Raw genomic sequence first — 288,358 nt, 5'->3', positions numbered from 1 at the left:
CACATTCCCTACCTTGAGTTCATTGTTCCCAGATTCCTATTAGAAAGGGACATAGAGAAGAGTTATTGCATGTTTGGAATAGAAAGTAAATTTTAAAGAGTACAGCTTAATACCTAACATAGAGTAGATGTGCTAGTCTTTGTAAAACAAATAGTGTTGGAATAATCAAATATCCATATGTACACACAGAAAGAACCTCGATCCCTACCTCACATGGTTCATAAAAATTAACTCAAAATGAGTCATAGACCTCTAGTAGAAGAATCAAAAATATAAAACTTCTAAAAGAAAATATTTAAAAAATTTTTGTGGCTTTAAACAGATTTTGAGATAGGACATAAAAACCATGAACCATAAAAGAAAACACTGATGAATTAAATTTCACCAATACTGAAAACATTTGCTCTTCCAAAACACATTAAAACAATGAAAAGTCAAGCCACACATTAGGAGAAAATATTTTCAAAACATGTTTCTGATAAAGGACTTGTAACCTGAATATAGAAAGAATTCTTCTAACCCAAAAAGAAGACAAACAACTCCATTTTCTTAAATGGCCAGAATATTTGCTGAGTGGCAAATAAACACATAAAGAGATGTTTAACATCTTAATCATTTAGGAAATGCTAATTCAAACCACAACGAGATACCACTCATACCCAACAGTATGGTTGAAATGAAAAAGACTGAAAATACCAAGTGCTGAGAAGAGGTTGAGTAACCGGAACTCTCTTGGAGTGAGAATAAAAAGTTAAACAGCCACTTTGGAAAACAGTTGGGCTACTCCTTATAAAGTTAAACATTCACTTGCCATGTGACCTATGACCCCACTCCTAAATATTTACCAAGAAAAATGAAAACACGCTCATGCAAATGGTTGTACATGAACGTTAATGATCGCTTTCTTTGTGACAGCTGAAACTGGAAACAACCCGAATGTCTATCAATCGGTAAACAGATAAACTGTGGTCCATCCATCCAGATGGCAGAAAACCACACGTGCAACAATATGGAGGAATCTTGAAAGCCTTTGGGAAGTGAAAGAAGCCAGACACAGAAGACTCACTATCACATGATTCCCTTTATATCTAAAAATTAGAAAAGGCAAAAGTAAAATGATAGAAAACAGATCGCTGCTTGCCGGGGTGGGGAATAGGGAAGAGACTGAACACAAAGGAACGTGAAGATGGAGATGTTCTGTGTCACAGTTATGGCGTTGGCAACACTAATGAGTATATTTTTTAAGACTGCATAAAGTTAGTGAATTGTACTATATGTTAATTCTACTTCATATCACTGATTAACAAGAGCAGTGAGGCATAGCGCTGATTCTCAAAGGTTGGTCAAGCTTCTTTTGTTTCCTCTTGTCTACTCTCAGTTCTGTGGCATAAATGTCTGTGATATTATAATTTGGGGGGCATCTGAAATTGCACTCAGATTTGCTTATGGGCAGTTACTTTCTCCTTGATTTTCAAGAAAAATATTGATCCATAGGAGAGGACAAGATTCAATTATAAAAAAATCTTATTTTAAACCCAGTGGGGTATCTAAAAGCACGGTTTTCTGGGGAATACAGGTTGACGATTAGAGCTATAGTAAACACTTATAAGAATAACCCAGAGGTCAGATGATATCACTCAGCCTTTGAAATTTAGGTAAACTTGACTTCCAAAACCCTATGGGGATTGTAAGACCCTCCACCAAGTGACTGTCCCTGCGCCAGGCCACCTCCCAGCCACGTCTCCTGGGCCTCCAGGCCCTGCTTCTCTGTCTGACCCCCTCCCTGCTTTGCCTTCTATGAGGAACCCACGTTCCTATTAATTTTTTGTTTAGAATGTATAGCAGTGAAACTCCCTTTGTTTTATTGTCTTTTCAAGGTGCTATCAAGGCCTCTGCTTTCTTGGAAAAGCAGCTTCAGAAGATAGGTTTTTCTCCTAGAGAAGAGCACCAGAATACATGTTCACCTTCCTTCCTGAAAGAAGCGGTTCAGTTTCCCTTGGCTAGCCTGGAGGCTGGGCGGGACCATGGGCTCTGGCGCCAAACCGCTCCGGTCTGTGTCGCTCCTAGTCCACCTGGTAGCTGCGGGACTTTGGGCAAGTTCCCGAGCTCTCGGTGCCTCAGTGCCTCCATCTGTGAAAAAGCATAGTAAGAGATCCAGTCTCAGAGGGTTGTTCAGAGTGGGACTAACGGGTCACCTTAGGATTTCAGGCAGAGCACGTGCCATCATTATTCAATTAGGGGAACTGAATAACATACCCCAAAATACAAACGATTGGAAAAACGAGAAGCCGATCTCAGAGTTTCCCGACATTGGAATAAACTAGGAAGCAATTCTTTCCCAGCTGTGCCATCCACTTACTGGGAACAAATTAACTGGAACGACAGAGCTTGTTTCAATTTGCTGCGTGCGCTAGTTTTCTCCAGGGTCTGTGAGCAGGTCTGGAAACAAAGAAAGAGCTTCAAGAGCAAGCTTGACCAGGACCGCGTCGACAACCGTTACGCTTGTCGGAGATCTGAGCCACAGACAGGGAACAGAAACGAATTCACACAGAGAGAAGGTATTGCACTTTCCTCTTGCCTGGAGACAGAGGGAACGCGCCATGACCTTCCTGCTGGTCGGGTCCACTCTCCTTCCGCGTTCGCCTGAATGAATCACTTGTTCCCCAGGGAAACAGAAGAATGTTTTTCTTTCGGTCTTGAAGATATTTTAAACACATGACATATCTTCAGGCTGAAATTCAGTCCCTTGTTTGTCTTCAGGTATAAAGAATCTTAAAAAGGAAGTTCAGTAGCTAAAAAATATCTTTAACTTCCTTAAACTGGTCACAGAATCCTAAACCTTAAGTCTATATTCACTCACTACCCAGATACCGCTATCTACCTGAAGTTTCCACAGGAAAATAAAAATCCAGCTTTCCCTAATAGGAGTCACTTAAAATGTGATTTCTAGAAGAGATCAGGAAAGTATCAACAGAATAGTCCACACTGGATTTCCCTTAAAGGGAAAAGTTTCCAGAACAGAGAAATGTTTCTGTCTGACCACTCTTCATAGTTTCATGCAGCTTTTACTGCTTAAGTGACCATAAAGCCATATTTGGTTTTAATCTTGAGATTTAATAAATATTTTTTCTATTTATTTCTGAACTATGGTGTTCAATTTATTAGTAAAAAATAGTACAAGATTTATTTTGAAGCTTATTTATTTTTTGACAAATCGAGTTCAGAGTTTCAGGTTTCTTGAGCTATTTTTAAAACTTAGAAAGCAAAAAGAACCCAACAGGGAGGACTCTAAGTGGACAAATCCATGAGGATGAAACGGAAGGCACAGGAGTCTAAAACGCTCTGGCAATAGGACGCTAGGGGCTTGAAAGAGTCACATATGAAAATGCATCATACGTTACAAGGGTCTTATGATGAATGTGATCTTCTCAGGAGGCTTGTGTTAGTGAATGTGTTGATTTCAACTAAGACGGCACCTTGTTATTTTTCACATAACACTTAGCTGGTCATATGACCGTGACTCGGTCTCATTTATCCAATATGTAGGTCTTCAGTACCTGCCATAAGTCAGACACATGGTCTGTTGAGGTGGATGCTTCCATTCAACCAACATTTACTGGGGGCCTACTGGTGCCATGCACTGTTTCGGGAGCCAAGGATATCGCCCTGAACAAAACAGCAGAGCCCCTGCCTTCATGGGCCCCATATTCCAGCCAAGGTAGAGAAACCACAAATAAACAAAAAGTTGTAAATATGTCAAGCTTGACTGATGCTCTGAGACACACTAGAGCAGTGTGTCTGGGCGGGAGCAGGGTGCTGGGTGCTGCCCCTTGCAGGCAGAGCCCGTGTCAGGGCCCCACTGTCCAGGGGCGGGAGCTGAGGAGGAGGACGGCCTCCCCTCCCTCCCAGGGCAGCATCTCTCGTGCTGGCTGTCTCTTCAGGGCTCTAGCTTCGGCTCCGGCCAGGTGATGGATCCGGTCATATGGTCCCTCTCTAACTTCTAGGCTCTTCACTGTCCCCGCAGGCTTCTCGGCCTCTTCCATCGCTCTTAGAATTAATTTGCAGCATTCAATCCCCCGTTTCCAATACTCAGTGATTTGTTTCCCCATTGACGCATGACGAATACTTTGAGTAAGGTGCAACACACGTGGGGTGTTTGGGGATGAAGTACAGAGAGCTCTTAGTGAAGACTCAAGTCCTAAAATCTGAAGGAGCTGAGCAAGCAAACAAACCATGTCTCGGGGAAAAGAGCACCCCAGGAGAAACAGTTCCGTGCAAAGGCCCTGAGGCTGAGTTGAAGAGCAGTGAAGAGGCTCCTGTGACTGAGGTAGGAGGAGATTGAGGGCAAGGAGATGAACCTGGAGGAGCCACGGGCAGACGATCATATGGGGCCTCACAGGTCATTATATCGACTTGAGACTCTAGAGACTTGAGAAGAGAAGCAACATGATGGTTGCCTGCCTTCTATTTTAGAAGAACCCCTCTGGCTGCTCTGAGCCAGCCAGCTACAGGCCCAGGAAGTTCCTCGCACAGTCGGTGATGGTGGTGACCAGGAGAAACAGAGCAAGGGTGTGCTCTGAAGGGGGCACGACGGGGTGGGCTCATCGACTGGACGGACGCAGTGTGATGTCACGACTGGGGTCAAGGGCAACCCAGCCTTTTTCCTGGACAGTTGGAAGAACAGAGCGTGCGCTCACTGGGGCACTCGGGCCAGGGGAGGAACAGCTCTGAGCAGAAAATCAAGATGTCCAGCAGCAGTCGGATACACAGGTCTGAAGTTCAGAGGCGGAGCCTGAGCGTGGGGCGTAAATCCCATCGCCATGTGGAGACCCAGGATTGGGTCAGGTCACCCGGGCAGTGACCCGGAGAGAGGCAAGCAGAAGCTGAAAACCGATCCCTCATCATTAGCAGATTGAAGACGAACGGTGTTGTACGTTTCGGCCCCACACCAACTGCACTCAGGCACGTGGGCACACAGTCCTGCCGGTGTCGGCCCCTGGGCGCTGTGCCCTGAGCCCACTACCTCACCCCGCACAGTTCACCACGGCTCCCAGCCCATCGGCCCACCCTCCCCGTCGGAAGCGGGCACGCCTTGTAGAGCAGGGACGGAGAGACAGGCAGCATGAGCCCCCAGCTGCCCAGATCGAAGCAAAGTGGGACTCTCAAAAGTACGCGAAGTCAGCTATATCAAGTGTTCATCGCAGTTTTGTTTAGCAAACATATGAAAAGATAAATACATTTGTCATTAATGTAGAAAACTTTACCAAGTGAGAAAACTTCCATCATTTGCCGTCTTGAGGAGAACTCTTGTCCGTGATGCAGGAGAACTCTACCTCACCTCCTTGCTAAATGGTCTGCAAGCCGAATTCTGGCCTTCAGCGCCACTGAGACTTCATTTTATTAAGTATTACACTTTACACAAAGTATTGACACTTTTTCTATAAGAATGGAACTTAAACAACAAAAAGAATCAATTCAAGAACGTATGATTAGAGGCAGCATTTCTTAAAAAACAAAAAACAGAAAAACCTCACTTCATCATGTTCCATACCAGTCATTGCATTCAAATTAGAAAAACAGCCCTCTTTCAGACCTACCTGCCAATGGCAAGAACCGCCCGTTATCAGAACCAAGCTCCTGCCCGGTTGGGTCTCCATTGTTAACACAAAATGCTGTTATTTTTAAGTCCTTAACTTCATTGATATTTATCTCAAGCCAGTTCTTTTTTTTTTTTAAAGATTTTATTTATTTATTGGAGAGAGAGAGAGCATGAACGGGGTGGGGGGCAAAGGGGAAAGGGGAGAGATTCTGAAGCAGACTCCACACTGAGTGTGGAGCCCTACAGGGGTCTTGATCCCACGACCCTGAGATCACAACCTGAGCAGAAACCAAGAGTCAGATGCTTAACCCACTGGGCCACCCAGGCGCCCCTGAAGCCCGGTGTGTAAGGACTTTTTAAACGATCATAATAGTGACCATTCACTAAACACAACAAGCTATGTGCCCTACGGAATCTCATTTATCTTGAAAGAGTGGATATTGTTGTGTTTCACAGATGAAGAAATGAGGCTCTGAGGCCTTCGCTTTCTCGCCAGGGTCATGTGACAAGTGTTAGGCACCCCCACACCCTGGCTCATGTACCCACGTCTTCTCGCAGAGCACGAGCCTGAACAAGCACCCCATCCACGCCAACCTGAGCGCCTGTAAGAACCTGGCTCTCTGACCCACCCCAGACTTGCAGCAGCCTGCAGGCTCGACTGCAACGGGCTTCCTGGCTCTTCCGCAACACGTTTCACCAAAGTCGGATTTCACGATTCCTGTGGTTTCTTTTCTCAACGTGTGTAAAGGAAAAAGGAGTGCAGTACATTCCCCATTAAGCAATCGGATGGCACAGCAAGCGACACGTGATGGGACCCGGGGTGGCCTGTCCACGGAGACACGCCCTCGAAGCGCAGTTGTCAGAGACAGTGGGGACCCCGTCTGCGTCTCAGCTGTCGGCCTGGGACCCTCTTTATTTCACAGTAATCAAAATAGCTACAAATATTGGCCTGCAGGCTATTTGCTTAGAACTCCGTAAAGACTGACAACCGTGACCGTTAGAAGTTAGTATTTCACTAACCACGTCCCCATCTGTGTGATCTTATTTGGTTCTCAAGGTAACGCTAACAGGTAAGGAGAAAATGCTGGTGAGGAGAAATCCATTTTACAAAGAGGAAGGAGGAGCTGCTTTAAAGGAGGAATTCGTGTTCAGACCTGCCTGGCAGTGTTCTTACTAGACCCGGCTGGGGGAAGCCCAGGCGGACGCCCACCACCCCTCCCACCCAGCCCTGCATCTCGGGGCCGTCGCTCACACTGCCAGCAGCTTGGTCTGAGCTCCCAGCATCATTCCCTGGAGCGAACCCGAAGGTATCATTTGCTGACACGGTGCCACTCAGAACACCTGGCCTGAACTCCTGGGCCCTCTGCCACCGCTGAACTCTGAAACCTATCCCTCTCTGCAGAAGGGCAGGCTGTAAGCCTGCCGAGGAAAATCACCCACACCCTGGGACCAGCTTTTCTCCTGGAGAACATAACATGCATCTCACAATTTCTTTCTTAGAGCAGCAATCCCCAGCCTGAGCTGCAGGCCCTCATCGGTTGGACGGCTGAAGCAGAATGCCACGGACGGGTGGCTTCAGCCACAGATGTTTATTGCTCGCAGTCCTGGAGGCTGGACCCTCAGGGGGCCAGCGCGGTGGCCTTCTGATGAGAGTTCTCTTCCTGGTGATGTAGTCACGGGGCCTTTCCTTGGCCTGTGTCCAGAGAGAGAGAGATCTCCCCACTCCACCGTCTTTTTATAAGGGCACCAATCCCATCATCAGGGCCCTGTCCTCATGATCAGTCTAAACCAACTACCTCCCCAAGGCCGTACCTCCAAAGACTGTCACACTGCAGATTAGGATGTCAACATACAAATTTGGCAGGGGGAGTGGGACACAAACATTCAGTCCATAGCACAATCAGAATTGCTCTGGGAGCTTTTAAAATTACCCATAATTAGGCTCCTTTCTGCTGGACTAATCAAGTCAGAGTCTCAGGAGGGTTGGGCCTGAGACCCCGCATTTCCAGCAAGCTCCCAGATGATGCTGGTCCAGCCTGTCTCTGAGCACCATTGACTTCCTGACACAGGGGTTCTCGAGGGCTAGAGTGGATTGGAATTGCCTAGAGGGCCTATTAGGTAATAATACAGAGTGTGGGTCCCACCCCGAGGCTTTGTGACGCAGCCTGTCTTGGACGGGGCCTTTCTAACTAGTTCCCAGGTGATGTTGATGCAGCTGGTCTGGAGACCCCCCCCCTCTGGAAGCCCGTGTGCACTGCCCACCCCCACCGCCCCCGGCCTCCCTCCCGCCTCTGTTGTCCTGCTAACGCCACTGGGGCGGGTCAAGATCTTACAGCACAGAAAGCAAAGCCCAGGACGACAGGTGGAGGCCAGGTTGGAGGGCCGACAAGGCTGAGTCCACCTGCTCACGTCCCCAGTGAGCTCTCTCGGGGCTGCGTGTTGCAGGCCCCGCCCCGGACGCGGGAAGGCTTCTTATCGCCCCTAAACCGCTGCACAGACGGCCCCACTTTCCATAATGAGTATAGACGGCCCAGCACACGTGGAGCCCCTTCAGCTAACTGCCCTGTGACTGCACCACCGTGCCCCTCACCCTATAAAGCTGGGGAGGAAGCTCCCGCCTCCGGGGGTTGGGGAGGGAAGAGGAGAAGAGCTGGTTCGCGTCAGCTACTCTGAGTGGGGCTCCGAGTAAGGGGTGTGCGGGGGCTTGCAACGGCCTTCTCAGCCTGGAGAAGCCTTTCCTCCTCCCCCTTCCAGCACTTGACTGCTCTTGAGTCGCGCTTCATAAATGCAACCCCAGGGCGGGGGCCATCCTATCTGTTGGAAATCCCCCATTTGGGCGCCATCTGTTTACCAAACCAGAGCCAGCCTCTGAGTCATTCAATCCCCCAAGACAATAGGCCACTCCCTTGGCTGGCCCTCCGGCTCTGGGACACTGGATTAAGTGATTAAAGCTTGTTGAGAAATAGCTTCCCCAGAAAGGACCAACACCCACCTGAACGCCGAGGGCTCTGAAATCTGTCTGAGGCATCAGGAGCCTCATCAAATCAGCTGTACAAACCACTCCAAAGGGAGCTTGCTCACAGGAATAGACAGAACGGTCCTCTCTTCGTGATGTGTGACCAGCTGGGAGGGAATAAGAATTCCTGATCTATTCTTCTTGCCCAAGGAGGGCTGCCATGGGTCACCTCCTCCGTCTTTGCGCCGCCCCCCCCCCCCCAGGCTCTGCGTGACAGATGGGGAGGGCTCCAGCACTGGTGGCCGCCCGGGCAATGAGGGGGACCAGCCGATGGCCAGCGCCAGCTCAGATGGGGCCCATCCTGGTGAGGCTGATGTTCCCAGAAAGTTCTAGAGCTTGATTGCACCCCGTCAGGTTCTGCTCTTCTCCACGGCATTTATCAGGAAGAAAATACCAAGTTCAGCCAGTGAAAGAACATTGAAACCAATGGCCAGAAGAGCATAAAGCATTCAGACGATGGGACCGGGCATTCTGGGATCACTGCTCGGAGGCACACACCTGTTCGCACTCCCTGAGCCTCGTTTTTCTTTTTTTTAAAGATTTTATTTATTTATTTGACAAGAGACAGAGAGGGAGAGCAGGAACACAAGCAGGGGTAGCCGGAGAGGGAGAAGCAGGCCTCCCGCGGAGCAGGGAGCCCGATGCGGGGCTCGATCCCAGGACCCTGGGATCATGACCTGAGCCGAAGGCAGACGCTTCACGACTGAGCCGCCCAGGCGCCCCTGAGCCTCGTTTTTCCCTCCTAGCTGAGTGACCAGCAAGTCAAGACTGGTTTTCACCATTTTCTGAATTTAAATCTTTGAGTCTTCAGCATCGTTTAAAAATCCCCATGCGCCACCTAGTGAACCTTGGGTGAGCTGAGAAAGTGTCCGTCCGTCTATCCCGTAGGGTCGGACCGCTGCCTCACAGAGGGAAAAATGCAAAGCTGTGTTTCTCTGATTTCAGTCTTCAGGTGGATCCCCTAGGGAGCTTGAAAAAATGGGGACTCTGATGCAAGATGGGGTGGGTGGGGCCTGAGGTCCTCCCAACACCCCTGAGTAAAAAGGATCTCTTCCTCCCCATTGCTGTAGATGACGCAACACAGGACAAGGTACCAAGAAGACGCGAGAAAATTGTTAAGACCTTTTTTTTCTTCCTACATAAGGCACAAACCCAGAAAATACGATTAAAAAACTGAAAATTTGGGACACCTGGGTGGCTCAGTTGGTCAAGCGACTGCCTTCGGCTCGGATCATGATCTCAGGGTCCTGGGATCGAGCCCCGCAACGGGCTCCCTGCTCAGCGGGGAGTCTGCTTCTCCCTCTGACCCTCCCCCTGCCTGTGCACACTTTCTCTCACACTCTGTCTCTCTATCAAATAAATAATTTTTTAAAAAATATATAATATGCGCCTATTTTTTTCTTTTAGAAAGGCTAAATTGTATATATGCTTAGATATCTATAGACCTTTCCTCAGTGATGCTCAAGGGACGAACAGCAGAGACCGCCCCTGGGCAGGAGCGAGATGGCGGAACTCGGGGAGACACTTTCCAAGGTCCATAACAACCGCACGGGGACCACGGCTGGGGAGCGGGGACAGTCCGGTGTGCTTCCTCATCCGGCCACCAGATGGCAGTGGCCTCCCGGAGCATTTGCGCTGGAAGGACGGAAAATCCGCGAGCCGCCTCCCGGCTGACCTCCGTCCTGGCCATCAGGCCAGAGCCCCACCCAGTACTGGCGTAGCCCCGCACTCCGTAGCTAAGGCACTCAGGGCCCCTTCCCGAAATTCCCCGGGTGAGGGCACGGTGGCCCCGAGGAGCAGTCCAGGACTTTTCCGTAAAGGCCGTCAGTCCGCGGAGTTTGCGCGGGCCGCGGCCTGGGCCCCTCCTGCGCGTCCGCGCCGGCCCCCCGCGCCCGTAACGACGGCCCGGGACAGCAGGGGCTGCGCCCTGCCCCCACGGCGCCCCCCCGCGAGGGCTGTGCCGGCTACACAATAACAGACCTTTTTCGGATGGAAGAGGAGCGCGCCCGGTGAAGCCACCCTCTCTGCTCTCCCCCAGGAAAGCAAATCCCGAGTCAGGCCAACGAGGGACTCGGTGCGGGGTCGGACGCTGCAGGGACGCCGCACCCCTTCCCTGGGACAGTCGTCCCCCGCCTGCCCCCGAGCCTCCAGGGACAATCGCAGGCTAGCCGACTCGCCTGACATAGTGGGGGGCAGCCAGGACCCCTTCCTCCCCTTATCGGTAACACGGCCCTTGACGGAGTCCCTTCGGGGAGAACGCGGCCGCCAGAAGCGCGTCGGTCACCGGGTCTTTGATCGACGCCCCATGTCTTACAGGTGCTTCGAACGCACCTCCTCTTCGCCGGCAAACCGTGCGGCCTACCGCGGCCCTCGGACCCAGCTCAGGCGTGGCTGTGTGTTCCTCTGCTCCACTCCTGCCGCCACCCCGCAGGCGCGGGCCCTGTTTTCCCGCGGCTGCGGCACCCCGCCCTTTGATGAAATGCACAGCCCTGACCTTGACCTTCTGCTCAGAGCCTCCTCTGGGCCCTTTACCCGCTATTCCCCCGCCCCCGGGAAGCTTTCTGGGTCCCAGCCTCTCCGCGCGCCCCGGGCCTCTGGGCCCCAGGACCCCTCTGGGCCTCATGGAGGCTTCTCTCCCAGCGTCTAGTCCTCTTTGGTGCAGTGGATTTTTAGTCCGCTCCTCTTCACTACATCAGAAGGTCTTCGAGGGCTGCACTCCATCTTACTCCTTTGCAAGGGTCTTTCTGATGCCCAGCACTGAAAAATTAATCTGGAGCATTTTGAAGCCCATAATTGGTCCCCATCACCTACCAAATAAATTCGCAGCCTCTTGCCCTGTCATTCGAGGTCACCAGCATGTCCCCTAATTACTTGTCTATGTGTCCCACCCACTCCCAGCCTGGCTGAGACCCTGGGTGTCCCTGTGAACACAGGTCAAGGACACCTAGTGCCCCTGGAGAAGGGCCCCTGAATGATAGATGTTATCCATGGTGGACTGTACTTACAACGTTAGAATGTTAGGGACCAGGAAGGTTCTGGAGCTGGCAGACTGCCTGGCTCACATCTCCCTCCCTCCACTTACTGCCTGTGCATGTTGGGAAAGCATTACTTGACCCTCTTTGTGCCTCAGTTGGCCCATTGGCAAAGAATGCTAATAATGGCACCTTTCCCACAAGGTTTTTAATCTATTTTTGGAGAATTAGGTCAATATATATATTGGGCACATAGTAAAGATTCAATGGACTTGAAGTATTATTGGGTGTCTGCTCTGTATCAGCTGCATTGCTGGAAATGACAAACAGTACATGTAACCCTTACAGCACTAGAAGGAGGCGCTGTGGTCCTGCCTCGACCGGGAAGAGGGTTAAGGCCCGTGAGGTTCAGTGTCGTTCCCGACCCCGCCGGTCAGGATGATGTGCTGGAGCCCAAGGCCGTCCCTGTCCTCCAGGCTCACAGTTCCCCAGGCGCAGGCCAGGGCAAGCTGCCTGTGTGCTCTTGTTCACTAAACGTTCTGTAATTTGGCTCTCTGTCCTTTAAATGATCACAGCATACATGTAAACTTCATTTTACTTTCCCAAGTGAGATCGAAGTGTTGGCTAATTCTCCCAATTCATATTAAAGTAAATAATTCCTAAATGTGTGTCCATCTTTCCTCTAAAAATACTGAGCATCCCACAGTGCTTGGGCAACACAGTATGGCGCCCTGATGCTCAGCCTGTTTTTATTTGTATGAATTCTTCAGCAATGAAGTAGTTGATCTGCTGTGGGAGTGCAGTTTAACAATGTGCTTCTAGTTTGTTAAGAAGGTAGCTTTCATGTAGGAGATGTTTGCCACAATTAAAAAATTGAGAAAGCAAAAAAAAAAAAAAACCCCAAAGACTAACGGGGGTGAGGGAGGAGCGAGCCAGGACCGGGTAGGTGGGGTCTCAGGGACTCCGTGTGTGGGACCTCAACCCGAGGCTCCCGGCTGTGCCCCAGCTTGGTGGACGCACCGTGATCCATCCATGTGACCAATGCCACACACCGCACAACTTCTGCCTCCGCGAGACAGGAAGAATAAAATAGTTCACGGTGAGAGAATATCGAGAGAAATGTACTCTATAAGTCAACACTTTGAATTATTATTTGAGCAAATTAATAAGCTGTATTCCTATCAGAATCAAATTATAATAACACGGGACCGTGTGATAAGGTCTGGTCAATACCCCAGAATTCTGTTACTGGATTCCAACCCCATCACTCCTGTCAAGGGAAACCGAGCTTCCTCAGAAAAATGCAATTTCCTCGACTGCGGTATTCTCCAGGGAGGCAGAGTTGTCTCTGTACTGCGGCGTTTATCACAGTGAAGACGCAGCCCAGGGCGTTCTGCTGCGGGAACGAGAGACAGAACACTTTACGTCCAGACCGGAGACAGGGAAAAAGGCAGGCCCCACTCGCGGATTACAGAGTCCCACATGCTGAGGATTTTGAGTGTGTTCCCAGGTGTCACTCTGGTCACACACACAAAAGTCACTTCCGAGATGCAAGGTGAGCAAGACCTCACACAGTGAAGATCAGTGTACATTCTATTCACACATACAGACAACACCGTGCCTGAGGTGACGGTCACGTTCCCCGGGAATTCAGCTGTGTGTTTACTCGTGCCGTGGCTTCTCTTTGCCAAAGAAGAACGGGGCGCCACTTTTATTGGGCGCATTCCGCTTCTCACGGTGCTTAATGAACACAGGCCATCTGGGGGCGTTCATCATACAACTGAAACGTAACTACTAGTAGGCTTTACGATCTCCGTCAACGTAAGCGAAAGTCAAGCACATGAAAACTTTGTTCCCGAGATAATCCGTGCTATATTTTCATTTACCTCCATGTATTTCTTCTTTCCTTCTTTGGTTTCTTCATTGACCCAGTAGTTTAGTATCATGCTGTTTAGCCTCCACATGTTTCTGTTTTTTCAGGGTTTTTTTCTTGTGATTTGTTTCTAGGTTCGTACGGTTGTGGTTGGAAAAGACACAATACCTTTTTGTATAAGTTAAAGGGAATTTAAAGCCTGTTGATCCCAGGAAGAAGGAGGCTTCCATTTATATGCCAAACTTGAGGGATTGCGAGGGCTGTTGGGAACGCTGCTGAGGCAGACGCAAGGAAAAAGGCCCTAATGCTCTCGGCCAAGCGCCCAGGAGGCTGGGGACGGGGCCATTCGTCTAGTTCAACCCCCACACCGCCATTCCCTTACTGGACAACCAGTACAACCAGGTTCTCCAAGAGACCCTAATAAGCAAACAGGAAAGAAACAAGGCAACTTTCTTGTTCCTGGGGTGAGGGGGCCTAGGACATAGACGGGGGACCGGCAGCCATGAGGAAGGCAGGTCAAAGGGCTAGAGACAGAGGGCCGGACGGGGCACCCAGGTGAGGAGAGAAAGAACATCAGGGAGCTGGCCCGGCCAGACACAATAGGATCCCGGCAAGTAAACACTGTTTAATGTGATGACTGTGTATTAAACCTGAAATCAGCCCTTAGCCCTGTCAGTACTCCAGCCTCTAAGTGCTTGCTGGAGCCCTTACACGTGGATATTTTCCTGCTCCAACACGTACTTAAGGCAGACGCTGGCTTGTGGTAAGGGATCTCCTTCATGGCTATTTACCCTTACCGAGCCGTGATGCTCATGTGGACAAGCCTCTACTTATTCAGTCCCATTTGAAGGATTAAAGAAAAAAAAAAAAAAAACTCCTACTGATTCCCCCGCTGTAATTGCTCCTGTTCTTTCTGGTTTAGAAAGAAAGGGAAGTTTGTAGAGTAGTTAAACTCGCTCCAAAAACTACAAAAGAAAAGTCTTCCTTTGCTAGCAAGGCTAGAACCTCTTTTTCAGAAAACATCTAAAGGACCACTGTGCAGGAAAGAATGAACATCACAGGCCTGAATAGCTATCCTTAGAAAGTTCTGCTTGCAAGGCTGGCCTTTGGCTGGCTTCTAGAAACTTAGATTTTGGAAGGGTTCCCACCATTAATCGATAAGAAAGGCTCACTGTGCTTAGACGTTTTGCACCAATAACATGGCTTATGCTGCACACCTGCTTTCCTTCTGGGAGTCTGGAATTTGAAACACGCCTGCCTGACAGAGGCAGGCAGAGGGGGCGCGTCTGAGCTGCTCTGGTGGACAACACTTCACACATTGTTCTGAGGAGATTCAAGCGTGTCTATGTGACTCTACTGGAAAAGGACCCTTGGAATGGAAATGGGGCCCTGGCTTCCCCCAACTTGGCCCCTTCCACCTTTGCCCTTTGCTGGTTTTCCTCGGTATGCTTCCCCATAATAAATCACTGTGAGGATGATTCTGTGTGGAGCCCCATCCGTGGTCCTAGAGGACTGTGGAGCCCGGGGCTGGACGTGCGGGATCCTCCCACACTGCCTCTTCTGCTTTGCTGAGCTCTAGAGATAGGAGAAGGTGGTCACGGCCATAAAACCAGATAGATCTGAGCTCAGAATCTGCAGCTTAAATAGAAGGTTTGAACTCCAAACATCAGCTAGAGAGTTGATCTAGCAAGACTGCACACATGAGGAAACATGACGAACTTCTTGTAGCAATTGGAGAAGGGGTATTTTGCCCTTGAAAAGCATCATTTAGTGTATGACCTGATCTTGTACTCAAGAAAGTTGCTGCATAAGTTAAGTGCTAGTTAACACAAATGACCTTCCTCGAGAGAGAATCACCTCAAAACTAGAAATACAAGGTCCTCTTTGCTTCTCTTGGGGGGTGGGGGCTGCATGCCTTTTTAAAGGCATTTAGAAACCTTAGACTTAAAGGGATTTCAGGGGCCATCAATCTTCTCCTATCCATATCGAAATGTTCTAGAACATTTCTATTAGGTATTGCCTGATCACTTCCCTTACACCCATGGCTTCCCAGAGTTTCCCTCCAAGGTTCCCTAAGGAAATAATTCTTATTGACAAAGAAGTAGTTATAGGTGTAGTACAAATCATATTTGCAAATATAAATACCTCTAAACATGCCTGGTTTTGCTTAGAAATTCATCTGAATGTGGCTATTTCACTGTATGTCTGTATTTGCTTAACATAAAAATATCATAGATTCAGGCATACCCTGGCATCTGTATATTGTTGCAGAGATGTTCATCACCATTTTAACAAGCACAGTGTGAAATAAAATACATTTTTAAAAGGTTTTATTTATTTATTTGAGAGAGCACACAAGCAGGGTGGAGGAACAGAGGGAGAGGGAGAAGCAGGCTCCCTGTGGAGCAGGGAGCCCGATGCGGGGCTCGATCCCAGGACCCTGGAATCATGACCTGAGCTGAAGGCAGACGCTTAACTGACTGAGCCACCCAGGGGCCCCTAAAGTACATTTTTATGTAACTTTTTTCCTAATTACAAAATACATAGAAGCACAAATGAAAAAGCACAACAGTCCTACATAAGCTCCCCCAGCCCTCATGATAACTGCTTCTAATATTCAAGTGCATGTCTTAGAAATTTTTTAAAGAAAAAAACCCCCAACAGTTATCTAGTGATAGATTCTAGTTGCATAAGAAAAAGAGAGCGAGAGAGAAAACGAGAGAAAGAGAGAATTACAATTTCAACAGAAGGAAGTACCTGGAAAACTCAGTCTGACAGGGAGGACCTAGGGGTGAGAGAGACAGAAAATTATATATAATAACCATGTTTCCATTTGAAAACATACCTTTCCAGTAAGGATCCAAATGCTTTAGATATAATATGGCAAAGACGGAGTCCAGAACATTGAAGAAAGGACGTCTGCACGTTTATTGCCCCAGATACTTTGTTAATGTAGGGTTAGACACCTGTGCACCCTTTAGTTAGCCCCACTCAGCTGCTGTCTGCAAGGCCGCACAGGTGCAGAGCGGTGTTGGGTATTTCCCAGTCATATACGTACAGGTCTTTCTAAGACAACTGGGTCTCCTAAGAAAAATAATTGTGCTTGCAAGACTATTAAGTTCTGTGGTTGGCCAAATAGAAGATCTTGTAGGGTTTCAAGGGCCTGAAAGAAGTGTTACACACACACACACACACGAGAGAGAGAGAGAGAGAGAGAGAGAGAGAGGGTAGAACCATGGGGAGGGCAAAAGTCCTACTGAACAACAGCATTCCACCAGACATCTGGCTCAAGGACTGGAATTTAATGACTGGAAACCTGGAGGTAGCGACAGTGTTGGAAGGAAACTGAGAACTTGCTCTGCAAGAAGTCCAAGCTCCCCTCTACTCCTGGTTCTGCTCTTCACCGACTGGTAAGCTTCTGCAAACCACGTCTCTAAGCCTGTTTTCCTATCAGTAAAATGGGCGTAGCAATGCTCCCCTAGAGGAACTGAAGTTATTCTATTTTATAATGCCTGGAATGTAATAAATACTTAATACATGATAGCTCAGAGGGCTGTTACGCTAGTAAATAAAACAATATGTGTGAAAGTATGTTGTAATCTATACAGTTATCTGAGAGTGGGGAGAAGCCAAACCTTACTGGAATGCTAATGTGGAGAACTAAGGATTACATTTAATAAGGTCTTCACTGACTAAGGAAGGCAAACAGATTTCACCTGGAGGAACAACTCCGTTCAGTGAGGAGCTGCTGTCTGGCGTGCTGCCTTATGAAAAAAGTCCTGAAGCCATGTCCAGACTCAGAAAGAGAGAGTGTTGTGAGGAATCAGTTCTGTCTTCCAACAGTACAGAAGGGAAAAGAATTGCAGCCTTCATGCCTGGCACTGCAGGCCCCGATCGTCTAAAGGAGTATGTTAGACCTCAAACCCGCCACAGCACTTAATGGAATGGCACCCTGCCTGCACCCCGGCTCCTGATCTGCAGTGGCACCACTTAATTTTGCACAAAGTTTCATGAACAGAAAACAGCAATCATAAACATCAGACTTGTAAGGTGTATTTGCTGCATGAGAAACCCACGATATCCCAACCTTTTCAAGTTTCTCCAAGTGTGCAATCTCCACCCCTTCTTTATACTCCCTCTTTACTCATATCACAGTTTTTTATTAAATCAACAGTTTAGAGTTTTGATTATGTAAATATTGTCTACTTCCAAGTCAAAATAGTTTGCTCTGAGTAAGTTTCCAGTGACATACAACTTTTGTTCCTAAAAAGATTTTTCCTAAAAGTTAGTTATTGCTTTATTTTTCATTGCTTAGTTTTCTATGTACTCATTCTAAGTTTTTTCAAATGCTTTAACTGATCCAATGCGTGCCTATTGATAATTATGCAAGTCAAATACTATCCAACCATTTAATTCAGCTCTATTTTTCCTCCCTGAGGATGAAGCTGTCCATCCTGACCCAGTAGGTCTCTAGCCTTGATGCTCAGCTATTTCTCCTAAAACTCCCCTTCATTTCTCTTCTGCATTCTCTCCTCTGAATCCCAAACACCATGTCTTTCTCTTTCTTTATTCTATCAATTCACTGAACCATATTCTCCAGTAACTTCCCGAGACAGGATACACAGAAAATTGATTTTTTGACTTCTTATTATGTAGCTTGACTGATAAATTGGTCTGGTATAAAAACCTAAACTAATTTTCCCTTAGAATTTTGAAGACATTTCTCCACCATCTTCTAGAGTCCAGTAATCTAGCCATTTGAATTCCAATCCTTTGATTGTAATCTGTTTTTTCTATCTTTATCTGTTTTTCTAAATCTCAAAGTAACATGTCTTGATGTGGGCCTTTTTACATTTGTTGTATCTGGGTAACTAGTGGACCCTTTTGGTCTAGAAACTCTCTGCCTTCAAAAGAGAGAAATTTTCCTTTATTATTTCTCTGATAATTTCTTCCTCTCTGTTTTCTCACTTTTCTCTTTCTGGAATTCTTTTTGGTTAGATGTTCATTCTTCTGGTTTGATCTCCAATTTTCTTATTTTTTCCCTTTACATTTTTTACCTCTTTATATTTTTATCCTATTTTCTGGACAATATCCTTCACTTTATTTATTGTATTTTTAATAAAATTAACCAATTTGTTTGAATCAGTCAGGGTATTTAGTTGCAAGCATAAGAGGCAAACTCTGGCTAATTGAACTGAAAGGGGATGTAGTTAGAACATGTGGGGTAGATTATGGAATACATGACTTGAAGGCTACAATAGCCAAGAAACCCAAATATCCCATAGAACTTGTTCCATAAATGTGCTACATCACCATAACTGGACACAGTCACCACAGTTTGTGCTGCCAAGGACACCCCCACTGGATGCTGATGCTGTCACTAGAATCTCTTCCAATCTACCCCTGGTAGCTGGAAGCAGCTGCAGCCACAACTGTCAGACGCCCCAGAGTGAATGGGCAGCACCTGAGTCCTCCTGTCATAGTATGGAGAAACTGACCATGCAAGCAAATGCCTGGCATTTTCAGTTTCAACACTGGAGGCTAATCTGGCCTCATAAGTAGGGAATCTCCTAAACATACGATAATAATTCAGATACCAGGCAGTCACAAAAGGCGAAAAAGTCCAAAGAAGGCCACTCCTTTATCTGCTCTACACCAATATCCACCCTTCTATACTACACTTCTAAAGCAAATGCTCTTATAAGATAATGGAACTCACCTTCCCTAATCCAACTGAAAACACGCTCACCCTTTGTCCCAACATTAAAAAAAAAAATAGTCAACACAAAGTATTACTATTATTTGTTGCTTTCATTTCAAGGTCAGGATCTCTGAGTGATGACCATTCTCCTCTGGTTACGTTGTGATCCCATTTTCCATTCACTATCCTTTAATCTATAGATAACTTTATAAAGATAACCATAACAAATAGAAAGTGGTGAAGGAGGAGAAGAAGGGAAGGAAGGCCATGAGTTCAGCTGTCTAGGATACATAATAAAAGAAAATACTGGTGGTTCCTTACTTCTGCAAATGACCCTGAAGCTTGCGGTAGGCTGAACGGTTCCCAGAGATAGCTCCACACGCTAATCCCTGAAGCCTACAAATGTTATCTTACTTAGAAAAAGAGTCTCTGCGGATACAACTAAATTAAGGATTTTGAGACATTATCCTGTATTATTAGTGCAAACACTAAATCCACTCGCAATTATCCTTATAAGAGAGGCAGAGAACCATTTGACACAGACAGGAGAAGTCAGTGTGACCATGGAGACGGAGTGGAAATGATGCAGTCACGAGCCAAGAGACTCTTGAGGCCCTAGCCTGGTCTGTTGAATACCCACATTGGCAGGGTGCACACGGCCTCCATATCATAGCCAGGTCCAGACTGGGAGCTCAGGGTGAACTATTCTCTATCCCCTGGGAACTTCTGTCCCTCCATTGACCCCCAAGTCAGCCCTCTGAAGCCACACAGTTCACATTTAAAAACACCGCAGGTATCTAAAGAGGACTGTTATGTGTCACCCCCTGCATCTTCTCTTCTTAATAAGTTAACTTTCTTGACCTCTTCTTTGTATGATGTGTTTTGAGTGCCTCTTACTTTCCGATTCCTCCCTGTGGAGGTTCCATTTATGATCATTTTAAAATGTGGACTCTAGAACGAGTCACAATGGTTCAGGTGTGTTCTGATCAGTGCTGAGACAGGGAATTATCTGGGCCGGCACTTTATCTCCTGCAGGATGCTCGTCCAATCCCACAATACATGAAAAGCAGGGATCTCATGCCCCAGAAAGCTGGTCACTCTACTTCTAGGCCAAATAGAAGCAAACTGTCAATCAAAGAAACAGCAGAATTCCTACTCCTCACTGTGGCTTCCCCAAAAGCTGGCTATAGTCCCCAATTCCACTGGTTGGGGTCAAGTCTTGTTGCATAATTTTAATTACAAATATGATGGGAGTGGCAGCGTACTAGGTCCAATTTGTCCATTTTACGTAATTTACATTTTTCAAATTCCTCTAATATTTTTCCTCCTCAGTTCAGGTCGCCGACTTCTCTAGGGCTTACTGCACCCCAGCTACTGGAGCCCCACTGCCTCTAGTTTTTCACATCAAGAGTAAGTCCTCTAACATACAATTAACCATGCCATTTCCTATCTTAAGACCTTTAGGTAGTTCTCCAACACTCTCACCTTCTTAACATGACTTGCAAGGCCCAGCATGACCAAGTGTGTACCCTGCTTCGTCTTCATCCCTCACCTACCCAGCCTTGTGTCTGAGGAGTAAGCCAGGCTGAACTTCGGCGAGTTTGCCTGAACATGGCCATGTTCTCTCCCACCTTCAGGCCTTTGCGCCTGCTGTTCTGTTTTCCTGGAACCCCCTCCCTCTACAACCCTGTCCTCTTTATGTGACCTTCTCCTTGGCAAGATTTAGGGCACCAGATAGCCCCCTCCTCCAGGAAGTCTTCCTGACTCCCACCACTAAAGTTTCCCCTCCCATTCCACTCCCTTAGCACTGTGACTGGTACTCGTACCACCACATTTATCAAAAGCCATACTCAAGACCGCAGGCCAGGAAGTCCACAACGAAATGCTGAGAGTTGGTACAATCTATATACCTTGACGTGACCAAAGAAAATCAGTCGGACAACCAGCACACACACTGTGTTGACCTTCAGAATCCTTTGGCCTTGAAGAGTAGAGAAAAAGGAACAGCCCCCCTCTACTAAGTCTGAGAATAGGACAAAATGAGTAAGCAGGAAAACCTAGAAATCTGGTGGGAAAAAACGAAGACTTAAAAACAATAATGATAAAGCAGAGTTTGCGTTGCAAATGGTGGTATTTGGCGGGTCCCAGGAACTGAGTCACCAGCACTTCTAACCACCCGTGAACGCTACAGTCTGGAGTGGTCTGGCCTTTTTTAGTACCCTGTCATCAGCTCTGGGTCTGCATCCAGATGACGGGTGTGGACCCGAGCAGGGGACCAAAGAAAGAGGAAACAGGGTTGTGCCCTATTTCTGGAAAGAAAGCAGTATGTTGAAAGAGTGAAGGAACACATTCATCTATTTAGAGGACTACATGAAAAAGTAATGAGATGAAGAAAAATCTCAGTCCCCCAAGTCCCCGTTAGGGAATGCGCTGCTTTTGTCCTGGAATCAACGTCTTAACCAAAGCCGAGAACAGCCCCCATCCTGTAGGCACATGCTCAGGAAACAAGGACTGATGGTGAAGTTGTTCTGTATTGTAGAGAAGTGGGAGATTTCAAGTTCCCTTCAAAAAAAGAAAGAGAGGGTTTCAGAGCACCCCTAGAAGCAGCAAGGAAAGGAAGAACCGAGGAGAATGGAAGTATCAGATGGTTAAACCCCAACCAAAAAAGACAAATAAAATCTTATTTACTCACGACTTCATACCTGGAAATTCATACCTCTTAATCGGCATATCGTCAATAATATTGTAACAATGTTGTTTGGTGACAGACGGTGACTGCACTCATTGTGGTGAGCACTGAGCAACTCACGGGATTGTCAAATCACTATGTCATACAACTGAAACTAATATAACATTGCACATTAGTTACACTTCAGTCTTTAAAAAAGAAAAAATATTACTTATTCAAAAAAAAAAAAAAAAACTGGACCTCTATGTGTGCTTCCTTTCCCGGATGTTTTAAAAGAAAACTATAGGGTCAGCAATTGTTTTGCAGAAGTTCAAACTCCTGTCTCCGTAGAGCCCTTTTGAGACCTTCTCAGTCCTGTGATTCTATGACATTGCGTGGACTCAAGAGCATGATTACACCTGGAGAGCTGTAATAAAAACAAGCGCTAGGTTTAATTACAACAACCAAAAGTGCTGCTTCGTCTCTTCTGCTTCTTCTTGTATTTTTCACCTAAGCTGCTTCAGACTGCAAATCAGCATTTTAAAAAAGACCCTGGGTTCTCTTGGCGGGGGGGTAGGGAAGTAACTATTTCTGAATTGAGAACATGATTCTGGTTCCCAGGCAATATTCTCGCTGTTGCTGTAATTGGATAGAATGAATATTTGCTAAACCGTTCTCTGCGGTTTGTATCGATCTTATGGGGATGAGAAATCGAAAGTGAGTGAAATGTGGTTTCTGCTTTTAGTGAACTCACAATCTAGTTTGGGGGACAGAAATAGGATAAATAACCCAAATTAAAGGAGGTACATACCGAAATACGGTTATGTGGAAATGCTGCCTACTAGGAAACATTAATTTAAGACGTGGAAAAAAATACGTCCGTCGCAAATCGTAAGCCTTATCTTCTGGGTGCTGTTATATCCTGTCATCCTTCTCATCAAAACATGACGACTATAGTCCCAGGCTTGAGGAGAGAAGCAACAAAACTATGACGGTAGACAATGACGCCTCTCGAGAGGAAGAAGGAGACTCTGAACCCAAAGTTGGAGCATCACTCCATAAAGGCTACCTGCCTGGTAGTCGGCTTTATTTTGCAGGGGAAGCCAAAGTGTGGCCTCACTATTAAAGAGGTCAAATGGGGTTAGAGGACACAAAATACCCCAGAAAGAGCCCCATAAGGAGGCTCAGCTCACTGCCACCAGCACTGTTTCATTCGGATGAAATCAGGTGAAGACGAACATCAACGGAAGAGAAAGAAGCCCTAAAAGGCAATCTGCCCCTTTCCCAGCCTGGGGCATGTGCGTGCAGAGTGGTGCTGGAGGCAGGACCACGGAGCGCTCTACACTCAGACCTAGGGGTGGGAGGTGAGGAGCACACACAGCCGCTTCCTTCCCCTCCCGTGGGCTCCAATTTCAACCAGAGCTGAGGTTCTATTCTTGATCCTAGAAACAAAAGAAGAGGGTGCATACAAACAGGAAAAGTAAAGCAGTTAAAGTTGAAAGTGTTGGCCGGGTCCAAACCCCTCAGTGTTTACCCCTCACCTCCAAGATAAAATTCAAGCGCCGGGTGGGGTGAACAAGTCTGCCCGTGATCTGCCCGCCGGCCCCATCTGCCTGCGTCCTGCCACATGCTGCTTGCCCTTTCAGACCTCGGGAACTCTGGCTTGTCATGTTCTTGCACAAACCAGACCACCTCACACTGTCCTCTCCTCCGGCTGGTTCACTGCTGCCCATCCCAACACGTAGCAAGGCCTCCCTGACCTCTGCAGTAACCCCACGATCATCACCACCCATGTCTGCCCTTGAGTCCTGTTTTAGGATTGCCCTTTTGTATGACTGTCTCTTGGACCAGCCACTGACCTGCTGGGGCTCCTGTTTCCCACCACATCGCTGGCGCCAAGCCGGTGGCCCTTTGTCAAGTGCATGAGCAACTGGGACATTTGTCAACTTCCATCAGCACTTCTCTCATCCTTTGCTGGCAGAAACCTCATAAGCAGTGCTCCGGGGACAGTAGAGATGACCAAGGGAGAAGAAAAAAATAGCCCCTTGTCCTCAAAGAGAATGCTCCTTAACTGTGCAGTGGGTGGGTGGAGGAAGGGAAGATAAATTTAGGATACGTTTAGAAGGTTGGGAAGGAAAAAGAGATGAAAAACAGAATATTCTTATAACCACTCATTACACTGTACGCATGTGTTAGCCGCTCTAAGCACATTTGAAGGGATCCAAGTCAAAAGGGAGTGAAATTGGGAGGGTTTGGCAGATAAATTATATCTTACGATTATAGTAATTATTATCTATGATATTAAATTGTAATTGTAGGTTGTATATGAACATAATACATAAAGGCAGGTGATATGTAATATATAATATATGTAATGCCATATCATAACAACAAACACTACCCCGCACTTTCTATGTTCCAGGCATGGTGCCAAGCCATCTACACACACCCTCTCATTCAATTCCTATAACTCGATGTAGTAGGTGTCCATATCTTCACTTCATAATGAAGAAACTAAAGCTCAGGAAGGCTAACGTGGGCGCCTGGGTGGCTCAGTCGGTTGGGCATCTGCCTTCGGCTCAGCTCATGATCCTGGAGTCCCGGGATCGAGTCCCGCATCGGGCTCCCTGTTCAGCGGGGAGTCTGCTTCTCCCTCTGCCCTTCACCCCACTTGTGCTCTCTGTCTCTCTCTCTCTCGCTCTCTCTCCCTCTCACTCTCGCTCTCACTCTCTCTCAAATAAATAAATAAAATCTTAAAAAAAAAAAAAAGGAAGGCTAACTTGCCCGAGACCACACAGCCATGGTGCCTCCTTACCTTGTATACATATCTAAATAGTCCGAGAAATCAATAACTTAGTTAACCGAAACTTGCCATCACTATGCAGAAAGAGACATGTCCAAAAAGTAGGTGCTCTAAAAAGAGCTTGCCGGGACTACCGTTTTCTTACAAAAACATCACCTGTGTCTCAAACAGAACAATTCCTTCCCCCAAATGGAATGTTGCCCCCATTTAGAATCTGGTTAATTGTAAGTGCATCGTAACTAGGGAATTGTTTCCTTTGAATCTGCCCCAAATTGTTAGGGAAAGGGCTTCTAAAACAAAAATGAGATTTTATTTAACCATGCTCTGGGTCTTGAGAAACCGCTCATTGACAGAAGAACTTTGGGGTTACAGAATGGACAGATCTGTGGCTCTGATGTCATAGAGATTGACATAAAATTATTTGAGTAGCTGGATGAATGCAACATACATCAGTTATTGCTGTGGACACTGGACGGGAAGATTTGTGCTTGTGAATCCCTACAGCGGTGTGGTTTGGGGCCACGAGGCTTTATTTGTTCCCACTTCTTTGCAATCACTGCTAGGCACATTGCACTTTGTCCACCACTTTCCTCATCTAAAAGTACAAATCTTCATATTCAGTGACTCCTCAATTCTCTAGAATCCTCTCCCCGGAGATTTTCAAACAACGGCATTTGCAGAATTTCAATATCTAATTTTTTCTATTCTTGGAGCAGAAGCATTAAGCGTCATAATGGGCCCCGAGGAGCAATAAAGTGAAAGGGCCGGAATCGAGTTAAGTCATTATTGTCAAATTGATTTTAAATTCAGGCCACAGTGTGAGTTTCGCTGAGTCCCATTCTGGCCTCCCTCTGCCACCGTAGGACCCAGCTCCCTTTGTCTTCCTTGCCCTGCTCTTTCTCAGCTGAACAGTGTTCCAATGCACGGACAGCCTCCGGAGCAGAAGGAAGGGCTCTGCTCATCCGACTGCAAGCTGAAGTATGTGTTGCTGCTGCTATGGTCCTGTCACCTGGTCCCACTTACTCTGACTCTAGGTGTAGGAGCAAGCGGCAACAAAATCCCATGTTGAGGGACAGCCTGTAAAACCACCAGCGAGCACTTCTCCACAGTCTCGAGGCCATGAGAGACAGACCGAGCAAGGGCTCCTGGGCTCGAGGGGAATAGGGGACCTGGGGACCACAGGCAGCGCACCGTCCTGGATGGGCCCCGCCGGGAACGGACATCAGGGGACATCAGGGGCAACTGGGAGATCGTGGTGCTCCAACTTCTGGTCCCACAACCCTGCTTACTTTGTTGAAAAATACTGAGGACCCCAAAGAGCCCTTGCTTATGCAGCTCACATCAAAACATCAAGCATATTAGAAATAAAAGCTGGAAAAGGATTTAATAATTAATTTAAAAATAATAACGCAGCATGACATATTAATGTAACATGTTTTATGAAAAATAACTATTTTCTAAAAAAACAATAGAAGACTGGCCATGTTTGACATTTTCGAGGATCTCTTCAACGTCTGGCTTTATAGAAGGAAACGGGTCTCTCAGATCTGCTTGTGCACGTCACATCTGTTGTGGCCTTTCCTACACTTTTCTCTCGTGACAGGACGAAAGTCAAAAGGAAGTAATGGTTAGCATTAATGTAGGTGGAGATGGACCCGCGGACTCCCTGAAAGGCTCTTGAGGACCACTGCCCCCGGGAAAGCACTATGACAACCACCGGATTACAGGACAGTTTCGTATTAGAGCTGGTTTCCTGAAGGTGACATTTCCGCTGAGGGTATATAATATGCTTACGTTTGAAGAATCTGGGGGAAGCGTGCAGCTAAATTCTTTGTACCATTCTTGCCACTTTTCTGTAAGCCTGAGATGATCTCAAAATGAAAAAAGATAGGAAAAATGTAAGTAAGGAATTTTCAAAAGTGAAAAAAAACAAGGAAACACAGAGGTGTTTCCAGCAGAATCCAGGGTAAATTCCTGATTTGGGTAGATGTTGGCATGAGTGATACGATAAATACGTACCTACCATCACATCCTGGTGCTGACGAACCAGCCATCACCCGCCTCCCGGGCGCACTGGCCACACACCAGCCCTATAGGTTTCAGTCTCTCTCTCTCTCTCTCTCTCTCACACACACACACACACACACACACACACACACACACACACATGTGCATGGGTGCCCTCCTCTGCTTCATTCTCTCCTACACCACCTGGCATTTCCACCCTGTGGGGGACGTGGCTGCAAGTGACCCCAGAACCTCCCATCTCCATTCCCAGAAAGAGCTCAGTCTCTAATCCTGAATTCAGTAATCCTGGAAAACGGTCTCATTATTTCACTGGGGTCCCCACTGGGCCCCTTCCTGCACCGGTTCAAGGTGGCAGGGAAATTGGGAGCCTGTTTCCTGGGATGAGGTGACCCGGAGACAACGCATAGAAGCTGAGAACATGTGGGAGTGAACACTCAGATGAGATGATTAAAGATGCACCCTAACATGAGAACTAACGTTTCAAGGGTGGATAAGGAGAAGGAATCCAATTAGGGAGACTCAGAAGGAGCCCAGGGACGTGGATATGATACGTCTAACACGGCTGAAATGCTGGGTGAGGCCACGGCAGCGAGCACGGGGAAGGTAGGTCTCTCTATACCAATGTGCTCATCATTTTCTTGTTTCCACTATGCAGATTGAGACGACTTTTGAGATACTTAGAAATTCAGAAAACAGGGAAATTCATTATTTAATTTTCCCAATTTAAGATGACTTGTTCTGCATACATTCAACATCACATCACGTTTCCGACCAGGTGTCCCTGCTCCCAACTGGAGCCAGAGCTCCACCCCGTCAGGCGTATGTTAGATCCTGTGACATCTGCTCGGAAACCCCGCAGGGTGTCCCATCCTGCGGAGAGTCCAGCACAGGACTCCAGGGCCAGGCAGACCCCCTCGTACCACGGTCCCCGCACTCTGCTCCAGCTTCTGCCCCGCTCCTGGCTCTTCCCCAGATGCACCAGGCTCTACCCCAACCACGGTTCCCTCTGCCCGGAACATCCTTCCCCCTAAATGCTAATGGGACTCGAGTTTTCAGCGCATTCAAATCTCTGCTCCCACTTCTTTCCCCTGCACCTGCCACAGGGCCTGGCACGCCCGGAGGATGCTCGGCAAACGTTTTTGGACCTATGTAAATGAAAATCAAAGCGGGGGGGGGGGGTCATGGGGGCGGTCCTTCCAAATGGTTGGATGTTTACGTGTAGACAGAACTCTAGAGGGAGGACTGGGGGGGGGTCCGAAGGAAGCGGGCAGCCATGCCCCTGCAGGGACATGAAACGCCTCTGACGGAGCGAACTGTCTCGCCGGCGCCCTGGGCAGGTGGCATGTGCTCTGACGGACTCCTGACACCTGGCCTCTCCGCGGGCTGCTGGAAACTCGTTTCCCACTCAACCTCAAACACTCATGTCGCTGATCGTGATATCACAGCCTGGGATTTACGCCAACACACCAAATGCTAACTGCACGGACACGCTTGTCTTTCACGGGTCTTGATCTAAGGTACACATACCGTCGGCCCCCTGGCCGGGCCTCCCACACCCCTCCTCGGTGACCCCCTCACCTCCACCCCCATTCGCCTCCATCCTTCTGTCAGTGCAGACGCAGTCCTGCCGTTCTGGCCCAGGAAGCCCTCCAGTGGTTTCCTGTCACCCACCGCTAGCGTCCAGAAGCCTTAGCCCCACAGTGCTGTTGCCCAGTGCACCCCTCTCCCGGCCCTTCTAATAACCTCAGCAAGCCCTCCGAAACCTCTGCCGCCCCTGTGGCTGCCCCCGTGGCTGCTGCAGACTCGTTGGGAGCCTCTCTTCTCACCATCTGCCGTCGGTGTCTTGCCCGCCACAGTCTAGCTCTGAGCCCTGGAGCTCATCTCAGTTCTGCCCCTCAGATCTTCAGCGTGCGTCAGACCCCTGGCCTGTGCCTTCTGTTCTCATCATCAGAACTGTGGGTGGGAGGTGTCCTCCAACGGATAGGTCTCTGCCCACCTTTTCTGCCCCTTCTCCTGCTGCTGCCCCCAAATCACCTTGAGCATGAAAATGCCTTCGATTTCCTGGAGTAGGTGCTCCTTCACATCTCATCCTGTGGCCCCCTCAGTGTGGACTTCCTCCCTCCCCGCTCACCCTCACCGTCCTTCCTGCTCCCCTGGCCCTCCCCGCGGGGGGTCTGTAGTGGGGACTTCCCTGTGGAAAGCCCACCCTGACCCCTCGTTTCCCCTCTCCCGTTCTCAGCAGCCCAGGCACAAACACTTTCCCTCTTCTCTCATTTGAACCTTTCAAGACCCCTATTATTCCACTAATTACACTGTAGGATACTTTGAGCTTACACCCCAGTCTCTCCCTGGAGGCTCTAAGACCCTGGCAGGCAGGAACAAGTTTCTGTTTACCTCTTGTGCCTCCAGCACTAAGCCCGGTACCGGCATAGAGAACAAATGCCGGAGTTTTCGACTGAGGGTACAGAGGAAGGACAGACAAACAAACGAATAAGCAAAACACGCCACGGAGTCGATCATATGGGTCTTCTGTTTCCTCAAATGCAAACTAAACTTCAAGGCACATCGATAGAGTCGTTTGAAATTCCACTTACTCTTTTTAAAAATGTGTGGTGGCATTAACGGAAAATTCACAAAAATGGTTAAGTATAAACTCTCCCCACCTTAACACCACTATTTTAAGCTCTGTTGGTTTCCTTCCAACTTTTCTGCCTACATGTTTGTGCTTTTCTTTAGCAAACATAGCACCAAATTTGTCCAATTCTGTAGCTTGCTCTTTTGGTTAAAATTGTTCTTTTAATATCTTATACATTGCTATTTTATTTCTAATGACTAAATTATGTTATATTGAGTTGCTATAACTTCTATAACCACCTCCCCATTTTCAGACATTTAGGTGGCTTCCAAGTTTTTGCTCCATGATTAGACATAAAATAAGCATTTCTGTTTCTATTCCTTTAGTGACTTTCTTAGTGAAAACTCTTAGGGATGGAATGGGACCCGACTATATAACCCCTCTTACGGCTCTTGGTGTGTATGCGGCATAACTGCCTTCGAGAAAGATTCTACGCACTTGCGGTGTGAAGGAATGCTTTTGTTACAGAGAGTCAGTCCATATTTAATCTAAGATCTTACTCCGGGTCCTCAATCTTATCACAGCAGATCTGAGCTTCTAGCACATAAAAACCGCCTCAAAAACTAAAACGTAACTGATGGTCAACAGATGAATTGAGTATGAATTAAATGAAATAAATGGATATGAATGAATGGACTTGACTGAATTTATTGAAAAAATGTATTGAATGTATATTGAATATAGTGGATATATATTTTATACATGCTTTTATTTATATTTATGTCATCTAACTTGTCCACATACACCCTGAACCCAAGCCAACAGGCAGAACCCCACATAACACCTTCTCAAGCGTCTCTATCCTGTGGTCAAAGACTTCTGGGAGCAACTCCACAAACTTCTTTAATAGCTCATTTTAATGCTAGCAATGGCTAGATCAAAAGATTATTTGTGCCCATCTCTCTAACCACACTCATCTACGGTACAGATAGGTCTGTTTCCTTCCCGCCCCTCTCCCCACTCCCCCTCCCCCTTATCTACTGCTGCAATAAAATTTTTCTCTAATCTTAACGAAAATTTCTAAGCTTCAAAAAGTCATAATATAACTATAAAATATTATGTGAATTACAAGTTAAATAAATGAACAATTTTTAGAAGTCCAGCGTTCGGAGTGGGGTGTATTTACTGGAGGAGTCTGAAGGAAGGACGGAGCCTGGGTGGGGGCTGAGGCTAGCTGGTGGCTAATTGCAAGAAGCCGGCCCACTGTTGGGCATTCTTCCAGGTTGGGACTGAACTCCTTGGAAATCCAGAAATTTAATCCCTTAGGAAAGCTAGATTATTAAAGATTGAAATATAAAAACCAGAATAACAATTGGATTGTTTGCAATGAGAAAGAGCATCACCAGTCAGGGAGCTGGGCCATCTGCTTGGCCACGTTCTGCAGGGCAAGACTCTCAACAGGAGCTCTAGGGAGCCCAGCGGTCTGCCGGCCAGCCACCGAGGTCCCCTGTGCCCCCACACACTGTCTGCTCCCCATGACTGCCAAGGGCACAGGCTTTGATCTCCAGCAGGTCTGGGTTAAAATCCTGCAGACATCACTTTAGTTGAAAAATGAGATATCTTAAAGTTGTTGGCGGTTGTTCAATGTCTGGCATATAATATGGGTTTCAGTAAAAGTTCTGACACCTTAGGGGAATGCCACACACCTCTGTTTAATTCCTTATATGGGCTGATTTGAAATGTATCTCTCTGAGGACAGTCTTGTTTCCTTATCCCTTGCTTTTATCATCCAATCACTCATTCAGGCATTCATCTATGCAACAACTGTTGGGGGCATACCTGTTTTGTACCAGACTCTGTTCTAAGTACTTGGGATAGTGCAGTGGACAGAACAGAGTCCCAATCCTCATGGAAATTACATTCTAGTGGTAAAGGACAGACAACAGACACATAACCTATAGTATGTCAATGCATGCATTTAATGACATAAGGCTTTATTTTTTCCCACAACTGTTATCTGAATCAACGCTCAATTCAACGAAGAATAGTATCTCAGAAGTAAAAAAAAGTCTTATATTCATTTTTTATTAACCCATCCCAATATTTCTGGGACATTTTTGCAATTCATGGCCAAAAGTAATTCTGGAGTTTCCCATTTGTGACCCGACTGAGCACTAAGCATCCATTAGCCATTTTAATCTTCTCAACATGCTTTTGAGGTAGGTTTTATCCTCCACGTGACAAAGCAAAAGGCAGCTCAGGAGGCTTCCCAGATTGTGGGGGATATTTTCCAGGTTTGGATTTGATGTGTTCTTCAGCCGCCCAGCACAGACTTCCTTTCTGGGAGACACTCCCCATTGTATGTATTTTTGGTGGTCTCCATGAACGTGTCCCGCCTCTTTGTATGGACACCAAGTTACGGAGGTCCTCCTGCTTCTGCCTCTGGACAGAGGGTGAAGGCGTATGGCCCAGACCCAACCACAGACCCTCCCACTGCACACCCTGAGCACTGAGGGAATGAGACAGAGACCATGAGAGCCAGGAGCCTGGCCACAGTGGCCTCAACCGCTCAGTGGGAAAACTGTCCAGTGATAAGAGGTCAGGGCCCCAGAAACACATCGCTCTTGGCTTTGGTTTCTACCACCCTTGGTCCTGCTGGTCCTCCCAGCCTGGTGCTCTAATTCTCTGAGCTACCTGATATTTTTTTTTTTTTCCAAAAAGGGGCACCTGGGTGGCTCAGTCAGTGAAGTGACTGCCTTTGGCTCAGGTCATGGTCTCAGGGTCGTGGGATCGAGTCCCGCTTCAGGTCCTTGCTCAGCGGGAAGCCTGCTTCTCCCTCTCCCTCTGCCTCTCCTTCTGCTCGTGCTCTCTTTCTCAAATAGATAAAATCTTTAAAAAAAAAAAAAAGTTTTTTCTCTTAAATTAGCCAGAACTGGATTTCACAGCTCAAAACACTGACGGCTAACACATCTAGAAAGTGGCCGGGTCAGTGTTTGATTCTAGGTCTGTCTACATACAAAGTCTGCACCTCTCATTGAAGTAAGACAAGTAGGGGATCAGTTACTTATTCGACAGTTATTCTCAGCCCATTGCCTGCGTCGCAGCTCCATCCCAGAAACCCAAACGTGGGATTGAATTCCGCCGGGACCTGGCAAGAAGCAGTTTTCTGTGGAGCACTCAATTCTGTCATTTAAAACCCTTCTCCCTTTGTCTTAGTAGCGCATGGAAACTTCTGGGAAGTCTGCAGGATCCTCTGCCCCAAGGCTGCCGACCTCCTGTCCCATGCGGATTATTTTTTCCGCCATACTACACGCTCCCCAGTCCTCTGTGATACGGTCTCTCATTTCATGTCCTTTCAGTCACGGACTGGCTTTGAAAGGATCTCTGTAGGTTGGAACGATTTGGTTTTAAGTTTAGGTTTAATACAAGAATGACAGAAAGAAAGCAGACTAAAGAAGAAGAGAAGCAGGAAAAGGAAACAGTGGGAAATTAACAGCCTGAGTTTGTCATTCTGTTTTGAAAGGTCAAGGATGTCACCTAGCACCGGCCTTGCGGTGAAACTTATTCACACTAATGTGTAAATGACTTATGAGACGATAAATTGCTAATCCTCTTCCGTTTTTGCACGTTACGATTGAGGAGTCGTGGTGCAAATGCTGGGATTGATCGCGTTCATGCATTAGAAGAACGGATACTGGAACCTTCTAGAAATACCTAGATCACCCCTCTAGACAGTTGTTTATCTCAATCTGCTTCCAAAAATGGAATTTCGCGATTCTCCAAGTTCTATAGGTGAAAATATCTTTTGTTGAGCCCGAGTTCCTTACTGTCTTCACTGCCTGGCTGCCTTTGGCTCAGGACCATCACAAGGACTTGGAGCAATGATCTGGGGGGGAAACAAGCCAAGAAAATGGCCAAGTGGAAGAGGTTCCAGGCCTCTGTCCTTGTTCTTTAATATTCCTGCAGCATCTGTGGAGGGCTGGGGGCAGAGCCGCGGAGAACGGGAAAGCATGTCAATGCAAACTCTGAAATCTTTTCCTGTCCTCAGACCAAAAGTGACCGGGAGTATATGCTGTACATTCACTCATTCGTTTATAAAACAAACTCGATTGTGACTTTTGTATCACTCGGTCTTTGAGGACCTTACAATTTAGTGAGTTGGACGAGTCCCGCTGATCTCTGATTTTCCCTCTGTTCTGCAGCAGAGTCTCAGAGCGCAAGACAGACAGGATGTTCACACATGTGACAAATCCTCATCGAGGACCCGGGGCTGCTCACTAGACCCCGACACACGGGCTTCTCTCTCCCATGCAGTAAAGTGTATCAGAATGCAACTGAGAGAGGGGGGGAGAGGGAGAGGGACGGAGAAGGAGGGAGAGAGCGGGAGCGAGCTCACTCTGGGAATAACCTTAAATCTAGTCTAAGTGAGAAGGCAAGTCATTTACACATTTTCATGGCTTAACAAGTATTAGTAATAAATTATTTGCAACAAACTTCACAAATGACATTCAAATACGCAGTACGTCACTACTAAAAATCACTGCTCTAGATGGCCAGGGTAGTAATGAATGCTTTCTGTGCCTAGAATATTCTTGGCAGTTTTTACGCATTTTTTTCATTTCGTCCCAGCCCCCACAATGCTATTTGCTCAACTAACCCAGTGCTTTCCAACTTTAGTGTGCATCAGAATTACCCAAAGGGCTTGTCAAAACACAGACTGCTGGGCCCCATTCAGTAAGTCTGGGTGGGGCCTGAGAATTGGCATTTCCAACACGTTCCCGGGTCCCAGTGATGCTGTGGGCCCAGGAACCACACTTTGGGAATCACTGATCGATTCATCCATTCATCCATTCGAAAGGCATTTGTTCAGACCTGCCAGGGGCCTGGCACCAAAGTAAAAAGCTAAGTCAAACATTGTTTTGTAGGAGCTGGTGTCCACTGAGCACCCGCGAAGGGCTTTCTTATGACCGGATCAACGCCTTTATGACAATCCAACAAATCCTTCCCTCCATTTTACAGATGAAAATACCACAGCTGAAAGAGATCCAGAAACCTGCTCCAAGACCTATGGACTCAGGTGTCAGAACGGGGATTGGAATCTATGCCGGACACCAAGTGACCATCAGACACCCCGCCATATGCTAAGCCTCTCCTACAACACTGAGGAGCTTGCACACCATATCGTTGTCAGTCTTTTGCGTATTAAAACACACACACAAAACTGATGTTCAGAGAGTCTAAATAACCTGCCCAAAGTCACACAGTTTAGGAAGTATCTTAAAACTGAATCTCACTTTGTCTGATGCCACAGTGCTTTTCCCACCATAAAAACCATTTCTCCACGCTATCTCTAGATCGAGATCTATCCTAATCAGAGCCAGGAGAAAGACCAGGACCCCCGTTAACCAGAGCGCACAGAGAACAGGTAGGTCTGTGCAACGTTTCTGTTAACAAAGATGCATCCCGTGCACTAACTTACTCGAGGGTCTTCTAACAGCTGTGAGGCTACTTTCCACCCTAAGTCAGCGATGCGATGTTTCCCTGATGATTCAGGGTCCTGCGTGCCCAGAACCATCTGCAGGAATAGTGCTCGGTACTGAGAAATGCCTGAGGGGGTGCAGAAGATGCAGGTGGCCAATCAAATTCTAGGGGGGAGGGGGCCCATTACCAAGGAGGAATTAAACTGTATTCTAATCATTGACCTCTTCTGTCCTCAGAATGGACAAAGGCCCCCGCACTGAGACTCATCAAACGTTTCCATCGAATTGGGTTAAAATTAATCAAGTTTACCCCAATTTGTGGAAGCAGCTGACAAACTTCATTAAACCTGAGTGTTTTTCTGCCTTTGTGACTTAGTAAATCGCAAGGAATGAAGCTTTTCTCCGACTCCCGTGTACCTTTGTGTTACCCCGTCATCAGGGAGAGAAATGAGCTGTATAATTACCTTTCGAGACATGAATCATCCCTGCTCCAAGGGCCCAGACCTGTTTGATGCTATAAAAGCAGCTCGAGGTCGAAGTGCAAACGCACACGGTCTGCCTCGCCCCGGGCTGATATAACCCCGAGCTGCCCCGAGGAGATGAAGGTGCTCCCCACTTCGGGCCTGGCTCTGCTGCTCATCACGGCTCTCAAGTTCTCCACGGCAGCCCCCTCCCTATTTGCAGCCACCCCCAGGACCTCACAGAACAACTACCACCTCGCACAGGTTTGTGAGTCTTTACACAATTCCTCCTCCCACCCCGGAAACCCCACAAGGGTATAACGAGAAAACAAGGAAAAATCGTTATTGTTGTAAAACAGCTCATAAGTGCACCAGAGCCGAGGAGAAACTACCTCCCAGACGGCTAGCATCCATGTCGGTGCACACGGGGGGTGCACGAGGCGTGACGAAATGAACGAGTCTCCAGGTAGCTCGCTTCATACAGAAATTGAAATGACTTGCAAAAACCCAAGCAAGACAAAAAAGACGAAGTATTGGAGAAATAATGTCAGGGGGAAATAATGGCAGAAAAATAACCCCCGAGGTGTAAGTTTGCATGGGCATGGGCGAGGGAGGTTGTCAGCGTAGCGCCAAGCTTCCTGGCGGCACCGGAAAGATTCCCTGGGTTCACATGTTAGAAAAGGGCTCCGGCGTTCTGCGCCAACTCGATCCAAATCTAAAGTGACCCGTTTGGCCTGGGCGCTGACCCGCTCTGCCCGTGAGAGCCTTTCCTCTCTAAAGCATGTTCCCAAGGACCTGACTTATGGACACTTCTGTATTTTCCTCTTTCTCGAAGATCTCTCGGAACTGGTTGGAAAGGATGGGATACAAATAGTTCACGTTCAAATTTTTGCAACAATTATGTGACTCAAAGTGATTCAATGTTGATTTGCTTCCAAGCGGTTTTTGCATTTAAGGGAAGGTGGCGATCTGTCATCTAAAGAAACATCTCTAGGGGCGCCCAACTGGCTTGTCGGCAGAGTGCGTGACCCTTGATCTCAGGGTTGTGGGTTCGAGCCCCACATTGGGTGTAGGGATTACTTTAAAATCTTGGGGGGAAGTGTCTAACGACGGAACTCCCAACATTAGTGGAAGTGTGTGGATGAGGTGTGTTTGGGCCAGGACCTGTGTTTCGATTGTCTGTCGAATGGGAGCACATCTGTGATTGTCAACCGTGCCTCAGGTGGTCTTCCTGCCCACCCACTGCACCTGTGCACGAGCACACACCAATTGTTCACACACCCATCCATCCTAATTAGTCAGCCCCCTCCCCCCGCTGTACCAGTCATTAAGCATAATAATATCAGCCCTGCTTATATACAAAGGTAGCGGAGGCCAAGAACAGAGCTCTTAACCTGAACTCCCTCTGGCTTGAGCCCTCACTGTTAGATAAACTAAATTCAAGATAACCTATCTCAGAATTCCAGGGTCTATTTCAAACTGTGTTTCGCTGGTGCCATGTATAGCTTTGGGTCTCTTCTCCCGGAATGTAATTTTCCCTCACCTAGCGTCACGCCACTCTGATTCAGAAACTGGAGTCGCTGTGACCTCCGGAAGGAGGGTGATGCTGAGGCCAGAACCCATGTGAGGGGTTGAAGATTCTATTCCTGGTCCGTGATTCTATTCCTGGTCCAAACGACGGGCCTCAGGCCAAACCGGCCAGGCATGTTCATCCGCGTGTCGTCCGCTTCTGCACCCCAGTGGCGGAGCATCACAGAACCGAAAACACTATCGGCCCTTCACAGCAAGAAGTAGCTGAGCCCTGAGCAGTCTGTGCAGGAATGAGACCAGAAAGTCTCGGGAAAAGATAGGCTTGCTAGGAGTACTTGGGAACAATGAAGTGGCCTTGGGATGCTGGGGATCCCTTACGACTTCCGCCCCAAAAGAAGTCCACTCTCCTCAGCTCCCTTATGTCCCACTCTCAGAAAGACCCTCGTCCACGGACCAGGGAAACTTGGCAAACAGCCCCTTCTCTGGCAACAGCCCCAGCGGCCAGCGCTGGGCAGGAGAAAGGCACCCTCTTTCGCAGCCTCGCATGATGCGGGCAAACCACTGAAGTGGGTCCTAGTGACTAGAAAGAACTAGTGTCCCACCTTGTGGTTTACAGAAATACAGCAGTCCCCTACGTGCTGTGCATGGTTTCATTACGCACGGTCACTCCTGGCGGGAAGGCGGATGGCCCGCCGTCTGACCCGTCAGAAGGTTCATTAGTGGCCCCCTGCCCCGTCGCCGCACCCACATCGTTCACCTCGCTCCATGTCATCACCTCACAACATCAGCAGAGGGATGAGCTCAGTACGATTCTGTGGGAGAGCTCACGACCCGTAACTGTCACCACAGGACATTGTTACGGTGGTTGTAAGTTACCCTCTGTGCCTAATTTATAATTAACTTTGTCATGGGTGTGTCCGCATAGGAAGAAACAGCACTGACAGGGCTCAGCACTATCCGCAGGTTCAGGCACCGCGGGGAGCTTCGGATCGTATCCTCTGTGGATAAGGGGGCACTTCTATATGCAACAACTTACAGTACCACAGATGACACAATACAACGGTTATTTACGGACAGTTTCCCGCGTGTTATGTGCTAGGGTCTCTTCTAAGACTGGAGAAACACAGTGAACAAAACGGTCAAACCCCTGTTCTGGGGGATTTGAAGGTAGCGGATGCTACAAACAGAGCTCTTAACCTGAACTCCCTCTGGCTTGAGCCCTCACTGTTCGATAAACTAAATTCAAGATAACCTATCTCAGAATTCCAGGGTCTACTTCAAATGGGGAGGAATAAGCTGGGAGGACATAGGCAAGTAGTGAATCAACAAGCGCCCGAGATTATTTCAAAGTGGTAAGTGATATTGGGGGGGAATGAGTCAGGATGATAGTGACCGGGGGACAGTGCGCAGTGACTGGGGGACAGTGGGGGACACTGTCACCTGAGTGGTCCAGGAAGGCTTTTCTGTGGAAGTGACATTCGAGGTGAACCTGAACTGTAAGAAAGAGCCGGTCACCTGACTATCCGGAGTGAAGGAGCCTGGGGGCCGCATCTGGCTGGTGGCAGGAGCTGGGAGACCGAGCTCGGTGGGCCTGGCTGGGCCCCAGAGCCAGGTGGCCGGTGGACCGGGGAGGCCTGGGAACCGGGGTTAGGATAATTAGCTTCCACACAAACCTCTTCTTTCCAGAGAAAATGGATTGCTTCTTGGGCCTGGAAACACCAGACAGGCAAAATTTTCAAATGCTATATGCTTCCTCCCAAACTCAGAGCACAATAGTCTACACTTAAAAAGATAAGCAGGTTTTTAGTCGACTTACTTAATGCCTACTGGTGTCTTTTAAATTCTGCTTTGCTGATGAGCATAAAGGCTTTGAAAATGATGGACTAATAAAATGCTTAGTCTCTTAAACCAGAGTTTTATTCTATTTTTGTTTGCTTTTAAAAGCCAGCCATAGCGGGGCGCCTGGGTGGCTCAGTCATTGGGTGTCTGCCTTTGGCTCAGGTCACGATCCCAGCGTCCTGGGATCGAGCCCCACATCGGGCCCCCTGCTCAGCGGGAAGCCTGCTTCTCCCTCTCCCACTCCCCCTGCTTGTGTTCCTGCTCTCGCTTATCTCTCTGTCAAATAAATAAATAAAATCTTTAAAAAAAAGTAATATCAATACATTTAAAACAACATTTGACAGTTTGTTAAATTGTCCTTAAAAATAATATAAATTTTCATTATCACATTACTATGAACTTGTAATTAAAGATAATTAAAAATTGGAAGCTTCCAAATACAGACTGTTAAATTCAGGTGTTTTTACTACCATTTTACTTTCTGTGCATGAAGACTTTTTTTTTTAACTAGTATGTTTGGTTCCTAACTTTATCACTGATTATTATTTCATAAGAAATTTTTCATTTTTATGTTGTTTTCATACACATCACTCTAAGGAGTTACACATATTCCAGAATATAAGTGAGTTATAATTTATTTAGTTGCTTCCTTTGCTGGACCCATGGATTATTTCCATATGAATAGTGTTGCTGTGAATATCTCCATACACCAGCCTGAGCTAAAGGATGATTTTTTCAGCTCAGATTTCCCAAAGAGGAATTAATATGTGAAAGGGTGCACACATTTAAAGTCTTCCATACACTTAAAAGCATCTTCGCACTGAGGCCCTCCCTGGATCCTGACGCTGGTGTGGTCTGTAGAACAAGTTCCAACCTCGTGTTGTGGATGAGTGCACAGAAGACCCAAGACGTGAAGGGCGTTGCCCACATTTGTTAGAAGCTAGGATTCCTCACCCAGCGTCCCAAGTCCTCACGATTCCCGGTGGCTCAGCCCGAATGGAAGGAAATGTGGAAGAAACCCTATCTTGAACTTCATCAAGTTTTGAAACACACTTGACCCCGAGTTTTAAGTTCTTAATTCTCAAGAAGGATGCCAGGAACGCACACTGAACAAAGAGCTGGAGTTGGGGAGCCAGGCCACGAGGTCTCTATTATTTTACTCTCTCCAACACTGAAAGAGAAGCAGAGAGAGAACCACCGGAGAGCCAACCCTAAAATCCTGTCATTTGAACAACGGGCAAGTGGGGAGCAAATAGGACAATTCTGGGGGGTCCTAAAACTCTTGACCCTCAGTGCCAACAGCGTCAGGTATTGAGCCAACAACACCCAAGGGTTAGCATTCACACAAAAGCAACATTTAAATGCCTCCCTGGACGTTTAGAGTCTGGAAAGATGCAAAAACCTTGTCTATAACTTTGGCAAGAAAGTTCCCAGAATAACTTGGGCCCTGAGTACTCAGAACATCTGATAAGTCTTCAAAGAAACAAACTTGCATATTTTACCTAAAGAAAAAGAGCCCGAATATTAACTGAACATGTACTCTGAGCCTAGAACTATGTCGAACAGAACTAGGTACCGTTTTCATCCTTTTATGGATAAACCTTTTGAGCTGCAAGTCTGGCATCTTCTACATATTTTAAAGAAAAAAACATTTTATTGTAGAATTATATATGTTCAAGTAGAAAAATTATAAAACATAGGTAACAAAAAAGAATCCTTTTCAATTCCATCACTAAGATAAAACCACTACTCATCCCTTCATCGATATTTTTCAAAACACTTTGCTATGACTCTGGGCTGGGACTAGGTTGTAGGAATGAGGCAGGATTGGACTCCATATTTATTTAAAATATTGATGTTTTGTTCATCGTGGATTTCTTTGCATCAATTTTGATTTTTTTTCATGTTGCATTAAGTATTGATATTCTTGAATACTGAGGTTTTGGCGACCCCTGTCTTCCTCACTCTGGTCCAGGTTTACAAGCATTCATCAGTGTGTGTATCCATACGCACACACTTTTCTTTACAAACATGGCTTATCCTGTAAGAGTACTTGTAAATCTCTTTCCACATAATGTATCATGAGCATCTTCTCTCATAGGACCATATTTTGTAAACCAAAATTAGAACACAGCATGCGTCATGCATCACCTAACAAGGGAACAAAGTATTTGAAATCCAAACTGTCTCAGCTATGGAGCATCTGGCCCTTTGCACTGAGCTTAAAGTAAGCGTAACTCAGACTTACAGCGAGCGCTCTGTCCTCATAGCATCAACTTGAGCAAAGAGGAATGGCTCCGAAAATGTCATCCTGCAAAAAAGATCAGAAACATAAGGTACTTACTTACGATGGCCCACCCAGAGCTGGGAATGAAACCGCATAACCCCAGCCATTTCCAGAGCCCCTCACCGAGGCTCCAGGGCTGGGGCTCCACACTGGCCCCTTCTCCTCCCCTTGGGTCCTTGTCCCATTAAGATTCTCGCAAGGAACCACCACTAGGGAAGTGAGTTTCCCTGGCCAACAGGGCAGGGGTGGGGGTGGGGGGGTGAGGATTGGCTGACCCCCCAGGAGCACCTTGCCCAAACAAGCCAGTGCACCTCACTCCTTTTAATTATTTCCTGAACAACTACAATCCACGTTCACAGCAGAAAACTTTGGGATCTAGGAAAGGACGAAAAATAAGTTGTCACCCATGGTATTACAACCCAGAGGTAAACAAGTCTGATACAGACCTATTTCTTTCCATTATTGATGTTACTTGTGTTCATACAAATTACATGCATATGTTAATTATCAATATATCAGTTGACATCAATTTTCAATGTTAATTTGCACATTAACCTTATATTAATATACATAGATAACAAACAGGAGTATAATATGTACACATATATATGGTTTGATTTATTTTTGAAATTATGATTTTAATCTGTATAAAGACTTCACCTCTATATTGTCATTATGCTGAGTGTGTTATTCCATGCCATTAAATATTTTTCAAAAAAATGGGATCTTAGAGGTCTAGTACTACTTCATATGAATATGTAATAATATATCCAACAAATCCCCTATTCTTAGATATTAAGGTTGCTCTCAATGTTTTATTATCTATTGTATTTTTTATTTTTATTTTTTTAAAGATTTTATTTATTTATTTGACAGAGAGATAGAGAGAGAGCACAAGTAGGCAGAGAGGCAGGCAGAGGGAGGAGAAGCAGGCTTCCCGCCGAGCAGGGAGCCCGATGCGGGACTTGATCCCAGGACACTGGGATCATGACCTGAGCCGAAGGCAGACGCTTAACGACTGAGCCACCCAGGCGCCCCTATTATCTATTGTATATAAATATGTACATATAGCATAAATTGTACACATAATTTATATAGAATATAAATATACAGTTAATGTGATAGACAAATATTTATATGCACCTTGTGTATGATATATCAACATAAAATTTTACGTAAAATAAAACATACACATAAATCTGCATCTGCTCTGTGTTTCCCTGAAATCAGGTGGGCAGTCGAAACCCCTGGGCCGGCAGCTGGCTCTGGTTCTCACCCCACCCAGGAAGTCCTGGAAAAGTGTCTTGAATGATAAATTTAGAGGTTTTAAGCCTTAATGTGCACATGAAAAGCTTATAATCTATGGGTAATTTTACTTGCCTCCGGGGACAAAGGGCCAGTCACGGAAGGCTGCCCTGGGAAGACAGACAGGTTCAAGCCCACACTCTGCTCCCTGAGCGATGGAAAGCCAGCAGGGACATGGACGGCCGTCTGCCTTTGTATAAGATGAGAGGCTACAACAGACGGCCTCTGAGTGTTAAAAACATATCCATCTTGCATAATGTACAAGGAAAACATGGTACCAGTGACTGCCTTCTTGGGAAATAGACTAGTCTTGGTTTTGCAAATTGGGTCAAGATTTCAATGACAAATAAATGCTCTGTGGGGAAAGTGTTCACATTAATTTCCTTCCGTTAGTTTTTCCTCTTAGAATAACCAGTCCTTATATGAAAACTATAAAATGCAAGTGAGTAAAAAAAGAAACCGCTACAATTCCCACCACCCAGACATAACCATTGTTAATAACGTGGCATCTCTGTCTAAGCTTTATCTAGGCGAATATAGCTAATTTTTTTCAAAGATGGGAGTACTCGGTCCACGCTATTTTTAGCTTGTCGAGAATATTGTCCCCTTTTCTAACCTGAGCATGAGTCTCTCCCAGAGACCGTGCCACAGACGTGTCAGCCTGCCTCTCCATTCCAGGTGTATCTTGACAAGTATTACACCAGGAAGGCAGGGCCCCAGGTTGGCGAGATGGGGGCGCCAGGAGGCAGAGCCCTGGTCAAGAAGATCAAGGAGCTGCAAGCCTTCTTCGGCCTCCGCGTCACCGGGAAGTTAGACCGGTCCACGATGGACGTCATCAAGAGGCCTCGCTGTGGAGTTCCCGACGTGGCAAACTATCGCCTCTTCCCAGGTGAACCCAAATGGAAAAAAAATACTTTGACATACAGGTAATGAGATGGAGTCTTCCCAAAGTCAGAGAGAAACACCCTCTCTCCTTTTCCTTTCTTTTAGAAATTCTTCCTTCTGATCTGTATACAAGTCCCGACTCATCACAACCATAAGGAAGGCTTTTTAGGGCTAAGCTTTAGACAGTGACATTGGAGGACTCCCTACAAAATATGATGTCAGGATTATCCTAATGACTGGCCATTTCGGACATTACAAACAATTTTATCAATTAGAGACAACACACTTGTCTTTCAAGAAAAATAACCTAGTTTAGGATTAATAACAGTACCAACCAGTTTTTTTAAAACAAGTTCCTCAATCAGAAGGAAACAATAAAACTCACCTATTTAAGTAATTTTTTTATTAATTCCAAAAATAATTTATTGATGATTTATTAAATGCCTACTGTAGACATTTGATTTTTGGAGATACAAAGGTGAGTCGATCCCGTTCACTGACCCTCACAGCCCCTTTCGGGAGACACACAAGCAAACAGATCCTCGTGGCTCCCCATGATAGGTGTGAGCCTGAGGGTCTAAGCAGAGAACCGTGGTAGCACCCACAGGGAGCGCAGGGACCCACCGCTAGGCCAGCTGGCCTCCTTCCTGGGGGACCCCCCTCCACCTGCGGGTCAGCTTGGAGGCAGGCAGTCCCTGCTGCATGCCTGGGCCTTGCACCTGCTGGACAGATGTGGCCTTGCAAACGGGTGGCCGGTGCATGCATCTTAGCCCTTGAGGCCTGGCAAATGGTGAGGGTGTTCCAAGTGCAAGAGGAGTCTGGGCAGATAGGGGCGTGCAGTGGGGTGGCCCAGCAGGCAGGTGCCGCCCAGGGCAGCCAAGAGCCAGGCCAGGCGTGGGGCCAGATTTTGTTCTTAGGAAGAGCACATCTGGCCGAGACCTGGGGACGGGGCAAGGCCGGGCTGTTCCTACAGTCCCTGCAGGTCTCACAGAAGTGTTTCCAACAGTCCCCTCCTCACAGCTCACAGAAGCCGGTCTCAAACCTGTCTGGAATTTTGCAGCCAGTTGTTAACCGCCCCAGACTCTTGCAAGCTGGTTGCTAAAGAGAGCCATTATTAAAAATTAAGCTCTTCATCCCTGCAATTAAATAAATTATATTTATACACCAACTATTACATATTACCTTATAGATGTTATATAGAATCAAAAACAAAAGGTGAGCAAACGTTGCCTCCTGATCACTCTACCACACTTTACTACTGTCTGTGTTCATGAGGCCATTCACCTTTTTATCCCATGTTGGGAGCAGCGTGCTGCTACTTATCTCTTCCCAACTGCACTTGTTGGGCTGGGGGAGGGGGCTTGAAATTACCACCAGGGAAAGCGTTGCAGAATGGGCATCAGCAAAGCCCTCAGATGAGAAAGTCTGGTCACGGAGCCTGTTGTTGAACTGCACCAGCTCAGCAGTGGGTCCCAAGTCCCTGGGGTCGAGTAAGGGCCCACAGCTCCAGAGCCCTCCGGAGACTCCTCTAGGCTGCACGCTGGCGGCGACCAGCCTGAGTCCATAAGGTGGCGCTCCAAACACGGTTATCACTCGGCTTACGCCCAAGGCGGCCACGAAAATCAAAACATTTGGAGAAGCGCCCCATAAGAGGTTGAACAGGAAAAACGTATATAAATCCATGAAGTCTTTCCCTTTATTTTCTTAAAGCATATCAGAATTTTAGTCTGTAACGACGCACAGCACAGACCAGGGGAATCGAGCAACCTGTTTGGAGACTTAGAGAAGTGTATTATTGTGACAGGGTTCCCCGGATGGCCCCAAAGCCCCCTCAGCACACTCATCCAGCCCATCCACTCGCCCCTGAGCATCTCCCCGGCCCCAGAAAGCAAGCAGGCAAGCACAGAACGCACTGGACGCGCTCCGAGTACTCAGAATAACCTCTTCTAACAGAACCCAGGGGATTAAAATAGACAAAATACAGCTTAGTGCTTATGTGCAGACGTTTGGAGTCAGAACTGGGCTCCAATCCTGACTAATCATAAAATGCACATCATCATTATCTGTTAAGGTCGTTGTGAAGATGGGACACGCCCAGGACCGTGTCTAGCGCGGAGCATGGGCTCACAGAGTATTTACTGTAACCCCTCTTGTCTCCTGGGTCTTCAGGTGCAGACTCTGTGCTCCTTCCCTCTCCACTGAGGGTCGCTATTTACCGTACCCTCTGTGGGACCTGGTCCCTGCCCTTCAGGCCCCTAGGATTGCCCCGGTTGGTTCCTGGTAGAGACAGCCCCACCTCTGTCAGAATCACCTGGGATATCTGTTGAAATGCAGGTCTACAGGTCACACCTGTGTGTGCATTTACCCAGCTTCTCAGGGAGTCCTCACAGGGGCTAGAACTGGACTGCCACCCGGAAGGCCTGAAACACCACTAGCTTTTATTCCGGAGTTCATCTGTGTAGCAAGTCTTTGCTAAGCACCTACAAGGTGCGAGGGGTTGATGAGGAGCTGGAGAGAGAAAGCAGGGCAGGTGTCTGCTCCCTGGGTTGGCGCTCGCCCTGCATCCAGGATGCTGGCTGCGCCGGAGGTCCTGCCAAGGCCCCGGGTGGTAGCTCCTTCCCTCTGCCCTCCCTCCACTTGCTGTCAGGAAGCCCCAGTCCCTGCAGGCTGGGGTAGCTCGTCCTACCAGGACCTCATGAAAGACTCAAGCCAACACTTCCTCTTTAAGATACACATTATTTTAAGAACAAACATCCCCCCCACCCCCACCCCCGGGAAATCCCCGGTGGCCTTTGAATAAGAATGTGCAAAACCTCAAAACTCAATGTTTTTATTCTTTACAATTGAAAATTTTCAGTCCCTTTTGGGGAAAAAGAGGTCCCTTCTCCATTAAAGCCATTTTAGGGGAAATGGATTCTTGCTACTTGTGAAATGACCCCAGGTTATAGTCTTTAAAACTCGGGATAATCTCGTAACAAGGAGAGTCCAGCTGTTTCAGCGGCAGGTGATTTCCCAATTGCTCCGCACAGTCCAGTAACGTAGCAAATACGAAAGCAAAACAAGCATTACCGTTTGGGAGAAAAATACCCCCATCGCAGATTCACATTGGCCCCTCCTGTTGTTGATACCGCCTCAGCAGAGGGCGCGCCTTCCGGCCTCAGAGCGCTCACGGAAAGGAAACCGTGTTCCTTCTGTTTCCGCAGAATCTCCAAATACACGCCCTCCATGACTTCCGCGGAGGTGGACAAAGCAGTAGAGATGGCCTTGCAGGCCTGGAGCAGCGCCGTCCCGCTGAGCTTCCTCAGGGTGAACACGGAAGAGGCCGACATTATGATATCGTTTGAAACTGGAGGTACCGTGGCGCTTCTTGGATGTTCCTCCTGATCCACGGGACACAAGTCCCGGCATGTCTCCTTCAACCTTTAATGTGAGCGATCAGCGCGATCCTCATCCACACGCGGTGTGATGGGCAGAGCCCAAGGTCATGGCAAGGTCATGAGTGCCTCCCGCTAGGAGGTAGCGTAGACCCGGGGGAGTTAGCATGTCTGGTCATGCTGGACGGGGCGGGAGAGGGGACTCCGCTCTTTCCCGTTGGCTAGGAAGCCAGCCGACCTCATGCCCATGGCCGTACTCACCGCCGCGCGCCGCCTTCCATATCCACCAGGAACCTCCGACCTTGAATCCCCACTGAAGGATGTCCACACCACGGTGGCCCTGACCACGCTCCCCCTGCGGCAGGCTGTGGTCGGGATAGCCGCCTTGCGGTCTTGCCCACACCTTCTGGAGCCCCCAGGCCTGCCGCACCCGACCCACCTCTGCACCCCCTGCTCACCCTGGTAAGGAGTGGAGGCCTAACTTGGCGCAGGGCGTGGTGGCCTGCTCTGGCCCTTTTCAGAGCCGCCTGTCTAGGGAGCAGATAAACAAAGGGTCACAACATTCCTTGATTTCTCAGCTTCCAAGTGGCTGCGGGGAGAGCGCACCACGGCCTCCCTCCACAGACGCCCTTGCTAAGGGTCCCAGTTACTTTAAGTCTTGATCTTGGGTGGAGGCTCAGGTGCTGGGAAGTACATGCTCAGAAGCCAGGGGAGAGAAGGTGACGCAGGTCCTGAGTGTGAGCCCTTCAGAGGCGGCCCTGCATGTGACCTGGCCTGTGGCAGGTCCTGTTCCCCCCCAGGACAACAGGGCCACCCCAGTGATGTGGTGGTGCGGCTCCTGGCAGCTTTGGAGGCCATGACATTAGCATCAGCCTCTCTCTTGATCTTGCCAGCTTGCGCCCTTTCCCCTCCAACACAAGCTGAGTGGGGGCTGTGCTGCGTGTCCCTGGGTCCTCAGAGCCTACCATCCAGGAACGCTGGCACACGGCGCACCAGAACCCTGGGAAAAACCGGGAAACATGGCTTCTACAAAATGCCTCGTTTTGTTCTCTCTCCTCTTTTTTCAAATTTATAATAAACAATTAAATATAAGCAAAACAAAAACATAGAAAGTTCTGAAAGTTATGATTTTATAGACACCTTTATTGCTTGCATGAGCTTGATACAGGAAAGCGTATTGAAATTCCAGAGGAACTTTCTCCTTTTGGATACCTCCGTGCATTGTATTGCACGGTAGAAACAGAAAGCACACACATTTGCTCGATGTACCATTGCTGTCTTAGCTGAATCAGACTATAAATGCTCAGCCTGCCCACACACCCACATTCCAGCCGTAGGGGTTGCTTCCTACTTCTTTTGTAAGACATTTGAACGACGTAGGCATTGCAATAAAAACTGTCACAAAAGAATATTTTTTATTTTAAATGCTAACTGTCTTTGAAATGCCAAATATCCCTCTTAATTTTTCAATGGACAATTACTCGTTGACATGTGAACTTCTTATAAAAAAGGAATATTGGAAAGTAAACCTATTTGTATGAGAAGTGCCAACACTATTTAAAAAAAAAGGTGTCCATTCCCTGTAATGTGAAGCATGCCCCCAAAATTGCTAGAAGGACTCACGGCTGTTGGCATTTCTCCCCACCTCTTTAGATCACGGGGACTCCTATCCATTCGATGGCCCTCGAGGGACTCTCGCCCACGCATTTGCACCTGGGGAAGGTCTGGGAGGCGACACCCATTTCGACAATGCTGAGAAGTGGACTATGGGAATGAATGGTATATATGCACAATTCACCATAACCTGGAAAATATTGTACCTTCTTCTGGGCCTCCACCATGAAACCCCGAGGTTCAACGTCCCAAGCCACCCTTTAACTAGGGAGGCTGGCTAGGATAAACAAGTAAGCCAAAAATCCAAAAGGGAACACCATAAGGGAAAAGACCCACACTCACGTGTGTTGTAGACTTATCTGAACTCTGGTTCATGCCTATGATCTCGAGGAGCATCGACCCCACCTCCCCACGGCTCTCTTTCTTTATGTAGCATTTACTATCTCTTACTTGTACTTGGAAATAGGCTCTGTTCAGAGATGACACTTCATCTCCTGAGAAGTGTGATGGGAATGGGTTTTAAAGTCCCAGGATATCGTGCCCGTTGTCTGCAAGTCTTCCCTGTGAAATGTGTGTGGACGACAGGGGGTAGCGTGTCATAGCCCGGAACTGGTGAAGCGTCTTCAGTCTAATCTGGGTCTCATTGCCCCTGGTGGCTCTAGTTAGACCCTTCTGTATCCAGCATGGCTGACAAGGAACAAAATGGATTGATTTACATTTCCATCCTTCCCCACCCCAAAGCCCCTTCTAGCCAAGGGGGAGAGCACTAGAGTGTTGTCAGCAAAGCTCAGCACCCGAATAACCTACCAACCTTGGAAGAATCTAGTTATGAAAAGAAAACAAGTTTACTATGATTGGGGCATCAATTCTCCTGTAAAGACAGAAAATATTGAAAACAAACCCCATGTCGATGCTGTCTTTTTCTGTCTCCTATTGTGCAGGTTTCAATTTATTCACCGTTGCTGCCCACGAATTTGGCCACGCACTGGGCCTGGCCCACTCCACAGACCCATCAGCACTGATGTACCCAACGTATAAGTACCAGCATCCCTATGGATTCCACCTGCCCAAAGATGACGTGAAAGGGATCCAGGCCTTGTACGGTACAGTCACTACGCTTCCTTGGCTACTAACCCTGACAGCCACAGGCTTTCGGTCTCCAGCTTAGAGAAAGTATGTGTTGCCAGGAGTTACCTGCACAGGTAAAGTCAAGTCGGGGACTGTGGCCCCACCTGTGCCCTTTTAAGAAGAGATTATTTAGCAGCTATGAATACAGCTTTTCTTTTCTAAGATGCACGATTCGATTGCACATCTTTCCTCCAGAGCACATTGGTTCCTCAAGAGCCCTAGAAAATGCAATAATTTGTCTGGGTTTTTAGTAGTTTGGTTTTGTTTGGGTTTGTGTTTTGAGCATGGGTCAGGATTTAGGTAGCGGGAGAGGATGGGTATATTTTGTAGTTCCTCTATGTGGTTCTTACCCATCTGTGGATCAGTGACCTTATCTTCCTAAAAACGTGAGGGTGATGTTAATACCTATACTGCATAGACAGCCTGCACCTCAGCACATGGGTTTGTGGGCGTCGCCATCCCTCCCGGTGTTTCCCTCCCTGAACGGCGGAGAAAGTTGAGGCTCAGAGACAGCAAGCATCCCAAGAAAATCACCATTATCTCAGGGGTTAGCTTTCTAACTAAGATAACTTTACAAGTTATCTTTCAAAGACGATAAAGAATTATTAGAGGCTCTATACCCTGCCTTCCTCACCAGAAAGATGGACCCCCGAGGTCCTGAGAGGGAATCCTGGAGCACTCCGACCCTCACACTTTTGCTTTCATGGATCAAAGGCAGACAACCCTAGGAACCAGATTTTCCCCTTAGCCTCAGCGCCTGGTTACTCGGCCTCCACTTGTCAGAGGCTCTCGGCCCCCTCTCCGCCCAGAGGGCTGGCCAGCCTGCGTAGAGACGAGCACACACTTCTGCAGACAGCCCCTGAGGTGAGGGAGTCCCATCTCATCCAGGGAAGTGTTCGGCCAGCTCGCCCCACTTCAGAGACAGGGTCCATGTGAACTCTGGCCCGCCTCTGCATGACAGAGACCAAGGCCGTGAATGTCTCCATTGTACAGACTTGGCTCCCAAGCACCGAGTGGCCCGGTGCCAAGGTGAAGCGGTTCCCGTGGGCCGCTGCGAACGCCGGAGTCCCAGCGCTTGCCTGCGCCTTACAGACCCTTCTGGACTGGAAGGTCACCGCCACGCTGACGGCCACGGTCACGGGGCCAGGGAGCACACACCTCCCACAGCCCTGGCCATCCCTGACTTTAGCAGGCGGCTTGGCACATAGTGCGTGTTCAAAGACCACAGCACATTCCTGACCTTCCAGTTTCTGGTCTTTTCCCAAAGCCTCCCCTCCTTGCTGACGCTGCGCCACCCAGAGCTTGCCCATCTCTCTCTTTCATGGGTCCTTCCCTGTGCCTCACCCCCTCTGGGCACCATGGGGACTTGCTCAGGAGCAGGGACCTGCACAGCCCTAGCTCACTTCCCGCCGATGGCAGAGAAGGCCCCAGGAGCACGGAGTGGGATGAGAGCCTCCCGGCAGCTCTCCCCGAGGAGCAGGCCCCTGCCTTACAGAAGGATGCAGCGTGCACCTCCAGGGGACCTCCTCGCCACAGGAACTCACTCAGTGTGTCCTGGGTGCCTGATAAAAGGCTCATCTGTGCAGGATGCCCGGAAGTTGATGAAAATGATACGAAAACACACAGGGAAGTTGCATCTGATTGAGAACAAAGAATTTAATTACCAGGAAATAATAAAACAAATAAAAGTGGCAACTTCTAAATAATAAAAAAATAAGACTGGCAACTTTTAAGAAACCTCTCTGATTTGGCGCCCCTGCAGCTATCAGAGAAGTTCTGTGTGACAACAAAATAATGGGTAGCATTGTTTTAGCAGTTACGATGTGCCAAGCGCTCTCCCAAATGCTTCCCAGACACGATTTCTCAGAACGCCTGCTGAGGCAGGTACTATCCCCACCGCTCCCATTCCACCGATGAAGAAACGGAGGCTTGGAGAGGCTCACGGATGTGCCCGTTTATCATGCAACTCAGGGACTAGGGAAGCTGGGATTCGAATGTGGGTCCACCTGCCTCAGACAGCCACGCGCCTTGTCACCTGTCATTCAGCCCATGGAGGTCTCTGGAGCAGAAGGGGACATACACTAGGTTCCTGGTTCCATTTTGACCAGGTCACTTTGAATCCTAGGACCCCGGAAAACATTCCTGGGAAAGCCCACGGTGCCCCACGCACGCCCTCAAAATCCATCCAAGCCGGACCTCTGTGACTCCAGCTCCCCCTTCGATGCCGTGACCATGCTGGGGAAGGAGCTCCTGCTCTTCCGGGACCGGTAAGCCTCAGATGCGGCACCAGCGCTCCTGGGCCCTGGATGCACGCACCCTCTAGGGCCCCGGCTACGGCCCCGCGCAAGGACCGTGCGGAGGTGCCGTCCTGTGCAGCACCGGGGTGGGGGGCACAGGTCTCTGCAGAGCCACAGAACTGTCCAAACCACCACCTATGGGGCAGCTGCCACGCTCTTGGCACTGGGCGCTGTGTTCTCCATACTCGTGAGGTCCTTCTAACCCTTTCACTGTGAAGGAAAGATTAGAATCCCCGATTTACAGACGCAGAAAGCAGCTCAAAGAGAGCAAGGTGCTCTCCTGAGGTAGGAGTTTCACTGAGTGGCTGAGTTCAACACCAGCCCAGATTTATCAGTTTTTTATTTGTATCAGTTCTCAATCAGATGCAACTTCCCTGTGTGTTTTCGTATTATTTTCATCAACTTCCGGACCATCCTGCATGGATGAGCCTTTTATCAGGCACCCAGGACACACTGAGTGAGTTCTTGTGGCAAGGAGGTCCCCTGGAGGTGCACGCTGGATCCTTCTGTAAGGGATGGGTGGTATCCCTAGTGAGAGCACACAGTATAAGCTCAGTAAATATTCAGTAATAGGGGTTGGGTAGATAGACAGATGGACAGACGGACGGATGGATGGATGGATGGATGGATGGATGGATGGATGATCAGAGGGATGGATGGATGGACAGATGGATGGATGGATGGATAGCTAATTCCAAAGTCATCGCTCTGCTGAAACCCCTCTTTCTCAAGGCCCCTTGACTTTTCAACTGTCAGCCAGGGAAGGGAAGAATATTGACGCGTATTGGCTCTTCTATAGCTGTAGCTCCTGAAGAACACCCTGAGGTTTGAGTATCTAATTCTGTTGTTTTAGGAATGTTTCTTTTGGACTGATTAATAGAAGTTTTCAGAGTTCTGTGAGTTGTAAAGGACGGTGAGGTGGAGCTGGTATTTAAATTTAAATTTAATGGCATAGGAGGGGCGCCTGGGTGGGCAGTTGGTTAAGCCTCTGACTCTTGGTTTCCGCTCAGGTAGTGATCTCAGGGTCGTGGGAAGTCTGCTTGAGATTCTCTCCCTCTCCCTCTGCCCCTTCCCCCACTCATGCTCTCTCTCTCGCTCTCTCTAAAAAAATTAAAAATAAAATAAATTTAAAAATAAATTGAATGGCATAGGAGATTGAGTAATTCATGATGCTGGAGAAGCTGGGGTCTTTAGGGATGGTGCTCTGTTTGCAGCTGTGTGAGTTGATCAGTGGGAGAACTGATCTTTGTTAGTATTTTTATTGTCGTGGACATCACTCAGGGAAATTAAATAGAAGTAAATTTAAGATTAGTATAACAAGGAAAGAGGAAATATAATTTGATTAAGCCTTTCAGGTTTGAAATTAATGTGGAAGTTTTCAGAAGACAGGAAATGGTTTTTGGTGATAATGTCTTGTAGTTGAAGTATGTCTACTAAAAATAATGTTAGTGTTTTGTTGGCTGAAAGATTGATGAATGGTGAAAGGTGGTGAGTAATCGCTGGGAAGAACCCAAGGAGTTTGGAATATTCATAGAAGGGTGAAGGAGAGTTATATTTTATGTTTTGTGCTCTAAGGTTACGGTCAAGTGCTGGAATGAGAGTGGAGCCCATTAGACCCTAGGTAGCAGGCATCCTTATGGGAGGAACAGTTGTTGGGGTCATGTTGTGGGAAATAAAAATCCAGCAAAAATTCTTCCAATTAAAACGCACTTCCTAGTGTGGATCAGGGGAGCATTATTCTCACCGATTAGAATTCGCATCAACCAGCAAGGTTGTCTGAGCAGGAGGAAGAAAGTAACCGTGGGATTAGACAGCCGCTGGCAAGCAGCAAACTTCGCAGGGCTGAGCGCTCACACTGGACAGGACAGTTCTGCTCACTGGTTCTGATGTGGGGGTTCTCCCACCACCAAGCAATTCTCAGACTCCAGCTGCATGCCCTACGACTCCACTCAATTCTGATGCCATCCACCCACCGGCACATAATGTCAGCCGACCCCACAGGTTAAGGGCTCTGTCCTACAAGACTGCCCTCCACTTTAGAGGCCAATTCTGACCGACTGGCTGTAAATCACGTTCCCATGAACCCCTCCTTAAGTTTGACTGGTTTACTGGAGCAGTTTACAGAACTCAGGAAACCAGTTTACTCACTAGATTAGCAGCTTAGTAGAAAAGGATGTAACTCAGGAACCACCATATACAGAGATGCCCGGAAAAGTGGATGGGGAAAGGGAGCGAAGCTTCCATACCGCCCCCCCTCAGGTGCAAATCCCCCACATCTGCATATCTGCATGTGTTCACCAACCCAAAAAATCCCCAAAACCCCCTCCTTTGGGGTTTTTATGGAGACTTCATCACAGAGGCATGACAGATTAAATCGTTGGCCATTGGCGACTGATCCAACCTCCATCCCCTGGCCCTTCCCTGAAGGGGGTAAGGTGGGTGTTGAGACTGAAAGTTCCAACTCTCTAATTACCTGGTTTTGCCCTCGGGTAACCAGCATCCTCCTCCCCCCACAGCAGGTACTTTCCAAAAGTCACCTTGTTAACATAACAAAGGACACCTTTGTCCCTCTCATCATAGGAAATTCCAAAGGATTTAGCAGGCTCTGTGCCAGAAACCAGGAGGAGGACCAAATATATATTTCCTATTATAAATCACAATATCACAGATGTGTTAGCAGTTTTGATAATTAAGCCTGTGGAGTAAAAGTCTGTAAGGAATGTCCTCCCTGTAATGCTAGTCTTCTTCCAATAATGAGGTTGTAGGAAAGGGGAAAGCTTTAAGCCCCCTGTTTTTTGGATGGCTTATTCATCATTTAAGTGATCAGTAACAAACCCACAGCATATAAATAATATGGATTCAAAACATGTCTGTGTGCAGAAGTGAAGGAATGTTGGGTATGGTGGTTAATATCAGTAGTAACCATTACTAGGCCTAACCAGCTTGAAGTAAAGAAGGCGACAATCTTTCTAATGTCATTTTGGGTGAGAGCAAATTGCTCTACACAGCGTAGTAGAGCAGCTAGACAGAGTGTTAATGTTGACTAGTTATATTATTTCCCGTCATTGGGTAGAAAGGAATTAATAAAAAGACACCTGCTACAACTATTGTACTCAAATGAAGTAAAGCTGAGACCAGCCTTGGGTCTTTGGTGACAAATGGAGGTCTTGGGTGAAAGCCAAATTGGGCAGATTTACCAGTTGCAGCTAGACAAAGTACAATTAGTAGAATGAGGTCATGACTAAGGTCAAGTATGCAGATTTGTTGGAAATCTCATGCATTTACTTTAGATAGCCTCTTCTCTCCTGGTACTCTGGCTCGCAAGGAACATGGGGGCTGTGTCCATGACTGATTGCTGGGATCACTTCTTTTCTTGGAGGAAAAGACATTCCAACATTCTTCCCCATTCCTCCCTTTATCAGGGTCAGAACTTGTTCACACTAGAAGAGGCAGCGGTAGCTCAGGAATAGTATGTCTGAATACTTTTTATTCCTTTTTCTTCATTGGAAGAGTGGTCACTGGGCCCATATGGGGGGGCCAAGCCCCACTGTAGTGGCTGGCGATATAAAGAAGGATCAACACTCACCTTGCCTTTGCACACCTCAGTTACATAAGGGAGTGAGACGTTCAAACACCTTGCCATCATCCTGTGTGCTCACACGACCTCTCTGTGTACGTGGGGAGAGAGAGAGAAAGCTCTCCAGAGTCCCTTCTTATAAGGGCACTAATCACATCAGACCAGGGCTCCACTACCAGGGTCTCATCTAACCCTGGTTACCCCCCCACACACACACACTGGTCCCATCTGAATATCACCATCCCATCACTCTGAGGGGTAAGGCTTCAATATATGAACTGGGCGGGGACACAGACCTTCAGCCTATAACAGAGTAATCACATTTTTTAATATCTATTTCCTTTCCGGTTTTTTTTCGAGAAGGGATCAGGGATGTCCGCAAAATGGGATTTTATGAGATGTGCTGATTTATGAACTCTTTGGCTCAGCAATATCTCATATTTCCATGTCAATGAGTTTTATTTGTATTATTATATAGATGCATATATTTTTCAATGAGTAGATACATCATCACGTATTCAACCAATCCCACACTTTCAAGCATCAAAACTGTTTCTAATTTTTAAAAATTAGGAACAGCTTGAACTCAATCTTCAACAGTGGATGGGCATCTACTTTTCCGAAACATTTTAGAGCAGAGCCCAGAACCCGGGATTTAGCATCAGGCTCAGTTGGCTTAAATTCTGGCTCTGCTTCTTACTGAGCAGGTGACCCCGAGCAAATAATGTGCCAAACACACAGTAAGCACTCAATAAACGGCAGGCGCTATATTTAGGAATGAGAATCGGACAATCTGTACAGTGGATTAAGGTTTAGAACAACTTGAAGTATTTTTTATCATTATTTGTTTTTAATGATTTTTATGGAGACTTATTGATTATTGACTTCCTTTCTGTTATTAGCAAAAAGTAAAGCAAAACAGAATTGGTAGGCATTGACCAGGAGTAATAGGCAAGGCGCAGAGCAGGTGGACCCTGGAGCCCGGGGGCTTCACGCAAGGGCTGGTGGTGTCACCTGTCACATGTCCCAGACTAGTGCAGGGAGAGCTCCTTCCGTGACCAAGAAATAAGATGCCAGCCGCCGTGTAGCACAGAGCTTACTCTTATGCCCAATATCGGCGACTGTAAGAGGTGCAAAGGAGACCGTGAAGTCAAAGATATTAGGCCTTTATGTACAATTATAACTGTTTTCTTTAAAAAAGCAAAAAAATGTTTAAAACCCCTCTGTTATCAAACTATGAGCAATGGCTAGCAGCCATTTGGCCGAGTCGTGGTTGAACATCTTGAGGGTGGGAACAGGAAGGGGCAGGAGACGCAGGGAAAGGAGAGGTCGGGAGGGAGGGATGTGGCGACATGGGTATGTTCAGCCTATCGCCCAGCTCAGGCAGCTGGCGCCCGCAGAGGCAGGGAGTAAGGAGAGCTCCCCTTTTAGCCCCAGGTCCGCCGCCCAGTCCCCACGGGTCCATGGGCCCCTCTCCATCCTCTTTGGACTGAGGCGCTCTGATGTCACAGGGCTTCCCTGGGAGCAGGACTTACTGCGATGAGCACTCGGTTATCACACCCTCACAAGGGCCCCATGAGGCAGGGATTTCTGGTCCCTTTTCACAAGGACACAGAGCTAGGGAGGGGCTGGGGCTGGGACCCACGGCCACACAAGGACCCACCAGAGCCTGAGCCTCCCGGCACCTGGCTCTCCTGACTCCCGAGGTGCCATCTGGAGCCAGGATCCCATGCTCCGTAGCTCTGATCCCCAACCAGCCTACACCAGAAAGTCCCCAAGTGCTGGTGAAGCCTGGACAAAGAACAAAGAATTCTTTCAAGCCACAGCGACAATGCAACCGCAGATGGCTGGGAAAGCTTGGGGTCCGGCCTGGAGTTCCCCGTCACCGACAATAGCCTGTTGAGGAGACATTCCCATGTGTGGGCGTCACCTGCACATGGGGTGTTTCCAAAGCAGGATGGGGTGCAGCACCTTTCCCAGTCACCGTGAGACCGCGGCCCGCTGTCCGCTGCGTGTAAAGGTACATGGGTGCGTTCCAGCTTCCAGCGTTGTGTTTGAAGACAAATGGGCGTCAACTACAGTTAAGTTAAAATTTGCAAATACCTACCACTTACACGGACCTGTATCTGTCTGTTTGATGCATGTACATTCGTTCTTTCCAGTAGATGGGCAGGTAATATGGCCGTCTCCCATTCCCCAGGCCGTTAGGAAGACGAGAAGCAAATTGCCCCTCTCAGGTGATCGTGGGTTTTACCTAATTGAATTTTACCCACAAAATCAAGAGTATCACAATCAGCAATAGACCTCAGAGGTATAATAGCATTTTGCACATGGAATAAGCGTAAAGCCTGTGTCCAAATCCTTCGTGTTGGAGAGAAGAAAGGTGCGCCCTGTCTGTGTCTCAGCCTAGCAGATGCTCCCGCCAGCCGGGTCTTCCGGGTCCCGGTGCAGAGCTGATCCTGTCACTCATACACATCAGCTCGCTGTGCGCTAGGACGCCCAAGGCAAGTAGTGCCTTTCGACTTGAATGAACTCAGGCCTTCTGACGGGTATGCATTTGAGTTTGTGGGGAAAGCACGGGACGGCGGGTCCTGTGCTTGGTCCTCACCTGCTGGTCAGGTAAACAGCTGCAAGGAGAAGAAAGTTCTTAGATCATCTGGGTGTCTCAAACATGTTGGATAGGCTGGTCCACATTCTGTTTTCCCCTCAAAATATCTGTCAGTCGCTAATGGTCACGTTTTGCAAGATGTTATGTATCTTTGATCAGCAGGCAAAGGACAGCATTTTTAAGCCCTGGCAGATAGGAGAGGAAGATGAGAATGAAAGGGTCCTGAGTGAGTCCCCAGCAGGACTCAGAGGCTCATTTAGTGCAGGCAACAGTGCAAAGGAAGAGTCAAAGAGCAGACGGGACAGCCACGGAGGTTTACCGGACACATAGAGAAGATCTCAGTGTTAGATGTGCCGCATTCAAGGTGAAGACTATTCTAGCAGGTTCTATAGAAGTGGGCCGGTGCTCAGGGGGGCGCTCACAGCTGGAGGCTTCACAGGTTATAGAACCTCCCACGTGGAGGAGGCAGGGAAAGATCTGAAAATGGACTCTAATAATAATAACTGGCATTTCACGGTCACTTACAACGTGCTGTGCATTGTGTTAAGCATTTTCCCGACACTCATTTAATCCAGTGGTATTTTCCCCAGCTGGAATTTTAACCCACTTGACATGGGAGACAGAATCCCTTAATGGAGCCCCACATAAATCAAGGAAGAGAGGATTTCTTTTCCAAAGTGATCAGGAGTGCAGGGCACCTGGGTGGCTCAGTTGGTCGAGCGTCTGACTCTTGATTTCAGCTCAGGTGGTGATCTCAGGGTCGTGGGATCGAGCCCCGTGTCAGGCTCCAGGCTCCGTGTGGAGGCTGCTTGAGGTTCTCGTCTCCCTCTGTCCCACCCCTGCTCACGTGCGCTCTCTCTCTCTGTCTCTCTCTCAAATAAATAAATAAATCTTCAAAGTGATCAATAGTGGAAAGGATGCCGGGACCATCAGACTGAGGACAGAAGAAAAGGGACAGACTGGCCACAGGATGATTCCCATGTGGCGTTTCAGAGGAGCCGTGAGGAGGGCTCCCGGGCCTGAGGAGTGAAGCAGTGAAAGAGCAGAAGGCAGGGAGCGTGTGGAAGTGGAGATACAGACATTCACCTGAGCATTCTGTTAGTAACGAAGACAGGTCTGTTAAGATCATACCTGGAACGGGCAGCGGTCCGAGCAGGAGTTTCCAAAACTGGAAACTACCTGGACATGTCGGGAGACAGGACTAGGAGCCGGTGGAGAAACGGAAATGCAAGGGGCCAGGGGAAGGAGGGACAGCACATCAGTCACCCTACTCCTGGACGGGACTTTCGGAATCTGGCATTTTGCGGGGTCCACAGGTTTGAGCAAAGCCCGCACAATGGAGGGGGACATCGTCCTCCTGCGGTCTCCCAGGGTCTCTTCCGGTTGTAAGATTGCGTCATGGAAAGTCAACAAGTGGCGCCGTATTTCTTAGACTGAGTCTGGGTTATGTGTTAAGAATTCAGACAAAGAGGCAGAAGGTGTATTACGACCCCTGATTCATTGCCACCTCCTCTGAGCTCCCTCCTCCTGGCTAGGGATGGGGCCCTTTACAGGTTATGGCCTATTCACAGGGGCGCCCACAGGCTTCTCCAGTGGGATAAACAATTTAGGCACGCTAGGCACAGCTCTAACTATTTTTAAGCACTGCCTACATTTGGGTTTTTAATTCTACAAGCTGTGTTTTTCTGGGGATCAATGAGATGAACGATACATGTTTGATTTCTTGGGCTCTAAAGCCTTCTGACATAAGGGGGTTAGTGAAATCCCCCAAATGAGTGCATGTCAGCCAAGAATGTGAGTGTTTGTATTTCAGAGTTTCCAGTGACAAAAATTCTGTCAGCAAGGCAAATTCAGAAAGAAACAGTTCTGTTGATAAAACCCAAGTTTTACCTATCACCAATCAATACATTTGTAGAGTGAAAACATGCCTTTCTACAGTATCTACTAATTATTGTAAGAGTAGTCGAGAGTTTATAAGACACTTTCAGATGCATTGTCTCAATTCATGCTTCGAAGTGTTAGCACACATGTTATTAGTATTCTCACTTTTATTGGACAGAAGGAAACTGAGTCTCAAAAATTGAATGACTCACACAAGGTCCCACATCCAATGATAAAACCAGGTTTCAAGCTCCCAGGGGGAGATAAGCAGCAATTCCTTTGCAAATATCAAAAACAGAAAGAAGAAAGATCCCTCCTCCCCATGAAACAAGGGAGCGGGATGAACGAGAACAGAGTCAAGGAGAGTCAAGTGTTGAAGATGATGAACTGTGAAGGTCCCCGCGCAGCTCCTGCTGAATCCCCAGCAGGAGCCGAGCAATGAGGAGGTGATGGGCTCCTTCCACAGGTGGGCGGTGAAGATAGCTGGGCACAACGCGGGAAGAACAGAAGTTCAGCTACTGTGGGTCACATCCCCAGGTGTGCCGGGCGCCCAGAAAGACGGATAAGCATGACCCTGCCTCAGGTGAAGGCTACCAGTGAGCTAGTCTCAAACTTGAATTAGCGTTGTTCTTTGAGAAAAGGAAATGAACATTTCAGAGAATATGAAAATCAGTGATCTCATGAGTTCCTCTCACTCCCTGGCACCCATTCATTGAACCAACAAGTATTTATTGAGCCCTGACGTGCCAGGCACAGCGTCGGCTCCTGGGAGCACGAGATAAACAGTCCAGCTAAATATATAATCAGCAGATCCCCTACTATCAATAGGTGCCATTGTTTCGCCCTCCTCATCAAAGATCAGATGACAGATTCCCGATAAAGTGTTCACTTATTTCTGTGACTGCTTCCCACACACCCTGGAGCTGCTCTTTTCCAATAGGCTCACAGATTGGTTTTCTTTTCGCTTATACTTTAAATCCATTTCCAGATGTATTAGGAGGTTACTTGCTATACTTGGGGTTTGGGGGTCAATTTTAACTCATTTATATTTATAATCTATAGCTGCAAGTTTGTAAATCCTCTGGGTATATGTTCTGGTGCTTCATTCCCCACCATTAGTACTGAAAATTTTCCTGATTACAATCTCTTCTGGAATTTGCACAACGTTCCGTAAGTAATGGATAGTATTTATTTCTACCTTACGCGCACAGTTTATACATCTTAATACGTCGTAACACTGTTTAAGCCAGGGTCCCCTGATTTTGGCACTACTGATATTTCAAGGCAGACCAGTCTTTGTTGGGTTGGGTTGTCCCGGGCATGGAGGCGTGCTGAGCAGCTTCCCTGGCTGACCTCTCCCTCTGGAGGCCGATAGAACAACTCTCCGCAAACATGGCCAAATGTCTCCGGGGCACAAAATCACTCTGGGTTTAGAATGACCGCTCAACTTCCCCTTAGTCCTCACAATGCCTGCAATGTCTTAAATCAGGGTTGATTTAGAAAGGAATTTTAGATTCTACCACATGTGAAAAGTTCCAAAAGCACAGTTTCGGTTTGCGGGTGCTCTTCATCACTACATTTTACCACCTCTCCTACTGAGTCACTTGGGACATCCATGCCCTAACTTCTGATGAAAGATAGGGCTTACGTTCGCCTAGAGCCACCTGTTGATTTTTAAATGAAAAATGAAAGCCAATATTTCCCCGCGTTAGGTGCCCAAGGATAAAGTGCCTGGAAGTCCGCCGTACCTCATCAGAGACGTGATTCAGACAGAGCCTCCCCTGCCCGGCTTCCTCACCTCCTCACCCCCACCACCGCAGTCCCCAGAAACGCACCTCGGTGCCTGGGTCAGCATCTGGCACGGTGATGTGAAGAGTCAGCATTTCAGAACCATGTGCTGAATTAAGTGAAAAACACTCGTTTTATGGATTTCTCATCAGGTTCCCAATTAATGCATTGTTATCAAAAATCAGATGACAGGCTATGGACGTGATACGTTTATCTGTTTTCGTTACCCGAATCTGTGGGGTTCCCCAAACCCGTGCTCATGTTGTGGTGGCAGAGAGGAAGAAGGGGAAGGCGGTCCCTTGCACCTTCAAAAAGCCTAGGTCTGGGGACGGGGGTTCGGGGGTCCCCAAGTTATGAACACAGAAAAGCAGAGATCGCAAGGCTGGGAATGAACAAGGAGATGAGATCAGGTGGAGATGAATATCGAGACAGCTGCAGTCTAAGCTGCTCTGTCTGCCCCTAACCAACAGACGACCTTTGGGCCCACGAGCCTTCCTGAGCCTCGGTGTTTCATCTGTTAGTACAGATATTCTAGAGCAGGCTGTGATGTGTAGGGCATGGGGCAAGCCAGTGCACCTGCCACAGATGCCTGCCACCCTGTGTATCATGTATGGTGGGTGCCCAGTCAGCGGGTGGGTAAGACCTAGGCAAATTATAATGTTTAGAATGGACAATATCTAGCTCTATGGCACTTTATGGTTTATAATCACTTTCCTATGCATTCTCTCCTTGGATCCTCGGAATGACCTCATGAGACAGCCCAGGTATTATTATTTGCATCTAAGAGCTAAGACTGAGCTTGGAGATGCCGGTCAGAGTTAGAACTCAAGTCTACATTTCCTAAAGCATGATGTGTTTTTCCTTCTGCATCGTGATGCCGCATAGGGAACAAAGACATGTCTCTCTCCATAAGGCTCTTTTAAATTCATCATCAGCTAAATGGCCCCACCTGGGACACCTTCACCAAATCCCCGAATGCAGTGGAATTTCCCTCCTGTAGCATATGCTCTTTGTCCACATCCTAAACCTGAGAGTGTGTAGCACTGGTTCTAACTGTCTGATTATAATCCTAACTCCTGAATCACATACCTGTCTGAATCCTAACTGCCGAATCACGTACCTGTCTACACTCCTGGGCTGTAAGCTCCCCGAGGCACGACTGGGTCTCATTCAGCGTCTCATCTTTGATGTCTACCCCAGTCCCTGCTAATAGGCACTCCATAAATATTTGTTAAATTAACTGACTAGGAAAACTCAATGTAAGATGGAGGCGTTCCTACACTAACTACCCAGAAAATTAAATGTCAAAATTTATTATAGTTTCCCTGTCCACAAATAATTTTATGTATAGAGTCTACTTTCTACAGAATCAAGTAAACTCATATTTTATGAAAATGATTTTCCTCTCCAAAATTCCAAATGGATCCCACGTACATTGAATGTTTCAGCTCAATACCTTTGTGATACTGCCACAGTTTTATGGAAATAATTTTGGATGAGTGGATGGATGAGTCGCTTAAACTTGAGTTAATTGGTGTGTACCAGATTTTCTGTTAACTAGCCATCCATTTCAAGGATATAAACCCTTTCAATAGATAAGTATTCAATAGATAACTTTCGATATAACTGATAATTGTGAATGTTCTTGCTGGCTTTATTGGGAATAACTCGCACCTCCCAACCACAAAGATTTGGTGCCATTGTAATATTCATAATGTCCACCAGGATGGTATTTTATCTTTGCGAGATTTTAGTTTTTAAAAGATGAGAATAGGAAAAGGACATCTGCATCAAGGGATGCCTGGAATTGGAAGGGGCAGAGCTTAAATGTGCGAGACACCGGGGTTATCTCCTTGCCATACCCCTCCATGTTTTGAATGTCCTTAAGTAAGTGAAGGAAAGGGGATTGCAGGGAGGCTCCAAGAACAAAAAGGAAAAAGAACTATTTACTAAGGTGAAAAACATATGCTCTCCTTAAAAACAAGACAAGGGCTCGAGGCATTGAGAAATGATCCCTGCAGTGTGGCTTGCAGTACACATCGGTCCACGTCGCGCTCAAGATCTAAATCAATCCCTGCTCTTGTGGATTGCCCAACAGGATTTTCTGGCGTCGGCAGGTTCACATGATGGCGGGGATCCGGCCCAGCACCATTACCAGCTCCTTCCCCCAGCTTATGTCCAACGTGGATGCAGCTTACGAAGTGGCCGACAGGGGCACCGCTTACTTCTTCAAAGGTACCCTACAGATCCGTGAGGTACAGGAACGGTGGGGTGCCCAGCGTGTTGGGAACAGCTGGTACTGGGAGCATTTGGTCAGGGATCGTGGAGCGTGCTTGGGTCACTCCTCCTCAGGTCGGCCATGAAATGCCGCTCTGTTGTACTATAACAATGGCACGGAGGACAATGACTCTCACAATGTTCTTAGAGCCAACACTCTGCCCTGGAGAGGCACCATGCTAAGTGACAATGCCCAGGGGGGCTATAAACCTGGTCCCCGCCCCTCAAGGTGGCATGGCATGCCCCACTGAGAGCCTCTAGTCAACAAAAGCCAACGTGGCACCCCATGTGAGGAGAACACCTGTGACTCTGGGAGGTGGGCACGGTGTCAGTCTCTGGCTCCAGCCCTTTACTATCAGAGTGACTTTGGGGAATTATCTAACTGCTCTGAGCCTTCATGTCTTCCTGGGCTTATAAGTGATTATAGTAATATCAACCTCAAAGATGCGTTGGTGGCTAGCCAATGGGCGTTATCCAATAGGTGGTACTGTCAATTTTAGCTTATTTTTCCTGATGCTGGGGGATGAAGGTACAAGGCCAGTGCCAGCTTACAAATCACAGCATTTGTCCATCACATGCCCCTTCTCTCCCATGCATATATATGAGACTGAAATGAGGCTATACACATGAAAAGTATCTTGAAAAAAAATTAATGTGTGAAATTTAAGACCCAATTGTATCAAAATTATTACTTTGCTAAGGCATCACTAGAGATGTTTGCCTCCAGAGTAGTTTTAATTGAATAAAAGCCTATACGTTGGGTTACAGCCATGGCAACTATCCCATAAACTACTCCCATTTGGGATCCTGCATAGAAATCCTCATGAGTGAAGTACATCGCCGAGTGGTACAGAGTTTTTCTGAACTTTAATTTCTGTGTTCAGGCCCCCACTACTGGATAACAAGAGGATTCCAAATGCAAGGTCCTCCTCGAACTATTTATGACTTTGGCTTCCCAAGGTATGTGCAGCGAATAGATGCTGCTGTCTATCTCAAGGATGTGCAGAAGACCCTTTTCTTTGTGGGAGATGAATACTACAGGTATGGCTTTTCTCCTTTTGATTGTCCAGATATATTCAATGGGAAGAAAAAATCCTTTTGCAGAAAAGAATGCAAAGCGAGTTTGCGATCGGCCCATTGACTCCTCTTGGCCCCTGGGATGCCATTTACTCATGGTTGACACGGTCTCTAAGATACGAAACCACCCAAACAACTGAAGCATTCATTCATGAATCCCATTGTTTGTTCCCTAGCACATGAAACATCCTAATCCTTCATGCATTTATTAACTGGACCTCCAGTGGCCTAAAAGAGTGGACACAGCATCCCCAAATACATTGCTAGCCACAGGGAATGCCTCGGGGTAAAACTGACTCCTTGTTATGTGGGTACCAATGCATCCCAGAATATTCTGTGATTTTGTGCTACATGGAGGTAGTCGTGACTGTGGGGCTCTTTGAAGGAAAGTTCTGCTGAAAGGAAAAGCCCTTATTGCTAAGTCTTTTTATCCGACCCAGAATGTGAAGACTCTTCTTACCCAAAGTGGATCATACACAATTGTCCTGCAGACCTGAGTAAGGTGACATCTGTCATCCAGTCACTGTGCACAGGGTCACACCTCATTCCACCTGCTGGGTTTCTATCCTTAACTGACTCATGTGAAGGGTGAGCAAGCTCTGCCTCTGCACACCTCCCCCCTACTCCCAGCTCTCATGTCCACAGTACTTGTTCATCTGAACCTCAGAAGAGAGAAGTAAAAACAACAGATTCTAAGCAGTTGACTATGCTAATAGTTTAATTTTTTCAGATTTTATTTATTTATTTATTTATTTATTTATTTATTTATTTATTTATTTTATTTTATTTATTTGAGAGAGAGCACAGAGGGAGAGGGAGAGGGAGAAGCAGACTTCCCGCTGAGCAGGGAGCCCAACATGGGGCTCGATCCCAGAACCTTGAGATCATGACCTGAGCCGAAGGCAGATGCTTAACTGACTGAGCCATCCAGGTGCCCCAATGCTAAAACTTTAGGTCCATGATAGGATCTGGTTGGAAGCAGGAGAGTACCCAACTTTGGTCCATGGGTTTTCATTTTATTTTATGTCACTTATTTAAGTTTTAATTTAAATTCCAGTTAGTTAACATACAGTGTAATATTAGTTTCAGGAGTAGAGTTTAGCGATTCAACACTTCCATCCATCACCCGGTGCTCATCACGACAGGTGCGCTCCTTCATCACCAGCACCTGGTTCCCCATCCCCCACCCACCTCCCCTCTGGTCACCATCAGTGTGTTCTCTGTAGTTCAGAGTCTGTTTCGTGGTTTGTCTCTCTTTCTTCTTTTTCTCCTTTGCTCATTTGTTTTGTTTCTTAAATTCCACATCTGAGTGAAATCATATGGTATTTGTCTTTCTCTGACTGATTTATTTCACTTAACATAATACTCTCTGGTTCCATCCATGTCATTGAAAATGGCAAGATTTCATTCTTTTTGACGGCTGAGTAATAATCCATTGTATATCTATATACCACATCTTCTTTATCCATTCATCTGTCGATGGACATCTGGGCTCTTTCCATAGTTTGGTTATTGTTGGGAATGCTGCAATAAACATCAGGGTGCATATATCCCTTCAAATTCATATTTTTGTATCCTTTGGGTAAATACCTAGTAGTTCAGTGCCTGGGTCGTAGGGTAATTCTATTTTTAACTTTTGGAGGAACCTCCATGCTGTTCTCCAGAATAGATGCACCAGCTTGCATTCCCACCAACAGTGCAAGAGGGTTCCCTTTCCTCCGCATCCTCACCAACACCTGTTGTTTCCCATGTTGTTAATTTTAGCCATTCTGACTGGTGTGAAGCAGTATCTCATCGTGGTTTTGATCTGCATTTCCCTGATGATGAGTGATGTTGAGCATCTTTTCATGTGTCTATTGAGCATCTGGTTGTCTTTTCTGGAAAAATGTCTATTGTCTTCGGCCCATTTTTTCATTGGATTATTCATTTCTGGGGTATTGAGTTTAATAAGTTCTTTATATATTTTGGATACTAACCCTTTATCAGTATTTGCAAATATCTTCTCCCATTCCATAGGTTACCTTTTAGTTTTGTTGATTATTTCCTTCTCCGTGCAGAAACTTTTAACTTTGATGAAGTCCCAATAGTTTATTTTTGCTTTAATTTCCCTTGTCTCAAAAGATATGTCTAGTAAGAAGTTGCTACCTCTGATGTCAAAGAGGTTACTGCCTACGTTCTCCACTAGGATTTTGATGGATTCCTGTCTCACATTTAGGTCTTTCATCCATTGTGAATTTATTTTTGTGTGTGGTGTAAGGAAATGGTCCAGTTTCATTCTTCTGCATGTTGCTGTCCAATTTTCCCAACACTATTTGTTGAAGAAACTGTCTTTTTTCCATTGGGTATTCTTTCCTGCTTTGTCAAAGATTAATTGATACATAGGTGTGGGTCCATTTCTGGGCTCTCTGTTCTGTTCTATTGATCTGTGTCTATTTTTGTGCCAGTGCCATACTGTCTTGATGACTACAGCTTTGTAATATAACTTGAAGTTCTGACCTATGATACCTCCAGCTTTGCTTTTTTTTTTTTTCTCCAAGGTTGCTTTGGCTATTTGGGTTCTTTTGTGCTTCCATACACACTTTAGGTTTAAGGTTGGCATTTATGTAGATTGCTTTAGGTAGCATAGACATTTTAACAATATTTGTTCTTCTAATCCATGAGTATGGAATGTCTTTCCATTTCTTTGTGTTTTCAATTTCTTTCATCAATGTTTTATAGTTTTCAGAGTACAGGTCTTTAAACTTCTTGGTTAGGTAGATTCCTAGATATCTTACTGTTTTGGTGCTATTGAAAATGGGATGGATTCCTTAATTTCTCTTTCTGCTGCTTCATTATTAGTATACAGAAATGCAACAGATTTCTGTACACTGATTTTGTATCCTGTGACTTTTATCTGTTCTAGCAGGTTTTTGGTGGAGTCTTTTGGGTTTCCTATATATAGCATCATGTTGTCTGCAAATAGTGGAAGTTTGACTTCTTCCTTGCAATCTAGATGAATTTTATTTCTTTTTGTTGTCTAATTGCTAAGGCTATAACTTCCAGGACTATGTTAAACAACAGTGGTGAGGGACACCTGTGTGGCTCAGTCAGTTAAGCAATCAAAAGTCTTGATTTGGGCTCAGGTCATGACCACAAAGTCATGAGATTGAGCCCCACATCGGGCTCCTCACTCAATAGGGAGTCTGCTCAAGATTCTCTCTCCCTCTCCATCTGCCCCTCACCCCTACAATAAATAAATAAAATCTGTAATAAAAAAAAATAACAGCTGTGAGAGTAGACATCCCTGTCTTCTTCCTGACCATAGAGAAAAAGCTCTCAGTTTTTCCCCATTGAGGATGGTATTAGCTGTGGGTTCTTCATATGTGGGCTTTATGATATGGTGGTATGTTCCCTCTATCCCTACTTTGCTGGGGGTTTCTCTCATGAATGGATGTTGTACTTTGTCAAATGCTTCTTCTGCATCTATCGAGAGGATCATATAGTTCTTATCCTTTCTTTTATTAATATAGTTTATCACACTGATTGATTTGAGAATACTGAACCACCCTTGCAGCCCAGAAATAAATGCCACTCGATCGTGTTGACTGTGGTGAATAATTTTTTTAATGTACGGTTGGATTTGATTTGCTAGTATTTTATTGAGAATTTTTACATCCATCTTTATCAGGGATATTGACATGTAGTTCTCTTTTTTAGTGGGATCTTTATCTGGTTTGGTATTGGTAATGCTGGCCTCATAGAATGAATTTGGAAGTTTTCTTTCCTTTTCTATTTTTTAGAACAGTTTGAGAAGAATAGGTGTTAATTCTTCTTTAAATGTCTGGTGGAATCCCCCTGGGAAGCCATCCGGCCCTGTACTTTTGTTGGTTGGGGGATTTTTGATTACTGATTCCATTTCTTTGCTGGTTATCAATCTGTCCAAGTTTCCTATTTCTTCCTGTTTCAGTTTTGGTCATTTATATGTTTCTAGGAATTTTATCCATTTCTTCCAGGTTGTCCAATTTGTTGGCATATAGTTTTTCATAATATTCTCTTAAAATTGTTTGTATTTCTGTGGTGTTGGTTGTGACCTATCCTCTCTCATTTGTAATTCTATTTATTTGGGTCCTTTCTCTTTTCTTTTTGGTAAGTCTGTCTAGAGATTTATTAATTTTATTAATTTTTTCAAAGAACCAGCTCGTGGTTTCATTGATCTGTTATATTGCTTTTTAGTTTCTCTATCATTTATTTCTGCTCTAATCTTTATTATTTCCCTCTGTCTGCTGGCTTTAGACTTCTTGTTCTTCCTTCAGCTCCTTTAGGTGTAAGGTTAGGTTGTGTACCTGAGATTTTTCTTGCTTCAGAGGGTAGGCTTGTATTGCTACATACTTCCCTCTTAGAACCACCTTTGCTGCATCCCAAAGGTTTTGAACCATTGTGTATTCATTTTCATTTGTTTCCATGTATTTTTTAATTTCTTCTTTTAATTTCCTGGTTGACTCATTCATTGTTTAGTAGGATGTTCTTTAATCTCCATGAATTTGTGGTCTTTCCACTTTTTTTCTTGTGGTTGACTTTAAGTTTCATAGTTTTGTGGTCTGAAAATATGCACAGTATGATCTCAGTCTTTTTGTACTTGTTGAGGCCTGATTTGTCACCCAGTATGTGATCTATTCAGGAGAAAGTCCCATGTGCACTCGAAAAGAATGTATATTCTGCTGTTTTAGGATGGAATGTTCTGAATATATCTGTGAAGCCCATCTGGTCCACTGTGTCACTCAAAGCCATTGTTTCCTTGTTGGATTTTCTGCTTAGATGGTCTGTGCATTGATGTGAGTGGGGTGTTACAGTCCCCTACTATTACGGAATTATTATCAATGAGTTTATTTATGTTTGTTCTGAATTGTTTTATGTATTTGGGTGCTCCCAAGTTGGATGCATAAATATTTATAATTGTTAGATCTTCTTGTTGAATTGTCCCCTTGATGATTATATAGTGCTCTTCTTCATCTCTTGTTACAGTCTTCGTTTTAAAGTCTAGTTTGTCTGATAGAAGTACCTCTATCCTGGCTTTCTTTTGCAAGAGAGATGGTTTTCCATCCCCTCACTTTTGATCTGCATGTGTTTTTAGGTCTAAAATGAGTCTCTTGTGGGTAAGAGACTCTTATTTTTTTTATCCATTCTGACACCCTATGTCTCTTGATTGGAGCATTTAGTCCATTTACTTTCAAAGTCGTTATTGATAAATATGTATTTGGTGCCATTTTATTACTTGTTTTGTGGTTGTTTCTGGAGCTTTTCTCTGATCCTTTTATCTTTGTCACTTTCATGTTTTGCTGATATTTTTTAGTGATATATTTGGATTTCTTTCTCTGTATTCTTCATGTTTATTAGTGATTTGTGATTTGTGGTTACCATTAGGTTTGTGTATAACCTCCTTGGCATATAGCAGTCTGTATTAGGTGGATGGTCATTTAAGTTTCAACCCATCCTTTTTTCCTCTCCTCCCCACGTTTTAGGTATATGTTACTGTATTTTATATCCTTTCTTTGTGAGTTCCTTGACTGATTTCTTACAAAAATATTCATTTTTACTGCTTTTGTGTTTCCTGCCTTTATACTGTCACTTTGGGTCTCTCCTTTCCACTCAAAGAGGCCCCTTAGATATTTCTTGCCGGGCTGGTTTAGTGGTCACCAACACCTTCAGTTTTTATTGGTCTGGGAAGCTCTCCAACTCTCCTTCTGTTTTGAATCATAGCTTAACTGGCATCTCACCTATTTTCAATAACCATTTCTATGGCATAAAAGAAATTTATAAATAAGTACATTATGATCTTCTTCCACCTGACTGATATCTTCTCTAGTCTGGCCCTGAGAAAACAGTATACCAGATATATTTCATGAAGAGGAACATTTATTTTCTAGAAATGAATGCCAAACAAATGTAGACTGACTCCAGGCCCCTGAGGGCCCTGGGAGCATTGCTCAGAGTATCATGTGGTGTCCTGATTTGTCATTTCCAGTCCAATGATTAAACCACCAAGCCAGCTATTTTTCTTTAGAACTTCCTTTCTGGATTCCTGATGGTAATTCATTTATTAAGCCCCAAATAGCTGCTGGGCAGATTCTCCCAAGTCTTTTCTTTAAGATAAGGGGGCTGGAATCACAGTGCTGACATACAGGAAGCTAGGTATTGAGAAACCCAACCCCCACTGTGGGTTTTCAGAGAATGAGACTGAAGGTGCACATATAAGCGTGTGTGTGGGAGTGGGAGGGCATTTATGTTGTGATTACTCAGTTAATTTCTCAAAGATTGCTCACAGCCTGACTCTCACTGGGGGGATTATCCACTCTCCCATTATTTCAGTTCTCCATTCAGTGCCTGGTCTTTGGACTAATCTACCATCCACCAGCAAAGCATGCACCTCCAGCCAGGCAGAAGTGAGGCTTAGCAGCTAACACAAGAGGCTTGATGAGAGGTTTTTAATTCTCTGTAAATGTAAGCTTGCGGAGGGAGAGTGTCTCTGATTTTAACAAGGCCTGATTCCCCGCTAAGGAAATCACAGTGCACCTTTCCAACTAAGTGTCTGTGAGTGTCTGTTGAGGAGAAGTCTTAGCAATCTGGATAAAACAGATTCATTAAAAAGTTGGTCTAAGGGATTAACTGAAATATCAAAGACTCATTTTGATGTTAAGGGAAGGGAATCACAGAAGGTACTTTTAAAATTAACCTTCTGAGTTTCTTGAGAATATTAAGTGAGTAACGCATGTAGACACTAGCCCAGAGCCTGGCACATAGTAGGTGCTCAAATAGAGTAACCGTTCAGTAATTGTAGGAGCTTATATGGTAATCAGCGAATACCTGCTTCAAAAGTTGTGATAATTAACAAATGATTGTTTAAAGCTCAGTAGTTCTCCGAGCAGCAATCCAGGCAAAGAGCAGCTCAAAGGGAATTTCCTTTTGAAAGACCGAAGGCCCCAACATTGCACTGAAACTCCTGCTTTTGGCAAAGCATAGACAGTCCCCTCACCAGTGAGAGTCCTCTGTCGGACGTCCTCTAACACACTGGTTTCTGCGCTAAGGCATAAAGCAAACGACCTTGACCTACAGCTTAGAAGTTCAGAAAAGCTGTTATAAGCCACTCCATTAACGAACCCCCCCAAACTGCACACCCCCGTTTTAGCAAAGCCTCACAGGTAGAACATCTTACTGTCACATTAAACCATGTATTGATGAGAATGATGTTTGGCTGCTGGTAAGAGACCCGAAAGTAACTGTGGTTGAAACACATAAAGGTCTGTTTTTCTCACATACATAACACATCCGAAGTTTAATAGACCTAGAGCTAACTCAGTGAGTCCACCACCACCAGGGACCCAAGTTCCTTGTAACACTGTGCCCTACTGTTAACATGGAGATAGCACTCTCGTGGTTGCCCTAAGACCCAAGTGGCCAATGAACTTCATTCCTTCTAAACAGGAAGAAGGAGGAAATGGGAGGAAAAACCAAAGGAGACGGATGTTCTGTCAATAAAGCACAGGGCCGTACTCAAAAAACACACAAGGCCAGAGTTATAGACCAAGTTATAGACCAGGAATTTGGTTGACAGCATGTTAGGACTTATTTCCCTTAGTCATTCATCACGACCTTCTTCGGTCCTCATGCTAGGTCAGTCTGTGACACAAATGATGTGTCGAGATAAAGGAAGTCTCTGGATACGCTTGTTGTCAGGGAGAGTCTCCATGAACTCCTGGGGTGGAACCAGTTTAACGAATGACGGGCCATGGGAATGCTATTGAAGAACTTCCCCCACTGAGGATGGAGGGTTGGCTTGGGGCCAGGTTGGTTCAGGCTCTAGGAGTGAGAGCCCACATGTCGGTGTGGTAGTAACTCCCCGGGGAGCAGCCCCAGGGAACTACAAGGTAAATCCAAAAGGGAGCTCTACCATGCTAATGCCACCACACATTACATGATGTGCCGTGTAAACTCACCAAAAGGGCTTCTTCCCCATTCGCCCGTTGGCTTTTACTCCTTCCTTTCCTCTTCCTGGCAGGCCCAAACGATCCAGCCAGTTTTTCTTTCTTTACATGACTTCCATTACCTTTGGCTAATTTCTCCCTGTAGATATTCTCTCTTGCTTACCAACAGCAGGGCAGTGGCTACACCAGGGAGTTCCTGGGGACCAGAGGTCCATCAACTCCATCATCCTTGGAGGCAGTCAGTGTTTTCTGAAGTTTGTGTAAAGTGATGTGCAAATCCAGGGGCCCCAGCCCCTTTCTATCCCTAAGTCAGTCTTTCTATGCAGACAGACTGGAGAGATGATTGATGCAAAATAAGACACATTTTCTCCTTCCTAGATGCCCCACGTACACTGAAAATTGAGTGTTTATTTAAGGATTTTATAGTTAGTCACCACAGAGAAATAGGTAATAAGTAATAAAAATAAGAAAGATGGGTAGTTCAAAATCTTCTTTTTTAATCTTAAATTTTTTAAACTGCATTACCAAACTACCACTTTCAATCTACGTATATTAGACAAGATTTTGCATCAGGCTCTGTACTAGGACCTTACCACTCAGGAGAGAGCACAGAGTTTGCTGCCTGAGAGTGTGGACAGGAGTAACAGAGTGCTCATCTCAACTCTCACAGCCATCATTGGGCAACCTGGATTGCCTTTCTGTTTTGGTTTAATCTTCTTCAAAAGGGAGATGGAAATGGCATCTGCTTCATAGGGCTGTGGGAATGGAGGAGAAAACTGTGAGACTCCCATCACATGATAAATAGTCAGTTTGTGTTGGGTGCTATCCACACTCAACAAGGCCTACAGTTGAGAGTAAATGCACAAGGAAATAATTAAGAGTAGTCCAAGTGTGATAGGTGTCCTGAGAGAAGACTGGATGGAGATCAGTGAGGCAAAACAAAGAAGAAATGGCCAACGCTAGTAAAGGTGTCAAGAAAGAACCCTCAGAGGAAGTGAGGACTGCCCTTCATCTTGAGAGGGGAGTAGGAGTTTCCCAGGCCGGAGGTAGGAGGGCAGTGTGGCTTCCAGGCAGAGACGGCAGTTGAAGCAAAGGCATTGGGGCATGAAATCACCCATGTATGTGGGGAAAACCTCAAGCGGTTCAGCATGATAGCAGCATGGGCTAGAATGAGAGACGTGGCCCAAGGAGAAAGAGGGTGTCGATGATGGAGGGCCTACGCCTTTCCAGGGAGACCAGTGTGAATTTATAGAAAAAGAGGAATATCTTTAACTGTCCTAAATAAGCGAGTAACCCAGGAAGGTTTGTGTTGTAAAAATACCCCTCTGGCAGCAGCGTGACAGGAGCAGAGGGGGACAAGATGGGAAGTCAGCTAAACCAGGGAGGCCAGAAAGTCATGGGCGACATCTGCAAAGTGCTCAAAGAAAAAACTCTCAACCAAGAACCCTACATTCAGCTAAACTATCTCAAAAATGGAGACCAAAGAAGACATTCCCAGATAGACAACAACAGAGAGAATCTGTTGCTACATACTTGCCTTACAAGCAATACTACAGAAAGTTCTTCAGGATGAAGGGAAGTGACCCTGATGGTAATTTGAATCCACATTAAAAAAACCCAAAGAGCAGTAGTAAATGTAATTATGTAATCATGAAAGATAGTCCAAAGGTATATTTCCTCCCTTTCCTTCTCTTAACTGATTTTAAAACTAACTGTTTAAAACTGCACACACATATATATATATTCATATATATAAAATTGTACTGTTGGGCCTATAACATACCAAAACATAATATATTTGTCAATAACAGCACAAAAGCACTGGGTGTGAGGAAAACTGTATTAAGATAGGGAAATGATATCAAATGCTAACTCAAATTCCCTGGAGCAACAAAAGAAAGCAGAAATGATAACTAAAAAAGTTAATATATCAAAGACTATAAATATATATATTTTCTCTCCTTTCTATCAGCTTCTTAAGAAGACATTAAATTGTATAAAATCGTAATTACAGCAATGTATGTTGGGGGTTTGTAACATAGACAGATATAAGATATATAAAAACAAGACCATCAAAGGGAGGGACAAAGAATAGACTTACAGGAGTTCTGAATCTCCCTGGAATTAAGCTAGTATAAATCTGAAACAATTTATGGTAAGTTAAGGTATATGTGATATGCTCTCTACCAACCACTAAGGAAATAACTTTTTAAAATGTAGTGACAAAATCGTGAAAGAAATTAAAATGGTACATTGGAAAATTTTCACTAATGCAAAAGAAAGCATTAAGGAGGGAAAAAGGAACCAAAAAGACATAAGACATGTAGAAAACAAAAAGTAAAGTGGCAGATATAGATCCAATTATATCAATAATATTAAATGTGAATGGATTAAACAATATAATCAAATGACAGAGATTATTAGACTGGATAAAAAAAAAAAAAAGACCCAACTATAGGCTATTGATAGGAGACACATTTTATATTCAAAGATACAGAGAGGTTGAAAGTAAAAAGATGGAAAAAATATCTATCATGCAAACAGCAACCATAAGAAAGTCAGAGTGGCTATGCTAATATCAGGCAAAACAGACTTTCAATAATGAATAGAGCAACTAGACAACAAGACCTATAAGGAACAGAAGCCATGAAGATCACTATAAACCAACAGGACCTAGCAGGTGTCTATAGAACACTTTGCACAAAAGCAGAATACACATTTTTCTCAAATGCTTATGGAGCATTGCCCAGAAGAGGTGACGTGTTAGGCCACCACACACGTCTCCAAAAATTTTAAACAACTGAAATCATATAAAATATCTTTTCTGATCACAGTGAAACAAAGCTACGAATCAATATGGGACGGAAAACTGGAAAAACTACAAATATGAGGAAATAAACATACTCTAAAACAATCAATGTGTCAAAGAGGAGATTACAAGAGAAGTTAGAAAATACTTAAAGATGAATGAAAACAAAAACCTAGTATTTGAGAACATATGGATGCAGTGAAAGCAGGACCCAAGGGAAATTTATGTCTCTAAATGCCCATTAAAAAAAGGATCTTAAGTCAATAACCTAAACTTCCACCTAAGACACTAGGTAAAAAAAGCAAATGAAACCTAAAGCAAGTGGAAAGAAGGAAATAATAAAGATTGTGGTGGAAATAAATGACATAGAAAATATTATAAGCAATTTGAGGAAATAACAAAACTAAGTTTGGTTCTTTGAAAAGATCAACAAAATTGACAGATTTCTCATGGGACTGACCTAGTTAAAAAGAGAAGACTCAAATTACTAAAATCAGAAATGAAAAAGGGAACATGACTACCAATCTTACAAAAATTAAATGGACGATAAAGGATTCCTATGAATAACTGTATGCCAGTAAATTTGATAACTGAGCTGAAATGACAAATTACTGGAAAGATACAAAGTGATGAAGCTGAGTCAAGAAGAAATAGCCTGAATTAACCTACAACAAGTTAAGAGATTTAATTCATAATCAAAAAAATTATCCATGAAGAAAAGCCCAGGCCCACAGGTTTCAGTAGTGAAATTCATTAGTGCCAATTTTTCACATACTCCTCTAAAAAATAGAAGAGGAGAGGTCATTCCCCAACTCATTGTACCAGGGCAGCATTACCCTAATACCAAAAACAGACCAAGGTATCACAAGGAAATAAAACTTCAGAGCAGTATCTTTTGTGCATATGGATGCAAAAATCCTCCAAAAAATAGCAAACCAAATCCAGCAGCATATAAAAAGAATTACACACCATGACCAAGTGGGATTTTTCCCAGGCATACAAGGTTGGTTTAACTTCTGAAAATCAAATAATGTAATATACCATATCAATAGAATAAAAAACAAAATCCATATGATAATCTCAATAAACACAGAAAAAGCATTTGACAAAATCCAAACCTGTTGCAAAATAAAAACTACTCAACAAACTAGAAACAGAAGGACAATTTCTCAACCTGATGAAAGGTATCCATGAAAACCCACAGCTGATCTCATACTCAGTGGTGAAAGCCTGGATGTCTTCCCCTAAAATCAGGAACAAGACAAACATTTTCACACTCACCACTTCTATTCAACATTGTACTAGAGGTTCCAGCCGGGGCAATTAAGCAAGAATGAATAAGATAAAAGGCATTCAGACTGGAAAGGAAGTAAAACTATTTCTATGTCATGTGATCTCTTATATAGAAAAGCCTAAGGAATCCTCCAAAAAATCTGTTAGAACTAAGTTCAGCAAATATGCAGGGTATGAGTTCAGTATGCAAAAATCAGTTTTAGTTCCGTACACTTCAATGAATAATCCAAAAATGAAGAAAACAATTCCACTTATGATAGTATCAAAAAGAAAAATAATATTTAGAAATAAATTTAACAGAAGTAGAAAACTACAGCCTGAAAACAACAAAACACTGTTGAAAGAAATTCAACAATTAATCTAAATGGAAAGAGATCTCATGTCCGTGGATTAGAAGCCTTAATTTTTTTTTAAGATTTATTTATTTATTTGAGAGAAAGAGAGAGCATGAGCAGGGAGGAGGGGCAGAGGGAGAGGGAGAAGCAGACTCCCCACTGAGCAGGGAGCCCGATGCGGGACTCGATCCCAGGACCCCAAGATCATGACCTGAGCCAAAGGCAGACGCTTAACTGACTAAGCCACCCACGCCCCAAGCCTTAATATTTTTTAAATGACAACACTCCCCAAGTTGATCTACAAGACTCAACACAATCCCTATCAGAATACCACTGGTTTCTTTGTAGAAATTGATAAGCTGATCTTAACTTCATATGGAAACTCACAGGACCCAGAATAACCAAAATATCTTGAAAAAGAAGACCAATTTGGAGGACTCAGAATTCCCAATTTCAAAACTTACTACAAACCAAGAGTAAATCAAGACAGTGTGAACGTGAGGATAGACATAGAGATGAATAAAATTGACAGTCCAGAAATAAACCCATGTATCTATGATCAGCTGATTTCTGACAAAGACGCTAAGGCCATTCCATGGGGAAAGAATAAAATGAAGAAGTAAAGCAGAAATGAATATTCAGGAGTTCCATTTTGTACATGTGGAACGTGACACGCTGGTGAAACCCAAGAATGGAAATGTCCAGAAGAGAGTTCTCTATTCAGGTCTCAAGCTCAGAGAATTCAGGCTGTTAATACAAATGTGCATTTCGTCAAACAATCCGGCCATCGATATTTTTCAACATTGTTACATAGGCTTGTTTCAAAATCCTTGTGGGCAGGGTTCCTAGCCCACATTTTGGAGGGAATGGGGCATCAGTACACCCGGGGGTTAGGTTTCCCATCCCTGACCACTCTCCTTCTCCAAGGAAATCACAAAGGTCCCGTCCTCCCTGAAAGCCTTGTCATTCCCAACTAAAAGTGGATTATGAATTTCAAAGGGGATTCTGGGTTTCCATTTCACTAGAAAGGTCTCCTTGAAGAAACTTCTTGAAAACATATATTTTAGATCAATAAATTCCCCTTTTTGCCTCCCTTTCTCACATTTTCCTTAAGCAACCTTTTGCAGACAGAACTCCCCATTTGGTACTTCAAAGGAGGCAGTTTGGGGTCGATTTTGCCACGGATGTATGACAGAAACCATCGTAATTGACACACCAGAAATTCCTAACAAATCTAAATTCAGAGCATAAGATTAAACAACATGCAAGCACTTTACCAAAATAGTCCCCAAGCCCTTAGATGACCAAGGTGGAGAGTAAGATAATATATCTGAAAAAAGCACCTCACATCTATGGCTCTATGACATTGCCAGTAAAGATTAACGGCCAGGAATGATTTCTGTAATATCTATGCCTATTAATCAATAGTCAGAAATGAAACAGAAGCCCGTACAGAAAAGAAACATAGTTACAGGTCGATCATTTTTACTTGGTATTTAGGTTTCACAAACAAGACCTCAGTCATGAGAAAATGCATGCAATGATTTCCGCAGGTCCCTAGTATAGAGTAGATGCACAATAAAAAGGCTGTTCTTTCCTTAATATTCTAGTCCAGCTAGTATTTATTGATGGTTTATTATGTGTTAGGAATCCTCCTATTTCCTCATATTCTCTCATTCTCCCATCTGCCTTCTCAACGATCTTGAGAAGTAGGCATCCTTATCTCCATGAAACAGTTAAAAACATGGCATCTCCGAGAGCTGAGTCATTAGCTCCAGGTCACCCAGCTAACGAGCGGTCCACCTGAGGCTGCGTTTCACACCATCTCAGTCCAGACCCGGAGGCCCTCGCCATCAACCACACACAGTCTTCTTTGTTCTTTTCACCATGTATCTACCGTCAATCACACACCCACACTGGTGATTCTCACCCTGTCTTTTAACTTCCTTTTCTATTATCCTCCAAAAAATCTGCAACAGAACAGTAGACCTTCTCAATCCTAGGCCCTTCTTGCCTGCGTTCTCTGGACTACCCCCACGTTGCCCGGCCCTTCTTTCTCCACCTCTTCTCAACCTTGACTCCACGGCAGAATGTTATCTGGAGGAGGAGGTGTGTTGGAAGATTAGGTAAAGATTAAACTCCTTGATGACTTAGGAGCTCAGACCAAATCACGAAGTTTACTCACGCTCATCCTGGCCAGTCAGTTAATGGTTCTTGGAGCCCTGGGTGTGTCTATGTACCAGGCATGTGCATGCGTGTGTGCATGCATGTGTGCAAGTTGTCTCTCATCCTCTATGACCACTGTTTTCCAGATTAGGAAACCAGAGCTCAGAGCACTTTCCCCTATCACAGAGCCCAGAGATAACAGAGTCAGCTCAAACCCAGAGCCATCCGATTGTATGCTCTTTGCTCTATAACAGAAATCCTCAAATATCTGTCCACAAACCAAGGGCTAGATTATCACAAAGTTTCCACCAATCCACAGCAAAATAAGAACAGAACAATATTATAAACGTAGGGGGTGTATTCTGGGTCAGTATAAGACACATTATTGGCAAGAATCATCTTTTATGCTGAGATTATGTCCTTTCTGCCTTGTTGGTGTTAAAGTTTCTTTTCTTTCTGAAATGATAATGAAAATAGGTGGTAATTTTTTTTTTTTTGATGGCCTGATGGTAATGTCCTTACTTGGTACCATGAAAAGTAGGTAACTCTATGGTAGCTTTGTAGGTCCCATCTACACAACGTCAACCAACAAAGTCCTAATGAGATATTTATATGTTATCAGCTAATCCCGAAATGGCGATTTGTGTTTCAGACCGATACTTTGAAATAGATTGTGTTAAGAGTCATACTCTTTAGAAAGCAGTTATAGGATAAGCAAAGGGCAGAGAGGAGGCTAGCCCGTAGGGCAGGGGTCTGTTAACTACATAAGTGGTAGAAGGAGCAGAGAAAAGAAACAGTGATTTCACAATTTCCCCAAGCATTTTGCCTGGGTGTTTATAAATGTGATTGAGAATTAAAATTCCCAGCTAGATGTTGTTTCTCTAAAATTTCTCCTGAAAAAAAAATTTTTTAAGATCTTATTTATTTTATTTTAGAGAAAGAGCATGAGTGGGGGGAGGAGCAGAGGGAGAGAATCTCCAGCAGATGCCATGCTGAGCGTGGAGCCCCACGCAGGGCTTGATCTCAAGACCCTGACATCATGACCTGAGCCAAGATCTAAAGTTGGGGGCTTGACAGACTGAGCCACTTGACAGACTGGAACATTTTTTACATATAATATTATTACCTCCATTATCCTCTGAACAGGTATATATAAGATTTTAGGTGTCACCACCACCTAACCTAAGCAGACAGATAAAAGAGAAAGATCTTTCTTCCATACCTTTCTATTGGATTAATAACCACTATTCTCTCTTTAAAACATACTTCTGTATTTAAACTGTTTCTCTCTTCTCAAGAAAAAAGCTATTTGCTCTGTCCTTTGATCCTTTCCAGTCCTCCCCATCCAATTTAAATAGAATACAGCAGACCCCCACTTGGAACAGTTGCCCTACAGGGAGTCTTTAATCAGTCACTTGCTGGGAACTAAGAACACATTTTGCCATAAAACAATATAAATGGTGATGACGTTCTCAACATCCCTCCCAACTGTTTGCTTACCGTGCACAAGGGTTAGGCACAGCCCTAGTTTAAAAGCTCAGCTTCAAGTCCTCTGTTCAGAGCAGACAGAGGTGAATGGACACCTGAAAGCCGGGCCACCGCTCTCCCTGAGCACGGGGTCTCCTGCTCCAGCCCCTCCCTCGACGCAGTCCCCCACACCTGCAGACCCATCCTCACTCTGCCCTCTCCCCTGCATCCCCCTCCCCAAATACTGAAGCTTTAGAATTATCCTCCTCACTCTCTCCCGCCAAAGCTTCCGTTTCCTCCGCACAACTGTCTCAGGGAAGCGAGAGAAGAAAGCAGCCTAGCCAACGAAGGTTAATATGTGAACAATTTTTAATAAGGGACTCCAGATTTCAGACAGTGGAAGGAGGCGAACGTAAGAGATGCAGGCCATGGTGGGGTGGGGCACTGTGCCCTGGCTGTTCCTTTGTTTTCCTTCCATTTTTCCCTGACTCCACTCCTGAGACATTGCAGTCTCTCGGATGACACAGGTGCCCGTCGCGGATGCGGTGTCGGCGTTTCTGATGAGTGGGACACAGGGAATGTTTTCCATCTCTATCTCTGCCACAGTGACTCGCAGAGCTCGGTTTTCCCCTTTGCCCACTGGAAGGTTCTAATGACCCTCCCGAAAAGGGCATCTGGAACAGTCAGCCTCCACTTCTGTCCTCCACACTCCCCCAAGCAGCTCAACCCGCTAGTCACACTGGCCTGAATACTTCTTTGCCAACGTGCAGTCCTGCTCAGGGTCAGGAGGGATCTGTCCCCGGCCGTGGGCGAGGAGGTGGGCGTCTGCGGCTGCAGGAAACGGCTCGGGGCTCCAGGCACCAGCAGAAACTGTCTGACCTCTTGGCGGGAAAGGAGTGGGGTATCCACCCTGGGAATGCCCCGGCCGGGGGCTCTGTGCCGATGAAGAAGGAACTTTCTCACTCTTGAGACTGCATAACTGCCTACATCCTGAGCCCATACCCATCATGCTGATTCACACAAGTCACAGTCTTTTGTACAAGGGGCAGCGTGGGTGACAAAGATGTACATTAAACATTCTTCTGAGTTCCCGTTGCATGGTACCTGCTGATCCAGAAAGAGAAACCGAATCTACTATTTGGTCAGGTGTATAATGTTCCCAGGAAACAAAAGCAATTTAATTCCATTCACCTGATTGAAAAGGCAGAGGCTCAGTTATCTGAGATTTTCTTGCTACTTATTTTTACCTACTGACTGTTTGCATATGTGTTTATTCATTCACTGTGCGTTGTTTGTCCAGTCCCTCCTCTACAGATACATAGCAAAGGAGCCCATGAATAAAAGCCCATGAAGGGCTTTCAGCTGATTCTTGGATAAGAATCCAAGCCCAGAAATACTTACATGGAGTGGGGTGGGGGATCATTGCAACAGAAAATAAAGCAGAAAAATACATGTAGAGTTCCTTTTGAAAGGCAACATATCTTTTTTTAATTATAGGAACATGTTGCTATAATATATAAATAATTCTAAGACTAATTCTAAGAATATATCTATTTACAGACTATTTAGAGCAAATGAGCAGTCCTAGAAGCTAAGGAACTTGGGAGAGAAGTGATGCAGTGTGCGTGTGTGCACACGTGTGTATACGTGTGTGTGTGTGTGGCAAAGCGAGGCACAGAGAGACACACAGACACACATCTAAAGTAAGACATAAGTCAGCCCTGGCTAATGATGTCTCACTAGCACCGTGTCACCTACAATCAATAAAAACCTCTTATTAACATTATTTATGGAATAATACTTCTTCCAGCTATGATGAAAGAAAAAGGAAAATGGAAAAAGACTACCCAAAGAACACAGAAGAGGAATTCTCAGGAGTTAATGGCCAAATAGATGCCGCCGTGGAACTAAATGGTGAGCATCTCCACCAAAATCTTTGTGGAAAAACTGTAACAAGAAATCTGAGCTCTGCTTTAACCTATGACAAAACAGGTTTCCAGATGGGAGTCCTTGGTTCCGAGTCCCTTACAAATTTAGGTAACCAGATCAGCTATTAGAAAGAGTACAAAATGTCTACCATCGAGACTCTTTCTCTGCCAATAGCCAGTTTTAGAAGTATAGCTTCAGTCCGTAAGTTGGTTACATCTTAAAGCCCACCCAGTCAAAACTGCCTCTTTCTTCTTGAAAATGCACATACTGTCAACCTTCCCAGAGCCTTTCCCCACCCCCTCACCCAACTCCTGAAATTTAACACAGAGTGGGGAAAGCTGAACTGAACAGGGTTGAGTAAATGTGACTGAATCTTGTGGACCAGCCAACACCTTCTTCCTGCGTCTAGAGCACAGAGCTGGCCTCTGTTCAGAAATGCAAAGAGAGTTCCAGACACTTTCCCTGCTCCTGTGGGATGGCTAATAGCTCTGGGAAATGCCCCTCCGTCCAGCAGAGATTACAGTACCAGAACCAAGACAGTCTATGACTTGGTGCTGAGTGGAGCGCAGACCTCACAGTGACTGCAAGAAGTGAACTGAGAAAGAGGAGAACCGGCATCCACAGTGGGAGTTTGCACGGTGGGACTTCAGCTGAGCTTTAGGGACGAGTTAGAGGTTTGGGCAGGGACAGAAGAGGGGGGGATTCCCTGGAGGGGAGCAGTGGCTCCAACACAGCTGAGCCCCACCTGCTGGGTAAGCACCGCTGGGAGAAAGGTAAGGAGCAGGGACGGAGAAGAGGGAGGTGCTGGGCCCTCAGACTCCATGAGAGCCGGGCACAGACCAGCAGCTACCACCTGGCATGTCCCCAACACCCCTCTGGGGCCACCTACAAACCCTCCCTTTATGGATCTGCAAGTCATTTTCAGTAACTACATTTTCACCTTTGTCTCTTTTAGGCTACATTTACTTCTTTTCAGGACCAAAAGCATACAAGTATGATACAGAGAAGGAGGATGTAGTCAGTGTGCTGAAATCTAGCTCCTGGATTGGCTGCTAAACAGAAAGGTCTAGTGTTTTCTGGGGAGTGCTCATGACCGCCAGCAGCTGGTCCCTGGACCGCAAGGACTGAAGCAGGGTGTGGGAGAGGGATTCTTCCCCCGGCCTTCAGTCCTACGGGCAGCTTAGAGTTCATCGAAAATAATTACACTTCTAAATGTTGTCATGGTTGCAGATTCATAATTCTAATCTAAATGGGCAATTTCTGTATGGTCAACTTCACATAAAATCAGAACTGACACAATGCTTTCTTCCATGAGACACCCACTGCCTTTTATTTTTCTTACCTGATATATGGAGGCAAACTGATAAATTCGGCTTTTATCACCAAGAAGACACCTATTTGTGGATTCCCTGACACGTATTATAACTCTTTCTAATAGGCAACATCATTGCCGTGCAAACTGTAATCACTCTTTATTAAGCTTTTGTGGCCTCTGCATTCATTGTGATGAATACAAATCTGTCCATCTTTACCTTGGACACATCACAAACAAAATACCATGTTAATCTTGCTTCTCGTTGTGTGTTGGTTGGCTCCGTGTACTCACTGGTCTTTGAAGTAGGTCGTAGCGGGCAAACCTATTCAAGTGAATTTTCACGCTAGGCAAGAGATGGACACTTGGCAAGAGGAAAACTTTTAACAAAAGCCAATAAAAATGTTGTCTAAGAACAGGTCCTCATTTCTCTTAATATTTACTGGCTTCAGTCACACTTGATTTGGCAACAAACTGTACCTAGCAGAAACCCAAAACCCGAGATAGTATCGTGAGCACGCAGACCCAGGAGAAGTAACAGTAACTCACTGCATTTCCTGCTTCCTGACAATAAAACACCCACCGAGAACCGTCTTTAACCCTTCCGAGGGAGTCTCTCCGGACTGGTTTTCCATTTAGGGGAGTCTCTCTGTTTAGTTTTTCTTACTTCAAGCTAAGCCTTTTCTCTTTCTTACCTACTCATCAGTACAGGGAAAACACAGCTGTTTGTCATTGTTATGACTTTTTTTAACCTTACCCTCTAGAATGTAAGGATTCTAAAGATTAAGGGAGTCTAAAATTAGATGATAAATACATTTAGCGTACTTCATGGGCCGCCTGGAATATCCACAGCGCTCCACACATCACTGATTAAACTGGTGTCACAGGATGAAGAAGGGGTGGGGCCGTCCCTGGCCGTGACTCCCAGCCTCCCACTTGGTTTCTGTTACTGAAAGTGGCTATTTATACAAGCAGATGTTGAATCTTTGACGGTTGAAGACAAACTCTAGCACGCTTGCTTTCCAATGTCAACTGCCTTGATTGAGGAAGCAAAGTCGCTTTTGCAAAAACAGCCAGTGGAGGAGACGTGCATGATGGCAATGAGCAGGGAGTAAAAGCAGCCTGGCAGCTCCAAAAGGCTAAACACAGAGTAAGCAATACGTGAGCAGTTCCACTCCTGGACGCACACCTGTGAGACCGGAAGACGCGCGCACAGACATGGATGACGCTTGAAAACAGGACGCTAAGAAACCAGATGCAAAAGGCCACCGACTCTAGGCTTCTGTTTCTATGAAATGTTCAGAATAAGAAAATCACAGAGACGGAAAGCTGATGGGTGCTTGCCAGGAGTTGGGGGAGGGGCGATGGACAGTGACTGCTAAGGGGCCCGGGGGTTTCTTCGTGGGGTGATGAAAATGTTCTGGAAGTGATGATGGTGATGTTTGCACAACTCTGTGAATATACGAAAAGCCATCGAATTGTACATTTTAAGTGGATAAACTGGATGGTTTGTGAACTGCATCTCAATAGACCTGTTGTCTTAATAATAATAATAAGCAAGGAGCTCCAGGTTATGTGATGATCTCTGCACGGCAGGCCCTGGCCAGCTGCGGCAGGGACCACACGGCAGTGAAGCATTAGCCCGAAGACATCTGGGGCTAAGCTCCACCAGCCAGAAGTCCTCCTGGTGCCCAGGGCTTGCCCGGGGGCATGCATAGTGTAGACACCTCACTGAATAAACGAACATTACTGAAAGCAAAATAGCATGTGCTCTGAGGTCTGACTGGCTTCAAACCCAGATCTGTTATTTTTAGCTGTGTGGTGTTGGTCAGTTCCTTAAACTCTGTCTCAGTCTCTTCCTTTGTAAAATTAGAATGGAATAGTCCTTACGTCCTAGAGATATTTAGAGGCTTAAATATATAAGCTGAAATATACAAAGCCCTTAGATAGTCCCTGGTGCCCTTGAGGGGCTCTATGATTGCTGTTTTGAAGCTAGTCGAAATAATTTTGTTTTGAGATATTTCAGGGAATTTGTATATATCCCTCGAGATAGATGAAGACACACGAGTTCTATGGCACCACGAAGATTGATGAGCAGTGACCTGACCCTAGCACAGACCCTAGCAATGGTCAGACGGAGGAGAATTTCCTAGGTAAAACCAACAGGACCTGCTCCTAAAGTGTATTTTGCAATTAAGAAAAAGCGCAGGGTAAAGAATGACTCTAAGGTTTCGGGGCTTAGCGAGTGGGAGAGCGGTGTGCAATCTGGAATCAGCTGGGCGTGAGTTGCCCATTCGACGGGCCAGGGGGCGAGGCCGGACCAGGTGGACAGATGGGGACCCATGAGTTCCAGGAGGAGGTGGGGCTGGAGAGAGACCCTGAGAGTCACCGCCTTTCTGCTGCTGTCCAGGACCCCAGGAACCCCCACCCCACACACTAGCATGGAACTCGGGGCAAAAATGGATTCTACAAGAGTGAGAAGGCAGGTGAAAGCAATCTCCGGTGGCTTTCCATCACATGCAGTGCTCAGTCTACTGACCCGTTCTCTGTCCCCGCTTCAAGAACATGGTTCAGGGGTGCCTGAGGGGCTCAGTCGGTGAAGTGGTTAAGTGTCTGCCTTTGGCTCAGGTCATGATCTCAGGGTCCTGGGATAAAGCCCCACATAGGGCTCCCTGCTCAGCGGGGAGTCTGCTTCTCCCTCTGCCACTCCCCCTGCTTGTGCTCAATCTCTCTGTCAAATAAATTAAAATCTTATAGAAAAAGAGAACATGGTTTAATGCTCAACAAGAGGCTTGGGTTTTCTTTTTTTCTCGGTTTTTATGTTTCTTGGTAAAAAATCAAAGCACAAATCACAAAAGAAAACACAAAATCTTAAGGATTGCTCTCCTAAAAGAAAGTTGTTGGTCATCTGGGAATCTTAACTGAATACAGTAAAAGAACTTTCAAGACTTTTCAAAAATCCGTTTGTTCCTACAGTGAAAACACCTCTGTAAGGTCAGCAGACCTTACAGAGAAGGTGACTGGCAAGGTCTGTACCAGATTCTTCCGCCTTTGCCTGCAAACCAGAGTCCCTGTGTCTCTACCACAGGCCATGAGGTTTCCGGTCCCCAAATCAATGTTCGATCCAAAGTTCCTGCCTGGAGCCCAGTCCGGGCGGCCAGTGGAGCTTGTTTCGGAGGGTCTGTCCTGCTCTCCAATGGACCAGCGTGCCAGGGGCTGGGACAAATGCCAGATGGGAAACCCTTTCCTGCCCAACCTAGGGTATGCAGCCAAGCCTCTGCCTCAGTCTCCCCTCCCAGCACATGGGTTCCTAACCCTGCTTCAAACCCCACACCACTTGGCTAGTGTCCCAGAACTGTAGTCAGCACTACAGGTTTTCAAGCCTCATTGCACACCAGTGTGCTTTGAGACTCACAACAACCCCGGGAGGTGTTGCTACCCTCACGGTCATGCGCTAAGACCAGAAATGGGCGTGAGCTCGTGCAGGGAGCACAGTCGATGCTAAGGGATTGCCAAGTGAGCCGCATGGACCACACCCGCTATAGGAACCCAAAGCAGTTCAAAGAGGCGAGAGGGAAGGAACGAGAAAAGAAGGCTTGGATTCTCCTTCCTACAAAGGAACATGAGCTCAGCTCTGTCGTTTTTCACATCAGTACACCCAGGGGTTAGGTTTCACCGACAGGACTTACACCTTTCCAGAAGAAGTGCAACCACATCATCAATCTCTCTCAATCCCCCCTCTCTTCCTCTGCCAATTACAAGTTATCACAGAAACATGTGGACAAGTTTCAGCTGGCTCAGATTTCACTGAAAGAAACAGGCTTCTTGTATTTATCCCTTTATTTTTTTTTTAATTTTTTATTTATTTGACAGAGAGACACAGCGAGAGAGGGAACACAAGCAGGGCGAGTGGGAGAGGGAGAAGCAGGCTTCCCTCTGAGCAGGGAGCCCGATGTGGGGCTCGATCCCAGGACCTTGTGATCATGACCCGAGCCGAAGGCAGACGCTCAATGACTGAGCCACCCAGGTGCCCCTTTTTATTATCAATTAAATAAAATGACTTTCCAAATATTCAACAGACCTTGTGCGATTCCCAGAATAAACCCCACTTACTCAAAGATGTTATTATCCTCTTTATATATTTATATATTGCCGGCTTTGTTTTGCTAACGTTTTGTTTAAAATGCTCGCATCTGTGTACATGAGGGGTATCAGCTGGAGATTTTCTTTTCTGATATTGGTTTGGTTTCGATATTTGGTGTATGCCGGTCTCAATGAGTTAGGAAGTATATCTTCTCCACCATTACATGAAAGAGCTTGTCTATGGTCAGTATTTTTTCCTTGAATGTTTAATAGAATTTACAGTGAAGCCACCTGGGCCTGGAGTTTTCTTTGGGAAGGTTTTCATTATAAACTCAATTTCTTTCATTCATCTAGGGCTATTCCGGTCTTCTGGTTTCCCAGTGTCCGTTTTAGAAATTATATGTTTCGGAGAAACTGTCCATTTCAGACAAGTTGTCCTTTGACTTAACACATGATCAAATTCTTATCAATGCTCTCTGTGTGTTCAGACAGTTTTTCAGTGTGTGAGCTGTTTCTGGACACCTTGCTCTCCAGAAATGTCGCACTAATTTCCTCTGTGAGCTCCCATTTCCATGGGATTATCGGTTTCTGGCTGTGGGAAGGGTGAAGGCCCCCATCTCAGTTTGGCCTTCTTGCTGAGTTTAGAAACTGGGAAGGAATTGAGGCACCTGAGGGCGGGGTGCTCAGGGATGAAGTCTGGGCTCAGCCACTCTCATCGATCAGCCTCATCGTGGATCTCCCTCTCGGAATCGTCTCAGCAATTCAGCATCAGGCTCTGCAGATTTCTAGGGGCTGCTGCTGTGTCTGTATGTTTCTAGGGTCTGGTCTGGACAGAGTGAGAGGGAGGATCTTTCAGGAGCTGGTCGGGCTGACTCTGCATCTTGGTAGTGACTTCTCGTCTGTGTTGGCATCCAGCATCAATTCCACATTAACTGATTCAACAGCTTTTGTTGAGCATCTACTTGACCCAGGTATCACATCAGCAAACAAAACAAAAGCTCCTGCCCTTAGGGAGCTTCCAAGGAAGACAGGCAATAAGCAGTATACATAACAAGTGCTTAAATTACATAGTGTGTTAGGGGACCCATGGGTGGCTCAGTTGGTTAAGCGTCCACCTCTTGATACTTGCTCAGGTCATGGTCCCAGGGTCCTGGGATCGCGCTCAGCGGGGAGTCTGCTTCTCCCTCTTCCTCTGCCCCTCCCCCTGTTTGTGCTTGCTCTCTCTGTCCCAAATAAATCAATAAAGTATTTAAATAAATTATATAGTGTGTTAAAAGATGATAAATTCTAAGGAAAAAAATAATTGTAGAGCAGTGTCAATGGATTGGGACTAGGGGGTTGGGGGGAAAGTTTGTAATTTTAAGTCTGATAAGCCAGGGAAAGCCTCACTGAAAAGGTACAAATTAACTATATTTTCATGAAAAAAACAAACCCATTTCTTATTTAAAAATTAAACGAAATGCATACTTGTATTACACTTCACAGTGATAAATCAGAGAAAAGATTTAGCTTTTTTTCATAAAGTCACAATTATTAAACCGTTCTGATTTGCCAAAGACTTAGCGTTATTATGTGAACTTAGTTCTTAAGATGTTTCTGAGTGTACAGTCCCTGTATTTAAAAAAGGATTTTTTAAAAAAAATTCGTACATTTACCATATTAAAAATTCACTTATTTTCTGTGAATTGTGGGAATATTAGAATTATATAAGTGCTTATTTACTTCTACAAAAATAATCAGAACAGAGCTTCTTTAATTAGAAGACATTATGGATCTAGAGGGTATTATGCTAAGCGAAATAAGACGGTCAGAGAAAAACAAATACCATATGATCTCACTCATGTGCAAAATTTAAGAAACAAAACAGGTGAACATAGGGGAAGGGAAGGGAAAATAAAATAGATAAAAACAGAGTGGGAGGCAAACTATAAGAGACCCTCAACGTTAGAGAACAAACTGAGGGTGGGTGGAGGGAGGTGGGTGGGGGATGGGCTGGATGGGGGATGGGCATTAAGGAGGCACTTGTTGTGATGAGCCCTGGGTGTTATATGTAGGGGATGAATCACTAAATCCTACTCCTGAAACCAATACTACAGTACATGTAAACTAACTTGAATTTAAATAAAATTTTAAAAAATAATAATAGAAGACATTATAATCAAACTCCTTAATACCCTCCAATATTAATGCCTTACAGAACTTGTAAAACATTTCCTACTCTCACAATTAAAGGTAGAGCCTTTTTTTAGTTCAGACACAAACACATACAGACTCATAAGCAACCACAGAGCTTATAGTTTCAGTCTCACATTTCAGCCAAGAGTCAAGAATAAACACAGAAATACAAAAATTAACTGGTCTACACCTCAGAGCTATTCTCTTTCCAAATGGGCACAAAATTCTGTACTGATTTGAGGTCACAAATTGATGAACAGACAGACAACCAAAAAAGACTAATCAACCAGATTCTATGTTGTTTCTCATCCAACAGAGAATTCATCTCTACCATCTAGTTGACCAAATGGTTATGCTACAAAACCAAATTCCGGATCATTGATGCAACAAATTGAAAATAAGTTCTTGACTATGCAAATCAGAAAGAAAAACAAAACACAGTAGAGAGAGACGAAAAGCCATAGAAACAGAGAGTAAGCAAAGCTAAAGTTCTGTTGTTACTTGGAACTCACTCAGGAAGTCAAGAAAGGATGTGCCCGGTTGAGCAAACATGAGTGAGCTACTCAGGAAACACAGTTTACTTGACACTTTGTCAAGAAAACTTTATCAAGAAACCTCAGACTTCTTGGTGGAACCTCCAATATTACTAAACTATAATTTCCTCAAAGGTAAAATCATGATTCTCAAACATAAAATGAACATGTGTCAAAGAATTTATTTATTCAATTAATTAATGGGGGTACTAGTAAGAGATATTGGAGAACACATATGTGCAACTAGTAATGCTAACATGATCGTGCTAATAAATGCAAAACTGGTTAATATCATAAAATATAATTTTTGCATTTTAATATCTTATCTCTATGGGACGACATGCCTTTGCCTTTCTATGGACAAGATTGTTTGTGTCACTGCGGACAGGAAGAACGTGCATTGTTACTAGTTTTCTGCAAGCTGTAAAACAGCCCAGCGTGTCCAAGAGGGTCAAGAACGAAACAGCACCGAATACTCCTGTTGGATCAGCTAGACCGCACTCAGCCCTATTTCAAAGAAACAACACTCAGTGCTCTCTCTTTTTGACCCATTTCCAAGTCTGATCATTGTTCCTGAAATGTCAAATAAATAACAGAAATGAAATTTCCCACCTGAGTTTATTCAGTCCTATAGAATTAATTCTTTGTCCCGCTGATCTTAGGCCAGCAGTCGGCTTCCCTATGTCTGCCTGGGCTAAGAAAAGTCTGCACTGCTACGTTACCCACATTCAGTTAGCTAACGGCTAACGTTATTTGAAAGTTAATTCTAATATTAGTTCCTAAGATTATGGTAGGACTTTGTATTTAATTTTTTCATTTCTTTTTGAGGTTATTTTTACAAATAAAAACAACATATCTGAAGTGAAAATTAATTCAAAGATGGCCCTCTAAGTCAAAACACCAGTTTCTCCTCCCATTTTCCCAGACACTGTTCTTCAGAAAGTCGGTTAGAGGCTAGAGTTCCTGGAAGGCAGGACATTTGAGGGAAGGGACACTTCCTGCAGCAGAGCCGCTGAGGACAGCCGATGGTGCCAGGGTCGTTCATCCGAGCAGCTGAACGCAGTGATGGGCTTCCGGCAGCCACTGCTGCTTCGGATCCGGGGCAAAGCCACAGCCTCAGGCCTCCAGGCCAGGACCTGCAGCCCCTCCCTTACCTGTATGCACCCAGAAACCGGCCCCCAAACCCACACCCGAGAGACACCGGAGAGAAGCCTATTCCTGAGGCAGTACAATACCAAACTAATGGGATAAATGAAAAATTTTTATCACGTATTTTTGGGTACAACCAGTTTTATCCAAAGCATAAGAACCCCTTGGCTTTGAAATTTTCACCTTTGAGGTTAAAGCTTTCTGCAAGCACAAATGTCCGAGGACTTGTCTTTGCTGTTTTGCTAAAGCGCAGACTTGGGATGCTCACATCATGAGGATGGTGAGCTCAAGAGAAACGCTTGATCAGTGCATCCTGTGGGCCACTGGACATGGACGTTATAGCGTGGCTTCCTCGGGTCCTCCACTACCCACCGTACGCTGCGCGCTCCCCGGAGCAGAAAAATACACACAGCATACAGGAAATTCTCCTTGCCATCCAAGAATATTCATTCTTATTAGATAGACAAGATCCCGTAAATAAGGCGAGCAACAACACCAGAGATGCCCCAGCCAGGAGCTGAAGGAGTTCTATAAGAAAATGCCAGAAAAGTTAAGGGCCCCTGAATAATTATGGAGGGGTGGGGTTTTGAATCCCATCCTGACATATAGGATCAGGGCAGATAGGAAAGCAAGAGTGGGCATTCCAGAAAACAGGGACGTTGGACCAGAAAGACAGGAACAGCACTAGAGTGGTGTTTGGTGTAGAACACCCTTCGGTGGCCAAACTGGATTGAATAAAAAACAATTTTTTTTCACAGGAAAAAGAGTAAAATAATAGGGAGTGTATTATAAATTATGCCAGGCGTTTTTGCCTCATTATCATTTTTTAAATGAATCTTTGTGAGGAAAAGATCACTATTATCCCCATTTTACAGACAAGTGCACAAATAAGACTCAGGAGGTGAAGTGACCCCACCAGCCGAGGTTACACCCGAATCTCCCGACTCTCCTTTGACAGTATCAGTACTTTCTCTGACTGTACTCACAGGGAAGGCAAGCCTGAGGCCGTCCCCCAAGAGCAGGTGCATGTTTGAACAAGGACTGGGGATGGAGCTCCCCACCCAGCACTGAGTAAACGCTAAGTAAATATTCATGACACGGAGAATACACTTATAAACAAATAAGCAGAGAATACGCTCTGGGAAGAGAAGTGGCTTAAATAGACAATAAAGAGAAAATTCTGTAACTCTTTAAGAGAAATGAGAGGTGTTCAGACTGTTACATGGGGCTTCCACTGTGAAGGATCCTGAAAATCAAGCCGAAGAAGTCGACTTTAGTCAGTAATTTAAAAATGCTGGTTACACAATGGGATTTTTTTTTTTTAATGGAGCTTCAGAGTCAAGGAAGTATTTACATGGTGGTTGGTTGGAAGGTCGGGAAAGGTGCTTCCTGGTGAAATCTGAAACCAGCCCCAGACACCAGGGCACCAGGGCAGGGACTGACCTGGAGGGGGTGGGGGGATGGGCTGCAGACAGACTGCGGGGGGACACCAGAAGGACACTCCCCTGCAGACTTGTCCTGGGCGCCCAGCACGTGTCCGCACCTGCACCTGCCGCGGGGACGGGAAGGTTCACCACCAGCCCTCAGCTGGGCTCAGTCCTCAGAAGCCGGCTGGTGGGATGGACACCTCCAGATGGGGGCCCAGGCTGGGCAGGGGGTGAGGGGCCTGGGGGTGCCCGGATGGAGCTCGGGGGTCACCAAGGGGTCATGTCCTCTCCATGACCTTCCCAACAATGGTGTCAACTGTTACTGTTGCAAACTGAAAGCAACAATCTATGCCCCCCACCGCCCCCGGGGAAGAGCAGACTTCTGTGTCTAGACGAGGAGGAGGACAAGGGAAAGAAGAAGAGGAGAAGCAGCATGTGACAAACCCCTTGCTTGTCCTCGGAAGACACCGTTACACACAGATCCAACAGGCACAGAACTGCCCCGAGAGAGACACCGTTACACACAGATCCAACAGGCACAGAACTGCCCCGAGAGAGACACCGTTACACACAGATCCAACAGGCACAGAACTGCCCCGAGAGAGACACCGTTACACACAGATCCAACAGGCACAGAACTGCCCCGAGAGAGACACCGTTACACACAGATCCAACAGGCACAGAACTGCCCCGAGAGAGACACCGTTACACACAGATCCAACAGGCACAGAACTGCCCCGAGAGAGACACCGTTACACACAGATCCAACAGGCACAGAACTGCCCCGAGAGAGACACCGTTACACACAGATCCAACAGGCACAGAACTGCCCCGAGAGAGACACCGTTACACACAGATCCAACAGGCACAGAACTGCCCGAGAGAGACACCGTTACACACAGATCCAACAGGCACAGAACTGCCCCGAGAGAGACACCGTTACACACAGATCCAACAGGCACAGAACTGCCCGAGAGAGACACCGTTACACACAGATCCAACAGGCACAGAACTGCCCCGAGAGAGACACCGTTACAGACAGATCCAAAAGGCACAGAATTACTCTGAGAAATTGCTTATGGAAGCTGTAAATGCTCGCTGGCGGGTGTCGTGGACTCAGGGTCTCATCCGGGGAGCAAGCAGCTTACACACACAGGCGCTGCTCCGTGGACCACATTTTGGGAGGGCCTGGTCCCCAGGACGTAGGCTTCCCAACCCACGTGCCTTAAATGCAAACTTTTTATCATGTGAAAAATATCATTCGGCTGGTTTCCAAACTGAAGATGCCATAACTAAAAGTCACCTGTAAAGTGTGTGCATAAGTATTACATTTATATGTTATGTATATGTCCATGCATTTCTACCCTATGCATTTATATACATATTACATTCCTATATTATTTACACTTATGTGTTATATACTTATATACAATAACTAAAAGCAGATTACAGAGGAGGTATAAAGAAAGAAGGGAATTGAGAACAAAGTAGAATTGGCTGACAATTTCATAATTACACCGAAAATTATTTCAACAGGCCTTGTTTATGGGAGATTGCAACCAACTATAGAAATTCAACTGAGGAGAGAATAAAAGACCATTGAGTTAAATTTCACCAAATGAGAGTTTGATTCTTATGCAGGTAAGAGTGTCCTTGACAGTGAAATTTCAGGGTAATACCTGTCATGCCAAGAACCCATGCCTAGTGGCCCAGCATCATGGGACCTGCCCTTGTCTATTTAGGGATGTCAGCCAATTCCTACCCAAGATTTAATTATTCTTCTAATGACAGAGCCCCAAATTCCAAAACACGACTACATGACTAACCTGGCCATGTTGTGCCAAGAACTGCGGGCCTGTGAAGCTCGAGCATTTGAGTACCAACAAGCACCAAACCACAGAACTATTAAAATACAGTACAGACAGTCCCCAAGTTATAACTGGGTTATAAGTCAAAACTGTGTCAGTTGGCTGTTCAGAACTCAGACCATATTTCCCATGACGGTGGTCTGAGACATTAACAAAGACAAGGTGGTGTAGACCCAAGGGTAGAATTGTTGGGGCACCAGCTGTGCATATGTTCGGCTTTGGCATACAGCCCCAAGCCCCGTCGGAAATCAGGTGTCCTAATGGACACTCCCCCCAGCAGTGTGTGAGATCCAGTGGGCGATCATTTCTACTGAGCATCTAGTATGTGTTTACAGGTGTTTCCTTTGATCTTCACAGCAACTCAGGGCACTGGGTACCACTGGTGTCTCTGTTCTCAGGCTAAGTGAACCTTAAGAGCCAGGAGTGCAGCCCATGACAGACGCTCTGAGCCACGAAGCCTTCCCTGAGAAAGACTGCAGGGCCCACGGACACACACAGGAACACACCCTCCCATAACACCCTGAACAGAGAGAGCTGCCGCCGGTCCTGGGCTCCCGGCAGCTGTCAGCAGGCCGATGGGGACAGAGGGCGTCTGCAGGAGGGCGTTGGTGTGGGAAGATGGTGCGGGGATTCGGGAGGAGGAACGACGGCTCCGGCCGGGCGGGGAGGTGGAGGATTCTGACTTGGAGACCGTTGCACCCTTAGCCGCCAGCCGCCTGGTTTTCTGGCACGCTCCCCAGAATAACATGGACCCCGGGGCTTTGGATGAAAGAGTGGTTTCACGCAGGCTCCACCTGTCCCCAGAGACGTTACTGCGATCTCTTCCTGGAACTGCACGCTTTGTTGTCTGGCTCTGTTTGTTGTTTGTGCGGGGGACTTTCTTCCTGTCTTCCTCCCTCCGGTACCGGTGGGTCCTCCTCGTGGGCGCCTGGGAACTCCTGGGGCGGGGGGCAGGCTCCTTGAGGACCGCGGCCGGGGTGCGGGGCAGAAGGTGAAGCCGGGCAGGGCGCCAGAGCCTCTGGCCGGCCGGCCAGCTCCCCGTGGCCTACAGATCATGGAGGTTCCCCCCCCCCCCGCCCCGCCCCAGCCCGCACAGCTCCCGGAGTCCCCGCAGGGGGCAGAGCCCCGGAGACAGTGTGCCTCTGTGAGACCCACGGGGGCCTGGCCTTCCTCACGGGGTGGGCACCCCGAGCCAGCCAAGCCGGCTGCGATCCAGCCCAAGGGTCTCCAAATCGGCAGCCCTGGGGTCCTGTTTTTCTCAAACACCCGAACAGGAAAATAAGCGCCCCCGGGCCCCGTCTGCCTCCCCGCCCCCGCTCTGCCCTGCCCCCCCCGGGCCCCCCCCCCCCCCGCTCTGCCCTGCCCCCCCCGGGCCCCCCCCCGCTCTGCCCTGCCCCCCCCGGGCCCCCCCCCCCGCTCTGCCCTGCCCCCCCCCCGGGCCCCCCCCCCGCTCTGCCCTGCCCCCCCCCCCGGGCCCCCTCCCCGCTCTGCCCTGCCCCCCCCCCGGCCCCCGCTCTGCCCTGCCCCCCCCCCCGGGCCCCCCGCTCTGCCCTGCCCCCCCCCCGGGCCCCCCGCTCTGCCCTGCCCCCCCCCTCCCCCGGCCCCCGCGGACCGCAGCGCCGCGGCAGGCCGACCACCTCCTCTGCCTCTTCTCCGTCCCCAGCGTCTCCTGTCCACGCTCCTTCCCGAGCCTCGCCGCGGGCGTCTGGGGCCGGCCACCCTCCCGGCCGGCTGTCCTCCTCGGCAGGGCGCAGCGCCCCTCCCCACGCCGGGCCGTCCCAACCGCTCTGAGGAGCGGGCTGATGGCAGCCTGACAGGGAAGACAGGAGCGCACGAGGGGGAGCCGCACTTCACTGTCCGAGCCTCTGGTCCCTGGGGCTCACCGGCGTCTCTCCCGCCGCTTCTCTTCTCGGGCCCTCACCTCCCTCTCGCCCGCACCCTCCCTTTGTCCGCGTCCCCAAAGTCAGAGGCCCTTGAACACACTTTTGGGACCACCAGGAAAAACAGGGAACTCCCATGACTTTATCACACAGATCAATTTCACTTCTTTGACCTCTATTCCCAATCCCTGGACCCTGACTTTCATGATCAAAACGCCATTAATGATATTCGGCAAACAAAACTGTCCACCCCAGGCTTCCAGCCTCAGCAGTCGTCAGATCTCTGAAACCATTTTCAACAACCAGAGTCCCCAGTTCAGGTCTCATTCGCTCCCCGTGAAAGCACCTGTCTTGTCTTCCAGCAGGAGCCTGTAGGCTGAAGGGGAGCCGGCGGCTCTGCCCCCTCACCTGGTCGACTGTCGGAGCTGGGGCCTCTGTTCTCCCCGCTCAAGGGCAGAAGTACTTCTCGCAGGCACCGTTTCCTAGACGGGAATCATGTGTCCTGCGTGGTTTAAGGACTGGACCTATCGGAGAAGGCAAACAATTCTTCTCCCCTATTCCCCCTGGGAAAGTAAAACGCCTCTGGATTATGGAGCCAACACAAAAGAGGCAGCAAACACACAGAGTTAAACTGAGTGACAAACTCTTGTCACAAACAGAAGAATATGCTTGAGATGGAAAACACGTTTCCAACGTCCAGATATATGATGTTCACATGAGAGACATTTAGGTCCCCTTTCCTGTGGTCCTTGTGAAAGAACCCTTTTTGTTCTAGTCTGCGCCCAGGGTTGATGCTCAGAACAGCCCTGGGAGGAGGGGTTATTTCTCTCAGCTGACGAGAGGCCCCACAGAGGCCCACAGAGACTGAGAGTTTCTCCCAGGAAGTGTGCCAGAAGAATGAGGACACGCAGCTCAGCGGGGAGCCTCCCTCCCCCTCTGCCCTTTCCCCACTCATGCTCTCTCTCTCAAAAGGAATAAATAAATCTTTAAAAATAATAATATTTTTTCTTTCAATTTATGTTTATTTTTTCAAATAGTTTCTGAGTTTTGGGAACATAAATAATTTTTAAGTTGATCTGGACCTAACTACTTCATCAATAGGACTGCTGGACACCTCTTTTGGTCCAAAGGCACTTCAAAAAAAATTACTGAGACCCAGGAAACCAGAAACAAGAACTTCTCTATTAACCCACTTTACAGGTGAGAAAACAGGCCCAGAGACGTTAAGTAAGCTGTCCAAGGTGATAAAGCTGAGATTTGGATTGATGAGTTTCTGGGTCCAGAGTCCGTGGGCCTCCCAGCTCCGTCGACACCAAGGAACCGAGGGGTCAGACTTGGTCTCTGCCCCAAGCGGCCCGTGAACTCTGTCCTGACGGCTACACCAGCCGTTCCAGCATCACGGCGCCCACCCCCATGATCTGTAACTCTCCCGGAACCTCCGTGCGCTTTCCCCTGGATGTTCTCTGGCTTGTCGCACACTCCAGACCCAGGTCCCCAGGGAGAAAGACTAGCCCCAGTACAAAGTAACTCTGCTTGGAATGCACGGAGGCGTGATGTCAGCTCAGGCCGGGCTGTGACCAGACACGGGATGTGGGAAATTCAGAACGAAGGAGGCCCGCGAATATGAGTATGAAACCCGTGGTGGGGTTTCATAGTAACCACAGGAATCTTGCTGACTAGGGAGATTCTGAGACCAGAATGACCAGCCTAAGACACGATGTTGGAATTACTTCCAAGGAATATAGTAAACATCAGAGAAGTCTTTCCTTTGCCACAAGTGAGTGCAACTTCTTCAGAACAAAGTCTTTCCTTTGCCACAAGTGAGTGCAACTTCTTCAGAACAAACAAAGGAAGAGGAAAATCCTGACAGCAGAAACAGTGAATGGATCACTAAGTATCACACACACAGAAGAGCAGTGGCATGGTGTCTAATTTAATTGTGATTTACATCAAGAGGAAAGGAGGACAAAAATAATGAAATGCAAATTATCAAAAAACACCAGCTGTTAAACTTGAGGGAAGCCTGGGGACTTTCATAGGTATTGCTGTATTCCCCAAGGCCTTCTCCTCTATCGGTGCTTTACCAACTGTGAGTGGGTTGAATTGAATCAAATTATTGCACACGAAGCTAAATACCAGAGTGACTTTGAAAATTGTACCATGAGCCAAAACAAAACTCCTAACTAGGATTCTTCCCTTTTTAAAAAAAAAAAAAAATCAACCACCATTAGCAGGTGAATTTTATGGTATGTAAAGTGTAGCTCAATAAAGCTGTTTTTGAATAAAACTATTAATATCTACAAGGCTGTCTTAAAAATCACACAGGTGATAGTTTAGAAATCTATGTCCATCTTGTAGAAAATTACTTATACTCCTTTCACATTTCTTATGACAGTTTTAAATTTCTCCAAGATACGTGAGTAACGTGTTCATTCCTAAGCCTGCTTACAGAATCTTCAAAGATGCAGGAGAATTGAGAAGGCAGTTTGATTAATAATGAAGAGCATCGGTTTTGGTGTCAGACTGGGTCAAAAACTTGGCTTTATCTCTTACTCGCGAGTCACTTAAAACCTTTGTGCCTCACTTTTGTCATCTGTGAAATGGAGACAATGATGAACAGTGGTTCCAGGAGTGTCATAACAGTGACAGTGGTTCCAGGAGCATCTAGGGCTGCCATCTACACGTGCTGCACCCCTCACCTGCAGGGGAGATGGCCCAAGACCCCCAGTGCACACCTGAGACGACAGGTAGGACCGAATCCTACAGATCAGGTGTTTCTTCCTACACGTACACACCTATGATGAAGTTTAACTTGTAGATTAGGCTCAGTAGGAGATTAACAGCAGTAACTAATAACAAAATAGAACGACGGTATCAACATGCTGAATCAGGCACCTGCGGACCCCCAGCCCCAGCAGCAGGAGGAGGATCGTCTTCAGGTCCCTGGAAGTCCCAAGAGCCACGCCACCATAAAGGGTGGGCTGCTGGGCATCCCACGCGGTCCTCACAACAACCCCGTTCCTTAGGGGCCACTTCTATTTACGTTTTGCTGGTGAGGATGGAAGTAACGGTTTTCAGGTTACAGTCAGATAGTCTGTAAGCTGGGTACACTGTGAACTCGGGAATAATGTCGTTTGAGAGATGCTGCCTCCTAACTTCCTCACAGGCTTGTCGAGAGTCAGGAAAGAAAATGAGCAAAGCTGCAGAACAGGGCCTGAAACGTGCAATAAATGTTCTAGCTACTGCTATGAGGTAAAAAGCGAAAATTTCCCTCTACCTGTAACCCACTGCCCTCCCCTCCCCAAAAGAAACCACTATTAAACATGTTTTTTCTTTAAATATATATTTATTTCTGTAACTGGAATGTATGTAAATACTAACCATATTGCTCAGCTACTTGCTTTTAAGTTACCTGTATGTCTTTGCGTATTTGCAGACATTTCCATGACAGTGTATAAAGATCATTTAATTTAGGATAAAGATGACAGTTTAATTCAGTGGGAAAGATGAACTAGTTAATTAATGGCATTAGGATGACCAGTTATCTTTTCTTCCACATGGTTCTGTTCAGCGTATATTGGGTCCAGTGGCCCGCACCCCACAAAATATCCCCTCCCACATGAAAGGCAAGCTACTGCACCTTCCAACTCCTGCCACCAAGAAAAAAGAACAACAGTCTTTAGATTTGGGGGATAGCAGGTATCATTCTGACCTATTTGGAAGAATGACAAGGCTGCCAAGGTTTAAATAGGGTGAGATTTAAATAGAGGGATAATTTTATTACAGATTCACGCCTATAATACCTAACAAGCCCCCAAAAGCGGCAGTGCAGACCCCTGGGATTCTGGAGCAAGATACCTGTTCGCTGCAGGAAACACGCCTGGGATGGCCCCACCTGGTCCAGAGAGCGTGCGTTCCATGAGCGTGGCCGGAACCTTGGCGTCCACCAACGCCTTTCCCCCAGCTCATACTTATAATCTCGTGGGGTTCTCTGTGAGTTCTGTAGGGGAAGAAAGAAAACTTCCTCTAGACTCCTGGGTTCTCCAGGTGGGGCCTATAAACTAGACTCACAAAAGACAGATGAAGGAGAAAACCAGAAGTCTATTAACATGTGTGTCATGCAGACACATGGCGGCACCGGCTGAGAAGTCAGGAGTGGTTAGAACCGGGGTTTATATCACATCTTAATAAAAAAAAAATACATTTTCAGAGAAGAAACAAGACAAAGGAAAAGAAATCTGAGTTTCTAGGGGCAGCGCATTGGGGGAAGGTAAATATATCAGGGGACCAATGGAAGAAATAATCTAGTTAGTAAAGTTTAGCATGTACACTCCTCTGGGGCCCCTCTAGGCTGGTAAGGGTCTAGCTAGCGGTGTCCTGGGTGGTTACCTTCTGTCCTTCCTGGAAGAGAGGGAAGGGGCGGGAGTTACAGGTATACGGCCTGCTTTTAGGCAACGAGGGGGAGGGCTTCTTCTCAGTTGCCTGCGGCTCAAAATAATCCTCATGCCAAAGTGACACACTCTGGGGAGGCGTACTCTCTCTCCTTCACAAACTGAAGAGGAGGAAAACATTGGTGTCTGGATCACTGACGGTCGCCTCACATGGGGACCACTTGGAAAGACAGTCGTGAGAGTACTTCCGGTAAGCAGAGCCCTGAGCACATTTGGTGCTGATGTCGATGATGATAAGCAGACGTTCACTCAGCCTGTGGAAAGGAAAGAGGGCGAAAGCAAGAATAGACATAAAGCTCTGGGCTATCACAAGTCACCTGACTGGTTCCTCAGGGTCTGGAAGGAGCATGACAGACAGATGAGATCAGAGACAGGGAGGCCTGGGAAAGTTCCCTGAACGAACATGCGCAGGTGAGCACACCATGGGGGATCTTTGTGTCTCACCTGAGTGCCCACAGGAGAACTCGCACTGAGGGGGAAGCACTGAACACCTGTGTGGATGGGCTGACGCATCCAGGGGCGGTCAACCAGCTTCTGCCCGTAAACATGACGGGCCCACGAGCCCCAGGGCCGGGTCATGGCCACGGGGGCTGCTCATGAGCCCGACTCCCCCCGATCTAGCTACTCTGCTGCAGGTCTGACTTGTCAGTATTGAATGCAGAATCTGAGCCCCCAGGACGGGACCGTTTCTCAAGGGGACCAACGAGTCACTTGTGACATGTTGATTAAATCACATGTTGAAGGTATGAATCGGTCTTCATGGCACCACCAAGCTGGGCTAACTGTTCCTCCGCCCCACTCCTCAGCATCTCAGCAAACACCGTATCATCGTGCAGACCATGTAGCATTCTAATTTTGTGTGTCTATTTCAACCAAGCTACCCACTTCTTGAGGGCAGATTCCAGGGGTCACTCTTCATGGGTTCCCTAGCCTTAGCACCGGGCCAGACCACACACCATAGGCTTTATAAATACCTGGTAAATAAATGAATAAGTAAAAAACTCACCCAAACACCGCAGTGAGGAATACTAAGGGCCATAAGTACGGCAGTGCCCGTGGGTTTGGAGAGTCTTGCGGTGTCGGCCCTAGTTAGAGTCAGCACACCAACATTAGGGAGCTTTTGGTAACCACACTGGGATCAGGGTGGAAAGAGAATCGGACCAGACAGTAATTCAGTTGGTGAAACCATTTGATTACCTGTTCAGTATTAATAACTGTGATGATCACAATGACACAAAAACCTGGTATTAGAAGCCCGTCATGTGGCTTCCAGCCCACGGCCTAGCACAGGAGCTGGTGTGGAACAAACAGGCTACGTGTGTCTGCAGAATGGGTGTGAACTGATGAAAGGCAGCACGGGCAACTGAAAGGACTGGGTGACAGACGGGCAGGCCTGGCTTCAACCCCAGCTCTACCACCCGTTACCGATGGACCTTTGAAACTCAGAGAGAACAACAGCTTCCTGAATGATTTGGTGGAAAGCCTCAGAAAACCGACCCAAACAAGCACATTCAAAAACCAACCAGCCCACATATATATGGGGAATTTTATCAGCTCACGTAGCTCGGAAATTCAAGTAGTGAGAACCCCTTCAGCTCTGGCCCAATCTAAGGAATCAAGTGGTGCGACTGGAAATCTGAGGCCGTCTGCTCAGTTCTGTTCTCAGGCAAGGGTTCTCCATGGCATAGCAAGACAGCCATTAGCTGCTGCAAGCTTGCAGGTTCTAGGACTCTCTCAACAGTTGCGTGCCTCAAGCCCAGAAAAGGCTCTTCACACCTACTTCTGGGGTCGCCTGACCACTCCTGGACCACTTGTATCCAAACCCTGCGGAGGGGCAGGGGTCTGTCAAAGCACAGGAAGGACACCTGGGAAGTAGGAGAGGCACGGTTCACAGAAGGAAAAACCGCCAAGCAGACCAAAAAGTTAACAACCTCACACTAAAATTGTCTGTCGGCACTGAGGTGATCATTAACAGCAAAATCGCCTGTAAAGCATTTACTAAGTAGGAAAAGGCATTCAACAAATAGAAGCTATTATTACTAAAGCTGTTAAGGGGAACAAGAGTTCAGAGTAACTATAAGAATTATACATTCAATTTGAATTGTATCCTTATTAAGTGCCAAAAAAAAAACCCTCTTCTTTTTAAATGTTGGATTTTTGTGTGTCATACTGCCCTAATTTAGGAAACAGAAAATTGCACCATTCTCCCTGAACACCAAGGAGAACCTGGGAGCTACAGGCTCTGAACGTTCAGTTAGACCGTGAGGACTTGGGAACACAACCACCGACATATTTGATAGCATTAGCCAATTGGCTCACATAGTTAGCATTCCTCTCTTGCTCGTTTTCTGATTTAAAAGATAGAGAGAGAGAGAGAGAGAGGCTAAATGCAATTTGCTATACAGGGCTGGACCCTGGAACAGAAAAGAACATAAGTGCAAAAACTAGTGGAATCCAATTAAAGTCTGCAGATTAGTTAGTAGTGACACGCCAACGGTAACGCATGTCGCAGTAGTAGTGGTGACACGCCAACGGTAACGCATGTCGCAGTAGTAGTGGTGACACGCCAACGGTAACGCATGTCGCAGTAGTAGTGGTGACACGCCAACGGTAACGCATGTCGCAGTAGTAGTGGTGACACGCCAACGGTAACGCATGTCGCAGTAGTAGTGGTGACACGCCAACGGTAACGCATGTCGCAGTAGTAGTGGTGACACGCCAACGGTAACGTATGTCGCCTTGATAAATGAATTGCGGTCAGGTAAAACGTTAAGGCTCAAGGAAGCTGACTACAGCGTATTCAGGAACTCTCTGTCCTATCTTTGGACTCTTTCTATAAATACAAAATTATTTTGAGCAAAAAAGCTTTTTTTAAGGCAAATGTCAAAAGAACAAAATACTTGGAGGACCTCCAAAGAGGAACACGCAGAAAAAAAGACCCGTCCCTGCTCTCGAGGACCTCACTGTCCTATCGAGATGGGAAATAACCTAGAAATACTTGATGAACCAGTGTCTCATCCCATGACAGCAGCAGTGTTACACAGTGACTGGGAGGACAGACGGCCTGTGCCTTCCACGGACCAGCTGTGTGATCCTGGCTAAGGTATTTAGACTCTGCACCTCAGTGACTTCCTCTGTGGAAGGGGATGATGATACCACTTACCCACCGCTGGGCTGTTCTGAGGACCTAATGATACATAAAACAGCACAGAGCCGACAACATGGTGAACTTTATAAGAACGCTGACTATTATGATTATATTGTACAAAAATATATAGCACTTGCTAAGGGAAGCAGAAAAGCCTAGAGCAATCAGTTCCAACAATATCGATGATTGGAACTTAAAAATAATTCAAAGACCAATTGTTGGGCTCTTATTATGTGTCAAGCGTGGTTTTAAATGTGCCATGTGTATTATTTCATTCACTGCTCAAAATCACCCCATGAACTAGTGCATCAGTTGGGATTCAGTTGAGAATGACAGGATTTGCCTTCGCCAGTTTTAGAAGAAAGGAAATACGGGGAATTACCTGTTCACAAAAATCATGGAAAGGCCAGACCTCCGAGAAAGACTCCCAGAACAACACCATAAACTGACCAAAGCAACCACTCCTTCCACGGCCTGGAGCCTGGGAGTCAGCAAGTTACTCTGCATCCGTGGTCCTGGGATGCCCCCGGCTGAGCTTCTCCCCACGCATCTGGGAGCCACAGTCTACATCATGCCCATAGAACCACAGAAGTGAAGTGTAAATTGTGGTAACATTCACTGAAATAAGAAACACAGAGGAGAAGGAAACTGGTGAGCAAAAAATCATAACTTCCATGTAGGATGGGTAGTTCCTATGGAACATCCAAACGGACATTCCTAGAAGGCAACAGGAAATACAGATTTAAAGGGGACAGATTTAGAACAAATTTAGGCCAGGGAATGAGGTCAGTGCTTTACAAACATGTCCTTTATTCCAACAGCAACTAAGTGATGAGATATTATTATCTCCAAGAAAATGAGTTTTAGAGACGTTTGTGCAAGTCTGCGGTCACACAGCTAATCGGAATCAGCCAGAATTCAAGGAGGGGATGCGACTGTGTCAACACTGGACAAGCCAGGAACTGATCATGGAATGGACAGTAGGTGAAACTCTGAAATCAATAAGATCGCCCAGGGCACATTCATACACGAGAAAGAAAGGGACAGAACCTTGAGGATTGCCAGGAGTCAGGAGATGGACGGGGGCGGGGGGCGGTGAATAAGAAAACAGGGAGCACGGTAGGAGAGAAAGCAGGAATCTAGGGTGTCTTTGCCTCCAAGTGATTAAATTCCATAAGGACCAAGAAGAGTCCTCCAGATGGAGCAACAGAGGCCCCTATTATATCCTGCTGTTACAGATTTATACTTTCATGTGTAAGATGGTCCCATTCTGTCTCCCCACAAGATGTTTGAGGTCAGAGTAGATGTCTGTTCACTCCTTTACCCCTAACACCCAGCTCATATAACGGATAAATTAATGTTTTTGTTGCATGAATGAATAAATCTGGGGATATAGGAGCGCCTGGGTGGCTCAGTCAGTTAAGCATCTGCCTTTGGCTCAGGTCATGATCTCAGGGTCCTGGGATTGGGTCCCGCATCCGTCTCCCTGCTCAGCGGGGAGTCTGCTTCTCTCTCTCCCCCTTGCCTCTCCACCCCATCCCCCCCTTGTGCTCTCTCTCGCTCTTTCTCTCTCAAATAAATAAATTTTTAAAACTTTTTAAAATTTTTTTTAAAAATTAAGAAAAAATCTGGGGATATACTTTTTTTTAAAGATTTTAAGTAATCTCTACACCCAACATGGGGCTTGAACTCACAACCCCAAGATTAAGAATCCCATGCTCCACCAACTGAGCCAGCCAGGTGCCCCATAGATATATACTTCTTAATGGGGCTGAATCCATCCAGCTCAAAGATGGGATCAGGAAAGGCCTTCTCTCCCAAATGGAGTCTTCTACACAAATGAGAAAGTGGCTATGATGAATTGTATGTATCTACAAAGGATACATGAAAAATGTATCTACAAAGGAAGAGATATCAAAACAATTTAGGAAGTATTCCTAGCTGGTTTTAGGAAAAGTCCCCTCCCCATTACCCCTTGCCCTCACCAATATTCAGCTGGTCTGTGTGACACTCCTTTTTAAGCAAATCACGGAAGGCTGTGTTCAGTGAGAGCAGGTGCATCCTGGCAAAGCGATGGCTCAGACTACGGAACGGGGCAATGACGCTTCAACTCTGGACTCAGTTGTCTTTCTAGACGTGATCCCGCCTCCCCGCCAACTCAGCACATGGATGTCGGATCAGTAAAATGATATACTGAAATACCCATCCCAAGTAAGGAAGCAAAATGGCGAAACACTGAGGAAATTTTTGAGAAGACTTAATGACTTTGGGTGGCAAGAAGAAAGGAAAAAAAATGACAAACCTGCTGGCCAAGGAAAGGGGATGAGTGGCCCTGCACCCCACAGTGGGGGGGTTTTCCCTCGTGAAAACCAAGAAGTAGCCTGATCAGCACAAGACCTTCACCCCTCCCCACACGGTCTTCACCAGAACCCTGCGTCTTAGAAATGCCTAATTAGAAAGAAATCCTTGGTCAAGTAAGTTTGGAAATGAAAAAATAAAAGTAACCTCACAGATTCAGAACACAGATTTACACGTTGGAGGCTCTACAAAATCCTCCAAGAAGCAAGACTGTTAACTTGTTTTAATATAATGCTTTCCCAAAGTTATTTTGCCACGGTGTGCTTCTACGTAGCATCTGTTCATGCCCTGCATTTTTATGTTCTTGGAAAATGCTGCTGGAGAAGTTCGCAGGTCTGGTGGTAGACCTTGGAGGCTTGGCAAGTGTGTTACCAAATAATCGGATATAGAACCAAACATAAAGCATCAAAGACATCTCCCTGGCCACGGTGAGCCACTCTGGACCGCACCCTTAGAACCCCAAGGGCACCTGAGTAGGGAGGCTTGGGAAACACAGGTCTAAGCAATAAGGAGCTAGTAATAAAACTCTTTTCAGGTGATAAAGGCCCAGAAACCACGTCGGGACTAAGTGAAGGCGGCAGAGGCAGGGCTCCGTCCCTTCCCAGCGACCCTTGCTATCCACTCATGTCTGTGATTTCTTTTTTTTTTAAGATTTTATTTATTTATTCATGAGAGACGGAGAGAGAGAGAGAGAGAGAAGCAGAGGGAGAAGCAGGCTCCCAAGGAGCAGGGAGCCCGATGCGGGACTCGATCCCAGGACCCCGGGATCATGACCCGAGCCGAAGGCAGATGCTTAACCATCTGAGCCACCCAGGTGCCCCTCATGTCTGTGATGTCTTGAAAAAGTAATGACTGTCCTCAGTTAGAGACACAGGATTAAAATGCAAGTAACCTGCGGCCATTCATGGAGGTTAAGGATCGCACTGCTGGCCAATGTCTGAGAAGTGAAGGAAGGAAGAAGGAGCCTCCACCAGACTGACGGGGTGTCCGCTGGAGGGAAGGGGCCGAGAGAAGAGCAAGCGTGGAAGCGGCTCCAATCTAGACTTAAACCAGCAAATTCCCCGAGCCAGGACCACATGAGGAAACAGAGGGAAGACGCCACCCTTGGCAAACCACAGTCTTGGGCTCAAGAGAACCAGAGGGTGTGGTCCAGGCGGCCAGGAGCCGCCCGAGGGGACAGAGCCTGCAGCAGGGGGCGGTCAGCGGCGCGGTGTGGCCATCCCTCCTCCCGCGGGGCTCAGCCCACGCCCCAAGATGCTTGGCTGTCTTCAAAACCGTTGCTGGTTTTAGTCTTTCAAGCCACTTAAAGGTAGAGACATAAAAACAACACATTAAACATCCCGATAACTGTTCGGGCTCCAAGCATCAATCTAATTAATTTTCAATGTCAGTCTAAACGGAGAAGAGGGGTCAGAGCAGGGCGAATGTTCGCAGAGGAACCGACTGAAAGCCAGAACTGTTCCCCCCAGAAATGACATTCAGAGGAGGTTTGCTGTGGCACGTACAGGTACAACCTAACAATTACTCGCTTCCGTTTTGTTGAAAAAGCACAGAAAGCACTGTAAGCGCGGCTCCGGTTTGACGTGGCGGAGGGGCTGAGTCCCTGCTTCCGCAGAAGACACGGGACTCCTCGGCAGAAACCACAGCTTTCCCCCAGAAAAATGCCTTGGTGAGCAACTTAGGAATGGAAAGGGAGGCCCAGAGAGCTTGGATCCTAAGAAGACAATCTGGAGATTACTAAGAGGCCCCCAATTTTAAAAATAAAATAAGGGGGTGGGGGGATGGGTTAGCCCGGTGATGGGTATTAAGGAGGGCACGTTCTGCATGGAGCACTGGGTGTTATGCAAACAATGAATCATGGAAACACTACATCAAAAACTAATGATGTAATGTATGGTGACTAACAACAATAAATAAAATATATATATTTAAAAAAATAAAAAAATAATAAAATAAAGTAAAACCACAGTGTAGGGGCTGTGACCTCCCTCCCATCACCCCCTACCCTTCAATCTGTGCAGACCTCCAGCTCGAGTCCCTCGGAGGAGGTCAAGCACCACACTGACGTCCATCCACGGGGCTGGGCTGGGGTGACACGGTCACTCCCTTTCCAAGGTGTAAGTTGTAAAAACTGACACTGAGGGAAGATGCCTAGCTCCGATGAAAAGATACTGTGCCCTTCCTCATGCAAGCAGGGGAGGCGGGCTCGGTTTCACAAGGTCCAGACCCCAGCAGGTACGGTCGGGGGAAAGAAAGGGGTAGACAGGAGGAGAAACGTTTCACTTGTGTTTTCTCCCTTCGGTGGTGAACGAGGTAGGAAGCACAGAATAGGAGCGGAGCAGAGACTGTAGGCCCTCAGAACACCCTGTCTGCCCCTGTCTCCTCGCTCTGCTCCTTCCTCCTCCTGTTTCCCAATTCTAGAACTTTCCATGCATGATGCTTGGGCTTCAGCGTATGGTGACCTCGCTGAGAGGCAGCACCCCTGCCACAGACCGCACTCAGAACAAGCTCGGACGCCACCTCGTGGGGTCGCTTGTCGCCGGACGAGGTGGGAGGGCCACGCGTCTTCCGTCACCTCCACTAAGGTACTTCCTTCGCTCCACAGAAACCCATCTTTTCCTGGACGTGAAGTGTTTCCACACACTTACAATTAAACTTGTGTCCTTGTGCTAGCATCTGATTTACTGTCTTCATCACTGTGACTTTTTCTCCTGGATGCATTTTGTTGTTCGTACTGTGCACCCAAAGATTTTATTGATAAATACCACAAATGCTTTTCTTATTTAAAAAGTCAATAGCACCGGGCGCCTGGGTGGCTCAGTCACTGGGCGTCTGCCTTAGGGTCAGGTCATGATCCCGGGGTCCTGGGATCGAGCCCCGCATCTAGCTCCCTGCTCCGCGGGAAGCCTGCTTCTCTGTAACCCCTTCTCATGCTCTCTCTCTCTCGCTATCTCTCTCTCTCAAATACATAAATAAAATATTTTTAATTTTAAAAAGTAAAGTCAATAGCACCTATGATAAGATGATTTTTTTAATTGGTTATTATAACACGCCACAATGTAATATTTAAAATAGTTCCCTCTGTCTCAGAAAACACTGGCATTATCAGCATCAGTAAAATTTTTGGAACAAGACCACTTAAACTTCCAATTTTTCTTGTATACCTAATTATCTGATGATCGTGCTGGGTTCATAGAAGTTAGAGTACATAAAACTCCCAGCGCATAATGACAATGACAGCAATCCCAGCCAGTTTTTATAAAAGTCTTACCATGCTTATGCACTTAATGCCCTCAACAATCCCCTCTCCCACCAAAAAAGAAAGGTACACTCCCTGTTTTTCAGATAAGAAATCTGAAGCACAGAGAGGTTAGGTACTTAGTCACTATGACACTAGGGGACTGACCAGGACTGAGCAACCTCCTTTCGTAGGACAAGCCTGTCTGGTCAGAACATCAAAGCAGAAAATCACACTACAGCACGGGGAAGCAAAGTCATAAAAAAGAAGGCTATCAAAAACAAAGAATGTATACAGCTGTCAGACTGGCTAGAATCCACAGCACAAGAAACGACAGATGTTGGCGGGGATGCGGAGAAAGGGGAACCTCCTCCACTGCTGGTGGGAATGCAAGCTGGTGCAACCACTCTGGAAAACAGTACGGAGGTTCCTCAAAAAGTTGAAAATAGAGCTATCCTACTCCCCAGCAATTGCACTACTGGGTATTTACCCAAAGAATACAAAAATATGCCTTTGAAGGGGTACACGCACTCTGATGTTTATAGCAGCATTATCTACAATAACCAAGATATGGAAGCAGCCCAAGTGTCCATGGGCTGATGGACGGATAAAGAAGATGTGGCATATATGTACAATGGAATATTACTCAGCCATCAGAAAGAGTGAGATCTTGCCATTTGCAAGGACACAGAGGAAGCTAGAGAGTATTATGCTGAGCGAAATAAGTCAGAGAAAGACAAATACCATATGATTTCATTCATATGTGGAATTTAAGAAACAAAACAAGCAATCATAGGGGAGTAAGAGAGCAAGAGGCAAACCAAGAAACAAGACCCTTAACTACAGAGAACACACTGTTGGTCACCAGAGGGGAGGGGGTGGGGGGATGGGGCACAGGTGCTGGGGATGAAGGAGTGCACCTATCATGATGAGCACCGGGTGATGGATAGAAGTGCTGACTCACTCTATGGTACACCTGAGAATAATGTTAGTTACATGTACTTCAACTAACTGAAATTAAAATAAGAATTTAAAAAAAGAAAAAAATAATGTGGATCAACGACCTACATATAAGAGCTAAAACCATAAAACTCTTAAAATATAGGCAGAAATCTTTATGACTTTGGATTTAGTGGTGGGTTTCTAGATACAACACCAGAAGCAGAAGCAACCAAAGAAAAAATAGATAAATTGGACTTCATCAAAATTAGAAACTTTTGTGCATCAAAGGACATTATCAAGAATGTGGAAAGGCAACCCTACAGAGAGGGAGAAAGAATTTGCAAATCATATATCTGATAAGGGTTTAACATCCACGATATATAAAGAACTCCTACAACTCAACAACAGAAAGACAACCCAATTAAAAATACAGTCAAAAAACTTGAATAGATAGTCCTCTAAAGAAGATTTACAAATGGACAACAAGCACATAAAAAGATGTTCAAAATCCTTCACTGGTCATTAGAAATACATATCAAAACCATGAGATACCACTTCATGGTTATAATTAAGAAAAGTTTTTGGGGGGCGGAGCAAGATGGCGGAGGAGTAGGAGACCTGGATTTCGTCTGGTCTCAGGAATTCAGCTGAATGGGGATCAAACCATTCTGAACACCTACGAACTCAACAGGAGATCGAAGAAGAGCGTAGCAACAACTCTCTGAACAGAGAAGCGACCACTTTCTGGAAGGTAGGATGTGCGGAGAAGTGAATCCGAGGCGATATTCGGGAGGATAGACGGCGGGGGAGGGGGCCTCCGTCGGCCGCTTCTGGCAAGTGCTAGAGCCGCGGAGCACAAAATCGGACCTTTTAGAAGCCGGCTCCGCTGAGGGACGTCGCTGCAGTGGCTGAGCGGGGGGTGGAACCCTCGCGGGACAGTGTGGTCTCAGGACCCTCGGGGTCACAGAAAGACCGGGGGTGCCTGAGTGCGGCAGAGCTCCCAGGGATCGGAGCGGGGAAGCCGGCTGCAGAGACGGAGCCGAGGCGCGGGCTCTCAGTTCGGGGTGGCCATAAACTGTGATCCGCGGGCCAGTCGGGCCACTGCTCCTCCAGCAGGGACCCAACAAGCAGCAGAGCCGGGGAGACTCCCCTTCCTCCCCCGGGAGGAGCGGCGCGGGAGCGCACCGCGGGGATCTGCTGGGTTTGGAGACTCCACACGGGGTCGGGGGCCAGAGATAGAAACGCTCGGTCACAGGCCGGGTGAGCGCGGAGTGTGGCCAGAGACCGGGACATGGGAGTGACTGCTTTTCTCTGGGGGCGCACTGAGGAGCAGGGCCCCGAGTTCTCAGCTCCTCCGGGCGGAGATTGGGAGGCCACCATTTCTGCCCTGGTCCTCCAAAGCTGAACCGAGAGCTTGCAGGGAACAAAAGCTCCCGAGAGCAAACCCGAGCAGCTTGCTTAGCCCGGACCGACAAGGGCGGGGCAATTCCGCCTCCGGCAAAGACATTTGGGAACCACGGCAACAGGCCCCTCCCCCAGAAGATCAGCACGAACAGCCAGCAAGCCAAGACCAAGTTTACCGATCAAGGAGAACGGGAGAACTCCAGCGCTAGGGGAATACTGCACATAGAATTCATGGCTTTTTTTTACAATGATTCATTAGTTTTTCAAGTTAATTTTTTTAACTGTTTTTTTTTAATTTTTCTTTTTCCCTTTTTCAACGAACATCTTATCAATCCCTTTTTTAAAAAAACATTTTTTATTTTTCATTTTTAGAGTCATATTTTATCCCTTCATAGTAGTCACCCTTATTTTTGGCATATATATATAAGTTGTTCTCTCTTTAAAATTTTAAGATACAGTTTCTTCTAACAGATCAAAATATACCCTAAATCACTAGTGTATGGCTTTGGTCTAGTCTCCTGCCTGATCACATTCTCTCCCTTTTTTTTTCTTTTTTGTTTAAATCTTCTTTTTTCTTTTTTCAAACACCTTCTTATCTTATCAATTCCTTTTATAAAATCTTTTATAACTTTCATCTTCACAGTCATCTTCCATCCCTTCATTGTATCAACCCTTATTTTGTACATAGATAAGTCTTTCTTCCTTTAAAATTTTAGGAGGCACTTTTTTCTAACAGACCAAAATACGCCCAAAATCTAGTGTGTGGCACTGATCTATGCACTAGCCTGATCATATTTGATCATATTCTGGGTTTTTTTGTATTGTTCTGTTTTTGTTTTTATCTTTTTCTTTTTTTTCTTTCTCTTTCCTTTTCTTTCTTTTCCTTTCTTTTCCCCTGGTTTCAGGTCTTTTCTGATTTGTATAGAGTATATTTGCTGGGGACGTTGTTAACCTGTTAGCATTTTGTTCTCTCATTCATCTAGTCTCCTGTCATCTTGACAAAATGACAAGACGAAAAAAATCACCTCAGCAAAAAGAACAAGAGGTAGTACCGTCTGCCAGGGACCTACTCAATGTGGACATTAGTACGATGTTAGACCTAGAGTTCAGAATCATGATTTTAAAGATATTAGCTGGGCTTGAAAAAAGCATGGAAGTTATTAGAGAAACCCTTTCTGGAGAAATAAAAGAACTAAAATCTAACCAAGTCAAAATCAAAAAGGCTATTAATGAGGTGCAATCAAAAATGGGGGCACTAACTGCTAGGATAAATGAGGCAGAAGAGAGAATCAGCGATATAGAAGACCAAATGATGGAAAATAAAGAGGCTGAGAAAAAAAGAGAGAAACAACTACAGGATCACGAGGGCAGAATTTGAGAGATAAGCAATACGATAAGACGAAACAACATTAGAATAATTGGGATCCCAGAAGAAGAAGAAAGAGACAGAGGGGCAGAAGGTATATTGGAGAAAATAATAGCAGAGAACTTCCCTAATGTGAGGAAGGAAACAGGCATCAAAATCCAGGAGGCACAGAGAACCCCTCTCAAAATCAATAAAAATAGGTCAACACTCCAACATCTAATAGTAAAACTTACGAGTCTCAGAGACAAAGAGAAAATCCTGAAAGCAGCTCGGTAGAAGAGATATGTAACCTACAATGGTAGAAACATTAGATTGGCAACAGACCTATCCACACAGACCTGGCAGGATAGAAAGGACTAGCATGATATCTTCAGAGCACTAAACGAGAAAAATATGCAGCCAAGAATACTATATCCAGCTAGGCTGTCATTGAAAATAGAAGGAGAGATAAAAAGCTTCCAGGACAAACAAAAATTAAAGGGATTTGCAAATACAAAACCAGCCCTCCAAGAAATATTGAAAGGGGTCCTCTAAGCAAAGAGAAAGCCTAAAAGCAGCATAGATCAGAAAGGAACACAGACAATATACAGTAACAGTGACCTACAGGCAATACAATGGCACTAAATTCATATCTTTCAATAGTTACCCTGAATGTAAATGGGCTAAATGCCCCAATCAAAAGACACAGGCTATCAGATTGGATTAAAAAACAAGACCCATCAATATGCTGTCTGCAAGAGACTCATTTTAGACCCAAAGACACCCCCACATTGAAAGTGAGGGGGTGGAAAACCATTTACCATGCTAATGGACACCAAAAGAAAGCTGGGGTGGCAATCCTTATATCAGACAAATTAGATTTTAAACAAAGACTGTAATAAGAGATGAGGAAGGACACTATATCCTACTTAAAGGGTCTATCCAACAAGAAGATCCAACAATTGTAAATACCTATGCCCCTAACATGGGAGCAGCCAATTTTATAAGGCAATTAATAACAAAAGCGAAGAAACACATTGACAACAATACAGTAATAGTGGGGGACTTTAACACCCCCCTGACTGAAATGGACAGATCATCTAAGCAAAAGATCAACAAGGAAATAAAGACTTTAAATGACACACTGGACCAAATGGACTTCACAGGCATATTCAGAACATTCCATCCCAAAGCAACACAATACACATTCTTCTCTAGTGCCCATGGAACAGTCTCCGGAATTGATCACATCCTACGTCACAAATCAGGTCTCAACCGGTACCAAAAGATTGGGATTATTCCCTGCATATTTTCAGACCACAATGCTTTGAAACTAGAACTCAATCACAAGAGGAAAGTCGGAAAGAACTCAAATACATGGAGGCTAAAGAGCATCCTACTAAAGAATGAATGGGTCAACCAGGAAATTAAAGAAGAATTAAAAAATTTCATGGAAACCAATGAAAATGAAAACACAACTGTTCAAAAATCTTTGGGATACAGCAAAGGCAGTCCTGAGAGGAAAGTATATAGCAATACAAGCCTTTCTCAAGAAACAAGAAAGGTCTCAAATACACAACCTAACCCTACACCTACAGGAGCTGGAGAAAGAACAGCAAATAAAGCCTAAACCCAGCAGAAGAAGAGAAATAATAAAGATCAGAGCAGAAATCAATGAGCTAGAAACCAAAAGAACAGTAGAATAGATCAACGAAACTAGGAGCTGGTTCTTTGAAAGAATTAACAAGATTGATAAACCCCTGGCCAGACTTATCAAAAAGAAAAGAGAAATGACCCAAATCAACAAAATCATGAATGAAAGAGGAGAGATCACAACCAACACCAAAGAAATACAAACAATTATAAGAACATATTATGAGCAACTCTATGCCAGCAAATTAGAGAACCTGGAAGAAATGCGTGCATTCCTAGAGATGTATCAACTACCAAGATTGAACCAGGAAGAAATAGAAAAACCTGAACAGACCTATAACCACTAAGGAAATTGAAGCAGTCATCAAAAATCTCCCGACAAATGAAAGCCCAGGGCCAGATGGCCTCCCAGGGGAATTCTAGCAGACATTTAAAGAAGAATTAATACCTATTCTCCTGAAACTGTTCCAAAAAATAGAAATGGAAGGAAAACTTCCAAACTCATTTTATGAGGCCAGCATTACCTTGATCCCAAAACCAGACAAAGACCCCATCAAAAAGGAGAATTACAGACCAATATCCTTGATGAACGTGGATGCAAAAATTCTCACCAAAATACTAGCCAATAGGATCCAACAGTACATTAAAAGGATTATTCACCACGACCAAGTGGGATTTATCCCTGGGCTGCAAGGATGGTTCAACATCCGCAAATCAATCAATGTGATACAATACATTAACAAAAGAAAGAACAAGAATCATATGATCCTCTCAATAGATGCAGAAAAAGCATTTGAAAAAGTACAGCATCCTTTCTTGATCAAAACTCTTCAGAGTATAGGGATAGAGGGTACATACCTCAATATCATAAAAGCCATCTACGAAAAACCTACAGCCAATATCATTCTCAATGGGGAAAAGCTGAGAGCTTTTCCCCTAATGTCAGGAACGCGGCAGGGATGTCCACTCTCACCACTGCTATTCAACATAGTATTAGAAGTCCTAGCCACAGCAATCAGACAACAAAAAGAAATCAAAGGCATCCAAATCGGCAAAGAGGAAGTCAAACTCTCACTCTTTGCAGATGATATGATACTATATGTGGAAAACCCAAAAGACTCCACCCCAAAACTGCTAGAACTCATACAGGAATTCAGTCAAGTAGCAGGATATAAAATAAATGCACAGAAATCAGTGGCATTCCTATACATCAACAACAAGACAGAAAGAGACAAATCAAGGAGTCAATCCCATTTACAATTGCACCCAAAACCATAAGATACCTAGGAATAAATTTAACCAAAGAGGCAAAGGATCTGTACTCAAAAAACTATAAAATACTCATGAAAGAAATTGAAGAAGACACAAAGAAATGGACAAACGTTCCATGCTGATGGATTGGAAGCACAAACATTGTGAAGATATCAATGCTACCTAGCGCAATCTACACATTCAATGCAATCCCCATCAAAATACCATCCACTTTTTTCAAAGAAATGGAACAAATAATCCTAAAATTTGTATGGAACCAGAAGAGACCCCGAATAGCCAGAGGAATATTGAAAAAGAAAAGCAAAGCTGGCAGCATCACAATTCCAGACTTCTAGCTCTATTACAAAGCTGTCATCATCAAGACAGTATGGTACTGGCACAAAAACAGACACATAGATCAATGGAACAGAATAGAGAGCCCAGAAATGGACCCTCAACTCTATGGTCAACTCATCTTTGACAAAGCAGGAAAGAACGTCCAATGGCAAAAAGACAGTCTCTTCAACAAATGGTGTTGGGAAAATTGGACAGCCACATGCAGAAGAATAAAACTGGACCATTTCCTTACACCACACACAAAAACAGACTCCAAGTGGTTGAAAGACCTAAACGTGAGACAGGAGTCCATCAAAATCCTAAAGGAGAACACAGGCAGCAACGTCTTCGACCTCAGCCACAGCAACTTCTTCCTAGAAACATCACCAAAGGCAAGGGAAGCAAGGGCAAAAACGAACTATGGGGATTTCATCAAGATAAAAAGCTTTTGCGCAGCAAAAGAAACAGTCCACAAAACCAAAATACAACCGACAGAATGGGAGAAAATATTTGCAAATGACATATCAGATAAAGGGCTAGTATCCAAAATTTTTAAAGAACTTATCAAACTCAACACCCAAAGAACAAATAATCCAATCAAGAAGTGGGCAGAAGACATGAACAGACATTTTTCCAAAGAAGGCATCCAAATGGCCAACAGATGCATGAAAAAGTGCTCAACATCGCTTGGCATCAGGGAAATCAAAATCAAAATCTCAATGAGATACCACCTCACACCTGTCAGAATGGCTAAAATTAACAAGTCAGGGAACGACAGATGTTGGCGGGGATGTGGAGAAAGGGGAACCCTCCTACACTGTCGGTGGGAATGCAAGCTGGTGCAACCCCTCTGGAAAACAGTATGGAGGTTCCTCAAACAGTTGAAAATAGAGCTACCATACAATCCAGCAATTGCACTACTGGGTATTTACCACAAAGATACAAATGTAGGGATCCGAAGGGGTATGTGCACCCCGATGTTTATAGCAGCAATGTCCACAATAGCCAAACTGTGGAAAGAGCCAAGATGCCCATCGACAGATGAATGGATAAAGAAGAAGTGGTATATATACACAATGGAATATTATGCAGCCATCAAAAGGAATGAGATCTTGCCATTTGCAACGACATGGATGGAACTGGAGGGTGTTATGCTGAGTGAAATAAGACAATCAGAGAAAGACATATATCATATGACCTCACTGATATGAGGCATTCTCAATCTCAGGAAACAAACTGAGGGTTGCTGGAGTGGTGGGGGGTGGGAGGGATGGGGTGGCTGGGTGATAGACATTGGGGAGGGTATGTGCTACGGTGAGCGCTGTGAATTGTGCAAGACTGTTGAATCACAGATCTGTACTTCTGAAACAAATAACGCAACATATTTTAAGAAAAAAGAAAAAGAAGAAGATAACAGGAGAGGAAGAAAAGGGGAGTATGTCAGAGGGGGAGATGAACCATGAGAGATGATGGACTCTGAAAAACAAACTGAGGGTTCTAGAGGGGAGGGGGGTAGGGGGATGGGTTAGCCTGGTGATGGGTATTGAGGAGGGCACGTTCTGCATGGAGCACTGGGTGTTATGAACAAACAATGAATCATGGAACACTGCACCAAAAACTAATGATGTAATATATGGTGATTAACATAACAATAAAAAAGGAGGAAATCATTAAAAAAATAAAAAGAAGAAGTCGTATATATACACAATGGAATATTATGCAGCCATCAAAAGGAATGAGATCTTGCCATTTGCAACGACGTGGATGGAACTGGAGGGTGTTCTGCTGAGTGAAATAAGTCAATCAGAGAAAGACATGTATCCTATGACCTCACGGGATATGAGGAATTCTTAATCTCAGGAAACAGACTGAGGGTTGCTAGAGTGGTGGGGGGTGGGAGGGATGGGTGGCTGGGTGACAGACATTGGGGAGGGTATGTGCTGTGGTGAGCGCTGTGAATTGTGCCAGACTGTTGAATCACAGATCTGTACTTCTGAAACAAATAATGCAACATATGTTAAGAAAAAAGAAAAAGAAGAAGATAGCAGGAGGGGAAGAATGAAGGGGAGTAAGTCGGAGGGGGAGACGAACCATGAGAGACGATGGACTCTGAAAAACAAACTGAGGTTTCTAGAGGGGAGGGGGGTGGGGGGATGGGTTAGCCTGGTGATGGGCATTAAAGAGGGCACATTCTGCATGGAGCACTGGGTGTTATGCACAAACAATGAATCATGGAACACTACATCAAAAACTACTGATGTAATATATGGTGATTAACATAATAAAAAAAGAAAAAAAAGAAAAGTTTTTAAACACGGGAAATAACAAATGTTGATGAGGATGTGGAGAAACTGAAATCCTCTATGTTGCTGGCAAGAATGTAAAATGATGCTGTCTCTATAGAAAACCATTTGGTGGTTCCTCAAGAATTTAATCTATTTATAATAGAGTTCTTACATGGCCCAGCAATTCCACTCATAGGTATCTGCACAAACTGATTGAAAACAGGGACTCAAACAGATATTTGTACACTGAGGACCACTGCACAATTGTTCACAATAGCCGAACAGTGGAAACAACCCAAGATGTTGACAGATAAGTGGATAAATAAAATGTGATACATTCATACGATGGAATATTATTCAGCTGTTAAAAGGAAGGAAGTTCTGATACCTGCTACAACATGGATGAACCTTGAGGACATTTTGATAAATGAAATAATCCATACACCAAAGGACAACTCTGATATGAATAAACTCATATGCATAAAATAATCACATTCATAGAGACGGATGTAGAATTGAGATTACCAGGGGCTAGGAAGACTGGAGAGGGAAAGAGTTATCGTGTAATGAGTATAGAGTTGCTGTTTGGGATGATTAAAAAAGCTCTGGAAATAGATATTGGTGATGGTTGTTCAATATCGTGAATGTACTTAATGCAACTGAGCTGCACAGTTAAAATGGTGAAAATGGTAAATGTTATAGTATGCATATTTTACTACAATAAAAAAAGCATTATTTTCCATCTTCACAACAACCACCAACATTTGCTTACAACATGACAAATCTGATAATGCTACTTTCTTCCTTTGAAACATTCCTTGACACTGTTTAGGATTAAAGTCAAAAGCCCCTAGCAGACAAGACTGGCTCTTCACAACCTGAACCCAAACTCCTTTCCCAGCCACTCACCTCCCAGCAACACCAACAGCCCGTTCTTCATCATGTCTTCTTTCCTTTCCCGAGTGTTCTACCTATAATGCCTACACAGGGGAATGTCTAGTTATCCTCTCAAATCCAGCTAAAATGTCACCTCCTCCATGGATCATTCCTCAGTTCCCATGGGAAGGATTAGCTGTTCCTCATCCTTGGTAACATTGCCTACTACAAGCATTTGTCCCATTGCACAGGGGGTCCTGTACCCCCACTCTAGGGTATAAGCTTCTATAGGCAGGGATGGGGACTTGATCCTGTTTGTTCATTTTTCACTAATTACAATTCAGGGGAACAAGACAAGAAAAGATTTCTTTCTTGCTATCCAGATGTGACTGTTCAAGGGAGTTACTCAAACTTATTTAAAATATTTGTAATATCTAATGCTCTTTGAATTACTAAAATTAACAGAAACAGAAAATATAATATCTAGAGAATGCCTTTGAACTTTAATTCAGTGAAAGATCATGGAAAACCTCATAAAACCCATATCAGCTGATCCAATCTATAAGTAATTCATTTATTCTATAAACACGCATTGTGCACCTGTTACATACCACATGCTGACTAAAGGTAGAAGGTTCTCAAGTACAGCCGAACTGTGATGATCCAGAAGTATGGCATCTATGTAAAGAGAGTAAATTTAATTTATTGCTCTGGAAAGTTTACTTTTGCTAAGTCACAGCACCCAATCCCCAGATGATTTAGGAGATATTTGAATAAGTAAATTTTTCAGCTCCAGCATATCTGGCGTGTTTCCCATGATGTAATACAGTTCAAATCCACGGGACTCTCCCGGGAAATGCATAATATAATGACACAATGGAGAGGCAGCTCTAGACTGGGAGTCAGGACTACTCTCACCTAGCTGTGACATTGGGGAAATAAGCGAATCTGTCATTTTGGCTTCAACTTCATCTTTGATAAAAATAAAGGAGTTGGACTCAAATCTTGACTTTAGAGACCGTTACAGAATGTTTACTTCATAGTTATTTGATTGTATGTCTTATGCACTTTTTCATGCATTTCAAAATTTTTAAAAATTCTTTTAAGATGCATGGTACAGTATGTCCCGAATTATGCTCCCCAAAATTTTAAATTATGAAGACATGTCTGAGTAGCAGTTTGATTCTGACAAAATAAAATAAGTTAAATTTATACAGCAAACAGGGTCAAAAAAAAAAAAAATCCCGTGAAAGGCAAATACACTGTGTGTTTCCTGCCAATAAGGACATAAAACTTCCTTGTTGCCATTAATGAAAAATAACACACGCTTCCAAAGTTCTGTAGACACTGAAAAGAAAGAAAACACTCAAATGAATCACCTATTTCAACATTCAGGGCTGAGAAGCTATATATGTGTCTGTAGGCTCCGGCAGGCTCCGCAGACCGGCCATCGGCCCGGGAAGACCCACCCGGGGACAGCAGCGATGGGGCTGGCCACCGTGCTCTGCGCCCTGTGCCTACTGCCCCGCAGGCTGGCCTGGCCTCTCCCCCGGGAGGCTGGTGGCGTGAGTGAGCCACAGTGGAGACACGCTCAGGTACGTCCCTGGCCCGCGCCCTGGGGGACTCCCCGCCTCACCATCAGCATGAGCAAGTGTGATTTTCAATTGGGTGGTTTCTTTGAGGATAGATGTTTTAACCAAGTAGCTGTGAAGAGCAAGCTGACCCAGCAGCTCAGTTAAGCGTCCGACTCTTAATCTGGGCTCTGATCATGATCTCAGGGTCGGGAGATGGAGGCCCGTGTTGGGCTCCGTGCTCAGTGGGCAGTCTGCTGGAGATTCTCTCTCTCTCTGTCCCCTACGCACACATGTGCGCTCTCTCTCTCTCTCTTAAAAAAACAAAAACAAAGACAAAACAAAACCCAGAGCATCTTTAGAGCCTGCCCAAACTGGGCTCACATTGCAACTCTTCCTGCCCTCACTACGTAGACAAATGTGGGAATGTTATTACACTTTTCTGAGCTTCGGTGTTCTGACTTGGAGGTTGGAGACGGTATGGGGTGCTGTGGAGCACTTACACAGAAGCTGAAACAGTGTTTCCTACTCAATGAATTGAAGTAGTTAATATTATTATTTACTGTGACTTGAGATTCTTTTCCCGAAGGGCTGAGTGCTGCCTCTCAAGGTGGGGACTCCTGGCAATGGAGAGGCTTGAAATCAGAAAACAAGGTAGAGGTTACAGCGGGTGGGGCCCTGACCAGCCGGTGGGGACGATGGGCAGGTGTGAACTCCTGGCTTTGCCCAATGGGGACAGCGATGCTATGTCACAGCTCACAGGATTCTGCTCCTGAGTAAGGAAGTGACGGCAATGTCAACAATTATGCATGCAACTATCATAGACCATAAAGTGCTTCATATACCTTATGTCATTGAATCTTTAGCGCTATCCCGAGCAAAAGAGAAAGCCGAAGTTATGTTGATTCACATACTTGATAATGATAGTGATAGGAGTCAAGGACAAGTTTTTCTAGTTTCAAAAGCCATGGTCCCTCCAATTCTTAATAAGCAACCCAATAAGCATAAATAAATAATTTTTGGTAAAATAATGGGTTGTTGACTCCTAACTGTTCAAAAATTTAAGCTTAAAACATAAGAAGAGTCTACTTTTATTTCACATTAATGTTGACTTTGAAAAAGTCCCAGTAATCTGTTAGATTGAACCATATGAAATTACTGATATCTGACTGTGTTTTTTTTTACCTGAAATTTACAGCAATTTCATAAAGTCCAATCTAACAGGTTCTCCAAAAGGGGTACATTTGCAAGTGCATTGAGTCCCTTTACTTCCTGCACAGGTTGCCAATAAACCAGGGAGACATTAGCTGGGTTTAACAGAGGGCAGGAAAGTTCATATCAAGAATGCAAAAAGATTTCTTCCAAAAGAGTGTCTTTGTAAAGCCAGTAGCTCAGGAAGGGATAAAATGACTCATTTGTTTTTAAATAACAGATTCATTCCTAATTGTCATGGATGAATAGTGTTTGTCGTGTTGAACAAAACACAATCCCTGGGACCTTGAAGAGAGAGGACTAAGGTCACTTACATAAAGTGCACATTCCTGAGAGGTTCAGAGAAAAGTAACCTTACCGCCTACCGCAATTAGACGGCACATGTGTGCACCAGTGTTTGAATCGTTCCAACAAAACCACCGTGCATCCTAGAGCCCTCTCCATTGTTCGAATGAAATGGGCTTTGGAAAGAGAACCCGAGTTCAAATGCAGTTCCTCTCGGGGTGACCTTGTGCCAGGGATTTGCTTGTCTGAGCCGCGACTCTTCATATGTAAACAGGAATGACAATGCCACACTGCGTCCCAGCACAGCTTGAGGTTTGAAGGAGACAAGGACCTGAGCTCCTGGTACAGTCCCCGCCATCCTCACGTCCACACACGGGGGGCCCCCTGAGAAAGTCACAGGACCCAGGTGTAGTGGGGCACGCCTGGGAGACCGGCTGCGTCCTGCCACCCGCAGAATGGGCAGTGAGGGAGCTCAGGGCCAGCTCTGCTGCTAAGTTAATAAAATAATCTCACAGTATCCTCTCCCAGCACTAAAATCTTAAGATCCATTAACCTCAGTGAGGCCCAGACCTCTGGAGAATCTCGGATGTGGCTGGGTGAGTTGGACCTCTGGGCAGGGTCTCTGCTGCGCCCTGAGGACTCGCTGGGTGCTCTTCCCGCTTGGCTATTACAAGCAAGTCTGTGCTTTATAAACTGTACTGTGGGTTTCTCCTCAAAACATTTACTGGGAGAGGGGCACCTGGGGGGCTCAGTCGGTGAAGCGTCTGCCTTCCCCTCGAGCCATGATCCCAGTGTCCTGGGATTGAGCCCCGCATTGGGCTCCCTGCTCTGCCAGGAGTCTGCTTCTCCCTCTGCCGCTCCCCCTGCTTGTGTTCTCTCTCTCTCTCTCTCAAATAAATAAAACCTTTAAAATAAAATTTAAAAAATCATCTTCTAAAAAAAATTTAATTGGATAAAAGGGAAATGGAGGGACCCTTTGGCTCATGAAATGGAATGACAATGCATCCTTATCAATATTAATTTTCTCCTCATTAATGCACACTCGTTTCACTTGGTGGCTACGTAGCTACCTTCACACCACGACTTGAGCCCGCAGGAATCCGAGGCAAAGACACACAGCCTTCTGCGATCTAAAAAGAAGATAGTAAAGATGACAGAGCAATCCCTCTCTTTCCAACAGGACTATCTCAAGAGGTTTTATCCACCTGACTCAGAATCGAGGGAGGCCGACAGCTTCGAAGCCAGACTCAAGCTGATGCAGAGGTTCTTCCGTCTGCCGGTGACCGGAGTCCTGAACTCCCGCGTCATAGAAATAATGCAGAAGCCCAGATGTGGGGTCCCAGACATCGCAGAGTACTCACTCTTCCCAACCCAGCCAAAGTGGATTTCCAGAGTGGTCACCTACAGGTTCGTCCCCAGGGCTCGCCTCGGCAAACACAGCCAAGCCCTCCCCCTAAGGCCCAACTCTGTTTTCTCATCTGCTACCAGGGTTGTATCGTACACGCCAGACCTGCCGCGTGTCATTGTGAATCAACTAGTGGCAAAGGCCCTGAGGATGTGGAGCCGAGAGATCCCGCTTTCCTTCAGGAGACTTTTAGTGGGGACGGCGGATATAATGATCGGCTTTGCAAGAGGAGGTGAGGAGGGTCGCTTTGGGCGGGTCCTGCGCGTTCACGCAAGTGCGTCCCTCTGCTCAGGACTGAAAACCTTTCTGCATATGATCTTTACGCACGCTATATACATGACATATGTAACATATATGCACTGCACTCCTCTGGTTTATCAATGTAGAGCCACTGTTCCTAGCAGGGGATGCCAAATGATGGCTCGTGAGCCAAATCTGGCCCACAATCTATTTTTGTAAATAAATTTCTATCCTTTTTTGTGTGCATGTGGGCAGTTTCAGCATTTTATGGGTAAATATTTAACAGCACACAGTGATGGTCCTTCATTTACCCATTATCGATGACTGCTTTGGGGCTACCATGGGAAAGTTTAGTAATCGTGACAGACACCACCAAGCTCATAAACCCTAAATTACTTATTATCTGGTCCTTTACAGAAAAAGTTTGCCAACCCTGTTTTGTAGTGTGAATCCTGATAGGTGTACGTATGCGTACCTATATATATTTATGGGACAAGTTAAAATATGGCTAACTAACATCATCATTAAACCAAGAAAAGGGTTACAACTTCCAAAGGCCGTAAGTGGTCTCCCCGATGGCCTGTTGCCAACCCCCTCAATGGGGTAAGGAAGGAGAAACTGAGAGCATTCAGATTCAGGATTGAAGGAGCTAGAACCCATATACAGGGGCTGCTATTAATTGCTAGCATTTTATGGTGCAGATCTAAAGAAAAATGTTGTTCTTTTCGGTCTGTTCTAATGTTGAACTGCCCAGGTGCTGTGAACTAAGCTGAATTTTGAACTTTGGCCCCAATACTGACAACGCCAAAAAACGTGTCACAGAAAGCACTGATCATGGCAGTCCATGTCTCTCAAGAAATGGATTGAATCCATTGGATTCAAATGGATACAGCCTGATACCAATTCAAGAATAAATATCTCTGCATCACAAATAAAAGCACTAACAAAGTTCACTGTGACACCCTGTGCCTGGTTCTCAAAGACATTGTCTGTTCTACCCGCAAAGAACAGGCCAGGTTTTCATGAAAAATTGTCCTAAATGGTGCACAAGTATCTTGCTGAGTGCAGTAAGCCACTCCCTCTCCATCCTGCCACCATTCAGCCAAGCACAGCGATCAGATTTAACGCCTCGATGCCCCTGGAAGTTAGATGTGGTGCATTTAAAGTCCCATATTCAGGAAGCCTTCGATCTCTGGTGGTGAGCAGTGCTGAGAAAACATGCCTGGGACCAGCACCACACACTGAGTGCCCACGCCAGCCTGGTCTTTGCAGCCTCTGTAATTACGTAAACCATAGGATCAGATGGCCAGAGACCGACTCACACACTAAGGGCAAACCCCCCTGTTTTCTTTCAGCTCACGGGGACTACTACCCATTTGACGGACCAGGAAACACCCTGGCCCACGCCTTTGCCCCTGGGCCGGGCCTTGGAGGAGACGCTCACTTTGATGAGGACGAGCACTGGACGGACGGTAGCAGGATAGGTATAGGGCCCCCTCGCTCTTCTGCTGCATGTTGTTTTTAGAAATCTGAACTCCCTATACCAACGTGAATTTGATAATTGCCTTAGTTAATGGTAATTACTGACCCATCGTTAACTGCCAATGACTGCATGCCTCAAGTGCTTTATTTCCTTCCACATGCTCACAAGGCTGTGCAGACAGAGGATGGGAGGAGGCCATGGGCTCAAACCTAACTGCGTTCAACCAGCCATAGGTCTACCAGCCACTCGCCACGTGTCTTTAGTCAAGTTATGGACTTCTCTGAGCCAGTCTCCATCTCTGAAGTGGGACTATAAGCCCCACCTCCTAGGATTGTGGTTAGAAGTAAATGAGATAATGTTTCTACAGTGCTTTACACGGTGTTGGGATAGCTTAGTCATTCAACAAATTAGAGTTCTTTCTATTTCCCAAAAGTTAGTTTTTTTTTAATTGGAGGAAAAGGAGGAGCAGAGACTATGATATTTAAGAATTGTGTACAATTCTGAGATCATTCTCTATTGTTCAAAGGGAAGCCAGCCCATCGTATTTGTCACCTTACAAAGTGGGAGATTACAGACACACCCCAGAAAACTAATGGAGGAAAGCTCTGGTATAAATAATACCAAGTGCAGACGATTCTAACACTAAATTAATTAAATAAAATAATGTAGCTGCCCACTGTCCCTGAGAGGGAGATCTGTACTAGTGTTTGGTGATGGAAACCCACCACCAAGGCGACGCCTGGCTGTCAACTCCAGCCTTGGTGAGGTGGTGACACAGGCTCGCTTCCACATGCTGCGGGTCTTGCTCACCCCCTTCCTTCCTGCTCGGGGTGGGCTCACGGAGCGTCTCCAGTCCCCACCCACCATCACAGCGCTGGCCCCTTGGCCAAGCCCCAGGCTCGCGCCTCCCGCCTTACTGGCAAAGCCTGTCTTTGAGTTGGAGGGAAGATGGCTCAGTAAATCAGGAGCCAAGCCCAGCATTACAGTCCTGGCTTCGTCAAAGCCAGCTTCCTCTCTCCTGATGCTCAAAGTCCTGTCGGTGAATGGCCACTATTTTCCGGACAGTGGGAAACTCTCAGGAGTATGACAAACCTACCAGTGGGAGTGATTCTCTGTTGAACAGACGAGGACCTGAGGCTTGGGGAAGTCAGTTCGTGTGTCCAAAGTGTCCAGCTGGTGAGCAGCAGAGCCGGGTCTCGAGCCTGGGTCCCTAATGCCCCTGAAGCCTTTGCTTTCCATTCCGGAAGACTGCTGTCTGGGTGATTACATAAGAAAAACAGCACATTTTTGTAAACACAGAAGGGGTGATGACGTTAGAGCGCCATTCCTTTGATTCTCCTTCTCAGCCCTCCACTCGTGAAGGCCTAGACACAAGTAAGTGAGCTGCAAAGACTCTGAGGAGGTGTGTATACTTGGCAGTTCACTTATTTTTTATTGCATGCTGTGTACGACGTTGTTCACAGAGCTGCTTTTAGAGTTCCTGTATATCACTCTTGGGTTGTAGGAGTTAACTTCCTCATCACTGCGACCCATGAACTTGGTCATTCTTTGGGCCTGGGTCACTCGTCTGATCCCAATGCCGTGATGTATCCAACCTACAGAGTCACAGACTCCAAGAACTTCAAACTTTCACCAGACGATATCGAAGGAATCCAGAAGTTGTACGGTAATATTTATGATTTCACATTGTCTCCTCTGGGTGGGCGCACCTGAGAGGAAAGACCGGGCAATAGGCATCCACTTGGGAAACGCACTGGAAGTTACACCTAAAAGCCCACTGCGGGCAGGAATTTGAGACCTTAGATCCTCAAAATGTCACCAGGCTACTTTATATGGCGAGGATGTTGATTTTAAGTTTTCAGTAATGCAGTATCATTCAGTGACATCAGGAAAGTGACACGACTGAGGTACGCCGCTCACTGTTCTTTCTTGCTCGGTTCAGACACTTTAGAGAGTGTCCCTCTGGGGGGATGGGCTGAGGAACAAAGCTCCTTCCTCCCTAGCTGCTGAAGAGTCTGAATGATCACAAGAGCAATGAAAGTGCTTCCAAATGACAGGGCGATGTCCTCAGTAGAAGATCATTCCTGGAATACGATGGATTTAAGACATCAGTCAAACCTAGAATTTACTATTGATGGCATTTCCTAAACTGTGTTCCCAGAACATTGAATAGTCCTACAACTCCCAAAAAAGGAAGCTATGGAAAAACAAGTTCAAGAAACAGCATCTGTTATACTTGAGATGCACCTGCCACTCCAGTTAACCACGCACTCCCTAGATTTTAACCCTCTTTATGGAACGCCAACTGAGCCCTCGAAGAATAGCATCTCAGAGAACACGTTCTGGAGAATACCACGTAACTGTGCCTTGAAGTTGTGACTCAAATTGTTGCTGTTGCCAAAAAGTTCATGAAACACTGGCAATTGTCGGTAAAGTTATCACCAACAGAACAGAAAACAGTGCCTCCCCTTACATAAATCCGCGGCACTCGTAGAATACTCCATGGCATGTATCACTGTCCCAGAACCCTAAGAAAATGAGAAAGGGACCCAAAAAGGGACGGACTAGATATCACATGAAGCAGATAGACCAAGGCATTGAATTCTTAAGTATTAGACAATGAGGTGCCCCAGTCAAAGTTGGGATAGAGGTAACTTCTGGACAAATGAAAGCAAGACTTAAATAGGTTCTAAATTTAGCGAGTTCATTCATCCAAGAAGTCACCATATGAACAGAAAATATACATTCAAAAGAGTCTGATTAAACTCATGGGTGTTCTTTCCAGAATAATGCAAATAATAGCTACAATGCATCTCGCATTTAGTGCACCCAGCATTTCACATGCTTTCGCTCACTTAATGCGACAATCCAGTGAGTTGCTGTTACCCTCATCTTGCACGTGGGGGAATCTCTCGTTGAGAGAGGCTGAGTACTACCTTACCCAGGATGGCGCAGCTGGTAGATGCAGAGACCGAGATGCAAAGACATCTGCCCCCGGCCTGCACTCCATCCAACACCACCCTCTTCGCCTCTGGAAGGTGGTCTTCAGAACCTTTGTTCCAGGCACAGAAAAGTGGGCTGGGTGGATGACAGATTGTACTGACTGCAACATCTTAGGATGGGTTTTAAGTGTTGTATCCCATGTCATGTGTTCTTATTTTCTCTCTTAACAGGAGAGAAAAGTAATTCAAGAAAGAATTAGGAGCGTGGGGAAGAACACACATTCATTCAGTGGATTCTGTGGGGTTGCTCCCCAGCCAGAGTTAATGCTCACAGTCCCTGAGCTCCATTTAGCACCTTGTCCGTCCTTCCTTGCATCTCGGCTGGTTTTCACCTGTCTCGCTCTCCCGGGGAAAGCAGGAGTGTCTCCTGCTTTCCTCAAGCAGCTTGCACTGGGTAAATGGCAATAAATGTTAAATACACAGATAAATAAAGTTTTTACTCCATGGCAAAAGGGTTTCTATTGGGAAGTACATGTCAGAGAAGACATGCTTTACAGTGAAATCAAAGATCAAACAAACAAAAGCCCCACATCCCTTCGGGTCTTCAGCTGGACCTGCCCTGTCACCGGGCGGGCAAGGAGGGAGCTCTCCATCGGCGCAACTCAAAGGTGCCCAAGTTCCCCTTTCCCTCCTGGCCAGGCTCTCACTCTGAGTATTCTGGGAAGTCCAGTTCTTCCCACAACAGGCATGTGAATTCCCAAGATTTTACATTCCCACAGTCACTTGCGGCTGAGTCCTAGCCCGGACCTGATGTCACTGGTCCTCCCCTGACCCGGCCATCCCGGGTTCCCTGTCCTCAGCCCAGGGCCAACCCAGACATCAGCCCCGCCCTCTTCGCTTTCATTTTCCCCAAGCCCATCCCGCAAGGCTCCCGGGACCCCGCGGACACTGCTGAAGTCCTGCCTCAGCAGTGGGATTGCACGTTGCACCAGGACCATGAAACTGGACATTATCCCCATCCCCCAAATCCTTCCCCGGCCCCAGGATCACAGGTTTCTCACTGGCCGCCTGCCTCCCCCGGCCCCACCCTCCTACCCCCATGTCTACACTCCATTCCTTCTCACTTCTCCCAGAAACTCATTTTCCTAAGGTCCACACAGCGCTCTCTGCAGCGAGAGACTCGCTAATGAGTTTCCCTGGGAGAAGCACTCTCTGAAGAAGAAAGAATCAGCGAACTTGAACATAGGGCAGTGGAAATCATCAAAGCTGAGGGGGAAAAGGGAAAAGGGTCAAAGGAAAGTGAACAGAACCTAACATGCCTCTGGGACAGCACCCGGCGGACCGTGGTGGGAATGCCCATCAGGAGGGAGGCTCTGCGTGTGAAGGGTTGGGGGTCTGTGGAAAACGTCCGTACCTTGCCCTCGATTTTGCTGTGAACTTAAAACTTCCCTGAAAAACAAAGTCCTAATTTTAGAAAAATAACCTTATAGATTAAACATGAAATTACAATCTGGAATTTTTTTAAATCAAAAAAATTGACAAAACTTTAGCTAGATGGACTAAGGAAAAAAGAGAGAAGGCTCAAATCACTAAAATCAGCTCTGAAAGTGGGGACATTACTCCTGATTCTACAGAAATAAAATTAACAAATAAGAGAGCACTGTGAGCAATCATATGCCAACAAATTGGATAACATAGACTCAATGGACAAACTCCTAGAAACACCAAACCTGCCAAGATTAAGTCATGAAGAAATAGAAAATCTAAATAGACCCATAACTAGTAAGGAGATTAAATCAGGAATCAAGAATCTCCTGACAAAGCAAAGCCAGGACTGAAGTCTTCACCAGTGAATGCCACCAAACACTTAAAGGAGAACTGACACCAATTCTTCCCAAACTTTTCCAAAAAATTGAACAGGAAGGAACACTCCCTTATTCTACAAGGCTAACATTACCCTTATATCAAAGCTAGACAAAAAGACACTACAAGAAAAGAAAACCACAGACCAATAGTCCCTATGAATTTGGTGCAGAAATTCTCAACAAAGTACTAGCAAACCAAACTCAGCAGCATAGGAAAAGGATTATGCACGATGCAAATAAGATTTATTCCTGGAATGCAAAGATGTTGCAACAAGGTGAAAATCGATCGATGTAATACACCACATTAACAAAAAGAAGGGAAAAACCGCATAATCATCTTAATTCATGCAGGAAAGCATTTGACAAAATTCAAACCCTTTTATGATAAAAAAAAAAAACTGGGCACACTAGGAACTGAAGGAAACTCCAACAACATAATAAAAACATAAAAAACCCACAAGAAACATCATGCTCAGTGGTGAAAGACTTAAATTTTTTCCTCTAAGATCAGGAACAAGACAAGGATGCCTGCTTTTACCACTTCCACCCAACATCGTACTGGAAGTCCTAAGCAAAGCAATTAGATAAAAATCAAAGACATCCAAAATGAAAAGGAAGTAAAATTATCTCTGTTCATGAGGATAAGATCTTATATACAGAAAACCCTAACGATTACACCACATACACACATACACACACACACACACTCACACACACACCTGTTAGAACTAATAAATTCAGCAAAGTAGCAGGATACAAAGTCAACAAGCAAAAATCGGTTGCTTTTCTATATACTAACAATGAATAATCTGAAAAGGAAATTAAGCAAACAATGCCATTAACAACTGTATCAAAAAGAATAAAATACTTAGGAATTAAGGAAGGAGGTGAAAGAAATCAAAGAAAAACTAGTGGGAAAATCTCATGTTTGTGGACTGGAGGACTTAATATTGTTAAATTGTCAATACTACCCAAAGTGATCTACAGTTTTAATGCAAAAGACAAAAACTTATGCTAAAATTCATATGGAATCTCAAAGGACCCTGAAGAGCAAAAACAATTCTGAAAAAGAACAAAGCAGCAAAATTCACACTTCCTGATTTCAAAACTTACTACAAAGCTACACTAATCAAAACTGGATGGTACTGGGGCGCTTGAGGGGCTCAGTCAGTTAAGTGTCTGTCTTTGGCTCAGGTCATGATCCCAGGGTCCTCACTGGCCTCCCTGCTCAGCGAGGAGTCTGCTTCTCCCTCTCCCTCTGCTCCCCTCCCCTGCTCATGCTCTCTCTCTCTCAAATAAATAAATAAAATCATTTAAAAAAAAAAAGATGGTACTGGTGTAAAGAGAGATACAGAGGCCAGTGGAATAGAATAGAGTCCAGAATAAACCCTCATATATGTGGTCAAAGGATTATTCCTATAATTACACACAAAACATAGTTTGATCATTATTCACAGTTAACCTTTCAACGAACATTCACTGAGTCAGGAACTTCGGAAGAGAAGCAGCATGCAAAGGTGAAAAACACATAGCACAAACCTTCCAGAACCTCAAAGTCTGAAGAATGAAGAAGGTATTCCAGAAATCATTATAATACACCATGTTAAGTGCTGCCGTAAAGGACTGAGCAACGTGTCGAGTTTCTGAGGTCCAGTCTACAATTTCTAGCGTACCACAGATCACGTGCAAATCCAAACCTCCAGTTTGACCATCCAGTATTCTGGACAAATAGGACCTCCCTAACAGGCTTGGGACTCCCCACCAGCCTGGATGAGACTGTCTTAGAACTTTGATATAACCTGAGACTTCACAGACTCCAGACCCGCATCGTGGTCTGAAGGCTCCAGTCTCTCTATCCCTGCTATAGGCACAGGAAGGATACCCAACAATAAATCTCTTGTGTGTCTAATCACATCTTGGCATCTGCTTCTGGGAGGACCCGAACTAACATAAGGGGTGTTTCAGTAATATATCACTGCACTAAATAGTGCCTTGCAACAACAATCATTTTATTAAGTCCCATGATTTTGTGGGTCAAGGATTTGGGCAGTTCTCCACAGGGTGATTCTTTTGCTTCATGGGGCAGATGGACTGGTTCAGAGGGTCTGAGACGGCTTCACTCCCTTGTCTGTCACCTTGTTACGGGTGGCTGGAGATCTGGGCTCAGCAGGGACTGCTGGTTATATCATAAACACACAGTCTCTCCAGCTTGCAGATGGTAAGGTGGTAGGACTTCATACCTGGAGGCTCCGGGATTGAAGAGGGATCCCACGAGCAAGGAGAAACTGCATAGCCTTTTGCGTCTAGCCTCAGAAGCCATGTAACATCGTTCCTGCTGTAGTCACTGATCAAAGCAACCACAACCCCACCAGACTAAAGATGAGGGTACATACATGCCACCTTGATGCAAGAAATGCGGAAAATTTACGGTCATGTTTTAAAACTGCCACATGGGGTCACCCTTTCTCCTACGAAACCGTGTATCGTTTAAACCAGAGGCGCTTTCTTCGTTCTAACTGAAGGTACATTTGCTTCATTAAAACGCTGTATGGCATGAGTGGATAAAGATGTGGCTCATACATACAATGGAATACTACTCAGCCATCAGAAAGGATGAAATCTTCCCATTTACATTGATGTGGATGGTACTGGAGGGGATTATGATGAGTGAAGTCAGTCAGTCAGTCAGAGAAAGACAATTATCATAGGGTTTCACTCATACGTGGAACATAAGGAATAGTGCAGAGGACCACAGTGGAAGGGAGGGAACCTGAATGCGAAGAAATCAGAGAGGGAGACAAACCATGAGAGACTCTGGACTCCGGGAAACAAACTGAGGGCTGCTGGAGGGGTTGGGGGGTGGAGGGATGGGTACCTGGGTGATGGGCATGAAGGAGGGCAGTGATGTGATGAGCACTGGGTGTTGTATGCAACTGATGGGTTGTTGAATGCTACATTTGATATTAGTGAGGTACTATACGTTGGATAATTGAATTTAAATTAAAAAATAAAATAAAATAAAATCCTGTAGGGATCAGCAAAAATAAGTCCTAGCTTGTCTCCTCTTTGCCGCCACAGCCTAGATGTCGACGCCCCAACCAAGAAGGAGAGAATTCAGTGTTAGCACTTCAGTGTTCAGGGGACCGATGAAGCTACAGACCATGCCTCTGGTGACCACGACTGCTTGTCTGGGGTAGAGTTTATGTTTTCTGCACGTACGGAAGCTGTCAGGCAACAGGACCCCTGCCCACGTGCTCACTGATCTTTCTGCATGTGAGACAGAGTAACTCTGACACTAGCAGGTTAGAAGATGGTGACCTGCGCTTTGGCCTGACCTCCAGCTAAGGGAGAGCTGTGACCTACTGGGCAACTTCACCTGGTAAGGAGAAACGTGGTGTCACGATTACCCAAGGATGATGGGTCGAAGTTTAAAAAACAGCACAAGCCCACTTCCTAAGGATCAGAGGTTGTAGAACCAAGGATCAGGACTCTCCTTGGTTACAAAGTAATTGTGGACATGCTCTCACAGACTTTGATGATGGTGCTCGTCCAGTTCGTTCTGGGCGCAGGTGTATGGGCTACACCTGCGCTCGAAGACACTTTGAGAACTCCCTCAGCATTATTCGAATGCATTTGATAAGCTTCTTTTCCTTGCTTCTCAAATTAACAAATTTTCCTGGCTGTGAGAAAAGCAAGCAACTATATAGAAAAGCTGGGAACCATACATAATGGGTTGAAGTTCTGTTTGAACTTAACACCTACTCCATTTCCTCAGTTTACCTGTACCTACATGACATACAGGGAAGAATCTACCTCAAAGTACGTAGACCACACCTCTTAATCTATGGAATCATTCTGGTACGGAAACCATGCTCAGTCCAACACTTCTTCAAGCTTCTCCTCTCCCCTACCTCTCCCCCATGATATTAGCGGGAACAGTGGAGTTCTTGGCAAAAAAGGCAAAGTCCGTGTCTGAACCGTCTGGCGTTAGAAACTTAGTGATTAGCATGAGCACAGAAAAGTCAGCTAATATCCATTTGTTGAATGGCTGAATGAATGAACGGATGAATATTAATTTGAGTTAACTTGCTCAATTAAAATTTTCATTTTAGACATCTTTCAGAAGATGATATAAATCGAGAATGAGAGGCAAAATACATGTTACTCTAAATTTGGAATAGCTAAGTGGTTTCTATTGAGCTTCTTCAGTATTAACACTTAGGAAGATACTCATTATAATTTACTTAGGTTAATTTCCTTTGAACTTCATTTCTTATGTGTCCATATCAGACAATTATGTCTTTTTAGAGAAACCCTAATATTTGGATTATTTTTAATAACCATCACATCACCAACAAAGACTAAAGGGCATCGTTTTAATTACTTTCAGACAGGGAATTTATCTGTTTTGTTCAGTGCCTAGAAGAGCATGTGACATAGAGGCGGCACCCATTTAACATTGGTTGAATGAAGGAATGAATTAATCGATGTATAAATGGTCTGGAAAAGCATCAAATGGAAATTGACTTTTTCCCGAATGATAGCCCCTGTGCTGGGCTCACTGGGCTACTCCATATTCCAAGCACTCTGGTCATCTATGGCTACACAGGAAATAAACCCCAAACCTAATGTCCTGAAATGACTACAATGATGAATTGTCACTCATAATTATGTGGCTCGACCAGACGGTTCTTCTCCCGGCCTTGTTCAGGAGCTCAGCAGTCTCCAGTCAGGCAGTGGCTGGGCTGGAGTGCCCACAATTTGTTCATTCACAAGTCTGGTCCTTGGCACACATGGTTCATATGGTCTCTTTACCCAGTGGCCGAAGGCCCAGACCTACAGTTTCCAAGAAGCAAAAAGTAGAGGCAGCACTTTTGCCAACTCTCATCTGTTGAAGCAGACATGGTGCCAGGGATTCAAAGCCAGGGAAAACCAGCTCCGTTTCTCAATGGGAGAGCATGACAGGGAACATGAAACCATCTTCAGTGCACCCTCCCTGCCACGTTCTAGGAATTACAGCTACCCTGAGAGGTGGGTAGTAGCTCGTCCACTCCGGCAAACAGGAAAGTCTCACGGCTGCCACGTGATGACACTTGGGTTTGAAGATGTGGTTGTGCCTCTCCGGTCTTTATTATTGTTTCTCCAAAAAGATACCATTAAGGATATGTACAAAATAAAACCGAACAAAATGACTTGACAGTGACTTTGCGTCTTGCTCGCTTGTGTCATTCTTGTACCTGAAAGCCATGTTATTTGTAGAATTATCAATCAGGGTCTTGTATTGCTTTTTGGCTCCAAATACTGTCCTTTCGGGGTTTCCCATCATTATTGTCCACACAAAAAACACTCATTCCCTATGCATTCTGCCCTTCCTGTCTCTTCGCGACCCAGACAATGGTTCAGGCACCAGCGTGTGGCCCATGCTCTGTTCTTTGAACGAGACCATGCTCACCTGAGTTGACCACACGGATTTCAGCTCCAGGCTAACTTGCCCTAATAACACAGCCACTCTCTCTGCTGTGCCCTCTGAGAAGGCAAAATAGTTCAATAATGGCCTAGCCATTGTAATTCTCCCCTACCCCCAAGTCCTGACGATACTCCATATTTTCTTCTAGCAACTTTATTTTTCCTTATTTAGTTTCTTACTTATTTTTATATTTTGAGCTTATTTTGGTATTTCACCTGAGGTACGGATCTAATTTATTTTTTTCCACATAGTGAACCAATTTTTCCTACAAAATGTCTAAATAACCCAAACTCTCATTGGCCTCTTTCTGGGTTTATTCTGTTCCCTGGGCCATTTGTTTATTTCTATACCTGCACCACATTGTTTTTTCTGTTGTGGCTGGGTAATATGTCTGACTAGTTAGTAGAGTGAGTCTGTCTCCTTTTTGCTTTTCTTTTTCATGATTGTTTTTTTTTTTTAGTAAAATAGATCCAATTTATTGAGTCTCTACTATAGTTTGCTTTTCTCATTGCACAGTTGTTTATGCATATTAATACCATCTAAAGTAGTCCTTTACCCTAACTTCATTTTTTTTAATTATTATGTTCAATTAGCCAACATATTGTCTTAATCAGGGACCAGGAAACTACAGCCCATGGGCGAAACTCTGACCACTGACTATTTTTGTAAATAGAGTTTTATTGGAACATAACCATACCCATTTGCTTACATACTGTCAATGGCTACTTTTAAGAATGACAGTAGAGTTGAGTAGTTGCATCCAGCCACCAAAGCTTAAAATGTTTAGTGTTTTTACACAAAATGTTTTACAGAAAAAGTTTGCTGACTCCTGGTCTTCGTTACTCACAGACCTGAATACTTCCACGTAAAATTCAGAAATATTTTGGCGAGGTTCCTAGTTCTGAGTTCTTGATTACAAGCAACAGAAATTGGGTCTATCTAACTTAATGCAGAAATGAATTTACTACAGAAGGCATCAGAGTTCACCGGGGGTCTCAGGAAAAAGCCTAGAGAAACAGGCTCAAAAAATGGGCATGACCCAAGGAAGAGTAGACTGCAACATGACAGACAGGGCTACACTGCAGGGACCCTGGTTGGAATGCCACCATGGATGCTGCCACAAGGAAAAGTCCTTTGAACTCTCCCTGCATCCCTGTGCCGCTCAAGATTCTGAGAAGGAGAAGGTTTTGTCTGAGCTAGGATCACACACTCATGTGCTAGCTTCCAAAGAGCAAGGCATGTCTGGCCCTTCATCCACTTCCACAGAGAGGGGTAGGCTCCTGGCTTCTACCAAGACTCACTCAGTGGAGGGTTCATTCTAAATATGAGCAGGGCAGGATCTCCCCAACAGCAGCTGTGACTTTGCTTGAAATTGCATTAAATTGGGGCAAAATTGTTATCTCTAAATACTGCATCCTCATTCATGAAGATGATTTATCTCACTTTTAATTCAACGCTTTCTTTGTGCCCTTTGCTGGAGTTTTAAATGTTCTTCTATGATGGTCTTGTGAATTTTTGTCTCATAAGTCCTTGATATTTTACAGTTTTGTTATTGTTGTGTTGGATGTTTTGGTATTATCTTGTCTATTATGTTCTTGATTTTATTATTGCTGGTATTGAGGGATACTACTGATTTTTGTATATTGATCTTATAGTCTGTAAACTTTCTTATTACTTCTGAAAGTCTGTTGGTTTTCTTTAATCTTCCATGTAAATGATCACAATACTTACAAGTGACAATTTCATCTCTTCCCATCCAATCCTTATATTTCTTAGTATTTTTTCCTGTCTTATTACCTTGGCCTGAACCTTCAGTGTTATGCAGAACATTATGTTAGCATGTATTCTTGTACTGTTACTGATCTTAAAGCAAATGCTTTTCAAATTTTTCCAGGTAAAAAGATAAATACTTTTCTATCCCTTTAAGGAAGTTTCTTTTTATTTCTAGGTTTCTACTAACTAAAATTGTAAATAAGGTGCTTTTCCTGCATCTGTTGAAATGTTCCTAAGTATTTCATTCTTCAGCTTGTTATTATGTGAAATTACATTAATTAACCATAACTTATCACAATATATTATATTTTTAAGCATTACTGAATTCAGTTAGCTAATATACATAGGGTCCTTGCATCTGTACTCACAAATGAGACTGGAAGGTAATCTACTTTTATTGTACTATTTTTATCAAGTTTTGATGTTAGGGTTAAATTGGCTTCATAAAAGGAGTTGGCAATCTTATCTTTCTTAAAGAAAAGAAATGATAAACTTAAGGTTACAAATCAAAAAGATGAAGAATATTTAAAAATAGAAATGATTTCCAGAATTACAATTTGTTCTTTAAAAAAGTTAATAAAAACAGAAAAATGACCAGCTGCCCCTCCTCCCCAGCCTGCCCCCCGGGGGGCTCCGTGTTACACCCACTCTCCTGGCACAGTTATTAACAGCAGCTCCTTTCATCCATGAAATGTCGCTGCTGGGCAGTAAATTATCCAAAGGCGTGAGTCCGCTGTACAGGCATGGGTTCGATGCTGCCTATTAGCTGGATCGCGTGGTGAAGTCACTGGCCTCTCTGGGTTTCAGGTGTCCCATCAGCAGAATAGAAATTGGGGAGTTGGAATTAAAGTAAATTGGAGTTAAAGTAAACTCTTAACTTCTCAGCAAAAGTTAGTTGATTCCAACACCAGCGATAGCCACATCCCCAGCAATCCACAAAACAGAGCAAGGATCCCAGCATCCAGACTCAACCCAACAGACTTCCAGAGCCATCTCGACTAGAGGCAGGAAGTAAGATGAGGCCACACCGCCGTGACGTGATGGGCTTCTGCCCCAGTTCCTGGCACAGAGCACCTAAAACCCTTTTAATGTCCTGAGTGATGAGAGCATGAGGAGCAACTTTTGTTCTAATAGTTGGCCTTTGACCCCAGTGCCTGACATGGGGCTCCCGAAACTTGTACATTCCTGGGCGATGGGAGCGCCTTTTGTTTTTATGAGGGGATCCCTGGTGGGCTCCTTTTACCAGAGACTAAGCCATGACTAGAACCTTGAAATTTCAGCTCCCCCACCATTCTCTGGAGAAGGGAGAGGCTGAAAACAGAGTTAACGATTGATCATGACTACATGATGGTGTTTCCATTTAAAAAAAAAAAAAAACAACCCAAAAGTCGAGGCTCAGAGAGCTTCCAGGTTGGTGAACACATCCACACATGGGGAGGGTGACACACACCCAACTCCAGAACTCTGTGCCCGGGGCCCTCCCAGACCTCACCCCACACCATCTCCTCATCTGGCTGTTTACCTGTGCCCTTTATCATGGCCTTTAATAAACTGGTAAACTGTTTCCCTGAGTTCTGTGAGCTGCTCTAGCAGGTGATCGACTCCAAGGAGGGCGATCATGGGAACAGAGGATTTGTGACCACGTTGGTCAGAGGTTGCGGCTAACCTGGGGATCTACTGCTTACGGCTGGCAACGGAAATGTGCTGGGGGGACAGTCTCCCGGGACAGAGCCCTCAGCTTGTGGGACCTGAGGCTGTCTCCGTGAAGACCGCGTCAGAATTGAGTTAAACTTCAGGACGTGCAGCAGGTGTTGTGGAGAGCTGGTTTCAGAAGTGCTGTGTATGGTCGTGGTGGGGAGACCCAGGGGGGAGCCGGGCTGTTCTTCCCACACAACCGCTGACGCCCAGCACCCCACAGCCTCCCACCCCTCAGCACCGGCGGCCCTAGCGCACCAGGTCTGCTGCGTGATCCCCGAGCGCGGGCTCCCTGCCATGCTCCATTCTGACAACCAGGCAGCCCCCACCCACCCGTCCCCACCACCTGTCCCACCGACTGTCTCGTCCTCCGAGGCCTGGGTGCTTCCTTGCACTCGCCAGTCTCCTCACCACCAGCCACCAATACGTGGCGGGACGTGGATGTTCACGCTGCTTCAAAGTGTAATCTCACCCGTGTGTGTTTTTCTTCCTTCTCTTTGATGTACTAGAAAGTGAAATGGAAATATTTTTTCTCAGCTTTGGTAAAGTCAACCCTCCCTTCCCTGGAGCAAAGAGAACATGTTTTTCAAGTTATGGATTTAAGGAGCATCAAGCGTAGGGTGAAAGGAACGGGGGGAGGAATTCCCAGCCAAACCAGAGCTAAGCTGAAGGTGGTCGGGGCAGGAGGTCTGAAGGTACAGACGCAGGCGGGAGCCGGGCTCTGCCCGGAGTTCTGACCCCAGCAGCACCCAGACAGGAGGTAAGCGGTTCATCTGGGGAGGCGGAGCCCCAGGCACGGGGTTTCAGAGCTTTGCCGAATATTCTAGTGTCCCACACGTGTCATGGAAACTTCTAAAAGCTGCCAGACCCGACCGGAGCGTGCAGACACAGACAGGGGCCGATGAGCAGTCACCGGGGGGGAGGGGCAACAGACGGGGGTAGGAGAGCCCTCCGGACCCGTGTTGCGCGGCGACGCCAGGGGAGGCAAGGCTGCTGGAACGGTCAGCCCCATGGATGGCAGCTGGGACTCAAAATCAGGCTGATTCATGGGCCATGTTTCTCGCTGACCCATGTTACTGGTCTTAGATCCAACCTGTGACAACACAGCAGACCCCTGACCCGGTGTAAATCTTGTGTGTGAGGGGCTGTCTCCTGGAGCAAGGGTCTCTCTGTTGGCCATCCCTTGATTACCCTTCCAGACACCGTCCTGCCACACTCCACCCGTGCGTCCGACTCTGGCACCACACGGCTCACTAGGCGTCCACGGGGCCAGGCGTCCGCGGTCAGCATCTTCGCTCCCACCTTGTCCTGATTTGGTTTGTCTCAGGAGAGAGACACACGGGCAGGACGGAAGGGGTGTCTTCTCATTAGTTTTACTTTCCAGATGTCCTGGCAGGTCACTGAAGGGAGATAGGACAGAGCCTGGGCGTGCAGACGGCCCTGTTCACGCATGTGTGTGAGGACCTCGGAGTTGCAGGAGGGGACAGGCAGAGACGGGCACCGGCCGGCAACCTCCAACGACCACATGAGGCTCTCCCCCCAGAATGTGTTCCTTGTGGGGCAAGAGATGAGCATGCTGTTCACTGGCGAGGCCCCAGAACCTAGACGAGTGCCTGGCACGTAGTAGGTGCTCCGTTACTTTGCATAATGTCTTCATGATGAGTAGCTGAACATTTGTCCCCACCCTGAAACGCAATCTCCTCGTCATGTCCACGAACACCCCTGTTGTCAACATGCTTCTGATACCGAGAACGTGCCTAAGAAGAGCTGTGAAAAAGATGCGTACCATGTAATCAAGACGCACGGCCCCGGGTCCGGATGCATGAGGGATGCGTGAGAGCTCACAAATGAGGAGACAAACCGCGGTGAGGTTACTCCTCAGAGCGGGACCTGCTCAGCCCCAAGGTTAACCTCCTTACTCTGCTTGATTTCCTTCTGAGGCTACAGTGAAAATCTCCTGCTGGATTTGCAAGATCTAGCTCCCTACCAAAACCCATTCTCTCTAGAGATGATGAGATTACTGTGGAAAGAAAAGCACGTCTCCCACTTGCATGACAACGCTTAACAGTGTCTTGAGCTGCTTCTCCTGAACGACCAGATCCTTGGAAGCCTTGTAAGAGGAGAGTTAACTCTATATGACTTGTGGAAAGAGCCATAGAAAATCATATTCATAAGTTGTTACACTGACTCCTTGTAGGATACTTGAATTTTTTTAGGTCAAGAATTAATGGAATCAGGGGCACGCGGCTGGCTCTGTGCAGGGGGGTGGGGGCGTGGGGAGTGTGTGACTCTTGATCTCAGGGTTGTGAGTTCTAGCCCCACGTTGTGGGTAGAGATTACCTTAAAAAATAAAATCTTTAAAAAAACAACAACAATAAAAAGAATTAACCGAATCCACATAAGTTGTCAATTGGAGGCCATCCACGGGAGCTGCAAGCGTCTTGTCTTTTATCCCCTCTGCGGCCAAATGTAGAGGGAAGTAAACGACAGCCATGTATTTCGGAATAATTAGAGACCACCTGGTTCCACCCTATTCACCACTTCCTCTTTTCACCCAATGTCTCAGAAAATCAAGTAGAAAATGTCAAATTTTTTAGTACAGACATTTATACATTTCAAAAGCACAAGAAATTACATATTTTACAGAATTCTGTCTTAACCCTGACAGAGGAGAATAATTAAAAAGGGGATTGAAAGGGTTACTTTGCGTTTAGTACAGTATCTATTTGTGAATAAGTCAATTTGCAGATAATGGGGTTGAATTGCTCGTTTTCTAACCCATTCTCCTGAAATGGATCTGCTTGTTTGTAATAGGGAACTTCCTGGAAGATGGACAATAAACACACAATTTTTTTTAAGATTATTCATTTATTTATTCAAGAGAGAGAGCGAGAACACAAGCGGGGGCGGGGGGCAGAGGGAGAGGCAGGCTCCCCGCTGGGCAGGGATTCCCAACTCGGGGCTCCATCCCAGGACCCTGGGGTCATGACCTGAGCCGAAGGCAGACGCTTAACCAACTGAGCCCCCCCAGGCGCCCCTCAACACTTAAATTTTACTTTCATGTTAATTACAAACTTATTGTCAACAATCCGCACAAATTATGTTGGAAAGAATCTTCATTTGTGAGCTCCCCCCGGGAGAGTGGTCACTTGAACCAGGAAAATGCATGGTGTCGCCCAGTGTCGGAAGGGCACCAGGGTGTTTCCAGAGGGAGCTAGACTTTTACGCTGGGAATGCCGCTAACTGCAATAGGTCTTTCCTTCCCTGTAAACATCCCCCTTTTGATACTCCCACCGAATTCGGTGGTTTTCCACGCGTGGCCTGGCAGCCTCAAGAGCTCCCGGGACTAGTTAGAAATGCAAATTCCCGAGGCCCACCCCAGACATCCTGAGCACAAACTCAGGTGCAGCCCAAACGCTGTGTCTGAACACGATCACCACATCCAGTCCTTTACTTTTCAAATGTTTTTAACCTTTTGCAGTCCGGGTCACCCCACTGAGGTGACAGAGAGAGAGCAGACCTGGGGGCTGGCCCGGCACTCACCACGCACGAGGCCTTGCGGGAGGACAGAAACAATTTCTCAGACATCATCAGACCAGGCTGCTCCATGACCTTGTCTGAATACAGACAAAAACAGGAACACGTCCAAACCACAAAAATAACCGAAATGTTTTTCCATCCTAGCTAAAAATGAGTGGCCGTTGTCTCTTGGCCAATTAAAGCTTTAGATTCCGTCTTTCCCCCCGTCTATCCAATACTTAGTCATAGAGCTGCCCTGCCTGCTGACAGCATCCAACCCCGGGCAAGACCCCACGTCTCAGTAGGCCCCAACCCAGGCCGAAATCGGCCTCCCAGAGAGTCCTTTCTGATTAGTTCTGACTAGAACGTTGCAGGGCTACACTGAGGAAGGACCGCGCTGGCTCAGCAACAGGTGCTTTCTTAGTGGTCTTTGGACAGTATTGACATGGGGGTTACCGCAGCCACCCCCGGCCACCCACTTGGCCAACAGGGACCAGCGCCCTCCCACCAAGAGTTTATCCCCAGGCCAACCCAAGGTAAGTACAGAAATTGACAGCTCTTCTTTAGAAACATTTACAGTAATTTGAGAAAGTGATTTTATGTCTGTTGAATCTAAAATTAGGTCATCGGCCTTGTATTTTGTATACCAGCTATTTACATTTTATTTTTCCAGCCATTCATAATTGTGTCTTACAAATGATCAACACTAAATTTTATAAAAGAAAAACACAGGGCGCCTGTGTCGCTCAGTTGGTTGAGCATCTGACTGTTGATTTGGGCTCAGGTCCTGATCTCGGGGTCCTGGGATGGAGCCCTGTGTATGGGCTCTACTCTCAGCAAGGAGTCTGCCTGACCCCCTCCCTCTCCCTCTGCCCCCCACCCTGCTTGCACACTCCCGCACTCTCTCTCAAATAAATAAATAAATAAATAAAATCTTTTGAGAAAGAAAAGAAAAGAAAAAGAAAAAACACGTTGGTTCTTTATCACCAGTTTTTGAGAAGCATGGTGCCAAAGGGTTCTCCAATACTTTTCTTTTTCAACACTGTTCTCACATTAATCTTCTTAAAATTCTTAAATCTTCTTAAAGTTATACCCTTTCTCAATTATCTTCAACAGTACGGTCTCCTCTGTTTCCCCATTGCAGAGGAAACTAACCTATTTTGCACACCTACACTGCACTAGTAATTGTGCAAATTTAAATACACCCGATACCCAGGAAATAATTTTATTTTTTTAATACTATTTTAAAATCTTGTTTGAGAGAGAGAGCGTGAGCAGGGGGAGGGCAGAGGGAGAGAGAATCTCAAGCAGGCTCTCCGCTAAGCATGAAGCCCAACGTGGGGTTCAATCTCACAACCCCGAGATCCTGACCTGAGCTGCAATCAAGAGTCAGATGCTTAACCGAGGTGCTCCAAGATTTTTATTTTATTTTTATATTTTCATTTATTTTTAAATAATCTCTGTGCCCAAAGTGGGGCTCAAATTTACAAACCCAAGATTAAAAGTTGCATGTTCTACCAACTGAGCCAGCCAGATGCCCCACCAGGAAAGAATTTTAAATAAATATTAGCATCCTCTTCCCACACCTACCCCGCAGTGTTTTTATGGGTGAATGTTTTTAAACATCAAGAAACATAGATATCAAATGTTATTTAGAGAAGAATAAAACAGGACAGGCTTCCTAATTAACTTTTTTGGAAGCCATGATAGTAGAACAAACCTGATCAAAATAGCATTTGAATATATGGGAGTGCAGTATCATTAGTCCTGAGGCAAAGGTGCTGTAGTAGACCCTCACTAGAATCTGTGCTTCAGCTAACATTGTCTGGTACTTACTAAGCCTTGACACTAACATTGCTGGGTACTAACTAAGCATGGGCACTAATATTGTCAGGTACTTACTAAGTGTTGACCAGGTACTTACTAAGCATCACCAGTAACATTGCCAGGTACTTACTAAGTGTTGGCACTAATGTTGCCGGGTACTTACTAAGCATTGGCACTCACATTCCCGGGTACTTACTAAGCATCGGCACTCACATTGCTGGGTACTTACAAAGCGTCGGCACTGTTCATGCTCTTCGGTGGCCACATTTGTGCCACCACCAGTTTCAACAGTCAGCTGTCATCATTGGCTGCAGAAGTAGGTAAGTGATGTGGGTGGAGTTGTCCAGAACCCTCCCCCTCTAGCCTCGATGATGGATCCAGAGGCACGCTCGAGATCTACGCTGAATAAATCTGTTTTCCCCGGAACGGTTCTAACTGTAGGTAGCAGGGAATTGCCTTCTGTCCCTTGTTGTGAGCCATTAGGCCCGGGACCTGCACTCCCCAGTACACGGAGAAAATCCCTCTGACATAGGAAGACATCAGCCCAAAATGCAGAGATCCTAGAACAAGAGTGTGAGGGAGAGACTGTCAACCCCGTGGGATTCCCTGGGGCCAGCACCTTCTTTCCTTGCCAAGGGCTCGGTGTCAGCCCAAATTCCAAAATTCCATTTTTATTTTAAGGCAGTCTGATCTCCTTTCCTGTCACTTGCAATCCCAAAGCCTTCAGGAACACTAGTCTTCAGTGAGTGGTTGGTGGGGTAGAGGGGCAGGGGCTAATGATGGGGACAAATGTACCTGCTCCCACCTCGAAATTCTGGGATGGCTGGTAACTCAGCCTCTCTCTGAGCTTCGTTGGCTTCGTTCGCCATCTGGGGATTACAAGAGCCTACCCCCTTAGAGGGGCACTGCAAGCTTCAGAAGGGCAGGAAATGTGTCTTATCTTCCTTGTTATGTCCTCAGCACTTAACCAGTTGTCACGAATTCGGTCCTTAATAACTATTTATTGAATAAAACAACAAATGAGAGCATAAATGGAGAGCTTAAGTACAAGAACACCGACACTCCTGGTAGGACGGTCAGCGTGGGAGTCCACGGGAAGACAGAGAAGAATCTGTCTTGACCCAGCCTCTGTTTGTCAGTTGTCCCCTTTAGAAACTCTGTCTTACTCACCTTTCCCCCCAGGCACTGTGCCTGGGGTCAGGATGGCTGAGGAGGGGCTGCAGCAGAAGGTCAGCTAAAGGAGGCCACCAGCAGATTCACGGCTGTTGACCACAGGCAAGAACAGTCGATGGCTGAAGGGTGGAAGGCCAGGAAGGACGAGGGGCGCGTGACTGGCTTCCAGAAAGGGGGGATGAGGAAGAAATCCACAAGGACACCGGGATTTCAGGCTCTTGCTCTCCCACAGGACAGACGTCTCTCTCAGACCCCTTCTCTAAGTCGGCCACGGCACCTGCTCACCCGCGTCCCTCCAGGGCGTGTAGGGGAAGAAGAAAGTTTTCCTCTACCCTCGTGCGGTCCCTGGCTGGGAAAGTAGACCGACAAGGACAATTAACAGGAGCAAAGTCTGCAAATGCACTCATTTAATAGAAGTTTTACATGGTAGGAGAGCTCTCACAGGGAAATGACGAAAAGAAATGGTCAAGCGTGAGCGTTTTCACACCAGGTTTGACGAAGGGGGGACAGAGTGAGAAGTAGAGGCCAGGACAAGGGTGGCCAGCTGGAGGGACCCCCGCGGGGCTGGCCTGTCGGGATTCTCCTCCCTGCATCCTCGAGGTGAGGATGTTCCTCTCCCCACAGGGGGCCAACGTCCTCACGACGGGACTCAGTTCTCTGACCTTGTATTTTTGCTTTCACTTACTTTTTCCCCTTTGAAACTTCCAAACTTGATCCATTTGTTGAATCTTGTTTCTAAATGTCCTTTTATCCTCTCTCCGGTGTGTGTGCGCGTTTCCCCTGTGACGGTCCACCGAGGCATCCAACGTGGCCTGCCACATAAGTGCTAGATTGTGTTTAGTTCATTAAAATTGTAATTATGATTAAATCATTGAAATTGTTATTGCTACCTGGCAGCTGTCAGTGACAGCATTTGTAAATGAGTGACTTTTTAAAAAAATATATTTTATTTATTTGACAGTGCAAGCACAAGCGGGGTGAGGGGCAGAGGGAGAAGCAGGCTTCCCACGGGGCAGGGAGCCCGATGCGGGGCTCGATCCCAGGACCTCAAGATCATGACCTGAGCCAAACATCCCCGACTGAGACCCCCAGGCGCCCCTAACCAGGAACTGCTGTGCATAATCCTGGAGGCCTGTCCTTCCGCTGGAGAAACCCTGAGAGCGCCTGGCTGACAGGGACCCCGGGGAAGCAAGACCCGCGTGCCTCAGAGAAAGAGAGCATGAACACGGGCCAGCCCGCTGTCAGGCACGGCAGTGGGGCTTTTCTACCGACCGTCCCATTGCTCCTTTCTACCGTCACTGTGATGTGGGCACTCTGGTTATCGTCCTCCCCTGGTTGAAGAAACGGAAGTTGCAGCAGCTGAGGGACTCCCTTGGGCCTGCACACGAAGGAAGGACACATGGGAAATCAGGCTGCCGCCCGGCAGGTGTCCTTCCCCAGGCAGACGGGCGGCCACGCGTCTCTGGGGTCAGCCCCTGCTCACGTCCCCGGAGTTCGCGGGTGCAGTTGTTCATGCACGGCTGGTGTTTCTGGAAGCTGGACAGGACGCGAGAGACTCCCCTGTGGAATCAGCCCTCCTCAGGTCACCTAAGAGGAAAACAGGGCCAACAGCTCGAGGCGCGGGCTCCAAGTTACAAGTGGCAGGAATGAGGCCAGAGGACCTCCCTCCTGCCCGACGCCTCCCCACAGCGCCATTCGCCCTGACTTCCCTAATCCTGAACTCAGACTGTTTATAAATAAAGTACCCTGGGCGCCTGGGTGGTTCAGTGGTTAAGCGTCTGCCTTCGGCTCAGGTCCTGAGGTCCTGAGGTCCCGGTCCCAGGGTCCTGGGATCGAGTCCCGCACCGGGCTCCTTGCTCAGCGGGAGGCCTGCTTCTCCCTCTCCCTCTACTGCTCCCCCTGCTTGTGCTCTCTCTGTCAAATAAATAAATAAAATCTTTAAAAATAAAAAAATAAAGTACCCTGATTTGTTTGGTACGGGGGAAATACCAATTGTTTTGTTGATAGGGAAATCCGGCAAGTTGAAAATTGTATTAGTTTATTATGGTTACTTTATGAATTACAACAAGCATTAGAACAAGACAATACAAAAGCAAACAATTTGAACAAAAGTACCTTCAAAGCAGTAACAGGTGTTTAACTACATTAGATTAAGAGCCACACGGCCTTCCCCATATGCTCGAGGGTCACGTAGCCATCGGATTAACAAGAAATCAGTATTTTAAGCTTCAGTACAATGTCCTTGCACTGAAGCGTGCTCACCTGCTGTGAACAGATAGAGCAAGATGCAGTGTAAATTAGGACCAAAGCTGCCCTGGATGAGAAAGTGAATCACCACCCCCTCAGGAGCTGCCTCAGCTCCAGGCCCCCAGCAGGCCCCTTGGCGGCCCCCGAGCAAGAGTGAGACCAGATTTGGATGTGCTGTCTCTGAGCCGGGGGGACTCGTGTGTCGCGTAGCTGAGCATCTAGGTGCTGCACTTCCCCCAGCCGTGGCGGACTCCACGTTCCACAAGGAAGGGGACTTGACGTGCTCTTCTCTGTCTCCCCAGCACCTGGCATGGCCCTGATGCGTAGCAGGTGGGCTACACCTGTCTCCGGAACGTTGTGGCAGAGCAGCGAAGGCTCCAGTGCGTTCACGGACGTCGCCGTGACTGAAGGTCAGGGACAAGACGGTTGGGTGCGGCGTCCTCCTCTTGCGGGGTCCAGACAAGGCCCGTGTGGAAACACCAAAGACTTCAGCTCACCTCACACCCAATACAAACAGGAGTGAGACGCGGCCGATAACAAAGGTGATGATATAACCTTGCGATCGAGTTCACAGGAGTGTGGTGGGTGCTCCAAAGAAAGAAAGTTGATAGGCAATTCTTCACTGCTGTGGCCTCTTCCCAAACGTTCCAAATGCCATGCTCAATTCCGAGGGAAGTGATCTTTCCCAGAGAGACCCGCACCCTTTGGTTCTCTCTGTTTATGCGGTTTTCTTCCACCCACAAAAATCCTTCCTAATCCATCCTCCAGCTCTCCATTGTCCTCCTGGGATTCTCCCGTTTCACAATTCCAGTCCCCACACCTGCCAACTGAATTCTAGCTCCCCCAAGCCCCTATGATGCTGTTATGGGACTTACATTTCTTACCTAATATTTTCATTATTTATTTACATGTCTTATTTATCAAAAGAATGTAAACCGCAAAGCACTGATCAAAGGCAAGTGGTTTTCATTATTTTTGTTGTACTTGCTTCCATGTACCTTTCACAGCATTCGATTATGATCCTCTAAAGGCCAGCGAGACCTTTGTCATTTCTTTTCTTTTCTTTCCTCTTAAATTACACACTGCACCGAGCTAGTGGCTCTGAGAAAAGAACAGAAGTTATTGTCTCAGGGCTGACTCAGACACATACAAGCTGCAACAAGAGGAAGGTGACACGCGGGCCAGGAGTGAGAGCATACGTACTCTCCAAGCCAGGAGCTGGGTTTTGAAACAACTCTTAGCATAGAGATATATTTTCACGTACACAACTCGCATAAGAGTTAAGTAACCAAATATATAAGCAAATAGTTTATACATATACATATACATACAAATGATCAATAAAATAACCAAAGGTGTGCCATCTCAGTTAGTAGAAAAGGAAATGCAAATTGAGCAAAATAAGCCTCCATCTTTGGCCTATCACTCTGGCAAAAGACAAAGAGGTAATGTGCAGTGTGAGCAACAGTGGGAATGTAGATTTTAAAGTGCACGTCACAATACGGATCAGAATTTTTAAAACACATATGCCCTGGCTAAACAATCACGTTCGGAAGAATATACTCCCCAAAATTACTTTTTCCATGTTGCCAGGGTATTATTGGCTGAAGGATGCTCACAGTGCCATGAATTTATGTTAGTAGAAATCAGAGATGACCTACAAATCTGTCAAACTAATTATGTTTCAGTAAATGACATCATGGATGTTTCATAGTCATCACAAAGAATGAAGTGCATCTCTTTGTGTAGATATGGAAAAATGATCACAATATATTGTCAAATTTAAAAAGTAAGCTGCAAAACAGTAACTGGAGTACAATTCCTTTTTTGTAGGGGAAAAAAAAGACCTATGTTCTATGTTTTCACGTTCATATAAATGCACATGCAAATTTCTACATAACTACATGTGCAAAGACAAAAACAAACATACAAACAAAAACAGAGATCTGAAAAGAGAATCACCGCACACCTGTGGTTACCCCCCAGGGAGGTAAGACAGGAAGGACCTTTTACGCACTTCTGTGTATTGTTTAAATTTTCTTTCAACCTTCATGTAATACTTACGACTCTTTCTGAAATAGAAAATAAACCCAATTAAAAGTAGAGGCTTTTGATAGTTGTGATAAAATGCTTGAATATTCGTGGAAGCCATGATCAAACTTCAGAGACTGCATGCATGAAAAATCTCTTTAAGTATGCTTTAGAACTCTATGCTCACAAAATTACTCACATACATGTGTGTCAGTTACAGAAAACTGAAATCCCGTGTGGTCGCCCAGACCAGCTCCTTCCATGTTGTAGATGAGGCAAGAAAGGAACTAAAAGAAAAAGAAATTTCTCTGACACTTTGCTTTTTAAAAATTGACAACCCAAGCAAAGGGCTCTCAGAAACAATTCATCCGATCATTGGTTTATGCAAGGGGCCACAAATTCAAATGCCACAGGACAGGCAAGAAACCAAGTCAGAGACTAATGAGGTCAGCTGGGAATAAGACAGGAAGTGCGCAGGGCTGTTTGGAGGTGCGTCCTCCCCACGGCCCTGGGTGGCTCAGTCAGTTAAGCGTCTGACTTTGGCTCAGGTTGTGATCCTGGGATCCTAGGGGGTCCTAGGACCAAGTCCCGGAAAAAAAAATAATTTTACGTGTACAATGCAGTGGCATTAATTACATTCACAGCGTTGTACAAACCACCACTACCAGCTATTTCCAAAATTTTTTATTACCCCAACAGACACCCTATACTCATTAAACGGTAACTCCCACTCTGCCACACGCAGCCCCTGGTGACCACCGACCTGTTCTGTCTCTATGCCGTTGTCTGTGCCGGGTACCTCGACGGAGTGGAATCACGTGCTATTTGCCTTTGGTGCCTGGCTTATTTCACTTTAGCACGATGCTTCCAGAGTTCATCCACGGCAGAGCACGCCTCGGAACTTCATCCCCTTTGCTGGCTGAAGAATATTCCTCTCTGTGCTGTGTATTGTGATTTTTTTTTTTAAGGAGGCTCTATGTCCAACGTGGGGCTTGAACTCATGACCCCAAGATCCAAAGTCACACGCTCCACCGACTGAGCCATCCAGGTGCCCCGGGTATTATGGTTTATAATAAGAAACATATATTTGGTCTTCATTTCCCTTTCCAGCTTGAGAGCTTCTAAACCCTCAGAATTTCCCAAGCTGTGAGAAAGTTCAAGGTGTCTTTTGTTATGTTAATGAGGTGGGTTTCGGAAAGGCCCTCGGTCACCTGAGTGGGGGTGTGGGGAGAACTGGTTGCCAGGGGAACCAACCAGGTGATTTGGGGTTAGACCTTGCAGTCCCACTCCCGGACCTCCAGGAAGGAGAGAGGGGCTGTAGGTAAAAATGCTCGCGGGTGACCCATGATTAAATCAACCATGCCGATGAAGTGAAGCATCCATAAATAACCGAAGAGGACAGGGCTCAGAGAGCAGGCAGGTGACCCTGTGGAGACCCGGGGGACAGAGGTGCCCTGGAGAGGGTGAAGCTCCATGCCCTACCCCCATTCCTACTGATCCTGACTTCCATCCTTTTATAATAAGCCAGGAATCTCGTGAGTAAAATGTTTCTCTGAGCTCTGTGAGCCACTCTTGCAAATTCATCAAACCCAAGGACGGGCCATGGGAACCTCTGATTTATAGCCAGTCGGTCAGAAGCATGGCTAATCTGGGTGACTGGCAGGTAGCCTCTGAAGCCTGTGTTTGGTGGGGGAGGGGGGACTGAACCCCTCACCTGTGCAATCTGATGCTCTTTCCAGGTAGATGGTGTCAAAAGTGAATTAAGTTGTAGGACACCCAGCTGGTGTCTGAGCGTTGCGCATTGGTGTCGAACAGTTTCTATCCTTCCACCGTCTACCATTTTGGTTTATCAGTTCCTCTGTTGATGAGTTGTTTCCACTTTTCAGTACTGTGAAAAATGCTATGAATATTGGCTTAGAAATATCTGAGTCCCTTTTTTATTCCTTGAGTCTATACCTAGGAGTAAAATTGTTGGGTAATCGGATAATTCTATATTTAACTCTTTGAGGAATCACCAACCTGTTTCCCACATCATTGGCACCCTTTTACATTCCCATCAGCAACACACGTAAATCCCTTATTTTTGAGGTGAAGAAATCAAGGGTAAAGCTGGTTAGATAATTTAACCACATACACAGTCAACTGCAGAGCTGATATCACAAACAAGTATCTCGAGTCCCAACACAATCCTCTTTCCAAGGTTAACTCCACCAAGAAAGAAGTCAGACGATCAGGCAAATGGCAGTCACGTCTGCACAAAGACTGGACCGTTGGAAAGGACTCCCTGATATATTTGGGGGAAAGAATTTGAATAAGTTCTGGATTTTGCTCATCCATCATAGAGAGAATTTTGTTTTATTCTTTTCTTCCTCAGGTGTGAGCTCCAAGAGAAGATTAAATCATGTTTGTCTTTTGCCTAGTACCAAATTGCAGAGTAGTCATAGACACATTTTTTATCATTATTACACTTACTGTTATAAAATAAGGGCTTAAAAATATTACTTTAAATGCAATAAGTATTCATTTTAGAAAAACTGGCAAATTCACAGAAGTAGAAAGGAAAAAAAAGAAGAATGACCTAGAGAACTATCTATGAGAAAAATAACTATTAAAGCCTGAGTCCTTTTTTCCCAAGCTTTTTTTTTCTAAGAATGGTGTTTTTGTGTGACATATATGGTTGGAATTGCAGACGCTTAAAATTTAAAAGAATTATTACAATTTGGGGAGGCAACCTTAAAAAATACAATAAGGAAAAATAGATATTCAGTTCTAGGAAAGGGCCCAACATACCCCTGGTGGTTCTTCCTCCAACTCAGCAGCCCTCACCGTCTTGGATATCCCTTTTGGTGGTATGTTATTACTTACCTGTCATATGGAAAAGTTTCATTTACCCAAATATAAGAGCCTAAGAGCTTGGCCACATCTTACACTATTTTGTTCCTTCCTCCATGCTGCAATTACAGGGAAAAATCAGCAAAGAACTTTTGGATGATTTTTACTGATTTCTTATCACCTTCAAAATTAACACTCCTCTGAGTCTCTAATAAGGGGTAACCCAACCCAGGTCCTGCAGGGCCTCCCATTCCACATTAAGAAATTAGTTCAGCAATCAAAGGCCATTTAAATTCATTTGAGGGGCACCTGGTTGGCTCAGTCATTTGGGTGTCCGACTTGATTTCGGCTCAGGTCATGATCTCAGGGTCGTGAGATAGAGGACCCCCCCCATTGAGCCAGTGTCAGACTCCAAGCTCAGCAGGGAGCAGGGAGTCTCCTTGAGGTTCCCTCTCTTCCTTTCCCTCTGCCCCTCCCCTTGCTCATGCACACACTCTCTCTCTCTTTCTAAAAGGTACACCCTCTTGTCTGCCACAGAAATAAGTTTTCATTTTTCTCTCTTCTACGTTCTGTATAAATTTGTGTAAATTCTCCCCAGACTTTGTAGTCCCTTTTAGCTTATGGCCACGTTATCACTGATAGCGCTGACCCAACATTGAGACCGTGTTCTTTTTCTCTTCTGTATTGACAGAGAACACGGAGGGGTCTTTGTTGGAATCTGTTTTATTTCCCCAACACTCCAATGATCCCCCAAAAAACAGTTTCATCTCTTCAACGATATTTATTTCCTCTCTGTCTCAGTCCTGTTGATACCCAAAGTGCACTACTCTGGGGTGAGAGGGACTTTGGTAACCCCCAATGCCGCTCAGGGACCCCCTTGACCCATGCAGACACCAACAGAATATCATCGAAAGGTTGGGTTCCACCATGGCGCTCTCTGTGTGCCATTCTGGAGCGAGGCTGCTATGAGGGACCCAGAAATGACAGAGGGACAGTGAGACAGAGCTCAGACAGTGCGTGTGAGTATTCCAGGATAGGCGGTGTGGAGCTACTGCCCACCCAGTTGCTCACACCACAAACCTAGGGGTCAGCCTTACTTTCTCTTTCTCTTAACCACCACATTCTATTGACTGCACACCCAATCTACACCCCAAACCCACTCGCTGCTTCTCGTCACCACTCCCACCCCAGTTCAAGACACCACACAGTAGCCCCCTAACCACATTCTTGTTCCCCTAGAGCAACTGGTGCGACCCTCCCTAAATATATAAATCATAACATGTCCCTTTGCCAATTCTCGAATGGCTTTCCATCATGTTCAAATTAAAACCCAAACTCCTCGCCTGAAAATCCCCAAACCTCACCGTGTACCCCTCTGCCCTTTACTCACTAAACTTCAGCCACAGTGACTTCCTTTCTGGTCCCCCAACACACCGAGCTTGGTTGAGCTGTACTTCCCCTGGTTTTTTCACATGGCTCCGTGTAAGGACTCGTGGCTTTGAGTGCCACTGTTACCTGCTTAGAGAAGACTTCCCTGACCACTTATTCTGAAGTAACCACATGTTCTGCATGACACTGCCGTGTTTCCTCAGCAGAGCCCTGATTGCTGGTGCTTCCTTGTGGGGCTATATGTGTGTTTTCCAAGGCTCCAACTTCTGCTGAGTGAATGGATGGTAAGCCCTATGACCCCATTTCCCAGATAGGAGGCAGGAAATATCGAGCAGGGATCATGACTGTAAGAACTTTATTTCAGATATTTTTTTACTTCCTCACAAGAGCTATTTTATCTTTTGTCAATTTCTTCGCCATGATTAGCAATGAAACTCTTGCTATAGAAAGTGCTTGTGGTCAGGGGCAGCTAGGAACAATGGCAGGGGACTTGGAGCTATATCCACATGAAGGCTCGAAGAAGTAGGAACACTAAAGAATGGGGTAGGTGGCAGTCAGTGACTGTGACTGCAGGTAAGTCGAATCCCTGGAGCCTCGTCCAGAGAAGAGCCAAGAGTCAGAGCAGGAGCTGATGAACAAGCTGCGACTAACAGTGGATGGAAGAACCCAAGGGACTTCCCTGTGCCCACCACCTGAAGCCTCTGAGCCCGGATCCCATCCTCCTCCCGTCCTCCTGCACAGCATAATCCTGCTCCGATCACACACCAGAAACTCACCACCGCCACCTCTCCGCCAACCAATTCCTCTGGATTCAGACACAGCTCCCCGCTCCCTTTTTGGAAAGTCATTCCTTAAAAACTGTAGTCTACCCAGAACTCTTCCTAATCTGACCTCCGTGTTTGGAGAGGAAAGTCCAATTGTGTTCACTGTTCTCTGTGTGTTGAATCTTCACCTTTCCTTCTGTTTGGCGTGTTGTATTTCTGCTGTTTCTCTTGCCTTAATGCAAGAATCCTGCAGAGCCTGAATACAAAATCGATACCCAGGAGAGTTTTTGGATGAGTGGTACTCTGAGGGAAGAAACAAAAAGGAAAAACTGAAAGCGGAGGGAAGAAGAAGGCATGAGAAAAGCAGGGGCTCCAGAACACAGAGAGGAAGCAGAGGTACAGAAGAGGGAGGGGACCCACTGAATCAGCCTTCACCGTGAAGACTTAATCACAGTGTACAATGTGCTGTCAATCTGCTGAAATGGAAGTTGACAGGAAACTGTAGGGAACAGGGAAATGGCCACAGACCAACTCACACTCTTTTGTTAGGTGCTCCCACGGCCTTGTCAAATTTGCTGCTCCCTCACAGTCTTGAAGTCCGGCAAATTCTGATTCGTTCCTTGTGCACATATTGATGTATCAACAGATTGGTTTACACATTGCTAGAAGGTAATTACCTCTGCACATCTAACCAGATGAGCAGTCCTTGATCACCTCTTTCTCTTTTGATGAGTAAGAACTTACAGTGGGATATAAGCAAGTTTCAGTGATAAACCTGAAATCTCTGGACCTTCTGTGCAGTCACAAGAGAAACAGACTCTGCCATTCTTATCTCAAAACCAGCTCACCGTTAAACCACTCACTGGGTCTATCCTTTTATGAGGCAGGTGGAATCTGTGTTATTCGCTATTTCCCAGCACCTAGCCCCGTGCCTGGTGTATGACATGTGTTCACTAAATTTTTGGACATTAACTGATTGAAGGAATGATGATCCCAGTCTCTGCTTCATGCTCAGGGGACCTTCATTCTAAGATGCAGACGTATGGGAAATACAGAATGGATAGAAGAACAGAATCCCTGAGGGAGTACCTGAGCTTTGCTCTGTTTACGTCCACCCAACCTTCATTCCATGCCATTGATATGATGGGAAGTGTGTTGGACTCTCAGGTGCAGATATAGACACAGACCCTCGCTCCAATATGTGCTTTTCCATGATCTCATCATAGCATCCACCACTCTGCATCAGCAACTAGACAAAGTCCCTAGATGTGAACTCTGCTAGGACATGGTCCATCGCATTCTAAGAGCATCTGATGGAGCGGGGAGAAGACATATCCAACTGTAAAGATTCAGGATCCTTAGTTGGGGAAAGAAAAGCTGAGTGTTGCTGATGGAGCAGAGAAGGAGGATGCTCAAGATACTGGGAAGCTCTCAGGATTGTTGGAGGGTGCAGAGAATCATGACTGAGGCTACACCCGAAGCCCTGCAAAACTAGTCCAGTGAGAAAGTGTCTATACTGCAGCTCCTGGCCAATGCTGCTATTCACACCCACAGCGCTGGTGGCTCCAGACAGGGCCGGTTTCCTTGGGCTGCTCAAACCTGCATCTAAGTTTCCCATGGATGAGCCAGCTTGGCAGAGCCTTGCTCACATTCTTGAGCCCAGCTGCCAAGGAGGCTGGGGATTTGACATCTAAAGGAAGGCAAGCTAATCAAAAGGTGATGAGTGGCCATAAATATGACCAGTGCCCACTGTATTGCAGCAATACGTGATGAGAGTGAAATCAGAAATGTGCTTTCAGAGATAGTCTCTGGTTCTATGAAACTTGCATCCTTGAGGGAGAGCCTAACAATAAGTATATACATGAGCATGATGATGGATAGTGCTAGATGCTACAAAGTCACAAAGAACTGTGAGGTAGGGTATCCAAGGAAAGCTTTTCCGAGATGAGCAGACACCTAAATGGCAGGAGGGGGCAGCCAGCACAAAGGCTCTGGGGTGGGAACTGACTTGGCATTTCTAAAAAACTAAAAGGCTGCAGCTGAGTAAGTGAAGGGGCGAAGGTAGAAAACAGGGCAGGAAGAGCCCCAGGGATGATGCTGTGTAAGGGTCATGATTCTGGACCCTGGAAAGTCACAGGGGAATAGCATGATGTGACTTACATTCTAAGAAGACCGCGCTGGCTGGTCGCTGTGATAGAAGTATGAACAGGGGGATCAGGGCACGTAAATCTGCCCGATGCCTGGGGAGAGGGTGACACAGGAGGGAATCCTGGGAGATGAGCGAGGACTGCCCAGGAGAGATCAGGAGGCATCCTGGCCAAGGGAAGAGCAGGAGCAAACACACAGCAGCATGGAAGGCTCTGGAATGTTTGCAGAACTTTGAGGAGTCCAGTGAGGTTACAGAGAGGGAACCAGACATCAGGCTGGAAAAGTAGGGGAGAGCCAGGCTGCCAAGGGCTCCGGCACTGTTCTTTTAATTTCTCACGGCACCAAAGTCAAGTGTTCATCCAGTGACAGGGGCAGAGCCTGACGTGAAACTGGGACTAGATCTTCGCCAGGGAGTCCAGACCTCTCCTAGGACTTTGTAAGAGGGCAGGAAGGACACAGTCCCTTGCCCCTTCCACCGCCCCCTTCTCAGACTGGAGGAAATTGTGGACCGACCCCCAGTTCTGTGCCGCTGCTATCAAAGCAAAGCTGGTGGTGCAGAAATCAGACAAGATCAGAGGGCGTCAATGTCAAGGTCAGTCCCAGGAGAAAACGTCAAGTGGACATCTTGTCTTCCATATTTATTTATCTTCTGGAGGCATCTTATATTCCACCCCACACTCCCAGGTACATGTTCACTGAGCCTTAAAGGAAGCATTAGAGGTAGGTTGGCCAAAAGAACAAGAGAAGGGCCTTTCAGAAAGAGAGAACAACGTACGCAAATGCCCAGGAACCAGAAAGCACCCTTGTCCACGGGCGGCCAAACCAAGGCTGGAAAGGCAGGTTGAATCTGGGTTGTGAAATGCTTGGTTGATGGGCTAGACAGTCACCAGAATAATTTATTCCTGAACCAGATTCCCCAGGTGAGCAGAGTAACCCAAACCTAAAGGTGCAGCGTTTGCTTTTTTGTCCAGGGTGGATGCCAGGGAGTATTTGCTGGCTTGCTTGAATCAACAGATGGAAATCTGTAAATTAGGACAGATGGCCCCATTTAATCTCTATGATCAGTCAAGTCCATATTGATGGACTTAACCGAGATCATCTCGGGGAAGTTTCCCACCCAAAGCAGGACTCTTGGTGGCTCTCCTGCATCAGCTATGGGTTCTTAGCAAGAACAACATGCAAACTTAGGAAGCATTGCAAATCAAGACAGGTGAGTAGAATTGGCTCCCAGGGCTTAAGAGGGGCTGGACCAAAAACTCTCCAGAACAGGTTATTCCAACTGAACTGGGACAGCAGACCCCAGGAGACAAGGGACGAGGTTTGATTTGTACCGGTGGGCCTCCGTGCCATACTTGCTACCCAGGCTTGCGCCCCCCTGCACCCCTGCGCCCCGCACTCCTCTCTTTCCGCACAGAGTGCATCTTTATCCCGACATGCAGGGAACCGGGACAAGACGATGAGGTACAACGTGGGGTACAGGTGCCCCCACCCGAGAGGAGGTCGTTCCTGTAAAACTGAGCCGGGGTCGAGGGAAAGGTCTCCCCGCTTCCCCACAGTTCCCCTTCCCACACTTTTAAGGAAAGACCTACATGAGCACCATATGGCTTTTTTCCTAAAAGCAAACTCCTCTTGGAATTTGTCGGGAAAACAGGTAGTAACGCAGGTCTTTCCTGAAAGCCACGTGGCGGAAGGCGTACTCTCGCAAAGAGCGGCCCACGCGTGTAGAGATGACGGCTGTTGCATGCGTGCATTTGAACACTGCCTTTGTACAGCCCCCGCCCCAACTCAGGCGTGCTCACCCGAGAGGAACGCTCCCACGGCCCACCACCCCTGCGGGGCTCCCGCCCACCGCAGTTCCGCTGCTCCCAGCCCGGGCCCCACCCGCGTCGATCAAAGACTTCCTTCCGGGCCCAGCAAAGCCCAGCACGCCCGCGGTCCCGGGAGGCCCGGCGGCCGCCTAGCTCAGCGACTGCAGAACAGCCGCTTCCGAGAAGAAAGGAAACCGCGCGAGCGCCGGGGGCACTGGAGTCCGCAAGTGGTGCCTCTCGGGCCCCGCCCCGCGCGCCGGCCTCGCCCCACTGCCCCAACCAAGCCCCGCTCCCGCACGCCGGCCCCGGCCCCGGCCCCGGCCCCGGCCCCGGCCCCGGCCCCGGCCCCGGCCCCGGCCCCGGCCCCGGCCCCGGCCCCGGCCCCGGCCCCGGCCCCGGCCCCGGCCCCGGCCCCGGCCCCGGCCCCGGCCCCCGCCACTCCAGTCAAGCCCCGCCCTCTGCCCCGCCCCGCCCCGCCCCGGCCGCCCCCGCGGGCCGACCCCGGCCCACCGCCCTCGTCAAGCCCCGCCCCCGCGCCCCGCTCGGCCCCCCCCAACCCCGCCCCCAACCCCGCCGCCCCGCCCGGCCCCCCCAACCCCGCCCCCAACCCCGCCCCCGCCGCCCCGGCCCCGCCCCGGCCCGAGCCCCAGCCCGGCTCCCGCGCCCTATTTGGGCATTTGGGGGGCCGGCGGCGGGAGGCGACGCGGAGCCGGCGCCCGTGCGCAGAGGGGCCGCTCTGTGGCGCCGCGGACGCTCGGTCGGGGAGCCGCGAGGCCGCCGCGTCCTGCCCTCGGAACAATGGGAATCGGCGCGCGCGGCGCCTGGGCCGCGCTGATCCTGGGCGCGCTGCTGGTGCTGGCGCTGCTGAAGGCCGCCGTGGACAGCCCGGGCCCGGACGGTAGGTGGCGGCGGGGGCGCCAGCGCGGGCCCCGCAAGTGGGGGCCGGGGGCGCGGAAAGTTGTGCGCCCCTCAGGCCGCGCGCGTGGGGCGGGCCCGGAGGCGGCCGGGCCCGGGAAACTGAGGCTCGGGCCGGCCCCCGCCCCTGCCCCACGCCGGGGCCGTACCCTTCGGGTTTCTGCCAGCGACGCTCGCAGGTCCGGCGGAGCGCGCGTCACCTGTTGAGTGACCCTCCGGCGGAGGGCGCAGGCTTGTGGTTTCCCCCTCCCCTGACGTCCGTGCCCCCAGGCCCCCTTCGGTAAACTGGCGAGGTGGACCCCCGCGCATCCGCGACTGACTGAGTGGTCTCGGACCAACGCTTTTTAGCCCCGAGGCCCCCAGACGCTGAAAGGGGGGGACTGTGGGGAGCGCGCGCTGCTCCCGGGGCGCCCCTGGGGGCGCGCGCCCCCGTCCCGCGCGGAGGGCACCTGCCGCGGCGCGCACCTGCGGCGCAGTCCTCCGGCCGCCGCTGCCAGGTGTGCGCGCCCACGGCGCGGTCGCTGCGCTCAACACCGTGATGCCATGGTTCTGGAGGGGGTGGGGGGGCTGGGGACTTTAAAAGTCCTTTAGGGAAGAGGCCGGGAAGCCGGGGTTTGTTGTAAATTCCCTTTTCCTTTGGTCAACTTTTGTAGCAGTCGGGTCACTGGGTAATGGCCGGTAAACTAGGGTAAGTTGTTTTAAGTGACCCAAGTTTTCCGTAGTTTTAAGTTCTGTCCATCGGCTGTTTGTTTAGCCTGAGATTAGTTTTATCCAGGAAAAGATAAAGATGTCAGTTCAGGCACAACACCTGCTTTGGCTAGAATAATATGGCTGAGTTCGACAATAACAATTTTCATTTGTTTTGCTGATTTTTTTGTTTCCTATGCTGGATTGTGCATGTCACAAGCCGGCTTTGCAGACCTGATTCTGAGATTATTTAAGGAAACAATGATCAGTAAATCACACCCGTCGTATTTTCAATATTATGAGATCTTTCACTGTAAGGTGAACAATCTGGACTGAATCAGTCTATTTTGGTGCTAATTTTATACCAATACTTATAGAAGGTCTCCCTTTTATTTGTTATTTTATGAAAGTAAGCCTTGTTTCTCTGATGAATTACTGATTAGAGAAACTAAGTATCCTTGCTTTACTTTTTTTTTTGCCCTAATAACACAGATTTTGGGGGGGCCTTATTTTAATACTGTTTGTTCTGTTTATTTAAAGTCTCTCTAGAGGCTAGTGCTATTTGGAAATCTTGGAATGAAGGCTGTACTATAGGAGAGCCTTCATTTCATGAACGACTATAATGAACATGAGCTGGAAAGCATTTCTACAGACTCTAATGTCACTTTGAAATTAGAGTGAAAGAAGGTTCTATAGAGAATTTCTCAAAACAAGTGTCATTATGAAATCCAGTAATTTTTAACAATCATCCTAGACCTTAGACAGCATTTTTTACTAGGCACTTTTCCTGTGTACTCCCCATTATGCTAATTGAGGTCCATACATCATCGCATTGGATCCTCACAGTATTATTCCCATTTTATAAATAGAAAAAAAAATATGAGGCTGAGAAATTGCCTTATTAAAAGTAAAACAGCTGATACCTGTTTGATTTCAGAGATTAAAAATCCCAACTATTAATTCACCATTTTGCCACTAAGTCACTTTAGGTGGTGTTGGCTATTCAAGTCGGTAATGCTTAAATGTACAATCTGCTATAGTCCATGATGTTGTAGAAGATAAAAACATGGAGATTTCTTTTTTTAAAATATCCTGCATACTATGCATACTATCCTGTGTAGTTTCATAAACACCCTCAGCTGGAGGAGTGGGGGAGGCAATGAGCAAGTTAGCAAAGCTGCCAACAGGATAGATAGTGGTCGTGCGTGGCCAGGGGGAGGCTTTTCATCAGGACTCTTGGTGGCAAGTGACAAACCCACCTTGAACAGCCTTAGTGGAAAGCAGAGACTTTACTGAGTCTTTAGCACAGAAGTCCAGAGTGGCTTCAGAAATGTAGTATTCAAGAGTTCAAATAGGTTGCCAGGAGAAGGCCACTTCCGGCTGTCTTGATTACATCTGTCAACTCTCAGGTGAGCCAAGCCGAGCTGTAGTTCAAGTGTTGTAGGCCTGGAGTGGGGGTGAGGGACTATCTAAAGTGAGTTCCCCGGGCAGCGAGTAAGGAGAGTAAATTAATCTTTACTGAGTCCGTGCCACTTCATGGATGTAACTTTCTTTTCTTCCATTCAGCACATTGGTCTATGTTAATACTTGGTCTCTGTCAAGTAAAGCATCAGTCTCTTGGTAGTTAGATGTCCGTGGTATATTCCTTGTCTTCTAGGATACAAAACCAGTGCCTACGCACAGTAGATGTGTCATAAGTAATTGAGTCGAGAAAGGAGAAAGGTCCTAGAGCTACAAAGACCATCTGCTTTTGTCTCCTTTTTTAAGCCAGAAAGGTTGCTGGGACATGATGCGTCATAGGAGTGACAAGAGCAGGGAGGCAGAAGGAGGGGGTCCTGCTGTGGTCCAGGCAGAAGGCAGCGGCATGTCGTAAGCACATGGAGTCCTTCTCTGGGGTGGGGGGTATGAAACTGAAATCACCTGCTAATGGACTGGAGGAGGGGTGGGGAAGAAGGAAGAGCCCAGGATGACCTCTTGGTGTGGGGGTTGAACAGCTGGTAACCCAGCAACGGAGAAGCCCCGGGACAAGCAGGTTTGGAGTAGAAAATCAGCACTTCCTTCTGGCGCTCCCGTGAACGGGCTTTGCAGTCAAACGGCCTGGTCCAAATCCAGGCTCTGCCACTTCCTAGCTGGGTAGGCTTCTCTGGGCCTCACTTCCTGTCACTGCAAAATGGTCTTTGTGTCTCAGAATTGTTGACAGAGCTGGGTGACCTAGTGAGGTGACATGCTCCCCAGGAGGCCTGGCATGGAGGACGATCTTCACGATATTAGCAAGTATTTGATACCAGCTGCTAAATACGGCTGAGACAGTGCAGGACACTGGTGCACTGACTTGTTTTAACCAAGAGTCACTGCTTCATCAGTCCCTGAAGCCTGCCTTAGTCGGCGGCATGACTCGTCTTTCTCATTCTACGGAGACGAGTCTACTGACCTTGATCTTTTTCAGGTTGCACACACAGTAAAGATCCTTCAAAGTTGTTTTACTTACTTTGTACTTTGAGGGGTTTTTGGCTGGGGAGTGCTACCTTTGTCAATAATACATCTCTCTTCTCATGTGGTATATTTAATATCCCATTATACAAAGACCCAGGTTGAATAAACCACTCTGACAAGGGGCATAGAATTCTTCTAAAGTTTTTCCAAATCTTAAGGTACTAGTTAAAAATTAAAAGAATCATACTTCTATGAGAAGTCTTACAATTAAAAATGAAAATCCTAAGGGGTTAATATCCAAAATATATAAAGAATTTATACAAACCAAACACCAAAAAAAAAATGCAATTAAAAAATGGTCAGAGGACCTGAATAGACATTTTTCCAAAGAGGACATACAAATGGCCAGTAGACACATGAAAAGATGCTCAACATCACTGATCATCAGGGAAATGCAAATCAAAACCACATGCTTGTTAGAATGGTGAGAATAAAGACAAGAAACAACAGGTGTTGGTGAGGATGCAGAGAAAGGGGAACGCTTGTACACTGTTGGGAATGCAAGCTGGTGCGGCCACTCTGGGAAACAGTATGGAGGGTCCTCAAAAAGTTAAAAATAGAATTATCATGTGATTCAGCAGTTCCACCTCTGGATGTCTATTCAGAGAAAATGAAGACAGTTATTTGAAAAGATAGATGCAGCCCTATGTTTATTGCAGCATTATTTACAACAGCTCAAAGATGGAAGCAGCCCAAGTGTCCCTCGGTGGATGAGTGGATAAAGATGGGGTGGGTAATGGAATATCACTCAACCATAAAAAATGAGAGTTTGCCATTTGCAACAACGTGGATGGAGCTAAACGGCATTATTCTAAGTGAAATAAGTCAGTCAGAGAAAGACAAGTACCATATGATTTCACTTGTATGTGGAATTTAAGAAACAAATGAACAAAGAAACAAACTCTAAAATACAGAGAACAAACTGGTGGTTGCCCGAGGGGAAGTGGAGAAAAAAAGGAAAATCCTACCCACTTCGTCTTCTCTCCATGGTATGAAGTTAGGGGTCTTGGTGGTGTGAGACCCAAGGGTGCCCTTGCGTTGAAAGGGCCCCTCCCAGGTGGCCCAGGCCCCTCAGAGGAACAGAAAGTGGCTTTTCTCTCACCAATCTCTGTGTCCCCATGTAAGTGAATGAACTTTGCAGGAGCTGGTGCATAGTGAGTAGGATGTAAGCATTTGTTAACCTGAGTCAAATGTTTTCTGTGTTGAAAACCCCAGTAATACAGTCCCAGATTTCCTGGCAGGTCAGGTGTGTTTTGTAGCAGTAGTGGCGAAGGAGAGCTTCTTGGGGGATGTCTGCCTCCTGCGCATCACCACAACCTGTCTCCGGTGTTCTTACATCAATGTTAAATGCTTTTTCATCACGGGATGTTTTTTCTTTTTCTTTTTCTTTTCTTTTGTTTATAGGATCTCTAAACGCACAGAATTTGGTGCCTTCAGGAAACCACAGTGCTAACCCAACAGGTGAGTTTCAGGAGGTTCAAGCAGTGGGTTTTCGGCCATCTAGGAGGCAGAAGGTAGCACCGGCCGGGCAGGGGCACGAAGCCAGTACCCCGGATGGTTTGAAGCCCGAGCCACGGGTTCCCAAATCCCGGTAGCTTCTGTCAAGGGCAGCCCTTGCAGGCCTCGGTAAATGATGGTAAATGATGGCCTGCCGCATCGGAGCGTGCAGGCGCGCTAAGACGCTCGGTCTGAGCCTGCTGCAGTTTCGGACTGGGCTGCGAAGCCCACTTTCAGGTCTGAAGGCCTTGCGCTCTGCGTGTGGATTAGGAACAGGAGTCCTTGCGTCTGCCCGTCTGGCTGGTGGGACAGGGCACTCTGTGGTCAGAGGTGGCCACCGTCGGCTGCCCCGGCCGACACCCGAGGAGATGTGGACGCCCAGCACCAGGCTCCCCTGCCGAGTCAGTGGTGAGCACCTTCCCGGTGCTTCCAGTCCGGGACACACGGGTTTCTCCTCTGGGTCTCTGAGGTCACCAGTGTGGAAGGGTCCAGGAACCACGCTGGTGCCCCCAGGGCTAGCAGTCAGCCGGTCGGCGAGGTTCCGGTTTGTTTCCTTCGCCCGGTCCTGATTCCTCAGCGTGGACTGAGGTGCGAACTAGACGAGGGCGCCCAGACCCGTCACTAGCCCCGCCGGTCGGCCCCCATTCAGTGGCACTTGCTGAGTGTCCGCGGCGCGCTGAGACGGTGTAGGGGCTGAGGGCACAAACTCGTCCCAGCCCTGGCCTCTAGCAGTTGTGGTGGGGTTTTTAGTTTTATTTCATTGTGGGGAAATACACACAACATGACACGTAGGCTGGTAACCGTCCGTGAGCGCACTGCTGAGCGCTGCTTAGTGCGCTCGCACCTCTGAGCCCAGTTGGGGAGTCTCCACGCTCTGCCCACCTCATGCTCTCCCTGCCGTCCCTGCATTTCCTGCTGGCTTCTGGCCAAACAGAGCATATTCTTCTATTTCAGCTTTAGTCATTCCACAGGAAAGTTTTCATTTGGGGAAAAAAGACTAGCTAGGTTGCCGCGAAATGTAATCATGATTATTGCCAGGTGTGTATAGGACCTGTTTTTTAATATCTTATTAGATTATTAAGTGTCTTTTCCTGAGAGCCTACAATGTTTAAGAAACTTCTCGTACATTTGCTCATTGCACAGTGCGGAACTGGTGATGGTTCTGTGTCACACAGGAGGGAGCTGAACATCAGACGGGTTAACCAGCCTGCCCAAGGTCACACAGCACATTTGGGATTTGAAGCTCCCTTCCTCGGATTCTAAACCTGTGCCCCTTCACCACATTTCCTGGAACTGCGGTGTGGTCCTGCCTTTGAAATACCACCGCTCACAATTGTGAACCGTTGTTAAAGATCAGCGCGGTACACTGAGGACACCTCCAGGGTCCGTGGGATGTTACACCGCCCCTTCTAGCACAGGGAAATTCATGGAGAAAAAAAGAAAGCATTGCCCCACAGCATTTTTCTAAAGACATCAGATAATATGGCTGTGACACCAACGATGTGTTGCTCAGTGTGTAACACTTCCCATAACCGTTATACTCTTCGCATATCGTCTTTGATCTTGAAAAGCCTTATGTAACATGTTGAATTTGTGTATTTTTGTAGGATGTGATGCTTACTATTTTGTCTTTTGTGGTAATATAGACTCTTCTAATTGTGGAAACACTGATTTTGAACATTACCAATTTCTCTGGTGCTGTTGACCTAACACGGTTTATTGGGCATCAATTCCAAAAGGAAAATAACATTTTTCTTTGGCAGACTGGTGTGTTGTGTGCTGCAGGCGCCTGGGGCACGTGGGAACGGCCAGCAATATGGCCTGCAGCAGGGGCGCCTGTCGCTTTCATACAGCTCACCACATCGAGATTGGCACTTCTCCTTTCTCTGTTGGGTTTTAGTCTCATCTGAGTTCCTGGGGAGTGGCTTCCATGATTTATTCATCCCAACGCTGTGCCTGGTACACAGGAAGTAACACACACACGTTGGTTGACCTGAACCATGGCACCAAATGCGTATTTTGTAACTCCTACCTTACTTTATCAAAGAGCCTCGGTACGGGGTCTGCAGACATGACTGGTCTGTGCTCTGGGGAGATCCTTTATTACAGCTGTTTTGTCGTTGTTCGCGGCGTGGGATGGATACTCGAGGTCAGAGAAGCCAGAATTGAGGTCACTCTCCGTTATATGGAAGGGTCGTATTTCTTTATATGCCCTAGTCATTATCTGGGGAGAGCCATACCTTTGACATTCTTTTCTGCAGGGTCTTACTGAGTTTTAGTAATTCTACAGAAAATTCTTCATTTGAGGGGGGTGGACAAAAAGCTACACAGATTACCCAAAATGTAATAATGATTATTGTCGGGTAGTTTTTTTTTGTGTACTACATTTTTTTAAATGTATTGTAGTAGATCATTTGCACATTTTCAGCTCATAGAGAAAATAATTTTCCCCGTTTTAGATATAGTCAGAGGGCTTCTATTTTAGGGTCTGTGGATGGATGAATTTATTCTTTATGGTGTAAGGAGGTCACATGCCCAGATTATTTTTCATAACAGGTTTGGGCAAAGCTACAAGGGAATGTGACATGGTTCAGAATGGACAGTGTTTCTCATCAGTGGCCAGACTGTAGCTCAGTGTCACCCAGGATAACCTTCCCCTTGACCACTTATCACTGATGTTCCCCGAAAAGAGGAACCTGAGAGGTGCCGGGGACCACCTTCCAGGTTGAAGTTCTCTTCTTGGGCATAATTTGTACCAAGCCAGTTTCAGAGCCGTCCGCCTCCCTGATGTGTGGCATGCATACAGAATTGCCTCTGCACCATAGCAGCCTTGGTCCAGTCATGTCAGCGTCTCTAGTTGGCGTGGTTTTATCCACAGACGTGACTGTCCTAGTGAGTATGTGAGATACTGAGATTTGTAGGAGATACATATTGGGTCGTTCGAATGACCGAAATCTATTCCCTGAAAGTATTTGGTCTTCCTCCGTGGTTCCTGGCCTACAGCTCCTAAAACCCGTGGAGTTTCTGAAAGGAAGAGTGATCAAGGTGTTTTTTGTTACACTAACAAGGTGATTTTAGGACCCCGCCCAAAGGTGGGGCTGGACGACCACATGGCTAACTGGTTAGAGCTTCCCGTCTCCCCCCTCCCCCCCACCCCCTGCAAACTGTGGGCGGGGAGGGGGCTGGAGGTTCAGGGAGCTGATGGCTATTGACTTAGGCATGACTATGTGATGAAGCCTCCATAAAAACCCACAAAGAGTGGGTTGGGAGAGTTTCCCAGTTGGTGAACCGGTAGAGGTTCAGGGCGAGTGGCACCTGGGGAGGGCCCGGGAGCTCCGCCCTTCCCACCTTCCTGACCTGGTCCTGAGTGTTTCTGCCACGAGCTGCTGCTTCCTGAGTTCTGTGAGCCGCTCTAGCAAAGGAAAAGAACCTGAGGAAGAGGTCACGGGAGCCTCCCCACTGCAGTGGGTGAAGCTCAGCCTGCGTCCTGTGACGGGACCCAGGGTGCTCTCGGGGGATGGCCCTCACCCGTGGGATCCCACGCTGTCTCCGGTGCGTAAGTCAGAACAGTCCTCAGACACGCTGGTGTCCCAGGAGTTGCTTGGTGGACGTCGGGTTTGGGAACCCCGGTTTAGTATGACACCAAATCTCATTGCATTTGGTTTGCTTTCCTTGGTTGACTAATGAAGGTGAGCTCCTTCTCCCGTCTTGGGGAGATGTCCGTTCAAGTCCTTTGCCCATTGTTTAATTAGGCTGACGTTTCATTTCTTTTCTGTGCCTTAATTTTTATGACGATGAAAATAGTGTATAGTTCCTGTGGAAATTTTGGAAAAGTATTTTTTTAAATCATTCAAATTACTCCCACCAAGTGTTTTTAGATTTTTTTAAACTCCAAACTTAACTACATGGGCACCGTTTCTTAAAAAGGGAACTAAGACTCTCCTGCAATACGTTTCACTGCGGTTACGGCCTAGGAGGTGAAAACAGCTAGTTGAAAAGTGACGGTTTTACTCCATCACCTGTTGGGTAAGAGCTGCTTTGACTGCTTTCCCTCCACAGTGAATGTGATTAGCTAGTTTTTCATGTTCCCCCCCCACCCATCCAAGATGTGGACCCTGTTACATTTCAGGGAAGATAGAAAAATTATTGCTTTGCTTTTAAATGGTCTTGGGGAAGTTACTTAACCTTTTGGTGCCTCAGTTCCTTCTATTTAAAAAGCTGATAAAATGCAAGTGTCTCGTGGGATAAATGAGGCAGCATGTAAAGCACCTGCCGTTAAATGGCACCTGGCACAAGCTAGAATCTGAATGTGTCCCTCCTTGCTCTCTGGCTACGATGACGTTTTCTTTAATCCCTCCTATGTCCACCTTCGCTGCCACGGTGCCTTTGCATATACTGTTCTGGCTCCCGAAGATCTCCCCATGCCCCCCGCCTTTACCTGGGTGACACCCCTTCAGCTTTCCGATCTGTGCAAGCTTCCCTTCCTCATCAGGGAATAGTCTCCAGCCTCCAGCTCCAGGCCCTCAGAGGACCCCATCTGTCTGAGGGGGTGAGTGGGCCTCCCCAGCCCACAAATCAGCTCATTCACAGGCAGTGCTGACGTCAGCCACCGCGTCCCTAGTGCTCAGCACCAGACCGCACATACATTTCTGTTGAAACAAGGAGAAACATGCTCTGGGAGGAGGAAACCAGTTTTTATGCTTGGTACCGCAGCCTTACCTGGGAGATTAGCTGGGAGCTCCTTTGTCAAGGTGACCCACGCCATGCCCTCCACCCAGCATAGTCCTTTCCCTCCACAGTTAGGAAGAATGGGGCTTCAGTGTTAATGGGAGAGTTGCCACGCTTGTGTTACTAAGTTCCAGCACAACGCTGTTTGCTTATGTTCTGATCAAGTCTCGGAGCCCTGATGGGATGTGCAGGGAAGGGGGCAGACCGGGCCATTCAGATCCCAGAGGACAGCAGGGACCTGGCCTCACTTGCCAGGGCCCTGCTGCGGTCAGTCTTCCTGCTGAGCTGGAGGTCCCGGGGTCAGGACGGGGACCTTGTGGCAAGGCAGGACCATCCAAGCTCTGCCCGGATGTGAGGGAGCATTGTGAAGGAGATGTGGGGAATGGGGGTTTGGGACGGGAGGGGACAAGGCTGCTGGAGCCCCTCAGGGAGTTTGGATTGGATAGCAGTGCGGTGGGAAGCCCCTGCGGGATCTTAAAGCCGCTGGAATGGCTAACAGCCTGGGGCGGCGGCGGCTGGAGGAGCAGGTGTGGAGGGCACATGGGCGGCTGGGTATTGGGGTTGAGCTCAAGGGGCTTCTTGGCCCCGTCAAAACCAGGCACCTGTTCCCCGCAGGACTGGGGGATGATTACAGGTGGAGAAGTGAAGCCTGAGAACAGCAGAATGATGACTGCAGGCTGGAGGGCAGGGTGGACGGAGTCCGGGAGGGAGGGCCAAGCATGGCAATGAGGTCAAGTTGGGCGTGGAGGGGACGCCCCTGTACTGCGCTTCCTCCAGTGGGAGACAGATGCGGGGTGAATGTGGAAGCTGTTTGAACTTGGTCGGTGACCCGGTTATTAAAGACGTTTCTTGCAGGATAAATCTTAGAAGTGGTCATCTTTTAGTTCCACTATTCCATTTTTGTTTTTAAAATTATAAAGCCTTAAAACTGGAAGAAAAGTCTTAAAGCCATGTTTTTCAAGTTTCTTAGCACATTAGAATTGCCTGGCACATAAAAAACACCGGTCTGGGTCCCACCTAAAACCTGAGTGGGCAGGAGGGAGCCTAGAAGGTGCCCAGGGTTCCGCATGGAGCTGAGGCTGAGAGTTGTGACCTCGGGGTGGGCTGGAGGCTGGAGGCTGGAGGCTGGGGGTGCAGGTGCTTCCAAGCAGCCCGAGCAGAGTCGGCGCTGGAGGTTAGCTTTTACAAACATTTCTAGCAAGCACAACGATGACAACAACACATTTCTAGCTTCTTTGGAAAAGAGAAGTATAAAATCTTGCGTGGGTGGGGTTAGGCAGAAAATCCAGTGATCCTCACGCGGGGCTGCACCCCGCAAGAGGTCGGGAGGTGGGCAGGACACGGGGGAATGGAATAACAGTGACACTAGTAATCGGAGGATTTCGTTATTTTGATTAACATTGTTTAGATTTGATAAGAGCCCTGTAGTTACCAAGAAAGGATAGGGACTAACTTTCCAAAAATGGACAAATTCCTTAAGTTGTGTAACCAAAAGAATGATTTACATGAAAAGCTGTACAGAATAGTTGAAGCCCATTCTAGGTTTTTTCTATTTATATCAATCTTAACACATGAGTTCTTCACAATTGTTCTTGTTTGCATTGTGAAAATTTCCTATTAAAGCAGTCATCCCAAGTTAATCCCTGTTAACTCTGTTTACCTCACAGTGTGATAAAAAACAGAAAAGCAGCGGTGACTTGACAGACAATGGAATCATTAATGTGGATCATTTATGACTTTCTCTAGAGAAAACAAGCTTAAAACTTTATCGAAAGACTACTCTGGTGGCTTTTACCATAAAGGTGCGCATATTGAGATTGCCTATTTTACATAGAGACACGAGGACCCTCTTTTTTAAACAATCGTAACGCCAATGTTACACTTAAAAGCTCATTTTTTTTTTTTACGGTTTTAATGAGGAATAATTGACATACGGCATTGTGTAAGTTCAAGCTGTGAGCATAACGATTTGACTTACACTGTGAAGTGATGGCCACAGTAAGTTTAGTTAACGCCCATCACCTCAGAGATAGGAAAAAAAAAAAACCAGAAAACAAAACAAAAATGCTTTTTTTTGTTCTTATGATGAGAACTTGGGAGGGTTTACTCTGAATTTTCCTATGTGTCATGCGGTGGTGTTAACCACACGTACCACGTTGTGCATCACACCCCTGGTCCTCACACCTGGACGTTTGTTCCTTGTGCTCACCTCTTCACTTCCCTTCCCCTACGCCTACCTTGGCGACCCCGAAGCTGTTTCTTTTTCTCTGAGCTTGGTTGGTTTCTTTGTTTTAAATTCCACGTGTAAGTGAGATCATGGAGTATCTGTTTCTGACTTAGTTTGCTTAACGTGATGCCTTCAAGGGCCATTCATGTTGTTGAAAATGGTGGTATTTCGTCCTTTTTGGTGGTTGAATAATTACTCCGTTGTGTAAATATCAGAACTTCCTAACCCACTCATCCACTGATGGGCGTACGGGTCACTTCTGTGTCTATCTGGCCCTTGTAGATAATGCTGCAAAAACGTGGGGGTGCAGGTATCTCTTGGACACCGTGATCTCGTTTCCTTTGGATGAATACCCAAAAGCGGAGCTGTTGGAGCTCATGGTATTTCCGTTCTTCATTTTTGTGAGGAATCTCCATACTGTTGTCTCCAACGACTTTACCACTTTAACAATTCTTCCAACAGCGCTCAAGATTCCCTTTTATCCACATCGGTGCCAGCATTTATCTCGTCTTTCTGATCTTACCCATTCTAACAAGCGTGAGAGGACACCTCATCATGGTTTCGATGTGTATTTTATTTTTACTGGGTGATGATGAGCATCTTTTAATGTACTTGTTGACCATTTGTATATTGGCTTAGGAAAAATGTCTGGCGCATTTTAATTGGATTAACGACATTTTGCTCTGGAGTTGTAGGAGTTCTTTATCTTTTTAAAACTGTAGTTCACATACAAACTTAGCTTCAGATGTACAACAGGGTGATTTGACATTTATATACATTACAGATGCTCGCCACAATAAGTCTGGTTACCATCTGTCATCAGTTATTACATCGTTGACTATACTCCCTATGTTGTACTTTAAATCCCTGTGACTTTATTTTATAGCCGGAAGTTTGTACCCCTTAATCCCCTTCACCTGTTTTACCCATCTTCCCAGCCTCCACCCTGCCGGCAACGATGAGTTTGTTCTTGCATTTGAGTCTCTTTTGTTTCTTTTTTTAGATTCCACATGTAAGTGAGATCATAAGGTATTTCATTCCTCTTTCTATGACTTATTTAGCATAATACCACTAAGTCCAATCATGTGGTTGCAGATGGCAAGATTTCATTCTTTATGGTGAAGTAGTAGTCCATTGTACAATCCATACTCATTATATATTCTTTATCCATTGATCTATTGATGGACACTCAGGTTGCTTCCATATCTTGGCTGTTGGAAATAATGCTGCAGTAAACATAGAGGTGCAGTACCTTTTCGAATTATGGTTTGCATTTTCTTCAGATAAATACCTGTAAGAGGAATTACTAGATCATGTGGTAGTTTTACTTTTAATGTTTTGAGGAACCTCCGTAGTGTTTTCTGTAGTGGCTGCCCCAATTTACATTCCTACTAACAGTGCATGAGGTTTGCTTTTCTCCATACCCCCACCAACACTTTTTATTTCTTTTCAGTAATAGCCATCCTGACAAGTATGAGGGGGTAGCTCATTGTGGTTTTGACTGCATTCCCCTGATGATTAGTGACGTTGAGCATCTTTTCATGTGTTAGTTGTCCATTTGTATGTCTTCCTTGGGGGGAAAAGTTCATTCAGGTCTTCTGCCCATTTTTTATTCAGATTATTTTGTGCTGAGTTGTAGGAATTCTTTATATATGTTGGATATTAACCCCTTATCAGATATATCATTTGCAAATGTCTTCTCCCATTCAGTAGGTTTCTTCTTGTTTTGTTGATGGTTTTCTTTGCTGTGCAAAAGCTTTTTAGTTTGACGTAGTCCCAGTTGTTTATTTTTGCCTTTTTTATCCTTGCCTGAGGAGACAGGTACAGAAAATACTACTAGGACTGCTGTCCACAGGTTTATGCCTCTGTTTTCTCTCGGGAGTTTTATGATCTCAGGTCTTATATTTAGGTCTTTAATCTAGTTTATTTTTGTGTGTGGTATAAGGAAGTGGTCCAGTTTCATTCTTCTGCAGGTAGATGTCCAGTTTTCCCAGCACCATTTACTGAAGAGCTGTCTTTTCCCCTTGTATATTTTTGCCTACTTTATCTTAGATTAATTGACCATTTAAGCACGGGGTTTTTTTTCTGGGCTTTGGGTTTGGCTCCCCTGATCTATGTGTCTGTCTTCATACAGTGCCATACTGTTTTGATTGCTATACCTTTGTAGCATAGATGGAAATCTGAGTGTGATGCTTTCAGCTTTGTTGTTCTTAGGATTGCTTTGGCTCCTCAGGGTCTTCTGTGGTTCCCTACAAATTTTAGGATTATTCTATTTGATAGGGATTGCATTGGATCTCTGGACTGCTTTAGGCAGTATGAATATCTTAACAATGCGGGTATACATCAGAAAATTGCAGGTTTGTCTCCAGACCACTGCAATAAGGGGAGTCATGAATTTGATGGTTTCCCAGTGCATGTAAAGTTATGTTTACACAGCACCCTAGTCTGTTAAGTGTGCAATAGGATTATGTCTTTAAAAATGTACATACCTTAATTTAGAAATACTTTATTACAAAAAAAGTGGTAACCATTATGAGCTTTCCAGAAGTTTTTATCACTGATTGCAGATCACCATAACAAATAAAATGAGACTGTTGTAACTATTGTGAGAATAACCAAAGTGTGACAGACACAAAGTGAGCAAATGCTGTTGGAAAAATGGCATCAGTGAAATTGCTTGATGAAGTAGTATTGTCACAACCTTCACTTTGTGAGGGGGGAAAAAAAAAACACCTCATTATCTGTGAAGCACAGTAAAACGAAGTGCAATAAAACAAGGTAAGCCAATATAAATTCTTCCATTCCATGAGCGTGGCGGATCTTTCCATTTATTTGTATCATCTTCAGTTTCTTTCACCATTGTCTTACAGTTTTCAGAGTACAGTGATTTGGTTTAAGTGATAATTTATTCTTTTTTATAAATAAGATTGTTTTATTTGATTTCTGTTTATAACTAGTGTGTAGAAATGCAACCGATTCAGGAATATAAATTTTGTATCCTACAACTTTATTGAATTCATTTAATTTAGTATTTCTTGGGTAGATTCTTTAGGATTTTCTATATATGGTATCGTGTCATCTGTGAATAGTGAAAGTTTTACTTCTTTCTTACCACTTTGGATGCCATTTATTTCTTACCTGATTGCTGTGGCAAGGACTTCCCGTACTATGTTGAATACAAGTGGTGAGAATGGACATCTTTATTTTGTTCTAGATTTCAAAGAAAAAGCTTTCAGCTTTTTACCATTCAGTGTAATGTTAGCTGTGGATCGGTCATATATGGCCAGTTGAGGTATGCCCCGCCATTACCACTTTGTTGAGAGTTTTTTTCATGAATGGATGTTGATTTTTGTTCAGTGCTTTTTCTGCATCTACGGAGATGATATTTTTGTCCATCATGTTGTTAATGTAGTGTATCACGTTGATTTGTAGATAGGGAAGCATCCTTGCATCCCTGGAATAAATCCTACTTCGTTGTGAAGGATCCTTTTAATGTATTGTTGAATGCTGTTTGCTAACATTTTGTTGAGGATTTTTGCATCCATGTCCATCAGAGATATTGGCCTGTAGTTCTCTGTTTTATTACTGTCTTTGGTTTTGGAATCAGGGTAATGCTGGCCTTGTCGATTGAATTTACAAATATTCCTTCCTTTTCAGTTTTTGGGAATAGTTTGAGTAGGGTAGGTATTAATTTCTCTTCAGATGTTCAGTAGAATCCCCTGTGAATCCACCTGGTCCTGGACTTTTGTTTGTTGGGAGTTTTTTGTTGCCAGTTCAACTTCTTTTCTAGTAATTGGTGTGTTCAAATTTTCCGTTTTTTTCTGATTCGCTCTCCGAAGAGCGTATGTTTCTAGGAATTCATCCATTTCTTCGAGGTTGTCCAGTTTGTCGGCATAATTATTCATAGGAGTCTCTTCTTACCCCTTGTGTTTTTGTGCTTTCGGTTGTAACGTGTCCTGACTTTCTGATTTTGACTTCTCCCTTTTCCTTGATGAATCTGGCTAAAGGTTTATCAATTTTATTTAGGTTTTCAAAAAATCGCTCTTGGTTTCAGTGATTTTTTTTTTATTGACCTGTTTCTTTTTTCAGCTTATTTAGGTATCCATGTTGATTTGAAATTTCTCTTGCGTCTTGAAGTAGGCCTGTCTCATTGGAAGCTTCCCTCTTAGAACAGCTTTGGCTGTGCCACAGATTTGGGCATGTTTCCCTTTCGATTTGGTGTTTCTTGATGGCGTCTTGGATCTCTTCCTTGACCTACTGGTTGTGGTCACATGTCGTTGAGCCCCCAGTGTGCCCTTTACAGCTCCGGTTTCCTTACTGGTGGCCTGTCTGATGATTGAGGTCAGTGGGGTTTGAAAGTCCCCTTCCATTGTCGCCGATTTCGCCTTTATTTGGGTGCTCCTATCTCAGGTGCGTAGATACTAAAACCGTTACAGCCCCTTGTGGAATTAAAGCCTTTATCATTATGTAACACCTTTCTTTTGTTGTGTTTTTCTTTCAGAGTCTGTTTTGTGTGATGTGAGTATTGTTTCTCCAGCTTGTTTTTTATTTCCATTTGCAGGGAATACATTTTTTCCATCCCCACACTTGCAGAGTGTGTGTGTGTGTGTGTGTGTGTGTGTGTTGTTAAGTCTGAAGTGAGTCTCTGAAAGGCAGCCTGTGGATGAGTCTCTTCTCATCCCTTTGGTCACCCTGTCTTTTGGACCAGAGCATGTAGTCCATTAACATGTGAGGGAATTATTGATATGTATGCATTTATTGCCATTTGGTTGATTGCTTCCTGGTTTTTATAGTTCTTCCTTTCTTCTCTTACTCTTCCCTTGTGATTTCATGAATTTCCTAAGTGTTTGGATTTCTTTTTCTTAGTTTTTGTGAACAGGCATACCTTGAAGATACAGCAGTTTCAGTTCTAGACCACCACAATAAAGCGAGTTAAATTAATTTTTTGGTTTCCCAGTGCATTTCAAAGTTATGTTTACACTGTAGTCTGTTAAGTATATAATAGCATTATGTCTAAAAAAAAAACTACATATCTTAATTTAAAGAGGCTTATTGGTTAAAAAATACTATCTGAGCTTGCAGTGAGCCATCACCTCTCTGCTGGTGGAGGGTCTTGCCTCAGTGCTGAGGGCTGCCGACTCATCGGGTTGGTGGCAGCTGAAGGCTGGGGTGGCCATGGATTAATTAAAGTAAGAAGTTTTGCCACATTGTTTGACTTTTTTTTCCATGAACAATTTCTGTGTTGTGCAGTGCCTTAGATAGCTTTTTACACACAGTACACTTTTTAAAACTGGAGTCAGTCCTCCTAAAACCTTCTGTTGCCTTATCAACCAAGTTTATGTGATACTCTGAATTATTCTGAATGTAATATTCTGTAGTACTTTGTTATCATTTCAACAATCTTCACAGCATCTTCACCAGGAGTTGATTCCATCTCAAGAAACCACTTCCTTAGCTAAGAGGCAACTCCTCATCCATTCAAGTTTGATCACGAGATGGCAGCAGATCAGCCCCATCTTCAGGCTCCACTTCTGATTCTAGTTCTCTTGCTGTTTCCACCCTATCTGCAGCGACTTCCTCCCCTGAGGTCCTGAGCCCCTCAGAGTCATCCCTGGGGGTGGTAGTCCACTGCTGTAAAACCCCTTTTAATGTTGATACTCCCATGAATCACAATATTCTTATTGGCATCTAGAGTGGTGAATCCTTTTCAGAAGGTTTTCAGTTTACTATGCCCAGACACATCAGAGGAATCACAGTCTCTGGCAGCTATAGCCTAGTGAAATGTATTTCTTAAATAACAAGGCTCAAAAGTAGAAATTCCGTCATGCTCCATGGGGTGCAAGGTGGATGTCATGTTAGTAGGTGTGAGAACATCAATCTCATTGGACATCTGCATCCGAGCTCTTGGGTGACCAGGTATGTTGTCAGTGAGCACTGAAAGTTTTTTAAAAGATTTTATTTTTTTTTAAGATTTTTTTTTTTAATTTGACAAAGTGACACAGCAAGAGAGGGAACACAAGCAGGGGGAGTGGGAGAGGGAGAAGCAGGCTTCCTGCGGAGCAGGGAGCCTGATGCAGGGCTCGATCCCAGGACCGTGGGATCATGACCCAAGCCGAAGGCAGACGCTTAACGACTGAGCCACCCAGGCGCCCCAAAAGATTTTATTTTTAAGTAACCTTTACACCCAACATGGGGCTCAAACTTAAAAGCCCAGTTTAGGAGACTTATGCTCTGCCAACGGAGAGAGCCAGGTGCCCCCGCACTGATATTTTTAAAGGAAACTATTTTTCTGAGCACAAGGTTTCAACAGTGGGCTTAAAATAATCCAATATGGCCTTTGGGCCTGTACCCCCATCTTCCAGTAATTCACCAAGATGACCAAGACAAAGGGAAAAAGGAGAGGCCTCTTAGAAAACATGGCATTGTTCCTTTAGCCACGTACATGTGAATCTTCAGGAAGAGGGTTACTGTGGACATGGAAGGAATGGGCACTCTTCAAAAAGGAGCACCGCACAAGTCTTACTATGGTGAAACTGGAGGAGTCTACAGGAATAGCCAGCATGCTGTCGATGCCATTGTGAACAGGCAAGTTAAGGGCAAGATTCTTGCCAAGAGAACTAATGTATGTATTGAGCAGAGACAGCTTCCTGAATCCTGTGAAGGGAAATGATCAGGAAAAAGGAGGCCAAAGAGCAAGGTGTTTGGGTTCAACAGAAACACCAGCCTGCTCCACCCTGAGAAGCACACTTTGCAAGAACCAGTAGAAAGGAGCCTGAGTTCCTGGAACCCATTCTCTATGAAGTCATGGCATAATAGGTGTTAAAAAAATCCAGGACTATTAAAAAATTTTAAAACTAGAAAATTAAAGGGGCACCTGGGTGGCTCAGTTGGTTAAGCGTCTGCCTTCGGCTCAGGTCATGATCCCGGGGTCCTGGGATTGAACCCCACATCAGGCTCTCTGCTCAGCGGGGAGTCTGCTTCTCCCTCTGCCTCTGCCCCTGCTGTGCTCACTTGCACTATCTCTCTCAAGTAAAATCTTTAAAAAAAATTAAAAATTAAAGTGATGTAAATATTTGAGCTGCCATCCAGGCTTTGTTGTTCAATTTCTAGAGCACAGGCAGAGTAGATGGAGCATAATTCTCAAGGGCTGGGGTGTTTTCCGAGCATCAGCCTCAAACGTAGCATCTCCAGCTGCCTTAGTCCCTAACAAGAGCGTCAGCCTGTCCTTTCCAGCTCTGAAGCCTGGCACTGACCTCTCTCCGGCTGGGAAAGTCCTGGATGGGGTCTGCAGTAAAGGCCATTTTGTCTCCACCGAAAATCTGTTTTCAGTGTAGCTGCCTCCGTGAGTTATCTTAGGTAGATTCTCTGAGTAGCTTGTACAGTTTTGACATCGGCACTTGCTGCTTTGCCCACACGTGGATGCGTGGAGATGGCTTCTTTCCCAAAACATCATGAGCCCACCTCTTCCAGCCTCCAATTTCTGCAGCTTCCTCAGCTCTCAGACTCCGGATTAGATTTTGGCTTACGGGAGCATTGTGGCTGCTTTGATCCTCCCTTCAGATGCCTAGAACCTTCTCCGTATTGACAATTAGGCGGCTTCGCTTTCTCACTCATGTGCTCACTAGGGGAACACTTTTCACTTCTCTGTAGAACTTCTCCTTTGCGTTCACAATGTCACTGTTAGGCTGAAAGTTATCTTATGCCCATCTCTGCTTTCAACATGCTTTCCTCACTAGGCTTAGTCACTTCAAGCTTTGGATTTAAAGTGAGAACCTGAGGCCCTTCCTTGAACTTGAACACTTGAGAGCTGTTGGGGAGCAAGAATATCCTGTTGCCTCAAGGTCGTTCCAGCTGGACTAAGAATCAAATGGATAGGAGACAGATTAACAGGAAATCACATTTAATAACGTATATATGAGGAGTCCACACGGGCAGGGAAATTGCAAAGACAGGCACAATGAGGTATATATGTCATCCTGAACTAAGGAGAAAGGGGTAGAGGTCTGAGTCTTCAAAGGGAAGGAATGCAGCCCTCTGGAAGAAGGAAAAGTTTGCTGGGCCACACAGATGATGGGATGCAGAGAGGACTTGGAACAAACAGGCCTTGCTGGGTTCCTCCCTGTCCACCCTCCCCCATTCCTACCAACACGCAGCTGTGGTGACCACTCTTCCTGGAGCGGGCCCTCGATGTGGACTCTTCTAGGCAGTTGTGGGGGAGGTCAAGAGCTTTTCCTGAATCTGCTGGGTCTTGATGGCTTTTAACTCAAAACTGTCTTCATGCTAAAGTGGCCGATCTTGGGGCGGCCTGCCTTGGAGCCCTACAAGGCCATTGTAGGGTTATGAATTGGCCTAATTCCAATACTGTTGGGACTCAGGGAAGGGGGAGGCTTGAGGAGAGGGAGAGACAAGGCTGGCTGGTCAGTACATAGTAAGAACACAGGCACAGGCGCAGTTTGTGGTGCCCCAAAAGAATTAAAATAATAACATCAAAGATAACTCATCCTCATAACAAATATAATATGAAAGTGTGAAATAATGCTAGAATTACCAAATTTGACACAGACATGAAGTGAGCAAATGCTGTTGGAAAAATGGCACTGATACACTTGTTCAGTGCAGGATTGCCATAAACCTTCAATTAGTTTAAAAATTTTTTGAAAAACAGTAGTTGTAAGGCACAATAAAGTGAAGCACAATAAAAGGAGTTTTGCCTGCATTCATTATAAGTTTTGGAAGTTCATATATAATACCATGTATATATATAAAACAGTCTGTTTTGAGTTGATGGTCTCTGAAGTTGAAACACATTTTAAAAGCACTACATTTGGGACGCCTGGGTGGCTCAGTCAGTTAAGTGCCTGCCTTTGGCTCAGGTCATGATCTCAGGGTCCTGGGATTGAGTCCCACATCAGGCTCCCTGCTCAGCTGGGAGCCTATTTCTCCCTCCCCTTCCCCAAGCTCTTGTTTTCTCTCTCTCTCTCTCCCCCATAAATAAAATCTTAAAAATAAATGCACTACATTTTTATTCCCCCCTCAACATTTTATGTATTTGACATCATATTTTACATATTTTGTTTTGTATACCTTCTATTATAGTTTATTTTTACTACTTTTCTCTATTAACATTCATGCTAACTTTATAAGCAGTTAATTCACTACCTTTATTATATGTGTTCTTTTTCCAGTGAGGTTTTTTTGTTAATTTCTCTCTAGTTATGGCCTTTCCATTTCTGCTCTAAAGAAGTCCCTTTAACATTTCTTGTAAGGTTGGTTTAGTGGTGATGAACTCCTTTAAAAAAAAGGTTTTCTTCATATGGGAAACTCATCTCTCCTTCAGTTCTGAACGATGATCTTGGTGGGTGGTATATTCTTGGTTTTAGGGTTTCTTTCTTAAAGCACTTAAATATATTCCGCTTCCTTATGACCCAAAAATTTGTGCTGAAAAATTAGCAGATGGTCTTTGGAGTATTCCCTTTTATGTGACTAGTTGCTTTACTCTTGCTACTTTGAAGATTTCTCTCTTTATTTTTATTTTTTAACATTTTAATTTTGTGTTTTGCTGTGGACCTCTTTGGGTTTATCTTGTTTGGGAATTTCTGTGCTTCCTGGGCCTGCATGTGTGTTTCTTTCCCCGGGATAGAAAACTTTATTATTTCTTCAAATACATTTTCTGCCCTTTCCGTCGTCGTCTTTTAGGACCCCTGTAATGCAAATGTTAGTGTGCTTGATGTTGTCTCAGAAGTCACTAGAAGTCACTTAAACTATCCTCATTTTTAAAATTCCTTTTTGCTAGGGGCGCCTGGGTGGCTCAGTTGGTTAAGCCACTGCCTTCGGCTCAGGTCGTGATCCTGGAGACCTGGGATCGAGTCCCACATCGGGCTCCCTGCTCAGCGGGGAGTCTGCTTCTCCCTCTGACCCTCTTCCCTCTCGTGCTCTCTCTCTCTCATTCTCTCTCTCTCAAATAAATAAAATCTTTAAAAAAAAAATTCCTTTTTGCTGTTGAGCTCGAGAGAGTTCCACCACCTGTCTTCCAGATCACTGATCCATTCTTCTGCATCCTCTGCTTTGTTGTTGATTCCCTCTAGTGTATTTTTCATTTCAGTTATTATAGTTTTTAGCACTGATTGATTCTTATATTTTCTATTTCTTTGAAGTTCTCTGTGTTTCATCCATTCTTCTAATTTTGGTGATTATCTTTTGACTCTCACTTTGAACTCTCTCAGGTAGATTGCTTATCTGTTTCATTTAGTTATTTTTCCTGAGGTTTTGTCTTGTTCTTTTGCTTAGAACACATTCCTGTGTGTCCTAATTTTGCCTGACTCTGTGTTTATTGTTTGTCTTAGGTAGATTAGGTACGTCTCCTGATCTTGGAGTAGCCTTATGTAGAAGGCATCCTTCAGGGCCTAGAAGCACAGTGTCTCAGGCCATTAAAACCAGGCACTCCAGGGTTGTCCCCTGTGTGGGCTTCACGTGCTGCCCCTGTTGTGGCTGGGCAGTGACTGCTGCAGGTGAACTGGTCGGCAGCACTCCCCCCACCACCAGGTGGGAGCTGCTTTGGAGAGTTGCTGGTCTTGAGGTGCCCTGCTGTGTGTGGCAGGTGGGGGACACTCCGATGGGGTGCTGGTCCTGTCTGAGGCTGTTCACTGGGTATGGTGGGGCTGGGGCTGTTTTGGAGGGGCACCAGTCCCAGCCAGGGTTGCCTACCAGGTGTGGTGGTGTGGGTGCCAACTTGCAGGGGTTCCTGTCCGGTGGGCAGTTGGGACGAGGTGGTCCCACGGGGGAACAGTGGGGTTGCAGAAGCAGTGCTCTCGGGGTGGATGGAGCGAGTCAGAACCAGCACCCACCAGTGTGCAGTCAGCCAGGCAGAAGGAGGGCAAGAAAATGTCATCTGTTAGCCCTTTCGTCCCCAGAGAAACTTCCATAAAGATGCCTGCTCCTTTGTTACACACCCTACAATTAGTCAGCAGACCTCCCTCACTTATGACCCCGGTGCTTTTCAAACTGTTGCTTCTATGCTGGGTCTCCAAGCGAGTAAGTCTGTGTGCCGGCCCCTTCAGGGTGGAGCCTTCCTGCTCTCCCAGGGTTAAGCCCTGCTCATTTTCACAGCTCTCAGAGTTAAGCCCCCCATTCTGCAGGGCCAGACGTGACAGGGCCACCACCCCCTGGTACAGATCCTCAGGGCTGGGGATGCCCGGTGCCGGGCTTGAACCCTTGCTCCTCAGGAAGAACCTCTGCATCTGTGACATCCCTACTGTTTGTTGGTTGCTACACTAGGGTTGTGGGTTCCAACCAGACTGTGTCTTTGCCCCATTTACCTTTTTAAGTTTTACTTTATTTTCTGTTTTTGGCTATGGAAGAACTGTTCCCCTTCTCTTTGGGTTGTTCTCAGAGAGTTACTCCCTATATCTAGTGGTCCGTCTGTGGGAGGAGATGAGCTCAGGAGCCCCCTACTCCGCCATCTTGATTGGGATCCCCACGTATTATTTATTTTTGAAAATTAAGCCCTTATTGCATATTTGGTTTGCAGATTTTTCCCCCATTATATAGGTTGTTTTTTCATTTTGTTGATTGTTTACTTTGTTGTGCAGGTTTTTAGTTTGATGGAGTTCTGTTTTTTATTTTTTTTTTTGTTCCAGCGTTGGGTGCCCTACCCTAAGAATCCTTTCCCAGACCCATGTCAAGGAGCTCTCCCCCTGTTTCCTTCTAGGAGTCTTAAGGTTTCTGGTCTTCCGTTTAGGTCTTTGATCTAGTCCACATTAATTCTGTGAGTGTGTCCAGGTTGGGGTCCAATTTCAGTCTTTAACATGTGACTGACTATGCAGTCTTCTCAGGGCCGTTTATTGAGGGGCCATCTTTTCTCTCTTGTCAAATAATAGCTGACTGTGTCTGCACCGGTTTATTTCTGGCTCTCGATTCTGTTCCTTTGGTGCGTCTGTTTTTGTGCTAGTTCCTACTGTTTGTTAACTCTAGCTTTACAATGTAACTCAAAAATGAGGAAGTGTGATGCTTTCCAGTTTTTTCTTTCTCAGGATTGCTCTGGCTCTTCAGAGTCTTCTGTGGTTCCATATCAATGTTACAATAGTCTTTTCTATATCATTAAAAAAATGCCACTGGACTCTTGATAGGGCTGAATCTGAATCTATAGATGGCTCGGGTAGTGCTGACATCTTAAAAATATTCTTCCAATCCATAAACACAGGATACCTTCTAATTATTTATTTCTTCAGTGTCTTGGAGTTATCAGTATAGAGATACTTCAATTCTTTGATTAAATTTATTCCTAAGGCCTTTTATTTCCTTTTCTTACCTGATTTCTGATGAGCCCTTTCAGTACTATGTTGAGTAGCAGTGGTGAGGGGGGGCCCCTCATCTCGTTCCTGATCTTAGAGGAAAAGCTTCCAGCTTTTCATGGTTGAATGTGATGTAAGCTGTGTGTTTGTCTTATGTGGTCTTTCTTATGTTGAAGTATGTTCTCTTTATATCCCCTCTGTTGAGTTTTTATTGTAAGTGGGCGCCCATTTATCATTTTGTCAAATGATTTTTCTACATCTGTTGAGATCCTATTTTTATTTCGGTCGTGTGGCATATCACATTGGTTTGTGGATGTTAAACTAGCTTTGCATCATTGAAATAATTCTACTTGATCTAGAATTAGATCAAAGTAGATACACCAAAGATAATTGGTGAATTATCTTTTTAATCATTGCTGCTGAAATTGGTTGCCAGTATTTTACTGAGAATTTTTGTATTCATATTCATCAGGGATATTGGTCTACAGCTTTCTTTCCTGGTAGTGTCCTTTCTGGCTTTGGTATCAGCATAATACTGTCCTTAGAAAAATGAATTTGGGAGTGTTCCCTTTGCTTTGATTTTTTGGGGGGACAGGGGTAGTTTGAGAAGGATTGGTGTTAAATTCTTTAAGTGTAAAATTCGCCAATGCAGCCATCTGGTCATGGACTTTTCTGTGTTGGGACATTTTTGATTACTGACTGAACCTCCTTAGAAGTAATTGTTCTGTCCAGATTTACTATTACTTCCTGAGACTGGCATGGTAGTTCATATGGTTCTTAGAATTTTTCCATTTCTTGTATGTTTCCCAGTTTGTTGGCATGTAAGGTGTTCATAGTAGCCTCTTAGGATACTTGGGATTTCTGTGTAGTCCGTTTTACAGTTTTTTTTATTCACTTACAATGTTGACTTGGGTCTGCTCATTTCCTTGGTTTAAACTAGCTAAAGGATTGTCAAATCTGTCTTTTCCAAGAACCAACTCTTAGTTTTGTTAATCTCATTGTTTTCATGTTGTGTATTTCATTTATTTCTGCTCTAAACTTAATTTCCTTCATTCTGCCAACTTTCTGCCAACTTTGGGTTCAGTTTGTTCTTCTTTTACTAATTTGTTAAGGCATAGAGTTAGTTTGCTTATTTGATATCTTTATTCCGTGGTTTCTTAATGTAGACATTTATTGCTATAAACTTTGCTCTTTGAACTGCTTTTGTTGTATCCCGTAAGTTTTGGTATATTGTAGTTCCATTTTTTTATTTACTTCCCCTTTAATTTCTTCTTTGATATATTAGTTGTTTAGGAGAGTGGTGTTTAATTTCATGTATTCGTGAATTTTCTAGTTTTACTCCTGTTCCTTATTTGTAGTTTCATTGCTTTGAGGTAAGAGTAGATGCCTGTAGGATTTGTCTTCTTGAATTCGCTATGACTTGCTTTGTGGCTTAACATATGGTCTATGCTAGAAAATGTTCCACGTGCCTTTGAGAAGAATATGTATTTTATTGTTGGATAGAATGTTTTGTTTATGTCTATTGGGTCCACCTGGTGTATGATGTTCAACTCTGCAGCTCCCTTATTAATTCTGTCTGATCTATCCCTTGGTGAGAGGTAGGGAATTAGAATCCCCATCTACTGTATTGCTGTTTCTCCTTTGGCCTGTTAGTTTTTGCTTTAGATTTTCAGGTGCTCCGATGTTTGGTACATAAATAATTACAACTGTTACATCTTTTCGATGGATTGATTCCTTTATCATTACATAATGGCCTTCCTTGTGTATTTTTACTGCTTTTGGTTTCAAGTATATTTTTATATCACTTAAGTGTATCTACCACTAATTCTTTGGAATACCATTGGCTTGAAATAACTTTTCCCGTCCCCTGACTTGCAGTCTGTGTGTGTCTTTATGGCTAAAGTGAGTCTCTTGTAGGCAGCATATCATAAATCTTGTTTTTTTTATCCATTCAGCCATTCTATATCTTCTGATTGGAGGATTTAATGCATTTACATTAAAAGTTTATTGGTAGGTAAGTCTTTACTTTTGCGTTTCTGTTGATTTCTGGCTGTTTTGTTGATCCATTGTTACTTTTTTCATATCCTGCTTTTGTGTTGTGTTGTTTTTTTGGTATCAGTATGCTTTGACTTCTTTAGCATGTTCTTTTGTGTAATTATAGATTTTATCTTGTGGTTATTATGAGGTTTACATAAAATATCTTAAAATTTTGACACCATGGGGCGCCTGGGTGGCTCAGTCATTAAGCGTCTGCCTTCGGCTCAGGTCATGATCCCAAGGTCCTGGGATCAAGCCCCACATCGGGCTCCCTGCTCAGCGGGAAGCCTGCTTCTCCCTCTCCCACTCCCTCTGCTTGTGTTTTCTCTCTCACTGTGTCTCTCTCTGTCAAATGAATAAATAAAATCTTTAAAAAAAAATTGACACTGTATTTTAAACTGATAACAGCTTCAATAGAATTCCTAAACTTTATAATTTTACTTCTGCTCCCCCTTACGTTTTAGGTTATTAATGTTAGTTTATATATTTTTTCATGGTGTAACATGAAAGTGAAAGTAACAGATTTTCACTGAACTTTTAGAGTTCTAAACAAAATATGCGTCACCATCACCACAATGTAAAATTGACCATATGTGTAGTCCACAATGGACTATATATATTGTCAAATTCTATAAACACATACCATTATTCAGCAAGTTTTATGCTACCTTTTTATGTTTTTGTGATAACTAATATCTTTTAAATTCCACTCGAACTCCCTTTAGCATTCCTTACAGGTAGGTCTAGTAGTGACAAATTCCCCAACCTTTTGTTTGTTCTGGAAATCTTTCTCCTTCACTTCTGAAGGACTGCTCTGCCAAGTGTAGAATTCTTGGCTGACTGCTTTCTTTTCTTTCTTTCTTTTTTTTTAAAGATTTTATTTGTTTGACAGAGTGAGAGAGGGAGAGAGAGAGAGAGAGAGAGAGAGACAGCTTTTTTTTTTTAATCAAAGTCTTTCCTCCTGGCCTGGAACCTTGTTGTTGAGGAACCTGCCTGTAATCCTGTGGCCGTTCCCTTGTATCTAATTTCTCCTTAACCTTGTTGCTTTAAAGAAATCTTTATCTTAGACTTTCGACAACCTGGTTAAAGTGTGTCTTGGCGTAGTAGCCCTATTAGAGTTTGACCTTCTGGGGAGCCTCATGAACCAGGATGTCCGTTTGTGTCCTCAGGTTTAGGGAGTTTGAAAGCTATTTGTTTGTTTCCTCTGGTGGCCCACTCACTACATGTTTTTTGCGTTCTGTGCATTTAAGCAAGCCGTGTCCTCTCCTGGTCTTTACAGGTGGACAGAGAGCTCCTGACCTCTGGCTCCGTTTGGGTTTGTGGACGCACCAGCTGTTGCCTTGCCTTGGGCGGGTGGGGCCTGCTCTCAGGGTCCGCTGGGGGCGCAGCCGCTGCCCAGGCCGGCGTCTGACAAGGGGATGTGCCCTGGCCCAGTTCAGACAGGACTGCTGTTGCCTCCCAGCCCAACGGGGCGGCTAGATGGGCTCTGGGGATGCCTGGGTGCTCTAGATCCTGGCCCGTCTTGCTTACCGTCGGCTCTGGTGCCCAAAGCAGCAGCAGGTGGGGCTCTGGGTTAGTTTCTCTGCCTGGGTGGGGCCTGGGCCAAATCAGGCAGTACTGTGCATGGAGCGCCCTGACACCAAGGGGCCGGGGTGCTTCTCTGCACACAGGTGAAACCAGCCGAGCTTTCTTCTAGCATCCCTGGAAGCAAGGCCAATGCAGGAGCTGTGTAGCTTCCTGCCTGTCTGTTCCATGTCCTGTCGGTGGGCTGGGGGCTGCAGCCACAGTGCGTGGGACTACGAGCTAGTCCCCAGACCAGTGGAGAATTAGCTGCAGTGCCCATAAGGCTCTGACCCGAGGTGGCCCGTGTCCCCAGTGCTCTGGCTGAGCAGGGCCACTGGCTGTGTCCTGCAGACGGTCACCCTCGTCCTCTGCTATGCACTCCAGGTGTTCTCGCAAGACTTCCTGGCCCGGCAGGGCTGGGCTGACTCCGCTTCCCTGCCTGGCGGGACCCAGGCTGCCTGCCGCATTCTGCTCAGGAGGGGCCGCCGGCTGCCGTCCACCCCTGCCAGGGCCAGCCAGGGTCTTTGTTGGAGATCCAAACAAAGCAGAGCTGCGTGCCCCCAAACTCCCGAGTCGGTACCCCTCACTGGTTCTGGAGAAGGGTGGCAGGCGGGTCGGCCCGGCTATTTGGGTGCCGCGGGCGGGCAAGTCAGTTTGCCAAGATCCACGTTGGGTGTAAGCTGAGTGGGGGCTGCCAGAAAGCCACCTGTAAAATGAGGGAGCTGGATATCCAGCCTGGGTTTTTCCCGCTGGGGGGAACCTGCGCTGGCCGGGGCTGCGGTGGGGGTGGGGGAGGTGCTCGGCCTGCGGTCACCTCTCTCTCCTGTCGCACAGGGTCCGCCGTGGTCTCGGGCAGGGGGCTGCTTCTGCCCTCGTGCCGTAGACCCCGTCAGTGGTGTCCGGTGTGAGACTAGTTTAGTGGTTGTGCTGGGGGGGGCATGGTCAGAAGCGCCCTGCACCACCACCCGCCCACCCTCACTGTCCATGAGTTCATAACACACACAGACACGCAGATGTGCTGTTTGGTTCCTCTCCATCGACACGTACTGTAAACATTTTAGGGAAAGGAGCAATACAAGTATTTATAAGTAAAGGGATAAATATCGAAAGTCTTTAAAATGTGGATCCTACTGACCTGCCTCCTTTTCTTGATGAGAATCTCTCTCTTCACACTGAGTGGAATTACCTGCGGCTCATGGGCGCAAGGAATACCGGGAGGCTCATGATAGAGCAGCCAGACTGACAGAACCCTTGACCTTTTCAAAACCCTACGCCCTGCTCGTGAGAGACCCAGAAAGGAGTGGCCAATCCCACGTGCCATGTGCTCTCCAGAACCAGGGGACCCCAAAACAAGGCACTACCTGTGCTGGGCATGGGCAGAGGTAGAACGAAAACCCCTGAGACCCCCCACCTGCCCCCAAGAAGGTCAGCTGTGTAACCCCTACTGCTTTTAAACAGATTGTATTTATCTGAGTCCTAACGGCAAAATCCAAGGAGTCCTCAGGGCACTGCTGTAGATTCAGCAGGAAACCTCGCTCGTCGGCTCCAGGTGTAGGCTTTGCTTTCTCTTCCCTGTTTGTGTGTCGGGGACGGTGCTCATGCTCAACCGCCTGATAGTGACTCATCTGTATACAGTCCTCAGTGAGCCCTGGGACTTCACGAAGAGAAAGTGTTCCACTTCTTTCTTTCTTTCTTCTTTCTTCTTTCCTTTCCTTTCTCCTTTCCTTTCCTTTCCTTCTTTCTTTTGCGGTTGAGTTTAGCTTTTGTTCCTGGAAGTGTTGCTGTGTGATCCAAATTTGTCGTGACCTCATCGTTTTTATCCCAAAGTGTCTGTTTCAGGGTGGAGCCCGGGGATGAACAGTCCGTGGTACCTGCAGCAGGGACACTGTGTGCTGAGACGAGGCATCACGTGCAGTTTATGCATCACTCTCCCTCTGAACAGCATGACCCGCCTCTGTGTGCGGCTTGATGGCGGGCCGCAGACCCTGGGCTGCATGTGAAACTTGGTAGACGACCGGCTTCTGATGCTGTGTCCCCATAAATCCAGGGGGTCTGTGCTAGTTTGCCCCTAACAGGCACCATGTGTAACATGCCAAACTTTTGCTTCGTAGAATGCTTTGATCTTCAGTTTATTTTTGAACCAAAAATAGTCCAGTTGGCTTAAGGGTAGTAACATTGCAGCAAACAGACACAGGCATTTATGTCTTCACGTCTCTTAGTTTTAGGAAATGTTTTCTCAAGGCCAGAGTGAAAAGTTCACAGAGGAGTGTCGAACACCGTTTCCAAGAGAAAAGTCTAATTTTAGAAACTTCCCCTTTGTGCCCCAGAACTTGCCTTTGAACACATCGCTTCATAGATCTGTCCTGCAGGCACAAGTTGAAAAGTGCATTCTGTCGGACCTCACCGTTCCATCCCCCGTGCCTTCAAACCCCACGGTGACTGATGGGGCGTCCCTGCGGGGAGAGCCCGCAGATGCTCAGTGATCCACTCACCCCACTGTGGGCACAGTTGGCGGTGCCTGGCGTGGGGTCTACGGTTCCGAGTTACAGGACAGCGGGTCACGTCCCGTGAACCCCACGGTGGCCTTCTCGGTTAGCTTTGCGAAGTTGTCTCGATGAGCAGGAACTTCTCAGAACTTCTAGCTCATCTCCCCCGGTGAGTTCTTACCTACGGGATGTTTCGCTATATGACAGTGACTCTCAGAACGTGTGTGTGTTCTTAGATGTCAGCCCTGAGAGCAGCCCTCGTCTTCCTGAATGCACTGGTACAGTGTTTGTGTTTCCCTTCCGTTTCCTTAGGACTGTGACGGCTGTGGTCAGGTGCCGCCTTCCGTGAACCCCCCACAGTCAGCGAAGGCCAGGGAGCAGGACCTGGCTCTGTGTGTGGGGACAGCATGGCTCCCTCTGACACCAGAAGACCTCTGTCAGCCTTGGGCCACCGCACGGCCACAGGTGACCAAGAAGGGAGGGCACGTCCCCAAGCACAGTGAGTGCATGCAGGGCTGAGCCCAGAGCTGGAGGGCCTCCCCCAGAGCCACGGTAGGCCCGGGAGCCGGCAGGGTCTCCAGGGACCAGTGCTCCACGAGTTGCCCAGGAAAGGGTAGAGCACACATCCAAGCGGGGAGGAAGAGGGAGGAGCTGAGCAGCGTCCTGCCTGCCGCAGGGGCTGGAGCTCCCAACAAGGACTGAGCCTCCCCCTCTCAGTGAGGAATAAAGCCTTCGCAGGAAGACCAAAAGGCACATCCTGTAGCAAATGGTACAAAGCCAACTGTGAGCAGTAGTGTTTGTCCCCGAGTTACCTAGATAGAAAGGGAGATAAGACGCATGTGTGTTCCCACTGCAGACAGAGGTTGTAAGCAGAGAACATGTGAAAACACAGCAGAAACCTGCTGCCGACTCAGGGGCTCTGTCCCTCGGCAGACGGCAGTGCGTCCCCCGCGGAGGGTTTGGGTGTGGTTTGCTGCGTCCTAATTCCTGGCGCTCAGCTGGGCACACAGCTCTCCGTCCACAGCTGGCTACACCCAGAGTGTGTGCATCCAGGCCCGTTCGGGAGCTCCTGATGCTCCTGGGGTGGCCGGGACGTCGCCGGTCCAGTGGAAGTTCCCTACGTGTGACGGTGTGCATGTGGCGACTCAAGCACAAGGCCTCCGTCCGCATGAGGCCGCGTGCTCATTCAGTCCTGATGTTCGTATTCTAGTAAGTAAATCTGCTTTCGCTGTGAAATAGCAGTGACCGCAATCCTAAAACCCTTGCATGCCTTACTGGTTGTAAACTGGCTGGTTTTTTCCATTATTATGAAGTTAAAGAATTTTTAGAACTTCCTTGAGATAGCTAAACTTTTCAAGTTTTCCTCTTTAGGGAAAAGGCTACCGTAAAGAAATTGATTCTAGGTAATCTTGCACCCAAAACAAGGGTTTTACTTAGAGAGGTTTTCTGTTTTGCTTTTTAATAAGTTTTTCTATACGTACTTTGTTAACATACTAGTTTCCCTGCAGCGGCTGATGGGAGGCCAGGTTCCTGTGCGAGCCTGGTGCCTGTAGGTTGGATTAGATCAGTGGGTAGATGGTCCATGGTAGGAACTTCTTTTCTCTGGGGGCCAGGTTGGTGGGGAGGACATAAGCATTAACAGCCATTAAAACATGAATAGGGGAAAATAAAACATGTGCTGATTTTAAGCCGCAGGGGTTTTGTGCAGGTTTCTGGAGGCAGACTGTTCTCTTGGGCCCTGGCAGCATTTTGAAACTGTTGGCTCCTACCAACGGGTGTGGGTTTCGGTCCTGTCTTTCTCTTCTGTAGTTCAGAGGAAGGGGATCTCAAGGTGAGCTGACATCTCCGTGCCTCCGTCTCCCCGACGGGGTTGTATGAGGACGTGAGTGTGCATATGTTGGAGGCGCTTTGTGAGTGTCGGCCTGTGTGGTGGTGCAGGTGCCGTGGTCGGGAGCGGAGGCCGTGAGCTCTCGGCGATCGGGACCCCGGCTGGGCTCCATCAGAGCTGCCCGATGGTTTGGCCCCCCCACGCCTGCTGTCCCCTCACCCCGTCCACCCCGCACGCATCCGCGTAGACCCGATCCACGCTGGGCTCCGCCACGGACGGCGGGAGCTTCGGGCCTCACGGGGCCCAGAGGATGCTCGTAGGATGCTGACATCCCCTGGAAAGGCAGCTGTGGTGGATGATGAGCGTGCTGCGTTCGGATGCCGTGGGGGCACTCAGAGCGGGAGAGCCACAAAGGAAGCCGCCCCTGGACGCGCTGGGCCGCCGCGATGCTGTCAGGTGGGCCGAGGGAGGACAGACGCGTCCCTGGGGCCTCTACTGGGGAGGGGGCGCGTGCCCCTGATGCGATGGCGGGGAGGGGGCCGTAACCATGGTGACCTCGGGCGAGCAGATGCTGGGCCAGGCCTGGGACAGGCATCCCGTCCTGCTCCCGAACACCACACAGCAGCTACGTGAGGAGGGGAAGCTGTGCAGCTGGGCCCCAGAGGCCCTGTGCTTCTGTCCTGCCCCGGCTGCCTCCCTAGGCTCCAGGGATGGCCGCGCTCCCCGTGAGACACACAGGCTCTCTCCCGAGAAGAGACACTGATGCGGACACACTGGTCTCCATTCCCACTGTGCACATTGGCAAACATGCTTTCTGCCGCCTCCAGTGTTTGCCAGAGACCCGTGTGTCTGAGACACGAGCTCGCAGGCACACAGAGCGGGGCCGGGGGTGGGGAGCCCCACACTCCACCGTCCCCCCTCCTCTGTGTCCCACGGAGTTGATGACCAAGTCTGAACTCTGAGCACAGGATTCAGGTCTTCAGGGGAAACCCGGGTTGGTTTCCAAATCTGTAGGCCCCAGGGTTCACTGTGGGGTAAAATGACACACTGTCTCTGGGATACTCAGTAAAGCATAGTCCCAGAAGATGGTTTCATCCTCAGGGGCTTCGAGTCCCAGCCGTCTTTGTTTGGGCGCTCGCGTGCTCATCTGCTTTGTTCTGCCGGCCTCGGCTGAGGGCCTCACGCAGGCATCAGTCCGCCCTGGCCAGGCCACGCCTCTCCCCATCTGCGGCTCTGAGTCAGCAGTCAGCCAGAAAACCACATAATAGAACTTGTCAGCAGTGTGTCTAAAATTAAAGCAATTTTCTTCCTTAATAGGGGCTGAGAGGCTTTTTAAATCTCAACTGATTCAAGTTTTTTTTTATTTTTCTTTGGTCGTTATGGGCTTTGAGAAAACCGTACAAGTTCATGATGGGTGCACCTAATCTCTTGGGGAGCCCAGAAGTACATGGAATCTCAGGACGAACCTGGTCCCTCCCTTCCCTTCCCAGTAATTCTCCAGGAATATTACTGGAGCAACTATCCCAGAAGGGTGTGTGCAGGGTGTCCTGCAGCTTGCTTTGAGGACTCGACTGCAGAATGCCTATGTTTTGTGCGGTCCTGGATGTTGCTGCGGACAGAGCCTGGAGCTCTGGGCAGTGAGACCGTCCTGTCTGTGTTCCCCTGGCTCCGGACCCAGGCGGTAGCTTGGCCGGTGCTTCTCCGGGGTGGGAGTGGAGGCGGCAGTCAGGAGGGCGTGAGTGGGCGCTCAGGGACTCCCTTCTCAGGTGACACTCCGTTGAGTCAGGCCGGCTGCTGGCCAGACTCCGTTCCTCTCCTGGTGTTGTTCGAGCGTCTTCACGACATGGGGGCATGCTTCCCCAAAACTGAGCAGTCCCAGAGATCCCTAAATCCTAGAAAGCCGGGCAGAAGCTCTCCTCCTTAACATGTAGACTGAGAGGTCGCAGAGCGTCAGCTACCCTGCCCTACCTGCGCTTAGAAGGGGGTCTCTAAGTCAGGTCTCTGCACAAGGGAAGTGGAGTCAGGCTTCACCATGCGGGGAGGCCCATCGAAGAACCCAGGGGCACACGTTAACCCCATCGCCGTGTGTGCAGCCCCACGTCCTTCATGCTCACCTTTGTTAGGTTTCATGGAATGGACGTCCCACAACCTTCCCAGCCCTGCCCCCATCAGCGTGCATCTTCTTGTAACCAGTCTGCAGTGAACAGACACAGACACACACACACACACAGACACACACACACACACACACACACACGGCTATACCAGCTTGTGCCGGGTGGCCAGATTCTCGGACGAGGGATGTCGGGTCCACGTGAAGGCCCACGAGGATGGACCTCTTACACGCAAGAGCCTGAACGTGTGCAAATGCACTTTGCTCTTGAGCCTTGTTCTGGGCGGGCTGGAGTTGGTCCTTCTGTATAATCACACGCACACAAGCAGCATCGTGAAACCTTCCAGAAGAGTTAAATACCGCAAGAGCTGAAGCGGAGGAGTAGACTCAAGCTGAACGAAATGGGTTAACATAAGGAGCTTGGGAGGCGGGAACAGAGCAGTGCATCCTACATGAAGCCACATGCATGCAACTTGAGCACGTGGCTAACTGTGCTACTTGGTGTAGAAGTCGTGTGAAGTAACAGCACAGTCCCAGGATAAATTCAGGATAGCGGTTTCTGCACGGACCCCATCGTGGAAGGCGCTCCTTTCGGGACTTCCTTAATCAGCAGATTTTTATGAATCAGGACAGTGAGAACACAGATGGTCATATTATTCTCTGTACCTTCGTGTAGGTCTTTAGTTTTAGTTACTTAGCTTTTTTCAATTTTATTTCCTTAAAAAGAGAGGCTGTCATTATGTAAGTTTTTAAAAATCTGCGATGCTCTTACTTGAGCTTCACCTTTGGGTATTAAGTGCAAATACGTGTTTACTGGTAGTGATTTTAGACCATGAAGGCGGTCGGTGGTGGGACAGCTGAAGGGAATGCAGGGGCTCTGGAGTTACCGAGGAGCCTCGTCCATGAACAAGGAGCACAGAGGAGCAGAAAGGGCACTGGCCCGAGTCCCACGGCCTGGTAACAGTTGGCTCACCACCTCCTGCAGCGATACGGGGCATTCCCCTAACCTTGCAGTCCACGTTCTCCTCTTAACTTTCAGCGAACAAACCCCCTTTTTGGTGCTGTTATACAGACCCCAAGACATTTTTTAAAAATCAGAACCGTGGAGAGCACCTGCGTACCATAAGCAGCACGCAGATGTTCAGCATTTTCTCCCTGCTCCCACCGGTGACTGCCTCGTGGGCCCTGATGCCGTTTCTACCATTTGAACAAATACATGCTTTTAGTAACTGCAAAGTGGACTTTTCTCTTTAGTCTTGGAAGAAAAAATGTTCATGTTGAATATTTTCTAATGCCTTTATCCAGCGAATTAAGATGATTTGTTGGCGCCTCATGGACTGCACGGTTGTCGTCTCTGGAGGCTTCTTTCTGGACGCCTGAGCGGATCACTTTTGTGCTGCGTATGTCTTTGTGGCAGCTCTTGGAGCTCGTTCGCAACCATTCTCTCGCGGCAGCTGCAGGTCGCTCGGGCTCCGCGGTCAGCGCATAAATCTTGTGTAACTGAGCAACAGGTCCGCTGCACAGCCATCCGGGGCTGCGCATAATCGCTCCAGTAACGTCATTTCAGACCCGCTTTCCCACACGTTTTAGCCATGCCGTGACGAGGAACCGATCCCGGGGTGTGAGAAGTTCTGGCTGTTGGGTGTGTGTTTACGATGTGGACAGCGTGGGGTGTCCTGGCTGTCGGTTTGTAGAGCGCGGAACAGCCGCAGTGCTGGGTACGGACCCAGCCTGCATTTGCTAAATACTCGGAGCAATTCTGAGCATGCCCTTTGTTCCATGTAGCATCTGTTTAGCAGCTCTGTGCAAGGCCGGTGGCAAGGCAGAGACCGTCACTGGCCCTGACCGAAGCTTTTCCATGGCTGAGAGCAGACTCTCATGCCAGACTGGCCAAGTTCCAGTCTTAGCTTCCCTTACTGCTTAGTGCTCACGTTACTGAGCCTGTGTGCCTCAGTTTACCCCGTACAATGGGGATGACCGTGCCATCTGCTTGCTAGGGGGATTAGGGCATTCGCTAGCATTTATGGAATATTGGCTCAGAGTCAATACCGATTAAGTACTGATCCCGTACATACGTGCGGGGCAGACTGCGCCAGAGCTCATTCCAGGTCAGGTCCATCCTCACGTAGTAAAGGAAGAATAGAAAGCATCAGCAAACGGTGTTTTCCTTCCCTCTGACCAAACCAGAAAAACCATGGAGCAAGTGAGCCTAGTGCAGCCCCTGAGGGTCCCCTCAGGGTGGAGAGCGGCAGGACAGGGTCCGGAGGGGGGTCATCTTGTCACAGTCTGACTGTGGTTCCGCCCCAGTGAACAGCGACAGCTAAGTCATCTTAACCCAGTAATCCCATGTGGTCGGAGCGTCCTGGTATGGGAGCTGCTTTGTCACAGCCATCTGGTGCCGCGTGCTGTCAACGCTGGCCGGGTGTCCCCCAGGCTCCCCCCAGAGCATTTACCCATGGCCATACAGGGCGTCCCACATCTGAGACCTACAAGTGCCCTTGGCAACCAGCTCATCTGGGCGGGGGGGGGGGGGGGGGCAGTTAGGCCCTTGAAGCCACAGGCGCTGTGGGTACTTGCCCAAGAAGAAACCCGATGGCCAAGACCAGGGTTTTCTAACCAAAGTGCCACAGTGAAGCTTTATGGCACGAAACCATGAATTCCTGTATTGGAGTCTTCACAAACTGTTAACAGACCGACAGCCTGTGCAAGGAGCTAGAGACCTCTCGTGAAGGCATGAAAGACCAGAGTAAACTGTGGGCTTCAGAGGCTGCGTGGTCTGAGTTCCACTCTGCTGTCTTCGCAGACGGTGCACGAACAGATCAGTGGCCGCACTCCAGGAGCTCTACTTCGGGAACAGGTGGAGGCCAATTGTGGCCAGCAAGCCAGACGTGGTAGATCCTTGTCTATGCGGTCTCTGACCAGAGAAGTAAAGCCTCAGAAACGCAGCGTCCGACGGGTAGCAGATCACGGGAGCACCCCTGGGGCGGTGGGGGCCCCACAGAGAGTCACCCGCTCTGGGCCGCTGCCCCGACGCCTGGGTGAAATGGTGACATGGTCCCCGTTCCACCCTGGCCCCCTGTCTCTCCCAGCACGGCCTAAATGCCATTCTTAGCACAACCACCCTCCAGCAAGGAGAGCAGGTCTTGCGTGAGCTGACCCCGAGCCGCTGGTTCCGCCCCCTTTTCCCATCCACAAGTGTCCCGCTCATTGTCTCGGCACCTCACTCCGGCGCGAACCAGCACCCGTGAGAACTGGGGATGCTGGGGGACATGTTCTCTGCTGTGTCTAGGACGCACCTGCCACGAGTTACCTTTCAGTAAATACTCGGCGAATCAGTGCGCACCCCACACCCCACGGCCTACCCCTGCGCACGTGTGTCCTCGTGCAGGGCTTCTCCCCAGGAATAACCACCTGCCGTCCTTCCCAACCCCAGACCTGTGTGGAAGTCCTTCCTCCGCACTCTTCCTTCTTTCGAACTGGAGCTTTTTGTTTCTGCTCTCGGTGTGTCTGTTCTCTGTGGTGTAAAACATCATCCATACCGTACTTGAATAATAGGAAATACATGTCCAGGAGTCCACACTAGATGGAAATGCCCTTAGATTGGTTTTTCTTCATATCACCTGTAATATTTAGCATGTCTTATATAAAACAGTGAACCAATAAACATGTATATTTATTCTATAATTAGGCAAAATTTATAGACTCAAATAGTTGCTGAATTTAACTGAATTCAGCTTTAACTGGATATAGCATTTTGTTCCTTCATTTTTTAGGGCTCCCCATGAAAGGCTGATTTGTTGCCACTGGTCCGTCTTTCCACCAGTCAGTCTGGGAGATGTATTAATTACCATATCTCAGTGCCCGACAGGTAGTACGGGACTCAATGCTCAATGAATCAGTCTAGGTTCATTGAATCAGTTGGTGATTGAAATTCTGTAGGAATGCATGAACGATCAAAGTTTTTTTAGTATGATCTATAGTTTAATTCTTAAGAACAATGAACAGGAAAGCTGAAAAAGCCATAGACTTGAATGCACGAACTTATAATCAAACGTGTGTGTGGAAGAACCAGCTTGAGCTGCTTTTCTCAGCAAAAAACACCGACAAAGCCGGGTTTCCCCCAGGCTCATTGTCCTGGTACGGGTGAGCACGTACCTCATGGGAAGCCTCTGGAAGTAGATTTCAGCTCTGCAACCTTCAGTTCTTCCAGTTCCTCCCAAGGAAGCATCTGTAAGAGCTCCTGAAGGGGTGCGTGCTCTCTCAGCTGATCTGACATCAGAAGTCTGTGTGAACCCAGATTCCTGTCTGGTGTATGCATGGAAGTGGTGAATGCCTCTCGAAGCATGGCTTGAGCAGAGCTCAAAGTTGTGATATTGTCATAGGTTCGTTATCAAAAGGTTTTAAAATTTATATTGTGATTTTTAAAATTTAATCTATGGGTAATTGAGAAGTATCTATTTTCTAATGTTTTAGGAACTGGGTACTTATCTTTTTAACGTGGATTTTAGCTTAAATTCACAATGGCCAAAATTCATATTCTTTCAATCCTTGAAAGTCATTGACTCTTCTTCTGTGATGAAGTTCAGGTTCCTATTTGCTAAATGTACCTACCATATGCTCTTGGAAAGTATGTGAATTTTAGTTGGATAAAAGTGTATGTTGTTGATTAAGTCAAATGTGTTAATATTATAAAATCTTACTGATTTTTTTATTCTGCTCATTCTTTTCCCTCAAGTTGCCAAAATTCCAGCTCTATAGATTGTTTCTCTCTTTTGGGTCTTTCGTTTTTGCTTCATATGTTTCTCCTGTTATATATAAAATAGAGCTTCCTGCTGGACTGACCCTTTTATAAAATATTTCTTAAAATATGTCTGGTTATGACTTTGGTCTTAAGGACTATTGCATATGATTATAGTGTCATCACCGTGGTTTGAAGTATGATTAGTAAACACGCATTGCAGGTGTATGATGTGAGGATTTGATCTTTGTTCAGTGAAACGACCACAATGACTCTTGTCAACACTGGCCACCATTCATAGTTAAAAATTCTCATCACAAGAAAAAATGTTAAGATTGACTCTTGCACCTTTCAGATATGCAATACAGTATTCTTAACTACAGTCACCATACTGTGCATCACACCCCCTTGACTTGCTTATTTTATAACTGGAAGTTTGTACCGTTTGACCCCTTCATCCATTTTGCCCCCCAGCGCGCCCCCCTCCCGCCTCTTGAAGCCACCAATGTATCATGTCTGTGAGCTTAATTTTTTTAATTTCACATAGGAGTGAAATCATACAGTGTTTGTCTTTCTCTGACTTATTTCACTTAGCATAATACCCTCAAGATCCATCCATATTGTCACAAATGGCAAGATTTCCTTTCTGATGGCTCAGTAATACTCTGTTGTATATAGACCACCTCTTCTTTATCCGTTCATCAGCCATGGACACTTAGGTGGTCTCCATATCTAGGCTACTGTCAATAATGGTGCCATAACCATGGCAGTGCAGATCCATTTTCACATTAGTGTTTTTGTTATCTTAGGATAAATAACTAGAAATGGACTTTCTGGGTCATATCATATTTCTACTTCTAATTTTTTGAGGAACCTCCATACTGTTTTCCAGAGGGGTTGCACCAGCTTGCATTCCCACCAACGGTGTAGGAGGGTTCCCCTTTCTCCGCATCCCCGCCAACATCTGTCGTTTCCCGACTTGTTAATTTTAGCCATTCTGACTGGTGTGAGGTGGGATCTCATTGTGGTTTTTGATTTGCGTTTCCCTGATGATTGGTGATGATAAGCATTTTTTCATATGTCTGTTGGCCTTCTTCATGTCTGTGGAAAAATGTCTCTTCATATCTTTCACCTGTTTTGTTTTTTTTTTAAGATTTTATTTATTTGACAGAGAGGGACACAGCTAGAACAGGAACACAAGCAGGGGGAGTGGGAGAGGGAGAAGCTGGCTTCCCGCTGAGCAGGGAGCCCGATGCGGGGCTCGATCTCAGGACCCTGGGATCATGACTTGAGCTGAAGGCAGATGCTTAACGACTGAGCCACCCAGGCACCCCCTCCACCTGTTTTTTTAATTGGATAGTTTGTTTTCTTTTGCTCTTGAGTTGAATGCCTTCTTTATGTATTTTGAATATTAACCCCTTATCAGATGATTTGGAAATATCTCCCATTCAGTAGGATGCCTTTTCATTTGTTGATAGTTTCCTTTGCTGTGCAGAGGCTTTTTAGTTTGATGTAGTCCCATTTGTTTATTTTTGGGGTTTTTTTGTTGCCTTTGCTTTTGGTGTCAAATCAAACAAACAATAGCTGTGACTAAGGTCAGGGAGCTTACTGCCTATGTTTTGTGCCAGGACTTTTATGATTTAAGTCTTAACATTTAAGTCCTTAATCCATTTCAAGTTAATTTTTATATATGGTGTAAGACAGTGGTTCGGTTTGCCCAGCACCATTTATGGAAGATACTGTTTTCCCCATTGTATACTCTTAAATCCTTTATCATATATTAATTGGCCATATGTCCATGGGTTTATTTCTGGGTGGTCTGTTCTGTTGATCTATGTGGCTGTTTTTATGCCAGTGCCATACTCTCTGGATTTGTGCAGATTTGTAAAATAGCTTGAAATTAGGGAGCATGATGTCTCCAGCGTTGTTCTTTTTGTCAGGGTTACTTTGGCTATTTAGGGTGTTTTGTGGTTCCATACAAATTTCAGGATTTCCCATTTCTGTGAGACACGCCATTGGAATTTTGAGTGGGATTGCATTGAATTACAGAAAGCTTTGAGTAGTTGGATTTTTAGTACTATTAATTTTTTCAGTGCATGAGCATGGAATATTTTTCCGTTTGTGTCATCTTCAATTTCTTTCATCAGTGTTTTAGAGTTTTCAGTATATAGGTCATTCACCTTCTTGGTTAAGTTTATTCCTTAGGTATTTTATTCTTTTTGATGCAGTTGTAAATACAACTGTTTTCTTAACTTTGCATTCTGCAGGTTCCTCATGAGTGTTTAGAAATACAACACATTTTTGGATACTGATGTCTGTATCCTGCAACTTAACTGAATTCATTTATTCCATCAGTTATTTTGGTGGTATCTTTGGGGTTTTCTGTATATAATATCGTGTCATCTGCAGATGGCGACAGTTTTACTTTTTCCTTTCCAATTTGCCTTTTATTTTTCTTGCCTAATTGCTCTGGCTACGGCTTTTAATACTGTGTTGAAGAAAAGTGGCAAGAGGGAGGGCGTCTGGGTGGCTCAGATGGTTGAGCGTCTGCCTTCAGCTCGGGTCGTGATCCTGGGGTCCTGGGATCGAGCCCCGCATTGGGCTCCTGGCTCAGCGAGGAGCCTGCTTCTCCCTCTGCCCCTCCCCCTGCTCATGCTCTCCTCTCTCTCAAAAAAAAAAAAAAAAGTGGCAAGAGGGGTTGTTGCCTTGTCTTGTTCCTGAGCTTATAGGAAAAGTTTTTGGTTTTTCACCATTTGAGTATAATGTTTGCTCTGGGTTTGTTATATATGGCCTTTATTATGTTGAGGTACATTCCCTCTATATCTACTTTGTTGAGAATTTTTATTGTAAACATGTTGAATTTTATCAAGTACATTTTCTGCATTTGTTGAGATGATAGTAAGATTTCTAACCTTCATCTTGTTCATGTGGTGGATCACATTGACTTGCAGATGCTGAACCATCCTTGCATCCCTGAAATAAATGTCACTTGATCGTGATGTAGGATCCTTTTAATAGATTAATGAATATGGTTTGTTAATACTTTGGGAATTTTTGCATCCATGTTCATCAAGGATATCGGGCATTACATTTCTTTGCTTGTGACATCCTGATCTGGTTTTGTTTATCAGGGTAATGCTGGCCTGGTAAAATGTGTTTGGAAGTGTTCCCTTCTCTAACATTTCTGAAAGAGCTTGAGAAAAATTGTTGTGAGCAGAACTCACCAGTGAAGCCATCTGGTCCTGGACTTTGGTTTGTTGGGAGGTTTTTGTTTACTGATTCAATCTCCTTAGAAGTAATGAGTCTGGTCTGTTTAGATTCTCTTATTTCTTCATGATTCAGTCTTAAAAAGTTGTGTTTTTAGGAATTTATCCATTTCTTGTAGGTTTTCCATTTTGTTGGCATTTAATTTTTCCTAGTAGTCTTTTGTGGTTCTTTGTAGTTCTGTGGTGTCCATTGTAATATCTCTTCGATTTCTGATTTTATTTCAGTCCTTTTTTGTCCTTGGGGAGTCTAGCTAAAGGTTTGTCAATTTTGATCATCCCTTCAAAGTAGCAGTTCTTTGTTTCATTGATCTTTTCAGTCTCTGATTTTTATTTCCACTGTGATCTTTTTGTTTCCTTTTTCTTCTACCAACTTTGGGCTTTGTTCTTTCTGTAGTTCCTTGAGGTATAAAGTTAGGTTGTTTGAGATCTTTCTTGTCTCTTGAGGTAGACATTTATCTCTATAAACTTTTCTCATAGAGCTGCTTTTGCTGCACCCCATAAGTTTTGGTATATTGTACTTGCATTTGTCTCAAGGTATATTTTGATTTCCCTTTTGATTTCTTCTTTGAACCATTGGTTGTTAGGTAGAGTGTTGTGTTTCTAATTTATTAAGACTAGTTTTGTGGTCTAAGATAATATCTATTCGGAGAATGTCCCATGTGCACTTAAGAAGAATGTGTATTCTGTTGCTTTAGGAGGGAATTGTTCTAAAAAATTTAAAGGAAAAAAAGGGAATGTTCTATGTATGTCTGTGAAGTCATTTGGTCTAATGTATTGTTTAAGGTCAATATTGTTTATTTTTCTAATGATCTTCATTTTAAAGATATATTTATTTATTTTAGAGCGAGCGAGCACGCGGGGCGGGGGGGGGGGGATGGGGAGAGAGAATCTCAAGCAGATTCCCCACTGAGCACAGAGCCCGACTCAGGGACCCTGAGATCATCACCTGAGCCAAAACCAAGAGTCTGACGTGCAACTGACTGAGCCACCCAGGGGCCCCTAGCGGATCTCTATCTTGGCGGATCTCTATCTTGGCGGATCTCTATCTTAATGAAAATAGGGCTTTAAAGTCCCCTGCTATTGTTTCTATTTCTCCCTTCTGATCTATTAACATTTGCTTTATACATTTTTGTTCTTTATGTTGGATGCATACATATATACAAATGTTTTCTGCTCTTGATTGGATTTATCTCTTTATTTAATGGCTCTTTTGTACTTATTGTTTGTTTTAAAGTCTATTTTGGGGGTGCCTGGCTGGCTCAGTTGGTAGAGAATGTGACAATCTCAGGGTCATGAGTTCAAGCCCCACACTGGATGTGGAGCTTAGTTAAACAAACAGCCTCTTTCGTCTGTTAGAAGTACAGCTATCTCAGCCTTTTGCTTCCCCTTTGCATATGGGGTATCTTTTCCATCCCTTCACTTTCAGTCTATGTCTTTGGGTCTGAAGTCTCTTATAGGCAGCACATAGATGGATCTTGTTGTTTTATGTATTCAGCCTCTCTTTCTTTTGTACAATTTAGTCCATTGCATTTAAAGTAACTGTCGATAGGTATGTACTTACTGCCATGTTCTTTTTTTTCTGGCTGTTTGGCTCTTCCTCTCTTCTCATCTTTCTGTGGTTTGATGAGTTTCCTTAGTGGTGTGCTTAGATTCCTTTCTCTTGTCTGTGCATCTGCCATAGTTTGTTGCTTTGCAGTTACTGTGAGACTTGGAGAGGATATAACAGCCTCCACTTAGAACAGTCTTTCTTAAGTTGATGATCACTTATGTTTGAATACCCTCTGAATACATTTCTATTCTCCCTCCCCAGTGTTTTATGACTTTGTCACATTACATCTTTCATACTGTATATCCCTTAACTGATTACCGTGGTTCTACTTTTATTGCTTTTGTCTTTCAACCTTCATATGGCTGTATAAGTCATGAATCTACCACCTTTACAACATTAGATTCATCTGAATTGTACCTTTATTCTTTCATATGTTTTCCTGTTACAAATCAGCACCTTTTTGTTTGGACTTAAAAAATCCCTTTAATGTTTCTTGTAAGGCCAGTCTGGTTGTGATAAACTACTTGAACTTTTGCTTTTCTGGAAAATTCTTCATTTCCAAATGACAACTTTGCAGAACAAGTATTCCTGGTTGGAAGTTTTTTCTTTGAGCGCTTAGAATATATCGTGCCTCTTCCTTCTGGCCTGCAGAGTTTCTGCTGAGAAATTTGATTGTCTTGTGGGGGCTACCATTGTACATAACCAGTTGTTTTTCTCCTGCTGCTCTTAAGATTCTCTCCTTTATTTAATGCTTCATTTTTTTTAAAAGATTTTATTTATTTATTTGACAGAGAGAGACAGAGAGGGAACACAAGCAGGGGGAGTGGGAGAGGGAGAAGCAGGCTTCCCGCTGAGCAGGGAGCCCGATGCGGGGCTCGATCCCAGGACCCCGGGACCATGACCTGAGCCGAAGGCAGATGCTTAACGACGGAGCCACCCAGGCGCCCTAATGCTTCATGTTTTAATTATAATGTGTCTTGGTGTGAATCTCTGTGGTTTCCTCTTATTTGGAACTCTGTGTGCATCCTGGACCTGGATGTCTGTTTTCTTCCCCACGTTAGGGAAGTTTTCAGCCATGATTTTTTAAAATTTTCTCCTTTCTTTCTCTTTCTCCTGGGGCTCCTGTAATGTGAACATTGCTTCGCTTGATGTTGCCCCGTGAGTCCCTTAAGCTCTCTTCACTTTTATTCATTCTTTTGTCTTTTTGCTTCTCCGACTGGGTGAGTTCTACTGATACTTTCTTCTGCAGAATCTGGTTGGCTGGGGGGCCCCGTCTGGTGCATTTTTCAGACCAGCTGCTGTGTTCTTCAGCAATGTGGCTTCTCCTTGGCACTTTCTTACATTCTCTTTCTCCATTGAAGTTCCCACTGTGTTCCTTCGTTCCTCTACCAGGTTCAGGGAGCATCTTTTTGACCATTATTTTGAACTCTTTATCAGGTAAATTATCTCCATTTCATTAAGAACTTTTTCTGAGGTTTTGTTGTTTAATTTGGAATATACTCCTATTTCTTCATTACCCCTTACACTGTGTCAGTTTCTGTGCATTAGATGAAACAGGCGCCTCTCATTCTTGAAGGGGTGACCTTACGTGGCAGATAAACCTTATCACTCAGTACTGCCCTAGTTTGGTTGTCTTTCAAAACTTTGTGATTATTAAGCACCCTCTCATTTCTAATGGCTCTCAGGAGCTGAGCTGTGCCCAGCCCTGTCACTGTAGGGGACAGTCCCGGCACCTAGACTCAGGCTGACTGTAAGCCACATCCTCGGCCACCGGCATTGGAAGCATGCCAGCACACACGGGGACTGATGCAGAAGTCCTGTTGGCCACCAGTCAGGCGATGTGGAGGTGTCCACTGGGCAAGAGTTGCAAAAATGCAGCAGCTAGGCAAGTGTTCAAGCTCCTTCCCATTAGATGTCAGTGACCTGGAGGGAGGCAGACGGAGCGTGTGAGGGTGCCCGAGCCCAAGGGAACGGGTCTCTTTCACAGAAGGACGAGGCGAGTTTCAGTCTGCTCTGCGTGCAGTGCCCTGGGGTGGCAGTCTGCCCAGAACTGCCTTTCCAGTCGTTACAGCCATGGGACCCAGGAATGCCGTCCCCCTGGCCACCAGGCCAGCACAGGGCTGGGGGGGGGGGGCGCAGGCTCCTCTCCTGAGATACTGGGAGCTGGAGTGCAGCAGAGGGAGAGAGCCTGTCCACCCCTAGAGAGGACCCATCAGGCCCCCAGATGTGTGTTAAATTCCATGCCTGTCATTCAGGCCAGCACTTGAACATGAGTAGGGTAGCCTTTTTGACAAAGTCTGGGCACCTGTCACTCGGCTGCCTCTGTGCTTGTCCCTGGGGTGAGCAACACTGAGCACACGAGCCGCTTGCAGTTCCCTGTAGGTCTGGTGGGCCTGAGGGCTCGGTTCCCGGGCAGGCGTGCAGGTTTGGGTACCCGATGTGCGTCTCAGGGAGAGGTTGGGAGTTCCCTTGTGGCTGGGGGTCACTGTGCTGGGGGGAGGGAGCTCATGGCAAGCTTGCTTCCTTGCGGGTGTTCTCTGCTTTGCTCCACATGTAGGGTTGCTCACCTAGTTGGGGGCGGTTTTCCAGAGGACATTGTTCTGTGGGTCCCTGCAGATTCAGTCTGTGGGAGGAGGTGCCGGGCTCTGCTGTGACACCAAGTGGAGCTGGGACTACTCACTGCCCGTTCCCCGGTTGGTTACTGGTTTGTGGTAACTTCTGCGCTTTCGCTCTCCATGCTGGTCCAGTTTCTTGTGTCTCGTATAAAGATACGTTGCTTGTAAACAAACGGTTCCTGGGCTTCTTTCTTACTGTCTGATAAATTGGCATCTTGTCGGTGGCCTAGTTTGTGCATTTAATGTCCGGTGGGCATGCTCTCTAGCGGGGCCTTGGATGGGAGCAGAGCTGGACTAGGCCGAGGGAGCACAGCAGGCCCAGGAAGGAGCAGGAACCAAGCACAGAGATGAGCTGCATGTGAGGGGAAGGCGAGCGGATGCACCTGCTGGGGAGACTGGGCCTGGTGCGCCGTGGCGGGATCTGCCCTCTGGGTGCTGGACAGGTCAGCGCACAGGCCAGAAGTGCGGGCGTTCACCTGCAGTTGTGCTGGCACTGTGTGGAGGAAAATGAAAATCCAAGAGGAGTATGTGCAGGTGATAACCAGCTACTTCCACTGGAAAAAACAAAATATACGATACAGTAACTTGGGGAGCGCATAGGTGGTTCTGTCCAAAAAGCGGCCGACTCTTGATTTCGGCTCAGGTCACGATCTCAGGGTCCTGGGATCGAGTCCTGCATTGGGCTCCATGCTGAGCAGGGAATCTGCTTGATATTCTCTCCCTCTGCCCTGCCCCCATACGTGCTCTCTCTAAAAAATGAAGATACATTAATTGTTGTTTAATAATAACACAATGAAGATATGGTGGTTAACATAACAATAAAAAATTTAAAAAAATAACACAATGAAGAGGTCTGAGAAATGAAAAACAGATGTTCAGTGTAAAGGGTGATGCCTGGGAAGGAAATGGAAGTCCCAATGTGAGTGCGTTCTTTGCATCTTGCCTGGACTGTGAGCTCCTTGCGGGTAAGGATTGCATGGTCTGTGTGTGTGCAGAGCCTGGGAGCACGCTGGTGCAGGGCCAGGGGTGCGGGGGCGAGCAGGGGTGAGGGGGCTGGGGGCACACGGGGGCCAGAGTGTGCTGGGGGGCAGCTGGGGGCCGGGGGTGCAGGGGCCGGGGTCACGTGGGGGAGTGGGGGTGCAGGGGCCAGAGGCACGCGGAGCCGGAGTATAATGGGGGACAGCCGGGGGCGCAGGGGGCCGGAGTGTGCTGGGGAGCAGCTGGGGGCACGGGGCGCCAGGGGTGCGTGGGGCCGGAGTGTGCTGGGGAGTTCTGTACCATGGAGCAGGAAGAGAGGGAAATTACTGTTCTTGCGGATGCCCTTTGACTGTGATCCGTGCCTTTTTTGTCGTTAGCCGGGGTGACTAAGCGGGAGCAGAATGGGCGAGGCCTCAGGCTAAAGTGGGGACATTGCGCTCCTGGCTCTGCTGAGCTGCTCTCCACATGGCGCTGGGACGAACAGCCCATCACGGATACACAAGACCTTATTTAAAACACCCCAGTTATGTTTCTGTGTTGATGGATACAGTTGGTTTCCCTTTTGGAATTTTAACTTAGGAACTTGTAAAATATATTTGATTTTCAGAGAAACTGAAAATTTCTTTATGATGACAGTTTTTTGTTTTTTTTTTTTTTTAAGCCCAGTTTCCTCTTAGATCCTGTTTTAATCTAGATTTTTCAGTTCTGTGGATTTTTGGTCCTCAGGTCATTAGAATTCAGAATTTTTGGAAGGAGTCTCCTGTCTATGCAGGGAGGGAAGGCCTCTGCTTTCTCGGTAATACACCTGGGAGTAAACTGCTGTGCATTGTTGCTTTATAGAGGAAAGAGGTTCTCTGCGTGCAGAATACTCCCGGGGCCGCACACCGGGGTCGCCCCTGCGGTCATCCCGTGATTTGCTCAGGCGGCAGGTCGCGCTAAGAATCCCACACAGCTCAGAACTCACGCACCAGAAGCTCACGCCGTGTCTCCGGCAGCCCAGTATGTTCGACAACTGGAATAGGACTGAAAAGACCCTACCATCCCATATTTAATAATAACTGAGATTTTAACAATCTCTTGTGCATTTCAGCCCCAGTGTGTGTATTTGATGCCCTGATGAAAAGAAATTGTCACCCTTAACCTCGAAATCTTTAGGTTGAAGGGGGAAGACGGCACTTAGGTGTTTTTGGACCTGAGGCTACAGGCGTAAGGAAAGCGGAGCGGTAACGGGACAGGAATAAACAGACTCTCAAGGTCCCTATGTGGACTTGGCGTCATGGAAATGGGCCTGGCTTCTCGGTCTTTTTGGGTAATTGCCTCAAAGAACCGAGGAAGAGGCAGCATGCTCTTCCTCTGATGGGGCTCCGAGGGCAGTGGGGTGGCCCTGCAGACACCCATGGGGACCTCGGGTGTGGCTCTTGAGGGGAGATCCATTTATCCCAAGAAGGGGTGAACCATCAGCATTTCCATGGCGCAGGCACAGTGCTGCGAGCGCAGCCCCCGCCCCGTGACCTCCCCCGAACCCTGCGGACGCCGTCCTGTTTCCCCGAGGAGGCCGGAGAGGGAGTCATCCCTGCTCTGGGTGAAGCGGAGTCTCAGCCTGAGCAGACCAGCCGTGCAGGGCTGCTGGACTTTTATAGCCGGCCCACACTGCCCACTGGACTCCTTGTGGCCCCCTCGCAGTATTCACAAATGTTGATGCGTGGCGGGGCCCTGATGCGTGGCCAGGACTGGCCTGCTGGACTTTTATAGCCGGGACGAAGCCTCACTCCTCTTGAGGTCCCTTCCGGACCTTGTTCCCTCCCCCGATCACAGCCCCTGCTGGGGGGGGGAGGTGCGTGGGTGCGTCACTGCGGCCCTCCACTCCGTCTCCCATACTTACCTGAAACCCGAAGTCAAGAGATCCCTGACTGTCGATGGAAACCCCCGGATGCTGTTTCATCCGCGTGGTTGGAGAAACACCGCCCGGCGGGACCCAGCTCAGCACGGGCACCAGCGGGCGGCGCAGACACTCACCCGCGAGAAACGACAGCCCCGCAAACCTCAGCACATCCGTCTGCGGGCGCTGCCCTAACGCGGGCCACGGTCTAGGCCGCTCAAACCACCGGGTTTGCCCGCCGGCTGCTTCCCCGAGGGCGGGAGACGGCGCGCCCCAGCGCCGTTGGTGGTGGTGGCTCTCTGGTTGGTGATGGTGGGTGGTGGTGCCTCTCTGGTTGGTGATGGTGGTTGGTGGTGGCTCTCTGGTTGGTGATGGTGGGTGGTGGTGCCTCTCTGGTTGGTGATGGTGGTTGGTGGTGGCTCTCTGGTTGGTGATGGTGGGTGGTGGTGCCTCTCTGGTTGGTGATGGTGGTTGGTGGTGGCTCTCTGGTTGGTGATGGTGGTTGGGGGGGCTCTCTGATTGGTGATGGTGGTTGGTGGTGGCTCTGGTTGGTGATGGTGGTTGGTGGTGGCTCTCTGGTTGGTGATGGTGGTTGGTGGTGCCTCTCTGGTTGGTGATGGTGGTTGGTGGTGGCTCTCTGGTTGGTGATGGTGGTTGGTGGTGGCTCTCTGGTTGGTGATGGTGGTTGGTGGTGGCTCTGGTTGGTGATGGTGGTTGGTGGTGGCTCTCTGGTTGGTGATGGTGGTTGGTGGTGGCTCTCTGGTTGGTGATGGTGGTTGGTGGTGGCTCTCTGGTTGGTGATGGTGGTTGGTGGTGGCTCTCTGGCACCCTTGGCTTTCACCCCACGTGGCATCTCGTGTGTGCGTGTACGCATTCCCCAGCTAACAAGGGCACCTGTTACCCGTTTCCCTCTTTATAAGGCCCCTCCTAATGACCTCATTTTAACTCCATCCCTTCGTTAAGATCCTGTCTCCAAACTAAGGTCACATCGTAAGGTGCTGGGAATCAGGATTTCAGCATGAGTGTTAGAGGACACAGTTCCTTGCTGACCTGAGCACCGATAGCTGCTCCAGCCGAAGGCTTGGGCCTCCTTATGTCCGCTCACTGACAGTCTTATATAGGGTGCTGCTGCTTTCCAGAATAACCCCGAAATACTAAACCTCTGCGGTCAGCCAAGCTGAGGGTTTCTCCCCTGTGCCCGCCGGGGCCTGCTGCAGGATTGGCAGCTTGCAGTGGGGAGTGGGCGTTGTTGGCTTCCATCCGTGTTCTGCCTTTGTCCCCCCACTCCTGCTGATTGTGACCCTGACGGCATGAGCGTTTGGGCGAAGGCTAGGACGTCTGCATGGGGCAGAGCTGCACCTGTGGTTCCTGCCGCGGGGCCCTGTCCCCCCGCCGACCCTCCCTCCACACACCCTGGGCCCCCGCTTTCAGCCTCCCTGCTGGTTGCTATCACCCCGTCGTGCGGAACTCTGTCCTGAAGCAGTCGTGGAGGGCCACCCTGTGCAGCAGTCTCCTGCGCAGCCTGATGTGGTTCATGGGGAACAAGCACCTTGGCCATCAGCGTGAAGTCTTCTCCCAGTTCAGCCGTTTAAACTTCACCAGCCCTGGCACCTTGGGAAGGACGTGTCAGGCTAGAGTCCTTTCCAGTCTCTCCATCTCCTCAAATGCAGGGGCTGCCAGTCCCGCTCTTGGGGCAGCCGGGCTTGACGTCAGGGCATCTCTGTCCTTCGTGGGCAGAGGTGGGAGTGGACACATGGCCACCGACACTCTCCCGCTACCTGCCCTCTTGGTGCCTTGACAGGTGCTGCTTGATTTGATTTGTTTTTAGTACTTTTCTTAGATGTAATTGACACACGACATCCCTTGGTCTCAGGGACCCGCCACGCATCAACATTTGTGAATACTGCGAGGGGACCACAAGGAGTCCAGTAGACAGTGTGGGCCGTATGCAGGGATGGTTTTTCTTCCTTGTGGTGACAACCTCTAAGATTGACTCTCCACAGCCTTCACATGTGGTGCGGCATTGACCGCATTCACTGCACCACGTGGTGCATCCTGGTGACTTGCTCTGTAGCTCTGTACCTGCTACCGCCCTTCCCTGCCCACATGCCTCCCTTACCTGCACCGCGCGGCGGGTGGGGGTCTCCCAGGCTGGTGGGCGTGGCCCAGCTGGGGTGCGGGCAGAGTCAGGGCTGGGGCGGGAGGGATGGCGTTGTTCACAGAGGGGCGCGGACGAGTGGGCACTTGAATCCCAGGCAAGGGCGTCGCGTTCGTGAGTGAGCACTGACCTCGGGAGCTTCCCTGGATCACAGTTCACGTGTCGACACGTCGTGACATGGTTTAATATAGAACCTACTTGCCTTTCTTGTCAATTTGTAGAAATGTTGAGCTGCTTGTTTCTCTAACACATTGGTTGGATTTTCATATTTGGATAAACCTAGTGCAGCTCCCTACTTCTACCCCTGCGACTCTGTCCAATAGCTCTAGGAATTTCTTCTGGCCGAGAGAGGGGAACGGGCTCGCATGTGCGCTGCATCCAAAAGCGCGTTGTGTTGTTTTACTCTGCAAAGATCATTCTGAAGATGTGACATAAATACTGGTCCTTTGCTCTGTTTCACTACAATAGCATTCATGCTGTAGCTCAAAGAGGAGTATTTCCCTTCTAAAGTGTATTTTCTCTGTAGAGAGCAGTCAGGTGAGTTCAGGTTTTTATCATTCATAATTTATTGGTCTGTATAGTACAAAGGTATTCCTTTGGCCTTTTTTAAAAACTAGGTAATACTCTGGGTGAGACCACACAGTAGGGACCCAAAGTTGAGAAAACATATAAGGAATTTGAATAGTAAAATCTGATAGGCAAATAAGCAGCACTATTAAAATCAGCCTTTACAGTTAAACTGAAGAAAAAAAAAAGTACCAAAAGTCAAGAAAAAGTCCAAAATTACTGGAAGATGGGGAGTTGGTATAGGAAGCAAGCAGTGCGGGTGCGGGATGGAGCTGCTGGGGCAGGCCGGCCCGGGCACCCGCCCTCCACGCCGGTGCTTGGACGGCCAGAGTGAACCGGGCCGACGCGGGCAGCGGAGCGGACCAGTGAGCCTGCAAGGACGCTTGGAGATGCAGAAACAAATGCAGGAATCCGCGCATTCATGTTAAAGGGGCAAAGAGAGCATCGACTAGATTCCAGGGACTAAGGCGCCCGTGGCTGGAAAGGGGTGAGGTGGCGATGTTAGGAAGCAGGTACCACGTGAAGCAAGCTGGCTTTCGGGCACGGCCTGGCTGATACGTACACACATGGCTAAGCGAGTTTTCTCTTTAGGCTCTTCGGGGAGTCGTGACAGGATCGGTACCTGCTCCTTTGCATGCAAACCTGCACATCAGGTGTGAACGGAGGCGCTGGGCCGGGTGTGGGGAGTTAGGAAACCTTCACCAGCAGGTGGCGTCCCAGCGCACAGTGGGACGCAGCCTTGACCCTCCCAGAGAAGCGGGGCCCGGCCCGCGGGGGGGGGCAACACGCGCTCACTCGTCCGAAGCTCCGGGGAAGGAGGTGGCACAGAAACTACGCCGTGAAAAACCCTTCCTCTATCCGTCCGTCCGTCCGCTCGCCAGACACTTGGGGCAGGACGGTGGTGGGAGGTCCCCCTAGCGATGGTTAAGACTTGGTCCTTGTCTTGAAGGAACGCGGTTCTCTGGGTTCATTCCTATCTTCCCCAAGTTCCTAGCTTCGTGGAAGCGCGGCGGGGAGCCCACAGGGTCATTTACCATCTGAGATCCTGGGTGGTTGTAAAAGTGCTGGCATCGGCCGGCTCAGCGTCCTGAGCTGCTGTGTCCAACCACGAAGGCCACCGAGACTGGGTCCCGATTCCCCGAGCCTCTGCGCCAGTGCTCACGTCTCTCGATCCTCTTGCAGAGAATGTCACCACTGTGACCTCCAACCATACGAGCCATCCCACCAGCACTGTGAGACAGCCGACGAACCCACAGTCTTCCACATCTAAGACTGAGACAGTCACGGCCTTGATGTCCACGGCAACAGCTAAAATCACAACACCCACAGGCTCCGCAAACAGGACCAACAGCAGCTCAGTTTCACAGAACGCAACCCAGACGATGCCGTCCACAGTGAGCACCACCGCCCGCAACAGCTCGGCCACGTCCGCTTCTTCATCCGTAACGAGTACGTATCAAAGCCGCGCTGTTTGTGCTGAACACGGGTGTCACGTGCCGCGTTCCCATTGTCGTTCCGTTCCACAAAAGTAGAAATGCGGATGGGCTGTCCTAGTGCATTCATCAGCGGATCGATCCTGCTGCACTTGTCCCTGTGGAAAATGTGTTTCCGACTTAATGAGGCCGCATGATGACAGTAGGGGACGTGTCCTAGCAGGGAACTGTCATTACGTGGTTTGAAAACATGTCCTGCCTGGACCTCCAGGTCCCTGGGCACACGGCAGAACTAGGCAGCATCAGCCTCAGCCCCCTGGGTTTCTAAACCCCAATTGCAGTTAACATGGTTCTCATTCATTTCTGCCATTGAGCTCTTCACGTGGTGTCCGGGGCAAGCCCTGTGGTCAGCCAGCACTGTTCACACTTTGCATTCGTCTCAAATAAAATGCCTGGGAAACCACGAATTCAGAACCTAAACATTGACCCTTCCATATGTATTCAGAGGTCAGCTTGTGATTACACGTATCAGCACAAGCAGCAGGCTTTATGGCTTCCGCTCCAGTTTTCTTCCTATAGTTTATGTTCTGAAATCAACTGTAATGTCTCAAGGGTTTTTGATGTGATAAAGTCAAAATAGTTGAAGTCCCCAATTTATTCAAAAGGAGAATTTTCAGTTAGAACCATTCAGACTGGATCCAGCAGCAGGATCACCGCTGTGATGCCCAGGCCTGTAGTGAAGGCATCAACTCTTATGAGGACCAATGAGGAAACAGATTCCCCACATGGTGCTGCCTCAGGGGCTGTGGTCGAAGGTCGGGGTTCAGCAGCACAAAGACCCTCAGATGCTGGGGCGGCAACCCTGGGGGGGCAGCTGGGGGGGGCACACGGGAAGAAGACCTGCAGGAGTGGGGGTGGGGTGGGGGAGAAGTGCTGGATCAGCTGGGGAGACCCAGAACCCAGCCATCACCCAACGCAAAGCAGGCTTTTGGCTTGCTTAGAAATTCAGAGTGGCAGCTTATAATAATGTTGTTTAAAAACAACTGAAGCCAATGTTTTGTTTTCTTCCAGTCACACCAACTATTAATTCTAAAGGAAATCCAGGATCAAAATTTGACATTGGCAGCTTTCTTGGCGGTATCGTGTTAACACTGGGGGTTCTGTCGATTCTTTACATCGGATGCAGAACGTACTATTCGAGAAGAGGCATTCGGTACAGAACCATGTGAGTTTTGACTTGCCAGAACTTGTTATTTCTGTACTTCCTTAAATATCACCACAAAATGCCACAACAGGGCCCCAGGTATAGGAATCACATTCCCATTAATCCTGTGCCCAAAGCAGATCGTTCATTACTTACAAACACAAATGGATGCACATGCCTATGAAAATGCTGTATTTACTCACGTTGTACCTTTTCACTCAGGCCTGTAAGCGTAACAAACACCTGTTAAGGCCTCAGGAGCTGCGGCCAGTATGTCTGGTGATGTCCACAGCACGGAGGTATATCCTTGCTAGAAACATGGTTTTAGATGCTAATGCAGTCTCGTTTTCTCTGATGACTTGTTATAAATGAGTTAACAGATGGCATCATCTTACCAACAAGGCCCCCTCGGGGGACCACGTGCGCCCCTTCCACAGGCCTGTAGGTCTTGGAGGGCTCATCTCCTAGCTTCTGTTTCTGAGTCCTTTTTGGGCTTTTTGACCGTTACTGGATTACAAGAGCCAACTCACTGTTTTGACTGTTAACATAGCACAGACTCCCCAGAATGACTCTCCAGAGGACACACGTGTGTGTCCCACACGAACTTTACACATCAGATGGATCTGGAACTGATTTAACAAAGTGAAACAGGTTTTACTTTACTACAGAATTCTCTAAGACTTGGAGATGTTGGTGCTTGTTGTGAGTTTCCAGGAGGGAACAGAACATGAAAGTATTTCTCAAATTTATCATCGAACTAAAAAACACCAGGCTTTAACAAACTCACTTTCAAGTGTTTTGCCAGCATATTTGGAAACATTCTTTAATCAACCCACGAAGGAAACAGACTAGAGTTAACTTGTTAGGTATCCCTCTGTGTTTCTAGAAGTATTTATCGTGTTTTTGGTGAATTTCACCAGTTAAACAGAAGGTACATTTTGATCAGTGAATTCAGTGCCACTTTTTTCATAGCATCAATGTTTATTGATGTAAAGGAGGCTATAAAATAGTGAAGCAGGTAAGTTATGTTTTCATTTCAAATTGCCATGACTACGCAGCATGTTATTTTAGCTTCTGTGAGCGCATGGCCGTGTCCGGCTGCCCGGGGGATGCATGCAGTGCCCAGGAGCACCCCCTTTTGCACAGGGGACACGGCAGCAGCAGACTCACCCCACCGGGAGTCTGTTCCACAGGCACAGAGAGGATCCCGTACTGAGTCTACACGTTGTTCTGACTTTTCCCCATGTTAACCTATCTGAAGTTAGGACGTTTGCTACAGTTTGTGGGGTGGAAAAGCATTGTGTTGTAGTTCATTCGGCCGTTTTTCCTAGTGCATTTAAAAGCCAGGAGTTGGTTCGATGTTGGGAAGTTCTTACACCGTGCAGTATTTTGTTTGTCCCATGAAGGAAACTGAGGCCTTGCGTATCTAGGAGTGAGCACTAACCTGTTAACAGCTGGGCCAGTGGAGCGCAGCGTTTATGGATGGGCTTGGTGCTCAGTGTGGACACAGCAGGGGACAGTCCCACACTGCCTTAGCTTCCAGTCCTCGGTGAAATGGGACGACGAAGTGATGGAGTTGATTACATGAGATACAGGTGGAGTCTACTGCACCTAACGCGGAGTAAATGCTCAAGGAATCGTAGGTGCTGGGGTGGGTGATTTAGAAGGTATTATGCTGAGCGAAATAGAGATCATATGACCTCACTGATATGAGGAATTCTTAATCTCAGGAACAAACTGAGTGTTACTGGAGTGGTGGGGGGTGGGAGGGACGGGGTGGCTGGGTGATAGACATTGGGGAGGTTATGTGCTGTGGTGAGCGCTGTGAATTGTGCAAGACTGTTGAATCACAGATCTGTACTTCTGACACAAATAACGCAACATATTTTAAGAAAAAAGAAAAAGAAGAAGATAACAGGAGAGGAAGAAAAGGGGAGTATGTCAGAGGGGGAGACGAACCATGAGAGACGATGGACTCTGAAAAACAAACTGAGGATTCTAGAGGGGAGGGGGGTGGGGGGATGGGTTAGCCTGGTGATGGGTATTAAAGAGGGCACGTTCTGCGTGGAGCACTGGGTGTTATGCACAAACAATGAATCATGGAACACTACATCAAAAACTAATGATGTAATATATGGTGATTAACATAATAAAATTCTATAGCTAGAGCAGAGGTCTGAGTGTAAATCTGCTTGAATCCTTAGCCGTACAAAGTTTACATAAAGGACAATGTTGATCCTAGAGCTTTAAGTTACTTAAAAATTAGATAAAAAAAACCGTTTTGATGCAAATACAAAACAAAGTAATTTTAACAATTTTAACTTTTGTTCTATTACAGTGATGAACATGATGCCATCATTTAAGGAAACCCAAGGACCCATGGAAAGAAGATTGATAACAACCCTATCAATTAACTTTAGTTATTCTTGAATACACAGGCCATGCATATAATGTACTATAGAAACATGTAGATTCCTCACTGTTACTAAAGGTAAAAAGGGTTTGGTTTGGGTTTTTTAAATGAGTATTTGAAGCATATAGTTAATGTTAAAAAACACCTAGTAAGACAAGTCCGCCCCTTCTGTGTGGCACTGGTCACACGGGGGAGTAACTGGAAGGCCTCCTCCCTGAAGGGCGCAGTGCCCTCTGAGCCCACAGATACGGGCCTTGGGACCGTCACACAGCTTGTACAGCTGAGTACTGGGTTCAGAAACAAAAGGCACTGCCTTCAGGTCCTGCTAGAGAGCCTGGGTTCTTGTTACAACCTCTTTTGAGCTTTCAATGGCAATTCAGCTAAGTATTTTTGCCTCTGTAATTTCAGTAAACTGCAATGTTGAACAAAGTTTTAAAGATGGAGTTAGGTTTTTTGCTACTGCGAGACTACTGGAAATTGCTTTATTTCATATGCAACAGTTAATTTTATGTTTAGGGAATATTTTTAAGAGGTGTAGAGCTTCTTTCAGTAGCTAGGATCCTGTATGACGCAGTGTCAGCCTACCTACCTTACGCCCCCTTCTGCGATTTCCAGACAACCTGTAGGGCTCTGTCCCTCAGCCCAGGGAGGACGGCCTCCGCCTGCAGGAGGCCAATGCTGCATTTTTATACTAAAGAAATCTTTGTATTGGGATTAAATTCTTAAGTTTTTAAAACAAACTTTCCGGCCCCTTGTGTCCCGTGGAGGGGACTCGGCTGTCTTACGGTAACAGCACGGTGTTCGAGGGACACCCGTGTCCATCAACATCGGTCTGAGGGTTTGGCTTATAGTTGATACTACAGCAGCCAAAACTCAGGGTCAAGTTTGGCAAAAAAAAAAAAGTATTTAGTCCTACTAAATGACCAGCCAATATAGAAATACTATATTAGATGTCCTAATGACACTGCTCTACATTGAATAGGACTTAAGTGTAACCTGTGATCAGCTTTTCATTTTCAGAGAATGCCAAGAATTTTTATATAAAAGTATCATTTCTACTCACTGTGCACTAGGGCCCACTGAGGTGAAGAGCGGGTGACAGGGCAGGTCTGAGGCGCACGGTGGGCCCCCAGTTTGCAGAGAGGTGGGCTGCTTAGTAACCTACAATGCACCTGCCTGGTCTCGAACTGCTTTTATGTCTTTGCAAAATACACTTATGCTACAGGTATATGCTTCTGTCTTATGATGGGGGCCTTTAAACTGAACTTCTTCCGTCTCTTGCTGGCTTTACTCCCGTCAGAACCTTGAAGCCAGGCCTGTTTCTGCAGCACGTGGAAGAAATGTCTTTAAACCCCTTTCCAGCTGCCTATGCTTTGGGTCTAAAAACTGCCTTCTCTGTCTGGAAGCTGGATCTTCGTTCCTTCCCGCCCCCGCACAGAAACGCGGAAGTGGGGGCACGAACCACTGCTCCCCCAGGGCGCACATTTCCTAAGCCTGTAATTCATGTCCTAATTATGTTTACTTCAGCAGATACTCGCTTCTGTTTGCATTCCTTGAGAATGTATTACTTGAAGAGCTCTTAGAATCCAGTCTAGGACTTTAGATGATCCAAAACAGGATTTCCCATACAGATAAATGAGTGGGCAATATATTAGTAAGAATTTTGTATTTTTCAGGAGAAACACTTTTAAAGCAAATTTCTTTTTTTTATTATAATGACCAGCTTTTGGTATTCCATTGTTACTGAGATCTATTTTTAGAATAAAATTTTGTTCTCCATCTAAGAGTTTTATGTGTGTGGTTTTGCTTCATTTCCTCAAACTCGAGAGAAATGAAAAGCCCCAACTAAAGAGGCATACTTTAGGTGTGAGGTGTGGCTGGCTGGACGCACAGTATCACCTGGAAACTTGGTAGAAGCAGAAATTCGTCAGCACCACCCCAGACCTCCTGAATCCATGTTCCAACACTCCTACCTGGTGGTTTTCTGGAACAGCAACGTTTTTCTGTTGGGTAGAAAGAATTATAAAAACAGGTACATTCATGTTAGAAATACACATCAGCTACAAGTACCTCAACAATGGACAGACCCGCACAGCAAGACGGAGGGTGTCCCCCGGTGTGGCCTCGACCACTGGGGACCCGAGACCGAAGCAGGGGGCTCGCGACAGGCATCACTTGGTCTGGAGAGGGCAGAGAGATGTCCCACCTGCAGAAGCGGGGGGGGGGGGGGGGGGGGTGCTGTCCCCACTGGGACCCGCTGCAGCTCTGCCCTGTTTTGGTCCTCGGAAGAACCTCACCGGCCCTGGAGCCTGGTCTATCCCTGCCCAGGCAGGGGGGCTGAGCCACAGTGTGGCCACCACAGCCCGGCCACAGCTGAGAAGAGCTCTACCAAGACCGAATCCACAAGTAGAAACTCTCGACAGACCAGTTAGGAGTAAGGAGACTGAATCAGTAATCAAAAATCTCCCCATAAAGAAAAGCCCAGCACCAGATGGTTTCACTGGTAAATTTAACCAAAGAATTAATGCTAATCCTTCCCAAATTCTTCCCAAAAACAGAGGAGGGAACACTCCCAAACTCTTTTTTAAAAGTGCTCTATGCCTGACATGGGCTTGAACTAATGACATCATGAGCTCAGGAGTCACAGGCCCTACTGACTGAGGCAGCCAGGGCCCCCGCCCAAAACTGATTTTTAAAAGCCAGCATCACCCTAATACCAAAGCCAAAAAAGGACAAACCAGAAAACTTGAAGGTAAATCCCTCGTGAATATAAATGCATTTTTTTCACCCAACAGAATTCAGCCCATTGACAGGATCACTCATCCCTGGGATGCAGGGTTGGTCTGACATGTGCAAACAGATCCGTGTGCTACCCAGCAGTAACAGACTGCAAGCACACGGTTTGGGTTCTTCTAGACACAGAAAAGCAGCTGACAAAATTCAACATCTGTTCATGATAAAACCTTACATATGGAAGGAGTATCCTTCCATACAGGGAAGTCCCCGTAGGACGGGCCGCCAGCAGTCCTCAGTCGTAGGTCAGGGTCAGGAGGGAGGCGGGGTATAAGCACAACACACAGCACGAGAAGCCGTAGCCACAACAGTCCTTATTTGCACACGACATGTTTTCATAAACAAAATCTTAGAGACGCCACCAAAACCTGTTAGAGCTAATGGATCTACTCAGTAAAGCTGCAGGGGACAAAAGCCAACATTCCAAGAGCAGCAGTATTTCTATGTACTGATAACAAAGTATCTGAAAAATAAAGACGATCCCATTTACAACAGCATCAAAAACAAAATACTTAGGACTAAATGTAATCAAAGAACTGAAAGATCTCTACCCTGAAAACCACCAAATATTGGTGAAAGACACTGAAGATACAAGTGGAAAGGCACCCTGTGGACGGTACAGTTTGCACTAACGAAGCCCATAATTTGTAGTCCTCTGAAACCCGGGGCCAACCCTACCTTTCCAACCTCGTTTCCCATTATTTACCTTCGTTTTCCAAAACTGCTTCATGCATTTGTCTTTCTTCATAGTTCTTCCTCTGCCTAGAAAATACTTCCTAATACCTCTGTTCTCCAACTCAGCATACTCTAATCCTATTTAATCCTCAATATACCCAGTTGTAGACACATAGATCGATGGACCAGAACAGAGCCCAGAAATGGACCCTCAACTCTATGGTCAACTCATCTTCGTCAAAGCAGGAAAGAATGTCCAATGGAAAAAAGACAGTCTCTTCAACAAATGGTGTTGGGAAAATTGGACAGCCACATGCAGAAGAATGAATCTGGACCATTTCCTTACACCACACACAAAAATAGACTCAAAAAGGATGAAAGACCTAAATGTGAGACAGAAATCCATCAAAATCCTAGAGAAGAACAGAGGCAGCAACCTCTTCAACTTCAGCCGCAGCAACTTCTTCCTAGAAACATTGCCAAAGGCAAGGGAAGCCAGGGCAAAAATGAACTATTGGGATTTCATCAAGATAAAAAGCTTTTGCACAGCAAAGGATACAGTCCACAAAACCAAAAGACAACCGACAGAATGGGAGAAAATATTTGCAAATGACATATCAGATAGAGGGCTAGTATCCAAAATCTATAAAGAATTTATCAAACTCAACACCCAAAGAACAAATAATCCAATCAAGAAATGGGCAGAAGACATGAACAGACATTTTTCCAAAGAAGACATCCAAATGGCCAACAGACACATGAAAAAGTGCTCAACATCGCTCGGCATCAGGGAAATCCAAATCAAAACCTCAATGAGCTACCACCTCACACCCGTCAGAGTGGCTAAAATTAACAACACAAGAAATAAGTGTTGGTGAGGATGCGGAGAAAGGGGAACCCTCCTACACCGTTGGTGGGAATGCAAGCTGGTGCAGCCACTCTGGAAAACAGTATTTTTTTGGGATCCAGCAATTGCACTATTAAGTGTTTACACAAAGGATACAAAAATGCTGATTCAAAGGGGCACACGTAGCCCAATGCTTATAGCAGCATTATCAACAATAGCTAAATTATGGAAAGAGCCCAAGTGTCCATCGACTGATGGATAAAGATGTGGTATATATACAATAGAATATTAGCTATAATAAAGAATGAACTTGCCACTGGCAATGACATGGATGGAACTAAAGAGTATTATGCTAAGTGAAATAAGTCAGTTGGAGAAAGACAAGTATCATATGATTTCACTCACATGTGGAATTTAGGAAACAAATGAGCGAAGGGAAAAAAGAAAAGAAACTGAGAGGCAAACCAAGAAACAGACTCCGAGAACACACTGATGGTGACCAGCGGGGAGAGGGGTGGGGGGTGGGGAAACAGGTGCTGGGGATGAAGGAGGGCACCTGTCGTGATGAGCACCGGGTGATGGATGGAAGTGTTGAATCACTAAATTCTACTCCTGAAACTAATACTACGTTGTATGTTAACTATGAATTAAAAACAAAAATAACTACTTTATTACTACTTTAACATTATTTGAAGAAGTTCCCATAGCACTTACCTGAACTTCTCTTATGTTTGGATTAAAGTTGACTTTGCAGAGCCTCAATATCCCGTATGTACACAGCTGCAGCAACATAATTTATAAGACCTCTCCTATTCTCACAATGCTTACTCTTTTGCACCTCTGTTCCCTTCCAAACCCATCACTCATCCCCATACCTGCCCTTATGCGTTTTCACCTTCAGTGTCTGTAAAACGTACCCCAATTACTCCAAATTATGCTAGAATATGAATTACTCTAGCAATCACAATAGCCTCAAATTGGAAAAGCTTCCTCAAGAGATAGTGAATTCTGGTGGGAACACAATTGTGCGTGTAATCATGTGAAGTGTTATACCCAGTAAGGACAGAGAAAAATCCTTAGTTTCCTTGTAACCTTGAAACTGCTATCATGATTTCTGTTTTTACAGAAAAATCATTGGGTATTTACCTACTGACTTGGAAATAAAGACCTTCGAGGCCTAGTCTAGTGACAAAGTAGCTGGAACATTTGTATCCACACACACGCACACGTACAATACAGAAGACCGTACATTAACGTAAATTAACAGGGATTCCCACTGGAGAGATTCCAAGTCCTTGTGGGAAGCAACTGAGGATTTCAACATTTTACTTTATATGCTGATCCTGATTGCGTCTTTCTCAAGTGTCTATTCCAATTCTACCTGGCCTTTAAACATTTTTTAAAGATTTTATTTATTTATTCATGAGAGACAGAGAGAGAGAGAGAGAGAGAGAGAGGCAGAGGGAGAAGCAGGCTCCCAAGGAGCAGGGAGCCTGATGCGGAACTCGATCCCAGGACCCCGGGATCATGACCCAAGCCAAAGGCAGACGCCCAACCATCTGAGCCGCCCAGGCGCCCTCTACCTGGCCTTTAAAACACAACAGCAGCCCCACCACTGGGAGGAATGCAACGCTAGGACTGCGTTTACGCTTCCGGATGGACCACTGCCCTGCCGTTAGCAGAGCCTGCTGAGAGAAGAGCTCCCAGGTGCGGACCCACATTCGATCCCCCTTCACCTTGTGACCAACAGGAGGGGCAGAAACTGACCCTCAGAGAAAAGCTGAGGAGCAGAGCAATAAAGGGCTGGCCAAAGCCTTCTTACTTAGAGGAAACCCCGGCTCCTCTCCCCTTACACACTGGGCTGCGCCGCCACGTGGCCGACAAGGTGTGACCAGAACTGCGAGGATGAAAAGCTCCAAGGACTCACGGCTTGAAACCTGTCTGGACGCCGTTATCACCGGAAAGATCACAGGGCCTAGCAAAAATATGAATTGTTGTCATGGTCTCTTCCCATTTCTGCTCAGCTAACCCACGTATCCCAACACAGCAACTAGACAGTATAGTCCACTGCGGGTTTGTGGGCCCAAAGATAACACCTGTTTGACCCACGTTCAGGACCCATAAGGGACGCAAGTAGTCAACACGGGGAGATGAAAATGTCTCCGTCGTTCCTGATAAAGACTTTGGACGACAACAGAGGTGGGAGCTTCCGAACACCAAATCCCAGAAGGAAGCCTTTATCATCAGTGACTGAAAATACTGAAAACCCAAGCACGTCGCAGAACGACAAACCGCAGGCACCCTGGCTCCCACAGAGCCAGAACAGGAAGACAGGGCTCAACTACCCAAGGCTCCCCCCGAAAGCACCGAGACTGGACAGCTGCACCAAGAGAATGTGATGGAAGAAACACCACGGAGGAGAACACCTGTTCCCCTCCCAGCCCAGTTCTTCCAGGATTAATCTGTGAAGAGCAGGACTGGCCGTTACCGCTCACGGGATCTGCGGGGTCCGAGGGCCCCAGACCCTGTGGGGGCTCTGACAACTCTCACTCATGTGCCGATCCCGCAGCGCGATCTCGGCCGTTGGCCGGCCGGGGTCCGTGTCAGGGGTCACGTGCACCAGCAGCCACGGCCATCCCTGCCCCAACTCGGTAAAAACACAGACACCGCCCCCCGAGAAGCAGAGGATGAAGACGTGGCCCAAGGCTTCCATCACACCTGACCCTCAAGCGCCCGTCGCTTTCATATTACAGGACAGAAAGGGAGGCACTTCTAAGTCCCGCTTCAGACCGAACGGGGTTATGGAAAAGCAGCTGCGTGACCAGCCAGCTGAACAGCAAAGCACGGGTACTTAAAAGCCGGACAGAAAAATACTGGCACACATGTAAGCGGCCGTCAATTTCTCAAGGTGACTGTGAGCAAAACCAACCGTGGGTGTAGCTAATGAGAAAAATCCAATTTTTAAGCTAACATTAACATTTTACAAAACTTGAGAGCCTCCTGATCCTTAGACTTGCCCTGACAATACCAATGGGGAGAGTCACAGCTGTGATTTTTTGATAATGAGCAATGAAATGTATCTGCTGCACAATTCAGTAAAGGGGTATTTTCCAAATGACTAATGCATCATGGGTAAAAGAACCAGTCAAAGTGCTAGACTCACCAAGGAATCTTAATGCATTTAACCCTTAACACGGGTTTGATCGTCACTGGTCTACTTAGAATATGGGTTTTTTTTCAATGATTATATAAATGTACACTAGCAATATAGTACAGTATTGTAAATGTATTTCCTTAGTTTTTTAATTAAAACGTTGCTCTAGTATTCTTTAAGAATACAGCACATAATATACAGAACATACAAAATATGTATTAATCAACTGTTTATCAGTAAGGCTCCAGTCAACAGTACACTATTAGTAGTTAAGTTTGGGGGGAGTCAATAATTATACACAGATTTTCACCTGTGTTGGGGGACTGGTGCCCCTAACCCTCGTGTTGTTCAAAGGGCCAACTGTGTAAGAGAAAACAGTAAGATCGCCTGGGTGGCTCAGTCGCTAAGCATCTGCCTTCGGCTCAGGTCATGATCCCAGGGTCCTGGGATCGAGTCCCGCATCGGGCTCCCTGCTCGGCAGGGAGCCTGCTTCTCCCTCTGTCTCCCACTCCCCCTGCTTGTGTTCACTCTCTGTCAAATAAATAAAAAAATCTTAAAAAAAAAAAAAAAATAGTAAGATCACTTAACAGTTAAAGGATTAGTGGTTGCTAGGGGTTAGTGGGGAGGAAGGGATGAACAGAAGGGACGGAATTTTAAGGCCGTGAAACTCTTCTGTATATTACAATCTCACAAACCTGAGACCATGACCTGAGCCGAAATCAAGAGTTGGACACTTAATTGAGCCACCCAGGTGTCCCAGGAACTCTGTACCTTCTGTTCAATTTTGCTGTGAACCTAAAATAGCTCTTAAAAAATGTATAAATTAGTAAGTTTTTAAAATTTAATTTAAACTTAAATTTTTTTAAGACCATTGACATTTTAGACTCCACACTCAAAATACCTTTCAAAAGTTTCAGTGTAACATCAAAAAGAATATCCAATTACCTGAAAAATTCTCCTTCCTTTTCTAAATACATACTTCTGAGAAGCTGAATTTTCTTCATATACTGGAACCAAAGCCAACATATTACAAAAGATTAGATGCAGAAGCAGATATAAGAATCCAGCTGTCTTCTATTAAGCCAGACATCAGAGCTTTGCTAAAATGTATAGCAATGCCATTCTTCTAAATTTTCTACATCGTTATTTTTCTTGAGAAGGACTACATTAACATGTACTGCCATTGCTTTTTTTTAAAGGAATGTGTCTTTTTTAAATGAATTCTTAAGTATTTTAAAAATCTGCTATAATTTCTACCTCGGTAAGTAAGTATCAGTAGATACAACCCATGTGAATACAAGCTCTTTGGGGTCCTCAGGAATATTTAGGGCTGTAAAGAAACTCTTGAGACCAAGACGTTTAAGAGTTGCTACTATGCATTAGTAGGTTTCTTCCATATAGAAGAACACTTCTGAAAACAATGTCCATCTGTCTGCAGAGTTGACAGCCAGTTGTCCTCTGACTTACAGGATGGGGGTCAACAAGTAAAGGGCCTGGGCGGCTGGTGTGGACAGGAAAGCGCCCTGCTCAGCTCCGGGACTTGGCTCTCTTTAGAGAGAGTGTGGGGAACCCCTAGGCAGAAGCAAGAGACCTAACAAATGACTGACTACACAATTCCCATTTATATCAAGGTAAAGAATTAAGAGCCATATATTATTTTCAAACGTAAGTAAAAAAAAAAAAACCTGAAGGTGTAGTTGAACAAGAGATGAAAATTTTAAGAAGTACTTCAGACTCCCTTTCATCTTGACCACACACAGCTGACCCGCCAATCACTTACCTTCGTGCAGCCCAAAGTCAGCCCATAACTTCACACTCCCCCAAAACTCAACTGTAGCCTCCTACTGACCAATAGCCTTACCAGCAACAGTTAACACATGATTTTATGTATCCTACACTGTATTGCTAAAATAACACCCTTTTCTTTTTTGGGGGGGTATTTCTAAACTACAGTTTGTGAGTTTTTTCAGATCGCAAATCTCAAAAAAATTGTCCAATATATTTACTTTAAAAATCCGCTTACAGTGGCCCCACAGTTCACACCTGTGTGTTCGAGGTTCAACCATACTATTCATAGACCACCAGCTAGCTCTCCAGCAATCTGCATCAGGTCACTGAGCCTACATCTGCACATTTACAAAACAAGGTAACACGCATCCAAGGAACACAATAAATACACCTAAAGGAGCATCTGACATTCGCCTACTGGTTCAACACCACGAATACCTGTTACGACAGATTCTCATTATGAGGAGCGTAAGAGAGACTAAAACCCTATTCTCTGATCTAGGCAGACGATTCAGCAAGGGGATAAAATATGTCACTGTTTACTTCTATTCCATGCAGTATTTTCACTGAATGCAAAAAAAAAAAAAAAAAAACACGTTAGTTCTTACACATTATGAAAACCAACTAGCTGAACAAAGCCAAGTAAGGTAAACTTTCAAATAAATGAAATTCAAATAATTAGGGTTCTTATGCTGGGTAACAGCCCATGCAATTTTTAAAAATATTAACACAGCTTACGAGAACAGTTTGTCCAAAAAGCACAAGCTAAGGAGTCGGTAGACCCATGTTCGAATTTTACTTTGTAGTTGCTCAAAGGATGTGGGCTACGTGCTTAAAGCCACCAGCACCTGGTACTGGCTATTAGGGCCGCCATGACTCAAGCAGCGGGAATTTAGTTTCTCACCGTCTCTGGTGGCTGCAAGTCCGGAGACCAGATGCTGGAAGACACGGTTTCTTCTGAGGCTTCTCAGCCCGGCTTGCTGATGGCCCGATGGCACCTTCACAGGCTCCTCCCGCTGGGTGTGTCTGGGACCTGTGCTCTTCTCAGGAAGACACCAGTCCTCTCACATTTGGGCTCAGAGGACCTCATTTTGCCTCAGTTAACTCTTTAAAGGCCTTATCTAGAACGGCAGTCACACTCTGAGGTACTAGGGAGATCAGGACTTCAACATATGGATTTGGGAGGCGCAATTCAGCCCATAACCACGGTGGACCCTCAATCAAGCAAAAAGGACAAGTTTCTAAAGTGATTTCATACCTTCTTTCAATTCCTCAAGGGCAGGGAGAACCCTCCCACCGACGCGAGGCCGTGGACCCACAAGTGCATCAGCACCTCACGCTGCAAACAAAGGCAAGGCAAGATCCTGGAGGATGGAGAAACTTTCACTCCTCCCAGGGTACGCTCTACGTAAAGGCACCTAAAGGAGTCACAGGTAAGAAGACACACGGAGTGTTTACTATTTGCTTTCCCTGGGCCTCAGAAGTCTGCTGCGGACCCAGGGGAAGGACGGGGCTGCTCAGGCCCAAGGAGGAGACACGGACCCCTGCCTGTGTCCACCCCTCTTCCCACCAGCATCTATGCAACAAAGCCATTACACTATTTTTTTTAATCCCAATGCAGATTTACCTAATTTTTAACATGGATTTTACTTATAATACACAAAGCAACTACACAGATATCTTAAAAGAATTTCATGAATCACATTATTTAAGAACACTTTTTTAAAGATTTACTTGAGAGAGAGACAGAGAACGAGGGGAGGGCCAAAGGGAGAGGGAGAAGCAGGTGCCCGCCGAGCAGGGAGCCCGACACTGGGCTCGACTCCAGGACCCCAAGATCATGACCTGAGCCGAAGGCAGACACTTGACCGACTGAGCCTCCCAGGCGCCCCTAAGAACACTTCTTAGTAATTTGTTTTACGAATTCCACTTTTATTTAACAGCTAACATCTGAGTGCTTACAATACACAGATACGACTATACAGTAAGTCATTTAACCCTGATATAACCCTATTAAGGCGTGGAGAAAATACTTAGGAGGAAAAAAAACGATGCAGTCTTTTTAAAGAATTTTATTAAGAGGTTCTCACAAATTAGGGAAAAGCTTATTGACCAGTAAGAAAGAAGTCCTTATTTTAAAACACAAGTGGAAAAACATCAAAGAGAATTTGGCACGGTAAGTGTGGTAAACTCCAGTGGTCCCGCCCGGTGTCCAAGTCTTGTCAACTGCACACTCTCAGGTCGTGCTCAAAGCTTCCAGAAGGAACACCAAACCCAGGCCCTTCCGACAGGACACCTCAGGGCACTGAGGCTCCCCCGTAACCTCCCCCGAACTCGCACACGCACACTAACACAGCCCATCACACACAAACCCCCCCTTCGCCTAAACAAAGATTAGGGCACAGGATACTAATGTTCTGAATCAAGATCACTAGTAGCAAAGCAGAATACAACACAAATGTCCTAATTAAAGAACCAATAATTCTTTTATACTTCAGACAGCTTCACGTGTTCAACAATGTGCTAAGGACCTTTATGAGAGAAAGGTACGAACGGTGCCCTTAATTACCCCCCTGCAGATGGGGCATTTTCTCAGAGAGGGGGCACATTCCTGGCACACGACCAGGTGGCCACACGGAATGAACACTATGGAAACTTCTTTGTCCATGCACACTTTACACGTCCTCTCTTCCTGCAGCCTCCTCAACTGCTCTTCCAGCGACAGACCTAGTAAGAACAGACTTCAGTGAAATTTAGTTTCTACTTTAACTCCCATTAAAGAAAAAAAAAAGGGTACTATTTCCCATTGGTCTTAAGTCTTCATTTTGTTTTACCTGAAACATCTTCAGTTGGAATATACTTCATGTTCTTGTCCACTGAGGAAAGAAAAACATACAAAAGGCATTATTCTACCAAATATAAGACTACGTCACCCACTACTCATTTCCTTGAACAACAAAGATGCTAGCTACAGATGAGGAATTACGCAGTCATACTACTGGGGCAATGGGAAGACCTCCCTGTTTTAGAACTAGTTAAATGTACAGACTAGGGTTGGCTAACTGGATTTATCATTTGTCAAACATAAACATGAACATAATCCCACAGATTTCTGAAATAATTTTACCAGAAACTCACCAAATAACTTCTTATATAACGTAGAGTCAATTTCTTTTAAACAACTTTTGAAGATGTTGGCAGCAGTGTTTCCTTTAACTAAAACGGTATCAATCAGTTCTCTTGCTTGCAAAGGTATCTGTGTTTTTTGCTTAATGATATCGTGTTCCTGTTTATTGATTACATTGGCCTTTAAAAGATTATCCAGGATAGGAAGCACACAAGTCAACTGTTGAAAGAGAGCCATTCTATTCCTCCGAATTAATGACAAATCATCTTCATTTAAGAAAGAAAAAAGAAAAAAATCCGTTAGATTTTAAAGGGCTCCAACGATATACACATAGTCATTAACAACCAGCCCTACAATTTAGGCCCTAAATTAACAGGAGCTTGAAAAAGAAGCATAAAGTTACTTGTTTGCACTTAAATTCAAACCCATCATTCAGAAAACTTCTGGAAGATTTAGCTAAGGCATATCATATAGTACACACAACACACAGGGTCTCTGTTTTTGTCATTTCTTAAAGTGGAGATATTTACACAGGTCTTTGAACCCTGCTGTTCCATAGAAAGAAAGCAGAATTTTGAAGGACAGTAAAACTATGGAATTAGTAATACTGACTTCTATTTGCATCCTATCACTATAGTTTTACAAACACTTTCGTACAAACTCCCTTATTTGATACCAAAGATCCTATCACTTGAATAAGGCGGGTATGACTACTTCTCATTTTCAAACACGGAGGAAGAAACCTCAGAGCACAAGCGACCTCCTCAAAGAGCCAGTCTCCTGATGACATTCTCCCCACCCCGTGCTGAAGGAGCATGGCTGCAGTGTGAGTCTCACCTGTCCCGCGAGGACAGACCCAGGCCCCCACGCCAGCCCCGCCGCTCCCTGGCTATGTGCCCTGAGCCGTCACTCCCACATCCATCTACTTCACAAACAACGTTTCCATGTGCTTGGCACTACGCTGAAATGTTTTGTTTGCAATTTCTCATTTAATTGTCCCAGAATCCCATGCAATTCATACTATTACCTCCATTTCATAGAATCGCAACCTGCTTTCTGACAGAGCCAGGATTTAAACGCATATCTGTCTCAATTTAGCAATCAGACTTTACCGTTCCCCTCCATGAGCACACGATAAGGTGCTCTTAAGCCACGCCTAGCATTACTTACCAGCTTCAACACAAAGTGTCTCCCAGCCCCCACCCCCCTCAACACTGTGCAGCCTTGGCCTCTGCAGCTGCTACATGCTGGACGCCACAGCTCGGCCGCGAGCCCCGGGAGCAGGCACCACGGCTACAACAGGCATGGGGTCGGGCATGGGCGCGCGTGCTCCGTTCGTATTTCCCGGGGGAACGATTACTCAACAGACTGAGCGTCCCCTGCATGAACACCACAGTCAGCTCCCTGATCAGCTCCCCACTAACTCTGGGCCAGGCAGGGGCCTCTCAGCAACTAAGACTTCACCATCAGGTCTATGTTCTGTCAAAGGACCACTGAGCAAGCACCACGGAGTCAAATACCATGTTAAGAATATGATTTCAAGGACATTTTTTTAAAAAACTGAAATAAGACCTGCACCCAACTTTCAACTCTTCCTTTCTCAAAGAATATAAATGTTATATATGAGCGAGGAAAGTAATACACTTCAAGAAGTTATACTAAAATCATCTGATTGGCACCAATCACAGACCTTATTGAAACAGAAATGCAGAAAGGAAGCTGTCATGCCTAGTTCCCAGCATGGCCCACCATGCGGAAGGGGGAGCACCTGCAAGTAGGTAGTGGACACACGCCAGCGCTCCTGTGACGGGTCACCTAGGCCTCCGAGCCTCGCAGAAACAGGGCAAGTGACTAACATTCCCGAGTACCTGATGCCATTTCTTCAGTTTGTTGTTCCTTCTCTTCTTCTCGGGTCTCATCTTCAGCATTAAGAAGCGCTAACACAATATCGTTAACGGTTCTGTAATTCTCCCCAGTGGTCAGGATCTTACTCTGCACCGTCTGCCTCACCAGGCTTCGACTGAAGCCCATCTCCAAGGCGGCCTTCACCACGGGGGTGTTCATCATGACTGCATCTTCTGAAGAACCTTCTCCAGGGCCAAAATGGACAACTATTTGAAAAGACATGTACCAACGCTTAATGCCACAAATATCAAAATACAGAGAAAAATCATGACTACAGCACAGTCTTTACTCTCATACTGTTCATATCCTGGTAAGGCACATGAGCTATTCATGCACCAATTACCTGTAATTCCCACAAAAGTATGAACACAAGAGGATCAAATGAGAGTGTAACAATATGCTCTACTTTTTAAAATATCACTTCCCGCATTACATCTTGGAACCTACTCAGTGAGAGACTCTGTAAGGACAGGGCTTAGGAATCTATGTCTTCTTGAAAAATCACAAAACGGGGGCGCCTGGGTGGCGCAGTTGGTTAAGCGTCTGCCTTCGGCTCGGGTCATGATCCAGGGTCCTGGGATCAAGTCCCACAGCAGGCCCCTTGCTCAGCAGGGACCCTGCTTCTCCCTCTCCCTCTGTCTGCCTATCTGCCTACTTGTGATCTCTCTCTGTCAAATAAATAAATAAAATCTCTAAAAAAATAAATACACAATAAAATCCCAAAATGATTCTGATGTACAGTCATTTTTGGGAGCCAATATGCTCTAGGACTGTAGGTACACCCCAGGAAAGCAGGGGAAATCAACAAAGACCTCATTAGAGCTGACGTCAGAATTTGGACTTGAAGGATACACGGGATCTAGAGAGGCAGACGGATAAACCAGGGGGAATAACACCGATGGAGGGAGTGAAGTGGAAGATTCGTTCACGCAAAATACGTCTAACAACGTAGTCACAAAATGTGGCTGAAGCAGTCACGTGACTGCGATCACGACAGACGCTCTGAGAACAGAAAGCTGTGTGAGGTGACTGAAAGAAACGAGGAGGGATGAGGACCAGTGACATGGGGTGATCGGGGAAGCACTTTCTGGGAACTGGGTCAACTCTGACCAGTACGGCACGTCGGCGGAAATTACAAAAAGCCGTCATCCTTCAAGACGCCTGACTGCCCTCTGCTGGACAAGTGCTCTAATAAACACGACTGCAGCACAGCCACCCACACACGGCTCACGGCTCAGGCGTAAGCCTGTGGGGAGAGGCAACAGCACAACAAGCGCATGAGCCGTAAGAAGGATCATGGGAATGTCTGAGAGGAATCTTCTAGGCAACAAGAGCAGCACAAAAGCCCGATTCGAGACAAAATCATGACATTCAAGAACTAGAAAAGGGTGCCTGGGTGACTCAGTCGTTAAGCACCTGCCTTCGGCTCAGGTCACGATCCCGGGGTCCTGGGATCGAGCCCTGCATCAGGCTCCCTGCTCGGCGGGGAGTCTGCTTCTCCCTCTCCCTCTGCCTGCCGCTCCCCCTGCTTATGCTCTCTGTGTCAAATAAATAAATGTTAAAAAAAAAAAAAAGAACTAGAAATAAAGTGGTGAGTGGCAGTCAGAAAGGAGGGTGATCCCCAGACCGTGTAGAGCCAGTTTATTTTTCACTCTAGGTGTGACAGAATGTTCTGCAGGCATTTGAAGTGAAGAATGATAAAACCTGGTCTGTGTTTTCAGAAGATGATTCTGGCAGCTCTGTGATAAACGTTCATGATGTGAGATGGAATGAGACCGGCCAGGCCATCATGAAGATGGTGACTGCAGTATGGACTGGGCTGACAGTGCCCTGTGGAGAAGGACAGACACACGAAGATTCTGGGTTGATGCCTGACTTGAGTCAACTTTCTGAGCTCAGTAGGTGGGTACCATTAACTGAGATGGGGAAGGCCAGACAAGATCAAATCTGAGGGATCCAAGACAGGAGAAAAGGTCTGCTCTGATCGTATTAACCCTGAAACACCCATTATAATCAAGTAGAGATTAAATATGTAGTTGGACATGCCAGCCTGGAGCTAAGGAAATGAAGAAATAAATTTGGGCCAAGTGGTGAGAAGTACTCCAGCATTTATGGTTTGAAAAAGGAGCCACCAAAGGAGACTGTTCATAATTAACCAGAGAAATAGAGGAAAACCAAGAATGTGGTGTCCAGGAAGCCAAGTGAAGGTGTCTTAAGAAGGATGCAGGAAAGTCATGTCAGCAAGACTACCAAGTAAGATGTCCCCCGCTTGTACTGTGACTCAACAGCAATTTGGAATACACCTGCAAACAACAGTGCCTTTGTGAAAGCTTTGAGATCCAGGCAGAAGATTATGAAACCTCCATATCCTCAGGACTTGGCTACAGGTCCACTTGGCTTGATCCTGTCACCAGCACCCTACACAAAAGAATGAGGACCCAGGCCTACCCATGCTTTAGCATACGGACACACAGACCTCGGTTCCAGCTGCAGACACTGAAATTGCCTGTGAACTGCATCCCACCATAGTCCGGGGAGCCCCTGGAGGTAAATCCACCAAATTCAGTCAGAATGCAGAATTGGAAGGACCAACCTATCCCAGCCTCAATCTGCAAACAGTCCTGCTAGCACAGGGACGCAGCAGGACACACTGGCCAGTGCACACCTGGAGCTCCTGTCTGCGCCTCAAGAGATCCTGCAACAGCTCCAGCCTCTCCAAATGCCATCAGGAAGCAGCCCTGCCCACCAAAGCACCTGGCGGGAGACATGCGCACCTGCGCCTCTGCAGCCAAGTCTGCAGACCTCAATTTTGGCTGTAGAACCAGAAACAGCCCTCAGGCTCAGTTCCCGCCCCTCTCAGCCATGGTCCAAGACCCCTTCCTGCTCCAGACAGGAGTCCTTGCACAGACCTAGGTGGAGCCACACCCATCTGCATATCTGGTAACAGTCCTGCCGTCTGTGGACCCTGCAGCAGATCTGGATCCCAACATCCTGTAGAACAATGTACTAGAGACAGTACCACCCATCAAGGGACCAGACAGAAACCACGCCAGCCTGAGTGCTGGTAACAAGCCCACCAAGCACAGATCCCACCACAGACCAAGCAACAGCCTCAAAACTGGTTCCAACCATGTATCCTCCAAGGGAACTGACAGGAAAAGGTCTTTTATCTGCCAAAACCAGTCTGTAAAGACTAGAAGAGGTGCTTCTTTCTTCAAATGCACAGACACCAATGAAAGGCTGCTCATATCATGCAAAACAGGCAATAGGACAACACCAGAGGAAACCAAGAAAGGTCCAGTAATTTACCCCGAAGAAATGGAAATCTACAATCTGCCTGACAACAAACTAAATATTATCATCTTATACTCAATGAAATTCAAGAGAACAAAGATAGGCAACTAAAAGAAATAATAATACATTTCAGAAATACATTTCAGGAGTTTAATATAGAAAAAGAAACCACAAGAAAGAACCAAACAGAAATCCTCGAGCGGAAGAATACAACAGAACTGGAAAACTGAGGCACGAGCTTCAACAACTGATCTGACCACAGAGAAGAAAGTATCAGAGAACTCGAAGGGAGATTATTTGAAATCAGCCAGTTATAGGAACAAAAACAAAAAAGAATGGAAGAGTGAAGAAAGTCTATGCAAGTTATGAGACACCGCCAAACAAATGAACATCCACCTCATAGGAGTCCCAGAGGAGAAAAAGGGGCATAAAGTTTATTTAAAGACGTAATAGCTGAAAATTTCCCAAATCATGGGAGAGATTTTCCAGTTGTTATTGTATTCTCCAGCAACAATAAAATCAAAGAACCACAAGCATGATCAACCCAAACATTATTCTCAAATGTGTAATAGTCAAAATGTGAAAAGAGAGATAGAGAACTTCGAAAACAGCAAGAAAAAAACGACTGCTCACGTACAAGGGACACCCTCAGTCTCTCCGCACACTGCCCGACAGAGATCATGCAGGGCAGCTGAGACGGACTCAGAAAACAAAACCACACCAATAATAAAGGCAAAACCATCCTTCAGAAATGAAAAAAAAAGATAAGACATTCCAGAAAACCAAAGTTGAAGGAGTTATTCAACATTAAACCTGCCCTACAACCAATGCTAACAGGTTATGTGCAAGCTGAAATGGACACTAAATAGCAACATGGAAACACACCCAAGTGTATAATTTCCTGGTAAACGTAAATGTGGAGTCAAATTCAGCATACCCTCTACTATTACTGCGTCTCTAGCGTGAAAGTTAAAAAACCAATAATATTAGTAACTACAGCTAAAATAACTTGTTAATGGATCCATATCAGAAGACATCAACAGTGCAAAATGTGCGGTGAAGATAAGTCGAAGTCTTAAGTTGTTAACCAGCGTAAAGCAACGACTCCATCTCTTAAGATGTTTTAGGTGAAAATCACAGTGAACACAAAGACAAAACCTATAGTTAAAGCACACTATGACAGAAAATAACTAAAAAAGGACTACAGCAAGAGAAGAAATGAACAAAGGAACTGAAAAAAAATCATTATAAGAAGTCTTAAGAGGACCGGTATTTACTTTAAAATGTAAATGAAATAAACTACGTTCTCTAATCAAAAGACACAGAATGGCTAAATATATTTAAAGAAACAAGACCCAGCAATATGCATCCTACAAGAGACTCTGGCAAGCTGAAAAGTGAAGGGATGGAAAAAAATATTCCATGCACATGGCAACCAAAGAAATGAAGAGTGGCTGCCTAACAAGTTAGACTTTCGGCCAAATATCAGTGAGAAGAGACAGAGAGGGTCACTACGTCGGGACGAAGGGGCCGGTGCACCAGGAGGACATAACAAGTGCACAGATGTGTGTGCTGAACACCGGAGCACCTAAATATTTAAAGCAGGGGCACCTGGGTGGATCCGCTGGTTAAGCTGACTCTTGATTTCAGCTCAGGTTGTGATCTCAGGGTCATGGGACTGACCCCTGCCCCAGGCTCTGTGCCCATCGGGGATTCTGCTTGAGATTCTCTCTGCCCCTCCCCCAGCTCTCTCTCTCAAATAAATAAAATCTTTAAAAAATATATTTAAAGCACATATTAACAACACTAAACTGAGGAAAAGAGACTAATACCTACAAGCAGGGGGCTTCAGTAGCCCACTTTCAATGTTGGCCAGAGCACCCAGACACAAGATTAATAAGGAAACCACAAACCTGAACAACAATCTACACCAAGTGGACTTCACTCAGCAGCACAGAACACATGCTTCTCAAGCTCTCATGGAACAGTCCTCAGGACAGATCCTAGCTTCTCCTCAAAGCCAGGTTTAACAAACTGAAAATACTGAAATCACATCAAGTATCTTTTCCACCTACAATGGCATAAAACTAGAAATCAGTAACAGGAAGAAAACTAACAAATTCACAAATACAGGGAAATCAGACAACACACTCTTGAACAACCAATGGATTAGAAAGGAAATCAGTATGAAATCAGAAAATACTTGAGACAAACAAAAACACAACATACCCAAACTTAGGGGATGGAGCAAAAGCAGTTCTGAGAGGGAAGTTTTTAGCAATAAATACCTAAATTAAGAAAAATGAAAGCTCTCTAGGGTGCCTGGTGCCTGGGGGGGGGCACAGTTGGGTAAGCATCCAACTCTTAGATTTGGCTCAGGTCGTGATCTCAGGGTCGTGGGATCAAGCCCCAGTCAGGTTCCCCAGCACTGGGGAGTCTGCTTGAGATTCTCTCTCTGCCCCTCCCCCACCACATGCACTCAGCACAGGCTAAAGTAAGTGAATCTTCAAAAAAAAAAAAAAAAATGAAAGCTCTCAAAAAAACAAAACAGGAAAAAAAAAACCCGCTTAATTTACACATCCAGAATACAGGAAAATAAAGTGGGGGATCGGTGAAACAGGTGAAGGGGATTAAGAGTACACTTATCTTGATGAGCACTGAGTCACGTATGAAATCATTATAGCGTATACCCAAAAAATATAACACAGTATACTAACTACCCTGAATTTTAAGAAAACTCACTAGTTTAAAAATAAAAACAAAACAAAAATATAAAAACAAACAAACTAAGCCTATGGTGAACGGAAAGAAAAATTAATTAAAGATTAAAGCAGAAATAAATGCCACAGAAACTATAAAAACAAAAGGAAAAAACAATGGCACTAACAGTTGGTTTTTTTGAAAAGAGAAAACTGACAAACCTCTAGCTAGACCAACCTAGAAAAGAGAGCACTCATACAAAATTAGACATTACAAATGACGCTCCAAATATGCAGAAGCTCCTAAGAGACTACTGTGAACAACTACATACTAAGAAACTGGACAATATATATGAAATGGATAAATTCCTAGAAACCTACAACTTAACCAAGACTGAATCAGGCAAAAATAAAATATCTCAACAGAGCAGTAACAACTATGATAACTAATGCAGTAATCAAAAATCTCACAACAAAGAAAAGTTTGGAATCAGATTTCACTGATGAATTCTACCAAAAATTTTAAAAGGAATCAACACCAACCCTTCTTAACCTCTTTCAGCATCCTGCAGAGAAAGAAACAATCCCAAAACCATTTCATGAAGCCAGCCACCCTGACAGTAAAGACAGATAAGGACGTTACATGAAAACAAACATCAGGCCAATATCCTTGATGAACAGACACGAAACTGGGGAGAGGGGCAGGGACAGCTAAAACGGTGGTGGAACAGGGGACTTCAGGCTCACCTCGTCCCTCGAACTCAGCTAGATAACTATCAGATCATACTAAATACCCCAGAAGTCACCCTGAAGACTGACAGAACACACTCCACAACTAAAGGGAGAGAAGAAGCCACATCGAAGAAGGTGCAAAGTGCGGAGACGTGGTCTGGGGAGAAAGGGACTGCAGGGGCTGCAGAGGGCAGGGAGTCCTGGTTGCAAAGAAGCGGGAGAGACAGGGGCACACCGGGGAACGCACAAGGAGAACGTTTCCCCAAAGCTACTGTCTGGGAAAACGACGGCTGAATTTCTTGAGTTCTCGCAACCAGCCAGGATTAAAGCCTGGAGTTTTCAAGGTCAGCGGGCTTGGCTGAGCTAGAGCCTGGAGGGCACTGCCCTACCGCTGGAGAGGAGGCAGGCAAACAACCCAGAGGTGGACAGCATGGAAACAGTGATCTGGGAAACCTGAAAATGCCTGGGGCACGCAGCGGGGAGATTATTCGCTCTTCTTGGAGAGGCAGCGTTCACAGAGCCGCCTCTCTGGAAACAAAGGAGCCCACTGGCCCCCCTTCCCTCCCCGCCCCTCAGCATAAACACGGAGCCACCTGCAGTAAACAGCGCAGCGCCCACACTGGCCGCCTAACCTGCTTACACCAGGTCCCACACCCCTGTGCTCTGCCGGGAAGGCCCTCCTCCGGCAGGCTTGCTCAGTCCCAGAGCAGCAGGCCCCTCCCCAGAAGACAAACGGAAACCCCTGCCCATACCACGTCTCCCAACCAGGGACTTCTGCAAGGCCTCAGTTCTGGTGGAGATGGTGTCAGGTCTCATTTCACAAGCAGACCAGCGCACACCTCATTAAAACTCGCCACACTCAGGCCAGGGACCAAACACTGTCCACAGCGGGCAAGGAGAGCCTCTGCAGACCGCTGGCCCGAAGGACAGAGCGGCCAAACCACAGCAGCAGAGTGCATGCAGCACACATCTGAGACACTCCCTGAAGCACCGGGCCCTGGGCACTGCAGGACCTCTTCTTCATACTCTCAGAACGGGTCATATAACAAGGCTTTTCTAACACAGAGAGAAGGAAGAGACATAGACAAGATGCCAAGACAGAGGAATTTCTCCCAAATGAAAGAACAAGATAAGGCCACGGCCAGAGATCTAAGCCAAACTGATATAAGTAACATGCCCGATGGAGAATTTAAAGCAACGACTGTGAGGATACTCGCTGGGCTTGAGAAATGAATGGGAGACTTCAGGGAGGCCCTTACCGCAGAGATAAGAAAATAAAACAGAATTAGTCAGAGATGAAGAATGCACCAACTGATCATGGAGACAGGCTTGATGCAAAGAACAGCAGGCTAGAAGAAGCAGAGGAACGAATTAGTGATCCAGAAGACAAAGTGATGGAACATAATGATGCTGAACAAAGGAGAAAGAAGAATCATGGAACGCGAGAACACACTTGGGGAGCTCAGCGACTCCGTCAAACATCGTAACGCTGGTATGACAGAAGTCCCAGGAGAAGAGGAGGAAAGGGGGCAGAAGGTTTATGTGAGGAAATAACAGCAGAAAACTTTCCTCATCTGGGGAAGGAAACGGACATCCAGATCCAGAAGGCACAGAGAATGCCCATCAAAATCAACAAAAGCAGGCCAACACCAAGACATACTGGAGGAAAATTTGCAAACCACAGTGACAAAGAAAGAGTCTTAAAAGCAACAAAAGAAGTCCTTAACTTACAAGGGAAGACCCATAAGACTAGCTGCAGATCTCCCCGCAGACACTGGGCAGGCCAGAAGGGAGTGGCATGATGTATTATTCAACGTGCTGAATGGCAAAAATCTGCAGCCAAGAATACTCTACCCAGTAAGGCTATCATTCAGAATAGAAGGAGAGATGAAGAGTTTCCCAAACAAAACCAAAGGAGGTCATAATCATAAGCCAGCCCAGCAAGAAATACTACTAAAGGGGACTCTGAGATGAAAAGAAAGATCAAAATGACAAGAAAGGAGCAGAGAAAATCTCTAGAAACAAACACAAATAATAAAATGCACTAAATTCAAATCTATCAATAATTACTCTGAATGTACATAGACTAATAGCTCCAATCAAAAGACATGCAAGTGTCAGGATGGATTAAAAAAAAAAAAACAACAACAACAACAAGGGGCGCGTGGGTGGCTCAGTCGTTACATGTCTGCCTTTGGCTCAGGTCGTGATCTCGGGGTCCTGGGACAGAGCCCCACATCGGGCTCCCTGCTCCACGGGAAGCCTGCTTCTCCCTCTGCCACTCCCCCTGCTTGTGTTCCCTCTCTCGCTGTGTCTTTCTGTCAAATAAATAAATAAAATCTTTTAAAAAAATTAAAAAATTAAAAAAAAAAAGACCCACCTATATGCTGCCTACCAAAGACACATGTTAGACCTAAAGACACCACCAGATTGAAAATGAGGAGATGGAGAACCACTGATCACACAAATGGACATCAAAAGAAAGCTGGAGAAGCAATATTTTTTTCAGACAAACCAAATTTTAAACTAAAGACTGTAACTAGAGAGGAAGAAGGTCACTATATCATCATTAGTGGGTCTATCCAACAAGAAGATCTAACAATTGTAAATATTTATGCCCCCACCTTGGAAGCACCCAAATACATAAAACAAATCAGAACAAAGAAATTCATTGAAATAATACAGTCAGAGTAGGAGCTTTAACACCCCACTCACATCAATGTACAGATCATCTAAGCAGAAAATCAACAAGAAACAATGGCTTTGAAGGACACACTGGACCAGATGGACTTCAGAGATATATTCAGAGCATTCCATCCTCAAACGGCAGAATACACATTCTTCTCGAGTGCACATGGAACATTCTCCAGAAGAGATCACATACTGGGTCACAAAGCAGGTCTCAACAAGTACAAAAAGACTGAGATCATACCATGCATATTATCAGACCACAACACTATGAAACTTGGAAGTCAACCACAGGAAAAAATTTGGAAAGACCACAAATACATGGACGTTAAACATGCTACTAAGGAATGAATGGGTCAACCGGGAAATCAAAGAAATAAAAGACTACATGGAAACAAATGAAAATGAATACACAATGGTCCAAAACCTTTGGGATGCAGCAAAGGTGGTCCTAAGAGGGAAGTATGTAGCAATACAAGCCTACATCATGAAGCAAGAAAAGTCTCAAATACACCTAACCTTACACCTAAAGGAGCTGAAGAACAAGAAGCAAGAAGTCTTAAAGCCAGCAGGAGGGAAATAACAAAGATCAGAGCAGAAATAAATGATAAAGAAAAAAAAATAGGTCAGTGAAACTGAGAGCAGATTCTTTGAAAGAATAAAATTGATAAACCCCTAGCCAGACTTAGCAAAAAAGAAAAAGGACCCAAATAAATAAAATCACAAATGAGAGAGATCACAACACCACAGAAATACAAGCAATTCTAAGAGATTATTATGAAAAACTATATGCCAACAAACTGGACAACCTGGAAGAAATGGATAACTTCCTAGAAACACATAAATTACCAAAACTAAAACAGGAAGAAACAGGAAACCTGACCAGACCCATAACCAGCAAAGAAATTGAATCAACAATCAAAAATCCCCTAAACAGGGCGCCTGGGTGGCTCAGTTGGTTAAGCAACTGCCTTCAGTTCAGGTCATGATCCTGGAGTCCCGGGATCGAGCCCCGCATCAGGCTCCCTGCTCTGCGGGGAGTCTGCTTCTCCCTCTGACCCTCTTCCCTCTCGTGCTCTCTATCTCTCATTCTCTCTCTCTCAAATAATAAAATAAAATCTTAAAAAAAAAAAAAAAATCCCCTAAACAAATTAAGAGTCCAGTGCCGGATGGCTTCCCAAGGGAATTCTCCCAAACATTTAAAGAAGAAGTAATACCTATTCTTCTCAACTATTCCAAAAAACAGAAAAGGAAGGAAAACTTCCAAATTCGTTCTATGAGGCCAGCATTACCCTGATACCAAAACCAAAGACCCCACCAAAAAAGAGAACTACAGGTTGATACCCGATGAATATGGATGCAAAAATTCTCAACAAAATATTAGCAAGTCGAATCCAACAGTACATTAAAGGACTCATTCACCACAATCAAGTGAGATTTATTCCTGGGCTGCAAGAGTAGTTCAATATTCGTAAATCAATCAGTGTGATACTGAAGAGAAAGATTAAGATCCATATGATCACTCCAATAGATGCAGAAAAAGCATCTGACAAAGTACAACATCATTCATGATAAACACCCTCAGCAAAGGTTTAGAGGAAACATACCTCAACATAATAAAGGCCATGTGTGAAAAAGCCACAGCTAATACCAACCTCACTGGAGAAAAACTGAGAGCTTTCCCTCTAAGGTCAGGAACAAGACCGGGGTGGCCACTCTCACCATTACTATTTAACACAGAACTGGAAGTCCCAGCCTCAGCAGTCAGACAACAGAAGGAAAGAAAAGGCATCCAAACCAGCAAGGAAGAAATCAAACTTTCACTATTTGCAGATGACATAAACACCTGAAAGACTCCACCAAAAACCTGCTAGAACAGATATAAAACATCAACGTACAGAAATCTGTTACATTTTCATACACTAATAATGAAGCAGAAACAGAAATCAAGGAATTGATCCCATTTACAATCGTACCAAAACCCTAAGATACCTAGGAATAAACCTAACCAAATAGGTAAAGGATCTGTTCTCTAGAAACTACAGGACGCTTATGAAAGAAACTGAGGAAGACACAAAGAGATGAAAAGACATTCCATGCTCATGGACTGGAAGAACAAATATTGTTAAAATGTCTATGCTACCTAAAGCAATTTACACATTCAGTGCAACCCCTATCAAAATACCACCAGCGTTTTTCACAGAGCCAGACCAACCAACCCTAAAATTTGTATGGAACCAGAAAAGACCCCAAATAGCCAAAGGAATATTGGAAAAGAAAAGCAAAGCTGGCGGCATCACAATTCTGGACTTCAGGCTATATTACAATGCTGTGATCATCAAGACAGCATAGTACTGGCACAAAAACAGACACAGAGATCAATGTGACAGAAGAGAACCCAGAAATGGACCCTCAACTCCATGGTCAAGTAACCTTCAACAAAATAGGAAAGAATATCCAATGGAAAGAAGACAGTCTCTTCAACAAATGGTGTCGGAAAAATTGGACAGTCACATGCAGAAGAATGAAACTGGACCATTTCCTTACACCACACACAAAAATGAACTCAAAATGGATGAAAGACCTAAATGTGAGACAGGAGTCCAGCAAAATCCTAGAAGAGAACACAGGCAGCAAACTTTCTGACATCAGCCATAGCAACTTCTTACTAGACATGTCACCTGAAGCAAGGGAAACAAAAGCAAAAATGAACTACTGGGACTTCATCAAGATAAAAAGCTTCCCCACAGCAAAGGAAACAGTCCACAAAACTAAAAGGCAACCTTCCGAATGGGAGAAGATATTTGCAAATGACTTCTCTGCTAAAGGGTTAATATCCAACATATACAAAGAACTTCTAAAACTCAACTCTCAAAAAACCAAAAACCCAACAATGGGCAGAAGACATGAATAACATTTTCCCAAAGAAGACATACAAATGGCCAACAGACACACGAAAAGATGCTCAACATCACTCATCATCAGGGAAATACATATCAAAACCACAATGAGATACTACCTCACAGGTGTCAGAATGGCTAAAATCAACAACCCAAGAAACAAGTGTTGGCAAGGATGCAGAAAAGGGAAGCCTCTTACACTGTTAGTGGACATGTAAAGTAATGCAGCCCCTGTGGAAAACAGTATGGAGATTCCCCCAAAACATTAAAAATAGAACTTCCCAGGGCACCTGGGTCGCTCAGTCAGTTGAACGTCTGACTCTTGATTTCGGCTTGGGTCATGATCTCAGGGTCATGAGTTCAAGCCCAGTGTCAGGCTCTGTGCTCAGCAGCAGTCTGCTTTAGATTCTCTGCCTCTCTCTCTGTACCTCCCCCACTTGCGAACACACGCTCTCTCAAATAAATTTTAAAAATTTTTAAAAAGAAAAAAATAGAACTTCCTTATGATCCAGCAATCCCACTTCTGTGTATTTATCAGAAGGAAACAAAATCACTTTCTGAAAGATTTATCTGCATTCCCCTGTTCACTGCAGCATGATTCACAACAGCCAATACATGAGAACAACCTCTAGGTGTTCATCAGCAGATCTGAATAAAGAAAACATGGTAATACGTGCAGAATATTATTTACCCATAAAAAAGAAGAAAACCCTGCCATTTGCAATAATATGGATGGACTTTACCAGATGAGTAATTTCTGAGAACATACAGAGTACCGGCTATAGTTCACAATATTGTATTACACGCTTGGAAGTTACTAAAAGAGTAAATCTTAAATATTCTTACCACACAAAAAAACAAAATTATGTTAGGTGACCGATGTGTTTATCTTAACCTGGTAATCATTTAGCAACGTATGTGTACCAATCATGCCAGCTCTTACCTTAAACTCACACAGTGTCGTATGTGAACCCTATCCCAATAAAGCTGGGGGAGAGCGGGATGAAGCACTCAACTGTTTCGAATGCTCGTAACAGGTCAAGCAGTGCATCTACTGAGACAGTGGTTCTTGGGGACCCTAACAAGAGCAGTTTTCAGTACAGTAAGTTCAGAAAGAATGGAAAAGAAGAGAGTAAGCACAGATGAATCTCTGTACACATTTTGTCATAAGGGGAAGCGAGGAAGTGAGGCAAGAGCTGGAAGAGGGCACAGGTTCAGGGTCTTCTCGGGGCTGGTCACAGTACATTAGGTCCAAACACTGAAATATTCTAGAGACTGAAAACCTGATGCTACGAGACAGAAAGGGAAGACCACTGCCAAAGCCAAGTTCTTACGCTGGCAGCAGGTTTGAGGTTCAGAGGACAAAGGACAAGTAGAAAAGCTGGCCTTAGTTCCTTCAAGAAAAGCACAGAAGGGCGAGTGGTATGGATACATCTCAGACTGGGGGCTTTGCTGGGAGGAAAGGGGAGTAGCTCTCTTCCGATTGTGTTTACTTCCTCAGTGACGCAAGATTATGAGCTGTGCCTAAGTCAGGGAAGAAAGCGTAGAACCTTCCAAAGAGAGAAAATTTGACAGTCATTGTATGGGGAGTGGCACAGGGTGGCAGGGCGGCCCATGGAAAGCTGTGGTCATAAACTTAAAGTGAGAACGGTCAGCCCTCTCTCTTCCAGCTCTCTCACACAGGAGGCAGTTACCACGTCAAGCACCAACTCCAAATCCTCAACAACCCTCCTGAGTCATCTGGGTCATGCTATCTGCCAAGAAATGGTGCACTGTTACCTTCATTATTTTGGACACCCTAACATATGAAAATTACATACATTAACCAAATGCCAGATGTGGCCAAAACTAAGTTCTAACCAGATCTTTTCCTATCCTTGCACTAAAATACTACACACCTAACAAATAGCTAAAATCTAGCCCAGTTCTTAACTCATCCGTCAACTGGCCCTTTCCAAACATACTGGCTTATAGCAAACTTTTCTCTTTGGAGGGGTTCCTGTTCATACTTCTCATCCAGTACTGAGTTATCAGTGATGGTTATTTCTCTTCTGCATACGTCCTGTTTCCCCAGTTGGAAGGTTAGCACTTGAAGAACAAAGATTAGTATACTTGCTAGAATGCTGTAAAAACGTCATCAATCTTAGTAGACACGTAATACTTATTAGTTAACTTCCCAACACTTTTTCCTACGTCCTCAGGAATCAAATCCTGTTTATATACTTGTGTGCTTAACATTCTTAGAAAAAGTCCCATTCTACATTTGGAATATTTTCATACATACTTGGTGGATCAGCATTTTCATCTCCAGAAGTATCTGATGTTGACAAAAGCTATGAAACAGGAGAAAAATAAGTAAAATAAAAAATCTCAGACAACCTTAAACAGAGCAACAATAAGTTTACCTTAAGTAACATACATACTCTTCTGAAAACTAGGTAATTTATACTTACTTTGCTCTATTTAACGTTAATCATCAATAAAAATCCCCTTAAACTTTACCTACTTCCAAATTAGAGTTCAAGTATTTCTCTAGTTTCAGAAAAGGAGGAAAAAAATAATGATTCCTCATTCCATTTAAAAGATATTTCAGCTGGATCACTCTCAGAGGCTCCAAACTCCTAACAAGTTGTTTTTGTTTATTTATTTTTCTGGAAAAGATGGAGGAGACACTACAGATCCTCCTTCAATCCCACCACAAATTTGTACAGTGGGAGACTGGGTGATTTTTCAGAAGCCTAAAAGCAAGAAATCTTTTTTTTTTCCTTAAGATTTATTGAGAGAGAGCAAGTGAGCACGAGCAGGGGAAGGGGCTGAGGGAGAAAAAGAATCTCAAGCACACTCCCCGTTGAGCATGGAGCCCAACATAGGGCTTGATCCCACGACCCCAAGATCATGACCTGAGCCAAAATCAAGAGTTGGATGCTCAACCAACTAGGCCGCCAGGCACGCCCCTAAAAATTTTTAAAAAGCCCTGAAGATAGTTACAAAAATAAAAATTAAATGTGTCATTAGCTGGATATAAAGCAACTAACCATACTTAATAAGAAAACAAATGTAAATATTACTCCTAATAATTATCTTTGTCATTATCATTTAGGAGAATTCAGCGTTGCCAAATATAAAAAGTTACTCACCTGCTCAAGAAGGTGAGGGTACCGAGCTTGAATCTCATCAACAAAGTCCTGCCCTTTCATGCGTATCAAGAACTCACACCTATAACAGAAGACGAAAATTACTTTTAAAAAGTGTTTTATACCAAAAAAAAAAAAAACCCTGATCTTCTAGAAAAGTGGCTTTCAAACTGTCTCATTGTGCTCCACAGTATAACCATTTTACATCACAACCTAGTACACATCAAGCAGGAAAAAAATCCTCGTAAATCCTCGTAAAACACTACGAACTCTTACTACATGCTGATGCTTTCTGGTATTTTCTATTTAATCACATTAACGAAAAATAATAAAAGGGTTCAGACCTCAAAGGAGCACAAGCTAAGACTTGAAAAATGCTGTTATGGACAATTTACTTTGGGGTTTCACATAGTTTCAGAAGCTGTAATTAATATTCCTAAAACATGATCCTTCACAACATAATAACTGCTTATCTATCTCTGGGGTCCCCTCTTCCATTACCACTGAAGCACAAACCCTCCCTCCAAAACACAGAGAAATATTTTCGTCTATATGCAATATGACGGTGTTTCCCAAAAACTTGTTCACAAACTGCAAGAGCTGCTCAAAGGCCTTCCAAGAAGCTCACCTAACAGCTACTTCCATTTTATCCCTTCAGTGTCTCAATCAACTGCTGCTGAACAGCTCAGTACCGACCCGCAAAATACGAGCCTCCACCTATACCATGCTGCGTGCAAAAACTAAGAATGAATCAGAGACCGAGATGTTAAACCCAACACAATGCAACTCCTAGAAGACAGTAGCAAATCTTTTTGTCCTTAGGTCACTAAACTAAGAGACCAAAAGCATAATCCATACAAGATAAAACTGATAAAATGACATCCTCAAAAGCCAACGTTAAAACAATGAAAAGACAAGCCACAAACTGAAAACTGGCAAAACACACCTGTTAAAGAACTTGTACCCAAAATGTATTAAGAACTTTCAAAACTTAGTAATTAAAAAAAAAAAAACTTTAAAATGGGCAAAAGATTTGGACATTTTACCAAAGGTATGTAGAAGGCAAATAAGCCGCTCACCTTCATTAATTATTAAGGAAATATTAAATTAAAACCGCAGAGAAGTATCACACCACACCTACTGGGATGGCCACACTAAACTGATGATCCCAATCACAGTTAAGGATGTGAGACACCGGGAGACCTCACAGGCTGCCGGCAGGAACCTACAACAGCACAGCCACTTAAGAAAACAACATGGCAGTCCTTAGGAGGTGAAAACTTGCCACACAACCCACCAATCCCACGCCTACCTACCCACCCAAGCCAAATGAAAACATCTGTCACAAATGTTTACTCATGTTTATAGTGGCTTTACTGCTTATCGCTCCAAGCTGGAAACAACCCAAATGCCCTTCAACTGCTGACTGGCTAGATCAGCAGAGATCGTGGAAGCAGGCTCACGACTTGTTTGTCAAGGAGATAAAACAGCTAGTTCTCTCGATGTTCTCAGTCGTCTGACAGTTTTAAATTATTTTTATTCTGGGACTGACTGACCTTCATTATGATCAAAGCAGCAAGTACAATGAGCCCTGGCTCGTCTCCCCCCCTCCCCTAAGAAGTTCAGTAAAGACAGAAATTGTTGTCTTCCATCTCCAGCATCGAAAACGTCCTCCAGCCAGCACTCAAATATGTGACAAATGAACATCTACACTGAAACTATTATCCATTCTGGTTTTCCATTTACTGAGATTAAAGGTTATCCACAATCAAAATTTGCTGTCTTCCGAAATGTTTACACAAAGCACCCTAGGCCTTTTTCCTTTAACCATCTAAAACAAAACACAAATTATGGAAATAAACCAAGATTTTGTTTTGTTTTGTTTTGTTTTATTAGGGACAAAATGCAGTAATTCAAACACTGTAACTGGAAAGCTGTTTTTGTCTTTTTAATACTGTTATTAGTAAATTTCAAATTTCATGTACACAATCCCATAGAGCCAAGCATAGTCATTTAAAATTCTGACAAAACACACTTTTTCCTAAATAATTTAAATAAAATATGTCACTTTTGAGAGTTAAAGTCAAATTTTACCTTGTTATATTATGAATATTAAAGATAAAATTTTTAAATACAACTTTTAACAGTGTACTGATGATCCATAATAAAATACTTCAAGTTTATCTTTATGTAAAAAAATGACAATAGGACGTTTTAATTTCCTGAAGGGGTTCAAGAGATTCCTCATTATGAAAGGCACTCACAGGTCAAAACACTGTCCTGTACGATCCCACTAATGGGAGGTATCTAGTCAGATGCAGAGACAGAAAGGAGAACCATGGCTGCAGGGGCTGGGGGGCAGGGGGCAGGGACGGGGAGTTCGTGTGATGAGTACAAGCTTGGGAAGATGAGAAAGTCCAGTGGTAATGACGGAGGAACAATGTGAACGTACTTAATGCCACAGAACTATGGACTGAAAAATGGTTAAAATGGTAAATTTCATTATGTATTTTTTACCACAATTTAAAAAAAATTATCTAGTCCAATGCCCCCATTATACAGATAAGGACAGAGTTTCAAATGGGTCACACCCCTTGTCCCAGTTCACATAGCTCCTCAAAAATGAAGAATTAATTTCTGATTCTACTTCCACGAACAATACTGCCTCTCAATTCTTTGTGGGCCACAGCAGAAAACAGGACATACTGCTAGAGACAGTGAGTAAGATATCACAAGATCTTATCACAAGATAAACTGCACAGAAAAAAACTTACAATTATAATGAGACTTAATCAGCTTTCATTATGATTTTTGTTATTTGCCTTTTTCTAGAACATTTTACGTCCCTTCTTATTCTCCTTTTCTCTTTTTTCCAACATATGTTCTTTCATGCTATTCTACACATCTCTGTAACGGGAACCCTACAGATAAAACATATAACCGTAATTATAAATGAGTCCTCAAGAGTAAGTTAAATTAGGGGTGCCTGGGTGGTTCAGTCGGTTAGCCACGTGACTGCTGATCAGGTCATGATCTCAGAGTCCTGGGATCAAGCCTAAGATCAAGCCCAGCATCGAATTTGCTTGTCCTCCCCTCCCCCTAAGCTCCCCCCACCCCCGCTAGCATTCTCGCTGTCTCAAATAAATAAATCTTTAAAAAAAAAAAGTAGTAGCAAGTTAAATTACATTCCGAATACATGACTTACAAAAGCAAACATTCTAGAACATTTTTATCAAAATAATTAATGTTAAAATTCGGTGTATTTTAAGTTTTTGAGTAATCTCTACACCCACTGTGCGGTTCAATGGTCCCCAGACCAAGAGTCACATACTCCTCTGACTGAGCCAGCCAGATGTCCCAGATTTGGTGTTTTAAAAGACCAATTCCCCAACAGCATAAAAGCAGCTCTGCTACACTGAAACGTAAACACAGATCCTACAAGCACACCTACTTCTTGTAAGCACAGTTTTGTGTAGAAATACCTTTCACAACAATTACCTTGGAAACCACTTGGCGTGCTCCACCCACGGGTCATCTCCAGATTCCCAACACCTTAAGCCACCATCACAACAAAAGCATTTGACATCATCATTGCGACCTAAAGAAAACAAGACTGAACTTAAACCCACATCCTAATACGTAAAACAAAGTGAACTTGATAAAACATACAACCACACGTCCGTCTCTTACCCACGTAATAGAAACCAGCACTTGCAAGCTGCTCAGGCCGAACGGGTACACTGGACGGCCAGTACATAAACGTCCTCAGTCGAGCTGCATGTGTCTGCATGCTCATATTTGAAATGCTAAACCTCAGCGTCTCCAGAGAATTTTCCAAAAATGGGCAGTTGGGGAAATGTCTGCGGTGTTCCGACATCGCATCATCCTTTGGTTCCCAGTTACTCAGGGTCCCACCGCAGGCAAAGCAGGCTACCTTGTCTCCGGGTCCTATATAATAAAAGCCAGCTCTCGCCAGGTCTGATGGTGACAAAAAGGTTAACGGCCACATGTGGTAAGTGAGAAACCTGGCTTCTTCAGTACTCATCGCGTAACTGTAGGGGTTAGTCCTCAATGGGGAGAAGTCTTCGACTGCTCTAGGATTAACAGGGTTTGGTGCAAGGCTGGAATGAGAACCACTGAATGAGCCACCATGTTCCAAAGTGGGAGATAATGAATGTGTGAGAGTGTGCCTCGTTGGAGAAGGATTCTTAAAGGTGGAATCCCGGCTAGTAAGAGTAACCAGACTGTGAATAAAACTACAGCTGGGGTAGAGCTGTTTGTGCTTTTCAATAGGGTTGTCTCCAGGCTTCCAGTTGTCCAGCATCAGGCCACAGCAGAAGCACTTGACCTTGTCGTTCACACCAGTGTAGTAAAACCCCGCCCGGGCCAGACTCCTCTCTGAGACGGGGACGCCGGCGGGGAACGTTGAGTATGTAGACATTCTATAGAGTTCACATGAAAAGTCGTATTTTATTTTTTGTTTGTTGCCAACTGTCTGATTTGATAAGATCGTGCTATCTTCCATGGTCCTCTTAATTCTCTGACATGAAGAACCTGGGACAAGTCTTTGGGAAGTAGTTTTGTGCATGAGTGATTTTACTTTTTAATGTCCAAAAACTTTCACCTGAAATTTCTATCTTCACACGATTTTAGTTTTTGACCACATAAAAGAATCAAACGATAGGCTTCTACTTATGTAAAATTCACTACACCTTCCTTATGGGATTTATGCTGAGTTTACACTCAGGTGGGACGAGTATCTGTCCTAAATTACCAAGATACCATCTAGTACTGTTTCGGATTATATTAACTCTTATGTAACTCAAGGGCTAATTGCTCATTATTTGGTGTAATACTAACATAAAGGCCTGAAAGAAATTGGCACACTTACTGAAATATGTTAAAACTGCTTGATTTTTCGAGGAGGTTGATATTCCCAAAATTCTAAATAATTATAGGGTACCTAAATTATGCCTTCAATATGCTTTTAGTTACAAGCTACAAAGCCTGTTTATCAAGCCAATTACTGATTATGCTACAAGTGGGAAAAACTATATGCAGGTTTCTTTCAAGCCCATTCAAAAATCTTGTTTTATTCTAGCAAACAAGAATTAAAGTCTTCATATGGTCATATTATCTAAAGGCCAGTTGCACACAGGTTATCACCACAGTATCTACTTAAATGGGTTGTACTAGCTTCAGAAACAACTTTTGAGGATATCAGCACCCACAAGCTTTGCTGAACCTACACCTGTTTTAGTGTGTATGATGTCAGATTTTGCTTCAAGCTAACTGCTACCTCTTCCACCTCTGTTAAATATTGTCGGTATTTGTTTCCATTTCCTGCAGCATCATGATTTGTCTTTCTTCCTCATTCTGCATACCGATAATACTTGATCAACTGAAGGTATTTTCTCCAAACTATTTAACCATAAAATTTCCACAACAGGAACTTTAACACTGCGTTTAAAAATTAAATAGCCTATCTTTAAAAATCATGTATCTAAATCATTCATTTTGTACAGATAAATCAACTTATCAAGATACAACTTATCCTTCCTAGTGTTATCTATGCATAATATTTTATGGACAGAATTGTTTATGCACCATATACCAATAATTAACCCTACTAGCCTTCCTTCTGAAAACCCTTGATATTTTAAAACTATAATTCATACACAAAATTACACTCCACAAAATTCAAGCTATATCCCTTTATAAAGTTTCTGGTTCTCTCCAAAATGGGATTTATTACTGCCGGGGAAAGAAACGAGGGGGAAAAAAGTAGACTCTTCAAGGCTGTTAATCTGAAAAGAAAAAAAAAAAAAAAGCTCTTTCAGAAAACTGTATTTTCATGGTAAAGAGAACTTAGACTTCTCAATGTATTCAGTACAGTCTAAAAATGATTTACACTTTAGATAACACACCTTAAGTCCAGAAACTTGTCACCAAAATTTTCTAACTGGAAAAACAATTAAAATAAGTGCAACATACCCCCAGCAGCACTAAGTGTCCTTTTAAAAAACGTCCAGCTCTGAAGACAGACGGACACGTCCCCGTAGGCAGCTACTTCGCTCCTGGTCTCCCCTCTCCTGGCGACAACATCTAGCAGCTAAAGGAAAGCCCCTCGGCCGGCCGTGCGCTGGATGCAAAGGCAGACAGCGCTGCCACGGAGGGCCTGCACTCCAGCGGCACGGCCCGGCAGGCGCCGCGCAGGAACGCTGCGCTTTAACGGCAGGTCCGTCGAGGACCGGGCAAAACGACCAGGAGCGAAACGCACCACGAGCTCACGAACAGAGACCCCAATCCGTGCGAAGCCAGCGCGCACACCTACCCGCACGACCGGCCTCGGCGACGGGACCCGGGCGGTGGGCACCCCGCGCTCCGAGCACACGGCAGCCCGGCGGGGCCGGCCGGCGAGGAAGGACTCCCCCCCACCCCCTCCCCGCGCCCGGGACGCGGCTGCACGCCCTGCGCGGACGCCGCCAGAGCTCCGTGCGGGCCGGCCCCCGCGCCGGGGCCCTGAAGCCCGCTGTCGCCCGCGAACCCTGGGGCGAGGGCTCCCCACGGACGACGTAGCGTCCGCGAGCGGGGAGAGCCCGCAGCCCGCCGCGCCCCTGCCCCTGCCCCCTGGCCGAGGGGCCGCGGCCTCCTTCCGTCCCCCCCCCCGCCCGCCCGGCGCCCTCGGCCGACCCGCCCGCGCCCCGACCCGCGCCGGCAAGGGGGCCGCACTCACCGCGGGGCCGGCGCAGCACGCGCGGAAACGGCGCGACGGCCGACGCCCTCCCGTGAGCCCGAACGGCGGCGATCCCCGGAGACGCGGCTCCGGCGTCCTGAGCCCCCGCCCAGGCGGGGTACGCGCTGACGCACGCTGACGCACGCTGACGTCAGCGCCACGCCGGGGCGCCGAGAGTCTGCGTCAGAGAGCGGCCGGACGCGCCTTCTTCGGCGGCGGCCCCGTCCCGCCGCCGGCGCGGCGCTGTCTTTCTCCCTCCGCGCAGCACATCCTCCTGAGGCGCCGTGGCACGCCCCGAGTCGCGGGGTCGGGCGGTCGGGAAGCCTGCGGCAGTGCCGCGCCCCGCGGAATCCCTCCGCGGGGGTGCCGGCGCCTGCGCCTGCGTCTGCGCCTGCGCCTGCGCCTGCGCGCGGGGTGGCAGCGGCCGGGAGAGCGGCGGGGCGTTAATTGGCGGTTGGTGACGGTCTGGACTTCTCATCTCCTGAGAGTCGCGTCCACCCTGTCATCGCTCCGTGTGTGTCTTGTCTGAAAGCCGTCGGCTCCCGTTCCGGGGCCGGGGACAGTAGCGGCGGGCCCCGGGCGTGGGCGCGGCCGGCGGGTCCCTGCGGACGCGGGGCGGGGTGCGCGCTGCGGGGCGGGGGCCGCCGCGGTTTCCCGGCGCAGGGACCCTGGGCCCCGCGGCCGCGGCGCGCCTTCCGAGAATGGAATCGGAGGCTGGGCCCTCGCGGGGGACGCCGGGGGCGCAGCCGCTTCGGCGCCGCGCACGCCGCCAGCCCCTGGGTGAGGCGGCCGGGGGAGTCCCGCGAGCCGGAGGCGCGGCCCGCGTCGCCGGCAGCGTCCGCGCGGGGCCCGGGCGCCCGCAGGCCGCGAGCCTTCCAGAGACGGCGAGCGTGGCGCGCTCCGCCGGCGGGACGGCTCCTCTCCGTTCTTGCCCTGACCGAGCGAGCCGGGTCGTGAACGGCCTTCTGCACGGGGAAGGCTTCACGTTAGAAACTCGGAGCCTTCGGTGCTTCTCCCCCGAGAACGTACGGAGGGACATCGGGGGGTAGCGTGCTGCTTTTCGACTTTGAACCCTGTGTAACCTTGTGGCTTAGTGCTAAGTTTATTCAGTTGCTCGTTTGCTCGATTTCTCCTCATATATGCAGCGCAGAGTCACGGGTGGTTTTTAAAAAGAGGCTGTATATTGCTGCTGAGGTTGCCATTCTCATGCTTTTCACGTTTATGTAGGAAAAAGCACAGGATCCAAGACGGTTTCGAGGAGGAAGAACACGAGCGAAGGGGCTTGTGCCCAGGCGCCAGCCCCGGGAACGGGAAGGGCGCGTCGTGCGCGCGCACGGGGCGCGGACAGCGCCGCGAGAGGAGGGGCCCGGGGGGAAGACGTGCTTACGTACTGCGTACGTGGATTGGGCGTGACGCTGGCGTTGCCGGTCAGCGGGAAAAGGGCTAGCTGCTGGGTAAATGGTGCCGAACAGACGGTTGTTCCAGAGGAAAACAAAATCAGACTGAAAGAAATTCGTGGGTAAAAGCCCCGGAAGGGAACAGCTGTCGTCCTGAATCACGCTTCGCGCGGCCGTCGTCGTCGTTGGTGCCGCGGGCTACAAACCCTAATTTTCCCCCTCCCCTCGCTGTGGTAAAAACGTGAACTGGGGAGAAACGCGTTGAATCACGTGCGCGCCTCGTACAGCCTGGGAGAGACCGGAAGGCCGAGGAACGCCGTGAAACGGCCCAAGCCAGCACCCTGCACGCCGTCTTCAGCTAAAGACAAAGGATTCTGGGGGGGGGGGGGGGGGGGCGGTTGTGGGAAGTTACCAGAAAAGCAGCAAACCGGGGCAGAGCTGCCGTGCAGTGGAGGTGCTCGCCCCCTCCGTCGACAGGAACCTCGAGAGATGAGCTCCTCCCCTTCCTCCTGGTTCGGGAGAAGACGCGTTTACCAGTGGGGGTCTCCCCTCTGTAGAGAAACGTCTCTCACAAAACGGCAACTTCTGCTCGGTTTTCAGAGTTTATCCTGTGTCTGCGTGTCTTGAGAAGAACCAGCTCCAGGGCACCTGGCTGGCTCAGGCCGTGACCCCAGGGTCCTGGGATCGAGTCCCGCATCGGGCTCCCTGCTCCGCGGGGAGCCTGCCTCTCCCTCTGCCCTTCACCCTGCTTGTGCGCTCTCTCTCTCTCTCAAATAAATAGATAAAACCTTTTTAAAAAAATAACCAGCTCAACGTAATTCTTATGTCAAAGAGACATATTTTAGGGTGAGCAAAAGTCTGCTCTTCAGTCCTCAGGGGCTGTCTTGGGCCAACAGAGCGTATTCACATGGGCTCCTGCCTCCTTTTGACGTGGCCCTGGTAGTGCGCTTGCCAGGCTGGTTTTGTACGTGGCATATCTGCTACCCGTAATAAGCATTTACTCAAAGTGCCCCGATTCATTTAGTGGGATATGGTATTTAAAGACCATAAATCTGAATGTTTGTGGTGCTGATTCTTCTTGAGTTGTAATGTTTTGTTTTATTTTTTTTAAGATTTTATTCATTTATTTGAGAGAGTGAGAATGAGAGAGAGCACGAGAGGGAAGAGGGTCAGAGGGAGAAGCAGACTCCCCGCCGAGCGGGGAGCCCGATGTGGGACTCGATCCCGGGACTCCAGGATCATGGCCTGAGCCGAAGGCAGTCGCCCAACCGACTGAGCCACACCCAGGCGCCCAGTTGTAATGTTTTATAACCTGTTTCGTGAAGAGAGCAGGGTAATATGGTCTTGTTTGGGGTTTTTTTAAATTTGTTTTCATAATAAAATGCACCATGAACCTCACCTTGAATTCCAACTCAGGAATTCAAGGTTTTATTTAACCTCATTGGTCATATATCCCTCCCTTCCTTCACACTGAAAAATCATTCTACTCCCTTCCTGCTGCATTGGTAATGATTTCAACATTGTTCTTATGGTTCATTTTTTTTTTCATTTTTACTTTGCTGTTAATCATATGTTTATCCATATCTCCCTTTTTCTTAAAGAATAGCATGCTTTTTTCCTCCTTTTTTCACTTAATAATAAATTCTGGAGATCACTCAGTACTGTCATAGAGAAAGTCCTCATTTCTGCCCAATACTCCAGTGTGTAAAAGTACTATAATATATTCAGCTAGTATCATAATGTATTCAAATACTCCTTACTGATGAACATCTGGGTGGTTTCCAATCTTTTGCTATTACACATAGCACTGTAATGAATAATCATAGACAAACATTTTAAGATATATTCCCAGAAGTTGGACTATTAGGTCAAATGGTAAATTCATATGTCATTTTGCCACCTATAGCCAAATACCCCTCACCCTCCATAGGAGTGTTAGCGTTTTGCAACCCAGCAAGCAGTGTATATGGGTTCCTTTTTTCTACACAGCTTCACCAGGAGAGTATGCTGTCAGACTTTCAGGCTTTTGCCAGTCTGTTAGATAAATAGTGTTTCATTGTCATTCTACTTTTACTGCTCTATTATGAATGAGATTGAACATCTTTTCACATGTATCAATTGCATAACTAACATTTTATGTTTAAAAATTAAGTATACAAGAGGGTCAGGATTGACTGTGGTATTGCTAAAGAAAAAGATACTCTGACACTTGCTGAAACGTCGACAGGGAAGGAAGACTTTATTCGGGACAGTTGCAATAATGCATTGCAACAGGGAGACGGAGCAGGCTGGCCTCTGGATACAGCAGAGGAGCTGAGGACTAATAGCCAGCCAGCAGAATGAGGGGTTCAGTGGGCATAAAATCACTTAGCAGAGTCATCGAGGGCAGGGGCATTCTTGCTGAAGCAGGCCAAGGGCTCATGGTCAACTAAGGGGGCTAAGGAATGTGGTCAGACATCAAGGGTGGGGACATTCTCACTAAGCAGCCTTAGCAGGACTCTTACTAAGGTGGGAGAAGGCAGGCAGAAGATGGGGCCCCGGGGCCTAGACAGGATGGAGAACGCACTGACTTAAATCTGTATGACAAACCTCCCCGGAGTTTACTGAGCTTTTCCTGCTAACCTCCCCAGAACTGGCCTCCCCGCACCTTTTTCTTCTGTCTTTAGCTGTGGCTCAGGCCCTGTAAGGAATTAACTCATTTCTCCCTCAGAAGGGTAAACTACACGCTAAACTTGTCTCTTTTGCTCTGGTTACTCTCAGTCGAGAACTAAGAAGGGTAGAGGGAAGACTATTTTTTCTCGCATACATCAGTCCGTACTGTTGGAAAGGTGCCCCTGCGGGGTCCTGTACGTTAGCCGGGACAAAAATAGAGTAACAAGAGAAAAACAAGTTTATTAAAACGTACATCACACGTGTACAGAAAAGAGCCCTCCGTGATGACTAACCCGCAGAGGCCGTTAGAACTTCGGATTAAATCCCAACAAAAGAAACGAGATTTGGGGATTCTGGGTGAGAGAGGAAAGGCAGAGGAAAATGGCCGGAGAAATAGGGTAAACAGGAGTTCTTTAGGAATGGCATGTTTTGTAGATTGAAGTCTGAGCCTTTGGCATTATTACGAGTTGAGTTCTCCTCTTCCTGATACTTCAGAGAGAGACATCGCTACAAATAGAAATTTACTTTGTAAATATAAATTTCCTTTTGGGAAAGAAAAACTTGCACCATTTTTAGAGCTTTTCCTGCCTCTGATGGTTCTCTATGGCCTTCAGGTCGAAATAATCCACATGCCAAAGAGACACATTTTGGGGTGGCATATTCTGGTACCGCTGAGTACACAGAAGAAATGCGTACTTTCCTGAGTTCCTGAAGTAGTTCATTAAAAGGAGTAAACAGAACCCAGAACATTAACAACCAGGACATTTGGGACCTATCATGGCTCCTTCCTCCAATTTTTGGTTACTTACAAGCATTCTGAGCATTATCTTTCCAACCATTTTTTAAAAATCGTTTTATATTTCTGTCTTAAGACTTTGTTTTGATATAAAAGCTTATCATTGGGGTTTTGGAACTACAACAAATCTGAAAACCCACTTGATTTAATGAGCTCATTTTACACGTGAGGACTTGACCAAGATGACTGCAGAAGAGATTTCTAGAGCTATCTTGTGGAGAAACTGAGTGTTCATGACAGCTTTAAAATTGTGTTGGTCTGTATCAAAGTCAAATTTTCTAAATTTCAGAAATATTTAAAAACTTAAAGTAAACTTTAATCCTTTAATATGAATTAAAATCTCAGCAGCCCTCATTTCAAAAGTCAATGCGTTAAAAGTTAGGATGATAAGGGTGTTCTATTCATGGGTTAAAGGGGGGCCCCCGTATATTGGCCTCATACCGTTCATTTACTTCTTCACAGGAAGCTGGGACCATTCGCTCAAAAGCTTGCCTGTGCCAAACTCAAACTTTTGGACATCTAATTGCTTTAAATACATCCCCAATAACCACATTTTGAGCCACTTAGAGCCTGTGTGCTCGGCATACACAGCATCCGCTGGTTAAAGACACACCCGTAGGCTATGAAAGACCCCAAGCTGCAGCCATCCCAGCCCCCCACTCAGACGCCCCGTCCAGCGGGGGTCCCACATCACCTAGACGTGTGAGCTTCCTCTCTGCCTCTCTCACCTGGGAGTTCCCTAGAGCCCATCCCCTCCAGCGGGGGTCCCACAGCGTGGCTTCTGGAAGGTCTCCTGCTGTGGGGGGCGCCTCAAACACCACTAAAATCACGCTCAAGTTGTGTGAGGCTGCCACCTGCGGCCGTTCGTGTCTTCGATCATCCCCCACATCCTCCTTGAACTTATCACAGGAGGAATCACAATCCTAAGGAAAAGCCAGTCACGTGTGGGCAAATACGAGGCAAAGGGGACCTTGCTCTTTCTGTATTTCCTGACAAAGGCGGCAAAGATAAAAGATTTCTAGGATCCAAAATGCTGATGCAGGTGCAGGGAAGGCTGTATCAGACAGCAATCATGTGAGGGACTCTGGACAGCTGAATCCACAGAATTATTGGAAAACCTTGAAAATGTGCAATAAATAAAACTTTAGAGGACTTAGAGAGCTGAGTTCTCCCCATGCCCAAGGTAAACGAGATTACATAAATACTGAAACCCTGATGTTTTAAAAGATGATGGCTTAAAATCATTCTAATCTTTGCAATATATGCTGCGTGTCACAATGTATTAACTTTAGGCTTAATCTCTGCTGCTTTTCCTTGAGTTCTATTGATGTGGGGAACAAAGGCAGAAGGAAATGTAGACAAAACGAAATGTCCTGATAACGTGCAGCCCACTGACAAATACTTGAGGCGGGCAAAGGATAACCTTCCTCCAGGAACGCCCGTTGGTAATGTTAATGCCTCCCTAGAGGGAAAAACCACCTTAGTTTGACAATAGCAAGGCCTCTGGTATCCTGAGAGTCTTCTCTAGCATTTGAAAATCCTTTTGGATCTTCCCTTACCTTTATTCCCCTGACTCTAAAGTATATAATCAGTTGCCCCTCACAATCCCCTTGCTGCCCACAGGTCCTGCCCCCGGGCTTTAATAAAACCACCTTTTTGCACCAAAGACGTCTCAAGAATTCTTTCTTGGCTCTCGGCTCTGGACCTCACCAACATTCCATAACTACACCAATATGGCCTTGGGCAAATTATTTAACTCATTTATTTAAGAAATATTTATGAGGGGCACCTGGGTGGCTCAGTCGTTAAGCGTCTGCCTTTGGCTCAGGTCATGATCCCAGGGTCCTGGGATCGAGCCCCGCATCAGGCTCCCCGCTCAGCCAGGAGCCTCCTTCTCCCTCTCCCACTCCCCCTGCCTGTGTTCCTGCTCTCGCTGTGTCTCTCTCTGTCAAATAAATAAATAAAATCTTTAAATATATATATATATTTATAGAATATATACTGTGGACATAAATTCTAAAACTGTCCTTGCCCACGAGCTCATAGGCTAGCAGAAGAGACCAATAAAGTCATCATAAAGTCAAGCACAGGGACAATAAGGGAACATGAGAAAAAATTTAATGCAAGAGGGGGGTGTGGATGGTGGCAGAGTAGCTTCCTAGAGAGAATAATATTTTATAGTGCATATTATCTTTGTGTACACTCTGATGGGTCTCTAATGTCTCAAAGTGATACAACTAAGAGCAATTATATTTATCTAGACCAGGGCCATCCAATAGAAATGTAATGTCATTTATGTAAGTAATTTTAAATTTCTAGTAACCATTTTGGGTAAAAAGAAACAAGTGAAATTATTTTTAATGTTGATACAAGCCAACATATCTGAAATATTATTTCAACATGCAATCAATATAACTTATTGAGATATTTTACATTCCTCTGTATTAGGTCTTTGACATTTATTGTATATTTTATAGTTACCAAACATCTCAATTCAGAGGAAGGTACATTTTAAGTGCTCAGTAGCTTGGCTAGGGACTACCTTATCAGACCACACAAATCTATTTTCTACAAAGAATTCCCAATATTTTCAAGTATGAAGACCTCTCAAAATATTTTGAGGTTAACCACATTATAGTTTGACACTTTTTTTTAAAGATTTTATTTATTTATTCATGAGAGACAGAGGGAGAGAGAGAGAGAGAAGCAGAGAGAGAAGTAGGCTCCCAAGGAGCAGGGAGCCCGATGCGGGACTCGATCCCAGGACCCTGGGATCATGACCTGAGCCGAAGGCAGATGCTTAACCATCTGAGCCACCCAGGCGCCCTATAGTTTGACACTTTTTAAAGATTTATTTACTTTAGAGAAAGAGAGCATGGGAGGAGGCACAGAGGGAGAGGGAGACAGAGAATGTCCAGCAGACTCCACGCTAAGCCCAGAGCCTGACATGGGGCTCGATCCCAGGAGCCTAAGATCCAGAACTGAGCCGAAATCAAGAGTCGGATGCTTAACTGAGTCACCCAGGTACCTCTATAGTTCAACACTTTTAATATCCACTGACTGATAATTCACTGAAAAAGTTCTTATGAATACATTGAACAATGCTTTTCCATGTATGTTTCTTTTGCATATGAGTGTCTACTGTTAGGAAACAAGATTCAGCCAAGTAAATTTGAAGATGTAATTGGCTTCATTTAGGGTTCATGAAATGGGTAGCATCCCTTCTAGCACATGGAGGGGAGCTCCAAGGGGCTGTACAAAATGAAAGGTTTTATAGGAAGGAGGATAGGGCAAGAAAGTTATTAGCAAAAGAAAAGGACTGTTCCGGTAGGGGGACGCTGGGGGTCTTATGCAGATGACCTCATCTTCCTTTACAGGGTGGAGAGGGTCCATATGGCTGACTCAGTGGTGCTGGAGGACAAATTCCTGACTGGCTCTTTAAAGCTAGATCCTGGAGGGCTGAAACTGCAGTTTGATTAGATATCATGCCCCGGTGTGGTTTTCTTTCTAACACTACATTTATTTGGAAAATGGTACAATAAGGTATGGTAGTATGTCACACCATATTATGATATGCTATGACATAATATGCTCGAGCTACTTTGAATAGACAAGATACATTGATTGCTATTTTCAGGCATGACCTAAATTCTGTCATCAACACAAACCGACCAGATGACCCCTTTATGAGGGCTCCTTTCGGAGGTGACTCTGATGTCCTGCCTGCAGAATGACCACTGAACTAAAGGGTTCGGAAGGTCTCCCAGGTTCTCCTCCTGTGCCTCACTCACCAGCTGGGAGACCACAGGTGATACACTTAGCCTCTCTTAAGCTCAGTTTCTGTGTCTTTACAAAAGAGCAGTGGGGTGCCTGGGGGACCTCAGTCAGTTGAACTGCTGACTCTTGGATTCGGCTCAGGTCGTGATCTCAGGGTGGTGAGATTGAGTCGCACATCCAGCTCCACGATCAGCAGGGAGTCCGCTTGGACAGTCTCTCTCTCTCTGCCCCTCCCCCAACTCAGGCGCTTGCACTCTCTCTCAAACAAATAAATCTTAAAAAAAGAGCAGTATCTACTCAATAACATTTGTTGAGCATTCCAAACACCTTAAGTGCATTAACTCATTAAATCCTTAGTACAATTCCTTGAGATGCTTTACATCATCCACATTCCACACAGATGTACACAGAGGTATGGAGATGCCAAATAATTAGCCCAAAGTCACTCAAGGTGACTCAGCAGTGATTTGAATCCAAAGCCTGCAGGGCCAATCCCTGTGATATACTGCCTTTCTTAAATTGCAGTACATCTCAAATAAGTGATGTGTATGGATATACCTAGGACACGCAAGTTCCATAAAAGTCTTTTTATTACCACTGTTATTATCAGGATTCTAATGCCGGGGTTGGGGCCTTTTAAAAAGGCTCTTTCCAAGTTGAAGTGCCTGCTTCGTCGTTCAGGACGTAGTTCTACATCCCACTCTGCACATGAATCGTTTTTTAATTGGGTTGAGCTTTCCTCTCTAAAAATTCCTTTTGATAACTAAAGGAGGGCAGTATCTGGCCCATGATTCTGAATCTGGGTTCTGATTACCAAGAGTGGTAACTCAGGAGGAAAAAAGCCCTCTCACACCCCACCCCCACTCACAGAGAGTCATGTGCTCAGGAAGGGCCTGCTCACTGTCAGGCTCTGCTAGGTGCTGGTCCCACGCTGGCGAACAAAACACATGGCTCTGAGCACCTGGGTGGCTCAGTCGGTGAAGCGTCTGCCTTCGGCTCAGGTCATGGTCCTGGGGTCCTGGGATCGAGCCCCGAGTCGGGCTCCCTGCTCGGTGGGGAGTCTGCTTCTCCCTCTCCCACTCCCCTGCTCGTGCTCGCTCCCAGTATCTCTGTCGCTAAGTCTCTTTCTCTCAAATAAATAAAATCTTCAAAAAGACAAAAAAAAAAAAAAAACACATGGTTCTTGTTCTCATGGAAATGTTGACAATGGAATATGACATTGAAGAAATCTATAAATACAAATTGTGTTATACAGTAAATGTTATAAAGAAAAAGAACAAAGAGACCATTGGAAAGACAGTCTGAGAGACAATTTAGGTGGGGGAAGGTCAGAGAACATCGCTCTGAGGATGTAACATCCAGGGCAAGTAAGGCCTGAAAAATGAATAGAAATTTTCCAGGCAAAGAGTGAATGAAAGAACATTCCAGGCAAAGACTTGAAGCAAAAGAGCTTGTCACACTTAGAAAGCATGGGATGTCGTAAGGGGAAAGGGGCAGAAAATGAGGCTGAAAACTACACAGGCTGTGTGAGAGTCTCATAAGGTTTGGCATATTGTGCAATCTGAAAAAATACCTATTGTTTTCATGGTACAAAGTGGAAATAAGCCCTAACTCCTCTCGACTCTAGGAGTGGACGTGGGCACAGTTTTAAAAAGAATGAGTAATACCGACTCCTTTCAAGGATATTAGTATTGCTTCTAAAAGAGTGAATCCCGAGATGCCTGGGTGGCTCAGTCGGTTAAGCGTCTGCCTTCAGGTCAGGTCATGATCCCACGGTCCTGGGAAGGAGCCCCGCGTTGGGCTCCCTGCTCAGCGGGGAGCCTGCTTCTCCCTCTCCCTCTGTCTGCCTACTTGTGCTCTGTCAAATAAAATCTTAACAATAAATAAAAATAAGAGTGAATCCCTTCAAAATCCAAATCAAAACCTTGATGAGATACCACCTCACACCCGTCAGAATGGCTAAAATTAACAAGTCAGGGAACGACAGATGTTGGCGGGGATGTGGAGAAAGGGGAACCCTCCTACACTGTTGGTGGGAATGCAAGCTGGTGCAACCACTCTGGAAAACAGTATGGAGGTTCCTCAAACAGTTGAAATTAGAGCTACCGTTCGATCCAGCCATTGCACTACTAGGTATTTACCAGAAAGATACAAATGTAGGGACCCGAAGGGGTACGTGTACCTCAATGTTTATAGCAGTAATGTCCACAATAGCCAAACTGTGGAAAGAGTCAAGATGCCCATCGACAGATGAATGGATAAAGAAGAGGTGGTATATATACACAATGGAATATTATGCAGCCATCAAAAGGAATGAGATCTTGCCTTTTGCAATGACGTGGATGGAACTGGAGGGTGTTATGCTGAGTGAAATAAGTCAGTCAGAGAAAGACATGTATCATATGACCTCACTGATATGAGGAATTCTTAATCTCAGGAAACAAACCTAGTGTTGCTGGAGTGGTGGGGGTTGGGAGGGAGGGGGTGGCTGGGTGATAGACATTGGGGAGGGTATGTGCTATGGCGAGCGCTGTGAATTGTGCAAGACTGTTGAATCACAGATCTGTACCTCTGAAACAAATAATGCCATATATGTTAAGAGAAAAAAAAAGAAGAAGATAGCAGGAGGGGAAGAATGAAGGGGGGGAAATCGGAGGGGGAGACGAACCATGAGAGACGATGGACTCTGAAAAACAAACTGAGGGTTCTAGAGGGGAGGGGGTGGGGGGATGGGTTAGCCTGGGGATGGGTATTAAAGAGGGCACGTTCTGCGTGGAGCACTGGGTGTTAGGCACAAACAATGAATCATGGAACACTACATCACAAGCTAATGATGTAATGTATGGTGATTAACATAACAATAAATTTTAAAAAAGTGAATCCCTTCAACGTTCCGTCTGATAGTTTTGCCTGGAATTACTTAGTAAATACCCACGTGGTCTACCAGTACACGTAAGACCTCAGAAGGAGGTGAAGACAGTTGAAGGACATTGACTGTGACCAAACAGGGACCAGTAGCTACTAGTAACAATAACTCTCAGGAAGTGACAAGAGTGATGTGTCATGAGCATGACCCAAGTATGAAATTAAGCTCAGAGCAACGTTCTGAATTGTAACACTTACTCTATATTGTATATTGAGGTTTAAACTATCTACCTAATTCAGGGGACTGAAGACCAGGTTGGGTCAGGACAGAGAGGGGAGGCTGGAGAGAATTAAATGAATTAATGCAGGTCAAGCACTTCAGAAAGGTGCCTGACCATCAGCACACTGAGCTACATTATCTACGGTGATTTATTTTTTCCAAAACAGAATTTCAAGTTAACTAACACTTAGGGGGATAAGAAAACATTTGAATAAATATGTTAGCTATGTATTACCAAAATGAGCAATGAACAGGAGTTTCACAGTGAAGATGGCAAAATTCAAATAGTATGTGTAACATGCCAAAAGGACCAGATTAAAAAAAAAAAAAAAAAAAGAGGGTGCCTGGGTGGCTCAGTCGGTTAGGCGACTGCCTTCGGCTCAGGTCATGATCCTGGAGTCCCGAGATCGAGTCCCGCATCGGGCTCCCTGCTCAGCAGGGAGTCTGCTTCTCCCTCTGACCTTCCTCCCTCTCATGCTACCATTCTCTCTCAAATAAATAAATAAAATCTTTAAAAAAAATAAAAATAAATTTAAAAAAGATTGTTGCTAAAGGGAATGTACTTTGTAAATATTTATCCTATAACAATGTTAGGTTACAAACCACCCAAACAATAAAGCAGTGTTGCAATTACTTTAGCCGGGTGCCCCAGGAGGAAGCTGTTAGTATGTGGCCAGCCACCAGAGCCTTTTTACAGAGAGGCAAAATCAGCTGCACCGCCAAGGAGTAGGTCTCCCTGTGCCAACAGATGGCCCTTCTCGTCCTTGCTGGGTTCCTAACCTTTCTCGGCAGGGCTCCAGCGGACATCTAGAACTGCTTTAGGTGATTGGCCTTTGTTCATCCCCAGGCAATATTCCCTATTCCAGTGTTACTTCTGGTTTTAAAGCCCCAGTAGGTCTACAGGAAACCAAGGATAGAGAATTATGAATCGGGCATGCTGAACACCAAAAAGTAATGCAAACAAGGAAAATTTTTGCTGCCCTGACAGTATGAAATAAATTTATTCACCAGAACGGGCTGTTGGTTCCAGCCCAGGCTGCTAACAGGTAGACTGAGTCCCAGATTTCAGAGCAAACCACAAAACCCTGCCGATGAAAGCCAGGTGTGCCGGCCCCCCCTCCCCACCAGGATCTACGGTGTGAATGAAAAAGGGTCTTCAAGAAAAGGATCTAAATGTAGTTCAAAACCCACGGCGTCTTAAGGAGGTTGGAGGCAGCCTGGGAGGGAGTAAACAGATACAGAAATAAACAGTTTAAGAACAAGAGTAACTTTGATGGCTTTATTAAAATGTTCATCACAGAATTCTTTACAAAACCACCAAGTCCCCAAAAAGTCATTCAACATATAGTAAGACCTTCTGCATACAGGATCTGGATCAAGAAAGGCAGATAATCCGTGCTCCTGTTTCTTAATACGACTCCAGAGTATTCTTGGGAAGCTTCCTTCACTTACGAGGTCAGTAGTGCTGAAATTCTGATTTAGTATTGGGCTTGTAGTGCTGTGTCTCTTTGTTCACATGAACAAAAGCCTATTGTTCCCACTCTCTTAGGTACACACGGCTCACAGCGTTTAGATATATATTTATATCAAACAGTTTTGAGTTGCAAATAGATAAAGATCTTAAGGAAACCAACCAGCATAGTAGTCAAAATTACAATACATTTAATCCATTGATTTTAAAGTGTAGACAAACTTTGGGATCTTCCTCATGAAAGAAACGTACGCACTGTGCCCTTGACTGCACCCCTGCAGATAGGACATCTTCGCAGAGACGGGGCGCACTCTCTGCACACGACCAGGTGGCCACACGGAATGAACACTATGGAAACTTCTTTGTCCATGCACACTTTACACGTCCTCTCTTCCTGCAGCCTCCTCAACTGCTCTTCCACCGGTAAATCTAACAGGAGAAAAGAATTTTTTTAATGAAGGCACCTTGTTGTTGCTTCTCCAATGAAAAGCCAAGAAAAAACCCATGATTTCTACTGGTTTAAATCATTAATACTATTTTACCTGAGACATTTTCCGGGGGGATATACTTTATGTCCTGTTGCACTAAGGGAGAAACACAAAAAGCATTATTAATAACAAGTAAGGTTAATATTTAGTCACAAAATATATATTTTTAAACTAACAGCTTAGACTCTGGCCAAATGCTATCAATAACTGTCATAATGTCAATGCAACAAAAATCTTTCGCCTTTTTGTGCAACAGTTTGTAAATTAGATTGAATTACTTCCAGTAATCCCAAAGCATTGACAAGAGCATATTTTCTTTTTTTTTTTTTTTATTGAACTGAATTGAATTTTAAGTTCCGGTGAGCTAACACACAGTGTAATATTAGTTTCAGGTGTACAGAATTGTGATTCGACACTTCCATACATGACCCAGTGCTCGTCACATTAAGAGCGTATTTCCAACTGACCTAGAAAGTTCCCCAAAGTAATTGCGCAGCACTCACCAAATAAACGCTTGTATAACACGGGGTCTGTTTCTTGTAGAGAGTTTTTAAATATGGTGACCGCAAAGCTTCCCTTTACTAACACACTGTCAATCAGCTCTCTTGCTTGCAGAGACGTCTGTGCCTTCTGCTTAATCACACTGTGTTCTTGCTCACTAATCACTCCGGCAGTTAGCAGACTATCCAGGATTGGGAGCACGTAAGTCAAATGCTGGAAAAGCACCATTCTGTTCTTCCGGATCAATGATACGTCATCTTTATAAAACAAGAAAACAAACACAGGCACGTTCCACCTCTGCTCACAGGGACACATGACTGAAGAAGTCACGATCCGTTCGCACTGCAGGTGACTGCAAGGCTGGGGGTCCCCGCGGCCCGGCGTCAGGATGGGCACTCTCTGTCATGTGTCCCTTCATCCCATGTTCCCAGCGGCCACCCGCGGGAGGCACTGGTATCCCCCCCTTAGCAGAGGAGAGACAGAGGGCGACACACTGCAGGACACACAACAGGAAAAGTAAACGGAGGCGGTCTGGCGTCAGTCCGTGTTCCCGCACACTCCGCACGGCTGCTCAGCCTTTAAGCAAATCCAGTTTAGAACCTAAGAAAATTAAAATTCCAAATCAATCTAGTCAACTTGGGGAAAGACACAATCAAGAGATTAAAATGACAGAACGTTTATTTCTTAAATTATCACTCACCTGTACAATTCCTTCGAAATTTGATTTTAGGATAAAGTTTTAATTATTTCCCCAAATTAGACATGACATTGCCATTACCCAAATCTTTTATAGCAAGTGGGGAAAGGCACTAACAGCATTTTAAAGATTAAATCTTACTTGTCGATGATATACCTTCCTGTCTATAGGGTCATTGTATTCTCCGCTGAGATCCAGATTTTGTCTCTATTGATAAAATATTTTATATTTTGAAATTCTGCAATTTTATTGTCTCGGAATATGACTTGTGAATCTAACTTTATTCATTAGTACACAATTTTACTATGATCCATAGGGCTCTTTCTATAAAATAACTAATGACAGAAGTTGGGCTGTCTAAAAAAATTATTTGGGGGGACAGGACTGTTAGATTTTAGAAATACTGACTCTGTCAAGCAATAAGACATAAAACTAGAATCATTTAACAAAAATAGTGCTTAGTAAAAAAGTCAAGGCCAGAGATACCCATTTTGAAGATAACGAGCTCTGGGAATTAACTGGGAAAAGAACCAGGGCCTTTTTCTATCTAAGGTTTCTTTTTCTTTTTTAAAAAAAGATTCATTTATTTATTAGAGAGGGAGTGAGCGAGAGAGAACGGGGGCGGGTAGCAGGAGGGGCAGAGGGACAAGCAGACTCCCGGATGCTGTGGGGCTGGATCTCACGACCCTGAGATCATGAGCTGAGCTGAAATCAATAGTCAGATGCTCAACTGACTGAGGTACCCACATGTCCCGAAGATTTATTTTTCTAATTACATTTAACTTAGACTAATGTAGTAAGTTCTCTGAAATTCTTAAGATTTCTTTTTTTTTTTTTTTAAGATTTTATGTATTCATTTGTCAGAGAGAGCGCGCGAGCACAAGCAGGGGGAGCGGCAGGCAGAGGGAGAAGCAGACTCCCCGCCGAGCAGGGAGCCCGATGCGGGACTCGATCCCAGGACCCTGGGATCACGACCTGAGCCGAAGGCAGACGCTTCACCGACTGAGCCACCCAGGCGTCCCAAGATTTCTAAAATTGTATTGCTAGTGGTTGAGGAAAAAAGACTCATTTCAAAGTCATAGACTGTATTCTGGCTTGTAAGAGCTAAAGACTTGAAAATACCTTTGAAGCATATTATTCTTTGCTCTGGAAAGAATACCCTAAATTGTCTCTGTATTTACACACCTGTCAAGGAATTACTTACCTACTGTTCTTGGGAAACTATAAAGTCATCACTAACCTAAATTAAAATATTTTCATTCGCTCATTCAAACAGTATTTCTTGACACAGAGCACGTTCAGTGTGTGTGCTGTGGGCAGTGTAGACATAACGAAGTAGAGGTGCTACAAGATCTTTCTGTGATGCAAATTATGGTATGTTGTTGACTGCAGTCATCTCTACAGACGGTTGATTTTCTTTGATAGAAATACACATGTGTCATAGCTGGGGTCTACAAACAATTGTGGAGGTGGGTGTCCTCTTCTTTGAAAGATGACGACCAACAGCTAAGACAGAGAAGACCACTGCAAGGACGGGCAGACAAGCCTGGGCTGTGTTGTTGCTGTGCTGGTGGTTTGTGGAACTGAGCACTTCACTCTTTGGTAAAGACAGGATCAGACGTGCTTTGCCCAGGTTGTGGCCAGAAGACAAATCCACCTAAGGGGCAGGCTTCTTCAAGCCTGGAGTGGACAATCGGCCGATCATCCTAGGCAGAAAGATTCCAGATTGTGCTGGGCAAAGATGGGGCAAACTCTTTTCCAAGGCTTTGGGGGTATTTGGGAGCGTGGGCTCTCGCAGGGGAAAACATGCTTGGGACTATCCTAGTCATTTATGTAAAATGTCCAGAGCTACACAGAGATGAACCCAAACAGAACCTAGACAGAGAGACTCATGAGGATGGGTTTAGGGGCAGCAAGAGGGGCCCAAACAGCTAGAGCTGTCAATTACCACCCATGATATAATGCTCTTCCGTTATCCCTGAATCTCTAGTAAGAGCTTACGAAAACTTGCCCTCTATTTTCAATAGACTTATGGATCTGGTCCCTGCTTGGCAAAAAACAGCAAAGGAGGGATGAACATTTCTGTCTAGGTCAGACTGAGGACAGCATTCAGAGTGGCCACATGGGAATGGACATGCTTGGGGGGGCAGTCTCTGTGAAGGGCCACAGAGCAGAGGGCACACGGCGGCAGACATGGCTAGCGTGGAGGGACATGGTCACCTTGTCTTGAGAGAACGTGCAACCGTGTCCTTGCCCTCCGCTCAAGAACAGAGGGACTCCCTGAAGGGGAGCTCATTCCCTGTGGGCAGGCGGGAAACCTCATCATAATTCACACATTAATGCGTGTTATTAATGCTATAACTAATGTCACTGGGCTGAGACACTCAGGACACTAATATTAAGATAACTGTCCCTGATCCCACCCCAACTTGCAGCGAAGGGAGTGAGCATGGGATCACAAGCCATGAAAGATTACATACACAGTCCATGACCCAGAGTAAAAGTATAAATTAAGAACATGCTTTCACTCAACACATACATTTTCAATTGACTAATGAGCAATTCAAATACACTGTAATGTAAAAAATTTCCAGAATTCACACTGAGGCCACTGAACATAACACCTGATCGCCCTGACAAGCAGTAGGTTTTCTGTGACTGACGCACGGTGACATCACATCCACACCGTGACATCACATCCTGATGGTGACATCACATCCTCACCGTGACATCACATTTGCATGGTGACATCCCATCTGCACCGTGACATCCCATCCACACCGTGACATCACACCCTCACGGTGACATCGCACCCGCACGGTGACATCGCACCCTCACCGTGACATCGCATCCTCACTGTGACATCACATCCTCACTGTGACATCATATCCACACAGAGATGGACACTGGTCAGTATGGGTACATACCTGATTCTCTGTTCTCAGCTGCTCTTTCTTTCTCCTCTTCCTTTATTTCATCCTCCGCGTGAAGTAAATCAGACACAATATCGTTAACGGTTCTGTAATTCTCCCCAGTGGTCAGGATCTTACTCTGCACCGTCTGCCTCACCAGGCTTCGACTGAAGCCCATCTCCAAGGCAGCCTTCACCACGGGGGTGTTCATCATGACTGCATCTTCTGAACGGTTTTCTCCAGGTCCAAAATGGACAACTACATGAAATAAAGAATTTCACACATGTTGGGAGAATCTGTATATCTTTTGAATTGAAAGTCATTACGGTTTCAAAAACATAAAGCCCAGAAAACATATAGGCATTGTTTTGTATTAACTTTGTTAAACTTAAAATCACAATGTACATGTTCAGTCACTAAAATAAGAATATGGAATATTGTATTGTGATGCAAAATATGCATTATTGGGCATAACTATGGGTGGGAGGAAGGAACAGAATGTCGGGGATCCCCGCCACCAAGAATTCTTTTCTCCCCAGGATGAATGAACAAATGAGCTTTCTAAATCAAGTACGTTTCACATATTTTTCAAAGAGGCCATTGTCCTCACTCAACCCATCATTGCAGGGCCTCCCACAGTGCCTCTCCTGTCTAGTTCCTTCTTGGCAATATGCCACCAGAGTGGTTTTCATAAACACAAACCCAACTATGTCACCCTCCTTCCGAAATCCCGGCAACAATTCCATTGTTCCATTGTTCTCACACTCAGCTGTGGCTCACAAGATGGCACCCATCCGGGCCCCACTTGCCTCTTCAGTCTCATCACCTGCCACTTTCTCGTTCACATGCCATGCTAGAGCCCAGAAGTCACAAACTGGCTCTCAGGTCAAACTCTGCCTGCAGGGCTGATCACTCTGAGCACAGGCCTGTTCACAAATCCCACTCTGGCCATACAGAATTGTGTTCAGTTCTGCAAACGTGCCCATTCTTTTTTGTCACTTAAGACTTCCATGCACTGTTCTCTCTGCCTAGAATATTCTTTTTCTCCCTTTGTCCCTGGTTAACTCCTACCCTCCCCTTCGATTCTGTGCTAAGTCAAATACTTCCTCTGGAAAGCCTCTCTCATCTTCCAAAGGCAGGGTGCACGGCCCCTCATGTGCTCCCACAGCACAACACCCTTTACTTCTCTGACCATATTCTGTGTACTTGTGTGTATCCCCTGGACTGTTCGCTCACGAGAGCAGGAGTTCTGTTTGCCCTGTTCTGTATTCTTTTCTCGGAGTAGCAGACACACGATAAATATTTATTGAACTGAATTAAACACTACATAATGGAGAGAACAGTTTGTTCAGATACTGGCTCTATATCACCTTTTAGGTTTAGCCTCAAAAGACAGGTCATTTAACCTTTCTGAGTCTCAGGGTCCCTGTCGAGGAATGGGAATAACATTTTCCACCCTCTTCATTTCACAGAAAGAATGCGTGAGCCGTCTCATGTCATAGTGCCTGTGTTCCCACAAGGTCTGAGAGCAAGGGGGACGCTGGATGCATGCCATCTATTAAAACTACAGATACTCAAGTCCCACCCTCAGATGCCATGCTCAATACAGTAGGGTTAAGGTAGAGACCAGAGATCTGGTCCTTTAGGCAATTATGATGCACACTAAAGTTTGAGAAATACCAGCTTAATGCATTTGAGAGTGCATCATATAGAGCTTCATACAAATGTTCATTAACCATTATCAGCTTCCCATCTCCATAGGACCAACAGTTCTATTTAAATGCAGTAATTATTGTCATTATACGTACTTGGTGATTCAGCATTTTCATCTTCTGTGTTGTCTGGAGTAGATAACAGCTACAGGGGAAAAAAGTTTATAAATCAAAATATAAGTCTGAGCCTGTCCATTACAATATAAATGAGTCAAGAGATCTATTTTACTCAGTTCATTGCAAACTGACTTGCTTACGGGCAAAATGATTTTTTATCTCGAAAGCAGTATTTCATTTACATTCAAGAGTTATTCTCTACACCATAAACTATTCTTTGTGGAATCTGTATTCCTGAAGGCAAGAAAAGGGCTACACCTTCTCAGTGATATATGAGACAATCGTTGTTTGCATTTCATCCCAACATCTTACATTTTCTGGGTCATCCTTTGGGATATGTTGGACCCTCTATCAGTTCTACTGACTATGGCTAAAAAGTGTTTGACCCTCAAACTATTATAGACCTTCTTATCTGCTCTTCCAGGAAGATTATTTCCCATTCAGCACTTTGACTATATCCTGCCACTCCCTTCTGACCTGCCAAGTTTCTGCTGAAAAACCTCTGCTAGACTTACGGGGTCTCCCTTCTACGTAACTTTTTTCTCCTCACTTTGAAGATTCTCTTTATCACTACTTTTTGCCATTTTAATTACTGTGTATCTTGGTGTGTACCTCCTTGGGTTGATTTTTGTTGGGGGCTCTCTCTGCCTCCTGGATCTGGATATCTGTTTTCTTCTCCAGATTCAAGAAGTTTTCAGCTATTAATTCTTCAAATAAATTTTCTGCCCCCCCCCTTCTCTCTTTTCCTCTTCAGGGATCCATATAACGTGAATATTGTTATGCTTGATGGAGTCACTGAATTCCTAAGTCTATTCTCATTTTGCACAATTTTTTTCTCTCCTGCTCAGCTTGATAACTTTCCATTTATTCTGTCTTCTAGATCACTAATTCATTCCTTTGCTTCTTCCATCCTGCTGTTCATTTCATCAAGAGTGTTTCTCATTTCATTTATCTCTGTTATTCTTTATCTCTGTGTTACAGGGCTCACGCATGTCTTTTCTCAAGTCCAGTGAGTATCCTTATGCTAATTGCTTTGAATTCTCCAACAGGCATGTTACTTGTATCTGTTTCTCTTAGGTCTCTTGCTGTCGTTTTCTCCTGTTCTTTCATTTGGGACATATTCCTCTCTCTCATTGTGTCTAACTCCGTGTCCGCTTCTCTGTTAGGAAAGTCAGCTACATCTCCTGCTCTTGAAAGTAGTGGCCTTATGAAGAAGAGATCCTGGAGTGCCCTGCAATGCAGTGTCCCCCATTCCCCCAAACCTGGCACTTCAGGGGCATCTCCTATGTGTGTTGTGTGTGCCCTGCTGTTGTGGCTAAGCCAATTTTGCCTTTATTCCAGCCATCTGCAGAGGTTGTCTTTGCCTGTTGTGGGCAGGGTTTCATCCCTGTATTGTTTGTGGGCCAATCTGGGGCCACTGTGGGTTTGAGTTGAGTCAGACCAGAGATGCAGTAGCCCCGAACCACAGGGCACTTTCTCTGTGTTGTTGAGAAGCTTTCACTGGTGGGCGGGGCCTGCAGGCAGACCAGCTGTCTGCTCCCAGCTCACTGCTGGGGACACGGTGGGACCGGCGCTGGCCCCCGTCGGGACTCCTTACGCACTACCAGGCTTGCAGCGCTAGTATGGATGTGCTCGGCCAAGAATGCATTGGATGGAGTGGATCCACAAAGTACATGGTGTTAGCAATGTTTGTGCCTATCTTCTGGCTGGAGGGGACCCATGGCACCAGGACTGGGGAAGGCCATTGGAGGAGGTGGCACAGTTTAAGCAAGCAAGGTAGTGAGCCTCAGCACCACCCTGGTTCCCACAGGTGGCCGTGCATTTATGCTGAGGGACAGAGGTGGGAAATGGCACCTGCCAGCGCCCCTGCTCCTGCAGACATCCCTCAGTGAACTTCGAGATTAGTGAGTAACTCTGTCTCCCATTGTCCCCGGTGTTTTTCAGCCTGCTGCTTCTTACGCTGTATCTCCACAGGCTGTTTGTTGTGCTGTGTCTTTAAGGTCAGGGACTCAGTTTCCTCTCACCCACTGGCTGTCCCAGAGCCAAGCCTGCCGTTTTTAAAATTCCAGTTTTGAGTCCTGCTGGTTGTAAGAACTCACAAAATTCAGCCCCACTGGTCTTCACAGCCACGTTACGGGGATTCATCTTCCCCATGTGGGCTCCCTGGTGTGGGGTCTGTTTCTCTCCTGCTCTGAGCCTTTGGCTCCTTCCTCCTGCAGACGGCCTGTGGTCTGCTTAGCTGCCCACAGAGTCTCTGCCCTTCCTACCCGCAGTGATGTGGCCTCTTCTCTGTACTTAGTTGTGGAGTTGGCCCTGCCAGGCTCCAAGTCGTTTTCTGGGTTATTTACGCTGATGTGGGTGTTACCTGGTTGCATCCATGGGAGAGGCAAGGTGAGCCCAGGGTCCTCCTACTTCGCCACCTTCCCAGCAATCTCCTTCCAGGAAGATTAGAAGGAGTAATAAAATTCTCTTTCTCAAGTCTTCTAAACAAAAATTTGTGTAGTAAAACTATTAAATGCTACCATCCCAGCCAAAGTTTTTCCTCAAATAATGTATTGCAACCTTATTATAGAAATACTTAGAGCCATATCTTAAACATTATTTTTCAGGAAATCTCTAATTCTGAATCTGTTTTTATCCAAAGAATAGTTCTAAGATCATGTTGGGTATCTTAAAAAAATGAATGTATTTTTGAAGCAACTCTTGTCTTTTCACTAAAGTACTACTCTCTGTAGTTATCAGAAAATAATTTATCTGTTATCAACCGATGATCTAAAGAAAACCTTCCCTACCTGTTCAAGTAGATGAGGGTAACTGGCTTGAATTTGACTGATGAACTCTTGTCCTTTGACGCATATCAAGTACTCACACCTAAAATGGAAACAGAATTAAGTTTATTTTAATCCCACCATGTGTAGCTTGTTAAATATTTTGAGTGAACATAAGCATGTATATAACCCCTTGACACTCATCCGGCACCCTGCAGTAAAGGCAAGATGCTGTAAGCAGGAGGGGCTGCGCATGGCGTTGTGCCACAGCTGGAGTTACACGGGTCATGAGGCTCCCAGTCTCCTGGGGGCCAGGAAGGCTGTCTCCACTCGGAGCTCCCAGCTGCTCTCTTCAAAAGTTCAAAAACTGCTACAGAGACTCTGAGCACTGAGAACAGAGCCAGGGAGACAGGCAGAGAGCCTGCTCATAAACGACTGCTCACACATAAGGTTTGCAGGTTTAAAAGCTCACAATATACAAAGAGGGACAAGAGAAATAATGAGGAGGGTGAACACATTTTCTAATTAAGTCAGACCCTCCCCAGTTTGGCAGTTCCTAGGTACCACACACCATGGTCTAACTCGAGCACAAAATGAACCCCTCACACAAACAAAGCAAACTCACCCTTATTTTTATATATTCACAAAATTACCATCGTGGAAGGCTAGCAGCACTGTTCAAAAAACATCTGGGTAAGGTATTCTTCACAATCTTTGCAACTTTTGAAATCTAAAATATTTGGGGCGTGTAAAGGTGCTATAAATAGAGTATTATACTAAAAACTTATACAAGGAAAATAAGTCAGGATACTGAGCTTAGTAAGCAACATTAAAAACACTAAAAGTTTTTCATCATAAGCCACTTGATTTCAATAAAAAAAGTAGATGTAAATAAGCACGGAATAATTAAACTGTAAGGATTGACAATGAAATGTTCTGTAGTGATGAAAACAGAGGAGGTGGGTCTCTATTTACCCTAACCACCCTATTTAATATTGCGACTTGCCTCTGATTCTTCTTACTCGGCTCTGTTTTTTCATTCTATCCATAACACCTACTATCTTCCAACATGCTACACAATTCATTTATTAGGTTTTTATTAATTATCTGCCTCTCGCGCTATTAAATTAATGTATGAGACCAAGGATCTTGGTTTTGTTCAACTGAGGATTTTAACCACTGGAACAGTGCCTAGCAATAATCAATTAAATTAAATGTTGAAAGAATGGAAACACATTTAAGACATAAGATTGACTGAAAAAAAGTTTCAAAACGGTATATATATCTAATTCATGTGACATTATATACATTTATTTGTATATGTACATATACATGAAAAGATGTCTGCAGGGATAGTCACTAAAATGTTAACAGGTCCTCTATTTTTTTTTTCAAATGTTAAAATAACTTCATGTTTTAACAATTTAAATTCAATTAACATATAATGTATTATTGGTTTCAGAGGTAGAGGTCAGTGACTCATCAGTCTTATATCACACCCAGTTCTCATCACATCACGTGCCCTCAATGTCCATCCCCCAGTGACCCCATCCCCCCACCTCCCCTCCAGCAGCCCTCTTTGTTTCCTGTGATTAAGAGTTTCTTATGGTTTGTCTCCCTCTCTGATTTTGTCTTGTTTTATTATTTTTCCCTCCCTTCCCCTATGCTCCTCTGTTTTGTTTCTTAAATTCCACGAGTGAGATCATACAATAACGGTCTTTCTCTGATTGATTTATTTCGCTCAGCATAATACCCTCTAGTTCCATCCATGTCAATGCAAATGGCAAGATTTCATTTTTTTTATGGCTGAGTAATATTCCATTGCATATATGAACCACATCTTCTTTATCCATTCATCAACTAGTCTTCTTTAGATAGTGAGATTTCTGGACACTTACATTTTTTTCTCTGTACTTTTCTACAATGTGTGGTTTGGATTTTATAATGAACATATATTACTTTAAAACAGATATATGGGGCACCTGGGTGGCTCAGTTGGTAAGCGACTGCCTTCGGCTCTGGTCATGATCCTGGCGTCCCTGGATCGAGTCCCACACCGGGCTCCCTGCTCCGCGAGGAGCCTGCTTCTCCCTCTAACCCTAACCCCTCTCATGCACTCTCTCTCTCTTTCTCGCTCTCTCAAATAAATCTTTAAAAATATATATATATATATATTCTTCGTTACACACAAAAACCCCTGAGCCTCTATCTTCCACCAAAATCGTTTATTTTTCTAAGTAATCCGTCCTAAACTTATTCACAAGTGCGTTTTTGAAACAAAGAGTAAAGCGAGCGCTGATTCTGACGGAAACACATACAACCCATCTCCTAACAACCACACGCATTTGCAAAGAGAGCTTCACTGCAATTACCTCGGAAACCACTTGGCGTGCTCCACCCACGGGTCGTCGCCAGATTCCCAACACCGCAGTCCGCCGTCGCAGCAAAAGCATTTGACGTCGTCGCTGTGACCTGAAATTAATTTTGGACCAGAACGTCTGAATTCATAGAACGTGCCCGTTCCGAGCGTGTGAGGTAAAGCACGCGGTCGGGTCCTCTGATGACCAGATGGGGTTTCTTACCCGTGTAATAGAAGCCCGCCGTGGCGAGCTGCTGGGGCCGGACAGGCACGTGGCGGGGCCAGCTGCCGAAGGTCCGCAGGCGGGCCGCGCGGCTCTGCATGCTCGCGTTGGACACGGTGGACCTCAGCGCGCCCTGGAGCTGACTCTCCACAAACGGGCAGTCGGGGAAGTGTCTCAGGTGCTCTGACAGAGCGCTGTCGTTTGGTTCCCAGTTGCTCAGCGTCCCGCCGCAGGTGAAGCAGGCTACCTTGTCTCCAGGCCCTACGTAGTAGAAGCCAGCCCTGGCCAGCTCCGGCGCCCGCGGAGAGCTCAAGGGCCACGTCTGGAAGGTGAGTAAGCGGGCTTCCGCCGTCTTCACTGCGCCGTCATAGGGGCTGGGCCTCCAGGGAGCAAACTCCGGATCTGGTCTGAAGTTCACGGGATTCAAGGGGAAGCTGGAATAAGACCCACTGAAATATCCAGTGTTTTCCAAACTGGGAGGCAGTGGATGTGTGGAATTTGTTACTGAACAAGGAGGAGGAGGTGGAGAGCTGGCTCCCGAGATGCGGGCTGACTTTAGATTCTGAATAAAGGTGCAGCTGGGGTAGAGCTGTTTGTGCTTTTCAACAGGGTTGTCTCCAGGCTTCCAGTTGTCCAGCATCAGGCCACAGCAGAAGCACTTGACCTTGTCGTTCACACCAGTGTAGTAAAACCCCGCCCGGGCCAGACTCCTCTCTGAGACGGGGACGCCGGCGGGGAACGTTGAGTATGTAGACATTCTATAGAGTTCACATGAAAAGTCGTATTTCAGCTCAAGCACGGGGGTGCTTTTCAGCAAATTGGACAAGAACAGGCTATTCTGTACAATGTTCATAGTGAAGTGGACGGGGAAGAAAAGGGACTAGCCTTTCTCAGGGGAGGTAGTTTTGTGCACGGCTCTTGATTTGGGTTAGTTTTAATCCTCGGTGGAGCATCCACACCGGGACGTCTCTCGTCATTCTCTTCCTCTGCACATTTAGGGTGTTGGCTGAGAGTCTGCGTTCTACACGGACACATTTTAAGGGACAATTACGTACACCCACACCTTTGCATGATCTTTATACACACAGTGTAAACATGGTGATACACAGCACCTCATGAAGAAAATCAAAACCCTCCGTGAAAGCGTAGAGCACTTTGGGTCACCGGAGGCCACTCCACGTCTGGTCCCTCCCAGGCACAGTGCTGCGGCATTCAGCCAGCCTGCAGATGAAACGTGGGACTTATGCAACTAGCTTGTTTGCATGGGGAAAGCTATGCTCAGTAAGTGCTCTACAGAGACTAAACTCAAACTAGGTTTGTTTTGCCTTTTTTTAATTATGAGATTTGGTAGCCAGAAAAAAAGAAAAAGCATAAGACCTACCTCAAAAGAACGCACAACCCTATTTTACTGATTTTAAGAGGCATCTTTCAAGTATCTGTTATTGAGAGGTATCTTACAACTAATAACATCATATTTTCATTAGCAGCATCTGTATTTCCCGAAAGTATTTAAAGTGATGGTGTGTCTTACAATCAATGACTTCTGAGATGCAGTGAAATATAGCACATCCCAACTCTTGCACAAATTAAGTAATTTTTCTTCCTATAATAATTTTAATAGGGAAAACAAAACAATCTAGAATTTTCCTATAAATGAAGAGCTGAAATAGGAAGGGAATTGGTTGATGCATCTTAAGGCCTATTTCAAAATTTATTAAATAACAATTACTTCCCATAATCAGGAGCTTGGTTGCTGAGTCATAGTGATTCCACTAGAACTTAGCAAATTAAACATTTTATTTCAAATAAATTATCAAGATGAATGTATTCACTTAGTTGGTCTTTTTGGGCTCAGCTTCAGGCTGCTGAGAGATAATACCAGGTCTTCTATTCTGATAATGGATTTATTTTTTAAAAGAATCAAAAGTCAGAGCACTGAATTTGTAGGCTAAGCTGGATAATCAAATCATACAGATTTGGCTTTGGTCAGAACTAATTTTACAGAAAGCATACCTTGAACCAGAATTTATCATAACAAAAAATAATAAATTTACTTTGTCACAGTCTACTCCTTTTGACAAGCAAAGACCTTCGTAAAATTTGGGATGTCTCAGTTGTGACTAGCTACCAGTAAATAGGGTCTGCATCCAGAATATTAGCAAGGACCAGCAAACAAGCTGTATGGGTTTTCTAGCAGCGGTCTGGCCCCTGGTGCACTCATGCTGGGGCTTCCACGCAGACTGTAATGCTTTACGTCCAGATGGCATGAGAAATGCATCTCCATACCGGTGATGATTTCCCTCAAAGCTAAGTTACTGTGCCTCACTTTGGTTTGCTTTTCATTGGACAAAAACATTACACGTTGTTATAAAAACCTTCCTGGTGCCAATCCCTGTCTCTGTGTACCTCTTCTCTGCTAAGTCTGTTCATTTCCCAACATGTCACCACCCAGCTGTCATTCCCGTTGCTATCCTTCTCACAGACAAGAGCGCATTTGAACAAACCAAACTGTGGACTTCTAACATATCGATGGTCATGTACCTGGTCAGGTAATTTCTTCACCAGTCGACCCCGCTCACGTGTCATGCCCTCTCACCGTGTGTTGTATTGGGAGGTCTTGTTCTTGACGCTGGAGTTCTTGACTCCCACCCGTCAGAAGTCTCTCCTGCATATTTCTCTAATTGACTCTTTGTTCTAGCTAACTGCAACTCATCTGTAGATCTTTACCAAACACGAGTTCCTGTTTTCTATCCTGCACTGCAGCCCGTGGCTCAACAGTATGTTCCAGCGAGACTCACTTCTCCTTTATGTCACAAGTCAGATTCAAATCAAGATTATCATCACTTCATAGTTACAACTCATATGACTAGATTCAGTCATATGATCTAGGTTTTTTAAATTAACATTCTTTGGATACCAAAACTCCAGTTCACTATTGAATTTGTTTATTCATGCACAAAACTACCTCCCGGAGATTAGACTAAGTCCCTTTTAAGGGTTTTAGGCCTCCATTTTGAGATGTTCTGATTTATAGAAAAAACTGGAAAAAATCTAGAAGTCGAATAGTTTGCCTCTTTTGTAAAACCTGTTTAAAAAAAAACAGAAAGACAGTTTTAAAAGTCAGGCAATTCATAGCTGTACCACAATGCTCTCTTTTCAAACCTTTCCTCCAGCACAGAGCACCAGTGGTTCAGGACTGTACCGTGCACACGAGGTCCTACATGACACATGGCAGTGGCCAAGAAATCCTGGGGCGACCCACGGGCTCAAACCGGTGCCCGCAGGGGCACGAGGAGGTCTGTCTCACACCGACTCGGACCTCCGTGCTTGACTTATTTCTCTATTTTGAAATTAATTTATACACAGAGAAGAGTTACAGAAACAACAGAATTCCCACCCACACAGCGCTGGACTTCCCAACCCCTCCCAGAGCCGTGCAGAACACAGCACAGTAGGAGAGGCCGGGACGCTGGCACCGACCCAGGGCTGCTGATCAACCTGCATGTCCTGCTCCAATCTCCCATTTTCCAAGTACGTCTGTTCTCGGATCACAGTTTGGTTTTTCCTTTAATGTTTTGATTAATTACCAACATTTTTTAAAAGTAAGAGATTTCCCATGACATCCTAGATCCCAAGCTCCTTTGGAAAAACCCAACGGGCAACAGGGCAGTTTGCGCACGGCGACAGTGAGCTGTGAGCGGGCGCGTGACTCTGGTACTGAGACTGTCCCTCGTCATCTGTCACTGAATGGGCACTAGGGTTCCTCTGACGGGACAGTCAAGAAGAAAGTGAAATTGTTCTGATACCTGTGTCTGTCGAAAGTGACAAAAATGCAAGGTGGACAAAGAAAGACAGTCTAGGAAGAAATGAAGGCACCATATTTCTTTATGGAAAAGGGGACTATTCCTACACATTAAAATATGTATCTAAAGTATGTTTTTGTTTAAAAGAGAGACCCCAGTTCTGTTCATTTATGCCACCTGCCTGGCCTCTCTACATTTGAGACCGTAAACCCAGGCCTTACGCTACAGACGCCTGTGGAAATGCAGGCAACAGTTTATGATAAAAGAATGAAAATATGCCACGATGCCCCTCCCGCATTGATTCAAACTCTCTTACCCACTTCCACACATAGACCTCCAAATGCTCTGGGGGACACCCGAGACCTCCCAGGCTGGGGCCGCCACAAGCTCAGGCTCTGGCCACCTGCCCAGCCGTCCACGGCCCAAGGCAGCTCCCTAGCCCACTGCCCTCTGCAACCCTGAAGCCTTCAGAATGCTCCCCAGAGCTCCCCCCAATCCCCTTTGGAAGACTGCCTTGCCTCGTGTCCCTAAGAGACCTCACTGAACAGTAACCCTTTCACACCCCCAAATCCATGCTTCTCCCTTAAAACCCACCTGCTGCCTCAGAAATCCTGCCCCCAGCCCTAGCCTCTCCCTTCCTCCTCCTCCTCCCCCCGGATTCTTCCTTCAAGGTAACAGGCGTGCTGAAGTCTGTCTCGGCTTCGGCATGAGAACAGCAACAAAAATCCTCTTTCAACTCCATTCTAGCAACTACAGTTGACTCCTAAACAATGCAGGGGTCAGGGGCGCCCACGCCCTCTCCCCACACTGTTGGAAATCTGACTATAACTGTTGACTCCCAAAAAGTTCATAATAAATTGCAGTTGACCAAAAGCCTTACTGGTAACAGTCGGTGAAACGCGTATTTTGGATATTACATGCATTACGTACTGTATTTTTACAATAAAGTCAGCAAAAGAAAACGTTAAGAAAATCAAAGGAAAATGCATTTACAACACTGTACCATACTTATCGAAACCATATGCGCATAAGTGGGCGCCAGGCGGTTCAAACCCTGCTGCTCGAGGTCGGCTGTGCTGTATTTCACTTTCTCTTCACAGCCCAGTGAATGCAACAGCGTCTCACTTAAGGCCTCCTGCTTGCAACTGCATTTGGCCAACATCGCTTAAAACTGTCCACATTAATAACACCAAAGCCTTCTTTCCCAAAACCTACGGAAATGTTTACATCTGACGCTGGGGCCCACTTCCTCTTAGAAACGTCCTACCCCAGGGGCGCCTGGAGGGCTCAGATGGTTAAGCGTCTGCCTTCAGCTCACGTCATGGTCTCAGGGTCCCAGGATCGAGTCCCGCATCGGGCTCCCTGCTCAGCCAGGAGCCTGCTTCTACCTCTGCCCCACCCCCCACCCCCAGCTCGCTCGCTCTCTCACAAATAAATAAAATCTTAGAAAAGAAATGTTCTCCTTCCTTGACTTCTTGATACCACTCTGGGATTCCTGTCTCCTTTCTAGTGGTTCCCTCTAGGAATGGCTCAAGGTCTCAGCCTCTTCTCTTAACAGCTCTGGTGGGCAATCTGCTTGATCCCAGGACTGGTGGGTGTCTCCACCCTCTTGGGCACCTGGCAGACCCAGGCTCTGATGCTGGAGGCTGAGTGTGCCTTTCCTTCCTGCCTCCCCCAGACGCTGAGCTCCTTCAGAGCAGAACCAGCTATCAGCTCTGGACCGGCCCTCCCACTACCAACATCCACCTGGCTCTGCACAAAATGGAGACACTTGCTGCACAAGGCAAGGTCAGCGGACTTGACCAAGCACCCTGTGACCACAACAGCCTCATCTGCATGGTATTAAGAACATCAGTTTTACGTTAATGACTACAAAGTCTGCTCCCCGATGGTTTAATATCAGGGTTTGAAGTCACACCTCTTGGATTTTTGGATACCATTCAGGTCCCCTACCAGAGGGCGTGACCTTGGGCAAGAAAACCTCCCTGAGCCCGAGCAAGCTCATTATCCACGGAGATGATCATGGCAACTGCCTGAAACACACCTGAAACGTGTTTGGAGAGGGTCCCGCACACAGCAGGTGTTAGCAACAGCTGGTGCTAGTAATGACGGCTAGCAAACCAAGTTAGTACCACTGTTAGTTTAGCATCGGACCAGTGCCCCCCAACACCTGGCTAACTAGATGAGCCGCAATGCGGGCTTCCCATGCTGCCCACCAGGACGCAGCGACCAGAAATCTACTCTCCGTGCCAACACACGCCAACATTCGCTCCTCCACGGGGTCGCGAACGATGTGATTGGGTTGTTTCTATGAAGTTCTGGGGCAGACTGTCCCCAAGCTCACCGGGCACCCTCCACGGCGCGGGAACAGCTCCGGGCCCTGGGGTCAGCCCGGCCACGAGGGCCTCCCGCCCCCTGGGCTCACCGCTGACTGGCACGGGGGTGCACACAGGCTGGGGGGGAGGTCCCTGCAGCGCTGTCTGGCCCGCGGGCCTCTCTGCCGACCCTCGCCCTCCACCGTGCGCCCTAGTGCGCCCCACCCACGCGAGGGGAGGTCCGCGCACGCGCACCGCGGCGGCCCGTTACCCACCTGCCGCCCCGAGGCCCCGCGCCCACGCGAGGGGAGGTCCGCGCACGCGCACGCGGGCGGGCCGTCACGCACCTGCAGCCCCCAGGCCCAGCGCGCCCGCGGCGGAAGCCGGCCGTGTCCTCGGGTGGCCCCGGTCGCCGGGCTCTGCGGTGCGGGCGGGAGGCCGGCGGGGCTTTTAGCGTCTCGGAGGCCGGCCCGCCCCCATCTGTGCTGCCCGCCGCGGCCGGTGCTTTCCTCGCAGGACGTGGGGGAACTCCGCGGCGGTAACCGCACGCACTTCCCCTAACCCGCGGCCTGGCAAGCTCCCCGGGGGATTTCCGCGACCCCGGGGGCGCCACTGTGCCGGCCGCGGCCTTTCCGACGGCGGTGCTGCGGCCACGGGTCACCGCGCCCGGGTTCGGAGGAGCCGAAACCCCGCCCGGCTTCCCGACAGCGCTGACGTGCGCGCGGGCAGCCCGGGGAAGGCACGGGTGGAAGCGCAGGGCTCTCCTCCTCGGTTATTTTTACTGTGCGAAACGCCGACATGACCCGATGAGTTTCCTGTATTGAAACTTTTTTTTTTGCTTCGTTGTTTTATAACTAGGGGGGACTCGGCTCTAAAAGTAAGTTCCGCCTTTTGGCCCGCATCGGAGATCTCTAAGTGACGGTGGTCCTCTCGTGGAAAGCTGGGGTCTCCGCACCTGCCACCTCGCCCTCAACATTCCCTGTCCAAGAGGCCCCCGGAAGCCCCTTGCTCTCAGGACCACCGGCCAGGGGAGCGCAGGAATTGGGCCAGCTCCCCTGTTTGTCCTGTCTTCCAGTAAATCGAAGATAAAACCCGTGTTACGCGTCAGGAATTTCTCATCCTGTGCAAACAAAGCGGACGCCCGTTCCATTCCTCACAGTCAGCAGCAGCGGGGATACCTTCAGGGTTACGTGGATTTGGCTGCCCAGAGCACTTAGGGCTCCAGCTGGAGCTGTGCCAAAATGATTAAGTTTATCTGTCATGTGGAAATGTCAATCCACTCCTGAGCCTGCTGAGTTCAAAACTTTATTAGATGTCTTCTGAAAACCTTTTTGTGGTCCTTACAGACTTTTGATCTTGTACCCATCAAAAGAATTTTGAAAAACTATATTCCTCTGCACATTTTTAACTTCACATTAAAACATAAAAGCTGTCCTGGTTGCAAAGCAACTGCAAAATGCAGACTAGGTATTTTAGAATAAAACTGATCCACCACTCTTTTCAACGAATTCAGTGGAATACAAATATAGCCATTTGATGCCCACCATCACCACAATTAACACATCAGCTCATCTTTAATAATTGCAAATATTATATCATTGCCTTTTGTCCTTGAACAATCTACTTCCCCCACAGAATTTAAGTTTAATCCCAGTATAGTTAACAAACAGCATTATATTAGTTTCAGGTGCCCCCACAGAATTGTAAGGTACGTTTACTAGAGACATCTTTATAATCACTCATATTTCTGAAACAAATGCATAAGCTGAATTTATTTTTTTCCTGTGATCATAAAGCTCTAAGTGTTAAAAATGTCTCCTTGATTGCATTATTGATACTAGTTTCAGTACTTGTTATACAGTTGATCAAAACAATACAGATCATAAATGTTGATAATTACTAAAGATAAAAAGTAAAATTCTACTACAAATGCAATCTTGATGGCTTCAGCTTATATTTGAACAACCTGTTCAAATGTGTGTTTGTCGGTATTACCCATTACTAGAGTATGATTGGCTCAGCATGGGTACTGTTTGGTTTTTTCATCTCTAAAGATAAGTGTTGAAAACCTTCTCTACATAAATAAGTGTAGATTAGACCAGAAAAATGTTATTATGTCAATTTTTCAAAACTTTTTGAACTTGTTTTATACCCCCAAAATCATTTGATGATCTTTAATCGAAATTTAATTAGTTATCAGTAGACAACTCAATTTTGTTGAAATCAGTGACTTGGAAACCACAGGCCTTTTTTTCCCAGATAGAGTTGCCAGAGTTAGCAAGTTAAAATACAGGACATGGGGCACCCGGGTGGCTCAGTTGGTTATGCATCTGCCTTCGGCTCAGGTCGTGATCCCGGAGTCCCAGGATCGAGCCCCTAGCCCCGTGTTGGGCTCCCTGCTCAGTGGGGAGCCTGCTTCTCCCTCTGCCCTTCACCCTGCTCACTTGTGCTGTCTCTCTCTCAAATAAATGAATAAAATATTTTTAAAATAAAATACAGGACACCTGGTTAAATTTAAATTTGAGATAATTTTTTTGGTATAAGTTTGTCCCATGCAATACATTATTCATTGAATATCTTACATTCAAATTTAACTGGATGTCTTACATTCTACCTGGCGGCTCTATGCACAGATTTTAGAGTAATTGATTTTCTCAGCACTAACACCAATTATTTCTAATTGTCCAGGAAGATTTTACACCGAGGGGCAATACACTATTTTAAAACCCAAGATGCGTGAGAGGTGAGCCTGTCCTTTTAAGAAGAGAGCACCTTTGTGAAAAGGTTGGTGTGAAGACAGGACAGGCCTGGCCCCCTGAGCAGCTCTTGTTTTCAGGCTGATCAGTTTTAGGAAGAACTACATGTGGAAAGTAAGGGTCACGCTGTCAGTTCCCTTAGAACCATTTGAGCTCCCATTTGCCCATGGCTAAATCTTTGTGAGGACCTAGTGAGCCCGCCCAAGGGAGCATGTATCCCAATTTAAATACCAGGGCCTGGGGCAGCTGGGTGGCTTGGTGAGGTAAGTGTCCAACTCTTGATCTCAGCTCAGGTCTCATCTCAGGGTCGTGAATTCAAGTCCCGCATTGGGCTCTGCACTGG

The 288,358-nt window shown here is 46.1% G+C and overlaps 5 protein-coding genes across 10 annotated transcripts; 3 read left to right on the top strand and 2 right to left on the bottom strand.

Annotated features, from left to right (window-relative positions):
• Positions 1 to 35,314: 35,314 nt before the first annotated feature.
• Positions 35,315 to 87,842, top strand: MMP20 (matrix metallopeptidase 20). The gene is made up of 10 exons (XM_027578894.2): positions 35,315 to 35,440; positions 42,816 to 43,063; positions 46,226 to 46,374; positions 48,050 to 48,175; positions 48,952 to 49,113; positions 51,264 to 51,405; positions 63,388 to 63,524; positions 64,451 to 64,607; positions 82,482 to 82,585; positions 83,556 to 87,842. The coding sequence occupies exons 1-10, from the start codon at positions 35,315 to 35,317 to the stop codon at positions 83,654 to 83,656; spliced, it is 1,452 nt and encodes a 483-aa protein (XP_027434695.2). The 3' UTR covers positions 83,657 to 87,842.
• A 33,904-nt stretch (positions 87,843 to 121,746) lies between these two features.
• On the top strand, positions 121,747 to 129,954 carry MMP7 (matrix metallopeptidase 7). Of its 2 annotated transcripts, none has more exons than XM_027580186.1 (6): positions 121,747 to 121,909; positions 124,563 to 124,789; positions 124,871 to 125,019; positions 126,383 to 126,499; positions 128,015 to 128,176; positions 129,684 to 129,954. In XM_027580186.1, the coding sequence occupies exons 1-6, from the start codon at positions 121,799 to 121,801 to the stop codon at positions 129,710 to 129,712; spliced, it is 795 nt and encodes a 264-aa protein (XP_027435987.1). In that variant the 5' UTR covers positions 121,747 to 121,798; the 3' UTR covers positions 129,713 to 129,954. The 2 variants fall into 2 exon arrangements, with proteins under 2 accessions (XP_027435987.1, XP_027435986.1); XM_027580185.1 differs by having other exon boundaries at positions 126,383 to 126,511.
• A 30,692-nt stretch (positions 129,955 to 160,646) lies between these two features.
• TMEM123 (transmembrane protein 123) lies at positions 160,647 to 219,440 on the top strand. 2 transcript variants are annotated; one of them, XM_027581013.2, is made up of 5 exons: positions 160,647 to 160,888; positions 165,490 to 165,546; positions 213,787 to 214,053; positions 215,109 to 215,262; positions 217,580 to 219,440. In XM_027581013.2, exons 1-5 carry the CDS (start codon positions 160,789 to 160,791, stop codon positions 217,602 to 217,604), a joined length of 603 nt encoding a protein of 200 aa, XP_027436814.1. In that variant the 5' UTR covers positions 160,647 to 160,788; the 3' UTR covers positions 217,605 to 219,440. The 2 variants fall into 2 exon arrangements, with proteins under 2 accessions (XP_027436814.1, XP_027436815.1); XM_027581014.2 differs by lacking the exon at positions 165,490 to 165,546.
• A 9,528-nt stretch (positions 219,441 to 228,968) lies between these two features.
• Positions 228,969 to 254,273, bottom strand: LOC113914287 (baculoviral IAP repeat-containing protein 2). Of its 2 annotated transcripts, none has more exons than XM_027579372.2 (9): positions 254,127 to 254,273; positions 251,081 to 253,197; positions 250,889 to 250,988; positions 247,394 to 247,472; positions 246,541 to 246,589; positions 231,907 to 232,149; positions 230,050 to 230,304; positions 229,746 to 229,787; positions 228,969 to 229,638 (listed from the first exon to the last, which is right to left on the bottom strand). In XM_027579372.2, exons 2-9 carry the CDS (start codon positions 251,976 to 251,978, stop codon positions 229,445 to 229,447), a joined length of 1,860 nt encoding a protein of 619 aa, XP_027435173.1. In that variant the 5' UTR covers positions 251,979 to 253,197; positions 254,127 to 254,273; the 3' UTR covers positions 228,969 to 229,444. The 2 variants fall into 2 exon arrangements, with proteins under 2 accessions (XP_027435173.1, XP_027435174.1); XM_027579373.2 differs by lacking the exon at positions 254,127 to 254,273 and adding an exon at positions 253,385 to 253,518.
• Positions 254,274 to 267,157: 12,884 nt separating this feature from the next.
• LOC113914288 (baculoviral IAP repeat-containing protein 3) lies at positions 267,158 to 285,836 on the bottom strand. Of its 3 annotated transcripts, XM_027579377.2 has the most exons (10): positions 285,607 to 285,836; positions 281,683 to 282,226; positions 279,142 to 280,362; positions 278,932 to 279,031; positions 276,584 to 276,662; positions 273,771 to 273,819; positions 271,978 to 272,220; positions 268,356 to 268,610; positions 267,907 to 267,948; positions 267,600 to 267,793 (listed from the first exon to the last, which is right to left on the bottom strand). In XM_027579377.2, exons 3-10 carry the CDS (start codon positions 279,992 to 279,994, stop codon positions 267,600 to 267,602), a joined length of 1,815 nt encoding a protein of 604 aa, XP_027435178.1. In that variant the 5' UTR covers positions 279,995 to 280,362; positions 281,683 to 282,226; positions 285,607 to 285,836. The 3 variants fall into 3 exon arrangements, with proteins under 3 accessions (XP_027435175.1, XP_027435178.1, XP_027435176.1); XM_027579374.2 differs by having other exon boundaries at positions 267,158 to 267,793; positions 279,142 to 282,226; positions 285,607 to 285,831; XM_027579375.2 differs by having other exon boundaries at positions 279,142 to 282,226; positions 285,535 to 285,690.
• Between the last annotated feature and the right edge of the window lie 2,522 nt (positions 285,837 to 288,358).

This window comes from Zalophus californianus, chromosome 11, assembly GCF_009762305.2.
Source record: "Zalophus californianus isolate mZalCal1 chromosome 11, mZalCal1.pri.v2, whole genome shotgun sequence".
Classification (NCBI taxonomy): Eukaryota; Metazoa; Chordata; class Mammalia; order Carnivora; family Otariidae; genus Zalophus; species Zalophus californianus.
The sequence above is the reverse complement of the archived record's forward strand: the minus strand, read 5'-3'. Positions and strand labels throughout refer to the sequence as shown.

Bases quoted from the DNA above. Each gene is read 5' to 3' on its own strand.
- MMP7 (XM_027580185.1), top strand. From the start codon at position 121,799: ATGGGGCTGGCCACCGTGCTCTGCGCCCTGTGCCTACTGCCCCGCAGG. The intron at 124,790-124,870 runs GTTCGTCCCCAG...ATCTGCTACCAG, and splicing joins TCCAGAGTGGTCACCTACAG to GGTTGTATCGTACACGCCAG. The intron at 126,512-128,014 runs GTATAGGGCCCC...CTTGGGTTGTAG, and splicing joins GACGGACGGTAGCAGGATAG to GAGTTAACTTCCTCATCACT.
- LOC113914288 (XM_027579377.2), bottom strand. From the start codon at position 279,994: ATGAACATTGTACAGAATAGCCTGTTCTTGTCCAATTTGCTGAAAAGC. The intron at 272,221-273,770 runs GTACGTATAATG...TATTTCATGTAG, and splicing joins TGAAAATGCTGAATCACCAA to TTGTCCATTTTGGACCTGGA. The intron at 267,949-268,355 runs GTGAGTGCTGCG...TTTCTCCCTTAG, and splicing joins GTTATACAAGCGTTTATTTG to TGCAACAGGACATAAAGTAT.
- MMP20 (XM_027578894.2), top strand. From the start codon at position 35,315: ATGAAGGTGCTCCCCACTTCGGGCCTGGCTCTGCTGCTCATCACGGCT. The intron at 46,375-48,049 runs GTACCGTGGCGC...CCACCTCTTTAG, and splicing joins GATATCGTTTGAAACTGGAG to ATCACGGGGACTCCTATCCA. The intron at 51,406-63,387 runs GTAAGCCTCAGA...ATTGCCCAACAG, and splicing joins CTCCTGCTCTTCCGGGACCG to GATTTTCTGGCGTCGGCAGG.
- LOC113914287 (XM_027579372.2), bottom strand. From the start codon at position 251,978: ATGCACAAAACTACTTCCCAAAGACTTGTCCCAGGTTCTTCATGTCAG. The intron at 232,150-246,540 runs GTATGTATGAAA...CTTTTCAAATAG, and splicing joins TGAAAATGCTGATCCACCAA to TTGTCCATTTTGGCCCTGGA. The intron at 229,788-230,049 runs GTGAGTTTCTGG...TTCTTTCCTCAG, and splicing joins GTTATATAAGAAGTTATTTG to TGGACAAGAACATGAAGTAT.
- TMEM123 (XM_027581013.2), top strand. From the start codon at position 160,789: ATGGGAATCGGCGCGCGCGGCGCCTGGGCCGCGCTGATCCTGGGCGCG. The intron at 214,054-215,108 runs GTACGTATCAAA...GTTTTCTTCCAG, and splicing joins CGCTTCTTCATCCGTAACGA to TCACACCAACTATTAATTCT. The intron at 215,263-217,579 runs GTGAGTTTTGAC...GTTCTATTACAG, and splicing joins GGCATTCGGTACAGAACCAT to TGATGAACATGATGCCATCA.